The sequence below is a fragment of the Uloborus diversus genome, chromosome 4 (genome assembly GCF_026930045.1).
Source record: "Uloborus diversus isolate 005 chromosome 4, Udiv.v.3.1, whole genome shotgun sequence".
In the NCBI taxonomy this organism is placed as follows: Eukaryota; Metazoa; Arthropoda; class Arachnida; order Araneae; family Uloboridae; genus Uloborus; species Uloborus diversus.
The window spans coordinates 64,804,327-65,092,684 of record NC_072734.1 but is presented as its reverse complement, the minus strand read 5'-3'; the positions used below and the strand labels follow the sequence as shown (position 1 = coordinate 65,092,684).

The 288,358-nt window shown below is 33.6% G+C and overlaps 4 protein-coding genes across 5 annotated transcripts; 2 read left to right on the top strand and 2 right to left on the bottom strand.

Moving 5' to 3' along the window:
* The first annotated feature begins 18,514 nt into the window (after nucleotides 1-18,514).
* On the top strand, nucleotides 18,515-41,863 carry LOC129219740 (ornithine decarboxylase-like). The gene is made up of 12 exons (XM_054854029.1): nucleotides 18,515-18,694; nucleotides 24,548-24,657; nucleotides 27,252-27,425; nucleotides 32,484-32,580; nucleotides 32,710-32,786; nucleotides 33,233-33,405; nucleotides 34,429-34,563; nucleotides 36,235-36,400; nucleotides 37,048-37,198; nucleotides 37,524-37,624; nucleotides 38,989-39,200; nucleotides 40,845-41,863. Exons 3-12 carry the CDS (start codon nucleotides 27,339-27,341, stop codon nucleotides 41,005-41,007), a joined length of 1,362 nt encoding a protein of 453 aa, XP_054710004.1. The 5' UTR covers nucleotides 18,515-18,694; nucleotides 24,548-24,657; nucleotides 27,252-27,338; the 3' UTR covers nucleotides 41,008-41,863.
* A 37,762-nt stretch (nucleotides 41,864-79,625) lies between these two features.
* LOC129220136 (uncharacterized) lies at nucleotides 79,626-186,544 on the top strand. Of its 2 annotated transcripts, none has more exons than XM_054854486.1 (6): nucleotides 79,626-79,836; nucleotides 126,543-126,657; nucleotides 166,771-166,999; nucleotides 167,839-169,638; nucleotides 176,579-176,698; nucleotides 186,414-186,544. In XM_054854486.1, the coding sequence occupies exons 1-5, from the start codon at nucleotides 79,790-79,792 to the stop codon at nucleotides 176,668-176,670; spliced, it is 2,283 nt and encodes a 760-aa protein (XP_054710461.1). In that variant the 5' UTR covers nucleotides 79,626-79,789; the 3' UTR covers nucleotides 176,671-176,698; nucleotides 186,414-186,544. The 2 variants fall into 2 exon arrangements, with proteins under 2 accessions (XP_054710461.1, XP_054710460.1); XM_054854485.1 differs by having other exon boundaries at nucleotides 186,390-186,528.
* Nucleotides 186,545-198,830: 12,286 nt separating this feature from the next.
* LOC129220239 (uncharacterized) lies at nucleotides 198,831-225,266 on the bottom strand. The gene is made up of 4 exons (XM_054854606.1): nucleotides 225,040-225,266; nucleotides 218,819-218,993; nucleotides 208,241-208,338; nucleotides 198,831-199,471 (listed from the first exon to the last, which is right to left on the bottom strand). The coding sequence occupies exons 1-3, from the start codon at nucleotides 225,163-225,165 to the stop codon at nucleotides 208,241-208,243; spliced, it is 399 nt and encodes a 132-aa protein (XP_054710581.1). The 5' UTR covers nucleotides 225,166-225,266; the 3' UTR covers nucleotides 198,831-199,471.
* A 12,228-nt stretch (nucleotides 225,267-237,494) lies between these two features.
* LOC129221456 (tigger transposable element-derived protein 6-like) lies at nucleotides 237,495-238,456 on the bottom strand. Its single transcript, XM_054855938.1, is given in 2 exon segments — nucleotides 237,495-237,796; nucleotides 237,798-238,456. Coding segments are annotated over 2 exon segments (600 nt in total). The 5' UTR covers nucleotides 238,317-238,456; the 3' UTR covers nucleotides 237,495-237,715.
* Between the last annotated feature and the right edge of the window lie 49,902 nt (nucleotides 238,457-288,358).

Below are 288,358 nucleotides of genomic sequence, written 5' to 3'. Positions count from 1 at the left end.
TTTATTCTACACACTATAAAAACATTTTTACAGTTTGTATAATGTATTTATAAACGTTCCTGGTTCTAGTATATTCATAAAATACATTCATAAATGTTGTAGGTTCTAGTATATTCATAAACGTTAATTCATAAACGTTCCTGGAAAATAAACAGCTAAGGTGCCCAATTTCAGCCAGTAACATACCTTGCAAAAAACCAGGAATGTTTACCGTTAAAAGACAGTAACCTTCCTGAAATTATCCCTGAAACTTTCTCAAGAATTTGGAAATCTCCCCGGTTAAAGCCAGTCTGGAGCCTTCGAGGCAAATGAGGTACGTTTAACGTGATTGATAAGAACTTTCCTGATTTACTAAGAAAGCTCCAGAAGCATCAATGCAACCATGGCTAAAGCAAAGACAGAACTGCAAGTACAAACTAAGCATCTCCCTTGGCCGCAATTCTTACATTGCAAAGAATTTCCTGAAATTATCCTTGAATCTTTCTCAAGAATTTGGAAATATCCCCGGGTTAAAGCCATTCTGGAGCCTTCGAGGGAAATGAGGTACGTTTAACGTGATTGATAAGAACTTTCTTGATTTACTAAGAAAGCTCCAGAAGCATCAATGCAACCATGGCTAAAGCAAACACAGAACTGCAAGTACAAACTAAGCATCTCCCTTGGCTGCAATTCTTACATTGCAAAGAATTTCCTGAAATTATCCTTGAATCTTTCTCAAGAATTTGGAAATATCCCCGGTTAAAGCCAGTCTGGAGCCTTTGAAGGAAATGAGGTACGTTTAGCGTAATTGATAAGAACTTCCCTGATTTACTAAGAAAGCTCCAGAAGCATCAATGCAACCATGGCTAAAGCAAAGACAGAACTGCAAGTACAAACTAAGCATCTCCCTTGACTGCAATTCTTACATTGCAAAGCTGTAGCTAAACAGAGACTTATTCTGTTTAGCTACGCAGGGAGTTCAGTCAATTTGGACAGGCCGTAATCGAACAAAAGCCCATATACTTATTAAACACGCTCAGTCAATCTTTAAATCGGTGGCTGAAATATTTTTATACACCAATGAAAAAGTCTGCATTCGTGCAATTTGTAGCAATTCAGGAAGTTTTCTTGCAAAGATACTTGATTTTAAGGGGAAATAGATGAAATCTTGTGAAATCCCGAAGCGTTTCACGGAAATAATCAGTGACGTTACGGAATTTTTTTACAGTGCATATGATATTAGACTATTATTTTGCAGCTATCTTTACTTTGCTCAAAAACGTCCCTCAAAATCCCTTCTATTATTTTATTTCTTTGATCATGTTAGTTATAAGTACCAAAAATAAAAGGGAACCCCATGTTCAGGACTTTTACCCCATAACAACAGCAAGTACTCACCTATTTGAATTCACTTTGTAATTTAGTATCAGTTTCCCAGTAAGCAAAATATCTTGCCTCAGTATTGCATAAAGGTTGACATGCAAGAAAAATCATCTTGCATTAATGCTGCCTCAATGTTGTTATGTTACTCCCTTTATGCTGTCAGCAGGCTGCCACAATATTGGCTGACAAGGTGTATGCAACATAATATCAGGAAAATATCAAGGTAGGCTGCTTTTGTAATATTGCATACGTATTGATATGACAGGATAATATCAAGATGTTGTCATGACAGCATAAAATCAAGGTCTAGGCAAGATGATCTTGCTTTTGTAATCTTGCATACGTATTGATATGACAGGATAATATCAAGATGTTGTCATGACAGCATGAAATCAAGGTCTAGGCAAGATGATCTTGCTTTTGTAATATTGCATACGTATTGATATGACAGGAAAATGTCAGGATACATTGACATGACAGTATGAAATCAGCACGTTTGCAAGGTGTTTTATCTATTTATTTCTTTGTATTATTTTCACTTGAAACTCGAGAATTAAATTTCATTCTGTAATTATTTCTGTTATTCTTCAAGATAGTTTTCTAGCCTAAGAATATTTCCTTAAAGCTGACATCTGATCGGAAATTCATATAAAGGTATTAATAGTACTCGCAATTTAATTTAAAAAATGAAAGTTTCTTCGTTTTGCGTAATACTTGACTTATTTTATAAATTCATGCTTCTAATTGTATTATAAAGACATAAAATGCCTAGTTAGGAATAATTGCGGAAGTTTTCATAACACATTTAAGAATAAAGAAAGCAAAATAATAAATAAGTAAATAAATACAATAAAGTACATTTCCAAATGGATGTCAGCATTGAAAATATCCCATGGACAAAACACATGAATTTATCTTAAAGAATAACATAAATAACCATTGAATAAAATTAATCTTACTCATGAGTTTGAAGTGATAATACGAAATTCTGGGATTCATGTCCTTCGTTTCGAAGTCTAGGGACGAAAAAAGTTATTTTCGGCCATTTCTAACATTGATCGCACATCGTCTGCGATATGACTTGTTTAGTACTATATTAATAAACAAATGCAGTTATCAGTCATTCATAAGTTATTCCTAAAACAATACTATTCCACACTAATAACTAAGCAACCAACTTAACGAAGCCTAAAGAACGCAACGACAACGCCACGTGCAGCTCCTCTGAACCGACTGAAATCGTAGGTCGAAGGAGGAGGATGTGCCAGCAATTCGAGGGACGCTGGGTAGGAAAGAACTGTGCGCATGCGCAAGTATCAACGAAGGTCCACCTGTTCTATTGTGTACTAATTACCTTGACGGCGACAGCATGAAATCAATACATCTTGACGGCGTCAATATGTATGCAATGTTGTTATTGTAAGGTAATATCAATATTGATATTTTAAGATGAATGCAATGTTGCATACGTGTTGTTATTGTAATATTGCTTTTTAATCTTTATGCAAGCTTTTTATGCAGTATGAAACACGTCAATATTGACGCCGTCAGTATAATATCAAGATCTGTCAAGATTGATGCAAGAAATTTTGCTATTAGGGTTATAGTTTACCCAATATTCGCCTTTTTTTTAAAGAGTCTCTTCTGTGTTTTATGTACACTGATGTAAAAAGTTGAGAGGAATTTCAGATTTGGTCAATTATCCCGAGAAATACTGGACCGATTTTAATGAAATTAGGTATGCACATACATTGAAACAATGCAAAAAAAAAAAAAGAACCATCCAAAATTTAAAATACACGAGCATGATCATAATTAACACTCGTCAGAGTCGGATAGTATGAAACAGCGGTTGCAAAATTGAAGGAAAAAAAATGGGTTAGTATGGGGTATGGTCACTTCTAACAGACATATAGGCTTCGCATTGTGATTCCATACTCGAAATGAAGCAGTTCATGGGATCCTGTTGCAATTACTTCCACTCGTTCAACAACGCTATACTGAAGCTATGGAGGGCCCCCGGAGGGGTGTTGCGAGTTGCTATTGCCCTTCCAAAAGCGTCCCAGACGTGCTCTATAGAACTAGCGTCCAGAGATCTGCTTGGCCAACCTATCCAGTGAACATCCTCCCTTTCAGGAAATTCGTCGACCAGAAGAGCTCTATATGGCCTTGCGTTAACATCCATTAAAATTAACTTAAGGCTAACAGTGTCCCTCAAGAGGTGAGCATAGGGCTCCAAGACCATATCCCTATATCTCGCAACTGTCACAGAGTGTCTTTCAAAGGTATGGAGGGGTGTGCGGCCATCCAACATGATGCCTTCCCAGACCGTTAAACCACCACCGCTATAATAGTCGATTTCGCGGATAATGGAGGGCAGGTGCAGGTTCCTGCTTCTATACATGCGAACGTAAGACAATAATAGTCCGTTAAGTAGAACCGGGACCCGTTACCTGTCCTCCAATATCCACGAAATCGACCATTATAGAGGAGGAGGTTTGACGGTCTGGGCAGGCATCATGTTGGATGGCTGCACACCCCTCCATGTCTTTGAGAGAGGCTCTGTGAGGGTTGCAAGGTATAGGGATGTGGTCTTTGAGTCCTATGCTCACCTCTTGCGGAGCGCTGTAAGCCCTGAGTTAATTTTAATGGATGTTAACAAAAGGTCACATAGAGCTCTTCTGGTCGTCGAATTTCCTGAAGGGGAGGATATTCACTGGTTGGATTGACCAAGCAGATCTCTAGACTCCATTCCTATAGAGCAGGGCTGTCCAACTGGCGGCCCCGCGGACCGCATACGGCCCGCCATCACATATTGTGCGGCCCGCATCGATGTTGACATTCCTGCCCTTGTTAAAAAGATGGATCGGCCTCAGTTTTCCCATTAAAATGTAAGCGAATTGTTTTATAATCCATCTGTTTCATTGTTTTATAATTAATAATTCAACTATTAATTGTTATTGTATAAGAGGTAAGAGGTTGTTCAACTTTTTCAAACTGCGGCCCGTCAGATGATCAGCGACCTAAATTCTGGCCCGTGGGCTGTTTGCAGTTGGACAGCCCTGCTATAGAGCATGTCTGAGACTCTCTTGGGAGTGCAATAGCAACTCGCAACACCCCTCTGGGGACCCTCCATAGCCTGAGTACAGTGTTGTTGAACGAGTGGAAACAATTGATCCAGTATCCCATAAACTGTTTCATTTGAAGGTGGAGTCACGCTGCGAGGCCAATATGTCTGTTAAGGGGACCATACCACCTACTAACCCTTTTTTTTTTTTTTGCTCTATCTTGCAACCGCTGTTTCATACCATCCGACTCTAACGAGTGTTACTTATGATCATGGCTGTATATTTTAAATTTTGGATGGTTATTTGTTTTGTATTAATTCAATGTATGTACCTATCAAATTTCATTAAAATCGGTCCACTAGTTTTGGAAATAATTGATCAAATCCAAAAATTCTCTTATTTTCTTACACCAGTGCAGATACTTGTTCTTGAGTTTGACTCAGTCTACAATTGCTTCTTGCAGGTTTCTTTGGAAATTTTTGTGAAGGTTACTGCCCATCGGGTACTTACGGATTTAATTGTACCGAAAAATGTGACTGCAATGAAGAGACGAGTATATGTGATCCTTTTACAGGGCCAATGTATTTGCAACCCCGGATATACAGGAATGAAATGCGACATGCATTGCAGAAATTTCGATATTCCCAGTATGTCGACTTGACTTTTCAAAAGTTTTACCAGACTAGAAATATCCAAACAGAAAATAAATTGCTGTTGTCTCGCTGTTCCCCCTGCCTCACTGTGCCCACTTCTCCCCTACTGGGCTCAAAAAATTAAAGAAAGGCATAATATTAATTGCATGAATGAAAATTAAACAAGAAATAAAACAAATACTCACCTCTTAAAATTCACTTTGTAATGTAGTATCAGTTCAGGGTTTACCCATTATTTGCCTTTTTTCAAAGATTCTTTTCTGCATTTTATATAGATTTTTGTTCGCGAGTTTGACTCACAGTCTACAATTGCTTCTTGCAGGTTTCTCGGGAAGATATTGCGAAGATTACTGCCCGGCGGGTACTTTCGGCTTTAACTGCACCGGAAAGTGTGAATGCAATGAAGAGACGGGTACCTGCGATCCGTTTACAGGCGCATGTATTTGCAAGGCCGGATATACAGGAATAAAATGCGACATGCATTGTCGAAATAACACTTTTGGCCGAAACTGCAACTACAGCTGCGATTGCAAAAACGATGCTGTCTGTGATCCCATTGACGGAACTTGCTATTGCAAGCCAGGATACAGGGGCAGAGCGTAAGTTTTCTTTGTACTTTTCAGTCGAAAGTACGTGACTTTTTTTGACGAATAGTTTATTTTCTACCTTGGCGACAATAGAAATTGTTTAAAGTGATTGGCAATATCTAAAAGTATATGGCAAATCTAGAATTTAGAAATTAAATATATATATATATATATACATATATATATATATATAGAGAGAGAGAGAGTGATATATATATATATATATATATATATATATATATATATATATATATATATATATATATATATATATGAGTAAAAACTTTAAGGCCAGTATAATTTTCTTTGAAAAGAGGAAAATGAAACTAAAGGGATTTTAATATTGTTGTATTATTGATTATTAATGTTCAATGGTAAGAAATAACGCAACAGACAGGTTTTGTTAAGCATGCAATAACCAGAAAAGCAATGTTTATTCAAAGTTAGCATTTCAGCTTGAGTACAAACTTTAAGGCTACTAGTATTTTTAAAAAACTGCAAGTACTTATACTGTAATAAATGTCACCTCAGTTAACAAGATTGTGGATACCCTTCAACTTACAGTTTTGTGATTAATTTCTTCAAAGTTTTTGTCCTACTTGTGACGATATCGTAAGGAGAAAAGTTAATTATTCAAGAAAGAGGGCAGATTGAAGCTTTTTCTTCAACAAGGATAAGTAGGCGTACTATTGCGAAAAAAATAGGAAGATCGAAGACTGAAGTCAACATTTTTGTTTGATTTAAACACAATTAGGGGAAAAAGAGAATCCGGGGAAAACTTAAAGCTTTGTCCTCGCGTCATGGAAGAAGAGTTTGGAAATTATTGCATTACCTGAAAAGTACTCAAACAGGAAACTTATTCAGACAATAGGTTTAAATGTTTGTCAAAAACGATATGTAACACAATTAGAAGATGTGGAAATTTTATTATTGCTGCAAAATTGCTTAAACCTCATTTATTGAAAATGCACAATATAGAGCGTTTCAACTTTAGCTAGGAAATCATGACCTGGGATAACCAATGAATACAAATAATTTTTTCTAACGAAAAGAAGTGGAGTTTTGGATGGACCAAACGCACGGAAGTACTATTGGCATGATTTACGGAAAGAAAAAGAAATATTCTTCAAGCGCCAATTAGATGGAGGTTCTGTCAGAACTTGAGAGTGCTTTGCTTACAATGGTGTGTGCTCAGTTGCGTTTGTTTCAGGTAAAATGAACTCACAAGCATATCAAAATGTCCTCCCAAGTCATGTTTTACCAAATGCTGAATTTATTGCTGGAGAAAATTGAAAATATCAGCAAAACAATGCATCTATCCATCCGAGTAACAGTGCAAAAAATAGGCTCCAAGTAAACAATGTTGAAACTTTGAAATGACCAACTAAGTCTCCAGATCTTAACTCAATAGAGAACTTATTGGGTGACTTAGCAAGAAGAGTTTATGCAAAGGAGAAACATTTTATTTCATCAATACAGCTGAAATCTACCTTCGAAGATGAATGGTAAAAAAATACATCCCGAATTTTGTGAAAAACTAGTTTCATTCATGAAAACAAGAATACTTGAAGTAATTTGAAGGAATGGCTCCCACACAAGCTTATAAATATTTGAATTTTTGTCCTCATATGCTTTTTTCTATGTTGGCCTTAAAGATTTTACTCAGGTTCAAATTTTGATCTGTAATATTTTCTGATAATGAACCACTTACTATTAAAATTTTTGTCTTTTTTTACTTGTATTTAAGGTTAATAATTATCAGTTCATGAGTATTGGATATCAGGGTGTTCCCCCTGACAAATTAAATTTCAGGGATAACCTTTCTCATGCAGCAGCTGATGCAAGTGCTGGACTTGGTCATCTCTGTCTAGAATCTTTTTGGATAATATTTTACTGTTGAAAAATCAAAATACTGAAACACTTAATTTCTCATTTAAATTTGGCAGTTATAGAAGTAGAATTTTGAAATAAAATTTATGAAACCGAAGTCTTCATCCCAAGTTTTCAATAATTGTGTAATAATACTATGGGCGCTGACTAAGTTTTTGAAATATTTTTTGCAAATGCAAAAATTTATTGCCTTTTTAAGATAGACAAATGTTGTTCAGGATGTAATACATGTTAATAATAAACAAGTTCTCAAAAAAAAAAAAAAAAAAAACTTGAGAAAAAGAAAGTTTCAAAAAGTTTATTTTATTTTCCCTCTCCACCCCTTTATATTTTATCAAGGCATTCAAATAATTAGTTGTTTACATATATTTCTTTTATCTATTCAGGATTGGTGAAAGGCGCAGAAAAGTTAAGTGATGCAACTTCCGGATCTTCATGAATATGATCAAATTTTTCTATTGTAATATATGTTTTAGTAATAAATTTTTTCTCACATAAATTGGTGTGTTTACTTTGTTTCTTTTTCCTATGTGTTTAACATGTTTCATTTAAGCTTGCAAATTAAAATCCATGTGTGTATAAGAATGCTAAACTTGAAACAAAAGCTTTAAATAGGAATCATGTTTATATAATATATTCAAATATTATTTTTTTTATATTTTGCCAGCTTAATGCAGCGTGAAAATCAATTCATAATTGATAGTTTGTTGTATAATAAAAAAAAATCTTCAGGTGTTTTCAGAACTAAGAAGAAAAAGAAATCAATGCAAATTATTAACTTGAATTGATGTGCCATTGTCAAATCCTGATATTGAGGATGAATAATAATTAATTAGTAAATAAGTTAGTATTTGATAAATTAGTTTTTGTGATAATAAATAATTGGGATTTGTTTATTAAGCTTCAACATAATTGATGAGAATACGTGAAGTTTGGAAGTAGAAAATAGCTAGCAGTTATTATTTAAACAATATTTTTATGTAAACCATTTTATTTTTAAAAATTGCTGTATGCAGCAATAACAGTCATTATTGATAGTGTATACTAAAAATGGTATCATATATGATATTACTTTCAGGTATTTCCAAAAGGAGTAAAAAATCTGTGTATTTTAACTTAGTGAACTTTGTAAAGAAATAAAAATTAAGAGAAAATTAGAAAACTAATCAAACAATATAAAATACACACACACACAAAAAAAGGTAAGTAATTGTTTTACATGTAAGCTTTTTTTTACAGGGATTGCTACTTACTAAGCTTCAAGGTAATGATCTAAAAATACAATGAAGAATGATTTTAGAATAATAGATTTAATTCAAAAAGATTAAATAAATTGCTTTAAGTGTGATTGCAAAAGATTTGAAAATATTAGAACTGCATGAAGACTGCTGCATCTTAAAGTGCAGCTTAAATTGAATGCATGCTTGAAAGTCATACACTTAGCGGGATGGCAGAACCAGAATTGGTTCAAAAGAACAAAAAAAAAATTCTTTTTAAATTTTCGATTTTTCCTTTCAAATTAAAGTTAAAAAAAAAAAAAAAACTTTTGGTATGTTGTTTTTTTTTTTTTTTCAAATGAGAATGATTTAAAAATATGATGTTAGAGCAATTTCAAACAAGAATGTTTTACTGTTCAATAAATTATAATCTGGTATATATTCAACAAAAATTAAGAAAATCTTGCTCATTTAAAGTTTTTTATATATATAGTACGTGAAACACTTGATATAGTCCAATTAACATCCTGAAAAAGGTCAATATATGAACGGCTATAGTTCGTAGGACATCTTTCGGACATTTGATTTAGCCCATTTAACGTCCTGAAGAAGGCCAATATATGAACGGCTATAGTTCGTAGGACATCTTTCGGACATTTGATTTAGCCCATTTAACGTCCTGAAGAAGGCCAATATATGAACGGCTATAGTTCGTAGGACATCTTTCGGACATTTGAATTAGTCCGATTAACGTCCAGAGGATCGACCACAAAAGGCATGGTCCCAGACATCGCCGAAAAATGATCGACTGACATCATTTGGACAACCTGGGGATAATATTTTTTTTACGTCCTGAGGATCACGAAATGCTTAAGTCCTCGGGACCAGGCCGGACATCATAGGGACGAACTGGGGAAAAACACTTCGCGGACATTGAACGGTCCCTCGGATGTCCCTCGATGAGAACGGGATGAAATTCAAACGTCCGGAGGATAACCTAATGTTTTGAGTTAGTCCTGAAATGATGTCAGTAGGACGTCCAAAGGACAAAGTTGTGCTGTCTGGGTAGGTTCCCTTTATGAATAACTAAAGTTAAAAAATGAAGAAATTTAAACTAAAGCTCAAGTGTCACTAAGATCTGCGAAAGAGTCGATGGGCAACTGCAGTCAAACAGAAGTCCCCACGACATCATAATATAAGTTAATATATCCATTACATAATTACAAGAGTGCTTCTGCTAATCTACTGCGGGAATCAGAAATCTGTGAAATGAGTTTTGCAAATTTTCGTCATGATTCAAAACTTTAAATTGAAAAGTATCTCAAAACTTTATTTTTAAACTTCGAGACATTTGTTTGAAAGTCGACGATATAATTATATAGTTCTTTGCTCTTCTGAAATCATTGGTGAAAATAGTTTGAACAATCTCAAACAAAATAAAACGATCAAAAATTATTTGTCCTGAAATATGATTGGAACCAATAATTAAAGAAATTAAATTTATTGTATCAACATTGTTAAATACAAATCACACGATATGAGATTCATTTATTACTTGCATTTATCATTGATTTTATTCATAACTTCCATATTGTTACCATTAATGAAAATCAAAGAATAAGACAAACAATATTTAGAAACTGTTTGTGAAATTTATGAAGTGTAACTTTTAACTTTTTTTTCCTTTATAAACTTTTTTGCTCGATATAAGGAAAGCGTATCTTTATCGCTTTAATTGTAAAGTGTGAAAAAGAAATATCTTAATTTTCATGAAAATAGGTTACATGTCTTGATCGTTATCTTGTTAAAACTTTAAGTCTAAATTTATTTGATATAATTTAAATTTAAATTTCTTTTACCATTTGCGATAACATATGTTGAAATTAAAACCGAAAATAACAATGATTTCTAATTGGAGCGAATCTAGTCTCTCGAAATGTTTTCTCTGTACATTTCTAATAAAAAAATTAAAAAAGGACAAATTCTTGAATGAAAGGAATCACAAGAAATTATATGATATGAAAAATAGGAAACTGACTCGAATTTTTCCCAGTCCCAAGTCAGGATGTGACAAAAGGGGGACAATCGCGTAAGTGCTCGGGGCTCCAGTGGAGCCGGACTAAATTATTAGCAAAATTGATTAGATAAATTTTGTTTAAAATAGATTTTGATTGATTTTTTGTAGGAAAAATATATTTATTTTAAACACTTACAAACATTTTTATTGTTGTATTGCTTTCGAAGGTGTTGCCTTCGTTAAAGTAGCAAATATTAAATTTAGAATAGGGGGCAAAAAGTTCTATCTTAAATTCTAGGTTTTTCAACCAATTAATCTAACACATGATTTCTCACGGATTAACTGTAATCGAAACTGAGTAGTATTTGTTTTCAGTTCACCTGATTTCTTTTCATCTTATCCACGAATTTACACCTTTCTAATTTTCAACTTCTCCTGCAGAAAACCACTCGCTTCGCCCCTCTATATTTTCAGTAAGTCCCGAACTGTAACTCTTGGTCTAAAGTCCTTCCATTCCCTGATTCATTAAAGAGGCCCCGTAGTGCAAATAAATGCTTTTTCCATCCAAGCGTTATCTTTCGTTCCATTTCCTTCCCTCTTTGCTTATATAGTGGTACTAAGGTACAATGAAAACCGCTCCAATCCGGTTCTTTTGTTGAACTTTCGAGTTCTGACGATAAAATTCATTTATATACAGAACCGAATCTCGGAAAACTCGAAAGATTCAAGATTATTCAAGGTGATTGTAGCTTTTTTGCTTCTGAGAAAAATACAGAAAGCATAAGAAATGAAAAAATACTTTTGTGCAACCAAGTAACAGTAGGAAATATGACCCTTTCCATCCACAAATTAGCAATAGATTGCAGACACGAGTTTCGAGGATTCAAGGAACCCCTTTTTCAATGCATTAATTGTCCGCTTTTGAATGTAAAGTCATCCCACAAAAGCTTTTAGATCATAAAGAATCTAGGTGATTGATAAATAGTTCAATTTAAACCGTTCACATGTTTTGTGCTTTGATTTCCACAAGGTGTTCAAATTATTTAATATTTTTTAGGTCTTATTTGTAAAAATGTAAACATTGAAAAATTATCACTTGTTTTCAAAAAAAAAAAAAATGAAAAAGAAGACATTAAGGTATTTATTCAAAATGAATTAGAAAGCAAGAATGTTCAGACGTAAGCCCTGACTTTTTTCCTACATAATATATATATATATATATATATATATATATATATATATATATATATATATATATATATATATATATATATATATATATATATATATATAAATGCACATATATTAAAGTTTAAGGCAGTTTTTGTTTGTTTGAGACTTCTGCTAATATTTGACGTACTTAATTTTTAGTCTTTTTCACTGTATATATTCTATTGTATGAGTACTCAGTGGTAGCTGATCTGGAAAATATCACAACGAAATGTAAAACATATAACTTTTCATTGCAGTAAATGTAAGCTTGCTAACAGAAAATAATACAACTTGAAAGAAAAGTTGTATGAGAATTTTTTTAAAGAAAGAGAGCTTTTAATTAATCATATGAAAAGGCAACACTTTTACTTGTAAAGAGTACATACAAGTGTTGTACATTAGTGCAGTATATGTACACACCGTAGTTAAAATGTAAGCGATTGCTTACTAAATATCTCTGTCAAAGTAAATTGTTTAACTAGGTTTCGCGGAAGGAATAGCTCGTTCTTCTCTCTCTCTCTTTCGGTTTCGTTTCCAATTTGGTTCAATTACACCTTTCTGACGATTAAAATAAATTATTGCGTACGTAACTAAGCCCTTTTAAATAATAATGAGAAAAAAACATTGCTGTTATAAAAACAATGTCAAATACATTCTCTTAAAATATTTAATGTTCTATTCCCGCAATTTCAAAATAGTACCGCTGAAAGGAGAAAAAAAAAATGAATAAAGCAAACTAAATAATTTTCAAATTCTAAATTTGTATTTCAAAATATGATATTTCAACATAATAACATAGAGAAACACAAATTATAATAACTTAAAAAAAAAAAAAAAAAAAAAAAAAAAAAAAAAAAAGTGTAGTAGTTGACGCAGTTATTAATTAATTTTATTTTTCCTCCCTATGAAAAAATGTTATTTATGAAGGCTCTCAAGAACAATAATTGCAAATTTATTCATCTATCAAGGATTAACTACGAGCACCTTTTTGTGCGTAATGCATTTTTCGAAAACGCATGTCTGGAATTGTTATTTCAAAACGTGTTCAAAAAATTGTTCCTTGAAGAAAATACACTAATGTAAGCACTGCGCTTTATGTTGAGCTTTTGTTTTCTTAACATATACATATTTTGGCCTTTATACATGTAAATACATGTTTGGTTTAAGTTAATGTAATATTTTATTTTTATGTTTTCTTTTGACAGCAAAACTAATTCAACCTGGTCCCCTTCATAATTCTCGTGAATACCCAATTTTCATATATTTCGCTGTGGCCCCTTAGGGGGCCATATCGTCGCCTCAGAGCAACAGTTAGACATATAATCCCAGGAATAACAGTAAGATATCCACCTGTTGCTTTAAAGCGACGGTATGGTGTCCGTTGAGAAACCCTGTTTTATGACAAAGAAACTTGATTCTTAGTTGAATGAGTCTAATAATTTGGCGAACATTCTAAATGTAAAAGAGCATAAAGATGAAGATAGTTGAAGAAGCAAGCGCTGTCCCTATCCAGAGAAAAATTCTGGTCGCCCTCCTACCGATATTAATACATAAAGAAAGGGAAACTTTAAATTCACGGTCCACACGAGGCTCAACTGGGTCCCAGCAGTTTTTTTTCTGTGTCCATCCTCGTCCTTAATCAAGGTCAAGATATCACCTATCACTTGTCAAGGGGTGAGATAACGTGAGACATTCTCTGGAAATCCTACAGTTTCAAAACGTTCTCTTGCTCTGAATCATCTTCCACGTTTGCAGTTGTAGGGAAGATTTTTCAGTTATGAGCAAATGCAACCAAATCGAGGGTGCCCCGAAAGGGTCCAGGCTCAGATTGTGCACCTGATATTTTTAAAGGGTGTTTTGGGGTAGTTTTTCTTTTTGGAAGGCATCGGTACTGGGGAATGCTCCGTAGCATTTAAGCGGGGTGCGTCATCATTCATAAGGTTGGCGTAATCTCATATCCTCATATATATATATATATATATATATATATATATATATTGGCGAATGATCGAGTAACGCTCCTGACGTCATCAACAATGAAACTCGGTATCATAATTTGATAATCTTTTGCGGTAATGTTTGACATGCAGAGAAATGCTTTGGCTTGGCTTGGAGAGGCTGAACTGGATAAGGTTACTTAACTGTTTTACTGGTAAGACTGTCATTTAAGGACAATGAAGAAACGAAAAAGTGGTCAGCAATGAATGCTATCTACTGGAGTTGAGGGCTAATCCACTGGAGTTAGGGTTAACATTTCAACCATCAAAATACCACTAAACAGGCAATTGCTTCGTTCGAATGTAGAAGCAATTTTCACCCATCATACCTGGACAGTCGATTTTCTGGTCTCTGTATAGTGAAGAATACTATGAGTGTTCTCTCACATTTAGTTTCATTATAAAGGGAAGCATATACCACTTATATTTTCCGCACATTAGGGCTCTAGTTTGAAAAATATATTTAGGAGAACGCACCTTTTATTGGGCAGACGTCATGCTTGTTGAATTTTTGTCACTCCCAAAAAGGTAAATTTGAGGGATGTGTTCCAGCTTTAATTTAAAAAGCAGAAATTTACTTGAAAAAAAGTTTACCGGTTTCTACCCCCCTCTCCCTCCAGACTAACTTTTAGCTAAATAAATAATCCTTATAAGTTTGCTGGTTTTAACTCTGTGCGAATCCCTTCTTCTTCAATACATTTTAAATAATAAATTTAATGTATCCTCTTAAGATGGGAGTTGAATCCGATTTCTTGGAGAAGTGCTCCATACAGCCATTTTTTCTCTAGCTCTGCAGCACTATGGAAACGACAGATACAGGGGGCGAAAAGGCATTGGGGGCAATATCCCTTCCTTGAGTCAACTGTCCTTACAGATAGTGGGAAAAAATAAAGAGGAATAAACTTTTTTCATAATATTAAAAATGTACATATTTATCCATATAGAAAATTGTTTCCTTAGAGTTTAAGAAAATTAATTAATTATTTATTTATTTCGGCAATATTTAATTACAGAACTTGAAAGATTATAGAGAAACAGGTTGCTTTTTTTTAATGATATAACATGAATAGATCAAGTCATCAAATATATGTTTAACTTAAAGCTACTCTAATTTAAGTAACGGCAAAAACTTTGATTGATCGATAAGTTTTAAAAATTGAGACTGCAACAAATTTTATCTAATGTGCAGGCCGTCAGTTGGGCGAAGAACAAGAAGGGTTTCAACTGCTCTCCTTACCTCCCCTGATTTTAAGAACATAATGTAATCATGCTTTTTTTTTTTTTTTTTTCAATATAGGCATTGTGTTCAATCACTAACTTGACCAGATTTATCATCTGTGAGTTGGGGGAGGGGGGAGATAACAGTCTTTACATGTGTAATGAGCTCCTGTTTTGAAATCGGCAAAAAATGTGCAATGCATGTATCACGGTGCTAATCACTACTTTTGTACGAGACAACAAACAGGCCCAAAACTTCGAATTTTCCCAATGAGGGGGGGGGGGGGTATAATATATTTAAATTTTCCAAAAAAACTGCTGAACCATGCCCACTCACGTGAAAATATTTTTGAAAGTCTAGGAGAAGAGCAATTGACCCCCAGAAATGACGGGCCTGACAGCAGATGCGGTTTACTTGCTGCGACTGAGCCCTGCCATAAGCATGGGCGTCTCCTCCCCTCTCCCCATACAGCAACGAGACCTCGAAGAACGAAAAATATTTTAAAAATACTATCGCCCAAAATTTTCAACTCCGCCATCTCCCTCTCTTAAATACATATTCGCAAGGCCTTACATCACTAGTTTTACACCATCTTTAAGTAATTGCATAACAAGAAAAATTGAAAATTAATTTTGTATTACGGTCAAAACTATTCCATCTGTAAATAAAACGAGATGAATGAGGGGTAAGTCATATTTAAATTTGACTTTTTAAAAGGAATCTTGTCCTTCCGCTAAATCACACTCTATTCGCAACTCCAACAAACTATAGGGGGCGCTGCAGCCACTGTCTAATGGCCGATGAAAAAACTAAAACAAATGCACGCTGTAACATATAAATTGCTTCTAAACTTAGGAAGTGATAGATATTTTTGTTCGCATGTATGATTTTTTGTTCTTTATTCATTTGAAAAGATTTTTCAAAGTCTTTTTGTTATTCTGACCCATGTAGAAAGAGATTAGAAATCAAAAAGTATTACGAAAGTAAAAAATTATGCAGAACACACAGTAAGTTGTTCTGAAGCAGCCATTTTCACGATGTTGAATTCGGAATTCATAAATTTTTGGTTCGCTTCGAACGGCATTTTCATTTTGTACCGTTTTTTCTATACATTAGTACATATTAAGTTCAGTTTCGTGACATTTCCGGCATTTGTTGACATTTTTGTCACATAGTGCACATACGTGACAGACTGTCAAGAGTAACGTTTAACGCTAGATAATTTATTTCTATGACTATATGATTGGATATCAAAAGAAATCATACATTTAATTCATTCGTTATGGAAATGATTTACCTGATATGCGAAATCTTGTCAAGATACATTATTCTTTCACACAATTTTAAAACCATAACCCTATAAACAGATTTTTGGCGAACATTTTTTTTTATTGTTCAAATTCTTAACGTTCTTTCTGGATTTTTCAATCTGCTCTGCGATAAATATTTTCAAGAAAATTTATTTGCATACTGTCTATTTCAGTAGGATACTGTAGTAACAAAGGTTATTTAAATCATTTATGTGGAATTAGGTTAAGGAAAGGTGTCCAGTCAATGTTGTTAAGTTCGTTTTTTTTTCATCGAATTGAAAAACTGATATTTATTCAAATTCACTCAGAACAAGATAAATAAAATGTGTACTCACAGTTTATATCAGATATTTTTGATGTTACGCTGTTGCGGATGACGATTCCAAATGATGAATTACACAAATAAAAAAAAAAAAATACACGTAACAAACTATTTGTTTTGCCCAAAATGATCACATGGAACGCAATGTTTTAATTTTGTCGGCAGTTATGTAAATCTCCGCAAGGTAGCGTATTCGAGCGCTGGAGTTGCGAATAAGTTCTGTGGCTGGTGTCTCTTCAGTTATTATTTAGAGCTTCACTTATTATAGGAGCTATATTATACAGCGCCGTATAAGGGCCTTGATTGTTAGCTCAGTGAACTATAATATTGAAGAGAAAAAATATTGTCAGTGTAATAATAAGCAAAAATTGTAAGAAAATTTTTTCTTAGTGATTTGTTGTTGCATTCATAAATTTACGGAGTGTAAAAATATTAGAAACTGGTAATATAAATTATAATGACTGTTCAAGTTATGCATCAGGCAGCAATATAAAAGTATTCAAAGAGACATTTTTGATGTTCTTGCAAAGTAAGTTGCTTTTGAAGAGATATGTCAAGTTCGTGAAAGTAGGTTTTGTTTGCTCAACCTCATTTTGTCATAACTCTACTTTTAACTCTGCATTCTAAATTTAAGACTATTTAAAATTCAATAAGAGCTAAAGTTGCGCGTGCATTATACGGGGAATTATCAAAACGGGGAACATGCCAAATTAGCGAAAATATTTACCATTGCTGAAATAGCTGTAGCCAATTTTAAACGCAAATTGTTCTACGTTATGCCCCCCCCCCGTCTCCCCCCTCCATATACGCAATTCTCCATTTTATATTGAGTTAGCAGACTTAGTATCAAAGGGAAAAAATATGGAAATAATGGTTTAATAAAATATCTATAACCACTGAAAACTGGCAGGGTTACAGTAGCGTGGTCGATTGGCGATGAATGTCGTAGTTGATGGCAAATTATTTCATACTTTAATGGAACTTTTTATAACATTTCACAGATTATTTTATTTATTTGGAGTATTGTTTTAAGTTTTAATAAAAGTAGGGGTCCAAGGCCTGCACTGCGCCATTGAAATTTTAACAGGGAGTAATTTGTGTAATTGAGGCATTTTGCTCTCATTTTAGGAGGCTCCTATTCTGGTGGGTGTTCTATAGCATTTGAGGGGGTGTACGCCATCGCCCTTTGGGAAGATCGACACCCCTAGTATTTAAGGAAATTTTAATGATCAATCTTTTGGAATGACTGTTGAGCCTGGATATGTAAAAACTTGCCACAGCCATGTTAACGTAACTGTGAAAACTACCTGCTGACACCTTTGTGAGAAACAAAAAGAAATTTGTCAAATTTAACCAGATTAAAACTCGATAAGTAGTTAATTTGTGAGGGAAACGCTGGGGAATGATACGGTCGATTTCACTTGAGTGGATTTAAAACAACTTTAAAACAAAATGTGAAATAGCCTGCCTAAAGTATAATTGGTTATTTCATTTATGACGTCGATGAAACTTGAAATCTAATAAGACGGTGGATTACTTTATCATCAAGGTTTCATATCTCTTGACATCCCACATCCATTCGAGATACTCCAATGACGTCACATTTCTCCTTCATTTCTGATTCGACAGTTGGCAACAGCTCATTATATAAATCGGCGGTTTGGTAAATGACGTACCTCTTTCAGTCGTTTTTGGATGGTTGTGTGTCTTTACTGCTCTAGTGAAATTAGTACTGCTACAATCCTGGATCTCCTTTCTTTATTTCGAGTCGTTCCTTAAAATTTTCACCATTCCGCCATTAAATTTTTCAGAAGTCCACGGGTGGGAAGCTTCTCATCAGGTAACTTATAAAATAGATTCATTTCATAATGTGCTTTTCACTTTCTTTCATTTCACCTTCATCTTCAGCTGATTCGATTACTTGTAATCGTATCTCCCTAAAGCAGATTCCTATCTTCTATAATTTTTATTTGTGATCTACGTGGACAAATTTCAACGAAAGAAACGCTTTTGGATGTTTTCCAACTATGGCGCAGTATCACGTTCCAAGCAATGTGCTCACAATGTTTTTTTCACCCTGCATTCCCCGTAAATGTCAAATTTATAAGATTGGACAGTTTCGATTTTCTTTCGTTGCATGTCTAGAATTGATTTTTAAAAGCTTTTCTAATGCGAAGATATTTATGTTTTGATGTTATTTATTCTCATTAAAAATGTTTGCTTATTCCAAAAATAGCTGTTTTTATGTCGTCTGTATTTCAGTTACCAATCATCAAATGTGAAATTAATCTATCAGAATTCTAGATCATATGTTTTGACGTTGATGATAACATTGAAGATATGAGAAATTGCTGAAATCGATAACATCATTTCCCCGTCTTTTTACCAATTTTTTTAATGAAAACATTTTTATGCTCTTCATCTGATTGTTCTCTCGAATTTTAATAGGTTTTAAATATGCACAACGATTTTTTATTTGGTTTTATTTTCAAGCATATACAAACCATTAAATTTTATTGTTTAAAAAATATTAGTATTTTCATGAAATGTTATCAGTTTAGGTACTTAGTCTTGTTTTCTTCCCCTCCCCTTTTTTGAAATAATCATAGATTTCTGCTGTTTAATAAAGCATGTAGTATTGTCACATATTAGTAAATAAATGTGAGGAAATATTTTTGACAACATTGTCCAGTTTGTGTTGCTCCTCCCCCCCCCTCCCCAATTGTAACCTCTAGTTTCTTTTTTTTTTATGTATTCACCCGTGAGAGCAAGGGTGCACACACCCCTAAATATCGTAAAGATCCCCCTTCCCCAAGTAAGAGCCTCCCACTCCCACAAAAAAAATACCCTTCTAAACATCCCCCCACTAAAAATTTCAATGGCGCAGTTTGCACCATGACCCCCCCCCCCCCTCTTGGTGGGCACACCTGATGAACAAATAAATAAAATGTTGGTATTTGCATGTTAGCAGGGAGAAAAGTTGAGACCAATTGCCTGCAGCATGGATTTGTTTTAAATTGGTATCTTGAGGTAAACTTATTTGAGGTTATAAATAGCTGCAAGTCTTGTCATAAGCATTATCTTTTATGATGCAGAAAGTATTTCACTCTTTCTCTTTTTTTTTTTTTAGAAGCAACTGTTTTGTTACATAACATATTTTTGCATTGTATCCTCAAAGTATCACTAAATTAAAAGTTAAAAAAAAAATATTTTAACTTGTCTGAGTAGAGAACTTTGTACTCGAAGAAACTAGATTCTTAGGAAGTTTATATGAGCAGTTTACTTAACTTCTGTGTGTAAACTATGTGAGGAGAGGGGGCACATATGAGTAGCTCAATTTTCCCTAATTTAAAAAGATACTTAAGTTATGAAAAAAAAATCAATGGCAACTATGATCCACTTCCCAAGGAAATTTGAAACTATTAGCAGTAAAATTTTCAGAGTTATATCGATCATTTCAAAAAGTAATTTATGCTGAATTTGTTTGAATGTTAATATAAATATTGTATTATGAAAATTAATTATAAAAATATTGACTATGATGCTTAATTTTGCCAATTTGTCAACATTTTCTACTAGGGTAGGTTTAACAAAATCGTAAACATCCAACCATTGAGAATATTTGTATACAACTTTGGGGGCACTTTGGGCAGTCTTAATGTACCCTAATGCTATAAGTTGTTAAAAAAAATTGAAGTAATATGTTGCTTAAAATAATTTTAAAATAACGAACAGACTGTCTTCAATTCTTTGCTTGTGTGTAAGCTGTGATCCGAGTTCAGTAGTCAACATGACTTTACATGTGACCATACAAATGTACTCCATGTAAGGACACATAGTATTTTTGAATATTTTTTTAAAGAAAATGTTACATGTTTGAGCATGCACATTTGAAGTGATTAGGATCAGATGGTGAGTTGAGAAAATAAAAAGGAAAAGGATAGCTTTCTGTTTAAAATAAAAAAACAAACATCCACATGGGCTCTGCTCTCCCCTGTTAAAATAAGATTGACCTACAGCATATCCTTATTTTAGAGTTATCATACTCCTTGAAAAGTCTTTCATTTACCTACTAGAGGGTCCAAAAAGTATGTGAAAATTAATGGAATGGTTCTTGAAAAGTAGTTAAATTTTGTAACAATTTGAAGCACTAATTTGTAATTTCTAAATACATAGCTCTCAGTTTTCCCATAATTTTATATCTAAATTACTGAATTAGCCCATATCAGCCAGCATGCGGAAATGAACAAGGTTACCAGTGTGCAAGAACTCCAAATTTTCTGACATGCCTTGCATTTTAGAGTTTATTTCGCAATAAAAAGCAGACTGAAGAAAGTTATTTTTTAGTCAAGAATATAAACATTTTAACATTAAACCTGGAGTGGGATGAAATTAGTATGTTTTTGTTTAATATTAATACTGATCATTCATTACGGATTTAGTTATATGCCAATTAAATGATGGACTTGGAAGCAATCATAATATTTTATTCATTTCTATATATTTTTTTAAATTCCAATTAGAAAGAAAACTGTATTTTATTATTCATATGTGTGTGTGTATATATACACATATATACATATATATACAGTAAAACCTGTCTATAACGATACAGTTGGGACCTAAAAAAGATATCGTAATAGACAGGTTATCGTTATAGACAGTTTGATTATTCATGCTGACATTTTGCTGGGGCCAAAAAAAAAAAATATATTGTTATAGACAGGCAATTGTTATAGATAGTATCGTTATACACAGGTTTCACTGTATATATATTTTAAATTTTCAATTGGAAAGGAAACTTTATTTTATTCATTCTTTGTGTAAGTGTAGAATATTTTAATATCAGAACTACAAATATTTGCTTCACTTTAATCAAATTTTAATAAAAGTAATTAATTAATTAGATTAATTATCGGAATAAGATTTTAATATTGGAATAATAAAAATAACATTAATTAATATTTTAACAAAATTAAACAGCTTATTGATATCAATTTGATAATCTATAGAACTTGTGTTGTTATTTATGTTTCATACATATTTTTTCTATTAAATTAAGCTTTTTTTTTTAACATAAAATGTTTGCTTGAAGTTTCCCCCAAACTATTTGCCTCATATTTGGCTATTGTGTAGAGAAACTCAATGTCGTATATTATTTCACATTAAGATGCTAAATATTCTTAATCGAATGTTAGTTGTCGCATTTCTCGCATATAAAGATTTTCTATAAAATTTAAAAGGTTTAACAGTTTTTTCTAATCTATTTAAAACTTAATTTCTTAAACTTGGATATATCCCCCTGCATAATATGAAAATAATAATGGAAGTTTGGCTGTATTTTGCACCGCTGACTTGATGTAAGAATTCAAATGAAGCACAACATTCTATAACAAAATATCAAGCAGTAATATAGAAACATTTTTGTTTGGAATATGCATTAACTCTTGATAATCATTGATTATTTTTATAAATTTAGTAAAATTGTTGTGCTTGAAACTGACTATATGAAAAAGTACTAATTTATGCATTAAAAAAGAAAAGAATAGCCTTCTCAAATATTGTACTTTTTTTATTAGGTAAGAGAAAAAATCTAAACAAATACAATCTATAAATTATTTTAAATTGATTTGTTGTCTGTTGCTACAAAAACTACAGCAAGATTATTAGGTTAGAACTGCTCAAGTTTGACAAGTAGAAATTGAAACTGAAAGTATTTGATCTTCATCAGGTTATGTTTTGCTGGTTTATTGTAGGAGCCTTGAAAATCAAGCTGACCCATGTAACTTTTCCAGGGAAAAGTAAAAACAATTCATGGAATTACATAAAAATGCTATTTCAGTTTTCTTTTTTATTTTTAATTCAACTTATTTCAAACTGTCAAATGATGACTTGGAGTGGGTTTGCTAGATGTCCCGGTTTGATCGCGACTCCCGTATTTCAGGCAAAATCCTGGTGTCCCGGAAAAAGATAAAAAAATTTTAGATGACCAAAAAAGCCTAAAAATAATTAATTGTAAAGAATTATTTTGGATAACTACTTTGTCATTTGAAACAGACTTGTAAAATTAATATCGGATCAGCTTGTGAGGATTTTTACAACAACATTAAAACCAAAAAGTTTTAAGAAATCCTAGTGAATGAAAAATACATGTAAATATTGTTCAAGTTTATTCAAAGATAACAAATATAAACACGTAAGAAAGAAAATGCTTAAATTTATCTGCTTGTGTCATTCATTATAACCCCCTTGTTTAGGCTCATAATTAGTATCAGTATTGAGAATGAACTACCCTTTAAAACACATTAAAAACCAGCCAGGGGTGTGTTCCTTTCAGGGATGCTTGTGATCCAAAGTTTCCAAAAGTTTTGGGCTGACAACACATTCTAAAGCTGAAAAGTCATTAAAAAAAAAAAAAAACTTTTAAAATGTTTATTTTCAATAGTTTTTGTTAGCCTATTCCAAAAGTTTTTATGGGGGGGGGGGGAGGTTTCGAGCATCCTCATACTTTCTAAAACTTTCACACTGTCTTCAGAAAATTTTTCTTGAGTCGACTCTCACCCCAGGTTCTCTTTTGAATACTCAAGATGACGGGAAGGGGGGATGATTCCGGTGTCCTGGTTGAACATTTCAGACATCTGACAAGCCTTACTTGCAGTCAAGTTCAACAATTTTTAGCCAACTCCTGCACTGATCCCTTTTACCTAAATATCTGCTGAAGCCCAATTCTGACCAACTCTTATTCTACTGCCTGGCAATAAAATTATTAAAAATATATAATTTAAAGAATTTTTGTTCATCACTTTTCACTCATTTTGTTTAATTATCTTAGATTCAAATTTGTAGTGAGACTTATCCTTTATTTTGATATATGAAGTAAGGAATAATCATTTTTTCTTCCAATCTAGCTATGTTGGTAATTGTTGGCTATAGGGACCTTTGGTGACTGTTTCCTGAATTGTCAATTTAATTAAACCTCGTGTTTTAGTAAACATACATACTAAAATAGGATAATGAGTTTTAATAAGGTGATTTAATAGTTACTGCAAAATAGGTATAAAACAAAATAAACTAAATGTTTTTTGACTTTGACTTTTCTGTCACCATAAAAATGCAAATTTACATTATAGTATAGTGTTTGTGTATATAACAGTTGTAGGTCAGCTCAATAAAAAAAGTGGCATGTAAAGCAAATGAGCTGTTATAAATAACATTTTAAAGTAATAAAATCAGTGCTACTTAAATTCATTTAAACTAGGTGTCAGAAATTTACAAGTACCAACATTTTTATTGAAATGCAATAATAGTGACATGCTGAGCATAAAAACTGCAGCTTCACTTTTTAAGCAAAATTGAGTTTTTGTCACCAGATGGTTGTACGGTTGATTTGTAAACTATTTTATCTAACTAATATTTTATAGCCATTTGTGATTGGAAAATATTTTTTAAAAAGTAAGCACCTGAATTAAGTATATATGGAGTCATAAAACTTTTGTTGCCACTCATTTTGGATTCAGCTGCTGATATCCTCTTTTGTGCTTAGCATGAGATGCTGTTATCTATTTTTGTGCAGATTGTAAACTTATTTGTAATTGTTACTGTATTGTTATTACTATTTGATGCATCATTGTTGCACAATGATTTTTAACAACAGACTTCATTTTTATTTATTTGTTTATTTATTTTTGTATAGGGAAGGCTTGCCTTCGCATACCTTGCAGTTTTCCTTTTGACATACGAGTGTGAGGGTGGTCCACCTTGGGATACCAGCTGACTAGGTCTAATAAGCTGAGTGTAAGCCATGTAAGTGTTTTTTCATTATTGTCATTTTATTTGAAGCTGTTTTAGTACAGTTGAGGCAAACCAAACCTGGCAGCATTGTTAAAGCTAAGCAGATCCTAATCACAGCATTATGATACTGCCAGGTTAAGTTTGTTCAAACCACAAAACTGCAGTCCTCGGCTGGAAATGACTGAGCTGGCGGTGTATTTCACGTATTTCTGCCTTAGCCCTGGCTATAAGGCGGTAACTTACTGAATAATAATGCTATTGTTAGTTCTTTTGATACTGAAATTTTGTCATGAAAATCACAAGGCTATTAACTCCCTGGATTCGTTCGAGGTACTCCCGAACTTTTCTGCCTACTCCATACTCCTTAATATAAGTTAAATTTCTCCCGGATTATCATCAAAACAACGAAATTTCCTAAAAACTTTTTTTATTGATTAGAATTTCAGGAAAAATCTTACATAGGAAAATGATTACGATCCCAAAGACAAACTGACAGTTTTGATACTTGTTTGCTTTATTTTCCTTTTTTTTTTCATTTGTAGGTATATTTCCCAAAAAATGTGACAAAATAATGTTCCTGATTTTTCTCTGAATTCCCTAAAGCTTTACATGTCAATGTCACATGTTACGTGTAATGTTAATTGTCACTTGTAGGATAAAATAAACTTATACCTATTATATATATATATAATTTAAAAACTGATAATAGTAATTCAATATCAATTTTCAAATTTTTAATCCTGCCAGATTTCTAAACGCAGAGTTTCAAGCTTTATAAAAGTAATTTGAGGCTGAATTTATAGTGTATAAAATTAGTGTTATAATCATTCTAAATGAATTAGGCCAATTTTTTTCTACTCTGAGAGAGTTCAATTTGTTTAAAAAGCACTTGACTGGTATGCTGTTGATGCAATATGACATTTTAATACCCGATTTCCTGAACATCTCGTATCCTGTTTGAGACAAAAAATTTTCCTTTTTAATTTGCCTTAAAAATCCTTATTGCAGCTATTATTTCATTTTTGAAAGTGGTTATTGTTTTGAAATCATGCACAGGAGATCAAAGACTAATTCAAAATCAAGATTAAAGTTCAAACTTTTAAAAATTAGTTGCATAAAGTTATCTATAGTAAAATTTTACTTTTTTCTTTTCAAAGTTGCTTTTTTTCAAAAAATTGTGAACTATGTTTTGTATTTGCATGAATTGTATTTCATGTGCATGAATTTTTTTGAGATTGTACGGTATTACTCCGCATTCTCCGGCATGCCGCAAAATTCGGGGGTCCCCAGATTTTTAGTAACACTTGCCTGGTCCTTTCCGGCATGCTGGAAAAATCGAGGTTAGGAAAAAAAATTAATACTATAAAAATGTATAAGTTCATCTTAAAAATGAATATAAGTTCTATACAGTAATCTTATTAGTATTAATAAACAGTTTAATTTTGTAAAATATTTACTAACAATGTCATTTGTTATTGAAACAAGAAAAATATTGTTTAATAATGAATAATTTTATAAAAATTAAATTAAAACTAAGTAAGCAAACATTTTAGCAGTAAGTTTCCTCCCTTAAACCAGTGCTAAAGAATTTACCATAGCCATTCAATAAATAAAAAATAAACTTGTACCTCTTGAAAAGTAACCTAAAATATTTTTTTTTTAATAAAATTATTAACAAATCACAGTAAGGATGTTTGTTTCTGAATTCATTACTTTATTGGCACATAATTAAATCCATTAATAATGACCTACCATAAATGACAAACACATACTATATTCAATATACAGTTGGCTCTCTGTTTAACGACTTTCAAGGGACCACAAAAAACGTCCTTAATTAGAAAGCGTCCTTAAACAATGCTTTTAACACTACAGCGGGCCATCTGGGACCGTGAAAAGCAGTCTTTAAATAGAGAAAGTCGTTAAATAGAGCATCGTTAAACAGAGAGCCTACTGTATATATTTTTTTGGAAAGAAGGTTACTTTCAAGATTTATTTCTTTTTTCCTTATTGGTTTGTTTTCTGATTGGAACTGAATGGTGAAATTTACTTTTGTTTTGATGCAAAATAGACCTTGAATTATCTGACACGCCGGAAAATTGGAATTTCCCGGATGCTGGTCAACCTCGCTTTTTTCCCGACATGCCAGATAATACAGTGTAACATGGTAAATTGAGTAATGTAATTTTAAATTTAAATTTTTGCATAAATCATTTCATTGTTTCTGAGTAACAACAGTTTAAATAAAAGAGCTTCTTTAACAATTAAAATTAAGGAAATCAAAATATTAATTTTTAATGAATTGATTTAAACACATATAACAATCTTTCAAAAATATTAAATAGACCTATTAAAAAACAAATTAAATACTAAAAAAATTGCAAACTGCATAAGCAAATGCAATTTTTTCTTATGATTATTCTTTAAAAATTTTATTTTTTCTTCTATGCTGAAAGTAAGAGAGAAAAAAAATCTCATGCTCAAGTATTTTTATCTTTACATATACTTGTTTACTTTTTTTTTTTTTTTTTTTTGCTTAGGTTTATGTTCTTGTATTTTCATTTACTTCTCAATGTTTCTAACCAATTTCATTTTATTCCTTTCAGATTTGAAGCATTTCCTGGAATCTTCCATTTTGTTCTTCAGTATTTTTGCATTTTTATCTTGATAGTCAATTTCAACTAAGTGCTAAAATGAAATCTCCCGTTGGAAATCCATCAGTTCAAATCGTTACTAAGAAAACTGTTTTTGATCTTGTGGATGACATAATCCATCGCACAGTATGTATGGTTTTTGTTTTAGAAATATCTTAAAACTGCATTTATCATTTAAATGTTTTGCCTGATATGAGTATGTTTAATAGTTTAAATTACACCAGTTATCTTGAAGGGGGAAAAAAAATTCAGGCTGGAATTTCAACCTAAATTTCAGTTTTAATCACCAGTGCCATAATTTCATTTGTTTATTCATTGTTTTTGGAGATCCGTAGATATTCAATTGTAAGAAACTGGAGATACATTTTGGTCCTCCATTTTGATGAATTTTGTTTGAATATCCCATAATTAGGGTTTGGAATTTTGATATGGTCTGTTAGAAACCTGTTGAAAACTCAAATACTGACATAATTGTGAAATTCAGTCATTATATTGATATTTTCTATAAAAACATAATTTTTTCCTCATGCTGAAAAATTATTTAACTATTTATTCACTATACCAATTATTAAAAAACTAAATTAGTAAATTTAATTGAAATAAGTTTTTTTAACTTTCTTTTAAATTTAATTTCATGCATAAAAATAATTGCTGGTATTAAAACTTGAATACAATTTTCAATGTAATTCTGTTTGAATTTTTTAATGATTAAAGCAATAAGTTGCAAGCATTTTATAAAATTAAAAATCCTTGTTTCACTATTTATGTAATCTTTTTTTCTTTTAAGTGAAAATAAAACTAAGTTGATCAGTACTCAAGAATTAATTATAAATTATCAAAATATTTTTGATGGTGCTAATTTTTTTCTCTTGTAATTAACATTTTCTGTTAACTTGTTAATAAATGAGCTAAAGTTTGCTTAAACCCACCTAATTCACTTAAGCTTCTAATAGTTTTTGAAGCTGAATCTGGACCATATAATATTTTTTATTTTGTAATAATAGCTCTTGATTCTACAGACAAGCAACTTGTTGAATCAAAATAATGTTTGGGATTTTTTATAGCACATCATTTTAAAAAGCTAAAACAGTCAAAAAACTTCCTTTTGTGTATGAAATCAAAATTTGTGTAACTAAGGATCTCTTGTTAAGGTAGTTATGTTGCCAATATTATAGTTTTGGACAGAAATTTAGGGTTTTTAATTTAAATCAGAAAAAAACATCAACTATCAAAACACTTGCCAACCCTGCCCATAACTCATAAGCTTAGCCTTAACCCATTCGATGACCAACCCGAAAACCCTTAAGGCGCATGCAGCAGATAACGAAACGGAGTTGCTTTTTGCTACGTTGTAATAACACTTTTCTCCCCATTTTGCTATCGGTATTTTAATGTTGTTTTTGCTGTTCAGCTTGCATTCGAAAATCGCTTCGCTTTATTTGTTTTTAAGCGCTGAATTAAATAGTGCAATAAAATACAAGGTTGCTAATATGTGCTGAAATATTCATACATTTACGCAGTACATAACAGGAAAATAAGAAACAATAGAGGATTGGACGAAAATAAATTATTTTCATAACACTAATTATTTTATTAATTTATTTTTCTTTTTGCTTTTATCTCAGTATAACTTTTTTTTTTTCTTTTACTGTTAAACGTAAGATGATCTATCTTTCAAAAGGCCTCAACAAAACATTCTTCAAATAATTGACTGATCGATCCAACGTGTGAGCAAGCGGACAAAACGCTGAATGGACAAAAACGCTTTAAGTGTGGGAATGATATTCTAAGAGGATAAAAAGTATTCTCTTTTGATATATTGTGACACTTCAAAACGACCAATAAACACAGAACCCTTTGATGGCAGGACTATGGTCGACTTTTATCGTAATTCAGGTGACTTTTAAATCCCTTCTGAATGCCCAGATATCAGTTGCTCAAGCGTGGGAAGTATTTTAAAGATAAATGATTACAAAAGATCAAAACTTGCGGCTAATCCCCTATTTCCCTAAAGGATACTTTTGTGCATGCAACTAAAAGCCCCCAGCTGAGAGAGGAATAACTAGACCGACTGGGAGGTCTGTATTCTCCAAGGACCCTCTTTGCAGACATCCGAGCAAGTTAGTTCCATTCAAAGAATGGTCAGAAGGTTTTAGTGTTTTGTGGTCAACCCTTCCACATTATTTTCTTACAACAAAACAGTTTAGCTCAGAAAGGAATTTCAAAGCAAGCTTTTATGCTTATATGACGGAACATGTCTTCAGAAGGAAAAAAAAGGAGATCTTGCTTGAAATCGAGTCGGATTTTAAATCTTTTTTTTTTAAACATACTTGGATAAATTTTAGTTAGTTTCATAGGATTATTTACTAATTATGGCAATTTGATTATTGAACAGAAACCAAATATTTAATTTATATTTTTAAAATCTCATAAAAGAAGGTACAATTAAAACATTGGAGCTATTTTAAGACAATAAATAAAATCTGAAAAAGAATGGGAGAAAAGGAATGTTTTGTTTCTTATGAGTAAAGCGTACAAAAAAAGAACTCAAGATATTATCATTTTATTCGTACTGTCGTATCTGTTTTATATTTTACATAGTCAACTTTTACGTATAGTCAATGCGGTCGTCTTTTTTTTTTTTTTTTCGTGAAATAAAAAATATTCAAAACCGTATCACTAAAAATCCATCAAAGGGTGCCGCGAATATAAAAAGATATAATTTACGTTTCAAAATATCATGATTTAAAAATAAATAAGCACTAAAAAATAATAATAGTATACAAATAAATAAAAAGCGTAGTAAACACATTATAATAATAAAAAAAAACGTACTCGTACAGAATTAAGATACGTAAGATAATTTTTAAAAAAACTATTGCGTAAAATAAATTATAAAATTTGAGGATTATGAACAATTTAGTGAAGGATACTTGCGTAAGAAGGTGGATTTTTGATAACAAGAAAAACATATTTCTGTTTATTTGCTTTATTCAGGCATAGAAATATTGATAAATATGTAAGGAAATATTTTCACACTTGTTCATCAGGAGTTCAAATGCCAGAATGCTAAGAAACAAAGCTTCCACGAAAAGATAAAAATATAATGCCTGATTATTTGAAGCATTATACGTGTCCCATCAAAGAGTACTTGAAAAGTTAATATCTTAGTAAAATAAAATAAATTACAACAAGTTCTGTGAAATACTATAAGTTACATCCCTTTTGTCTAAGAAAAGAGCTTGATTACCGCTCCCCTAAAAGCTCCAGAACCCAACAGAGAAGCGCAATAACAGGGTTCTGCTCCTGGAAGGATCGCCGACACATATTCGGCCGAAGCAAAAACTGCTAAAAACGCCGTGACGACACAGGATCGTCGAGGGCAGTTAGGAACCATTTTCTTGCGACGAGCCTGAATCGGCCGGGGCAGTATTAACACAAACTGCGCGGCCGATCCTGTATCGGCCGGGGCAAGGAATGGGTTAAAAAATTGTAAATTTTGTGTGTACTGACGTTACAAAATCTAGTTTTGCTCAAATCCTTAATTCACTTTTCCCAGACTTATGAAGTCTAGGATTTGCATTAATACAGCAAAATGGATTATGACATGTCTGATTGACTTTCCTTTTGGCATCTTGACACATTTTGCATTATCAAACACAATTTCTGTCTATAAAATATTGGATGTAGATAAAAATAATTTGCAGTTAAGCAAGAACTTACCGCACCTGTGAAGAAGAGGTGTCAGTAATGCTCCATTGGACTTTAAGGACAAAAGCATAAGCATTTTTTTTTTTTTTTTTTTTTGGTTTTTTGGTGTGCAAGTTGAAAAAAACTACTTAAAACAGAAATATTTATCACATGACATCATCTTATCAGTTTCAAATAATAAAAAAAAGTTTATTGATAATGTATCTATTAATTATGTTTGAATGAGAGCTATAAGAATCTGGAATTGGAGATTGCCTGTTTATCTGTTATGTTTTTATACCTATTAATGTTTTTCAGAAAAATAATGATATTGATAATTATAGGGATGTTATTTTGTTTTATAAATTGTTCAAATTATAAAGATAGTAACTAGTATGTTGTGGCCATTACGAAACTTCTATATCTTTCTTATAATTCTGATCCCACCCCATGCTTGACGAGGAAGAAATATTCCCAACAAAAACAGAACTACACATGCCAAAACTTGACGACCATCTCATTTCCCGATTCATCTCAAAACCAAAGCAAGGAATGAAAATTTAAAATTATTTTAAAAGCCTTGCTTAAAATAATGACAAACATTTATTTGTTAACAAACACAAGATAGCAACAGTGAAAAGTTTAAATCATGATTTTTTGGTCATTTCCCAACAATTAAAATCACACAAAATACGCAGATGACAGTCTATTACGAATTATCTTTATCATTATTGTAATTATAAAGCTATTTTTATTCACAAAAAAAAAAAAAATCAGCCCCCCATGGAGGGATTGAGGCCAAAATGAACCAACGCATGTTTACATATGGATTCACATTTACTCCAAATTTCATCCAGAACATAGCATTACTTCTTGAGATATGGCACTCACAATGGGAAAAAAAGAAGGTTTGATTGCGCCACCCCCTTTTCAGCTATTGACACCAAAATAGAATCAGCTCTTATACCCATTAAGGGCTACTTGTCGATAAATTTTGTTTGATTCCGTTCATTATTTCTTGAGATACAGCAGTCACAATCGACGACAAAAAACCTTCTGTAGCTCAACCCTCGTTTGAGCTATTGGCACCAAAATTGAATCAGCACCTGTACCTGTTAGATGCAACATATGGACCAAATGTTGTTTGATTCCACAAGTTACTTCCTAGAGAATAGTAGGCACGCCCCCTTGGAGGAATTCGTGCCAAAAACCAATGGACACAAATTCACATAGGGGTACATATGTGTACCAAATTTTGTTCAATTTCAGGTGGTAGTTTTTGCTGTAGAGTGGCCACAAAAAACTGGTCACACACACACACATATACAGACAGATATATGCCAAAAATGGTCGAAATAGACTCGGCACACCTCAAAAAGTTTAAATCTGTCAAAATTTGAAAATTTGCATGAATCCAATACTTCCTTCTATATATTAGATATAGAAAAAGTAAAAATGTTAAAAACAATAATTTCATTGAATTTTTATTTTTAGGACCAAGAAGAACCATTCCTTATTGCGGACCTTGCTGACATTGTCTACAAATATAAGCTATGGAAACTGAAAATGCCAAGAATTCAACCTTTCTATGGTAAATTTTTTTTTTTTTTTTTGTGATTTGCTACCATTGATTATTTTTTTTATTCTGATCTTTACTTGATTGAGTTTCCCAATGACATTTTTATCAAAATGTAACGTGGTTGTTTCTTTTGATCTACAGCTGTAAAGTGTAATGATGCTCCTGAAGTTCTTCACCTTCTTTCTGCTTTGGGTACTGGATTTGATTGCGCGAGCAAGGTAAGTGTTATTTGTATTCCTGTATGGTCAGAAGTTTTATAGCATGTTTTTTTTTTTTTTTTTAATATAATTTAATGCTTTTTTGTTTCTAAATTATGTATTGCGTTATCAGGATTTGTAATATTTCACTCATTAATGAGGTACAATGACAGCTTATTCTAATACGAAGTATGTCTTGAACTTATCATTATTGAGTGATTTAAAATGTAATGCTTTTACTAGTTACTTGTTAATGTTACTTACTGTTAATCATAAAGAAAATAGGTACAGTAGTAGTTTAAAATTTGTGTCAAACAATTTGCAGCATAGGGTTTTTACTTATTGCTAACTCATTCAAAATGAGTAGCAACCTTTCTGAAGTAAAACAGTTTTGATAAACTAATCTATCATACCAGTATTATTTCAAATAGTTGGAACAGTTTAATTTTTAACATTATTAATTTCAGGCTGAAATTGAAAATGTACTGAGCATTGGAGTGGAACCCGAACGAATCATCTATGCCAATCCCTGCAAGACCCGTTCTTTCATCAAACATGCAGCTGGAGTGGGTGTTGATCTCATGACATTTGATAATGAAATGGAATTGCATAAAGTTAAAATCCTTCATCCAGATGCAAAGTAAGTTCTAACTTTGCTTTATGTATATTTTGTATGTTGGAGATAAATGAAATCCAACTTTGAAAATTGATCCTACATTTGTTTTTTTATTGATCTAATTTAACTTGAGTGAAAAATACACTTCTGTAATGTATTTTAGTAAAACTTAACATGTATTCTCTTACGATTTTGTTCATTTATGTGTTTTTTTCATGTTTATCAAATAGTCATTTCAATGCATTCAGTATTTCATATTGTAAATGGTTAAACAAAAGAAAGTTAATGGTGCTTAAAATGATTGATGTAAAAGTTCATTAACTGCTAAGAAAATCTATATGCTTGATTTCTGGCATTTAATTGGTAAAAATAGTTACTTGATCTTATTTAATATGAAAGCAAACTTCTTAAAAATATTTCTGCTTTTAATGTTGTTTGATACATCCATTTATTCTCCTGCAATTGTGGGAAGCAACATCAAAGGCAGACACATGTAGAAAAAAAATGCTTTAAGAACATGATTTCTTAGCTTCAAATTGCATTCCAAAAATTCTGAATTCAAAATCGTCGAGTCACCTTTGAGATTGCAAGTGTCAAACTTCATCATTACAAATTACCTATTGCACACCCACATTTGCACTCCCTTTTGTGATAGAGGTAACATAGACTAAAATGTTTCTTAAAATCCAAAAGCTCAACTTATCCTAATTATTTGTATGTCTTATCTAATTAGCAGTTCTGTTTAATAATGAGCTGCTGTTTTTAACTAAAATTTAAATTCCCATTTTAAATTAAATTCACATTTTAAGAGTTTTCAGGCTGATTTTTATCTTTTTTTTTTTTTTTTTTCACTCATTCTTGTTTTAAGAAACAGGAAGCAGTTCCGTTTTGAAAATTTCATACATAATATTTGATAATATTTGTTATAAAACTAAATTTTCATATTAAAATGTCCTTTTTCTTCCACTAAGATAATTTTTGTAATTTGCTAAAATTGTTTCCGCTTAATGTTTTCTGCATAATTATTTTTAAAACTTCAAATTTTAGGCTTGTCATTCGTATCCGAGTGGATGACAGCAGTGCTCTTTGCAGACTAGGGTTGAAGTTTGGCTGTGATATGGAGGATGTGCCTCATCTCCTCGAAGTCGCAAAAGCCCTCTGCTTGAATGTTGTCGGCGTAAGGTAAGCTGTTAAAAATATTATTGCACTCAACTGGTTATTTCTTAGTTGATGCTTCCAGTTTTTTTATTTTTCTGGTATCGGAGAATGCTCAATCATTCTTAAATTCTGCAAACCCGCTGCAGTATTTTCGTGTCTGCTGCAGACATGTTAAAAATCATGCATTCTCAAATTGATTTTTTTTCATTAAAAACATCTAAAATCTAACGAATATAACTAGAGATTTTATCCAAAAAATTATGGATTAAAAAAAGATATACAAACGAATGCCTTGTGATTCTGTAATACTTGTATATAATTTAGGGTCATAGTATTTCGAGCAGTAAAATAAGATTGAGTACTTTAATTTCTTAAATATTTTAACTTTTTAAAAGCTTCATTACAAATTGAAGTAAACAGAACATTAAGTTTTGTGAACCTCTAAATGTGTGCCCTTAAAGTTTTGAAATATTAAAAATCCCTGGATGTAATGCTTCTTTTTTATTAAAAAAAAAAATTAAGGTTTTTATTTTAAAACAATGATGTAATTACACTTGTTATCAACAGCCTATTTCCATCTAGTGTTCAAAATTTCAATCCTGAATAGATAATCAATTCACTTTTGGAGCAAAATATTTGGAAATGGCATCTTGGATACTAGCCAAATTTTCAAAGTTTTTGTCTCATAAAAAATGTTTTAGCCATCAGAAGAAATGGAAATCAGAATGCAATATGTGGTGATTTAGCAAAAGGAGTGATCCTTAATCATAATACAAAACCACACTGCTCAAGGCGAACCCTTGAAAAATTAATGACTTGGGGTGGGCTGCTTTACCCACTTAACATTTCACCATCTGAATTCCATTGAAAATTTGTGCACTACAAATCAAAAGGTTGTTAATATCAATGGTAATTACATTGTTGATTAAAAATAAAAACTTTTAAATTGATTTGTTTCAAAAAAACATTACTTTTTGATCTCCCTAATAGTTAGCTGTATTGTTGAGTTCATAGAATTTAAGATTAAAACAAAATATTTTGGGCAGATCCACATAAGGGAGGGTCAAGTTGGTGGTAATTACACCCCTTTCCTGGCTTTGAGAAATGAATGTATTCATGATAAAATGGAGTTAGCATTGCTGTTCTTCATAATTTGATAGAGTAAATGCCTCTTTGCCCCCCCCCCCAGAAAAAATTTGAAATGATCGGTCTGATTTGACAACTGAATTTTGGTTTTAACATGGTTGATTACTGAACTATGCTTACATTACAAAAAAATATTTATTAATGAATATTTTAACCAGACTTATTACCCTATATTATGTCCATTTTGCTCTATATTCAGAAACGAACGGGTAAGTGAAAAAATGCCTTTGGTTCAATCCGTAAACGAAACAAAAATGTAAATTTATTGACAAATAAAATGACAATTTTGATGAAAAATATTTTTATAACAGTGTTTAATTATCATTAATAGATCAGCTAAATTGAACATTTGTTGTAAAATGAATGAGTATAACTTAAAACAAGTTTTTTGTTAAAAAGTGGAATTAGGCCGTTTTTTCAGTGGGCCTTTAATTAGGAAAGCCAAAATATGCATAACCATAAATAAAGTTTTTTCTAAAAGTGTTTTTTAAGATATGACTTTTTCAAGAATAGAAAGGAATGGAAAAATAAAATAATAAAATCTTTCAGCTTTCACGTAGGCAGTGGGTGCCAGGACTCTTCAGCTTATAGATCTGCTATTGAATCCTCCAGGCATGTATTTGACATTGCTTCCAGCTACGGATTTAACATGGATCTCCTGGACATCGGAGGTGGTTTCCCTGGATTCAAAGGACCATTCATATCATTTGATGAGGTTAGAAGCTTATAAGCATTCCATTCAGAGGAAATGTGTATCATGATTTTCTTGCATTATTCAATAAAAGGAGAAAGAGAAGTTTAATATTTTGAAAAGATGACAAAAAACTTGTTCTTTTTTCAAAAAAAAAATATTTTGAATTAACCATTGAATCTTCTGCAACTTAAAAAAAAATCAGTCTTCTAAATTTATTGATCTCCCAAGACATTGAAGCAATTTTTTCCCCTTAGACTCATCTAGCAAATCTCTGCTCTAGTACCTAAGGTAAAAAGGATTTCTTTTGCATAAGAGCAATGATTTAAGATTTTGTTCAAAAGCCATAATTGCTTTGATTCTAATCTGTTAGCTAAGGCGGGGGATTAATGGCTCAAAATAGTTTAAGTTTATTCATTTAAAAATCCAATATACTTAAAATAGTGTGAAAAAAAATGTATTAGGTATATTTTTAAATGTATGAAATAGAAAAATATTTTCATAATCCTAATAAGTCATAATTTATTCCTATTCCTAGCTTAAAAATTGCAATTGCTAACAATGCAGATCTTGAATGTCCATGTAATTTGTACCTTTTGGCTTCCTTATTTAATGCCAGTAAAGCTCTTGATTATTCTATTGTGCTAATAGATTATGAAATTTTTTTATAGATTGCCAATGTTGTAAACCAGTCTTTGGAAGAGCACTTTCCATCAGATTGCGGTGTTAACATAATCGCCGAACCTGGTAGATATTTCGTTGCCTCTGCCTTCACTTTGTGTGCCAACATCATTGCCAAAAGAGAAGTCATTGATGAAGATAGTAAGTGTCCCCCAAATGAATGTTATGTTTCTTGCTGCTTTTACAAATTTGTTGTTGAATTGCCTAAATAGTTGTTCTGCACATTTTCCATTGTTAAAAATTATAACTATTTGATAAATTTTTGTTCAATATTTACTTTGGAGAGTCAGTATTCTTGATTCTTAATAAAATATCATTATCAGATTTTGTATTACAGTGAGGCAGTGGTGTGCCCCTGCCTGCCTGCACTTTTCACTTGAGATCTCACTCTGTTTGCAAGACCTTTATCTGTAGTTCTTGTGTGCTAATTGACACAATATATTCATAATAGTAATTTTTCTTCTAGCTAATGAGCCCTGCTGCATGTATTATGTTAATGATGGTGTTTATGGTTCTTTCAACTGCTTAATATTTGACCATGCTGAAGTGCAACCTGTACCACTTGTGGTAAGTTTACTTTTTTTTTTTTTTTGTAAAAAAAGTTTTTATTGCATTTTTGCATACTACTTGTCTTACTCTTTTAGATCACATTGATTCAAAATGTTTAAAACGGACTGTTAAATACTAAATTATCAAATGTGATTCTTTTCTATTACCTTTTGCATTTCTCCCCCTATCCCCCTCCTTTTCAAATATGAAGGTACAAATTTATTAAATTTGTATGATATGTTTTGCCATTTGATACATATTTCATTTTTCAAAAGTGAAAGTTGAAATGAGTGCACTCAAACCTGTTTTTGTGCAAACTTTTTTTGTGCAGTATATGAAAATTTCAATCAGATTGGGACTCAGTTGGCGAAGTTATTCATAAAATGGAGGAAGTTATGTTTAAAACATATGATTTTTTTGTGCAGTCCCTATTCACTGCACAAAAACAGGTTTGGGTGTATTTAAAACTGAAAGACAATGGGTTTTTGTGATCAAAAAGTGTCTTTTTTTTTTTTTGTTAACCTTTTCCTATTTGAGGTTTGCATGGGTCTAGTTGATTACCAACAAAAAATACTAGACTTAGCAGCAAAGGAGGCATGTTCTGTAGCTCTTGCTTGTAGCAATTGTGTTTTTTCTAGCAAAAATGCTGTTAACTTATACAGCATATGATATTAGAATAAAATTAATTTTGTACTAAAATGTATTATTTCTTTGAAAACCCATAAAGCTCAAAACTTTAATCACTGGCATTTTTTAATGCAAATATTTGCCAGTTTATTGATAAAACTTTAAATTCTGTTTTAACTGGTTTCTAGATAAGAGGTTCTATATTGTAACGATTTGTGCTTTCCAAGACTAAGATTTATTCTCTGACCTGGGATTTTGAATTTTTTGTCCCAAGTGAAACTGCTCTATAATATTCACTTAGGATGAATTTGAAAATCATTAACAAAATGAAATTTTTTCCTACATTTTTGTTAGTTTGATTTAGTTTCCAAGTGAGACTGAGAAGTGAAAGGAATTAAGTAGACATTTTAAGATTTAAAGCAAAATGCATAATAAAGTTCCCATCCTAAGTAAAATTTAATTGATAACATTTTCTAAAGTGTACTGCACAGACCTGTCTACCAGAGCTACCAGTACCTTATATTTGCTCAAAGGAAAGGTTCTCCTACTATTTGTATTAGTTATTTCCAAAATTTAAGTTTTGGCACTTAATTCCTTAGCATCTCACTACCTCAAATGTTTGTATATTGCTAAACATGGAGTACATTCATACATGAGTTCTCTGCCCCCCTCTCCCTAAAATGTAGTTTCTCTGCAGGGATGTTAAGTTGTATTGTTGTCTTTGAAGGGTTTTGAATTTGTTTCTTTCTGTTTAGGATTTGACTGGTCGCCAAGTACTAAAAAGCAGTGTGTGGGGTCCCACCTGTGACAGCATGGATCGTATTCTGGAAACCTGCAATCTGCCATCCATGAATGTGGGAGAATGGCTGATGTTTGAAAACATGGGAGCTTATACAGTGTGTGCTGCTTCCACCTTCAACGGCTTCCAGAAGCCCGCAATCAAGAGTATTCTGCCTGAACATGTTCTGTAAGTGAAGTTGTGAAGTTATAATTTATGTCCAGAATTAATTTTGTTACATTTTTATTTAAAACATTGGTGTGCGTGCTCACTCATCTTTTAAAAACCCTAAAATTCCATTAGTTTTTGCCTCAATTCCTATTTTCTCTCTTAAAGTTCCCAACTTTAATTAGGAGTTTTATTTCCAATCAGAAATAAGGATAATGACCATTTTCTCAAATTAAGATGTCGCTAATTTTCACTATCCCTATCTCACAAACCAACAAGGAGGGAGAGGGAGCCCAGGTGCTAATATACTCAGAAGTGGTTGTTCAAAAGACATGTGTTTAAAAGTCACCCAACCTCTTTGAGGATTTTCTTAGAAAATGGTCAGTTCACATCTGGATAACTATCGGCGGGAAAGTATAGGGGTGTATATGCCAGAGAGTCCCCCCCCCCCCCAGAAAAGTCTTCTTCCAAAGCAGCGGGGAATTGGTTTTAAGTGGTGATCGCTTTTACTGACTACTTCAGCACTCATCTGGTGTTTCCTCAAACACATGCATTCATACTTCTCTGTTGACTTATCTTCCTCTACCCATGTGGGGAGTTCATTCAGGAAGACAATAGCAGTGTTCTTCAAAGAAAAGGAAAGCATTTCACGATCGCTTTCCATATGGAAAGGCTATTTTCATATCTTTTCATTCCATTGGAAAATATTTTAAATGGTGAAAGATTTTTTCTTTCTCGCTTTGAAAAAAGTGGTTGATTTGAGAGAGAGAAGCTGTTTCAAAAAGATCACTTATTATAGGGAAGTTAAGGGGAGTCAGTACCCTAAATACTTTCAAAAATTCGATTTTTTGATTTTTTATGTATTTTGAAACTCCATTTCAATACCTTTTTACTGATACAAACATCTTGAATGTGCTCATATTAGAAGTAAGTTAAAATAAGCTTTAAAAAATGTAAAACCTATTTTGATGAGATATGATTTTCCCCTTTAAATTGCAATATCTCGAAATGGTATTTTTTAAACTAAATGTTCCTTTTTCTCAGAAACTAAATTGTGTTAGGCTTTGAAATTTTTACCACCTATTCATACATCTAACTGCATGTACTGAAGTAAACTTTTTCTCATATTCGAAAATTATTTTTTTATAGAGCTGATTTTGTGTGGCAAAACTGTATTTTTTGAAACAAATACAGTGACTTACACATTAGAATTTTTTACAAAAAAACTAAGCTTTCTTTCTGTAAAATTTTACTTCAGTATAGAGAACAGAGTCTACTTGAGGTACAGAAAAAAATTCATACTTGTATCTTTAATAGATTTTCAGAAAAAGGTACATGAACCTGTGCAAATTAACATTGACGGTATACAGGGTACTGACTATCCTTAAGCATTAAACTCATGGGAAGAAATTCTTTTTCATAAAAATTTAGTTGTATACAGAGGTGGTTGGTAGGAGAGGCTTCACTGTATTTTGAATCTCTAACTTCCAAAGGTAAATCAAGATAACTAAATAATGTTGCTTATCATTTGGAAAGAAAAAAGCAAAAAATCTTTTCAAGTGACCCATGTTTTCGTTCCCTGTTGTGTGTCATGAAGCCTTTTTAAAACATAAATTTATTTAATATGCCAACAAGTATTTTAACATGATGTGTTTTCTTTTACAGTAACTATCTCCAAACTCTCCCTACCTGGCCCACCATCTTGGAAGCATTCGGAGATCAAGTGTTAGACTACTCCAACGCCAACTTGCCCGCCAATCGAGAAAGCCTTGACAACGGCTCATCCGATATCTGTCTCTTGCCCCATCCAGAATCCGTGTCCGCCTGACTAGCGCCGCCCCCGCATCTCTGTTCTTGTGTCGCCACTTCTTTTTTTAGAAACATATGCTCGCCTCCCTTGTGTTCTGTTAGGTAATATTTAAGGATAAGGTAGAGTTGCCATAGTTCATAAAAAAATTGGGGGGACCAGTAATATTCATCCTTCCTTAGTAAGGCAACATACCTTGTCGTTTTTTTTTTTTTTAAAGGTTGTTTTTCAAGAATTTACTCAGTTCATACATCAAACTCTAAGTTTACTCATCATAGCTTTTATTAAATGTTACTTATGGTAATTCTACTCTTTTTTTCTCCTTTAAATTCTATTTATTATTTTCTAAGGCAACAAGAACATATTTTTCAGTTTGAACTGCCATTTTAAAATGTATCTCATGTCTTTATTTTTCTTCATCCTTATGTGATTTGGGTGGTGGGTCTCTTTGATGTGTCAATCTTCGTGCCGTAAATTAAATGGAGAGTGATTCAGGAGTTTACAGCTAAGCTAAATAAATTGTTATTGGCGTTTTAGTACTCAGTTTCTACATTTTGTTTGTCAGAACTGTAATAATTTTTGATAACATATTTCTTATGTAGCTGTTGATGCTAGGACCTATAGCATGTTGAATAACGACATTCCATATTCACTTTCTACTCTTCTTTGTGCTGGAAGATATTATGTTTGCTTCTTTGAGGGAATTGAAATTTAATTTGGAAGTTTCCAGGAAATGTTTCCTCGACAAATGTGGCTGGCACAAACTGCTTATTGTTTTTCGAGTAACTTGTACATTGTTTAAATATTTTATGTGTATTTATAATGCTTCATACTTTGTTCAGTACTTTACTAAACTAAATAAAAGTATGAAACTCTATTTTTTGCTTCTTTTTTTGCAATTACTATTGCACAGATACATAATGAAAAATCACATTTACACTCATTTTCTTTCTAATAGGTCATTCTCATAAAAACAGTCATTTTGAGCTTATTAAGTTCATAAAAGTTGGTGGAATCTGAGGAGAAACCTTTTATAGAGATAGATATATGTAAGGGCCTTATGAAAAATTGGATTCTAGTAGTTATGCCTAACTGATATGAGTTAATTTGCATACAAATATTCTCAAACTAGGAAGCAACCTATGATCATGCAGTTTTTCATACGAGGGCAATTCGGAAAGTAACCGCCATTTAGGCGTGGCGCTGGAAGTACGGTTCGGTGCGTCCTCAATTGAATGCACGAGCAATCTGTTTTTCAGTAAGCTTCCAGTGGGAGAGTGTTTTAGGACCAAGCGTTTGCTAGTTATAGCGTGACAAAATGAGTGCTGCCATAGAAAGTTCCGCGAAATGTGAGGTGCGAGGAGTGATAAGATTTCTTTTGGTCACAAAAAATGTCGGCAGCGGATATCCATCGTGAATTGTGTTCCGTATACGGCCTAAACATTATGAGTGAAGGTGTAGTGCGTCAGTGGATACGCTTTTTCAAGGTCGGAAGAACAGACATGCATGACAAATCACGGAGTGGAATGCCGTCTGTAGCCCAGACTTGTCTCCTTCTGATTACCATCTGTTCACTGCAATGAAGAAATGGCTTGAGGGACAGTATTTTGCCGACGATGAGGAACTTGAAAGCGTAGTGACACATTGGCTTAAATTGCAGGCGGCCACTTTTTATGCCGAGGAAATTGATAAATTGGTAAAACGGTAAGACAAGTGCCTAAATAATGGTGGCGACTACTTTGAAAGATAGAGGATAGTTGTACCTTTGATTTGTAAATAAAAGTTTTTCCTCTGTGGGGGACTGGTTTGTCTTATTTACAGCGATTCGGAGGTTACTTTCTTAATTGCACTCGTGCATTATTTTATTTTTTCTGTAAAAACAGAAGTCGCGGAATGACGGTTGCAAAAACCTTTCTCTAATTTTATACTTTCATATAGATTCCAAGTAATTTCCTACAAATTAAAGATGCAAATATGCTGCAATGTTTTTCTTAGTTTTCAACTCTGGATTACTACTCTTGTTGCTGAAAAAAATTTTTGTTGCGATTCTGGGAAGGAAGTTGACTGTTCCGGGGGAATGACATAAGTCGCTGGGAGCGAACTTAAAAATAATTATGTGCACTAATTTATAATAAAAATTTAATTTTAAAACTTAAATTCTTCAATATTTTTTGAAACAAAAGCCACAAAAATGTGAACTTATTTTTTGTTTTTTACTAACAGTAGGGACAATTGGGAAAATGACATTTGGGTACTTTAGACTTACATTAAAGACATTTAAAATAAAATACAGAAATTTTACTTCAAATGACCTTGTTAAACTCGATCCCGAAAAGTATGCATTAGTCATAAAACATTCGTAAATTATTACAGGGACATTAAAATGACCGTTTCTGTGATAATGACCCTTATACAGAATGAATGGACCATCAATTCACATAATGGAACAGCTTAGCGTCAAAAATTTAATGAGGCTGAAAAAGCTAAATTTAATTTCTAGTCTTGCTGCTATAAATGGCTGATGCATTAAAAAAGACTGGGTTCAAAAGGAAAGAGGAAGTTTAGGGGGCGCCACACCTGAAGCGGAATTTTTTGTCATAAATTTGAGCTATATTTTGTTAGACATTAACTAAAGAACCTCTAAAAGTTTAGAACATGGCATCAAATATTAGAATGTCAACTTACTCATTCTACTTTAAATATTTTTATGAAATAAAAAAAGTCCATCAACTTGTAATTTATTTTGTGAAATTAATCAGTCCTTTATGTTAAAAATCTCTTTTCAATCAATCATTAATTTTAACTCGAAAATTATGGGGACAAGTCTACTTCTGGATGTGAGGGGGCAGTTGCCACCCTGTATGAACCACCTGTGCTTGCTCCTTTTCAATGCTCAAGGCATTACTCCCCAAACAGAATACAGGGTTCATACGGGTCATGGAAAAAAAATAAACTGATATCAGACCTGGAAAAATGTCTTGGACAGTAAGAAAGTAACAGAAGCTAGAGGAACATTAGAAACCTTTGGTGATTTATTAACAGTATTGTATGTAAAAGCTATTTACGCTGGAAAACTGAACCATTCCAAAAACAAATCTGAGTTTTGGAATCCTATTGCATCCGCTTCTTCAACAGCAGTCCACCTTTTTTTGTAATGTAGTTTTACTGCTGGGACATCACTTATTTGGTATTCACAATTATTTTCCGCGCTTCTTATAATTTATGTTTTTTAGAACTGGATTTGCACGTTCTAGATTTTGCCACACCCACTCAAAAGGTATAATTCATTTGCATCCAAGTTCTTTTATCCACTCATAAAAATCATTATTAAACTTGTCAGATTTTATCTTAATTTGTTGAAGGCTTTAGAAAATAAACATTCAGGCAATAGAACAAAGAAATAGGGAATTCTAATACTTAAAAAAATGAATTTACTGAAAAACGAGGCTTTACAATTTATTTTTGAAAACTTTGTAATGACTCATTCAACCTTTGTCCCATTTATTAATATTCTGCCCTATTTATTACTATTGTGCTCTGTTTATTAAATATTTATTAATTTAAACATCTATACATTGCATTCACTATATTTTTACCTTACTTAAATTAAAAAGGTAAATAAGAATAGTTATTAGTTTCTGTACTATGCTCTGATGTTTTTTCAGGCACAAGTAAATGCTTTGATAATGTAATGGCATTCACATAATAGTTTTGCTAATACCCATTGCAGAAAATTGGCAAATAGTACTATTATCTTCACGTAACAAGGTCATGAACATTTTTATGAAGTCGTAAAAAAGTCATGGAATTTTTTCATCCAAATAGCATATGAAAGCTGAGAATAATTGTACTCTGGAATGTTGCTACTTATAGGCAAGGTTAGGCTACCTACTTCGAGAGGAAAATGACTAAGAAATAAGTTTGCAACACCCAAATGTAAAAATTCTTTAAAAGTGCAACCACACGCAAATTTTCTGGGTACAGATGAATTGCTTACTCTAACTCTTTTTTGAGCAATCAGGGGGATTGCTTATTGATATACAGTGGCTCCCAAAAGTGTTCGTACACCTTGAAATTTTGAAGTAAAACCAAAATAACGCAAAACTGAATTCGAATATGAAGTCCATTTTTTTTCACAGCATTCCTATGCCATTCTGAATAAAACCCAGCAGTTTTTTAAAAAATATTGCCAGATTTTATTTTTGAAATTTGTCGAAAAACGAAGAGAAAGAGAAAAAATACGCCACAAAAGTCATCGTACACTGAAATATTTTCGAATAAAATCGTGATTAAAGTTATCACATGTCGTTTTTTTATTATCTTTGCATTGTGTTGACCCTTAAAGGTCATTTGGCTTTGATTTTTTGTGTATTTATTCCTTAATATTGTGTTTATTACTTTGAAATGGCTGGTATGCGAAAAGAACCACAAACACCATTCGAAAGTTGAATTTTTCCCCCACAGTAGCGGTAAATTGGTTTAAAATGTCTCTAAATTACTTAAATTATTTCATTCTATAGTAAAGTGCTTGATAAAATGCTTTAAAGAAAGGAATCGGATCGAAAACAAGATAAGAAAAGGTCAACTGGCAAAGTCAACAATGCGTGATCAGAGGTTTACAGTTAAAAAAATTATGAAAAATACACATTTGAGTGCTGAAAAAGTTTCTTCAGAATTGAATGAAACATTTTACGTTTAATTTTCACTAAAATTGTTCGCCAAGTTCTGTATTTAGCTGGATTAAATGGGACCTCTTCCCGCAGAAATTTTCTTGTTCGTACGAAAAACAGTAAGCTTACGCTTTCCGTCGTAATATCAATGATAAATAAGCTCAAAACGTTTTAGAACAACGTCTTACTTATAGATGAAAATAAATTTAACACTTTGGGTTCAATTGTTGTATAATTGTATATGGAAGAAAAAATGAGGAATTTCATCTTAGGAACTTAGTTGGATAGTTGGATCAGTTAATCAGGACGGTGAAGGTGTTCTAGTGTGAGGGTGCATTACAGCATCAGGACTTGGAAATTTGGAATTTTTTGATGAAATAATGAATCATTCTGTTTATTTAAATATTTTAAAAAGCAATTTTAAACTATTAGCCCAAAATTTGGTAACCGGAAACAACTTTGTTTTTTATCAAGATAGTGACAAGAAGCAGGCGTTTGCGTTTGGTGCCTCAAAATTTGTTCTTACGTTTAGAAATATCTCCTCAATCGCCAGATTTAAACTTAATGGAACATATCTGGAGATATCTGGTAGCTGGATTACGAAAATACACCATTGAAACGAAAAGCGAACTAGAAACAGTAAGACTCGAAGAGCGGCTGAATACTTACCCAGAAATTGCACAAAAAAGAAAGAAAAAACAATGAAATCTATTCCCATACGTTTAAAAGCTGTTGTTGATACTGCATGACATTCTACTAAATAATAACTTTGTAAAAAGTTAGATTATATACTAATTTTTTGACATTTTTTCAAAGTGTACAAAGACTTTTGTGAGATAAAATTTCCGGCAATTTTCGGTTTTTGATTTTTTTAAAATTATGTTTTAATGTTTTATTAAAAATTTTTATGTAGTTTTGTTAAAAATAGATCATAGATCTTATAATAAAATACCTATTCCGAAATATCAATTCTAACCAATGGATAATGGCAGGGGCGCCGACTTGCAAAAATTATTGCGGGGTCTGGACGTCACCGGTGGTCCAGGGGGTATGTAGTCCTGCGGACCCCCCCCCCTCCTTTTTCCAAAAAAAAATAATAATAATAAAAGTTCAGATTTTTGAACCTTGAAAATGGCAATTTACATATTTTCTGATGTATACTAGCTGCGTCGCCCGGCTTTGCACGGTCTACCTCGAAAATAAAAGTTATGTCAAGTGACGCTTGTTCAACCCTCAGGAATGGACAAAAAGAAAAGAAAAAAAAAATCAGTGAAATTTTGCAGCAGATTGCGGAAAATCCCCAAAAAGTAAACATTTTAAATCCCCTGATTACAGGAAAAGCCTCAAAACAAAAACAAGAATTTTACCTGTTCATATTCGAGAAAAAAAAATGGCAACAAATCTTTCATCTCAATGATTTTCTTCACCCGATATACATTTTAATAAAAGCGTTGTTGCGGAAAGTTGAGATGAAGCACTGAATAATAATTTGAATGGAGGAAAGCCTTCGAAAAATAGGGATTTGATTTTGTAATCTAAGAGTCATAATTAATAGTTTTTAATTGATATCTCCGCTAATTATTATCGGAGGATTATGTTAAATAGCCAAACATGAAGACGGGAAGATGACGAATCCATCGATACCTGGTTCGATGATCAGTTCACTGTCGTTCGGGAGAAGAAGCTTGGACATAGATAGATAGATACTCAGATTTTATATGTATGAGACTAGCTGCGTCGCCCGGCTTTGCACGGTCCACCTCCAAAATAAAAGTTATGTCAAGTGACGCGAGTTCAACACTCAGGCTTGAACCAAAAAAAAAAAAAAAAAAGTCAGTGTAGTTTTGCGGCAGATTGCGGAAAACCCCCCAAAAAAGTAAACAATTTAAATCCCCTGATTACAGGAAAAGCCTCAAAACAAAAACAAGAATTTTACCTGTTCATATTCGAGAAAAAGAAATGGCAACAGATCTTTCATCTCAATGATTTTCTTCACGCTGTAAATTTTAATAAAAGCGTTCATCCGGAAAGTTGAGTTGAAGCACTGAATAATAATTTGAATGGAGGAAAGCCTTCGAAAAATATGGATTTTATTTTGAAATCTAAGAGTCATAATTAATAATTTTTAATTGATATCTCCGCTAATTATTATCGGAGGATTATGTTAAGTAGCGAAACATGAAGACGGGAAGATGACGAATCCATCGATACCTGGTTCGATGGTCAGTTCACTGTCGTTCGGGAGAAGAAGCTTGAACATAGATAGATAGATAGATACTCAGATTTTATATGTATAAGATGATTTATACAAACATACAATATGTGGCATGGCGTTTTCAAAGTTAATCTAAGATTTGGTATACAAATTTTCTGGTTCAATTAGATCATGTCACTTGCCTTCAGTGAAGGACGTTTTTACATTTCTATTTTGGGGGAAGTCGTTCAGTGCCGTGGCTAGGCATTGATATAAGGTAGGGCACTTGACTTGTATGGAAGGCCACTTCCAGTGCCGCCGACTTACAAACAATATTGGGAGGGGGGGTGCCATGGGTCTAACCATAGGAAAATGTCTAAATTGGTGATGGGAAAAGTAAGTTTTACAGTTTTTTAAGCATTTTATAGTAATATATTATCAACATTAGAACCCCGAAAACTTGACTCTCGCTAACTCGACACATGTTTTGGCTTTGAAAAACGAAAAAAAAAAAAAAACACGTACGGTATTTTCTTAAACAATTACTTTAATGTCTAGTATAATAATTTTGTTTTTAGACTATTACAGAACAGTGAATATATATCTATAAAAAGATTGAAATTATATTTAAATAAATCTTAAACTATCATTAAAACAATAAAGTATTGCTGTCGCACTTTGATTAGTAAGTGAAATAGCTAATTTAAACTTGCTTTGAAAAACGCTCAGAGTTCATTAAATAAAAATAATATCCCAAAGTTAATTTGTTTAATATCTTCATGTTTACTAATAATAAAGCTCTAAGTCTCTCTGTATGGATATCGGGATCTCTGTGACGCGCACAGCGCCTAAACCGTTTGACCGATTTTCATGAAATTTGACACAAAATTTAGTTTGTAGCATGGGGGTGTGCACCTCAAAGCGAGTTTTCGAAAATTCGATGTTGCTCTTTTTCTATTCCAATTTTAAGACTATTTTACCCAGCAAATTATCAAAACGTGGACGACTAAATTACGAAATTATCTTAACGTGGAACCGTAACATGGGCAAGCAAATGAATATAGCAAATTGTCGAGAAAATCATCATCCAATATTTGTAAATATAGAGGCGAACCAAGCGACCTTTTAATTTACGACAACGGGCAAAGCTGTGCGGGTACCACTAGTAGTTAATAAAGTGAAACTGAGCTGGCGGTGTATTTTAAGTATTTCTGCCTTAGCTCTATCTTAGGGCGGTAATTTACTACAAAATTCAGTATGTAGTTCATTCTCTATTTTACAAATATGTTTAAAATTGCTTTAAATACCATTATTAGGGCTGTCTTTAGAAAAATGCAAATGTCGACTGCCTAAGTAGATTACTGAATTTGAAATCGTTAACGACTGATCAAATATCCAATTCATCCAAAATATTTCGTTGGTTATGAAGAACAGTCAAGTTGTTCACTTGATTCTGCTCCGTTATTGATCGGACAGACTTTATCCACACGTTCGCACACTGGGACAAATTCTAAGTGCTCGCAGCACCGTAACACTATCATTATTCACACCACTCGTTTTCAGTTACCTGCTTTTTACCATAATAATTATTTGTTTTAACTATAGAATATACTAAAACAAATTTGTGAGAATAGAAAGCATTAAATACCAAATAATTTTCTTAAATTATTGGGGGGGGGGCTCTGCCCCCTTAAAAATTTTTTTGAGGGGGCTAGGGCCCCCTCAGGCCCCATGGAGTCGGCGCCACTGGATAATGGCCTATTCCATTGAAAGTCGTAAGTGTACGAACACTTTTGGGAGCCACTGTATCTTTGCCGAAAGCCTGATGTCTCTGCCATCCACTTCGATGGATTATAAAGTCACATGACCATTTCTAATTTCTTTGAACATCTACAAAAATTATCATGCAATCTTTATTTTAATTTCAAAATTAATCTCAAATTCAGCTTTATTTTTTGACACAATAAAAATTTTCTCTCAATAACAATGATTTAAAAAAAAAAATCTTTCAAACTTTGACACAAGAAAAAACGGCTGTTATATAACTCTATAATAACAATGGCTTATATAAATTATTTTCGTCTATATGTTTTCAACCATAAAACCATCCATGGATATGTGATAACTCAAAATATTTATAAAATTTCGTTCTATCAAATGTTCATGTTTCAAAAATTATCTGAATTGATTCTGTTGTCATTTAAAGAGTTAGGATTCTTCATAGGTGTGCTGTACAATTTTCTGGAACTTAAGACAGCTTCCTAGATACGTATGAATGAGATAGTATCACTTGGCAAGATACGCGATAAATAATGGAGTTGATGGATTATTTTACGTTTTAATGTTAATTTATTTTCTGATTTGAAAGTTAATTTGCTCATAGCAAAATGATGCAAAACATCAAAATGGAGCATAGATGATTTCTGAGAAATAATTTTTAATTGGTAGCCTCTAAAATTTCGATATTTAATCAGACTGAGTAATCACCTGACTGAAACTCTAGATTTTGAAAACATTGGTCAGTCAGAAACGATTTTTTTTCTTTTCTATTCTCTAACTGAGCAATGGTGCTGGGTGGGGATGCGACCTGCACCTTACAAATGTGCAAATGATCTACATATACATTCTATATCAAAAACTTACATTATGGTGATAATTAGGTATCATATACAAATTTTTAAAGAAAATAAGTTTCAAACATACTTTATAACCCAAACATACTTTATAACCTGGATCATATTTCTGACCTGCCTGAAGGTTGGACCTTGTTTCCTTCCAGCCAAAAAGCCGAACCTTCTGGATCTTTTGTCCATCAGACCTTTTGGAAATGGAATTTATGTCTGTTGGACCTTGTGCCTGCGGAACATTATGTCCGTTGGAACTTTTGGAAGTGGATTTTCCATCCATGGACCCTTTTTGATTTTTGGCCCTCGGCCAGCATATCCAAATTCTATTGTAAGTGATCGCGTTGCATCCTTTTGAAATGAATTTGAATCCCTGACGGACAAGCAAGACACAAAACTCATGTAATGTCATTTCCTACTGTAATTTTGTAAAATTAACCATGACCCCAATAAACGTCAATTGCACTTGATTTTCTGTGGTTCTGGCATATTGAAATTTGAAGTACAGCTTGACCACGGATTATATGGAATTCGCAAACGTCTAATTACGACGAGTCTATCTGAATATGAGAGGGAAAAGTAAAAATTTGATGTGCGTGTTCTGCTCATTTGAATGCGACTGCTTAATTTAGAGGCTAACATACATCTGCAAAAGCTGGCGTCCTGAAAACTAATAGATTCGTCCATTTCCGCATATAAACTGGAAGTTTGCCTTTCGATCTAATAGGTGTTCAAATGGTATGTGCACATGTATATACACGTTGATATTCCCCCAATCGCCATTGATTTCGAACTTTTAATTGTTCATAAAATGTACTGCTGACTACAGTAAATTGACCCCTCGGAACTTTTTTTTTAGTTTCAGTAAAAGAAAACTCGAGTGATCCTATTTATGGAAAATTCTTAATGCATTAATTTTTTAATATCAGAAAAATCGGATATGCTTTGACTATTAATAAGATTTAGTTAATTAGTAGCCGATGTTATAATATGGTATGCACAATATCAAATATTTATTATATGAACATCGAATTTACTATGGGGGATGATATTTGATGTGCATTGTATAGGTTTCTCGTAAACATTTCTACGCATAATTAAATACGGTATTTTCCCCCCGCGTACCGAAATAAGACTTTTTTGCGTATTTAGTGCGTTAGTTTCACCCAAGGAAGCATTTTTATAACTTTGCACACTTTAGTGCGAAATTACAGGGTTTTTTTTTTTTTTTTTTTTGGGGGGGGGGGGGGGTAGGGTTTAAAGGAAATCAACGCAATATGCGGCTATCCATCAGAAGCGGACTGCCGCCGATGGAGGCTAATCGCTAAGTGGGTCAGTTTTAAGTGCCACTTTTTTTAAAAACACACACTTAACTTTCTTAAAAAATATTTTTAAGTTCTTGCCCTTCAACTACAAGTTGAAATTGTAGATGAAGTAGAAAGGGCAAAGTTCTTCAGTATTGAGCAAGGGTGGCTCCAACTTCTGAAGCATTATTTTTGCCTATATGTTAGGGGTTTGGAGCGAACTTTTCGAAATATGTCTCCAAAGCGCATGTTTAGGCTATGTTCGGCCATGTAAAAATGGGTTATGACCCCCCCCCCCCCTCCCCCTCTAGATCCGCACCTGGTATTGAGGTTGATTCAAAGCATATAATCTCAAAGGTTTGTTCAGCTATATTTTTGCGTCAATTTCAGTATTCATGGTGAAATAAAGGAAAGTTAAGTAAAAATGCCAGTCGCCCAGAAAGCAGCAGGAGAAGCACAACTGGAGGGAACTCGAAAAGTTTCCCTTTGCAGCCTCTAATGTTCAGGGTTCGTGCGCTCCTTCAAAACTCCTCCAATACTCCTTTATTTAGGAAATTTTTTCGAAGGGCCCTTCAAACTCCTTCATTTTGGTTTGAACTCCTTCAAAACTCCTTCTTTTTTAGTTCTGTTTTTTTTTTCAAGTTTTATGATAATTGCTTTTCCCTCCACCCCACTCTCAGCTGCAAAAGTCAGTTTGTCTAATTATTATTTAAATATTTAAAAATACATAAGCAGATATATTAAATGATTCTATTAAAAAAACAATTGCTTAGCAAATCACAGTTATGATATTGTAAAATTGGTCATTTGCAAGTGATGTCATGCCTTGAGGGGGAGACGGGTTCAAGAAATTGTGGCAAGGAGAAGAGAGAGGGTGACAAAAAGTATCAAGCAGTTATTATAACAATATGTTTATAAAAAATATTACATGTGACAAGAGGAAGAGAAAGATGAAGTGTGGCACATTGTGATGAAGACGAAAGGGGGTCAAAGTCAAACATGCTGAAAAAAAAGTGCAAAATCATTTAAGGACAGTCCATTAGTACTCCTTCAAAATATCATTTTACTCCTTGAAAACTCCTCCAAAACTCCTTCATTTTATTTCTGAAATTGAGTGCGAACCCTGATGTTGACTTTGGCTGTTTATTGGGGGCAATGAGAGATGGCGTATGTGAGCAATAAAATTGTCAAAAAACTAAAAAATAAAGAGGAGGGCTCCATTTTCAAAAAGTGGTAGGTGATGGGGGTTAACAGAGGTTTTATTTGAATTCAGGAGGTCATTTTGCATAAGAACCAGTAAGAATAATGTCTGAAGCATTTTTTATTCCTCTAAAAACGTAATTTATTTGTTCATTGTGAAAACTTTAAAAATATCCTTATTTTTGAGTACTATCCGAGAGACCTAAATATTGCATAAGAGCAAAAGTTTTCTGTTATGTTTTCGACTATAACGTTCGACTTATCGTTCACATCAGTCATCTTAAAATTATTTTTTAAAACTTTGCTTTCTTTTAGAAAGTTTTTTTTTTTTTTTTTGTAGAAAATTATAAACTTTAGGCTGTGTGCGGCACACCGAAATATTTTTTGATTTGAATAAACAAAAAATTGTAGCACATGTGTGTATACAGGAGCAACTCTTTATCAACTTGACCTTTTCAATTTCTAAAAAAAAAAAAAAAAACAGCTTTTTCGATACACCCTAATTGCGCATGTGTCATGATTTTGAAAGCTGGTTCGTGCACCGACTTTAAAAATCTATAAAAAATTAAATTAAAGTCGCAGCGCTATCGGGACTTTTGCAAACTTTTGTTTACTGTCGACTACTGTCAGGGGGGAAATATTGTTACGAGTTCAGTGCAACTTCAAACTTTCTTTAAATGACGACACAGTTCTTGAGAAAACACAGGAGATTTATTTACAACTACGTACAAGAAATATCGTTAGCAACTGCTAAATTAACCGTATCAATTCGGTAAATATCAATTAACACCGTAAACTCAACGATCACACACGTATTTACATCGCAATACGCAAAAACACAGCGCAAAGGCTAATACACACTTTCCAACCCACGGCTCATACCAGTCTGACTTTGAACACGCCGCATGGCTATTTACAAACCTCGAAAGAGAGCTCTCAAATATTCCACATAATTCCAGAAGTTTCTATCTGGACGTTTTATTTTTATTCTATTCACAACTCTTATCATTCAGAAATTTAGGGAACGTATACTTCAGTGAAATGTAAGGGGGTTGTACGTTCATTACAAGAAATTATTTACAGGTTACGCTATTAAGACAATTTTAGATGAAAGGTAATGGAATAAACGCCAAATTTAGCCAGATTCCAAAAAAATAATCAAAAATAATTACGATTTATAGAATTTGTAACATTATGTATAAGAAAATGTTAAACAATCCTATTCCTGTGCCGAAGAATATCGCCTTTCTACATTCCATTGTACACAGGGGTGCGCACTTTAGGCCATTGAGGTGCCCACCTGGGGGGGGGGGGTTCATAGCACAGGACTGCGCCATTGAAATTTTTGAGGGAGCTTGTTTTGAGGGGTATTTTTTTTCCTTTAGGGGGAAGGGGGCTCTTGCTTTTTGGGGGTCTTCGTGATATTTAGGGTGTGCGCCCTTGCCCTTAGAGGGAGGGACAACCCTTTTACACATTATTCTTGATTTAAAAAATATATATATAAGAGCAAGATTGTAGTAAAAATAAACTAAATTACATAGAAGCGTCCAAAAACATTTATTTTTCATTTAAAAAAAGCTTGCTTAGAAATAACTTCTAATAGTGTGACGCGCTTCGTTAATTTCCAATTAGCATTTTACCAATTCGCAGTACCATCCCGAAATTGCCTCGCTCAATACTAATGTCGCGACTTCGCGCGCACTCGCGCAACCATTTCTTTCGAAGCATTATTTTTATTCCAAGCATTCGAAGTTCAAAACATAATAAGTCACAAAACGCTAACGAGAAATGAAGAACACGAATAACAATGAGCAGTTATCAACCCGTCAGACGATTTTTTCCCTTGATGTGTTAATAGAGACGTCTATTCCTAGTCATGAAGAATAGTAATTGATTTTTGTTGGAAGCTGGGTCACATACGCTTCTGTGCGCCATGTAATTGCGTTAAGCTCATTTATCGTTAACTGGCTCTCGTATATGTCTGTTCCCTCAGTAGAAAAAAAAAAAAAAAGTTGTCTTCAAGCCGCGGGCAACCCTAATCATCGGTTATTAGCACTTGTGACATATGCTGCAGCGCTTCATCGGTTTATCAAGCGTTGCGTAATCGGAAAGATGAGAAATAGAATAACGATAATATTCTATAAGACCACCCATTGGATTTAACACTAATGGTGTAAAATTACCAGTCGTAATGTGCCTCCCATAATTAATCATTTTCGTTACATTACCTTTCTCGTAATCTTTTAAAAATCCTTTGACATGTTTTAAATTGTAGCCCTTTTTTTCTCTTCTTCGAGGTGTGGAAATAAATCATCAATTTGATATTTTTCGTAACATTTTTAACGTTAAAGAGGGCGGCTCTTGTGACTCTGATATCTGAGTTTCTATATATCCATTCTTCACCCTCTAAATCTTCACACAAATGCCACAGTTAACTTTTTGTATCTTAACAACAGACAAAGAGCAATGGAGATTTTTTTTTTTTTTTGCGCGCGTGTTCCTTGTACTCATTGCAATAGACCAATGATCTTCAAACAGTGCAAAATGCTTCTCTCATCATCTTGAATATTGTTCTTTTTTTACTTCCTTTCACAAAAAATAAAGTATTGTATTCGCGAAAAAAATTTCACTCAAAAATCGAACGTTATTTCCATTTTACTTGCCCTCGAATGAACGTTGAGTTTTTTTGTTTTTTTTTTTCGACCTGACAACACGTGGATAGGTGCCTAAGAACGTATAGACACGCGAAATATCCATTTTCATGATTCCCGAGTAAATTACAACGAGTTTTCTCGTGACTTCTGTATGTACGTATGTATGTGCGGATGTGCGTATGTGCGTATGTATGTCGCATAACTAAAGAACGGTAAGTCCTAGAAAGTTAAAATCTGGTACGTAGACTCCTAGTGGGGGGTCTAGTTGTGCACCTCGCCTTTTGGTTGCATTCAGGTGTTTCTAAAGGGGTCTTTTGCCCCTTTTTTGGGGGAAATCATTGTTAATTTCGATGTAAACTCAAGTGGTGTTATAATTTGGCGGGCACATGGCGATATGTCGCCAGTCTTTTGGTCGCTAACTTGGCGACAAATTTGGCGATTTTTTTTTTTTTTTTTTTGAATTTGTTTCAATTTGGCCACTGTTGGTGATATTTAGAGAGTAAAGTAGGAGTAAAAGGAAGTTATGTGATTCACACATCAGCTCGTTTTCTTTTTGGCATTACTTCAACTGTTTTCATACATAATCAGAAGTATCAATTTTTTACTTCGGAAATTTGTTAAGAGTAGTTGTAGGTAAACATACTGAAAGTCCCCGACCCCGGGAGGTAAGCTAAAGGTGGGGGGGGGGGCGGAGAGCCAAATTCTTGACTTTTTCGATTGTGTTTCGGAAACGGCGAGAAAAATGTAACCCAAATAAATAAGAAATTGACCAAGAAATTGTTTTCATACATATTTGTTAAATTTCCAATGGTTTTCGGGGCATATGTTGTTTAAAATCGATAGTTTTTGAAAAAAAAAAAACTTTTACCTAGCCCTTTCTGTCCCAGAGTTTTTGAGTCAAACCGGAACTCAAGGGATGAGATCTGTAATGTGCCGCAATCATTCGAATTGAGCTTGAGCACTAACGATTACCTTCAACTCGAATATCCGCCGACTAAACTTTTGAACTGCTGAGATAAATAAATACCTTTGTGCTGAACAGTAAAATAAGAAAAAAACAACGTCAAAAAAGCACAAATTGCAGATTCTGCAGACACGTGTTTCGGCGTTATAGGGAACGCCTTTCTCAATGCAAAAATAATGAGTTTTAAGCTCATTAGTCATTATTTGATCAAAGACCCTAAAGAGATGCATTTTTTTTTTAAATAGTTTTCTCTTCCGAGATTTTTTCACTTAATTTCATTTCCAAGGAAAGACGCGCGTCTTTGATATATTGTCTGAATATGCCTCGTAGTTATTCCAGACTCTGTTTTGAGCTTAACGGTTCGAATTTTTCCGTCACGCCCTGCAATTAACTCAACTACTCTAGCCAATGGCCAATATAAACGTTTCTTGAAGTCATCCCCAATCAAAACCATTTCATTTGAGTTTTTTACTGCTTTCAGTCTGTATACTTTTTTAAACTTACAGACTGAGATATTCTCTTCGAAATCGTCCCTTTAAATGTGTTAAAAGTTTAGCCCGGTACCTGATTCGTTTTACTCTAAATGTTTGCTCTCTTTTTCATCCATATCTCTAACATCAGAGCTACGATTCTCAGTCAAGAACATAGATGGAGTCAATGGAATTAAATCTTGAGAAATTTCCCCAATGTAAGTTAAAGGCCGTGAATTTATTACTGCTTGGCACTCGCATAAAACAGTTTCTAGCTCTTCGTAGGTTAAAACCGAATTTCCCAGAGTACGTCTCAACAGTTCCTTCACTAGTCTAACCAATCTTTAACACCATTCTCCCCACGAAGCAGCTGTGGGTGGAATAAACTTCTAAAATATCCGCAAAGTCTTAGATTCCTTTTGAATTTTCTCCCGATGTAAATTTGAAAATTTATCGAAAGTTCCTCTAAAATTAGTCCCGTTATCAGAATAAATTGTTCTTGGCCTCCCTCTCCTATTTATAAATCTTCTTAAAGCCAATAAAAATGTTTCCGTCTTTAACGAACTCACAACCTCAAGATGAATCCAGGGGTGCCCACAGGGGGGGATTATGGCGCAAGTTGCGCCATCAAAATTTTTGGGGGGGGGATTTTTTTTCCAGAAGATTTTTTTCTTTAGAACATGAAATTTTTGAATTTTGGAAGCAAAAAATATTTAAACTCATTCAACAAGAAATAGATGCATTAATAATACTTTTTTTACGTACTCTTCAGGGCCGTCGCCGTAGCACCCCCTCCCCCAGTTTTTCAGAAGTGGGGCCGCCAATTTAATTTTATCGGTGCGACTAACGATGAAAAAGGGAAACTCTTCGTTGTTTTTCAAAATTAAAGTAGTTATTATAAATGAACAATTGAAATAATAGTGACAAAAAGTATTTTTTCTGTAAAATTTGAAAAGAAAATGTAATCTTAAACTGCAATTTAGGAACATCCATGATTCTCTTTTATTAAGGGTATGTAAGTAAGGGCCGCAGAAATTTACGCTTCAAGCATTTTCATGAACGCAAAAAAAAAAAAAAAAAAAAAAAGGATTCAGTACTGTACACTTTTCACTAGGCCGCAGAGTGGGTATGTCTGCCTAGTCGGAAACTATGGGCTCGGCTCATATTAAGAGTACTAAGTAGTTAAGAGTAGTTGCATAGAGTAAAATTAACATAATGGGAGGGAGGACCGGCGACAAAACTAACATGGTGCACGCCTTGCCTCTTGACGGCCCTGATTATTCAAAACCATATTTCATGGTTCTTCAGTTAAATAAATAAATAACAAAAAAAAAAAAAACATAAATAGGAAAGCCCATAGGATAGTGGTCGCCGAAACATTCCCATACGTTATTTTTTTTTTTTTTTTTGATGAAAAATGTTTTCCTAAAAATCATTGCTAAGTGGAGAAAAATGAATGGGTCGCCGAAATATATTTGAAATAGAAAGAGAGAAAAAAAAAAAAAAAAAAAACAGTTAAATTCAAAGAAAGATTCAAAGTATCGCGTGTAATGAATACTCACACCAAAAGTTCTAAATGTTTGAATGAAAAATCGTAAGCAAATCAAAGCTTGATCAAGAGATGCAGGTGGCATATTTAAAATAAAGGTATCGCAGAAAATTACCACATCCGTTCAAAATGTTAAAAGTCCTTTTTCTAAGTCCGCAAACGCCTGTATTGCAAGAAGAAAAAAAATATTAGGCGGGAAATTGAAAACTTTTCTATGGAAAATCCAAGCAAATATTTGGAAGAAAATATTACCACAATATGTTTATCAATGATTAAAATTTACAATGAAGATAGGAGGGACGTAGCCAAACTGAAAGGGAAAGGAAGAGTGGGGAACTCCAATACCTTCTTTTTACGTCCCCAAAGCTGGCCTGGAAGTGAGTTTTTAAAACTTAGGCTTAAAAAAAAAACCGGGAAAACGTTCTCAAACCAGACCCTTTACATTAAAGTCATTAAAGATGGCCTACACCTGAGTATTTAGGATTGCAATTTCGAAAAAACGTGAAAGTGTTTGCTCTCAACGTAACATCCGAGAAACGCCCTCTCAATTAATCATTCATGATCATTCAAGACCGAATAAATTTCGTCTTTTGCACTTTAATTTAAAAAAAATTCCCTGAGGTGTCCCGAAACTGTCGTCCTTCAAATATTACCGAAGATCCTTAAAAATTTCATTGTTAAGGCTTCAATTCAGAAAATTTTTCATGGCAGTTCTCCAAAACCTTCTACCCCTCTAACAATATTTAAAATCGTCTACGGTTGCGTTAATTGAATTTCAATTTTGAAAATTTTCCAGGGGAGGACTCTAAATTTCTCCACCCATTAACATTACCAAGAATATTCTAAAATTGCGGTTCCAACAGATCGAAATTTTTTCGAGAGAATGCCCCCCCCCCTCTCGCCAACATCATCGCAAAATGTTCTAAATCTTGCTTTTAGTGCTTCAATTACGAAACATTTCTAAATGCGAGTCCCTTCAAAACTCCCCCCCCCTTTCATCGATGGTTGGCTTAAATTACGTTTTCGAGCTTTAATTTCAAGAAACTGGCGGTGCACTAAATTTTAACAAAAAAAAATCTACAATCGCGTTTTTAAGGCTTCAAAATTTAAAAAAAAAGTTCGGGGGGGGGGGGGCATCTCTCTTCTCCTTAATATCACCATAGATCGCCTAAATCTTCATTTTTCGAACTACAATTTTCAAATTTTTTCCGGGGGAGAGTACAACGGACCCCCCTTTACTTGTCCCAATCAGAAATAATTCACAATTGGGAATGCGTGCTTGAAGTTTACATTTTGAAAAATTAAGAACGATGACCCCGAGTATCTTCCTCCCTTTACATCACCATAGATCGCCTAAAACTGTGTTTTTCAAATAACAATCTTGAAAATGACAGCCCCCGGACCCCCTCTCCTGAACATAATTAAATATAACGTACGATTGTGTTGGGAACTTTAAGTTGGAAAAAATATCAGGAGAGGCTATCCTGGACCTCCTGTCCCCTTCCTCCCAAACTTAAAATATAGTCTAAAACTGCGTTTTTATGTCTTCAACTTCAAAATAATGCAAGAAGGTAGCCCTCCGACACTCCCTAATTCTGACTGAATATTATCCTTACGATTAAATTTATATTGCTAGTACTAAAAAGTCTAGTAATATGACTATCTCTCCTAAACCAGAAGCCAAATCTTCTCTGTCTGAATATTGGAACATGCGTTTGTAGCAATTAAGGGGCCGCCAAAAGCGTACCCCTCTCCCTCCCCCAGGTTTTTTGACATAACGACGGCTCTGGTACTCTTTCCAAAATTTAATGACCGTGTATCTTTTTCAACGAGGGGAACGTCACAGACGGCATGGAGTTGGTGTCCGTTTCAAAGCTGAATCAGACAATTTGATTTCTTTTCAATTTTTTATAAATTTTCTCTAAATAGCACAATTTTGCATGATGAATACGTGTGACAGTGATGAGAGGGAGAGAGGTCAAAAATGTTTTATTGTTTGTAATAATTTTGACCAGTATGCCCTAGTCTTTCATTGATTCATTTACACCTTGACAATCGATAAGAACTAGTTGTAAAGTTTGAGAATAACATATTTTATCCTCCTTACAATCGACAATTAGTGTATTTTCTTTATTAACTAGCTTAAGCTTATGAAGAATTTTTAATTTCACTTTACTCCCATCTTCTCTACCATTTTTAAACGAATTGTTTCGATTTATCATTAGATGATTTTTATTAAATCTTTCAGTGATGTTGGTTTTCGCTGATGGAAGTAGAACAGTCTGTTCTTAAGGTGTTTAAATTATTTTTTGTAAATCATATTTACTTTCTTCTATATCTGATATGTGTAGTAGGATATTTGATTCGTTGAAATTCTCGAGTTCTGATTTTCGACGTGTGCTCAATAGCTGAATCCTTTTTTTGAGGATTTCCGAAAAATATCTCTCACGGTGTGTGTGATCCACCTTTTTTGGATATGCAACTTCAATTTAGGAAAACTTCCAGGAGAGCGCCTTCCCCCCATTGTAGCGCCAGAATAACTCCCTCTTTATTACCAAGAGTCATCTAAAACTGCATTTGCCGAGCTGCAGTTTTGAAAAACTTATAGGACAGAGCTCCTGATTCCCCCATCTTTCCTTAACACGATCAAAGACAAACCTACTGTCTGACCACGGATTGTATGGAAAGACAAACATCCGTTTTACTGCCGGAAATGGACAAATCTATTATTTTTAGCGATGCCAGCTTTTGTAGAAGCAGAGTCTCATTCAAATGAGCGGAATACGCGCATCAAAGTTTTACTTTTCCCCTTCAGTCCGATAGATTCGTCTCATCTGGAAGTTTGAAAATTCCATACAATCCGTGGTTGGACAATAGAAATGCGTTTTTGGAGTATCAATTTCAAAAACATTCCAAGGGAATGGCACCGAAATTCACCCTCCACTAACATAATCAAGATCTGTCTGCGTATATAAAGCTACAAGTTCGAAAATTTAAGTGGAGCGCCCCCCCCCCCCCACTCTCGTCAACATTATTAAAAAAATCGTCTTAAAATTGGTTTTCAGGGCTTTAAATTCGAGAAAATTTCGGGAGAGCTTCCGAAAACTCTTTTTCTTAACGTCACAATGGTTGACTACAATTGCGATTTTATTGCTTCAATTTCAGAAAACTGCTTTTCCTTCAACCACAGATAGCGTTTTTAAACTTTAATTTTCAAAATTTTCCTTGGGCGAGCCCTAGAACATCTTCTTTCCCTAACATTTCCACAGATAGTCTAAAACTGCGTTTTTAGAACTACAATTGTGAAAACAAAGGAAAGCCCTCCCAATATTGAAAAATTACCGGGAAGGGGGGCCATTAAACCATTTATCCCCCTAACATCACCAGAGATCGTCTAAAAGTTTTATTTATCGTAGTTTTATTTTATTTTTTATTTTTTTCAAACGTATGAATAGTAACGGTGGAGAGTGGATTCAATTTTTGGCTTGGGATGGAGTCATTATTTAATGTATACAATATGAATCTTGAAACGGAAATTTATTGTCACTTAGACAGGGGGTCCGGGGGTTTCTCCCCCGGAAAATGTTTGAAATTGTAGTTTTAAAACTACAATTTTATACGATCTCTGGTAATGTTAGGGGGATAAATGGTTTAGTGGCCCCCTTCTCGGTAATTTTTCAATATTGAAACTTTAAAAGCGCAATTGTAGATAGTTTAAAGGTGTAGCAAAATTCAGGGTTACCCATAACTTGTTTACTCAAGGTCCATGTTGTAAAATTTGGGAAGGCAAGGTGAGTCAACAATCTAAAAATATTTCAGTTCAAATGGTACTTGTTAACGCTACTTCCCCCCCCCCTTAATTGAACTGGAAATTAGACACTCTAAAAACTTATGTTTCACCCGATAAGAAAGCGAGAAAATTTTTGGGGGGGAATTTGCGCCATTGAACTTGGGGGGGATGGGCACCCCTGGATGAATCGCTCTGTAGACGGCACATTTGAACAACACAATCCAAACTTTTTGACCAGATTTCAAAAACAGCGGACCTGCCAAATCAATTCCCGCAATTTAAAAACAGCATAATCCTCAATTCGGTCTGCTGGCAGTGTTGTAGGTTCACACGACATTGGCCTAGCTTAATACCTTTGACATTTAACGCAATTACGCAAAACACTACGAATAGTTTTTCGAGCTTTAGGAATCCAGAACTTCTCTCTCAAAATAAATTGCATCATTTGAATTACTGCATGACAATTTTTTCTATGAGTATATTCAATGGGGAACTGTACTATCCAATACTTTGTGATTTTCCACCGGCCAGAAGCTATCTATTAAACATGATTCGCTGTTGCTGCAAAACAAAATGTGCTACAATACGATGTGGATGCAAGCGTAATGGACTGCACTGCTCTACAGATTGTGGGGCATGTCAAATCAATGACTGAAAATCAATGCGTTAAATTCCATGAGTATGATGACGGTGATGAGAATTAGTACTTTGTAATTGCTTTGTATATAATAGAAACTTTTAATACTACTGAAAGATATCTAAATTTTATATTTGAAAAATGAAGTATTATTATGCCATGAAAAGCATAAAATAATTTGTATTAGTCGTAATTTGAGCTAGGCATTTACACCATTTTGGGATCCCTTTTTAAAGGTCAGATGGGTTTACAATGTGGGCCGCATACAGATCGCGGGCCTTAAGTTGTAGACCCTAGTTTAAATGTTTAAATAGTAGTCGACTAAGTGAATTTCTATTAACATGCGCCAATACTTTTGATCATATAGTGCAGTTCTTCTTTATGCTTCTAAATTGAGCATAAAAAATTGAGTAAGATGGTGCAAAAGTATCTATTTTGTAAAAAAAAAAGAGGGGGGGGGGACGTGACTTAGTGTCCTGTATCTCCCAGCTACAAATATTATATTTTCTAATGTGCTTCAAGAGAATTTTTTTTTTTAATTGCAAGTTACAATAACTACTGGAAGTTTATTACTTATTTTGTGAATTTTCTCTCCTCGTGTAATGAAAAACAATTATCATAGTTTTTTTTTTTCATTTTAAAGTAATGCTTTTCTTCACTCATTTTTTTCGAACTGTCTCTTGTGAAAGTTAGCATTTTCTTTGTTTTCATTCACGCACACCTAATATGTAAAGATAATCGTGATGTCGCTTATCATTTTCATTTCGTTTTACTTAGAAATCTTGTACAAGTATTCGTTTTTGATGATGTTTAGCAGGATAAGGATAAGTGAAAGCAAAGAATGGTGAGAAACTCAGTACCCCTGCTAAATGCTTTAGAAACTGAAGTAACGTTTGTTGTCAAAATCGCGATAACGATTCACACTTGGTGGCAAATCGACTTAGTTCAGCAAACGGTCAAAATTTTCTCTTGTCGCGTCTGGACGAAAGTTGTAGTCGCGCTTGTCCGACAAGCAATCAAAAGTTATAAAAGTCTTCAATTTCTATGTTTCTCTTGAAATGAGTGCGATGACGCAAATATACTCAACACTTTTTCTGCAATTATAGTTTTTACAAAAAAAATTTATTCATCTAATTATACAAAATCTATTAAACCAATTATCCAAAAACTTGAGGTACGTGATATTAACATCGCCGTTCGATAATTTTTTTAACAACATTTCCTTACTCTACGGCAAAGCTTATGGTCTAAAGGGTTGAGAGAAAAATAAGCACACCTTTCGAAATGTGATTTTTGAAGTGTCGTAAACTCTTCTCTATTTCAAGCACAGAAATTATTTTCCATGTAAATGCTAATATCGTTGGTTATTGTTTGCATTTATTTCTGCAAGTTCTAAAATGTGAGGGACTGAACGTTTTTAATTCCATAAGTCAAGCGCATAATTTGCGTCATAGAGCACAAAGTTTCCGAAGCGAGCATAATAAGGCATTAGGACAAATTTCAAGAAACTAGAATATATTGATAAGAGTTTTAAGAGCAACTGTTTCAGTGGGTTGCACTTGCCGATTCGTGAACTTTGCAGTCTATCGCAGAAAAACATCGAAGCAAACCAAATGGAAAAACAAGGAGGGAAAGGTTTCCAAACGTTTTTGACCCAGCACGGGAAGCCTATTTTGCTTCTTTTCTCTTATCTTAAATTTTGTATAGGCAGTGTATTTATTCCTTCCATTTTGAAAAGAGTTGTTCCTACTTCCGACACGAAGAATATGGGATTTTTGTCTTCAGCTCTCGAAATAGGCAAAGCAATCAACTGAAATTTCGCACTCGTTACTATTAATTTCTTAACTACAGGGCCCGACTATGACTTTTGAAGACACGGGGCAAGAAATACATTCGGTGCCCCCTCCCCTCTCCCCGCACACCGCTTATTTTATATAGTGAAGTAATAAAATATTTTGATACTTGCGTGTTAACACAGCTACGCTATACTTAATGGTATTTTATATTACAATACATTTTTAAAATGTAAAAAGTAGAAGAGATATAATACACGATGATTAAACGTTATGATATCAGATGTCGTCAAACTTTGTTCGCTGCAATAAACCGTTAATGTCAAAATTGTCTATGATGTAACTTTTAATGGCGTAAATACATATTAAACTGGTGTGTACAAACTAACGTGGTTTTGGGATTTACAAAAGAGATTAAATTTTTAAGGGGAAATTTTTTCTATATTTAACAATTACATCTTTCTATATTGCGATATGAAATAAGTTCAATTAATATTGTACTTTGGGGGAAAACAGAAACAACTAAGTTTTTGATTTTTCATATTTTTGGAAGATTGAATTTTGATGTAAACTACACTTTTTTGTGTTCGTTTTGCATAATTTCTGCACGTAATTTAGTTCTGTGCTTACATTTCCCCCCTTAAGCACCAGTTCGGAACTAGTAACTAAGTAACTTCTACTTTTACGCAGTGGCGTAGGAAAACGGTTGTCAGCGGGTCCGGACCGCTCACTTAAAACTTACTTCTCATAATCAAATTAAATTCATTCTCTTCTGTTTAAAAAATATTTTCATCCTCTGATCAATTTTATGCATGGAATAAACTGTCTACGTAAAATTGAAATCAAGTTCTGACTGCTTCTACTTAAATTTTCAGGTATCAAAGTTCGCTGTATTTAGTCTGAATAACCTTTTTGAGTAAATGTTTGCCTTGCTTCGACTTTTTCGTAAAAGTAAGTCAAAAATGGAACTCCCCCCCCCCCATATTTGTAGGGTGGACGCCCAGTGAATGAAAACTTACAATAGGGGAGCCCATGATGCGAAATGGGAATTTATTCGAGCATCGTGGGGATCTATTAGGTTTTGTAGTTTAGGTTATGAGCAGAAGAAAATGTTACATAATGTTCTCCTTTCAGTAATGGGGAAAACGTCTACAGATTTTTAAAAATGTAAAAATAAAAAAATATCTAAATAAAAAAAAAGAAGGGGGAAAAAACAGCTACCTGAAAATACTTGAGCGTGTCAAATATTGGTAGTTTTGATGCTCCAAAACTTCTCTATTACTAAATGTATGTTCATCTGCCAACTTGCGTGGTGTAGGGTAATCATCCGAAAGGGTAGAAAATAGGGGGGGGGATGTTTTTTTTTTCTTTTTCAAGCGCGTCAGATATTCAGAGGATGTGTTCAATCTGGCCCTGTGTCTTGGACAAAACGTTTGACGTCTTACTAAAAAAAAAAAAAATATGTTTCTTCATTCTACACTATTTTTTCTTCAGCCTCCAACCAAACCACGCGCTGTTCTTTCTGTTTCCATAACACAAGCAAATAACTTCTCCTCAGTAGAAAAAAAAAAGTGTGCTGTATAAAGGTGTATGTTGTGTTCACAACAAATCCCTCTATTTAGAGAAACAATGAAACAAAAGATTTGTCGCAATTATTTCGGTGATTGCAAGCAAAATCTGTCTGCAATTTGTTACTTATTTGTCTTCTGTGCCGCAAGTAGGACAATAACCGTGTGTTCTTCGCAATGCTTAGCACGCAAGACGCGTTCACACGATGCAAAATCATTTTGCTGTAGTCGATTGCCGGTCTGAAGAGGCAAAGAGCCAATCATGGTATTCCCGGTGTTAGAAATGGTGCGCTTCAAACTTACACACAATTTGAAATGAATAAGGTTTTCATTTGCATTGCAGGGGCACCTCGATAGGTGGGGACCTCCCAAAAACTTACTTATCCGTCAAAATTATCATCAACCGGCAGAATTTGGCGTTCTAATTAACAAAATTATCATCATTTGGCGAAATTATGAGTTCCATTTGGCGAAATTATCATCGTTCGGAAAATTGAGTCTTACCGCCCTCTCAAAAATTTAAGTTCAAAAGGCCTCAGTATGCATGTATGGTACAGGGGACATCAGAAATACCGTGGTACTACCATTATCTCAAAAAAAAAAAAAAAAAAAATTCTGACAAATTAAAAGTTTTGACAATGGGGTAGTTTCCAAAATTCTAAAACTATTTTTTTCTAAAAGAACATGCTTAAAAACATAGGATTAGACCAATTTTTGAAGAATTTGACCAAGTTTAATATTAAAAAATATATATTTCAATCGGTGTGCAGATTCAATTTTATTTTTTTCGCTTCTGAGCATGACATCACAAGTGATGAAATGCCGCATTCACTGATGCCATTAGCACAGAGTGCAAGATTTAATTCGCTTCTTTGCTCACATGTACTGGCAACGATATGGTTGACAGCAAGCGTAGAGCGCAATTTTAATTCGCTTCTTAATTATCATATCGTGGAAACGCGGTAGATAGCAAGCGTAAGCATTCAGTTCGCAGTGCAGTACGTGCCAAAGTTCATCACTTGTGACGTCATAAAGACCACGCCTTGTATGAAAAACTCAACATTTTAAAAACTTAATTAAAAATTAAACGTTTTGAAAATAAAAGATTGTCTTCGCTCCATGTTTTTTTTTTTTTTTTTTTTCTTTTGCTCATTCTATCAACTTCAGTGACTAAAATTAGAACTTTTGACTGATGGAAACTACCCCATTAAGGATTGCAGTCAGGTTTTGAAACTTTTTTTTTTTCGAATACATGCTTTGTAATTGTTTGATCGTGTTTTTAAAAATTATCATTTTACATAAATTTCAGTCTGCGTTTTCAGGTCTTTTGTTCAAACTATAACTATTAAGATAGTTGTCTAAGAGTTGATTCTTTCTCTACTCTTAACGAAACCAGTCTACAAATAAAAAAAAAGGAGCAGACTTTCAAAAATTACTCAACAGTGCTAAAATGCAACTTGATGGACAATAAATAAAACTGTAGAATGTGATTTTCTAATTGGATTTGAAGAACCATAAGGACCAAAGTTGCTGGCCATGAAATGAAATAAAAAATTTATAAATACTAAAATAATTGAATAACTGGTTCTACATGCTGCTAAATCCAACCTAGTCCGTGGAGTTAGTGACAAAAAAATACCCAAAACATTTCACTTTCGGATACCAGTCTGAAATTTTGCACAGTGTTTATGTACATATCTAAGAACAAAAATCCGTCCGGAGGTGTTTAATCAGATCTGTGATGACGTCATCAAAATGGCCGCCAGATTAAGGTAAGTACGTTCGTTTAACTGCTTAGAACTCCATTATAGATTTTAATATTGTGATATTAAAGTATATCATTAAAAAGCGCTTTAAAAGAGCTATTTAAAAGTGATTGATTTTTTTTCCTATAACAAATAGTTTTAGAGTTATTACAATTAATGTCATCAAAATGGCCGCCTGAGTACTTTCGTTTAACTACTTAGAATTATATTACAAAACTTAATATAGTAATATTAATGTGCATCATCTGAAAGAGCTTTAAAAGAGCTATTTAACAGAGATTGATTTTTCTTTTTAAGACAAGTAGTTTTAGAGTTAGTAAAATTTCAGTCATCAAAATGGCCGTCGTGAAGAGGTGAAAAATTTCGTTTAACTGCTCAAAACACCATTAGAAATCATACTTCCGTAAAATATAGGTATACGCTATATAAAAGCTCTAAAATAAACTATAAAAATATGTATTTATCCCCCCCCCCCAGTAAATAGTTTCAAAAATTTCACTGTAATAACGTAACTACAGGGGGTTGGTTGGAGGGGAGCATTTTCATTGAACTGTTCCAACTGTTCCGCCGCATCTAATCCGCGCTGAAACTTTCAATTAAAAATTCGTTACCGGATTCAATATTCAAATGTATTGTCACATAATAATTCACTTCTCCTGCAAGTGCGAACGTCTGCCGTCTAGAGGCAAGACTCAGAACTACTACTCGATTTTTTCCCGCCAACAAGCTGTAACTTAAGATTGCAGTCAGCCTAGTTCGTTTCTTTCCAGTTCTGCTGTTCTCTGCAATAATTAATTCTATAGTGATATATTTAGTAAGTTACCGCCCTATAACCAGGGTTAAGGCAGAAATACATGAAATACACCGCAACTCAGTCAACTCCAGCCGAGGATTGCAGTTTCGTGCTTATTAGCACTCATCAGCCCGGCATAGGAGTGACAGAGCTGTAGACGGAAAACCTCATAAGGAAGCCAAGAGTGCCATGTTTGTCACTCTTGGCTTCCTTAGAGGTTTTCCACCTCCAGCTCAGTCACTCTTATGCCGGGCTGATGAGTGCTAATAAGCACGAAACTGCAGTCCTCGGCTGGAGTTGACTGAGTTGGCGGTGTATTTCATCTATGGTGATATGTTTATTATTCAGATATAATTTTCAATAACTGAATATTTGATTGGTTAGTGCTGTAGCAAATAATATCAAACAAAGGTGAGTCATATAATTCTATTACGATTTGAAATCGATAACTTCAATTGCTTGCTCCACTTAGAATTAAAATTATCATATGGCTTGTGCTCATTACTTAATGTCCTTTTTAATAAGCAAAACGTATTAAAAACTCGCAATATTTTTAAAAATAAGATTGCGTCTGTCCCTCTAATGTTGTAAATGATGTATTCGCGTATCTAGCAATAGACAATGCTGATCATGACACGACTTCTTCAAATACTTCAGTCAACTCATTTCACGGTATGCATCCATTTCTTTGATTCAGTATATTCCTGAAAATATAAAGATTATGGAGTCCATACAATTAAGCCTGAGGAAGTGTTCAAAGACAGCTCATCTTTCAGAAAGCTTCAAAACGTTTCCTCCAACTCCGAAATTCAGAAGTAAAGTTCCAATGAGCACAATGAACACAGATGTACATATGATCTATCTCATGAACTGGATGATTGGTTGAAAAATGGAAGAACATTTGCGGGGTGTGAATCTTTAACACCGTGGGCTGCCTACTTTTCCAAAAAAGAAGAAATAATTTCAGTTAGAAATAAGTGTACAGCAATCTTGCTTCCAGTCATTGAAGAAGATATCAAAACTCACCTTCAGTTGTACGACATGCGACAAATATCGTATCTGCAGTTATTCGCAAAGTTAACCCAAGCCAAACTACGGTCATTACAGCGGATCAACCCATCCTCAGTGGGCTATGCCGAATGAGTATGGCGAAGATAAAATGTTGGTCATGTTAGGTGGTCTCCATATAGAAATGGCTGTTTCATCTAGTGATGTTCCGGATATCCGTATCCGTATCCGCCGATATCCGAGGAAAAATAAAGATCTGTATCCGTATCTATATCCGTTACTTTTTTGACGGATGTTTTCTATTCTAAAATTTTTTAAATATTTGAATGAAAGACTCTTAAATTCCGTTTAAATTAGGTTTTATTCCCTATTTAAATTATAAGGTATCATTTCAGAAGCCAACGGCCCTCTGAGACATGTTTTTTTTTTTTTCAATTTTTAGTTTAATATTAGTTTTGTTATTGATATGGGGTTTCTGTTTTTCTTCATTTTGGTTTTTTCCCGGCATCCTTCAAAAAAAGTGAGACAAAAGTCTCTATTTACTGTTTTTAAATGTGTTCCTGCCTCTGTTATTCCGTCGGTCTTAGTAATTTGGGTGGAATGGGTCAGCGCTGCATTTATGCTGAAATAAAATGCGAGAAATTATTTCTAGCTTATCCAGTAGCAGCTTTACATTCTTGCTCCTGCTCCTGTATCCTACATCTACCGTACAAGCTAGAAATAATTTTTCACGTTCTATTTAAGCATTAATGCTGCGCTGACCCGTTACTTCCAACTCTCCATCAATTTCAACGGAGATTTCTTCAAAGAGTAAATCATAGTCTTTATTATATTTTCGCCGTAGATGACATTAGTAGGGGAAAAAGGAGAGTTCAACGCCAGCAGGGGCAACCGGGCAATGCAATGTGCAATGCATTGTCCCTGTGACCTGCCCCCACCGCCGTCCCTCCCCCTGCGCCTGAAACTTGAAGAAGATAACGGAGGGTTTTCACGCGCCCGCGTTTTCGCGCGCCCACGTTTTTGGACTTTGTCGTTTTTTACTTTTAGGGAATGGCAACACTTTGTAGAAGATTAGGAGGCTTTCACTTTTTGGATGGCAACACCAAAGTTTTTAGTTTTCGAGTGGCAACACTTGTTGCTACAGGAATCGAACACCCAAACTTTGAGTTAGCAAAAACGTATGCTAACCACTATGCTATATTTCCCATTACTCTTTCAGTCTTAATGTGAATCTGTACCATGACAACGAATATTACAATTAAATTTATTTTAAAACCATCAATTAATTTACTCTTTAGTACTAATTATGGTACATCATTAACTAAATTTCAGCTCATAATTGAAACTATCATCATTATTATTATTTTTCATAATAACACAGTTTTTCACTTAAGTAATGATTTATTTAAATACAACCCATTCGAGATTTTTGATTTATTTCAATGCTTTGTGGACTTGAAATATATTTTAAACTTTGATTTTCTTTTTCATGCATTTCAAACTTTATCATTTTTTTTTACAACATTAATTCTTTGCATGAATATCAAAACTTGCAACCAATTTAATCTTAGCATTAATTAACACTTATCATTAACAAATTTTCACGGAATTTTTTAAAATCATCTTAAATATGTTTTTTTCTTTTTTTACTTTTATACAACAAAATATTTTTTATAACTTGTTAAATTTTCTTAACTATTTTTTTTCTTTGCCAAATTTACAAAATAATTTTTCTAACTTGTAAAAATTTCGAAGAAATAATTTTCTTAACTAATTTTTTTTTTAAACTTTCATACAACAAAATATTTTTTCTAACTTGTTAAAATTTCGAAGAAATAATTTTCTTAACTATTTCTTTCCTTACTCGTTTTTTTTTTTTTTTTTACGAATAAAAATGAAATCAAATTTTTTTTTTTACTTTCATACAACAAAATATTTTTTCTTTCTTGTTAAATTTTCGAAGAAATAATTAACTTAAATGTTCTTTCATACATTTTGAACTTTATCGTTTTTTCCTGTCATTTAGCACTTTGATTATTATTATTATTTTTTTTCACTATTTTACCGTTTTTCAATTATTTTCAGTCTTTAACTATTTTCTTACTTTTTAGTCTTTAACTAATTTCAAGCATTTCAGACTTAGATTATTTTTTCATGATTTCGATTTTTTTTAGTATATTTTAGAGTTTGAGCATTTTCTCGCTTGTTTTTACTTTATCGTTTTTTTTCCCGATATTTTTAAACTTAGAAATTTTTTCACAATTAGTAACAGGAATCGAACCCTCAAATTTTTCGAAACATTATCAGGTCTACAATTTTCATCCAACTAATTTAATTTAAAAACTTGCAATCAATTTACTCTTAGTAGTAACTAACACTTATCATTAACAAATTTTCACATTTTTAAAAAAATCAACTTAATTAATTTTTTCATGCAAGCTAATTTCGCACTCAATGTTACATTTCATCACTACATATGCTTTTCAAGAGTTTCATTTTATTTATCACATTTTATTTAATCAACTCTAATAATTCTTTTTTGATTAGTATTTAACTTAGTCATTTCATCGCATAGTATTTTACTTTATTTTTTTTTTCATACAAGCAAACTTGTTAGAATAAAACAAAATTTTCACGAAGTAGATTCACTTTGACTATTTCATTTTCCCAATAATATTTTATTTTACTTTACCATACTTTACTATTTTACTTACTGCGTTTTACTATTTATCATTCATTACAGCTTTTCCAAAATATTACTTTACAACCAACTAATTTCATTAACAGAATTTTCATTACAATTTATAAATTTCAGTTTTATTTAATTATTTTTACCTACGGTAAAATAAAACACATCACATAAAAATGTTAAACATCAATGAAGAACCCAAGAAATGTTAAAATTATAAGTCGAGTATCAAAACTTCATGTCTTCAATCCTACAAATTTTAAAAATAGACTCACCGAAAAATAACTTCTACTGAAATTAATTTCAAAACTTACAAGCAATTTACTCTTAGCATTAATAAACACTTATCATTAAGAAATTTTCATGGATTTTAAAAATCATCTTAAATAATTTTTTCATGTAAGCAAATTTCGCACTCAAGTTACATTTTATCACTACATATGCTTTTCAAGAGTTTTATTGAATTTATCACATTTTATTTAATTATTTTTTGATTAGTATTTAACTTAGTCATTTTATCGCTTAGTATTTAACTTAATCATTTTCTTGCTTGTTTTTACTTTATCGTTTTTTTTTCCCGATATTTTTAAACTTAGAAATTTTTCGCAATTAGTGACAGGAATCGAACCCACAAATTTTTCAAAACATTATCAGGTCTACAATTTTCATCCAACTAATTTAATTTAAAAACTTGCAATTAATTTACTCTTAGTAGTAATTAACACTTATCATTAAAAAAATTTCACGAATTTTAAAAAATCAACTTATTTAATTTTTTCCAGTAAGCAAATTTCGCACTCAAGTTACATTTCATCACTTAATATGCTTTTCAAGAGTTTCATTTAATTTATCACATTTTATTTAATCAACTCTATTAATTATTTTTTGATTAGTATTTAACTTAGTCATTTTATCGCATAGTATTTTACTTTATTATTATTTTTTTTTCATACAAGCACTCTTGTTAGAATAAAACAATATTTTCAACCTTCATGAATTAGAATCACTTTGACTATTTCATTTTCCCAATAATATTTTATTTTACTTTAACAACTAATTTCTTTAACAAAATCGATATCATTTATTTTAGTCTTTATCCTTTTCGAACGATACATTCAAATGGTTAGCTATACGTTAAATTAAGAAACTTAATCCAAAATTTGACAAATTAAGTTATAACTAAATACTGAGTAAAATTAAGTACAAAAGACTAACCTTTTTGGGGTGAAATCCCTCAAGTACCAGCTATCGCGAAGTTATTTAAAAACAATGAATGAAATTGTAATAAGTGGATTGTTAATTATAACTGAATCTCACAAATTACAACTACACGCATGTTTTATTTGAAATCGCTGCATACGGCTGGTTGCCCATCGTCGATTTGCAGAAGGCATGCCGTGATATCGGCAAATCAACGCGGCTGTTGAAAAAAAAAAAAAACTACCGTAACCCCAAAGAACTTCGCATCGTCCACACACACCGATGCGAATTGAGGAAATGACTTTATCAATATTGCTATCTACCCCTTTACCGATAACAGATAACAAACCCCACGTGCGAGTATGATTCACCCCTAGCCTACATTTTTCAAGTGATGTCACTGTTTTTGACCAATTAAAATCAGTTCATGTTTCTCAAACGTCACAGCAAATCTCAATCATAGACCGTCAATAGCCTGATGCCAGGTTTTCCAAACAAAATTTTAGATTTTAATTCGTAGTTTCGAATTAATTTCTTTTTCATTTCAAACTTATAAAAAAAAAATCCAACTTGTAAGAATATTTCTTTCAAAAACAGATTTTTGATTCAAAACAGTATATTTTCAAACTTGTAATATTTTTCTACTTAGAAAATGAAATCAAAAATTTTTGTTTTCTTCAATCATATAAAATGTTTTTAAGAAATAAATTTCTCAAACTTGTAATATTTTTCCACTAATTAAAAAAAATCATTTTTTTTTTCAATCATATAAAAATAAATTTTTAATCTTACAACAATAAATTTTTCCGCAAAAATACTTTTTTCAAAACAAAAAAAAAAAATAATAATAATATTTTTGTAACATATTATTTTTTTTTTCTTTTCAATCTTTTTTTTTTTTTGCAAAACTATTTTTTTTTTTGAAAAATTTTCAAACTTACAAAATAAAATTTTTTCAACTGAATCTTCAAACGAAATGATTTAACTAAATTTAAAACTCGATATCACTTTACTCTTAGTATTAATAACCAATAGCACTTAACCATTTACTCTTTGCACTCTAAGTATTAATTAACACACACGCATTACAAATAATAATAATAATGTTTAAGATACTTACAAATCATTCACTCAAGCTTTCAAATATCCATCTAGCATGTTATTGTTCATTCGTGTGAGGGAACTTGTAATAAAACTTTACTCATCAACCGAAATTATAAGCGAAAATATCACATTTTCAGCACTTAATATAATTCTACAATTAACAAATTGGTTTTAACTTTGAATTTAAGAAAAATAAAAACTATTACACACTTAGTAACATATCTATCGATGTATATTATTTCATGACAAATCACAAATAGGTGAGGGTCTTTTATCGATCATGTGACCAACTAAGTTAAGAAAGAGCGTTCTTATCTCATATGAGAATTTATAAGTCTTTAATATTTCTCTTTAATGTAAGTGTATTGATACGTACGAGTTTGTGTATGTGAATATAACTGTGTATTGTTTTCAAACCATTGACATGTTTAAGCTTTACAGTTCTAATTTTGACTTTCCACTTAGCATTAGTCGAAGTCCTTCGCATGTATTAATCTATAGAAATATCACATAAATTATATTTTCATTCAGTCTTAATTACAAAACCATACAATAAGATGAAGACAACACCGATAGTATAAAGATTACTTACAAGAAAGTGCATATAAAAAATATATGTAAGAGTGATTTCAAAGTATAATCCATCAACCATATTCAACAACTCAATAAAAACACAAGTCTCTTTTAAAATGATAAACACAATTTATTCACACACACAGTAAAAGACAATTAAATAAACTTACATCTTTAAGTAAAACTCTTCAAAACTTTCAAGCATATTTTTAACATCGATTGCATCAAATAAATCTGACACATGACATTTTAAACATGGACTATCAACATTCAAAGTAACGAAGTCACGAGTCAAGTTTTCCCAATTAACATTATAAAGAGCCTGTTCGAAAAAAGTGTCGAACTTTCGACCCCTTGTTAATGATTCACATTCATGCACTCATGTAAAAAATGAATCCATTTTTACAATCCACACATTCTTTTTTAGAAAGGTAGTTTATGTTGCATATGAGCTCATCAAATAGACACTTACGTAGAGAATCAGCCAATTTACCAACTTCTTGTGATGTATATGTGCTGATTTTATCACATCGACAATCACAGGGATATTTTTTCTCAATTTCAGAAAGGATGTACTCTTTTAGAGTATAAGTCATAAGTTTGTCTTTGACACTACGGGAAATACAAGGGGACGCGCAACACAATTTGTCAATCTGGCTTTCCAAAAGTAGAACTCTATCAGGCGTCAACTGGAACACTTCTCGTTTCAGTTTGAACAATCTTTGCACACTAACACAGATGTTACGATTCGCACTCTCGACGAATACACATAAGTCCTTTTTTATAATAAAAGCGAAATCACGGTCTTCGATTAATTTTTGATTTATATTTTTACGTAGGCTTGAAATAAGTGATCTCCACACATCTGGTTCTAAGGAGATACCATCCTTAGTTGGTCGAAGAATACCATCTTTCCCACACGTATATCTTCTAATATGCACGCGTGTACGTTTCCGAAAAGTATTCACTAAAGTGAAAATACAATCACCCAAGTGTATCATATCATCAGGCTGTGGAGAAGCCTGAATGTTCATTTTCATGTTCGTTGCATCCATCTGTTCATCTTCAGGCTTCAAAGTTTCAGAATGATTTTCACCAGCGTTAGTCATTCTTAACTCTCATAGGATTAGGGGTCACAATACTAAAATAACTTCCTGTGAACTTAAAAAATAAATCAAACTAGGTTTTAACACTAGCGGGTGAAGAAAAATCCTAAGTACATAGAATAAAATTTCACGACGTCTTTCAAAGCTCAGAATCACTCTGAAAATGATTCTCCAAACATCCACTATAAACCAATGAATATTCACTTTAACCAATGAGAAGTGTACATAAGTCTCTTGCTACTGACGTCATAGAATATCACACGAACTTTTGAGCAGAGTTGAGTTGTTTTCCACAGTATTCAGATTTTTAGAAAATGCCAACACTTCGACTTCCAACTTCATCCTCACCTACTACGAGTAATTTTAAGATGGTAGCAGGTTTTCACATCACATCGAAAGTCGATGATGTTTCGCATCTCATGCAAATTGACATGATCAATTACACGTGATTGACCATAAACGTTGCAGTCTCAACTGTTAGGCAGAAAGAAACGACTGTATAAATCATATGGACATCAATGTCAGTTAGAAAATTGAAACGACGGTCAAACAAGAAGGTTTCTGTCGAACTTTCATAATAACAGTCAGCTGACAAATCCGCTAATGATGAAGCTGTTAAAAAACGAGACAAATCATGGGCCACGGACAAATACGCTTCTAACTTTAGGAGATGTTGATGTTGATATTGCGAAAACTGCTATCATCAGATGGCGAAATTCTTCGGTAGCTATCATTTGAGAGGAAGTCTTCCATGTTGTTCTCTTGATAGCCAAATCCCTAACTGATCACAGCATTCTGCTGTCAAAATGTACCAGAAATCTAAAATAATACAAATACAACATGTGTCTAAGGTATACATCAACAGTTCCTCTTCCCCTGAATCCATTGAGGCTGCTGGGGACATATGTATCTCTCTTGGTACTGTTTGACCGCGGATTGTATGTAATTTGGCAATCTGCCAAGTAAAGACTATTCCATCTGAATTAATCTAGCAGGGGAGAAGGGAAAATAACGATGGGATTTCGATGCACACTTTTTATAATGTAACTAGTGCCTAATACATTTATTGCATTCTCTAAAATAAAATAAGGGAAAACAAAAATAGTTACCATGGAAACAACAAAAGGAAAAGAAAATATTTTCATTTCGTTCAGGAACGTAAAAGCAAAATGGTAAGCTCAAAACTTTGTTGTGAATAAATAAATCAATTAATTTTTGGCGTGAGAATATGGATCGAATATACTTTAGATTTAAAAAATGTTGCTGTGAGCAAATTTTCATTTTTCCAAAACTAAGGCTAAATAATAGAGAGGCAAAATTGCACATCTGTAGCAAATCAACTAACACCCCTATAAACTAATAGATACGTCCATTTCTGGACGTATTTATATCCATTTTCTAGCCACAGAAAAGTCCCTCAACGAGTTCCGTTACAGATCATTTATCAAAGTAGCATTAACACTGATCTCTAACTCTGCCGTACCACCAGGTACACCTGTAGCTAGGAACTTAATGGTGAAGTACCGGATTGGGGGTTTGGGAAAGGAGGAATGACCAACTCGTGCCGAAACTTTCCGAATCGGATGTTAATCCTGACGGAATCTTGATGATGATTTTGACTTTGTCCGATTGCTTTTCGACAAGTGACCTTCCAGTCACTTGTAGAAATTAATACTGTTAACTAGTATTAATAGTTAAGTCCTCGATCCATTTGGGGCGGTGACTTTGATTTTTTCTGCATTTTAACCTCTATCTCATTCAATATATAGGTAAAATACTGATAAAAGGCATTAAAACATGAAATACAAATTTAAATTTAATAAAACTGGAAAGGTTCTTTTATAATGCAGGTATAACAGTACAATGTTTACTCCAATATCGGAGCATACTGAAAAGTCATTGTTTTTCTATCAATTTTCACGTTGATATTGTAATAAATGTTAAACTATTTATTTGTCTTAGATGATAAAACTAAGCACTGTTGAAGAGCTTTTTTTAAAGGGTTTTCAGATACTATATTTGAATTTTACAACATTATGATCTATTATGTAATTCTAAGTAGTTAAACCAACGTACTAACCAATACATGGTGGCCATTTTGATGACGTCACCACAGGGGGGCCTTGACCTCCAATCAAGTTCCTCCCGGCGTTTTTTGCTCTCTTATATGAACATAAGCTCTGTACAAAATTTCATACTGGTATCCGGAAATGAAATGTTTTTGTACAAACTCCACCGACTAACAAGCCTTTAACTCCTCCAAGACAAAAAAAAAAATAATAATAATCATAAATAAATGCATAAAATAAAACAAAACAAAATTCTATTGAGAAATTACCCCTTTTATTGAATTAAAATTCTGTTTGATAGTGCTTCCCCTTGACCAAAAGAGAAGCATGATGCTCCTCTTTTGGGCTAGGACAGGAACACTATAACGGGTACCCATCAACCAAAGGAGCAAAGATGTTCCTCCCTAAAACCCCACCAAATCGGAAGCCCACATCCAAAAAGAAAAAAATACCCCTTTAAATAACCCCCTAAAGATTTCTTTGATGTAGTCTGCGCCTATGAACTCCCCCCCCCCCCCCAGATGGCCGCCACTGACTTAAAAAAAAATCATTTTGTTACCAATAAATAAAATAAGACGCAGACGATTTTCATCGAGTCAATCCAGGCAGAACGGTACTACTGGGAAAAGAACAAAGTAATAACGATCATAAGAATACTAATAAAAAGAAGAACTTCGAAAAATGTCCCGACTTGTCAGGCGGAAAAAACGTTTCGCCTGGTAAACGAATAATGAAAATCGCTTGGAAAAACAAAAAAAATGGAGAAAGAGGAGCCGATTTCTGAATTCTAATCCATCGTCGTTCACTGCACCCGTGACTGCCGTCAGTTGCGAGTGCGATCAGTTTTCAATTGGTTTCGGTAACGTTCGGTCTTAATTCTTTCTGTGAGCTTCCGCTGCAGCTTCTTACGGATATTTTGGCGATCCCAGGGAAGGTTTGGCGCTGAAGATGGCAGACCTTGTAACCCAGTTTTCGGCCACCGAGGAGGTGGATTTTCTGTGAGAATATTTGTTTACCGAAGATGATCTCGAGAACTGGGTGCTGGTCATGAGCACATTCGTTAAGTTATGCCGTCAAGATGATGAAATGGAAGGTCGTCAAGAACCCTCGTTCTGCATCCGCGGAGTGAGTACCGAGAGCACCCGCTCCTTTGCTTTATCTCTTTAAAATTATTAGTATTATTATTATTACTATAATAATAATAACGATTATTATTATTAATCTAATAATAATAAATATTACTATTAATCTAATTATTATTATTAATCTAATAATAACATGAATAGTAATAATCATTATTATTATTAATAACATTGTTTTTTATATTTTTTTTCCTACGAGCACAACTCAAGTGGTTACATTTTTTTTTTTTTTTGCTGAACAATCTGTTTCATTTCAAATCACTTGAACTTGATCTCTCTTTCGTAAAATTGTGATAATTGATTCATTTTCTTAAAGTATTATTTAGGAAGTTCTTGTTTCTCAAGCCATTTAACAAAGATTTATTTAATGCCAAAGTAACAACTATAGCACTAAAATTTAGTGAAGGGGAAAAATAAAAATATTTGAAATATTACGACTGCAATGGTTTTTCCCGCATAATTTGCCTATTATTTTTCGCTGTCGCTCGATATGCTCTCTCCTCAACTACTTGCTCGCGAATATCCTCTTCTGCGCAAAAACTTTTAGTATTAAATGAAAATTTTCTTTACCCGTTTCTCTTTTTTTTTTTTCATTTCTCTAGATACTCTGTGTCAACAACTTCGTTTTGAGAAACTTGTCTACTTCAGGGAATTGACTTTATATAATTTTTGAAGTGTTTCAAAACTTCTTTTTAGCCTACTTTCCCAGTAAAAGTCAGAAAAAGGAGAAAAAAGCATGAAAGAAGGCTTAATGCATCTTAAAAATATCGCGAAAAACAAAAAAAAGTCAAAAATAAATAAAATAATTAAATAAATATCGAAAAATTAAAAATTGGAAAGTAGGGTATTGAGATGGGGGAAAATGTCTGTCGGTCTGTCTATCGGTCTGTCTGTCTGTCCTCCCCCCCCCCCCTAATAACTTTTGAATGAATAGTCCGATTCGAAAAAACTTTTTTTTTGTTCGAAAGATCTCGGCGAGGACATCTCATTCACATATTGGACTTTTTGATCTGAACTATTTTTTGTTCAATTTTGAACAGTTCGAAAAACTTAACATTAGCGCCTACGGGGAAATTCAAGGCTATTCCGAACTGTGAGTTGAATTTGCTTCAAACAAACTTTGTAGGAAAAAGCGTTTGATGAAAAACTTGTATATAAAATATCTTTTTGATTTGAACAATTTTCCGTTCAATTTTGAACAGTTCAAATCCCTTAACATTAGCGCCTACGGGGAAACTGAAAGTCAATGTAGATTCCGTACTTGAAAGCGGATTTACTTCAAACTAATTTTGTTGGAAACAGCTCATGACGCCAAACTCCAGACTCCAACTCCGAGAATTTAGGGGCACCTGACTCCGACTCGACTCCTGTGCCCGATGATTAATCGGACTCCAACTCCCCGACTTCGACTCTGACTTCGTAGCTTTGGCAAAAATTTATACACAGAGGACAGATGACTGACCCAGATTTTTGGATATTCGACTCCGACTCCTTTATCCCAAAATGAGATTGACTCCGCAGCTATGGTTTTAACTGTGAAATAATTATTGTTGATATGACTTGTTTTTATGTTCACGCAAAAGTTTTAATTTAGGCATTCAGTTTTCAGCGAATAAACCCGAAGTCATTCATGTTTCTACATAAAGATATACGCAGACGATTTTTTTTTTTTTTTTTTGACAGTGAAAATTATTTTTAAGTTGACATTTTATTGTTTTTATTTGTTTTGGTAATTGCATTAATTCATTTAAAAAATTATTTTTGGCAACAGGGGAAAAAGAAACGATTTTTTTTAAAGCAATCACGATTGCTTATTGTTCTCATTTGACCCTTTTTGGTGTCCGTGCCTTTTTCAACTTGGACCAGAAGACTCTGCAGCAGCACCATCCACCGTCCACTGCTGGCGGCGCGGCTGCTCCGGTTTTGAGCTATCCGCTTCTCCTGCTCGGAAGTGTCTATGTCCTACACACACGCACGCTCACACACATACACACACACGACTTCACACACATACACTCACACACGCCTACGTGCATACACACAGGTCTACACACACACACAACTACGCACAAGTAACCGCCCAGGAGGAGAGGCAGACTTGGGGGGGGGGGGGACAGGAGCCGTTTCTAAAAACAATAACTCCATGAGTAGGGTCCAGTCTCAGTTCGTGATTGCGAAAAACATAATTTGAATTCAAAATTTCAGAATTCAAATTAATTTTCTTTTTCTTTTTTTTTTTTTTTTGATATAATGTATTTGGGTCATTCCGACGAAAATGGTACATTTCATGTCCGGCACTTTTGTATTTTTTACAGAAAATTTGATAGTTAATATGAATTAATCATATTTTTTTTCTTTATTCTTCATGCAATTTTGTATCATGAGGTATTTTTTGTTTTTAATATTTTGATATAAGAATTTTTCAAAAAAAAAAAAAAAAAATGTCAGTCAAAAAGGCAAAATCTTGATGTCCCAGCTTCAAAACAGTGACAGTTAAAAAGTGATTTAAGTAATTGCTTAGATGCAATAACAAAAGAAAATTCCAATTATATTGCAACACCTTTATTGTAACAATTTAAACAATAAATTTTTTTTAGAAAAATATTTTTTTAATGAAAATGCAGGGAATTTACAATTGTCCCTACAGTTTACAAATTTTGAAATGTCCACTCTGTTACAGTTATTAAAGAATAAAAAAATATTTTTACAAAAAAACTAGCAATACTTTTGAAATGACCAGGTGGTAAAAACTCCATGTTTAGCTAAACCTAGTGGATTCAACAGTCAACAAGCAAGGTAAGATTCATTCTTTGTCTCTGATAGTAAATTTGAGTAACAAAATGTCCACTATGTTACATTAATTGAACTAATTAAAATTTTTAAAAAACTCTAAATTACATATAAAGTAGTAATTTTAGAGTTACTCTTTGCTTTTGTATTACTATTTTAACTGTTACTTTATGTTTAGGTTTAGAAAACTTTTTTTAACTACTTATTTGTCCACTCTGTTACATGTCCACTCTGTTACACTTCTTATGTAACAGAGTGAACAATATTTATGGAAATAGTAAACAAGTCCCATATGCTATTGATGTTTTTTAAAAAGCTTAGCTTAACTAACTTATGGAAAAATTGAATTAAATACAAAATTTTAAAGAATGAAACATTGTCTATCTATTTTCTCTGCTTAAACATATAGATTACTTCTATCTTCAATAAAAGTGTCCACTCTGTTACAGGTATGTCCACTCTGTTACAGGAATATTTTAACTCATTTGATTGTTTTTTTTTTAATATTTAATTTAAAGGTTAATTTGCATAGAACTACACAATTACTTTTGCAAATGATTTTTTAAATTTTTGTATTTTTGAGTAAGATAATTAGCAAAACTTAAATGTGTCTTTTACAATTACATTTTAAGCATTTATATGAAAGATATGTTCCATTTGTTTATATTAATCAAAAAAAAAAAAAAAAAAAATTGAACATTTTGAATTTGTTGTTTTCAGAGTGGAAAAAAACTTTCATTTCTGATAAAAGAACTGAGAAAATTGGATATTAATAACAAGTTGAGCTAATTAATTTTTATAGTTCAGATAAATTAAACCCTTTTGCCATTATTTGGCAATAATTTTTGTTGGATTAGATGACTTTGAAAAAAAAAGTTTTGGAAACTGAAACGTACCATGTTCACCGGAATGACCCATTTATTTTAATAAGCTTATTAATTTTAATTATTATTTTTTCGTTTTGAAAGCTGTTAAAGAATTTTTTTAATGGAAAAAAGTGTATTAGCTGCTTTGTTCAAAAGGTGCTGCTTTATATATATATATTTTTTAAAAGATGAGTGAAAAATATTTTATTCCTAGAAATCAGCTTAAAATATTTTTAAAATATTTTTGAAACAATTTGCGATTTTAGCTATTTTTGAGAATATTGATCAGGTACTAGAAAGTAGTATTGGTATATGGGAAAGTAGTCTCGTTTAGTTCTAGACAGAACTTCTTGTTTCTGCTTCTTTGTAGGGAGACACTTTATTTATTCGGAACTAGGCAAATTAATCATATTTGAAGTTTGCTAAATTCATAACAAGGACTCGTTCCAGACCCGAATTGGTTGCGCTTTGAAGTCCCTTCACAAAATTCCAAAGCGTAAAAGAGGTTCCTTCACAAAATTCCACATCGTAAAAGCGACCCATTCTCAAAACTTTACATCTTAAAAGCGGACTCTCAACCTTGAAGACTCATTTTATACCAAGGCAGAATTAACCTCGGCTGGTTTGTTTTGCTGTATCGAAGAGCAACTGCCGGAAAAACTCTCAACCCGCCCATGTTAAAATTCAAATCGCGCGCGAAGGAGGGTTAAAAGTAAAGAATTTCTCTTTGTGTTTAAATTGAATGAGAAACAACAACGATTTAACCCCTGCAGTTCACATCGAAGCAATCGTAAAGAAGTTTTTTGTAACTTCGGGACACGTATGGGAAATATTTTTACAAATGTGTGCTTTAATAACAGTAATGTTATCTTATTTTTTGTTCTTTTGCACAAAAGTGTACGTTTTACTTTATATTCCTCAGAAAGAAATTTTTTGCGGAGAATGTTGTCATAAATCACCCTGCCCGAAATTCATGTCTTTATGCGATGGATAAAGGATTCCTTGTAACCCTGAAACCAGCGTATGCAATTTATTTTGCTAATTTGTGAGTTATAACGGCCTTTCTCTTAAGTCGAATTGTTCTTTGTTTCGCAACTTCTTCATTGAATTAGTTTTTGTAAATCCATTAAATAAGATTTAGGGTAAAATATATTTTAGAGCACAAGTTTGCTATTTGGATTTTTTAAGCATCGTTTTAATGTTTTAACCGTTCGCACATTTTAACAACATTTAGAATATTGACAAACTCTCCGGGAAAATATTATTGGAAATACAAATGAAACTATGAATTAAAGCTTCCCTCTCATAACCTCCCTGTATGTACAATAGTCCCTCATTGATCCGGACTTATAGGAAATCCAGGTCGTCCAAATTAATGACGGAACGGAATAAAGAAAATAACCTATAGATTGAGCCAAGGTACATAAACGAACTGCTGTACACATTAAATATTAAATTTTGAGTTAAAAAGAATGAGATATAAAACTGCACGAGAAAAATTAAGTGTAGTATGTGCAAGTGTATAAAGCTTGCCTAAGGAGAGATGGTGATGGATGACCTTGAAATGGAAACATGATTTGAGGCAGTGAGAAGCAAAGGGATGTAAGTGACAAAATTAAAAACTTAGAAATAGCTGGTTCACACGGCAGGTGGTCAGGTGGACCTCTCCCCTGTCTTCGGGTGGTAGTCCTAGTAGGTGCTGCTGTACAGCATGATTTAGAAAAAAAAATCATAAGAGCTTACCTGGGATCTGAACTTTAAAACGTTACTTACTCGGAAACTTTAAATACAGTCGAGTCCCGACTTACGCAAGGGATGCGTTCCAAGAATCCTCGCGTAAGTCGGAATTTCGCGTTGTGGAAAAATACATGCATACAAATTTTTAAGGCATACCAAATACTTATAAACACCCCTCAAACTGCTATAAAGCATTCCTCAACTATACACTACAGTTTCTTGCATAAAGAACTGAACTTTTACTGTATTTAAAAAATAAAAAAACTGTAATTCAACATGAAATACTTTAAGACGAACAAAATGAATGACGAATTGGAATGAAAGACGTAAAATTAAAATGAAAAACTATAATATTACAGTAGATACAGTAATAATATTTAAGAGTCAAAAAATGAAGATAGTGATGATTTATGCTCCATGATCAGATCGTTATTCTTATCTAATTATACATTTTTAAATACGTTTTCTTCGTCTTTACAACGTTTCAATTTGTTGCAACATCTCTTCCTGATCTCTTTATTAATCCACAATGCAAGAGCAGCTTCCATTTTCAAAATATTTACTTTTCAAGACTGCTCTGCAAGCTTCAATATTGAAACTAAGTTCTGAACTTTTACGGATATCTTTTAATTTCGACTTTTAATTGTACGTATGGAAGATTCACTCTTACTTTTTCTCGCGCTACCGTCGGAGTTTTGTAGTTGTTCAAGCATATCGAGAATTTTAGCGTTTTTTATTTTTTATCTCAAACACCTTCTTTTTCTTCTCATCTTCACAAACTTTAGATGAAGGTGGCACTAAGGTGCCATTTATATTTCAACAACTTTTATTTTTAAAATGAAAAAATAAATAAATGAAAGATGCTGACTGGTTATTTAATGCACTAGACTAGTTTGGTGTGGGAACTTTGGCTGTCAGTGATGCTGAAAGGGATGCAATAACATTCACGAAATCAGTATTTAGTCGCCAATAACGAAACTGATACTTCCTTCCAAAATAATTCGTGTTGTGGGCAAAAAATTCGCGTTAGCTCTAAAATTCCTTATTCGTCAAAAAATTCGCGTTATAGCCATTTCGCGTAAGTCGGATCGCGTTGTAGCGGGAGTCGACTGTAGTTCACTTACATCCCTTTGCTTCTCACTGCCTCATTTGTAGTATTCGTAATAATTTATTTGTTATTACAGTGAAATCCCGTTAGAACGAACTTCAAGAGACCTCAAGTTTTGTTCGTTGTAACAGGAATTTCGTTGTAATGGAATTCAAATAATGTAATGACAGTTATATTGGGACTGAAAATGTAGTTCGTTGAAACGGAAATTTCGTTGTATTGGTATTCGTTGTAACGGAATTTCACTGTATCTTGTAATCGATAAGATCAGCGAAAACGCGCCCTTACTACTCGGTGCTTTCTGGCTGATTCTACCTATTACAAATGATGGTTCCGCTTCAAGGTCATCTGCCATCTCTCCGTGGTCAAGCTCAACATTATTTTACATACTATAAACATCAGATGAGAAAACTACTTTGAACATGATGAATGTACATTTTTCTGGCTGTCTTAATTAGAAGTCTGGTTTAAAAGGGTTCCGATTAATGAGAGTTTAGTGTAACGACTATTTTTGGAGTTCGAAATTACTAAGCATCAAGACAAAACAATCTTCATTGGGCTTATTACTTTCCGTACATAAAACTCGCGGGAACAATGTTGTTTCTACCCGATTAGGGAAGCACTTCGATTCGCTCGACTTCGCTCTTCCTCCGGGCATCCAACTTTTTTTTTTTTTTTTTCCTTTTGTAAAGCGACGTGCTTTACCTGACTTGACTCGTGTAAGTGACTTTTGTAAAATCGTAAATGACAGACAGCGAGGGAAATATATATATGTAATTCCCATACTGATTTTTTTCACACCCCTATTCCTCGGGGAAAGGGGCTGTCCACAAATGATGTCAAGCTTTGAGGGGGGAGGGGGTTCGTAAAAATTGTGACAGTTCGTGACTAGTGAGGGGAGGGTCAACAAGAAGTGTGACATCACGCATTAAGGGATTGTGCTTATGAAAAGTAGCAGAATTGTGGCAAAGGTGAGAGGGGGTATGGTGAAGTGTGACACTTTATGACAAAGAGGGGAGAGAGGGCAAGCATATTGAAAGAAGTGACATCATTTATGGACAACCACAAAGAGAAAGTTACCATCTTTTGTGATTGACTTTTACCACGCAAAAAATCGGAAACGCAATTCAAAGGGGTCAGGATAGGGAAATGAATTAATGTATGTACACAGGCATGGGGGGCTTTTTTTTTTTTCCTTTCAGTATAATATTTATTTACTTTTTGCCGAACCCTGCTCTCCGTGGAAACCTATATATACTTTTGGTGTTAATTATACGAATATTTTTCGTGTGATAAAAATGTTTAAAAAATGCTGTGTAAAAATAAGTAACACGATTAAATTGACAGACCTTTTTCCTTCTTAAAAGAAATGCGATTTCTTTTTTATTTCATAGAGTGAAAATACGACTAGAGTGAGCATTAGAGTATCAACTGCTGCAAAATTATTACCACTCAAATAACGTGGAATTTGTGGACCACAGATTCCTGTTTGTAACTGATTTATTAATTGACGTATTTATCATTCGTCTTTTCAAAAAAAAAAAAAAAAAAGTCAATTTTTGACAGTTTCTAAATGGAAACTTCAAGCTATTTCGCGCTTTTTTTTTCCTTACATATTTTAGTGCACCAATAATCTTACGAAAATCTATTTATCTATATTTATTGCAATGTATTCAATTGAAATAACCCGAAAAAGTTGCAAAAAATAGCAATTCGGTTTTCGCTCTTCTCAGGGACATAAATGCTTAATTTATGATTTTTAGTGGCACGCAGAATATGTAAGTTTCTCCTTCGCAATTGAGAGTGGCCTGCATACTTTTCGGAAGCTTCGGCCCCTTTTGTTCGATTGGAATGTCCGGTTTTCAAGTTGTCCCACTCCCATCGGAAATGCCAACACGGTTTCATCGAAAAAAATGGCGACTAAGAAATAAGATTAGTACTTTGATCTTTTAGCGAACTCGTGCTTTTCATTCACGCAATAATTTTTTAAAAAAGTTTACGAATGAACTGTAAAGAAAGGGAACTCTGTGATCTGAAAGAAATCATTCTCTGTTCACTGAAGGGACGTTGGTAATTTATGGATCCCTGTCTCTCTCGGGTCCCTCCCCCTCCCCTTCCCTCATACCTATTTTAAATGTCTATGAGCGGTTTTCATAGTATACATCCTGTCTCTCTCGCATCCCTCCCCCCCCCACACCTATTTTAAAGCCCCCTTAGCAATTTTCATAGTCTACATTAGCGTTTCTCAGAGTTTTAAACTCAAATTTTTAATTCTTGAGGAAAAGATAGATTTTTTTTCTAGACATTGCCTTCATTTTTTTACATAGAGTATTTTTGTAGTTTTTCTATTTTAGGTAAAACATAGCAATTGCATGTTTATAATTTTAGTTTTTACATCATAAAGTTTTTATATCATAAAAAATGAATATCAGAGAAAGCAGATAATCATGATTTTTTTTTTCTTTTGCATGTCCGCGAAAAAATTTAAATACGTGCTTTAATTTAAAAAAAAATGCTTTTGTGTAAGATCTGTTGATCTTCATGTTTTCATGTACTTTCGTTTTTATTTAATAAGGCATTTAAAAAAATGTAAACTCCCCTTTTACGACTTGTCTTCGCTAATAGTAGTTCAACTATTTTCTTTGCTTAGACACTAATATTATAATTTATATACTTTCATCAGTAGTTTTATTTTTTTTTTTAATGATTGTGCTATTTAAATACTATAAGTACAAAAACAATGAAATTTAGGAAGTCATATTTGTATAAGAATAGAATTTGATAAATTTAAAAGGAAAAGATTAGTTTAAATCAGTAGTAAATGTTACTTATAAAATATATGCATGCTGTTCCTTTTTTAATGTTTTTTTACGCACCTGACTTCGATATCATGTTCGATACTTGAAAATTTATTTTGTCGGCAGGGAAAAGTCAGGGAAGTTAAAGGCTGATCTGGAATAGACACACTGTCCGTCCCTCTCAAAAAAAAATTTTTTTTCGCTAATTTTCTTAGTACTAGGCAGCAAAATTTTCTTAAACGAAAAAGGCATCACATGTTCTTGTTTGAGAAAAAAATCTGCTCAAGTGAATAACTCGTTTGGTTTTCCTTTTTAATAAAATTGGGTGAAAATCTAATTAAAACACTAATTAAATCTGTCATCGCTTAATTATTTCAGCAACTTCCTCGAAATCTATTTTAAGTCCAGACTTTTTTTTTTTTTTTCATTGTACGAGTCACTTATACCGGCATGCACGGAAAAGTTTCCTCAAAATCGACAGCAAGGGGGAAAACTCATTCGAAATATTTAAACTCTCTTTAGTTAAATGTTCATTCGACACGATATCGTTATGCACAATTTGAGAAGAAACATAAGCAAATATTAGGCTGGTATTTAAAAAAAAAGCGTTGTAATAGTGATGCACAGATTAGCAAATTGGTCGATTACCGATTAATTGTTTGACATAATTGGCCAATTATTTATAAGAATAATAATTTTTGATGCTACAATGTCTCCATCATCGCCATTCTTCTTCTTCTTATTATTTTTTTTTTTTCAGAATTAGTTAATATTTTATTTATTTCTATAAGTGATAATCAATTTTTCTCCATTTTCGCATTTTTTCACGAACAAAGTTTCATTATTATTCAATTTTTGTAAGTTACTTTCCTTATTATTGGTTAAAAAATTACATTCTGATAAATAGTCATGAAAATGAAAATTCAAATGTTAATTTAGCCCGTGATCAGTGGACACTTTTTTTAAATACCGATTTTTAAATTTTTTTATTACTAGTTGTCATTTAAGACTTTTTTTGAAATTTAAAAGGCACTCTCAAAACACAATGCTGAAGGTTGACAGAGAAGAAAAGTACTCGCACGTGAGACGTGTGCAGGGTCTTATTACTAAATAATAAATCCAACTGGCCGTGGCTGAAAACCCTCAAATGGCTGGCATTGTGTCAGCCATTGTCTAAAATTGCACGGTTTGGATACTGGGGGCCCCCAAAAAAGTGTTTAGCCTAGGACCCTCCAATATCTTAATCGGGCCCTAGACGTGTGCAGCATTGTATTTTCATGCAGATCAATATAAAATAGCAAAAAGATAGAAAAAATCAAGGTCAATTTTTTTAAGGAATTTTAAAACGCGTTGATAAAATTTTAACCAATCAAAAGGTTTTTAACAGCATTAAAAGTTTTGTTGAATAAAAAAGTTGTATTTATAAAACAACATTTTAAAATAGTTAAACAACAATAAAACAACAATAAAATATATAAAATAAAACAACATTATATAAAATAAAACAACATTCTAAAATGTGTGCTGTAAATGCGTATAAAAGATGCACACAAAAACAGAATGAAAAAAAAAAATGTTAGGATCTGATATTCCCTTATATATATTTTTGGAGGTGGCGGAGAGGGGGCTCGATTGAGGAACACATGCAATTAACCATTTCATACCTCCCCCCCCCCCCACTTTTTTTTTGATAAGCATGAGTTCTATAAAAAAAAAATAATTCATTTCCTGAACTATATTTTTTTACTTATTCATTATTTTGCACCTAACGTTATAAAAACATTCGACAAAAGGTCGGATGTCTTTTCAAACGTAAGCTCATTTCTTTGGCATTGAAAGAGGGGTTCCTTGTTACCAAGAAATACGCTTCTGCAGTATCCTGAAAATGTATGCCTATTACCGTTTTTTTTTTCTTCTTTCTGGAAATCACGAATTTGCTTACTATCCTCACTAGACCAAAGTGATGTTGCTCTAATTTTTCAGGTTGCCATGACGACGAGAATAAACTGCTGGTTGTTTTAATATTTATTGAGAGGACAAATATTCATCGCCATGGTTACAGATCGCTTGCGTCCATTCAGGGTTTAACTTAAACAGATATATTTAACTTTTAAAAAGGGAGAGAGGGGTAAAATTTCATTTGAGTTTCAGTAAAAATATCAACATAGACGAACTTAAAAACCAAAACTACATCTTCGCTGAAAATAATCTTTATGATAAGGTTATTGTTGAACATCGTCCCAAGATTCGTTATCTTTATTACCGCATCATAATCACCACTTCTTTCTTTATGCCTCATGTAACCTAATCTAGAAAATCACCAGTCATAACGTGACGGGGGCAAATTTCTTGGCCATTTCCATTCCATTAGTAGAAACAAGATACTCAACAAGTAAGGTCCTATCGCAATACGTGATTGCGAAAAACATAATTTGAATTCAAGACGTCAAAATTCAAATGAATGTTGGATGATTCTTTTACTTATTTCATTCTGCATAGCTTCTTGCTGTTACATATTTCAGTAATTTAATTTAAAAAATCAGTTTTTCTACCCATTAATCGGTAAAAATTGTTAATTAGTATAAATAATCGGCACAGTGGTGGATTACCGATTACTGCCAATCAATTAGCAACACGATCAACTATTTAAGGTATTTAGTGGCAATTTACTAAAAATATGTCTCAATTACAGACTGTCTGTACTTTAACATTACTCTTCGGAATTTTTTTAAAGTTGTATTTAACGGATAACGTAAACTTCGGAACGCTTTCCTAAAAAAAGTGTGCCTTGTCACATTCAGACGATCATTTCTTGAGATAAAACAAAATGGCTGGAAAAAAAAATACTGCCAGTTTTTATGTACAAGTATAACTTTAATATAACTGTCAGGTTTCAAATTTCAACTTAATGATTTTGGTACATATTTGGCTATCGGATCATGTATCCCTAGGGATCAAGTATTCCTAGTGTCCCCTATAGGTTAAAACTTGTTTGTTTGTGGAAGCATGCCAACATTGAAAGTGACTTCGCCTAAAATTGCTTAGTGTGTTTGAGATTTCAGTCCTTTGCATCCTTGAAACTTTTCCATTATTTCAATGGTTGGAAGTTATTTTGATAAATTCTGGATTAGAATGGCTGTATTCATTCATTTGTTTATTTATTTTTGCAAACTTTAACTGTTACTGAGTTAATTAGCAATTACTCTTTTTTTTTGTAAAAATACTAAATTGTAAAAAAAAAATAAAAAATAAAAATGAGCATTTAATATTTTAGTTCTCATTTGCATTTAAATATAAGGAGTTGTAAAAAATCTTTTTAAATTAAAAATAAAAGTCCATTTCAGAATAATGTAATATGGGGAATAATTTGCTATATTGTTATGTATCTTCTTTACTAATAATAAAGCTGAAAGTCTCTCTGTCCGGATCTCTCTATGTCCGGATCTCTCTCTGTCTGTCAGGATCTCTGTGACGCACATAGCGCCTAGACCGTTCGGCCGATTTTCATGAAATTTGGCACAGAATTAGTTTATAGCATGGAGGTGTGCACCTCGAAGCGATTTTTTGAAAATTCGATTGTGTTCTTTTTTTATTCCAATTTTAGGAACTTTTCACTGAGCGAATTATCTCAACGTGGGCGTGTAAATTACCAAATGGTCATAACGTGAACCCGTAACATGTGCAAGCATAGCAAATTGGCGAGAAATTTATCAACCGTTATTTGTAAATATACAGGCGAACCAAATCACCTTTACATTTTCTACTACGGGCAAAGCCGTGCGGGTCCACTAGTTACACATAAATGGCTACTACTGTATGTGTGTCCGGGTTAAGTTTCAAAACTACTGGACCGATATTAACAATTTCTTCACCATAGATAGCTACGTTATCAGGAAGCAACGTAGGCTATAATTTATTTCTAAAAAATTCAGTTTGAAAAAGTTATGATGGAAAACTGTAAACTTCATGTAATTTCCCCATTAAATGAATAAATATAAAACCCATTGTTACAAAAATTCGTTGCCTTACAACAGCAATGTTAATAGTAATCAAAAAAAATTTTGAATCGAGGCTTCTCTGGAGCAAGCATGACATTTATTGCTTTCTTAATATTTGTATCCTCATCCATGGCCCCACTGAATGCCTTATCTATATATGATTTTGCGGCGAAAAGCGTAAGTTTTCTGTTTTTCGCACGACCAAGAAAATTTCTGCGGGAAGAGGTCCCATTTAATCCAGCTAATCAGAGAACTTGGCGAACAATTTTAGGTGAAAATTAAATGTAATATGTTTCATTTAACTTTGCAGAAACGTTTACAGCACTCAAATGTGTATTTTTCTTAAATTTTTTAACTTTAAATCTCCGATCACGTTCTGTCAACTTTGACCTTTTCTTACCTTGTTTTCGATCCGATTCCTTTCTTTAAAGTATTTTATCAAGCACTTTACTATACAAACAAATAAATTAACTAATTTAGAGACATTTCAAACCAATTTACCACTACTGTGGGAAAAAAATTTAAATTTTGAATGGTGTTTGCGGTTTTTTACGAATACCAGCCATTTTACACTAAGCACAATATTAAGGAATAAATAAACAAAAAATTAAAGCCAAATGACTTAAAAGGGTCAACACAATGCAAAAATATTAATAAAACGGCATATGATAATTTTAATCATGAATTTATTCGAAAATATTTGAGTGTACGTTGACTTTTGTGGCGTGTTATTTCTCTGTACTTCGTTTTCTGACCCATTTCAAGAAGAAGATCCGTCAATATTTTGAAAAAACCAATTGGTTGTATGTAGAATGATATAGGAATGATGTGAAAAAATACTGGACTTCATATTCGAATTCAGTTTCGAGTTATTTTGGTTTTACTAAAAAATTTCAAAGTGCACGAACACTTTTGGGAGCCACTGTATATAAAAATGAATGTTTGTCTGTATGTCATCCATGAGCTCAAAAACTACCCGACAGATTTGGCTGAAACTTTTACCGTTTGTTATTTTTGGTACTGGGAATGTTTATAGACCAGTTCGAAAAAAATCCGATCTATAGTTCCTTTTTTATTCCAATTTAAGTCACAATCCATTGGATAAATACGAATAAAATTATCGGCTGCAGAAATTAATTCGCGTGAAAGATCTCATTGATAAGAAGTTAGCTGTTGCCATTTTTCTTAATTTGAACAAATAAATTCTTTCTTTATTGTTTTATGGCTTTTCATGCAACGGGGGGATTTAAAACTTTTTCTATTTGATATTTTTAGCGATTGATTGATCTTGCAAACTGCGTGAATAGAAAATTTGAGTATAGTCACGGCTTCACTTGATACCTGGACCAATTATTATGAAAATTGCTATATATATATATGTATTTTTCCACGGAGAAGGTGCATAATATGCTCATTGAAGCCACTCGCCACCAGGTGGCACTGCAGAGTAGCAACTTCTGCCCCGTTCAACCGATTGTCATGAAAATCAGTATAATGATGTATTTTTTTGTTGGCGTAGCAACGCGCGTCGGGTACAGCTAGTCTTTATACATAAATGTTTACTTCTGTATGTATCCGGGGTAAGCTTCAAAACTACTGGAACGATATTAACAATTTTTTTACCATAGATAGCTACATTATCAGGAAGCAACATAGGATATAATTTATTTCTAAAAAACTCAGTTTAAAAAAGTTATGATTTAAAACAGTAAATTTCATCTAATCTCCTTGTTAAATGAATAAATTTAAAATCCATTGTTACGAAAATTCGTTGCCTTACAACAGCAATATTAAAAGTAATCCTAATGAGAATTTTGAATCAAGGCTTCTCTGGAGCAAGCATGAAATTTATTGCTTTCTTGGGATTTTTATCCTCATCTATGCCAGTAATCGATAACGGAACAAAGTAAAAAGAAAATTGATTTTGGCAACAGTTGGGAAAAAGAAAGTGTTTATTGTCAAAAATTACACAGGCCTGCAAAATTCGGGTCATGAAAAAGTGATTGTACGGTATTGAGTGACTTTCATTCTACTGGATGCTCTGATTTCAAGTATGGCACCCATTTTTCTCAATCATAAAGATTTTTTCACCAATTGGGCTATTCCGAGAGAAAGTAACTTTTCAAAATATGTGTAAGTTTATTACTTATACCTACAAACGAGTTTATGCATCAAACATACAATTGGAAGTCAAGTACTAAATATATATACAGTGGCTCCCAAAAGTGTTCGTACACTTTGAAATTTTTTACTAAAACCAAAATAACTCGAAACTGAATTCGAATATGGAGTCCAATATTTTTTCACATCATTCATATGTCATTCTAAATACAACCCATTGGTTTTTTCAAAATTTTAGCGGATCTACTTTTTGAAATGGGTCAGAAAACGAAGAGACAGAGAAATAACACTCCACAAAAGTCATCGTACACTCAAATATTTTCGAATAAATTCATGATTAAAATTATCATATGCCATTTTATCAATATTTTTGCATTGTGTTGACCCTTATAAGTCATTTGGCTTTAATTTTTTGTTTATTTATTCCTTAATATTGTGCTTATTGCTATAAAATCGCTGGTATTCGTAAAAAACCGCAAACACCATTCAAAATTCGAATTTGTTGCCCACAGTTGCGGTAAATTAGTTTGAAATGACTCTAAATTAGTTAATTTATTTGTTTGTATAGTACAGTTTTTGATAAAATGGTTTAAACAAAGGAATCGGACCGAAAACAAGGTAAGAAAAGGTCAACCGGCAAAGTTCACAAAACGTGATCGGAGATTGAAAGTTGAAAAAATTATAAAAAATACACATTTGAGTGCTGTAAAAGTTTCTACAGAGTTAAAAGAAAAATTTTACTTTTAATTTTCACCTAAAATTTTTCGCCAAGTTCTCTGATTAGCTGGATTAAATGGGCCTCTTCCCGCAGAAATTTTCTTGTTCGCACGAAAAACACAAAGCTTACGCTTTTCGTCGCAAAATCAAGGATAAATGAGCTAAAAACGTTTTAGAATTACGTCTTATTTACAGATAAAAATGAAATCAACATTTTTGGTTGAATTGTTGCATAATTGTAAGTAGGAGAAAAAATTAGGAACTTAATCTTAAGAACTTAGTTGGATCAGTTAATCACGACGGTGGAGGTGTTCTAGTGTGAGGGTGCATATCAGCATCAGGACTTGATAGTTTGGAATTTTTTGATGAAATAATGAATCATACTGTTCCTTTAAATATTTTAAAAACCAATTTTGAACTCTTAACCAAAAATTTGGTTATTGGAAACAACTTTGTTTTTTATCAAGATAATGATATGAAGCACTCAGTTTTCAACGTTCGCATCTAGTGCCTCAAAAATCGTCCTAAAATTCAGAAAATACCCCCTCAATCTCCAGATTTGAACTTAATGTAACGTATTTAGAGGTATCTATAGGTTAGATTACGAAAATACGGCTTTAAAACGAAAATAGAGCTAGAAACAGTAAGACTCGAAGTGTGGTTGAACACTTACTCGGAAATTACGCAAAAAAAAGAAAGAAAAAGAATGAAATCTATTCCCAGACGTTTAAAAGGTGTTATGAATACTGTATGATATTATACTAATTAATAACTTAATAAAAAGTTAGATTATTCAATAATATATAGACATTTTATAAAGTGTACGAAGACTTTTGTGACATAGAATTTCCGGCACTTTTTGGTTTTTGATTTTTTAAAAATTAAGTTTTAATATTTTTTAAAAACTTTTTATGCAGTTTTGTTAAAAATTAATCATAGATCTTATAATTAAATACTTATTCCGAAATATTAATTCTAACCAATGGATTGGGGCCTATTTCGTTGAAAGTCGTAGGTGTACGAAGACTTTTGGGAGCCACTGTATTAATTTCATAGAAATAAGAACATAATAATAATTAATCATTACGATTCAATTATAACGAATTCAATTATAACGGAAGGCATTCTTTTCAACTGGCGCTGTTTTTGCAGTCAAAGACTACGTAATAATGTTTCTTGGCTTTCATTTCACCATGTAACCAAAATATCGCAATTAAAACTATCTTTAAAACTTTTGTTAAAATGTAAAATAATCCGCTAACTAAATTAGGCAAATCTATAAAAAGCACAAAAACTTCCATTAGTTTGTCTTTGTTCATAATTTCAAACACTGCCCAAGTTTTGCTACTTATTTCGGAAGAAAATATTTAGCATCATTTTATGATCACCAAAAATATCTCAGTATTTGGCGACAATATCTCTTAGACGAAAATTAGTAACAGACAATTTTACAAAGTAGGGAGGGGGAGCATTATCTAAGGTGTCCCAAAACGATTACCGCAAATTTGCTTAAATTTTAAATTGCACCAAGAACCCACAATAATTGAAATTTCCCAAAACAACTAAAGCAAGTATAGTGGGATTACGGGCGACTACATTTTTTAAAATCTTTTGTGTTTCAATAGCCGTGCAGAAAAAGCTTTAGACTATGTTCAAAAAAAAAAAAAAATTTGAATTTTGGCATCTTGAATTCAAATTATGTTTTTCGCAATCACGAGTGTGTGTATGTAGGTGTGTGTGTTTGTGTGTAGGGGGTATGTGTATGTGTGTAGGCATATGTGTTTGTGTCTGTGTGCAGACATGAATGTGTGGGTAGTTGTGTGTATGTTGTGGTGTGTGTGTGTAGGTGTCTATATGTATGCGTGTGTGTATGTATGTGTTTGTGTGTGTATGTGTTTGTGTGTGTATGTGTTTGTGTGTGTGTGCGTGCGTGTGTGTGTAGTTGTGTGTGGAGCCGGTCGACGGTGATGGTGCGGAGGGTGGCGGTGGGAAAATAAAATGATAGAACTCCAAAAACAGTCAAGTGAGAACAGTAAGCAATCGTGATTGCTCAAAAAAAAAAAAAAAAAAAAAAAAAAAAAACTGATTAATCTTTATAAACAAGTGAAATTTCATGTTTTGGAAATTCTTCAAATTTTTTTGCATAAATGTCGTGCTTTCGTTTCTAACTGAATACTATTTCGGTATATTTATACTTATTGCTACTTTACTTTTGTGGGTGAATCACATCAAAGCGGGGTGTTTTGAGTTCTTTCAGTTAAAACAGAAAATGAATATAAGTAGCGATTGTTTCTCACACTTATTACTGACTCAGGCAACGCCGGATATTTTTGCTAGTTAAGAATCTAAATTTTAAATTTATTCATTATTGCAGGGAATATTTAGAATATGTTTTTATTTCTGAAACAGAATGAACTATGATTTTGTGAATCCTTGCTTGCCAAAGAAAGATTTGTGAGGATATAATTCCTTTACCACAACGCTAATAATTTTTTCACATGCTTATGTTACAGTCTGAGAACAGTGGGTGATGTTGATGTTTTAGAAAAATCGTGGTTTTTGTTAAAACACATCTTTTTTTTTATTTTTCAACATCAATGTTTTTTTCATAGATGTTGCACTACTAGTTGAAAGTGCGGTATCAACAAGGGCTTGTTGGTCAAAAATGTGAAAGAAAAGTCTTGTGGCATTAAGTCGGATACATTTACAGCGTATAACGTTGTTTAATTTTATTTCTTTTCGATTTTAAACGACGGGTATCAGTAATCTGGAAATTTTGTTAGATTAATTTTTACTGTTTATGTTCGTCTACATAGGATTTTCCCCTGAAAAGAAATGAACAAAATCCAACCGCATAAGATTTATAACTATGGGAACGAACATTTTGCTCTCTGAATAAATATTAAAAACAACCTTAATCATGGCAATCAGAAAATCAGAACTGCATCAGCTTTGGTCAAGTGAGGATAATAAGCAACTCGTGATTGCTCAATAATGTGTCCATTAATGTTTTTCTTTTCTCCATTAACGCACGTTTATTCCAACTCACAAGACAATTGTTTAATCTGTTATCAGAATAACCGATCACAAAACGCGATTACAGAACAAACTGAGGAAAATAACGGTCCATCGTCCATCATTTAGCGAAACAACAAATGTTGATTTTTGACGAAATTTCAAAGAGCATTCTTTTCCCTTCCTTCCATACATTTATTAGCCAGAACGGACCTCGAGCTAGAAAAGGAAACTGAGAAAAACAAAAGTAGCACAACCGAAAAGAAACTTTTTATGTCCAACTTCCTCCTACGAGATTAACAGGTAGCCTCTTTACCGAGAAACACTCTTTCTTTCCACTTTGTCCAGTTTTTTAAAACAAAACCGTCCGCTTTTGTAACCGTTCCCCCCCTCTCCCCCGTCCCGTTCTTTTGGCCTTTGGGTGTGTCCGTTACGTAGATGTCGCCTCGTTTTCGGAATTTCAACAGTCGTTGATTAAATCATGAATATTTGATGAGAGAACTGTACTTCCTTGATGCAGTTTGGGTAGTTAAAAAAAAAAAAGAAGTTTAAGAGCATCAAGTAGATTAAATTTCATTATGCATCTGGAAAGGGAATCTTGCTTTTATCTTTCCCGGTGGGCATCAAGTTAAAAATAAAATAATAGTTTAAAAAACTAAAAAACACGCTTTCGTAGCAAAATGAACTAAAAAGTGAAAAATAATCTTTGGATGATAGTAGTTGACCAATCACTTAATTTCAATGTGATACAAAAAAGCGTGGGATGCTGTCTATTTACATTTTTGCTTAGACAACAAATGGAAGAAATTCAAGACAACTGATAAGAAGCCCCCCAAGCTTTTCTGTATTACATTAAAATTAAGTGATTGGTCAACTACTATCATCCAAAGATTATTTTTCACTTTTTAGTTCATTTTGCTACGAAAGCGTGTTTTTTTAGTTTTTTAAACTATTATTTTATTTTCTTCTTTTTAGTTTAACTTGTAAATTCCCTTAAAGCTTAACAGTCGAGCTATAAAAACATTCAACTTCGCTGATAAATTGCCTGTGGAGTTATTGTCTAATCCAGCTAATCCATCTCAGTCATCGATGTATGTGTGCGGAAATCATATCTACATTACTTTGAAAATTTGAGATGCATTTGAATAAAAGTTTTGTTCAACAATGGTCTGATCAGCAATGAATTTCCAATTGAAGGCTCACCTAAATTTTTGCATGAAATTAGTTAAAAACAATTATATTTTATGTTCTAATTACCTTGGAACATTGGAACAAATTTTGTCTGATGCAGAAAAATTAAAGGTTTTTGTAAATATTTTTAAATAATTTTTGCGAGCATTTTTTAATGTATTTTTTAAAGTTTTTCATTTTTCACATTGTTAGATTTATGCCAAAATATTGATTAAAATTGGAGGAAACTAACAAATAAAAGAGTTAATTAATTAATTTGATTATAGATTATTGCATTGTCATCGGGTGTGAGGTCGCGTGCCAAATTTCAAAACAATCCGATTGCAGGAAGTGGGCGAAATTTGAGCTGCAAGATTCCGTTACAAGATACATACATACATACATACATACATACATACATACATACATACATACATACATACATACATACATACATACACACATACATACATACAGGTGAAGCTAATAAAAGCACGTTAATGATGTATCGTTTCAGTCAAAATTCTGTTATCGTTTAACCTTAGTTAAGTGTTATTCATCATTTATTCTTGTGCTTTTGTTGTTATACCTCCTTATTAATTTTACGAAAATACGAAAGTTTTCAAATTGTGAAACGTTCTCTGATGTTTGAAATAAAAATGGCATGATTAACAAGGATGAGTATGAAGAACAGGAACGCCCAGAAGTGCGGTCACTGCACAATGTTGCAAAATTGAAATTTCTTCTTTTTTTATTTTATTTGAAATTGTTTTTTAATGATGTCTAATGTCCCTTCTTATTAGATGTTATGTATATGTATGATATTTTTCTGCATGCTCGTATTTTATCATTTGGTAAAATTTCAATTTCTTTCGACGAATTGAAAATTCCTCCCACACCAAAATTCTAGTTCACAGCGTCCCTGTTATAGAAACCTCGATATTAAGCCATATTGACAGTCCTAATATGCTAATGTATACATGTAAGGGTGTAAGGAATTTAGTGATTGCCCCTCACCCCCCCCTCCCCTTCCGAGAGCAAAATTCTGTTAGTATATCCCCTTTGGGGGTCATACAAACTGCAGAGTTGTAGCCACAACTAACGAATAGTGTACAGTCGGGTCTAAACTTAAGCAAGAGATGCGTTTCAAAACCCCTCGCGAAAGTCGAAATTTCGCGTAGTAAAAAAAAACCATACCCAATCATTTTAGACATGTATACATCCCTCATACTTTTTAAAAACATATCCTAACTTTGTTACCATTTTTTACACAAAAAAAAAAACTGAATTTTTACTGTATTTAAAAAAAAAAAAAGAAAGAAAGAAAGAAAAAATGTGATATTGAACATAAAAAATACTGCTAGGATGCACAAAATCAAATGGAGAGTGGAGCATAAAACGAAACAGTAAGGCGCGTATAGTTTAATAATAAAATACAGCAGTATAATAGTACTGTTTCTACAGTAGATACAATATTCGACGCACTTTTTAGATGTTCAATCATATCAAAAATATTTACTTTTTTAAAAATTGTCAGACACTTATTTTTTCTTTCCATTTTCAAACTTTGGATAAACAGCGTGCTTAGGTGAAATTATATTTCATTAACTTCATATTTAGAAGAAAAAAGTGGGTGGTTATTTGTTTACACTAAGAATCCGATACTTCGATCAGTTCGGTGTGGGGAACTTCCGCTTTCAGTGATGCTAAAGGGAAAGTGCATTCATAAAATCAATATTTAGTAGCCAATAAAGAAGGAGATATTTAAGCCCCGCGAATCCTTTCCAAAAATTTTCGCGTTGCGGGCGAGAAATTCGCGTCAGCTCTAAAATTCGCTACTCATGAAAAACTCGCGCTATAGCCATTTCGCGTAAGTCAAATCGCGTTGTAGCGCATATGCACTGTACTGTATTGACGTGTGATTACAAAATCAGATGACCGAAAAACTTAATTCATGTAATTTATAAAAACGCTTGATTCGCAAAAGTGCAAAATCGCAACATAAGGCTCATTTAATAAATATTGCTAGGTAGAACCTACATGTCTAGTATTTTAGGAATTTTAGACTAGCTTTTGAATAAAAAAGGGTGTTGCCAAAAACATGTCGTTTAATCTAACCTTCAAGAAAGTGATACACATAAAAAATGAACTCGTCTCTAATCTGGTTCCGATTTGCAAATGAAAGCTTTCTCGAAAGAATTGAATGAAAGGCGTTTTAGAATGTTTGTCTCGTGGTATGAAAGTAATAATAATCTGTTCATTTAAATTTAAAGAACGACTGAAAAGATCAAGAGCATTCCGTACGGTTTTGTTCTACCGGCAAGACACGAATGTTAATACTTTTATTGAAAGTGTATTTTTGATATTTCTCTTTCTTTAGTGAAGGAACTGCTTTCGTTTTGCCGACGAAAATATTTATGGAATAATAGAACACTTAGCAACGCCCTAAGTATATGTTTTCTTTGAAACATTCTATGTTTCTGTTCCTTGCAAGTTTCTTTTTATTCTGAACAATTTAAACTATTTATTACTCTGTTTCTCAAATAATGATTTTAAGGCTTTAGAATTTGGCAAAGATTGATTTTAACTTGTAGTTAGTACACTTGATTGAGTCTGCTTTTTCTTTTTTTCCACAGTTTTATGATAAATGTAATGCTATGACTCGGAGGTTTCCAAACTTCACGGCCCCCTTTGAACAATTAAATTTTTCCCACAACGCTCTAATAATTTATCTCTATTGTATAGATCAACATCTATCTATTTATTACCCTTTACGTATATTTATTTATTTATTTATTTATTGCATATAAGCAATTTGTATGTACGTAAGTAGAGATAGATAACCAAACATCATGTTCATCATCGCTTGCATGATTTTACGGAAAAAAAACTAGAAAGTACAAAGACATGCATTATTTGTTTTGTTTCGTGAAATAAGGACTCTTTTAGGTTCCTAATTTAGAGGAATGGAGCTTTTTGTTTTTGTTATATTAAAATAAAATATCTGAAAAACGGGAGAGACTCTGATGAACAACCATTAAATTTGTCTTTGTTTGATTAGGAAAAAAGATGTGAAATCATAGGCACTTTGCGACATCCTTCACTTATCTCTGCGGCACCTTAAGGTGCCGCGGAACCTAATTTGACAATCCCTGAATTAAAATATAAATTCTCTCATTTTCTCTGCTTCTATTTCACTATGGCGGTTTTACTGGCTGGGCTAATGGGCGTAGTTATCCCTCCTAAGAATGGGAAACTCCCCCCCCCCCCCACATTTTAACAAAGCGACAGTATAGTATTTTTAATTCACTTTTTCGTAAAAGGTTTTCAAAAGTTTGAGAATCGGCTTATTATTTCCGTAAAATATTGCAAAAATCAAATGTAAGCAACGAATTAATTAAAATGGATTGAGAATGAAAAATTTGCAGAAAAGGTTATCTCTCCATGCCTGCCAATAGTCCCATTCGAGTCAATTTTATGTTCTCAAGCTCTTGGTCAGTCCCCTCAATCTCTTATTTCAGTTTTTGATTTCAACAACTTTTCGTTCAAATTTAAATACTATTTCAAAATTGTTAATATAAGAGCCAATGGATAATGTATGAATCCTCTTCTGTCAAGTGAATTTATAATTTGAATTAACCTTAGAAGAAAGGTCTGACGTGGGATTTTTTTTTTTTTTTAAGACTCTTTGAGTGAGTTCATACATATCCTTTGCAAATATGTACATATTACAATTTCCAACGGAACAACATTTTGCCCTACGAAATTATGGGCGGAATAAATTAACTTCTTCTCATAAAACTTTATTCCAAATACCCCTCCTAGACATCAACTCCAGATCCGCTTTGCGAGTTGGTGAACTCTCGTCGTTAAGAAGTGCGTATTTATTGAGTTGTCTCATCTGTACATGTATACACACGTTTGTTCAACCTTGCGTCGCATTTGGTAGGGAAATTAAGTTGTTTCTTATGCTGTGTCACCACATTGCAAGGAGTAAACGTGATATCAAAATTTAAGTAGTGTAATGAAAAGACACGTATTGTTTCAATGAAAAATGGAAGCCTTTTGTTTGATACTTAATGATGCGCCTTAAATTTAATGATATCTTGTCTTTTTTTTTCACTTTGTATCCTTCCTTAATGTGTCGTAATTAATGTATTCAAAAAGAATATCAACTGATTTTTTTAGCAGTGTATTATACAAGGCCGCAGACAGCCAAGGTCCTTGTCAGTTATGTCGCCGGACCCCTCCCGCTCCCCAAAAAATGAAGAAAAAATGAAATAAAAGAGGAGAAAGGAGAAACAGGAGGGGGGGGGGGAGAAAAAGAAAAGGGGTTGGAGAAGAAAAAAAATGGGGAGAGAAAAAAAAAATCAAAACTTCTTACTAGAAAACAATTGACTCTATATTTTACGTGCCACGACAGTAAATATCAAAAGAGTAAATTTTACTTAATCTTTACTTTTTCTCTTATTAGGAGTTACTCCCCCCCCATTTTCTTTTTACTTTCTTTCTTTTTTGTGTCAGTGTCGCCCCCTCCCCCGCTAGGCCCGGGCCACTAGTTTCCGACGAGGTTGACATAGCCTCTCGTCGAGCCTGGTAGCATGTTCTAGTGACTCTTAACTTGAACATCTTATTTTTAAGCATTATTCGATGCTGAATTAGATTTTACAATTAATCTAATTAACATCTTATTTTTAAGCAGTGTTCGGTGCTGAATTAGATTTTACAATTAATCTAATGTTGGTTCATTTTGCAAACTATTTTTCGGTTTTTTAATGTACGTCGCAGATTGCTGGAAGAATTTCTGCTGCGGGTTTTATCAATTCATTTCGGGGTGGCGATCATCCCCATCTCTCCTTAATTTAATCCGTAACTGACTCCCCCTGCCCCCCTCCCCATATATCTTAAGCATTTCAAGGCGACGCCAAAGGAACACACTATCCCCTTAGATGTTAGGTATGCTTTTTTCTTCTTTTTTTTTTTTTTCAGTTCTTTTATTAAACCAGAGTAAAAAATTACTTTCTTAAGTGTTTTTTGCAATTTTCCTTCACCTCCTTTCATTTTTTAGGATTCCCGAAAAAGTCTTCCACACTTTTTGGTAAAGAATAAAATAACGTCTTTAGAATGATTTGATTTCTTGGAACTAGAGAACAGGATATCGTTTGTGAAGAATAACCAGTAACGTTCTTTTGTCATTTTTCGGCTGAAACATTCCAAGACCAGACTGCTATCCCCCCTCCTGTTTTTTTAATTCACCACCAGTAAAGATTTCAAAACATATTTCGTCGTCCACAGTTATCGGTGAATGGAAGGAACCCTATAATTATAAGACGCCGACCAGTGGGTTTTATTTCTATCGTATCTACACGCGTATTTCATGTCCCCGCCCTTCCACTGAAAATCAGGAAAAAAAAAAACGACTCAAAAATTTAGTCAATCGTGTTTTCTTATTCGTACCTTGTAATTACAATAAATATTCAGCATCGTGGGAAATGGGATAGAAAAGAAAATCTACCAAGCATTTTCACGTCTTGAAAAAGAAAGAAAATACAACCTGCAGTTTTCGATAGAGCTTTTGCATATTACACACTAGCTGCATGGCCCGGCGTAGCACGGTCTACCTCAAAAATATACGTATTTTGGCGTTCCAAGCATTTTATATTATGATACAAATTTTCCTGTTTTCATAATTATTTATTGCTGCTCCACTCCTATTAGTAATAGCATGATGTTATATAGCCTATAACCCTCCTTAATAAATGGACTATTCAACACAGAAAGAATTTTTTAATTCGAACCAGTAGTTCCCGAGATTATCGCATTCAAACAAACTCTTCAGCTTTGTATTATTAGTTAATTAATTAGTAAGAAAAATAAGAAAATGATACGTACTTTCCTTTTACAACTCATTTTTAGCATCGTTTAAAATTTTCACTGAAATTCAGGCAGAACTTAGCTCGATTTTAAGGAACTTCGAGATTTGGCTGACTTGAACCTACGCGCACTGGATCGCGAAGCCCGCGCTTTCAGGGCGAGCCACCGTGAATATATTTATTCGACGTACCAGGCTTTTTATATTATGACTAGAGGACCCAACAGACGTTGTTCTGTTTAAACTTTGTCAACTGAAAAGTTGAAAAATTTCAATAAACTATCAAGTGTTTCAACCGTTGTTGAAAAAAATAAGTAAATAGAAAATGTTTTAATCTGCTTGGTGTCAGAATGCGTATATTTATTACAACGTGATTTATCTAGTGCCCACTGAGCAGTTGTTTTATCAACTATTTTTTCTCGCGTACTTCGAAAATCTTCAGAGATTGTATGGTTTGTTCCTTTAGCCATACTCAAAGGATAAAAATCATCCTCAGATTATTAAGTATAAAAAATAACTTTCCATCTAGTAAAAACGGGAAATCCCGCTGCAACGTCCTCCATATGAAAAAGAATAAAACAATCGAATGAATATCGTTTAAAAAATGATAAATGTAAAAACAGTTCCTTGAATAAGCGAAAATGACTCCCCTCCACCCTCCCGATGTAAAACAAAAACTTTCTTCAATTAAATAGACTAAACACTCTTTAAAAACCAAAAACAATTCTTTGCAATTTAAAATATTTCACCAAATGAACAAAAGATACAATAAATTACATTAACAGTAGTAAACCAATAAATCACGCCATGGCCAAGGTCGCCAAGCCACCAAGTTCCTGTAATCCAGCTGATCAGTGAGCGAAACGAACTCCGACCGATTAGCGGTGCCATCTTTTGAACGAAAACTTCATATATTTGCCTAATTTGTTCTTTCCACCAAAGATAAAAAATCTTCCACTGCAGTGATCTTGTGTGTACAGAACGACTCTGTTGTAATTTATCTGAACGAAAATAAAATTTATTTCGTCTTCAAATTCCACTATCTTTTCCTTTAATAATGTGCTTATTAGTTTGATAATCCTTAAAGTATTTTTGCCGTTGGTGCCAAAACTCAGATGGATTTGAACCGAGAAACAAATGTTGTTATGTACGGTACTATCCGATCATTTGGTTAGAAAACCTAAAGCACCGACCCGGTCACATGGTTTAACTACGACGAAAAATACGCGTTTTGCGTGAACCTAGTGAAAGAAATCCGATTTCTTCCAGTACTTTACTTTAAAATATATCACTGGACCTAAAATGGTTGCTTTCAAGAAATGAAGGCTTCACTCTCTCTCTCTCTACGTTTTATCTAAGGCCCTAGTTTTATCTATTCTACATTGACATGTCACAGTAGGAAATTTCATTACTAAAAGCAGAGTTGACTTTCTTATTGTCCTTTGGCAGCGGGTTAAATATTTATTTCAATTCTCGCTCAACAATAGGTTAAAATAAATACTATTCATTTGGGAGATATAATCATCCAATGTTTAAATCAATTAATTAATTAACAAAAACGTTTCCGATTCGACCCATCGCGCTTCGAAACCATGCTTGCCACAACTTAATTACACACAAAATATTTGATCAAAATCGGTCCAGCCGTTTAAAAGCCTTATGGTGACAAACGTCCGCACAGAAGATTTTTATATATTAAGACTAGAGGACCCGACAGACGTTGTTCTGTTCAAACTTTGTAAATTGAAAAGTTAAAAAAATTCAATAAACTATCAAGTGTTTGAACCGTTTTGCTGAAAAAATTAAGTAAAAAGAAAATGTTTTAAGCTGTGCTTGGTGCTAGAATGCGTATATTTATTACAGCTTGATTTACCTAATGCCCATTGAGCAGTTGTTTTATTAATTATTTTTTCTCCCGTACTTGATGGTTTCTTCCTTCAGCCATACTCAAAGGATAAAAAGCGTCCTCAGATATTAAGTGTAAAAAACTAACTATCCATTTAGAACAAACGGGAAATCCCGCTGCAATATCCCCCATATGAAAAAAAAAAAAATAAAACAATCGGAAAGGATATCGTTTTAAAAAATGATAAAGGTAAAAACAGTTCGCTGAAAAAGCGAAAATCACTCATCCTTCCCCCCTCCCGATGTAAAATAAACACATTCCTCAACTAAACTGACTAAAAGCTCTTTAAAAACGAAAAGCAATACTTTGCCCTTTGAAATATTTCACCAAATAAACAGCAAATACAATAGATTTCATCAACAGTAGCTTTAAAATGTAAACAAATGATCGCGCAACTCTATTCTTTATAGCCAAAGTCGCCAAGCCTCCACGTTACTGTAATTCAGCCGATCAGTGAGCGAAGCCAACTCCGACCGATTAGCGGTTCGATCTTTTGAACGAAAACTTTTAAAACTTCATATAGTGCCTAGTTTGTTCTTTCCACCAAAGATAAAGATCTTCCACTGCACTGATCTTTTGTGTAGAGAACTACCCTGTTGTAATTTATCTGGATTTATCTGGACGAAAATAAAATTTGTTTCGTCTTTAAATTCCATCATCTTTTCCTTTAATAATGTACTGATTAGTTAGATAATCCTTAAAGTATTCTTGACACTGGTGCCAAAACTCAGATGGATTACAGCCGAGAAACAAATGTTGCTAGTTACGGTACTTTCTGATCATTTGGTTAGGAAAACCTAAAGCACCGATCCGGTCACATGGTTCAACTACGATGACAGAACACACGTTTTGCGTGAACCTTCCAGTACTTTACTTCAAAATATATCGGACCTAAAATCGTTGCTTTCAAGAGAAATGAAGGCTTCTCTCTCTCTCTCTCTCTACGTTTTATCTATTTTCAATTGACATAACACAGTAGGAAATTTCATTGCAAAAAGCAGAGCTAGCTTTCTATTGTCCTTTGGCAACGGGTTAAATATTTATTTCAGTTCTCGCTCAACAATAGGTTAAAATAAATATTTATCATTTGGGAGATATAACCATCCAATGTTTAAATTCATTAATTAATTAACAAAAACGTCTCCGATTCGATCCATCGCGCTTCGAAACCATGCTTGCCACAACTTAATTACACACAAAAAATTTGATCAAAATCGGTCCAGCGGTTTAAAAGCCTTATGGTGACAAACGTCCGCACAGAAGATTTTTATATATTAAGTATTAATATTCCCGTTTTCATAACATTTTTTATTGCTGCTTCACTCCTATTAGTTTCCGCGTGATCTTATATAGCCTATAGCCTTCCTCAATTAAGGGACTATTCAACACACAAAAAAAATTTCAATTTGAACCAATAGTTCCTGAGATTAGCGCGTTCAAACAAACTCTTCAGCTTTATATTATTAGTATAGATTCAAGCCAAATACTTTTTTTTTTCTGCATATGAGCCCTTGTATTTTAAGGTTAAGCAACTTATTTTTAAACATTTTTCGATGCTCGTTTAGATTTAACGATTAATCTAATATCGGTTTATCTTGCAGACTGTTTTCGGAGTTTTAAATTAGCTTCGCAAACTGCTGAAAGAAACTCTGCTGGCGCGTTTTACGTAAAAGTGTGCGTTTTTTCTGTTTTCCGATAAAAAATACACGCCTTTTGTCCCCCCCCCTCTCCGGAAAAAATTTAAATAACGACCCTATATGTGACTAATTCTCTTGATTTCTGTGCTCATATTTAAGTAATGATCCCTTTCTAAACCGGAAACTGAACCCACTTTCTTTCTTTATATATATATATATATATATATATATATATATATATATATATATATATATATATACTAGCAAAAATACCCGGCGTTGCCTGGGTCAGTAATAATTGTAAGAAACAATCGCTACTTTCTTTCGTTTTCTGTTCAAACTGAAAGAACTCAAAACACACCGCTTTGACGTGATTAAAAATCGAGCTTCTTCTTTACCCATAAGAGTAAAATAACAATAAGTATAAAGAATGAACGAATATTCATTTAGAAACGAAAGCACGAATTTAAGCACATAAAAATTTGAAGAATTTCCAAACTATGAACTAACAAAGATCACTAAAAAAACCGTGCGCTTGCTTCATTTAATTAAATAGTACACACACACACACTAACAAAGAAAAAAAAAAAGCTCTCTACATATGTTTCCCTCAGGGTGCGAAAAGTAGAGTTTCCAAAAGTTTAAATGACTTTAAACTCATGTTTGCCGCGGAAAAGCCTTGATTCAAAATTTTCATTATGATTACTTTTAATATTGCTGTTGTTAGGCAACGAATTTTTGTAACAATGGGTTTTATATTTAATCACATAGAGTAAAGAAATTACATAGAGAAGCCCTGCTATACTAAGAAATTGAAGCCAGAAGTTGCACCTCTGTATCCCAAGATCCTTAGCTTCTTGCTAAGTATTTTAAAATACATCTTGATTCAAAACATTCCATTACTGAATCTCAATTGGTTGTTAATTTAAACTTAGATATTGTTGCAAGTTTATGAAGAACGTTTTTGAAATTTCATTAAAACATAAATTAAAATACAAACCAATCCGCCAGCTACTTTACACGGTCTCTTTGCGAGATTGGTGAAAACTGTACTCGCGAAGCGATAACGTTATCATAACCCCGTTCATCATTGCACCGCTGTATCCCATAATTCTGTCTTCAATTTCATCTCCTTTCTACCATTGACGGGGCCTCTATATGTATATTTCATTATTCTATGTTTAATCATAACATGGGGAAATTACATGAAATTTACTGTTTTCCCAACATTATTTTTTAAAACTAAGTTTTTAATTAATAAATTATAGCCTAAGTTGTTCCCTGATAATGTAGCTATCTATGGTGAAAAAATGGTTAAAATCCCTCCAGTAGTTTTGAAGTTTACCCCGGACATCCGGACAGAGATTAGCCCTTTATGTATAAAGATGAGGATGCAATTCCTAAGAAAGCAATGTTATGCTTGCTCTAGAGAGGCCTTGATTCAAAATTTACATTATGATTGCTTTTAATATTGCTGTTGTTAGGCAACGAATTCTCGAAACAATGGGTTTAATCTATAATCATTTGATGTGGAAATTACATGTCATTTACTGTTTTCGATCACGACATTTTCAGACTAAGTTTTTTAGCGATAAATTATAGCCTAAGTTGTTCCCCGATTGTGTAGCTATCTATGGTGAAAAAATGGTTAAAATCCCTCCAGTAGTTTTGAAGTTTACCCCGGACATCCGGACAGAGATTAGCCCTTTATGTATAACTAGTGATACCCGCACGGCTTTGCCCGTAACAGAAAAATCAAAAGGTCTTTTGGTTCGCCTGTATATTTACAAATGATGTGTAGTGAATTTTCTCGCCAGTTGGCTTGTGCCCACGTTACGGTTCCACGTTATGATAATTTCGTATCTCGCCAATTGGCTTGTGCCCATGTTACGGTTCCACGTTATGATAATTTCGTAATTTACTCGTCCATCTTATGATATTTTTTTTTCTTAAAATTGGAATAGAAAAAAAACCACATCGAATTTTCGAAAAATCGCTTCGAGGTGCACACCCCCATGCTACATACTAACTTTGTGCCAAATTTCATGAAAATCGGCCGAACGGTCTAGGGACTATGCGCGCCACAGACACCCTACAGACATCCAAACATTTTCCGGACAGAGAGACTTTCAGCTTTATTATTAGTAACTAGTGGTACCCACGCACGGCTTCGCCCGTAATAGCAAATTAAAAGGTCTTTTGGTTCGCCTGTATATTTACAAATGATGTGTAGTGAATTTTCTCGCCAGTTGGCTTGTGCCCACGTTACGGTTCCACGTTATGATAATTTCGTATCTCGCCAATTGGCTTGTGCCCATGTTACGGTTCCACGTTATGATAATTTCGTAATTTATTCGTTCATCTTATGATATTTTTTTTTCCTAAAATTGGAATAGAAAAAGAACAAAATCGAATTTTCGAAAAATCGCTTCGAGGTGCACAACCCCATGCTACATACTAACTTTGTGCCAAATTTCATGAAAATCGGCCGAACGGTCTAGGCGCTATGCGCGTCACAGACATCCTACAGACATCCTACAGATATCCTACAGACATCCAGACATCCTCCGGACAGAGAGACTTCCAGCTTTATTATTAGTAAAGAAGAAGATGAGAATGCAATTCCTAAGAAAATAATGTCATGCTTGCTGCAGAGAAGCCTTGATTCAAAATTTACATTATGATTACTTTTAATATTGCTGTTGTTAAGCAACCAATTTTCGAAACAATGGGTTTAATCATTTGATGTGGAAATTACATGACATTTACTGTTTTCGATCGCGACGTTTTTAGACTAAGTTTCTTAGCGATAAATTATAGCCTAAGTTGTTCCCCGATTATGTAGCTATCTATGGTGAAAAAATGGTTAAAATCCCTCCAGTAGTTTATAAGTTTACCCCGAACAGAGGGACAGAGATTAGCCCTTTATGTATAAAAATGAGGATGCAATTCCTAAGAAAGCAATGTCATGCTTGCTCCAGAGAGGCCTTGATTCAAAATTTACATTATGATTACTTTTAATATTGCTGTTGTTAGGCAACGAATTTTCCTAACAATGGATTTTATATTTAATCATTTAATGGGGAAATTACATGATATTTGCTTTTTTCCACCATAACTTTTTAAAACTAAGTTTTTAAGGAACAAATTATAGCCTAAGTTGTTCCCCGATTATGTAGCTATCTATGGTGAAAAAATGGTTAAAATCCCTCCCGTAGTTTTGAAATTTACCCCCGACATCCGGAAAGAGATTAACCCTTTATGTATAAAGACATATATATATATATATATATCATTATACATAAAGGGTATGGAGTATATATATATAAAATACTCTTTATATATATATATATATATATATATATATATATATATATATATATATATATATATATATATATATAAAGAGTATTTTATATATATATATATATATATATATATATATATATATATATATATATATATATATATGGGGCTCGAACCGAGGGCCCCTCAGCCCTCAGTGTTGTGCCCTCCGGTTTGTAGATCCGGGCGCGATCACCTCTCATTCTCTTACGGTCGTTTTTTTTTTTTTTTTGGAGGGTAGGGGAATTGGGTGAATCTACATGCATATAATACAAAAGGTCGCATGCACGAAACGATTGACGTTTATTTCACCACACACTTTCACCCTCTCAATCATTCGTGAGTACAGAACATTTGTGTATTTACGATCGCTCGAAAATTTTATGAGTTACCTTTTCGCTTATTCGGAGAGTTTTTTTTTTTCGCTTCCCCCCCCCCCTTTTTTTTTCTTTTCTTCTTTTTTTCTTTTTTTTCGCTTCAACAAGACCCGGGTCTTGTTTGCCCGGGAAACAAGACCTGGGTCCCTAGTTCCTGACTAGGCTGACATGGTCTCTCGTCGGGCCTGAGGGTCACTCAGTTCTCGCTCAGTTTTCAGAGCTCTAGATAGTCGACCTCAGAGTTACAATAAAAAAAAATATTAATCTCAAGGGATAGAATAAAAAAAAAAAAGGCATGAATATCCCCGCTCAAAGCAAATTATCTGGTTTCTCCAAATTTAATAGTACTTCTTTCTGACGATTTCTGTAACGCATCATAAAAATGATACTTTTCAAGAGTTTTCTCTTTCCGAAACGGAGTGCCGGCTCTAATCCACCTCTTTAAACAGCCCAAATTGCAGTGTTTCAAGTTCGAGGCTCGTGCCGACTGCCAGATCGGCGTTTAGTTCCGCATCGCTGCAGACAACAAAAATTCTCGCTCAATCGGGAATAATAGCTCTTTTAGACAGAGGGTGCACTTTTTTTCCTCCATCCTTTTCCTCTGTGGTGATGCAAACTGCACGGTCCTGATTGTTTTTGGATATGAATAAACATTGCACAATATTGCATTCAAAATTGTGCTACTCATTTTCGTTTGTAGTCAACTTTGGCTGTCGTTGATATGATACATTTTCAAAACCACATTTCGGCGATGACGAAGCATGGGCGGTAAAATCTCTTCGTTATTATCTCGTGAGATGAGTCGCAGAAGTGACTAATGCAGGTTAGACGAATGATTTACGAAACAGCTTTAATGATTTGAACAATACTTAAAGTCTAAAAAAAGGAATACATTTAAAAAAATGTAAAATTTTAATCATTAATTAGTCAAATTTGAGCTCTCCTGCTTGTACCACATATAAGATTAACATGGGGGAAACGACTTTTTAAAGAAATTTATTTTTCAACGGTAACCATAAGTTAGGTTTAAAGTGACCTATGCAATTTATTTTAAAAAGCAAAAGAAAACTCTTCCATGAAAGCTTCAAAAATACGGGAGCCGAATATTTATCTATCTCATACACTATACATTGCTCCATTTCTTCTATTAATCAATTTCTGCAAATTAACTTATTTTACTAATAGTATTCGCAGTATATACAACTAGCTTACTTGCTTGGCCTTTGCCCAGGTATTTGAAACAGTTATTTATTCATTAATCTAAGCATCAACTAGTATGTTGTGGCCATCACGAAACTTTCTTCTATATTTTTCCTTTTTCTGATCCCTCCCCATGCTTGACGAGGAAGCAATATTCCTAACATAAACAAAATTACACATGCAAAAACTTGACGACCATCCCAATGTCTGAATTATTGTAAAAACAAAACAAAGAGCGAAAATTGAAAGTTACTTTAAAAGCCTTACTTGAATTAATTACAAATATTTTATTTATTAACAAACATTAGTGGCAACAGTTAAAAATTTTAAATCATTGAGATAATATCATAGACTAATAATAAGAATAGACCAAGCTATGGCAACCCTTTTGCTGCTCATAAACCAAACCATGTGACTAGTGGATATCCTAGCAACAGCGGGCGTTGATCGTAGCAGACGATAGGTTTGTAAATTTGTTATTCTAAGTTGTAAATATTTTGTTAATATAGTGAGTTTTTCGTTTAGAAAGTGTTGTGCATTTTCTTTAGTCAATTTCAATAACTCTCTAAGTAAGCAATTAAATATTCAAGCGCCCAAAAAGAATCGGCAAACGGTAAGATTTTTACCTACAATTTCAATTTAAGATACCGATTAGTACATTTTTGCGTTAACGCAAAACGTTTACGCCATTACGTTTACGCCAACGCTGACGTAGTAGTTCCGAATGAAATAAAAGTTACTGAAAACTGTGACCAAAAACTATTACTAGTGTCAAAATAATGCATAACTAAAAAAAAACTGTTCAATCTCTGCACTTGGAAATTTTTTTTTATGAAAACACATTGTCTTAAAATACATGTCGAGTGTCAAACTATAGATAATGCTGCCATCTAGCAATCATGCTGCCAAAGTCTTCGCCAAGCCCTTCCACTAGTCACGTGATACATCTATGAACCAATTTTCTTCATCAGCAAGAATGAAAACGCTCGGTCTACTCTTATTATTAGTCTATGGATAATATTTCCGATCATTTCCATACAATTAAAATCACGAGAAATACGCAGACGACAATCTATTACGATTTATCTTTCTTATTGTTGCATTAATAAAACAATTTTTATTCGCAAAAAAAAAAAAAAAAAAAAAAAAAAAAAAAAAAAAAAAAAAATCAACACCTCTTGGAGCGATTGGAGTCAAAATTGAACCAAAGCCTGTTTACGTATGGATTCACATATATTCCAAATTTCAACCAGAACGCAGCATTACTTCTTGAGATAGGGCACTCACAATGGAAAAAAAGAACGGGCGATTGCGCTACCCCCCTTTTTAGCTGTTGACACCAAAATAAAATCAGCTCTTATACCCACTAAGGGCTACTTGTCAAAAAATTTTTGTTTGATTCCGTTCGTTATTTCTTGAGATACAGCAGTCACAATTGACGACAAAAAACGTTCTATAGCTCAACCCCCCTTTGAGTTATTGACACCAAAATTGAATCAGCACCTGATCCTGTTAGGGGCAACATATGGACCAAATTTTGTTTGATTCCGCCAGTTACTTCCTGAGGAATAGCAAGCACGCGTAACTCAAAAAACGTCCCATTGCTCCACCCCCCTTGTAGGAATTCGCGCCAAAAACTAATGGGCACAAGTTCACATACGGGCGCATATGTGTACCAAATTTCGTTCGATTTCATGCGGTAGTTTTTGCTGTAGAGCGGCCACAAAAAACTGGTCACACACAGACGTGACACACATGCATACACACACACATACACACACACATACATACATACACACACACACACACACACACAGACAGACATTTTCCAAAAATAGTCGAAATGAACTCAGCACACCTCAAAACGTTCGAATCCGTCAAAATTCGAAATTCGAAAATTTGCACGAATCCAATACTTTCTTCTATGTATATATTAGATATAGAAGAAAGTAAAAAGCAAGAACCACTGTTCATTTTTACTTTCTTCTATATCTAATATATAGAAGAAAGTATTGGATTCGTGCAAATTTTCGAATTTCGAATTTTGACGGATTCGAACGTTTTGAGGTGTGCCGAGTCCATTTCGACCATTTTTGGAAAATGTCTGTCTGTCTGTGTGTGTGTGTGTATGTGTGTGTGTATGTATGTATGTGTGTGTGTATGTATGTGTGTCACGTCTGTGTGTGACCAGTTTTTTGTGGCCGCTCTACAACAAAAACTACCGCATGAAATCGAACGAAATTTAGTACACATATGTGCCCCTATGTGAACTTGTGCCCATTAGTTTTTGGCGCGAATTCCTCCAAGGGGGGTGGAGCAATGGGACGTTTTTCGAGTTACGCGTGCTTGCTATTCCTCAGGAAGTTACTGGCGGAATCAAACAAAATTTGGTCCATATGTTGGTATTAACAGGAACAGGTGCTGATTCAATTTTGGTGTCAATAACTCAAACGGGGGTTGAGCTGTAGAACGTTTTTTGTCGTCAATTGTGACTGCTGTATCTCAAGAAATAATGAACGGAATGAAAGAAAAATTTATCGGCAAGTAGCCCTTAGTGGGTATAAGAACTGATTTTAGTTTTGTGTCAACAGCTAAAAGGGGGGTAGCGCAATCACCCGTTCTTTTTTTTCCATTTTGAGTGCCCTATCTCAAGAAGTAATGCTACGTTCTGGTTGAAATTTGGAATATATGTGAATCCATATGTAAACAGGCTTTGGTTCTATTTTAACGCCGATCGCTCCAAGAGGTGTTGATTTTTTTTTTTTTTTTTTTTTGCGAATAAAAATATTTTTATTAATGCAACAATAAGAAAGATAAATCGTAATAAATTGTCGTCTGCGTATTTCTCGTGATTTTAATTGTATGGAAATGATAGGAAATATTATCTCAATGATTTAAAATTTTTAACTGTTGCCATCTTATGTTTGTTAACAAATAAAATATTTGTAATTAATTCAAGCAAGGCTTTTAAAATAACTTTCAATTTTCGCTCTTTGCTTTGCTTTTGCAATAATTCAGACATTGGGATAGTCGTCAAGTTTTTGCATGTGTAATTTTGTTTTTGTTGGGAATATTGCTTCCTCGTCAAGCATGGGGAGGGATCAGAAAAAGGAAAAATATAGAAGAAAGTTTCGTGATGGCCACAACATACTAGTTCTTAATAGTATTGCTGCATGGGTTCTTAGATAATCAATTATTCCGGGAGTTCTCATTATAGCACAAACTTTGACGAAACTTCATCAGGTGCTATTTTTTACTGCAATTAACGCGACATTAAATTCAAAACGACGCGTAAATTCGTTCGTTCAAAAAGAGCAGTTCGGTGTAATTTTATTAATCTAAATTTAAACTCAGCACGCTTGAGGACTTCTTGAAATGTCTCAAATGTGGGATCCATATGAGAGTTTTTGGGCATCAAATTACCTCTCTGCTTCTCTGCTAAATTTGGCAAAGATCCGAGGCAAGCTGTCGTGGGGGCAGATACAGACTAGCTTTTTAAGGTGAAAAAATATAGAGTTTTGGGTACGAAAAATTTCTGGAACTGTTTGGGTGTCAGTAAAAAGCGTCAAATTGGCAGGAATAAGTCGCCTAATAGGGCATCAACTTTAATAGTTAATTTCGGAAACAATGAAAGGAAACATTATTTCAAAAATTTGTTTCAACAATTCTTACTACTATTATATATGCGAAAGTTTGTCTGTATGGATGTATGGATGTTTGTTACTCTTTCACGCAAAAACTACAGAACGGATTTTTATGAAACTTTACAATAATATAACTTATGCATCAGAATAACACATAGGGTAGTTTTCGTCCCGTTATGGGGGCAAAACCCCCTTAGGGGGGCAATAAAATACAATTTTCGATTAAATCTATACATATAATAAAATAGGATGTTTGTGTGTGTGTGTGTGGCGCGCATCCCGGGAAAACGGTAAGGCCTAGAAAGATGAAATTTGGTATACTGGTGCAGTTTTTGCTGAAGATGTGCACCTCGGGCTTCGATTTTTGATATTTTAATTAGAAAAAAGTTATTTAATGTTTTATGCGTTTTTTTGCACTTTTTAGTACTTTTTACCTCACAGACCCCGAACTAATCGCACCACACAAATATTTTTTGTACTATAGTGTAGAAAATTTAATTTTAAATAGGATGAAGGAAAAAATTTTGAAGATAGAGCAATTTTTGTATTTTTTATAAATTTTTGAAAAAACCTTTATTTCGCATTTTTTTCTGGGTTTAGTTTTTTTCGAAACCCACCCTGCAAAAAGTATTGAGCCCTCAATTCCAAAATTTTAGTTGGTAATAGTAAAAACATTCCGCCCCCTTCAGAAGAATCAAGTTTTTAAAAATACGAAAAAGTTTTTTTTTTTTTTTACAATTTTTTTAATGCAGAACACGACGCGACCTGTAAGCATAGCCGGCTGAGTTCCGCACTTCCTCATCACGTGACCTAACTGAAATCGTTTGCTTTATCTTCACCTTTTTTTTAACGTTCAGATATTTCTTAGGTCTTTATTTTTCCAACTTTTTTTTTTTCTGGACTGTTTGCTATATTTATTTTTGATCAAATATTTTTGCGCATTTCAATTCAATAAAAGCGGTGATTTTTTTTAACTTTTGCAAGCGCTGCTTTTTGGACCCAACAGGGAACATAGAGCCTTTTTTTACGTGTAATTTTAAGTAAATAATTAAAGCCCGCGGTTTTTTGCATGATTTTTGTAGGGATTGGTGGTTATGTTAGGTAGATAGAGAGATGATATTAAATGGGCAAAAAATGTTTTTTTTTTTACATATAAAGGATTGTTAATTACTATCAGAGGTAGATATGCTTGGATCGTATAGATGGATATAGATAGAGAGAAAGAAAGGTGGACAAATATAGAGGTGGATACAGTAGATGGACAGTAAGAAATAGAGGAACTTCAACGGGGGATCAATAGCCCCCCCCCCCACACACACCATGACTTTGAAAAAACATTGCTTTCACATAAAAGTGAAAATGCTTTTTGTTATTTTCCGACAAAATTTGCATGAAGAGTATGCCTTTTGTGCCTCCCCTCCCCTTCCTGAAAAATATTCCAAAGGACATAACGGGAGATAGATCTAGAAAATACTTTATTCAACACAAAAATTTTTTAAGCAGCCGCCGATGGCGGCAACCTTGGCGTAAAAAGGCGAATGTTAATATTGATGTATAGAGAAAAAGATTTATTAATACCATCGACAATTTTTTTTTAAGCAGCCGTCGAAGAAGTCAACATTGGCGTAAAAAGGCGAATGATAATATTGTTATATAGAGAAAAACATTGATTAATACCGTCGCTAAATTGTCTAAACAGCCGCCGAAGGCGGCAACCCTGGCGCAAAAAAGCGAATTGCGTAAAAAGGCGGACCAGCTGGTCACCGCAGGCGGCTAGTTCTCTAATATAGGGATGAAAAAATACTTGCACATATTTACATTATATGTCCATCGAAAGCTCTGATTTTTCTGCTGAAGATGGCACCTATTCGAAATTTCTAAGTAGAATAAAAAACGAGTTATGAGCTTTTTAGTTCCATGTTCGAAGGCTTTCCTCAACTCAATACAGTATTTAGTGTATCATCTCAACTCCCTGTCGATAGCGGCAATTGTTGTATTGTTGTCTATCTTTGCTTTTCGTGACTGTTCAAGGCTTTTCCCAAGTCAAATCCTGAAGTAAGATTTTTGCACAAGATTGGCAAATAATACATGATTTGGCTGATCATTTTCCAGTTAAACGGACCTTTAATGTAATTAATGGTTTTTATTATTATTTATGCTGATTGAACACTTACTCATTATCTAATCAATCAGCAGATCGCCAAAATTTTTGCAGAAAGATTTCCGTAGCTGATGCATTTGGCAGTTTTTTTCAACTTCGCTGTTTTTGAAGCCGAAGACTAAGTCATAATGTTTCTCAGCTTTCACCATGTAAACAAAATATCGCCAATCAAACAATCTTTAAAAAACTTTTTTTACTGTGTTAAATAATCCAGCAACTAAATTAGGCAAATCCATAAACAGCACAAAAACTTCCATTAATTTTCCTTTTTGCACAATGTCAAACAATCGCCAAATTTTACTACTTATTTTGGAAACATTTCGGATGAAACTCTTTAGCGCCATTTTATGGTGACCAAAAGTATCTCAGTACCTGGTGATAATATCTCAACGAAAATTAATATCATATCGTTTTACAAAGTAAGGAAAGAAGGGGGGAGCATCATCGAAGGTATCCCAAAACGATTCAAGCAAATTCGGTAAAATCGCACCAAGAGCCCACAATAATTGAAATTTCTCAAAATAACTAAAGCAAGTATAAGGGGATTACGAGCGTGGCTATATTTTTTTTTAAACTTCGTACTTTAATAGCCATACAGAGAAGGTTTTAGACTCCATGTTAAAAAAAAAGTATCAAGAGATTAATCTTCTTAAACACGAGAAGATTAATTTCATGTTTTGGAAATTTGTATATGCTTAAATATAGTGCTTTCGTTTCTAAATCAATAACACTTTGTTCTTTATACTTATTGCTATTTTAGTTTTATTGGTAAGGAAGAAACTCGATTTTTAATCACGTCAAAGAGATGTTTTAAATTCTTTCACTTAAAACAGAAAACAAAAGCAAGTAACGATTTTTTCTCATAATTATTACTGACCCAGGCAACGCCGGATATTTTTGCTAGTAATTAATAAACGTAAAAGATACGGCAAACACTTCTATTTTATTCATAACTAGTGGTACTCGCACGACTTTTCCCATTGTAGAAAATTAAAAGGTCATTTGGTTTGCCTGTATATTTACAAATAACACAGGCCTACATGTTTTTTAATGTTTTGACTCTGATATAGGCTAATACGAGTACGCTGATTTTTAATGTAAATTTAGTTTAAGCCCATCACATCAAGGTTTTTTACAAAATTAAAAAAAACTTACGAGATATTTTGTACTAAAACAAAGCAGTATCTTATTGATATATCCTAAATTGCACTGAAATTATTTCTTTAAAATGTCCCACCGCCAAGAAAACCAAATGTCGGCCACCAACAAAAACCAAATTTTCACCGCCAAGAAAGACGAAAGAAAATGAACAGGCGACTAAGGATAGTTTACGTGACAGAACAAGTTGGATTTTTCACCCCTCTGTATCTCAGCCCCATGAAGACCCCCGGAGTTGATTTTTGGTATACTCAATCTCTAGTGACCCCTGACGAAGCCTTGATACATCGATTAAAAGTATTTTAGTACAATGTTATGTTTATTTCATTTCAGTAGCAACACTTTTTCATTTTCGCATTCATCAAAGTCAACTTGACTGAATTGAACTTGAATTTTGTGCCAAATTTCATGAACATGGGCCTAACGGTCTGGGTGCTATGCGCGTAACAGACATCCAGAGAGACAGATATCGAGAGATCCAGACTTTCAGCTTTATTATTAGTAAAGAAGTATTTGAATACATCGTGTAGTGTTATGTATTTGCATGATATTCAACATCTATCCATTTTGTCTGCAATTGTTAAATTATGATCGCATACAATAATGATGGATGAATAGTTTTGTCGACGGCTTAGAGGTTGGGGGAGGAGCATGACCCGCATGACCCATTCCTTGTATCCGCTCCTGAGCTGTAGAAACTTCCACACTAACATACAAATGCTCTTGCATCGGCTATTATGCTAAAAGAAAGTTTCTGTGAAATAATTGGTCAGCACATTTTATACCAGCACACTGATGATTTTGCACTTACTTCCTGCGCGTGTGCCAAATGATGAAACAAGTTTAAAAATCTCGATTCAAAGTGGAGAACCATCGAAAAGTTTCTTGAGAAGCCCAAGATGGAGCAAAACCGATTCCCGTTGGCGCCAATGGAGCTTAACAGAGCGCGTCTGCGAGCGTCTTTTAACATTGACCTGTAACACATCCTCAAGGCTAACAGCTGATTAATTTTGCCTCTCTATGATTTTTCGGGGGAGGTGGCATGTATCGATTGTTGAAGAACATGCTGTTCCTCAGAATTAATCGAGCCCCGCCATCCGTGACTCCTTTGGAAGAAGAATTAGGTTGATCCTCCTGGCAGAAGCTGGATCGGTGGTCGAAGGTAAACACAACAGCCAGGTGCTTTTATTACCGCCATTAAAAGGATGGTTTATGATCATGGGAAGGAAAATGCCGGCTGCTGCCGATATGGATTCAATTTTTTCTTTCCTTTTCTTAATTCGTTAGAAAGGTAATTTGATGTTTTACTGCTCTACATTCGAGCCATTTCAAATATTTTCCGAAGCTAAGTGGGCCGTGGGTGATGCTTTGTGTACAAGAGGCGAACATGCGTTTAGCATCAACAAACGTTCCGGCATTGCTGTATTTGTGTGACACATATAAATATCATTTCTATGAGAAATAGCTAAATATATTTGCACTGGAAAGCAGCAGTTATTAACAACAACGGTAATACAGTGCAGAATTTGTCAACAGTTGCATACCCTTTTTTTCGGGGTTACACGGCCAAATGGTGTGAGCTTATGGATGTAAAGATATCCATCAATGTGTGTTTTGGGGTTATAAGGTATCACTTTCTTAATGCATAAAGATAAGAACTTGTAGAGGTAAAGATATCTGACCAAAGTCCAAGATTAAAAGCAGAAAAGACTTAAAAGTCAGAACATAGGTTTAGTAAACAACCACTGAGAATAAGAATAACTTAGTAACTTTACTAAAGTTACGTACTGAGTTAAGTGATATTGATTAAAATAAGTCTTAGAGTAATGTAAATAACTTAGGTGTTATTCACTTCCCATTGGTTAATTCATTGAGTCTCTTTTATTCTCATTGGTTATTCACTATTCCTATGTTCTGAACAGCAAAGGCTTTTCTGTTTCTATCTTTGGACTTTTGTTGGAAGTCTTCACATCCAAGCCTGGATCTTTATGCATTCAAAAGGAATCCTTGTAGTACATCCTTGTAATCTCTAAACACGGGCATTCATTTTTTTTTTTTTTGCAAATTTTGTGTTCTTTAACGTTACTGTTTATCGTTCGTATTATTCCTTAAGGTTGTTAAGAAACAAACTGCAAACAATGCTCTCATCCGTTTTCCTTTTTTATTCATCTCTGTATGGATTGATAACCAAAAATACAAAGTATAAGTCTTACACCAACAAAGTAAAACATCCGTTTGATGAGGAAAGTGTCTGTTTAAGTATTAAAAAATTGTAGTTTGAAATTTATAGTTTGGTTTTTGAGCTAAGAAAATCGGATGTCAAAAAAATAAAGAGCACCGCTGAAAACACTGAAAATTATACAGGTCTATCAATTTGCATTTAAAAAAATAGTATGGTATACTTAAAAATGAATTTCAGTTCGTTGTATTTCAAATGAAATGACTCCAAAGCTACCACATGTTTGCATCTATTAATATTTTATGTCATTTTTCCAACAGCAAGTTCTCTGCAAATCATATAATTTTCCTAATTTTGCATCGAATGCAAACCAGGGTTAATAAGGTTTTGGATACTACGGTAAAAACCACGGTAAATATCGTGGTTTTTACCGTCCTGTCCAAAACCTTTGCGTCCAAAACTGTCTGAAAGTGTCCAAATCTAGATTTTTAAAGAAACTATTTTTTGAAAAAATATCAAAAACAGAACAAAATATGTCACAGCTATGTTTTATATTGAATATTTATTCAGTGGTTAACATTTAAGTATAAATATACAGAGTGGTCCGAAAAGTCCTCGACACATTTAAAAAATTCATAGAAAACCAACAAATTGTCGTATGAATTTGCGGTTTGCACCATAATATTTCACAGATTCAAGAGTTTTTATGACATCGAAAAAAAAAAAAAAAAAAGAAAAGGGGAAAAAAAGAAGAAGAAAAAAGGCATTTCGCGGCCAGGGTGTCAGTATATGCTATGCTTGTAATTCTTCGTTTAGTAATTTTCATTCCTTTTTGCGTTTTCCCATGTCAACAAAAACGATTTAAAGGTTACTTTTAAAGATCACTCCATGAAGCATCCATGATCATTTCCATGTTAGAATCTTCCATGACAGAATCTTCCTTCACTAACAAATTAGAAGATCATTTCTATTGTCAAGGAATGGCTCAAAATGTTCAATGCTAACGTTTTTGGTTCTGTGTCATCGATGTCGGTATCCTCGTTGCTTTTGTCTTCCTTCGTCCCTCCTTAAAGTTCTTCTTTTATTGAGTTATGAACTGTGTGAATTTAATAACTTTACTTCTGGAAAGAACTCTGGAACCAATTGCATGAAATGTCTCCAGTGGCCCAAACTCGATTATTAGCACGCCAAAATGCAGTTTATTGCATGTAATCTAGAATCTTTAGGAGTTTGGATTTTGAAAGAAAGAGAAATTTTACGTTTGCATTGCCGCAACCTCGTAAAACAGAAACTCATCCGCGTAAAATAAAATAATGGTGTCAAATCTTAAACCGCGTAAAATAAACACGCGTAAAACGAGGGTCTAATGTAGTATATTCAGTATGTGTTGATAGCATGCCTGAAAACCGGTATTATGTTTCACGTTATCAAAGAGCTACCTTCATCACAGACGTTTTGGGGGCTATTTCAAAAAGAGAAAAACTCTCTTTAATTTTTATTGAGAAGGAGTAAAAGTCAATGCTCAGTGTTATAAAACAAGATTTTAGAAAAAGGTTTTCCTCCGAAATGTTCAGAGGATGTATGGGGCGGAATGCGGCTCCTTCAAACAAGACGATGACCCTTCTGATACCGCATGTGTGTTCCAAGAGTGGTGCAGCAAAAATGCAATTGAATTTTCGCCCTAGAGTGGATGGCCCCTCAACTCCTCCGATCTGAACTCGCTTGATAATTTTGTGTGGTCATATATCATAACTATGATTTCCTCAATTTCAACTAATTAAAAAGATATAATAACAGAAAATACCAATGAAAGCTTACGTGCTCTAAGAGATGGATTTGAATAGAGTCCCAGGCGAGTAAAGAAAGTAAAAAGTGGAATTATTCCGAGTAATTTATGTAAAGATAATGAACTTGATACAAAACGTTTTTATATGATTTATTTTATGTTACTGCAATACAGGTTAGTATGTGTATGAGAACTTATTGATGAGGGTGTATACTCCTTCTTACTGAGTCTAGTATTCAACAAGTATTATAATTTATGCCTAATAGTTAGCGTAGAACATAGAGTTAACCTTGTACAAATAACGTACTTAGATGCTAAAAAAGTTGAAGAAAAAAATAGTCTAGTACATTTAAAATTATTTATTGCCCAATTTGAAACTATTTCGTTCGGTTTAGAATAAAGTTACTATTATGCATTTTTAAAACTTAATATATTCTTTTCAGTGTATTAGTTAACACGAAACGAGCGTATGGTGATGAAACGCTTTTAAATTGATGAGGAATCAAAGAAATCCTTGAAAACCTGGATAATTTTCAAAGAATATACACTTTTAAGATAAATAAATACCTTTGTGCTGAACAGTAAAGTAAGACAAAACAACGTAGAAGAAGCACAAATTTGTAAATTACAGCAGACACGTGTTTCGGCGTTACAGGGAACGCCTTTTTCAATGCAAAAAATAGTGAGCTTATGGATGAAAAGACACCCGACATACGCATATCCGCACATACATACATACGTACATATGAACATACGCATATCCGCACATACATACATACGTACATACAGACGTCACGAGAAAATTCGTTGTAATTAAGTCGGGAATCGTCATTATGGATATTTCGCGTGTCTATACGTTTTTACGCACTTATCCACGTGTGATCCAGTCGAAAAAAAACCCTCAATATTCGTTCGGGGGTGAGTAAAATGGAAATTAAGGTCGATTTTTGAGTGAAAATTTTTTCGCGAATACAATACTTCCTTTTTTGTAAAAGGAAGTAAAAAGGAAAAAAAGGAAAAAGTTGCACTTCTATCGTGTAGCTTTACGACACACTTTTTTTTTTTTTTAAATCTTAAGACTAAGATAGATATTTTTCCTTTCAGCCGGTCACTGGAATGCTTAAAAACAGAAGCTCCCACTTCACCACAGACTGACTCGAACAACAACAGCGAGCAAGATGTCATCACGTCGAAGGAAAACAATAAGCAGGGGCATCAGGTAAGTGTCGTTTCAAAATTGTTATTTCGTGACACATTTTACAAACTTAGTATCCGCAAATGATGTAAAAAGGTAAACTAATGCAATTTGGAATGAAAAAATATAATATAATCAGAAACATTCATTAAAAATGATAATTTCAAAATAAATTGTTAATTTATTTTAAAAAAATGAGTGTCTTTGAAATAATTTTTATATTATTATTATTAATCGAAACGAGTATAATAACCGGCTTTTACAAACTTTATCTATTTTAAACCTTGCTGGTTTAAATCTTAATAGTATGTAAACGGCAATTGAGGCTGTAAGAAGCAAAGGGATGTAAATGGCAAAATTAAAAATTTGGAACTAACCAGTGCAAATAGTAGGGGAACCTCTCCTCTGTCTTGGAGCAAGAGATAGAAGTAATAGCTCTGCTAGGTGCTGCTGTACAGCATGATGTATTAAAAAAAATCAGTGACAGCGTACCTAGGACGTTATCTTTAAACGCATTTTACTCAAGACTTGAAAATATCCACTTACATCCCTTTGCTTCTCACTGCCTCAATCGTAGCCGAAACTCAGACCGAACTATATTTGTTGAGTCTATAACAAGGGCAAAACTCCAGTCTGTGGATATCATAATTGCTCTATCGGTATTTTGTATGTACTCTGGTTCTGTCATTCTTATTGTTTATTCTCCTTTTTGGCTTTTTTGAACGGAATTTCTCACACTTCCTGAAACTCACTAATTTACACAGATGAAAGAAGGACCGTCATTTGGGGAGGGGGGGGACAGGCTTTGGGAAATTAGTGTATTTAGGTGTGGGTTTTGCTGCTTTTTGGTATAATTACTCTGAAAATAACCCTTTGCCGCCCCACCCGTCCCCTGGAAAAATTTGAAATGATGGGCCTGGACAAAGGAACTTGTGATCAAGGAACACTTGTCTGCAATATGTTTTACAATTTATTGCTCCAATGACGTTAATTCTCTTCTGCATCAGAAATCACAAGTATGATGGAGGGGAGGGGGGCCTGGCGACCAAACTAATCCTCTCAGGCTCTCGGCGACCCTGATCGCAAATCTGACTGAAAACAAATTAAAAAAAAAAAAAAAAAACGAACATTTCAGAAAATATGCACAAACGGTATCAGGTGTGGTGATAAATGAAAAATTTAAGTGCACAATGAGAAAGTTTTTTACATAAAGTATAACGTTATAGAATTTAGTAGAAATATATTATTTCTAAAATTGCATTCCAGGTTGACCTTATAAGAAGACAAAAATAATAAAGAGGTTGCTCTTAGTGTAAGTAGAATCTCGTTCTAAATAATCAATTTTTATCAAAACTACACCATGACAGCTGAAAAACATACATTTATGCTATTACTACATAAGTTTATATTATGTATTCAAGACAATGTGGATTAATAACATGTTGTGTGCATTTAACACTTTATTTAAAAGAAATGCGTCTAATATTCAAACCTCTGACAGTTGTATGATTATTTAATTTGTGTTCATCTTACATTGTTACAAAAGTTGTTTCTATAATACTAATATTAATTTTGTTAAGGAGTAATATTTTCGGCCAAAAGTATCCTGTTCTTCGCCACCTAAAGTAATCGTTTTATGTCCGGTACTTTTGTCACGTAGTTTTTTAACGTTCGATAAAAAACCTACGACCTTCACAGGTGCAAAAGTAACTACTCCCTGCTGAAAAAAAATCCGACGCAACACATCTAAGTAGGTGTTTTTTTCCTGAAAAAACGTGAATTTACATCCCCCTCCGCGCCCCTCCCCCGCTTTTTGATGTAAAATTTGCTTGAGTTAAGCCCAGGGCCTGATTACTGAATAGGCCAACTAGGCCCTGGCCTAGGGCCCCCGATATTTAGGGGCCCCCAAATGGCTGAAGTTACTTTACTCTATGGCTAAAATTGTTTCAGCCAACGGCTAAAGTTATAAAGTTTAAATACAGGGGGTCCCAAAAAAGTATTTGGCCAAGGGCTCCTCGATACCTTAATCGGGCCCTGGTTAAACCTTGGGAAAAAAATAAGAACGCAAGCCGCAGACGATCTGAAACTTAACGACGAAAATTAGTCTCTTCAAACAACTATTAAAAACAACGAGCTAGACTTATTCTCGCCGGCATAAAAAATCAAAGGAACATCAACTACGAAAATACGACCAAACGAGGGTAATAAAAGTTAAATGTTCCCAGGAGTGATAGATAATGTTCTATAAATTCCTTTGCTTATTGGTGGAATCGGCCTTTAAAAGTAAAGGGTGTTTGTTTAGAAGCATAGAATTTTAGGTTCAAATAAAACACAGTTAAATTGTATTAATTACCATGAATTTGGTTTCATTCGGAAGATGATTCTTTGCCATTTTTATATAAATATGATATCCGGCATATGGCCAATTCGGCCGACTCAACGAAAGTCCAATCGGGAAGTTCAATTTTCTCACTTTTTTCAGCAATTGGAAGCCGTATGTCAGTGATAACGAGCGAATGTTCTCTTCCAAGAGGTCAATCGTCTGTGGCTTATCGGTGTAGACCAGAGACTTCACATACCTTCACAACAATAGTACAGGACAATTCAAGGGTCCATTACGCGAAATTATTCGTTCACCGAACGTTTCTTTCAATAAATCAATTGTGATGCATGCTGTGTGGACACACGTCTTGTTGTCCATTCATGATGAAATAGCAAATCAAACTAAACACAAAACAAGTGACAGCTATCACAAATGGCTCACATATCAAACAATGTTGCCAAGTTAAAGTTATATACCTCTAAAAAAACACCCTTTAAAATAGAGAGATCGAATATCTATTTTAAGCATAAGTGTAAAACAACAGAGCATTTTGTAACTTAATTATAATGTGTTTAAAGCTAAATATGAGATGTAGAACTGCTAAACGAGTTGAAAAATTCCAGTACTTCCACCTAATTTTCTGATCAATATTTCTGTAGCTTTTGTTTTAATGTGTCTTAAAACGTCGCGTCGTTTGCATTGAAAATAGAGGTTAATTAAATTTTTCGTATTGTCGAAAATATCAATGGAACGACAGCTACCTACTTTGTGGCTGCTGTATATATGAATCGAAAAAAGCTTTTTTTTCTCAAAATTCAATTTGTCAAGTTGATAAAAAAATGCCCCTACCGTCCCACAGCTTACATAAAAAGAATTATCCAAATCAAAAAATATGCTAGGCTTAAAGTTAGTAATTTTTTTCAAAAAATCATTTTTTTCTAAAAATTTTTTTGAATAACAGAAGAAATGTTAAATTTTTTTCAAGTGGAAAATTGTGAGTAATAAAGCCGGAAATTATCGTCAAATGAAAGGTTTTGCTCCCATGCGGCATTTAGGTTCCTAAATGCGGACCATTGGGAACCTAAATGCGTACTATGCGGGAACCCGCATAGTACGCAAAAATAAGGATTTTTTAAAGAATTTTCATGATAAATGTATTTGCTTTTAAATTTTTTTTTGCAAATGTTGGCTTAAAAAATTCTTTGCTATTAAAGAATTTTTACTACATTTCTTTATGTTTTACAGATTAAAATTTTTTGAATTTATTTTCCTGATTATATTGTAAGATTAGTTTTGTGAAGTTTAAAATAAAATTAAAGGTAATAAAATATTCTTGCAAGCATCGTTTTCATTTTATTACATTAAAGTATATTATTAAGTATAAAAAACTAAACACCAAAACAATATGTGGGATATTATGTGTATTATCATATTATATCAAGCTTTTTCCATATTACTGTTTTTCAACAGCTCTAAAAGGATGCGTGAGTTCTGCTGGAAGCCTTTTCAGTACACCATTCATAGAGTACTGCAAAGTCGCATAATAATAAGCAATTATCGTTTGGTACCCAAAAGTGTGCCTTTCGCTTCTTATGGGATGCGAAGGGATTTTTTCCCAAAAAATAATGCGATTGGTGAAAATGCGGGCTATGGCTTCCCAGCAGTTAGTTTTACAGAGTTTAAATAATTGTGGACATTTAACAAAAGATCTCCACAAACCGCATGACCTTCTAATAATTTTTCGATTTTTTTCTTTTCTTATGGGAGCCATACTTGGCTTTGCTCAAGAACTGCAAATTTCGGACAAATGCAATTTTTGCTCTCAATTCCGCGGGATTAACCCCGCAAAATATCATGCGGGCTCCCACAGGATTCGGGGTCGGGATTTCGGGATTGGAAACACTATTTCTAACCAAGCCGCATGGCTTTGTAAAATGCTTTTTTTTTTTTTTTGTGAAAATCGCGGAAGCTTAGAATAAATGCGGGAGACAATGTTTATGATAGTTTTTTCCCCTTACTTTTTTCTCCGTCTTTACCGTGTGCATTTTTCAACTTGAAAAATTGTTAACATTTTTCTCTGTTATTAAAAAAAAAGGAGAAAAATATTAATTTTTTGAAGAAAATTATAAACTTTAGGCCTCGTGCGGGGACACCTAAATATTTTTTTGATTCGGATAAAAAAACAATTTAATGTGGGTCGGTAGAGGCAACTTTCTATCAACTTGACAAATTGAATTTCGAAAAAAAAGTTTGTTTCGATACACCCTAATGTATATGTTGGAAAACTCCCCTTAGAGGCTTTAAAAAACAGAGCTCTATTATGATTCATGTCACAAAATGTTTAAGAAGAAAAAAAAATCTTTTCAAAATGGGTTGGGTCGCTGCTCAATAAATCAGTCTTAGATCCCAAATAATCTCGTATAAGAGAAAACACAGCTATCATTAAATAAGAAGTTTAGAGTTTTTAAATCTTCTCATAAAAAGCATTAAAAACCTTCTTTTCCTCCCGAAGTCATCTGATTGTCTAAGTATTTAATTCCTGCAGGGATGGAGGAGGGATTTGTGGAAGGTCGACCCAATATGTCTCGCGGAGGAGCAGCAGGTGATACCTGTAGTTCGAAACTCTCATCGGAAAGCGTCACCCTCTCTTCTGAAGCAGAAAATCACAACTTATGCCACCAGCGATCTTGGTTCCGCTGATAGTTTTGTTCGTCCTGGCCCGATGAGAGTCGCTTTGTGCCTTTTGTATTTCCGATAACATCACGACATGTAGCGATGTAATGGTCGAAGTGGAAAAGGAATAAATGCTTCGTAATTCATCAACAGCAATTCACCATCATTGGGGTTGTTTTCTTCAGTCGAAAGTTCTACTTTTAGTCACTGAAATTGCAGGGGTGCCCACCTGGGGGGAAGAGGGGGGTTTGGCGCAGACTGAGCCATTGAAGTTTTTAGGGGAGGGTTTTTGAGAGGTAATTTTCTCCTTTTTAGGGGAGCTCTTGCTTTTGGGGGCTCTTTGTGAGATTTAGAGGGGTTCGCTCTTGCTATTAGGGGGAATGGGTACCCCTAAAAATTGAAAAATTAAGAAAAAAAAAAGGAGCCAGAAAAAAACGTTTATTTTCATAATAGTTGTTTTTTATACAATTTTTTTACCATGTCCGATTTTGGAAATAAGGCGTGTTCTTAATGACGTTAGAAGGATGTATTTTGGCCCACTACTCCACTGGCGCGCTGAATGTTTACGCATTGTTAAAAAAAAAGATAGACATTAAACCGTAATATTAAAAGCAATCGTAATGAGAATTTTGAATGAAGAATTTTCTGAAGCAAGCATGAAATTCATTAGTGTTATTGCACTATTATATTTTTATCTTTATCTAATGCCAAAATATTGCGCTCTGTACTAATGGCATCACTGAATGGTATTTCACACTTGTAATGTCATGAGCATAAGCGTAAAAAACAAAATTGAATATGCGCACCAATTAAAATATTTTTTTAAATACTAAACTTTGTCAAAGTATTTAAAAATTGTTAAAATTTCTGTTTTAAAGCATGCTCTTTCAGAAAAAAATACTTTTAAAATTTCAAAAACAACCCTATTGCAAAGCTTTCGAGTTTTTTCTTTTTTTTTTCCTATCTTTTAATTATTATTGAGCTATCACGAATTACCTGCTATCCTCACTTGACCAAAGTTGAAGCTGCTCTGGTTTTTCTGATTGCCATGACGACGAGAATAAACTAACTCGTTTTAATATTTATTTATTTTTATTATTTTTATTTTATTAGACACTTTTCAGATTACTTATTCCCATCATTTAAGATTGATAAGAAATAAAAATACATAACATTTATATGCTATAAATAATCTTCATGATAAGTGTACTGCTGGATGTAACCTTATCTGGTGCACAAAATCTTTATATTTTATTACTGCAACTTAATCACTATTTCTTTTTTTATGGAAATGCCTCGTATTGCGAAAAACATAATTTTAATTTAAAACGTCCAAGTTCAAATCAATGCTGGATTTTTTTATTTGATAGAATGATGCATGCCTAGAAAGCTTTACTTTTAATGTAATAAAAAAATAATTTAGATTTAGCTTATGTTTCTGTAATATTCATCTTACTCCTTTATAGGGAAATAAACTTATGCTTGAGAAATTCAATGATGAAAGAACGGTAGAATCAATCGGGAAAAGCTAATCATGTTAGCCTGGGGTAATACATATTATTAGTATTTCGTGCGTAATGAGACTTCAGATGGGTTTAGATTTTGTAGCTTTGTCATAGTAGCAGAATGTTGTGGGAATAAAATAGAATCGTATTTTTTTTCGTATTCCATTTTTAGAAATTCATATTTCGTACATTAAGTGCGATTTTATTGAATAAACTTTAATATAAGGTATGAAAATAAATTTGAGCACTTTTTCCTACTTTTTACTTGGACAATGCTAAAAAAAAGTGTGTCAAACGAAGTAAAAATTTCTTCATCAATCCGAAATCAATTACTTTATGTTTCATCAAGCATTTTTTTAAAAATATCTTTGTTTTATTTATGTTTATTTATTTACTATAAAGCCGCCCGTCAAGATATGACTAGTGAAAATTGCTTCTACATTTGAACGCATTTGCCTGTTTGTTGATATTTTGATACTTGAAATTATAACCGCAACTCCAGTGGATTATCCTACACTCCAGTTGGTAGCGTTCATTGTTGACCATTTTTTTGTTTCTTCATTCCCCTGAAATGACGCAGTCTTACCAGTAAAACAGTTAAGTTACCGGATCGAGTTCAGCCTTGTCACAATACAGCCTTTCACTGCATTTTTAAACATTATCAAAATACAATGTCAAATTATAATGCCGTGACGCGATTTTCATTGTTGAAACTCGCGGGTTGCTCGATCATTGGCTATTATTTATATGAGGATTTGTTTTGACAGTGTCACCAGGAACGTAAAATTCCCTTTTGGAAATCCTGGTCACAAGCTGAGTTTGCTGCCTCAAATTCTTTCTGCTGAAAAATGAGACACCGAATACAGCTTTAGTTTATCGATATTAGCGATATTTAACAAGATTTTCCCGTAGATCAAACTTTTAAAATTGTATGAAATTTCTGTCTCTGTAAAACTGTCTTCCTTTCATCGCTTCGCAACAGACTAGAGAGTCCAAGGTACAGTCAACTCTCGTAACTCGGAAGAGGAGAAAGAAGTTGGAGAAAGTAACTCGGTAGTCCTTTTGCACGTTCCATTTTGCTGTGTCGTAGCAAGGCTTCACTTGATACGCGTCTTATCAGGCTCAGTCATTTCAATAAAAGTTGTAGTATGAAACCAATCAATCAAACAAAAAACCTGGTCAGACTCCAGTGACATCTGGTGGATTTTGTGGCAACTTTTAACTATATAAACAACAGATAAGATTATTCTTAAAGAGAATAGTTATTCAAAATTGAGTTCAAAAGTATTTGAGTTAATTTAAAAGTGGTTTCTTTTCTTCCTGAGGAAAAGTGTTTGAAAAGATATTTTAGGCAAAAAGTGAAAAAATATGAAACTTTGTTTTCAAGAAAAATTAAGTTTGGAAACAAAATCAGATGAATATAAGCTGAGGAAGACAAATCAATGTAAATTCCGTGTATGAAAAAATGTTGTGATTAATTATTCCAACTTTTCGCAATAAGCATTTTCAAAATTATTTGAGTAATGTAACTGCAAACCTTCAATAAATATAAATAGGAGTGAGCATATATTGCAATTTATACATTGAATAACAATTTCAAACGAATTTTAAACGAAGTTTTCTGTTCGAAAAGTATGTGAATAAATGTTTTGGAAATACTGTTATTTTTTCTTTTTTTTTTTTGGGGGGGGGGGGTAATTTCTGCTTCCGATTAATAAAAAACAAACATTGGAAATTTGGCTCTGAAGGAAATAATGCGTAATATTATATAATTAAGCATTACATCTTATGGACGAAACCATACTGTCTATTAAACGTATGAACTATGCTTAATAATTTGTATCAAGAAAAAGTATTTTTTTGGTTTTATTATGCAAAAGTTAATTACACATGCTTCATCAAGCACAACTGATAAATATATTTATCAGTTAAAAACAGAAAACAAATGAAAGTAGCGATTGTTTCTCATAATTATTACTAACCCAGGCAACGCCGGATATTTTTGTTAGTTGATAAATATATTTATGGAAACATTCAGAGAGCTTTTAGTATTTTTTTTTCTTATACTTTAAAGTTTAATTCAAAATTAGTTATTTTTTAAAAACATATTCTGAAAATGGTGAATAGCTCAATTTGATATCTTTAGTTTTTTTTACAATAAGGACTATTAAAATGCACAAAAAATGCATAGAGATACAATTTTTCTAAAGAAAAGTAAGTAGAAAAGATATCAAATAAAAGTTTTGCCATAAAACTGATCGTTAGTATCGATCATTATAAATTACAATTTATATCATAAAGGAGTACGTTGTATGTTAAAAAAAAAAGAAATTTAAATCATTTAAAAGTACATTGAAACAATATTGAATTTACCCGGAAAAACATGCCAATAAAAATTTCAAAAAAAGAAAACATGGCTGCTTTTTATTTAAAGATTTTTATAAACCTATACATACCAGCCTTTAAAAAAAAAAAATAATTCCTTTTTTTTTTGAACAAAACTTTTGCTTGTTGAAAAAATAAATAGATAAAAATAATAATAACAGTTAAAAAAATAAAAACGAGCCTGTTAAAAAGGTAAACAGTATTCCAATGTTTACGCATTGTGAGGAAATTTAAAGGGGAGAAACTTCGCCACATAAATACATTATTGCACAAAAAAACATGAAAAGTTCCACAAAATTTTAAATTATTTGTTAAAGATCAAATTTAAAAAAAAAAGCCATTAAGTAGCATAAAAAGTTACATTAAAATGAAAAAAAAAAAAAAAAAATAGAAAATTAAATTAAGCTATTTCGTAATCCGCCAAATCAAAACTAAACAGTATTAGAAAGCAACCATGTTACTGTATTCAGCCAAAGATCCATTAAAGTGTAAAATAATTCGCCAGATAAATGTATTAATTAATTAAAGAACAATAAAAGTTCCATCAAAGTATCAAAAGAACAAACATTGGCGACAGCAATTTTAGCAATAGAAAAAGTTTTCGCCAATTTCACATGTTCCGCGATTCGTTAATTCCCCCATGATTTTAATGTGAATATTAAATGACAAGAAATATAATTCTGTCAAATTTTGTGACGCCAAAGAATTTCATATATGTGCGTCACGATGCATTTCAACTCTTGGCGATTATTTTTCATTTTATTTGTTGTTCCCGTATATTCGGTTTTTTTGGTTTCAATAAAATGAAGCTTTTATAGTTGTCAAATATAGTTTGTTCAGCATATTTTTTTTATATTTTACTGAAACTTTTAGTGTCGTTTCGTGGGTAGTTTCATTTACTGAGAGGATTATTGAAACTTTTAATAAATAAATGGTAATAAAACTTAAATGCTTTCGATCATCCAATTTATTTATTTTTCGAAGTAGTATGTTATTCTGTTTTTTTCGCGGATTTTTAATCAAAACAAAGTAAAATAATTCGTCAAATAAAAACAAGATGTTAAAATAATATGAGAAATCTCGTTAAAATATTTCGCTAAATCAATTTCAATTCTCCATTATTATGTGACATAATCAGCAGAATAAATTAATCTTGTCATAAGTAAAAATTGAAAGTGTAAATTTTGTAAAATTAGAAAAAGAAGCAAACATACGACAATGTAAGCCTTATTTTTTAATTTTCGCTGACGATGATGTAAGTGCAATTTTTCAGTTTTCGCCAAGTAAAGGTAAAGAGAAAATTCATCAAGCTGAGCGACGTACCTGTAACTAAATAATATCAAAAGAGCAAATACAGTGGCTCCCAAAAGTGTTCGTACACCTTGAAATTTTGTAGTAAAACCAAAATAACGCAAAACTGAATTTGAATATGAAGTCCAATTTTTTTTTCACGCCATTCTTATGCCATTCTGAATAAAACTCAGTAGTTTTTTTCAAAATATTGCCAGATTTTATTTTTTAAATTTGTCAAAAAATGAAGAGACGGAGAAATAATACGCCACAAAAGTCGTCGTACACTCAAATTTTTTCGAATAAATTCATGATTAAAACTATCATATGTCATTTTTTTATTATTTTTGCATTGTGTTGACCCTTAAAAGTCATTTGGCTTTAATTTTTTGTTTATTTATTCCTTAATATTATGCTTATTACTTTAAAATGACTGGTATTTGACAAACATCACAAACACCATTCGAAATTTGAATTGATTACTCATAGTAGCGGTAAATTGGTTTGAAATGTCTCTAAATTAGGTAATTTATACCATTCTATAGTGAAGTGCTTGATAAAATGCTTTAAAGACAAGAATAGGATCGAAAACACGGTAAGAAAAGGTCAACTGGCAAAGTTAACAATGCGTGATCGGAGGTTTACAGTTAAAAAAATTATGAAAAATACACATTTGAGTGCTGAAAAAATTTCTGCAGAATTGAATGAAACATTTTACGTTTAATTTTCACCTAAAATTGTTCGCCAAGTTCTCTGATAAACTGGATTAAATGGGACCTCTTCCTGCAGAAATTTTCTTGTTCGTGCGAATAACAGTAAGCTTACGCTTTCCGTCGCAAAATCAATGATAAATAAGCTCAAAACGTTTTGGAACAACGTCTTACTTATAGATGAAAATAAATTTAACATTTTGGGTTAATTGTAAATAAAAGAACATATACATTGTTGTATAATTGTAAATAAAAGAAAAAATGAGGAATTGAATCTGAAGAACTTAGTTGGATCAGTTAATCAGGACGGTGAAAGTGTTTTAGTGTGAGGGTGCATTACAGCATCAGGACTTGGAAATTTGGAATTTTTTGATTAAATAGTGAATCATGCTGTTCATTTAAATATTTTAAAAAGCAATTTTAAACTATTAGCCCAAAATTTAGTAATCGGAAACAACTTTGTTTTTTATCGAGATAACGATAAGAAGCACACGTTTGCGTTTGGTGCCTCAAAAATTGTCCTTAAGCTTAGAAATACCCCCTCAATCTCCAGATTTGAACTTAATGTAACATATTTAGAGATATCTGGGGGCTAGATTACGAAAATACAGCTTTGAAACGAAAATAGAGCTAGAAACAGTAAGACTTAAACTGGGGTTGAACACTTACTCAGAAATTACGCAAAAAAAAGAAAGAAAAAACAATGAAATCTATTCCCAGACGTTTAAAAGCTCTTGTTGATATTGCATGATGTTCTACTAAATAATAACTTTGTAAAAAGTTAGATTATTTACTAATTTTTTGACATTTTTTCAAAGTGTACGAAGACTTTTGTGAGATAAAATTTCCGGCAATTTTTGGTTTTTGATTTTTTAAAAATTATGTTTTAATGTTTTATTAAAAATTTTCATGTAGTTTTTTTAAATATAGATCATAGATCTTATAATAAAATACCTATTCCGAAATATTAATTCTAACCAATGGATAATGGCCTATTTCATTGAAAATCGTAGGTGTACGAACACTTTTGGGAGCCACTGTATGTATTACAGTCTTACCGATATTGTGAAAATAAAACAATTATTGTCGAAATCTTGACGATTGCGCCATTAAATACCTCCTTTAAATATGCAGTAAAATACTATATAATTTATAAACAACAAGGTTTCCTTCTCAGACATTTTTTTTTTAATTTAGAGGAAGAGTAATGTTCGCACCCTTCTTGATATCAACTCACATTAAATGTCTCAAAAAATGTATACGTAATCTCTTGGGCCGGCTTACTAAAAGTGAGATTAAGGCTCAAAATGCTTTGGAGTTCCCTGTGCTTCAGGGATGCATTTTACCAGAAGTGAATGAGAAATAGTTGAATACTGAGTTGGGACCAGCTTCACCTGAAAAGGGAATTTCTTTTCCTTGAAAAACAGACCTGGTACGCCGTTCCGGCATTAATTCACCCTGTACTACACTACTGACCATCGGTTAACCATATCAATGAAATTTTACGTTAAAGATTGAAAAACATCACTTTTTACTACAGAAATAATACGTTAACTAATGTAAACAAATGATTTCCCCCGGTTATACTACAGCGCCATCTTACGGGCAAGGCGGCGCCTTTGATCTTTTGAGAAATGACTGAGACTGATAAGACACGCATCGAGTGAAGTCTTTGTCGTAGTAATTTCAGATTTCAGGCTCCAGCAAAAACATCCAATTTCGTTAAATCTGAAAGTGGTGTTGTCCATATTTACCACGCTTTATATTGCCGTGGGCAAATAAAGGACAGTAACTGTTTTTTTTTTTTTTTTTGCATTTTAGCCATTTATTGTACGTTAGCTGTAGCGAACAAGCTTGCTTTTTTGATTTCCGCTGAAAAAAGCACAGAAATAAAAAAAAAATAAATAAATAGTCCAATTCCAACATTTTCATATTTTTAGTTGCATTTCTTCAAATATATCTAAAAAATCATTTCTGCAGATATTGTCATTTGCCTGCCCACAGCAATATAGATTTACTAGAGGTCCCGACAGACGTTGTTCTGTTCAAACTTTGTAAATTGAAAAGTTGCAAAATTTCAATAAACCATTAAGTGTTTGAACCTTTTTGTTGATAAAAATAAGTAAAAAGAAAATGTTTTAAGCTGCTTGGTGTCAGAATGCCTATATTTATTACAACTTGATTTATCTAAATGCCCACTGAGCAAATTGTTTTATTAACTACTAGCAAAAATACCCGGCGTTGCCTGGGTCAGTAATAATTATTAGAAAAAATCGTTACTTGCTTTTGTTTTCTGTTTTAAGTAAAAGAATTTAAAACACATCTTTTTGACGTGATTAAAAATCGAGTTTCTTCCTTACCCATAAAACTAAAATAGCAATCAGTATAAAAACAAATTAGTATTGATTAAGAAACGAAAGCACTATATTTAAGCATATACAAATTTAAAAAACATGAAATTAATCTTCTCATGTTTAAAAAGATTAATCTGTTGATACTTTTTTTTTTAACATGGAGTCGAAAACCTTCTCTGTATGGCTAATGAAGTACGAAGTGATTAAAAAAAAGTAGCTGCGCTCGTAATCCCCTTATACTTGCTTTAGTTATTTCGGGAAATTTCAATCATTGTGGCTCTTGGTGCGATTTTACCGAATTTGCGAAAGTCCTTTCGAGGTACCTTCGATGATGCTCCCCCATTCTTTCCTTACTTTGTAAAACGATATGATATTAATTTTCGTTACAGAGATATCGTCGCCAGATGCTGAGATATTTTTGGTCACCATAAAATGGCGCTAAACAGTTTCATCCCAAATGTTACCAAAATAAGTAATAAAATTTGGTGATTGTTTGAAATTGTGCAAAAAGGAAAATTAATGAAAGTTTTTGTGCTGTTTATGGATTTGCCTAATTTAGTTGCTGGATTATTTAACACAGTAAAAAAAGTCTTTTGAAAATTCTTTGATTGGCGATATTTTCTTTACATGGTGAAAGCTGAGAAACATTATGACGTAGTCTTCGGCTTCAAAAACAGCAACGTTGAAAAAACTGCCAAATGCATCAGCTACGGAAATCTTTCTGCAAAAATTTTGGCGATCTGCTGGTTGTTTGGATAATGAGTAAGCGTTCAATTAGCATAAATAATAATAAAAACCATTAATTACTTTAAAGTTCCGTTTAAATGGAAAATCATCAGCCAAATCATGTATTATTTGCCAATCTTGTGCAAAAATCTTACTTCAAGATTTGACTTGAGAAAAGCCTTGAACAATCACGAAAAGCAAAGAAAGTCAACAATACAACAATTGTCGCTATCGACAGGGAGTTGAGATGATACACTAAATACTGTATTGAGTTGAGGAAAGCCTTCGAACATGGATCTAAAAAGCTCATAACTCGTTTTTTATTCTACTTAGAAATTTCGAACAGGTGTCATCTTCAGCAGAAAAATCAGAGCTTTCGATGGACATATAATGTAAATATGTGCAAGTATTTTTTCATCCCAATGTTAGAGAATTTATACAAAAATTGTGTTTTATTGCCCCCCTAAGGGGGTTTTGCCCCCCATAACGGGACGAAAACTACCCTATGTGTTATTCTGATGCATAAGCTATATTATTGTAAAGTTTCATCAAAATCCGTTCAGTAGTTTTTGCGTGAAAGAGTAACAAACATCCATACATCCATCCATACATCCATACATCCATCCATACAGACAAACTTTCGCATATATAATATTAGTAAGATAGGAAAGTGTCAAACAATGCATTTAAAAAAAATCCTGTAAGAAGTGTTATTTTCAACGCGTACAGATGAATACCAGAACATTTTTTTTTTTTTAGTCAATAACTAGAAGTTCCATCTAGAACTAAACGAGCCTACTTTTCTTCATACGAACATTGATCAGCAGATCAATATGCTTTCAATAAGCTAAGATTGCAAATCCTTTCAAACATATCTTCATAGCATTTCAAAAACCAATTTCTAGGGAAAAATTATAGTTGGGGCTAGAGCCGCTAAATAGATTGACCGACGCATCTGCTTAAGTTAAGCCATTTTGGATCGGGTTTTTCATTGTTGCGTAGCTAGGGTTACCACAGTAAAGTTTCGCGTTTCGCCAAATTTGCCGTGAATATAGAGTAAAGAAATTTACATAGAGAGTCCCCGTTTATGGTTGAAAAGGAGATGAAATTGAATCCGGCATTATGGGATACAGCGGTGCAATTATGGGTGGGATTATGATACCAACTAAATCAAGTAGCTGGCTGATTGGTTTACATTTTAATTCATGTTGTATTGCAACTTCAAAATTGTGCCTCATAAACTTGCAACAATATCTAAGTTTAAATTAACAACCAATTGAGATGCAGTAATGGAATGTTTTGAATCAAAATGTATCTCAAGATATTTAGCAAGAAGCTAAGGATCTTGGGATACAGCGGTGCAAATTCCGGCTTCAGTTTCTTAGTACAGCTCTCTATGTAATGTTCTTTACTCTATGACTAATCCCCACAGCTAAATTTCTTTTATCTGTCTATCTATCCCTATCGGTTTATATTTATTTATGTGTATCTATGAAAATATGTCCATATTTCTATTTATATCTATAGTTATTAGTACCTGTCTATCTATCACATTTTATTATCTATTTTTCTATCTATACTAAGAAATCGCCGTCAAGGTACGACGGGTGAAAATTGCTTCTACGTTTGAACGAAGCCATTGCCTGTTTTGTGATATTTTGATAGTTGAAGTTCTAACCCTAACTTTGGTGGGTTAACCCACAACTTCAGTACATAGCGTTCATTTGTTGACCACTTTTTCGTTTCTTCATTCCCCTTGAAATGAGTCTTTCTAGTAAAAACAGTTGAGATGCCAGATCCAGTTCAGCCTTGTCAAAATAAAGCATTCCGCTTCATGTCATCAAGATGGCCGTGGTAGCCTGATCGGTAGAGTGTCGGATTCGGGGCCGGAGGGTCCTGAGTTCGAACCTCTATGGTCGAAGATCCACCGTCGTCATTAAAGGGGACTGGGCGACGTTAAATATGCTCGTGGTCTCAATGTCCTCCAAGTGAAACGATACCTCTGGGGATGCTAGCACCAGGTAGCTATTAGCTCCTGGTCTAGTTCTAAATTCTCATTAACTGTTCGATCCGGTGATGGTGCTGCCATCTATCGGTATAAAAAATAATGGAGGCAAGGCACTTAGTATATGCAGTCCTCCACATAAATACAGTTGTAGTCAGTTGTGACTCGGAATCGAAATCGAAATCGAAATGTCTCATCAAGAGCGTTACTCAATCATTCGCTATTACATATATGAGGATGTCTCTATACTTGTACTTTCTCTTCATTTATATTTATCTATCCATATTTGCGTGAGTGTAAAAATAAATGAAAACCCCCTCCATGAAAAATGTCTCGCTACGCCACTGAAAATGGGTACTAAAGCGTTGCTGCTGATGAAAATCTATCCATCCGACATGCATCTTTTATGAGCGATGCCCGCCACTCAGCTATACTGATGCGATTCGAAATTCGGCAGGCATGGAAACCCTGCACTCTTCCTCTCCCGGTGGGATGCTTGAAGCATCCGCATGCAAAGCGCGCGTGCTTTTCCTTCTTCGCCCCACTTGCATGCGAGACGTGACCGGCCTCCGAAATGCGCTTGGTCGTTCACCGGGGATGCGCATTCATAAGTGTCTGTGTGTCTCGGAGCTCTTCAGTTTTTAAGAGAAATTGAAGCATAGAAATGAATGATTTTTTTTAAATGCCGATAACTTAGGAGTTAAAAAGAAAATCATTCCCAAAAATGTCTTTTCTTTTTCCTTTTTACTACGTCCAAACTAGATTGAGAAAAGTAGTGAATTCATCAGTTTAGTTACTGATTCGAAATGTCTCATTCTAAGCAGTGCAGTTTTGAGTTATGTAGCTCTCTTTTTGCATTTATATTGCTTTGCACTCTGAATACTGTCGTGCAAACGTAAACTTGAAGATTATGAAAAGATAGAAAATGATGATTTATAGAAAATTTTAGATAAAACTAATTCGAGTCACTCAGTCATCCCGCGCGATCTCTTTTGTCACCGTTAGGTGCGCGATCTCTCTCAGGTTAAAATTAGGGGTGTGCAGCAGAAAAAGACTGAGAATCGGGTCCTTTATTCAATTTACTTTTGTATTCGCACACTTTAAACAACACATTTATTTGAAATCTTTATATATTAATAGGCAAACCGTTTTCTTTCGGTACCAATTTCTACTCTGTTTGTGAACCGATTTCCTTCATTCTTTTTTTGTTCAGTGCACCCAAGGTCCAATAACTTAAATCCATTAGAAAAAAAAAGTTATAAGCGTTTTTTAGTTAGCGAAACTCAAAAATTTTAATTTTATCTCTTTTCCATTGTTGAAATTCATTGTTGGAAGCGTGAAGCATCAAGTTTTAATTCATTTTTAAACCGCTTTTTCTACACGAAAAATGCATTTTAATGCTTCGATCTTGGTATGGTTGGAAAGCTCATGAAAAATACTTTGAAACATGTTCTACCTGGTTTTACCGAACAAAAACGCCAACCGGCTAGAAGCGCTAGAAAAAGCGCTAGAAGCATTAAAAGTTGGTGACAATTCATTTTTATTTGCTTTTCACGCGACATAGTTAGCGTGAAGAAATTGCTAGATAATATTACGTGTTGCCATTTCTTGCTTGAGTACGTATTAAGAAATGAAATTCGTTTATATAAAGGTTTCACGTATAAACTGAGTTTTGCGGTATCATTTCATTCAGTAAGATAGTTTTTTCTGGGAATTTGGCGATCTTTATCCATTGGCGTCAAATTTTTGGCAGAAATGCTAGCGCGACAATTGTTTTTTCCTTTGAATACGCAAATAGTAGGGAAATATCTATTTGTACAGGGTTATCGCAAAGCAGGGTGCTGTACAAGAAGGAAGTCACGCTTTAAGGTGGGATTCATGAAATTGTAAGTTTGTGACAAGGGGGAGAGGGGGAGAGGGAGGTGGAGAGGAGAGATACAGTGGGGAGAATGTGACATCGCAAGTTTTTTAATGAAAATGGCATTTGTCACGAAATTTTATACCTTTAATGCCAAAGATCAAGGTAACTTAATTAATGATAGTCGACTTTTTTTTATAAGAAGTTATTGTATAAACTGAGTTTTGCGGTAGCATTTCATGCGAGATTTCGATAATTGGGAAATTGGCGATCTTTATCCATTGGCGTCAATTTTTTGGCAACAATGCCAGCGCGAGAAATGTTTTTCCCTTCCCACACGTAAACAAAGAGTAGAGAAATATATATTTGCTTAGGGTTATCACAAGGGAACATATGTTATCCGAAATGAAATTATTCACGCCAAGAATTTGACGACCACGCCAATTTCCCAATCATCAAAATATGCCCTTTCATTCATTTATCTTGAGATTAACATATAGTAGGGGAGCCCAAAGGGTTTTTGGGGATTTACTCGAGCGCGTCAGATAAACATAGAGGAGATACCTTACATCCTGTCGAGTATTTACACCAAATGTTAGCCTTTTTTGCTAGTGGATGCGTCTAAGACAGCTTGTCAGATTAGTAAAAAAAAAAAGCTGACCATTGGATTTATTGAAGTGCGACAGATTAAGATAAGGTGGGTTAGTTACAAGCTAAAGAGTGTACATTTACAAAACCTGACGATTTGATTGTAACGCAGAAGGTTACAAAAATGTAAAAAAAAAAAAGTGGATTTTCTCGAGCGCGGTGGATTTTTTTTTTATGTTAAAGGAAATAATGCAAGAATCACGGAAAACATATAATCTGCCGATTTCGACATGACTAACTATCACAAATCGGCTACAAAGATTGGTAAAAGGGGAGTCCAATGTGTTTTTGAAGTTTAACTCGAGCGCGTCAGATAAACATAGGGAAATTACTAGGGCTCGACCGATGGCATTTTTTGGCCGATGGGCCGATGCCGATTGTTGGCCGATTGTTCAAAGATGGCCGATGACCGATGGCCGATTGTTTTCCTCCAAATGGCCGATTGCCGATGGCCGATGCTGTTGGCCGATGGCAAAAAAAAAATCTAACAGAAATAAATTGATAAGATTGTCAGGGATTTAAAGGATCATTGATTCATTTCACTTTACTTCCTTTCTACGAATAAGGAATTGTAATCCTCCCCCCCCCCCGCCCAAAATCAGATTTCGACCTAAATTTTTATTTTACGATCATCCAATTTAAACTTCACAAGTTTTTTCGGCAAATATGTACATTGCATGTGTATCTAAAAACATATAGATGACCGAAATATCCATTTTGAAAGCCTCCTCAGTTAATTTTCGCAAATTATCTTGTGATGTTTTCATACGCGTAAACTTACGTCACTCAAAAACGTTATGAAATAGTAAGTTGAAAACTCATGCGCAGGTAGTATGATTTAAAAGTTCGAGGACAAGTTGTATAAAAATTTACCGTGAATCTATCTACAAAATAGTCACCTTGAACGACTATGCACTTCTGCCACCGTTCGTATAGCTTTTAGAAGGACTCCTGAAAGACATTTATTGCAACTTCCTGTAAGACCTCTTTCGCTGCTGCGACTTCATCGTGGGATCGTGGGGAAGAAAGCGACTTTCATGTTGAGGATGCACGGTTCAATTGGTCAATAGTCTGATATGACAAACCAATAACATCACGTTTCGTCGGACTTAGCTCCGTGTGACTTTTACCTGTTCCCAGCAAAAAAAAAAAAAAAACATTTGCATGGACGCCGTTTTCTTCCGTCAGGAGAAGATAAAGCTGCATCACAGAAGGTACCAAAAATGGCTTCCAGGAGTTTTTCCAAAAGTTATATGAACACTGGCAGAAGTACATAGTCCCTCAAGATGATCTTTTGTAGGTGGATGTGCTTCGGTAATGTGAACTATTCTGGGTAAGGTTTTATACAGCTTGTCCCTCGAACTTTTGGATCGTACTACGTACAATCTGTATAGGGTGTAGTTATGCTTCTCCTTTTTTGACTGCTGTATAATGGAAGACAAAGAACAACAGCCAAAAAAAAAAAAAAAAAAAAATGGGGGAAAAACAAAGAGACTGTTTAATAACCAATTGATTTTTTTTTTAATTGAACATATAACTAAGATTTCAGTAATATTGTAATAATGTTTGGATTCAGGTAAACTAAACATAGTTAAAAAGCATTAAATTATGTTGTTTAATCATTCAAAAAAAAAACTATGAAACCGTCAACAAATTACGCTATTAAAATGGAAAGATTGCACGCAGACATTTTTTAGTCATCAAGCTAAATAAAAAAGGTAACAGATAAATTACAACATTAAATCATAATAGGAATATTTTTATACTTATTTAAAATTTATGAATAGAAAAGTTGGCATTTTTCATGAAATGTATAACAGTGACATAAATTTTGCGGAAGAAAGAAATAGCCATGAAATGAGCGAGGTTTTTAAAACGCAGCTACAATAAACAAACTCAATATTTACACCAAGTTAATAACTGAATACATATATATACTACTTGATTTGATGTTTGCACACGTAATATTGAACAATTTGATTGATTAATCTTTTATGAAGCACTACAAACACGTTCAAATTAAATTTTTCAATTTAACAATAATTTTCTGAAATTTAAAAAATTGCATTGTAGAAAATCCTTGAAACTTTTCTATAACATATTATTAAACATATGATGAAAACGAAAATAACTTATTCATTGATTTTATATAAATACATAAAAATAGTTACAACAGGAAAAAAAATCGATTGCTATTAATGATGCAAAAAAGGTGACGCATTACAAAATATAGGTGAAACAAGTATAAAAAATATGCAAAATGACATTTCTTGACCAAAATAAATAATTGCTAAATATTTAAGAAATGCTTGAAACGACGAGGGCGGATTAGGGGGTCACCCTCTGATTTTGGAGTAATTCACAATGTTAAACTTCGGCCCCAACTTCGGCTTAATTTTTTTAGTACAGAAACGCTACCACCAACGCCTCGGAAGAGTTTCTGAATCTACTTCAGCACTTCCGAAGAAAAAATTCAAAATTCCTTTGTTTTCCGAATTATGTCACCATTCAAAACGTCTTTAATCAATTTCTAATTAATGCTCTAAATTCTTCCTAAACAATAGATAAAACTTGAAAAAAAAATCTCTAATTTTATGAATGGTGTTAGTTTTGAACAACTCAGAAGTACAACTTTAGTTGAATTTCAGAAGTTGAGGGAGTGGGAGGAGGAGCACGCAAGTGTTCTCGGAAATACAAAAAAATAGTCGTAAAAAATAGAATTCAAAATAATAATATACATTGAGCAGAAAAACCCTTTTAAAACTTGCACCCGAGTTTGTTTTGACGTGCAGTGGCGGATTTTAAAATGTAGCAAATGTTGCAATTACGCGAGAGGCCCCATAACCATAGGGACACCGTAGGAGTTACAAAAATGCTTTTGATACATGTTTTACAACTTCTCTGATAGAGAAATACGGCCCCAAAATGTATTTTGACGGGCCCCAAACTTGTAGCTCCGCCCGCAGAAGCGATACAGAAAAGACTGCATTACTGTGATTCATATTACAAACATCGAAAAATTAAAAATTACCGTCGCGTCGGTTCAACGGGAATCGAACAAAATGAAACAAAATCGGTTTCGCCATCTCATATTTGTTTCCATGGTCTCCAATTCTGCAATATATCACCAAATGATCGTCAGTCTCAGGCGCTATATTAGTTTTGCATTGAAATAAGTAATTAATAGCCACAAAAAATCAGTTAACAGGCTTTTTAGAACATCCGATCGAAAACAAAAAGGGAAAGTCACAACTGAAACGTGCGCACTTTCCAAAGGCGAAAATTTAGCCTTCTACAGCTTACCATTTTTTAGTTATGACTTATTAGAGATACATACGTACATCCAGCCGCAAGAAACAGCGCAATAATTAACGTGTTTGGTACTTGAACGCAGTATTAAAAACTCTTTCAGGGGTGACTGAAATGTAATTTCATACTGAAATTTAAGTAAACAATTTTGTTTGAAAACAATAACTCCCTTTATTTTGTATTAAAAAGTAAAACAAAGGTCTCTTTTTAAAAAAAAAACATCGGCCAGTTCCATCGGCTTTTCGATGTTTTTAAGGCCGATGGGCCGATGTTTCCTGCAAGTTAGCATCGGCCGCCGATGCCGATGCCGATGGCTAAATTGTTGAACCATCGGCGCCGATGCATCGGCCAGGCCGATGCATCGGTCGAGTCCTAGAAATTACCTTACATCCTGTCGAGTATTTAGATAAACATAACTTGAGAATTAGAGACACGTTGGAGCATCAAGTTTATCAATATATGACACGCTCGAGTATGTCCATGTAACCTTTCTGATTCAAAGAACCCATTAAAATTTGAATGGGCCCCGACTGTTCATCTTTTTATTCTGCTTTTGAATTTATGATTTGTCTTATCTGTGTACGGTTATATAAAACTATTTCAACGGTGTAGTTATTCAGTAGTACTTAATAACATTCTAAACTACTGGGCTTATACATTTTTCTTTTTAGTTCTTTTGGTTTTTACGCAGTCGGGTTTTTTGTTTTTATTTAATATTTTTTAAATTTTACACCTTTTAGTTAATTTTCATTGACTTAGTTATAATGATTATAAGACGGTACATTTCGCAACCTTGTCATTTCATTGGGAGAGTTTGTTTGTATCGTGAGGTTTATTAAGTAACTTGCGGTGGTCTAAACTACTGATAATTAGTCCCTCTAGGGACTTAACTCGGCTTAAAGCTACATGGGCTTGACCTTCGGCAAAAATGCGCGAATTTAAGTCAACCACAGCACAGCTATATAAACAGCTTGTATAACGCATGGTGACGCGAAATCGGAAACGTCGTCAGTCAAATCTTTCTCGGGAAACTAAAAAAGCCTCTCAAGAAAGTACACGTCGCGAAACTCAGTCCCTTGAATCAAGGCAAAAACAAATGAAACACGTTAGAGATGAAAATCGAATTAGTAGACTCTCTTTCTTTTGGTGCTTATTGCACGGGTTTATTTTGATGAGGACTACAATCTGAGTGTCTTGCCTTCGTTACGCATAATATATATATATTTTTTATCATAGTACAGAATACATATAAAGAACACACGAAAGAATTTACATCAGAAGGAGGGGAAAATACATCCGGAGCGAGGGTGTCTTGACCCACCGTCTCAAGTGCGAGAAGCAATCGCTTAGACCACTCGGCCAATGAGACCCCAATTAGTAGACTTAGTAAACAAAAAATTTCAGGCAGCGAAAACGCTACCTGCATTTGTAGCACGCAGGTAGCGTGCGACGCATTGTGCAACACCAAACTTGAGCCGATCCCAACTGACAAAATATAGCAACTGGTTGTTGATATGATGAATTTTGATTACTGTCATGTGTTTTAGTGACACTCCCAAGGTTAAGACAAATGGACTGACGTAAGTATTATTAAAATTGGCCAAGGCGTTCAGTCTGCAGAAAGCCACATAGGAACAGACATACACACATAGACTTATATACACATTACCCTCCTTTGCGTCGCACACGCGCAGTCGTGTAATAAAACAGCACACAGAAGTACTTATTTTCAAATGTTGCATTTATAACAATGTAATACAATCTGCTCTTAATTTCACTCTTCGTACTTTGGCCGATCCACCATAGCCATTTCGCGAATTGGCCGGCCAAAGCCCGAAATGAAGAAAATTTCGGGCTTTGGCCGGTAATTTTTTAGCAATGTTGGTCGAAACTGTCGAAAAAATGTAGAGCTTTCAGGAAATTACAATTATTATTCCCCCCCCCCCCCCCCCCCCCCCCCCATTGTTACTTCTACTCTCGACTGGTCGAATTGTCGGCTGGATGGCGTAGTGGTAAGGCGTTGCCCTTCTGCGCGCTGTGGTCCCAAGTTCTGACCCGAGGTGGCCAGTTGGTGGGTTTTCGAGATGCAAAAAATCGTCAGTGCACATGTCGCATGGTTATGCGACATGTAAAAGATCCCTTGTGTATTCGGTTAGCTTTGAATTCCCTCGGGAAAATTAAATCTCTAGGGTTGCATCAAAGAGAGCCCATCTGGTGGAAACTGGGTGTCAAAATTATGCGTACCATAGACATCCGCGCCCTAATAGTGGCACATGAAAGACTAAATGTAGCACCAGGGGATCGCATTAGACCTGCTAAAGGCGTTATAACTGGACGCAGCTCCATTTAAGAAAAAAAAAATACTACTTGCAAGCACACGTTTCCTTTAAATAAAATGAAAAAATAATAATAAATAAATAAATGGGAGCATCAAATACGAAGGATCAGAGCACAATTAATTGTACTAAAATCGAAAGATGAAAGTGAAATAAGTTTAAAAAAATTGGTTCGCAATAAATATTAGCAAGCTTCATCGAATTCCTTTCACATAATCTTATAAGCATCCTGCATATACTCGTAAAAGTGACCATGAATCATAACACTAGACAAATAAATATTCTAAGAAACTAATCTGCTTAACCAACTACATGAGTAGCAGAGCGCAGAACAAAAACCCACTGAACTATTTACTAACTAATTTGAGCGGTCATCTGCAAGAGAATCAACGGCCGAGTCGGCGGCATGTCGAAGAATATATTTTGTCCAATAGCTTTTCTTGTTTGGATGCAAAGTGGAAACAAAACCGTCGGGTGCAATGTTAAGTGAAAGCTGAAATTATTTTGATTCAAACTGATTTTGGTGACCACAAGAGGGGAGTTGTACAGAAATTTTGGGGCCCGTCACAAATGACTTTTACGGACCCCTCCATATTGTTTACCCCAACGTATCTACATATATTTCACTCTCGTTTTAAAAATTTTGGGCCCCCTTCAGTCTCGGTCCCGGACAAACAGGTTTCCCCTCCCCCTCCCCTGTGCAACCCCTTGTGTACACACACAGTTCCTCAGACCTTTGAATGCAGAACATCGTGTTGAGATTTGTCAAGAAAGTAATTCCACGGGATTTGTTAAAAAATTTTACTGTAATTTACTAAACCAGCATCACTTGTAGTCAATTTTCACCAATTGTGTCCCTCCCTACTTTTTAGTCTTTCAATCCAACCCTTTAGCGTGCTTTTAGGAAGGGCTGAAGGATATATTTTCTGTTTATTTTCGCGCAAAAACGAAGGTTCTTATTTTTACAATAATAACGCAGTTGTAATCGTCCCTTGCAAAAGTTCTACAGATGAACTTATGCTACCGTTGCCAATCTAAAGTAGCTAAATATTTCTTAAAGACATACTATTGTAGATGCAAGAGAAGAAATATCGTAGTTATGAAAATAAACAGCAAAGCAAACAGGACTAAAGCAACACCACATTAGAGACACCACACTGTCTCAATACACATCGATGAAGCTTCCATGCAAATTGAGCTCAGAACCAGACAAATTATTTCTCCCTGTTTAAAAAAAATAAATAAATAAATAAATCATAGGATCTAGTTTGGCCATAGATAGTAGCTCAAATTGTCCGTTAATATTCCGCGTGTGTTTGTTTCACGTTCATAAAACTGATTTCAGTTGAATATTTTGAAACTAATCTGAAAATGAGTTGTTATTAACTAGGTTTAATTGTGAAGCTTTAGATTCTCATTAATTGTGATGTTTGAAAATGAGATAAATTAGTGCATCATTCGAGAAACTTTTTGCTTACCGTTTCATCTTGAAGAATCAAATGTGTCACACAAACTTCTGAGTTAGTAAGAGAGTAAACTCTGACAATAGCACATGAAGCGTACTGAAACAAGTAATAGAAGAGAAAACTCATTGCCGTTAGAAAGTATGGTGTACAGAATGTTATGCAAATCTAAAAGTGTGGACGAACGCATTAGTGTGCGCGAAACTGATCAGACTAGCCACGTAAACATTGCAGCACAGATTAAACATAACGAAACGACGATGAATGATGCCCCTAATCCAAATGATATCAATTCTTTCGCATCTCAGCCTCAAAACAATAACTGTGTTGATAATAAATATGGACACAATTCAAGCGAAGTGTGCACCAGCGTCGAAACAAAGTGTATGGAAGAAAACAAAATTGGAAGACGTGTTGGTTTTTCTTCAGGAATGTCCTGTCCGGAACTGTTCAACTTCCTAAACTGGAATGGAAAGTCATCAACAGAATCAGATCAAATAGAAGACTCAATTCCGTGTGAAGAACGCGATTCTGAAAAGTCTAACTGCTTTAGCAATTCAGCACAGATTGAACACAGTCAAACCACGACGAAGGAAACATATAATTCTATCAACATCAATCCCATTCAATCTCAACCTGAACAAAAGAACTGTATTTCGAGCGAAGTAAGTACTGATGGCATCATAAAGCATGTGGTAGAAAACAAAACAGGAAGGTTTTCTTTCGGGATATCCTCGCCAAAAATATCCAATATCCTGAACTGGACAAGAAAACCGACAACGACATCGGATGAGTACACTGCAGCAAAAATAACAGACAGTAGCACTTCGTCAGTCAATTCAAAAACCAACAATAAGTACACGCCTACAATTGCCACGAAATTTCAAGACGCTGATCCATTTAGCTGTTGTCCATCTGAAATCGATAGCGAAGGTTTGGCTAAATGCGTCAAAGAGCATCGAAAACCCTTTGGAAGAACAAAACGGTGTTTTGACGAGGCATTCGGAATGATCAATCCCTTTCGGTTTTTCAAAAAAAGGAAGGTGGATGTACCGAATGATGCAGACGAAAACTCAAAGCAAACTGCAATTTTAATAAATGGTTATGAACAAATGGATGAAAAAAATAATAACACTGTTAAGAACATGATTAAAGATATACATAAAGATGGATTAGAGACGAAAGAATTTGATTTTAATATTTTTGAGTTGCCATCAGTTAAAGATATTTGTCCTCAACCCATAGATTCGCATGACACGGGTAGTATTGTTAATAAAAACGGAAAAACTGGCACAGGTGTACTCAACGAAATTTTTAAAAATGAGTTTGAAGAAAAATCCATTGGCGATGACTCTTTCAACTTGTCAATGCAGACCACCAACGCTAATGAAGATTCATGGAATGCAGAAGAGAAATATGAAAGTATCCGATACAAGAATAATGAAGTCGATGGAGGAATCAACAGACAGTTCGAAAATGTTTTAGAAGCGCATTCATTCAACTACAATTCATTTGATTCTGGTATTGCTATGGAACAAATGATTTCTGAAGAAGATATGACATCAAATGGTATAGGTTCCCATAGAAGCTCGGCGGATGAAGATTATTCAGATCGGGAAAATTGTACGCTTTCACATTCATGTACGGAGCCTCCCAGCAGATTTTATTCTGCGGGGATTATTAAGCGGGGATTTTATTCTGAATGGGCGAGTGGATTTTCTAAAAATCTACAGCAATCGGATGCAGATTCGAATTCTAGTTACCAAACCTGCGTAGGAAACTTCACTGAAGGTGTAGAATTCAAACTGAATAAAGAAATTTTGAACGTTGAGCAATCATGTGAACCTCCTGAAGAATATCTAACTGCAGGGCGTACAGTTCAAGATGATGATTGTAACATGTCCACCCCTCAAGAATCTGAAACGATTTTTCAAAAAATCAACGTTGAGGAAAATATTCCGCGAACAGTAAATGAAATCAGTACCCCTATAACTCCTCTTTTTGCTCCATTGGATAATTGTATGCCAGAATTTGGTCCTAAAAAGTTTCATGTCGCTCGAAACCTCACATCAAATCCATTACAAGTCTTTGAAAATATGCCGCCCATTTCTGAGATAAAATTTGAACCTACAAATGCTTTGGCGACCTCAAAAGAAGTAGTGGGAGACATCAGTGTCACAAGGCAAATTTCACGTCCTGAAAAATTCCGAAGTATCGCCTTTTGTGAAGACAGAACGGATAGTCAACGAAAACGATGTTATTCCTCGCTTTCACTGTCCGATAACGAAAAAAGAGTGTTTGCGATTCTTAACAAACGCCCTAGTTTAGAACCTGTGCTTGAAACATCTTTCGGTTCATCATCCGTTAAAGAAAAAAAACTTGAAGCAATTCAGACCGTGGTTGAGAAAAAAACAAGAAAAGTGAGAGATAAAAAATCTATATCAGGTTGTGAATCCTTTGATACAATTAAATCACCCAGAAAAGCAAAAATTAAAGCATTGTTGTTCATAAGAGAGAAAGTAGCGAAGAGAACAAGAAAACGAAGCAATATAAACTGATTTATAATTTAAAAATTATTTCCACAGTTCAAAAATTATGATGTATTTTTTACTAATCATAACTTTATCTTCAAAAGCTAGATTGAGGAAAGAGCAAATAAATGTACCATGAAAAGAGATGGCAATTAATTTTTAATAACTTAATGTTTTATTTCATTTAATTGCAAATTTGACTTTTGCAAGTAGGGGAAGAGTGGGTGCAGGGAGACACGAAAATTCAATTGCATTTTTTGTTATTAAAAAACATAAAAATCATTTTTTTTTTGGTACAACACTTTTCACTGTGATAGATATTCAAAAATTGAATCTATTAAAAAAACTACGAATTCATACAAACGAGGAAAAAAAAAAACGAAATTCATTTCTGTCTTACTGTTCTCTCAGTAAGTGGGAACAGTGAGACGCATATTTTGAATTAGCAAAATTTGAAAGAATCTCAATTTTCCTGGAAAAATATGAATGATTGTTGCCGTTTGGTTTTGGTATGAGTTATTGCTTTTGACAAGGTAAATTTCATGTCTTAACACACAGTTCTGAAATATACCGCGTATTTGTTTGAAACTGAGATAGAATGATTCTAGATAAATTGGCTTAAAGTGTCTTCTTTTGATGTCGCTTTTGATAAGGATGGAACGCTTTCACTGTACCCTTTGTCTGTCACTGGTTCAACAATATCGGTTTCAGAAAATCTTCAAAATAACTTGACTTCCTTTTTTCCTAGGCATGTTAAAATTTTGAATGTGGATAAATATTATTACATTTAGTATATTGCAATGAAAAAATATGAAAAAGCATTTTAAATAGAATAAATATGAAATGGAAATATTGATGTGATATTATGCAGCTATAAAAATCATAATTCCATTCAAACATCCTTGCTTTGTTGAGGCACGGTTTTTTGATGATTCTGGGCCTCTTTTTAGATTCCTTCTCTTCCCTCCCGTCATTTTGAGTTTTTCCAGGAGGGAGGGGGCGAAAAAGGGTTTTCCTTCAATGAATTTTTTTTTCGAAAAACAGCAAAACCATGCCCATTTACATGAAAATACATTAGTTTCTGAAAATCGGGAGGGGAGAGGGCAATTGCCTCCTCTTGACCCCCTAAAATACAGGCCCGTTTTTCTCAAGTACTATTATAATTCCTAAGTAAAAATGCAATGTTATAAATGAGGTAAGCGGTAGCCATTAAAAGCTCCACTAAAAAGTAATCCGCCAATTAAATTCAAAAATTAACAATTACATTATTCAACTTCAATCTCGCCAAGCAATCACGTTCAAGTAAACCCCAACCGATTATATTTGAAACTTCAAAAATCTCAACAAAATTGCCATTCTCAGGACATTAAATCTACAGAGAGTCCCATATGTCCTATTTGTTGCTATTTGTTTTACTTGCCCATGGTTTCTCTTCCCTCGTTTAATGCACGAAATCGAAATTGACCCGATTTGTTGCTAAATTTCGGTGGTGGCATAGATTTCTCTCACACGTTTCATCTTCAGCAAACACATTTTCAATTATGTGTTGAAACATAAAATCTACTCTATCACGCTTTTTTAAAGGATTCATTTTATTTTCGATTTATGACTATGATGATGACGTTATAAAGATCACGAAAAAAAAAACTCAATGTAACTTACCAGCAATTGGTGTAATATGTAAGTGTGTCTTTATTGTGTACAAATGTTCAAGAATTTCATAGATAAGAGAACTTCCTAGATAAAAAATATATTCCATTAGTGATCAGAAATCTGGCCTTCTAAGCAAGCAGCGCGCTGTTCAGTTGAGTCTTGAAATTTCCTTTTCCTCTATAAGAATCATTTACTAGTCTTGCAATTTCTTAAAATTAGGAATTGAGCATCATAAGCTGCTCTTCTCTTATTTCAACGCTCAATTTAAAAGGAAATAATTTTATAGCCATTAAATTGCAGATGAGAGGTCTTTTTTGAAACGTTCGATTTTTTTCCCAATTTTAAGCTTGATTTTTATTTTTAAATTAAAAAAATTACGAACAAACACTTGTTGCATGATTCAATTTTTATGCCAGTCGTAAAGTCACCATTTGATGGTGTATCGCAATCGACATATTTGGCTCTGAATAAAAAAATTTTGAAAAAAAAAAGAACCGACTTCAAATTTGCTCCAAAAAGTGAAAAATAATTTTATTCTTTAAACACCATCGATAATGCTTTTAAACATAATTTTTGAAGTTGGCGCAAAAACAAAACGTAAAATCCAGTGTAACCATGCTTCGTTCATATTTTTTTCAGAAAAGCATCCAAAGTTACAAACGAAACATTTATATCGTTTTTCAAATATGTTGTCATCAATGCATACTTTATGTGATAGTGAAGAAACTGGGCTTGATTAAATTTGTAGTTGTAGTTGAGTTATGGCTGTGAATGATTTTATCTATCGTTTTTGCACCAACTTCAAAAATTATGTTTAAAAGCATTATCGATGGTGTTTAAAGAATAAAATTATTTTTCACTTTTTGGAGCAAATTTGAAGTCGGTTCTATTTTTTTTTTTTTTTTTTTTTTCAAAATTTTTTAATTTTATTCTTTTTAGTGTAAATGTAGGTATTTCAGAAATAGTAAGAAGTTACCATCACGAAACTTCACCTTATTTTTTTTCATAAAAATGCTCCATAATAAAAAATATAAAAAAAAACTATAAACACGCGTTAAACTTTAAGCGATTGGCACTAAAATCTTACCTTTGTTCCTCTTTGGAATTAATGTGTAGTTAATTTAATTTATAACCATTTAAGTATTACGTTTTTTCTAACTAATTTACATTTCACAGCATTTAAGTTGCTCATGATGCAATTCTGTATTTTCTTACTTAACCCCCATCATTTGTTATTGGCATAGATGATAACGAAAAAAATACTACTGTAGTTGAGGCAAACCTAATGGTAGCATTGCGAAGGCTAAGAAGATCCTAATCACTGCATCACCTCGCTTCCAGGTTAGGTTTACCCCCACTATGGCGCAATAGCACTGAAGAAGGGAAGATTTCGATAATTCACATAGGCTTACTATAAATCAGCAGGATTACCAAAATTAAATTATTTATGCCGAAAATGAGACGACAGCGCCAGATTCCCGATTATCAAAATATCCCCCTGAAGAAATTTGATGCTTGCTTCAGAGAAGCCTTCATTCAAAATTATCACTACAATTACAATTAATGTAACTGGTATATGGCACCAAACTTTTATAACAATAGGTTTTTAATTTAATCATTTATTAGGGAAATTGCATGAAATTTACTGTTTTTTGCCCATAACTTTTATCTAAAGAACAAATATGGTCAAACAAAGTAATGGGACCTAAGTTGAGCCATCCCCTATCCATTAAAAAAAGAATCATCAAAATCGGTTCACTAGGTGAGACGCTATGAGTGGACAAACAAAAAAAAAAAAAAAACATACATACGGTATGAACTGATAACCGCCTCCTTTTTGAAGTCGGTTTAAAATGGGACGCAAAACCTAACTCGATGTTAAACCATTGTCGAAATTTCTATCGATAATTTTAATCAATTTGCATTTTCTTCATCGATTGACAGCACTAGAGAAATATTCCAGAAGAACTTTGGTTTTTGCGAGAGTAATTTCTTCCCAATATTATACAAGGTACGAGAATAAAACCCGAACAAGCAATTTTTTATGTAAGTTTCTCTATATAAAAAAAAAAAATATCGTCAAAAAAAAAATTTTGAAAAAAAAAAAAAAATAGAACCGACTTCAAAATTGCTCTAAAAAGTGAAAAATAATTTTATTCTTTAAACACCATCGATAATGCTTTTAAACATAATTTTTGAAGTTGGCGCAAAAACAAAACGTAAAATCCAGTGTAACCATATCGTTATTCAAATATGTTGTCATCAATGCATAAATTATGTGATAGTGAAGAAACTGGGCCTGGTGAAATTTATAGTTGTAGTTGAGTTATGACTGTGAATGATTTTATCTATCGTTTTTGCGCCAACTTCAAAAATTATGTTTAAAAGCATTATCGATGGTGTTTAAAGAATAAAATTATTTTTCACTTTTTAGAGCAATTTTGAAGTCGGTTCTATTTTTATTTATTTTTTTTTTTTTCAAAATTTTTTTTATTTCATTCTTTTTAGTGTAAATGTAGATATTTCAGTAAAAGTAAGAAGTTACCTAGTAAGAAGTTCGGCTCTATATCACTGTATTGCTTTAGAAAAGCCTTTATTCAAAATTATCATTACAATTACTATTAATGTTATATGGCACCAAACTTTTATAACAATGAGTTTCATATTGTCGCGTAGATGAAGATAGCGAATACTCGTTAGTCTCAACTCGAGATCTTTATTCAGAACCACGAATGAACGTTACATCTCCTTATATACAACTTGAGGAAGTGCTGGAACTTTCCAGACTTGGAAAGATACAGAAATTAATAGAACATTCGAGAAAATACGGGAAACAGTAGAAACGAAATTTTATTAAAATTCCCTTTGTCCTAGTCGGGATTTGAACCCGGGTCGCTCGTGTGGGAGGTGAGAATTCTAACACTGAGCCACCGTTATCCACGGATGAAAAGTGCGAACTTCGCTACAATATCATTTTAATCATTTAATAGGGAAATTGCATAAAATGTACTGTTTTTTTGCCCATAACTTTTTTTCTAAAGAACAAATATGGTCAAACAAAGTAATGGGACCTAAGTTGAGCCATCCCCTATCCATTAAAAAAAGAATCATCAAAATCGGTTCACTAGGTGAGACGCTATGAGTGGACAAACAAAAAAAAAAAAAAAACATACATACGGTATGAACTGATAACCGCCTCCTTTTTGAAGTCGGCTAAAAAAATTGTGTAATTCTGTTTGTGGCGGGCCTGCGTCCAGGAGACCACATAGCACCTACAGCCTTGAAATCTTTTTCGAAACTACTTCGAGCCACGGCGGTTTGCACCTGGGTTTTTTTATTTTAAGTTTCGAATTAGTTTGTCAGCAATTAATTTTTTAAGCTAAAACTTTGCTTAAATTGCCAATTAAAGGGATGCAAGGTTTTCCACACATTCCTTATAAACATTCTATGTTGTTTGAAAGGGATTTATTTTTTCTGCACCAAGTAAAGCTTGTTCTAATTTTCTCAATTAATTAGAACGTATATACAGAATACCAGCTCCCCTGAAACATTTTGAATTATAAAGACAACTTGCAGGCCCGTCATTTCAAATTTTTCCAGGGGGAGGGAGAGGGTGCATACTCAATGCAAATTTTATCAAAGAGAAGTCATGTCCACTTATATGTGGAAACATGTTTTCAAATCTAGGAGGGCAATTGATCTCTAAGACCATCCAAAATGATGGGCCTGGTAACTTGTAACACAGTTGATGTATCTGGGTGACATACTGATGTATCGTAATATATATTTATTACCGCGGTAACGATATTCAGGTTTAAATCTGTCTGATATATCGAAGAACCGGAGTTAATTAAGAACTAATTGAAATAACGACTTGAAAATACATATTCATTCATAATTCTTTGTGCAGCGGATCATGCCTGCCAATTCCTCCAGATTTCCTAGAAGTTTTACGGATTTTCATGCCTTTTTTTGTTGACCTGATCACGAGCAAAATTTTCAAGTATTTTCGTGCTTTGCAGAACAAAAAAACTGTATTTCACCAATTTTGGTGCTACGAGCGTTTTGTGGATCTGGAAAGCAGCACCGCGCCCTGTTTAAAGCCAACAGGGTTGCCGTAAGAGAATTCACTTGTTCCATTCAGATACAGTCGACTCCCGCTACAACGCGACTTATAGACACACGGCAGTGTGTCAGCAGTTCGGAAATCAGGCGACACATTTGCCAGTGTGTATCTTACACGAACCATTTCAAGCTACTTTTGACTCCTTCATTTCTCAAAAAGTATTAAATCAACGTGCTTGAAATTTTGTATATCTAATAGGGCTGCTTAGCAGATCTATAATCCTAAATTTCATGAATGTACCTCTTATAGTTATGGAATTATTACTATCTGAAAAGTGTCATTTTTTACACTGACTCACTCACTCATCAAAATGTTTACAAACTTCCAAGTGTCTCACATGCTTGAAATTTGGCATAAAGGTAGATTTTCATGCATATGTAAAGGGAAAAATCTAAAAAGTCAAAAAACTACATTAAAATAGCAAAAAACTACGCTATTTTTTATGAGCATCACGGCGTAATCACTTCACCGCGCGATTGCAAAATATTTCGCCAAATAAATCAAAAAAATGGGCTCGTCAAACGTTGCCAAAACAAGGCTGTTGAAGTTTTAAATTAACAATTTAATTTCTAGCCAAAACGGGGCTTGAAACAATTCGGAACTCCAGCGATCGAATACGCTACCTTGCGGTGATTTACAAAACTGCCGATGAAACTAAAACATTGCCACGTTGCGTTCCACGTGTGTCTGTTGACGTAAACACAGGCAGTTTGTTCTGAGTATTTATTAACGCAATCGATGAGTCTTAGTTTGCTTTCAGCTACAGAAATTAATTCGTCCCTTAGTAGTATTCTCGAGCTTCTCAAAATAATGTTAGTTTTCCTTATTTCCTTCTAAAATATGAGTTGATTGAAAATGGTGAAAGCGAAAACTGGATTAACAAACTTGGATAACGTTATACAAGGTAAAAATTTTTATTGTTTTGTATGAATTTGTAAGAATATGAGTTTTTTTTTAATCTTAAATAAATTTAACTAACCATCTTTTACAGCAGCATTTAGTTGGAATGGACGGTATGCAAAACATTTTCTTGAATATATTATCGTAGAACAAAATGAAAAATGTTTCACTGAGAAAGAATTTACTTTATTCCTTTTATTCTCAGCTGAAAGGTTTCGCCAAATTTGTTTAGGGTTATAGTTTTAGTATTGTGCGAGCAAAGTAGCCTTGGCGAGATTTCGCGTTTTTAGTTAAACCATTTTTAATTTTTATCATGAGTGGAATAAAATGGTAGAAAGATTACAGAATTCGGTAAGTAAAAAGAAATAATGGTCAATCAACTGAAAACTACCACCATATATCCGTAAGAATTCTGTAGATGATTTGCATAACTTGACATAATTAAATCGTAACTCAGAAATTAGAAAAATCGAAACAGAAAAATTTTAAATTAACCGATTCGGGAATTCGAGAGAAATAACTCAGCAACAAATGCAAAACAATAAGCGCTAGCCAAGCAAGGCAAAGAAGTATCATCTTCTTTCGATAATAATTTGTAATGTCATATTGAATTTTCTAGCATTAATTGTTGTTCTTGTCAGGCCACAATTCTTATTTAGTTTCATTAAGAATTGATAAATATCGAATTCAACATCGTGGAAATAGCTGCTTAGAACTACGAACTACGTAGTTTGCATTAATCTTTGACGTTTAGTAATGCTTCTTGAATTCTCATTTCTTTCTACGTGGGCCAGAATATCCACAAGACTTTGAAAATTAATTTAAAAAGAATAAAGCGAAAAATATACATACGAACAAAAATCACAACACTTTAGCATTTTCTTCGTTACCACATGCGTTTGTTTTAGTTTTTAAGTCGGCCATTAGACAGTGACTGCAGTGCCCCCTATAGTTCGTTGGAGTTGCGAATACTTTAAGTTCCGCTAAAATGAAAAATCCATCAAATAATTAAAATTGAAAATCTAGAGCTAATCCTTTAAAATCGAAAATAACCGACTTTAAAATTTTATAAAAACTTTAGCTCTCAATTAAATGCAAAATTTTACGGGAGGCGCAAAAATGGCAGCAATAATTTCAACAATTGAGAAATATTTTCGTAAATTCCGCATACTTTACGATCTACGTTATGATAATCCCCTCGAACTATAAACTCCAGACAGATTTTGAGATGAGTCTAAGCAATTTTCCTAATAGTTGACAAATTTGAGGAAGCCAAAGACCAAGAGCTAGTGTACGTTGGCCTTGCTGATAAATGGGAAAACAGATGATTATTGCCCAAAATTAGCGATCGCGCAAAGTCCTCAGTTATCAAAATATCTTCATAACTTCTAATAAAAAGAAACCGCAAACCAGTGCACCGTAACAGCAGGGAAAAAAAAAGAAATCATATATTTGTAATATACGCTTTTGCATTTATAACTTTATAAATTAGAACATAACCTTTGATTTAGCTTTTCAAAAAGTATTGATATCCCAACAAAACATACATGTGAAAAAGAAGCCAAGTTCGGTTGAAATGAGGTGCGGGAAAGACGGTGTCACCGACAAAAAAAGTTCAGATCTAAACAGTTACCAAGTTCCATAGCAGTTCCTCATAAAAGTTGGATTTTCCCATGTTCTCCAATTCATTTAAAAAACAATTTTTTACTTTCTTTGATATTGGATTTAAAACTTGGCAAGTTTGAAAAAAAATGTAAAAAATAGTGATGACTAAAACTTGCCGCAAGTTTAAAATCCATTATCAAAGCAAGTAAAAAATTGTTTTCTAAATGAATTGGCGAACATGAGAAAATCCAACTTCTATGAGGAACTGCTATGGAACTTGGTAACTGTTTAGATCTGAACTTTTTTTGTCGGTGACACCGTCATTCCCGCACCTCATTTCAACTGAACTTGTATCATGTTTGTATGCTTGTATCACATGTATGTTTTGCTGGGATTCGACTTACGCGAAATGGCTATAACGCGAGTTTTTCAGGAGCAACGAATTTTAGAACTAAAGCAAATTTCTCGCTCTCAACGCGAAAACAATTGGAAAGGAATCGTGATACTAAGTTTCGGCTTTGTTATTGACTAATAAACATTGACTTCGTGAATGTACTTTCATCAAAGGTGATGAAATATGGTGGCACCCAGGCACACTGTTTCATCTTAAGTTTGAAGATAGAAACAAAAAGCGAAATTTTGCGACAATTCAAGAAAAGGTAAAAATACTTGGTGCGCTTGAACAACTAGAAAGTGGTTCGAAGGTAGCACGACAATTGTGTTTGAGTGAATTTTTCATACGTACAACTAAAAAGAGAAGGCAATCCTTATAAGTCTAGACCTTAGTTTTAATATGAAGCTCGCAGAGTGGTGTTTAAGCAAAATGCAAACAATATGAAACTGGAATCTGCTCTTGTATTGCTGATTGTAGAGACCCTGAAAGAAGGGTGTTACCATAGATGTAAATGTCATAAAAGTAAATGCAAAGCTACTGCAGTTAAAAATATATTATAAAGACGATCAGATTGCGCAGCATAAATCATCATCTTCAATTTTTAAATTATAAATGTAACTTATTGCAACTTCTGTATAGTACTCTTACAATGCAGTTATTACTACATACTGTACGTAACGCAGTTTTATTTTTATTTATTTATTTATTTATTTATTTTTTTTATTTTTTTTTTTTTTTGTCTCTCTCTCCCATCGATCATTGATTTTGTGCATCGTAACAGTATTTTATGTTAAATAATGCAGCTTTTTTAAAAATATGGTAAAGATTCAGCTCTTTATGTAAGAAACGGTAATATATAGTTAAAAAATGGTCTAAAACAGTTTAAAAAGTATTTTAAAATGTCTAAAATGATTGGGTTTGTTAATAAAAAAATCATACACAACACTTTTCCACAACGTGAAATTTCGACTTACGCGAGGAGTCATGGAACGCATCCCTCGCGTAAGTCGGGATCCGACTGTACTCAGATAGAATCAAAATTAGACGCTCCTTCGGTTAGATAAATAAATACATCTGCGAACTTCCGACATTGTGGGTTAGTTACTGGGTTCGAGAAGTAAAGCTGTGTTTGCATGTCTTTCGATTTCGACGATTGCAAGTTTGCTTTCAAGGAAATGCCGAATGGCGTTTTCTTTGGAAATGGTTATCGGAACTAGCGGAGTTATATCTTGTTCGTTCAAGATCCGATATTTAGCATTTATTAGGATTTTCGGTTTTCTGGGAAACATCGATTTTTGTAGAAAACCGAAAATGAACTTGCATTTCTAAACTTGTATCGTTTTTGCTAATGATGTGAAGGAAGAAAATTTTAATGTGCAGATGATTTAAATATTGGTGGAGGGTGGTACCATCCCTCGAAAGTTCATACGGCACCTCCCCCCTCCCCTCTTATAATGCGATTCTCCGACAATGAGGTCTCTTTCATAAAGATTTGAAATTTTCAAGCACCCTTTGTAAAAATTTCAACAATTTGGTCTCTGCAGCGACCCTCTGACCACATGAGCGGGGAGAGGGTCGCTGTAGCGAATATTATTAGAAACAATTATTGTAATATTACTTATCAAGATGTCTAAGAGCTTTTATCAATTGTAGATCCTGATATGCATAGATATAGGTCCAAGTCCCCCCCCCCCTCAAAAAAAGGTGACCGCTTCAATTTTAACGCCCCCCCCCCCCCGAAGAGAAACGTGAACTCTTGTTAAAGAGACCAAAATACGTTTCAAATAACTTCATTAAAAATGTCGGTGGTAAAATCTGTCTCATGACCCCCCCCCCAAGCATGGACATCCTTACTTCAGCTGTTAGTGTTAGAACAAATTGCTGAAATATTTACCTGATCAAGATTTCCAACGACTTTTCTCTATTGCAGACTTTAATGCGTAGATGATATAGCAAGCGTTGCCAATTATCCCCAAATGCGTCGCTCCCCTCAATTTTGCCCCCCCCCCCAAAAAAAGGCAGGATCCTCTATTAAAGAAACTAAAATCCTTTTAAAATAACATCTCTGATAATTTCAGCTATGTAGTCTGCCTCATGCCCCCCTCCCTCCCTCCGTTCCACGGGCATCCCTGCTTTAGCAATTATTATTGAAATGTTATTTTTTGTATATAAGTATTCATTGACCCCTTGTTTATATTTTGTGAAGTTCTTCTTATTCCTAACATCTTCCGTAAGTTCATTAACAGCCGCGGTGCCAACAAAAAGAACTCCTTTTTAATAATCGTCTTATTTGGTTTTATAACTTTATATTGGTTACCAACTCTTGCTTTGAATGTTCCTACTGTTTTCACATAGATTGTGAGCAGAGAAATATGTGCCGTAAAATTTAGTCGCTTGATCATTACGTGGCTTTTGACCCTTCCATCGGCTCTCATTTCTCCCACCATCAAAAATTATTTTCGATCAATGGACTATGATTCTATGATTTCGCTATGACACAAAATGGAACAAGTAACGTATTTTGTGACCGTCGCGGCCGATCTTATACCCGCATTATACACGTTTACACAACATTTAAGGGGGTCCGGGACACGTTTGTAAAAACTTTTATTAAACAGTTTAGAGTTTTGAAATTTTTTGCACTGATTCAACATTTATTTAATAAGCAAAATCATAACATAAATATTTGCAAAAAAAATTTCATTTAAATTTTATTTGTCTAAAAAAAATGGGGTTGCTTTAAATTGCTGAAATTCAAAATATTCTTGGCCAATTTTCAAATTTTTTCCAAAAAATTATGCGCAAGTATCTAAGCTTTAATTTTTATTCGGCGATTTCCAAAATATTTATTCAATAAAAAATATTTGAAGAAAAATTTCGAAAAATTCAAAGATACCTTTTTATGAAAAAATCATTTTTTTTTTTTTTTTTTTTTGCAAGAAACGTTTTTTTTTTTTTTTTTTTTTTTTTCAAATTCGCCGAATAAAAACTAAAGTAAACTGTTTAAAAAAGATATGCTCCAAATTTCATTACTTTATCAATTCTTGACTTGTCTAAGAGTTTGAGTGCAAAAAACAGGAAAAATTAGCATCATGGATAAAAACGCGTTTAAAGTTTTAACGTTAAATATAATACTGGTTAAATGCATGCAACAAAAATAATTATATCTTTCGTTCCAATTAAGATAGAAACAAGATTCTAACTTCCTTTTAAGCAGGAAAAAATGGAAAAAACTTTCAAATGATAAAAAAAAATTGCAAAATTTGACGATTTTCGTGTCCCGGACCCCCTTAAGCTGCAATACGAGACCGACAGTTAATTTTTGTTTCTTTCCCTTGTACAGGATCGGAAGCCATCGAAAGTGGCGTCGGATTGCATCAACTTGAAGAGTTTCCTGGGGTTGAGTCGGCAGCGCAGCGAGAGCAACCTCAGCTGCCTGGGCTTGATCAGCACGGAGCCGCGGCGGAGCAGGTCCGAAGTGCGGGGCTCCAGCTGCGATCGGCTCACCATTGGGTACCACACCACGCCGCTCAAGAGCGTCGAGAACAGGAACTTCGCAGACACAGAGAAAGGTATATGCATGCTCATGATCGACTCTTTCCCGACTTTTCCAACATTTTTGACTGCCTCTGTCACAAAGCGTCACACTTTCACCTTACTACAACCCCTATTTTGTCAAATGTCAGGCAATTTTTCCAAACATATGTTTAGAAAAAAAAAATGCAGGATGTCACCTTTCTTGTGAGCAGTGGCGTGCACGGCGGGGGGGAGGGGGGAGAAGAAGCACCTGTTAGCCCGGGTCCGAGCTTGTAGGGGGTCCGATGAGATATGCATAAGGACGTATGGATAAACATAATGGAGAAGCTGTAAAAGTCATTTCTGACGGGCCTCAAAATTTCTGTGCACGCCCCTGCTTGTGAACCCACCCCCCTTTCTTGTCACAAACTATCAGAATTACATGAACTGTTCCTCCAGGGGCGTCGCGAACTTAAATTTTTGGGAGGGTGGAAATTTTCAATTTGCCGAATGGAACTCTAAATTTCGCCAAATGATGATTATTTTGCAGAACGATTATATTTTTGCCGAATCGTCAGAAAAAAAAAAAAATTTGCCTAATAGGGAAATTTTCGGAAGTTCATTAGTGATCTCCCATCGGAGCACTCTTCCCTCTTAAAGAGTAACATTATTTGTGGCAAGCCCTTACTACAGTTCATACATAATCACATGTTTTGTGTTGAACATTAGGGCTCTTGGTGTGTTTTATCAACATGAATTGTTTGTATTCTGTTTTATTAAGTTGAATTAATTTTTGTACTTCCCAAAATATTGTTCCCAATACTATACCATGTTTTTACATAACCATGAACTCATTGACTGAAAATTTCACCTTTGGATTTAATTTGCTTTTCAGGTTTTAAATTAGAAAACAATTCAAAGACACGATGTTCCAGTCCTCCCAGGAAATCGAGCTGTTGGTTGAGGGGCCGTAAACGAGAGCGTGAAACCAAAGGAAATGCAGATGGACTTGGGAAAACTGTTGTAACTGGGAGTAACAAAAAACTGGGTTCGAAGTCAAAGACTTGTTCAAGTTCATCGGTAACAATTGTGGATGGCTCAGACAACAAAGAGAAGACTAAAGTATGTTCATCAAATAATATTCGCAGGAGCAAATTCGGAAAAAAACTTTTTGATGGTGAAGTTATTGTAGAAGACGTTATTTATTCCGATATAGATCATGAGAACTCTCGTACGCCGCTTTTAGATGACAATAAACGCGAAACTTTCAAAGAGTCAAATAAAGTTATTCGGAAAAAAGGGCAAGCACCAAAGCCTCAAATCACTACTTCCCTATTTAAGGAAGACGGTAGTGCAGCGATCACAGCTTTGAATGGCAAGAAAACTGACCAAGTTAATAGAGAGCTAAAAACATCGCCGTGTTCGAAACCACCTAGAAAAAGTCTAACATTCAACGGTCGAAACCAAGACAAAAAAACTGAAACTACGAACGCTCAAACTGTGAGATACAACAACTTTAGAAATTCCGATAAATCGTTTTGTACTGACCAGAGTCAGGCAAACAACCATCTAATAGCTATTGCTGAAGTTCACAAAAATTCCCAGAATGGTGGCATATACAAATCCGTCGATACATCAGCTAATAATACAAGTGACACTCTGGAAAAAGATTTGCAAGCTAAATTAAACTATAGTTCATGTGACAATGAAGAATTCTTTTCGGAGAAAGAAAAAATCGACGAATTAAGAAGAGAATCGGCGCCATTTTACATCGATACTCCAGATTATTCCACTCTAGAATCAGAGGTTGGAGACAATTCTCATGCAGCATTAAACCTCAACAAATGCACTCCTAATGTGCGCGACCATTGCGAAGGCAATGACCAAACCAAAGTTGAGCACGAGACGCCATCGAACGACAATACTAAAACGCCTCGAGTTAATTCCTTATCCAGCATTCTTCGCGACAGCACTGGAGAACCAAGGAGTTCTGAAAGCGAGCCTAAAAAGAGCGTGAGGTTTGAAAAAATGGATTTAATTGAACAATACAAAAAATACAAAGCAGACAACTCCATAGAAACGGAAGACGACAGTGAAGTGTCACACTTGGAAAACACTCTTTCTGAAAGCGAATTCGACACCAGCAGCAACGAGGCAGCCGAAAATAAACCAAAGGCACAAAACCTCGATGCTATCGAAAGCGATTTCGAACCTGCAAACTCGACTTCCAGATCTCCTACACCATCTCCGACTGAGAAGTTCTGCAATGGGATGATGGTTAACGTCTTGGTGAGGAATGCCACGCCCGAAGTCAACCAAGAGACTTCCCAAATCGATGCTGCGCCGCAATTCGTGGTCAAGAAAAGCTTCGTTCTGACCATCGCGAAGCAGGAGAGGGGCTTCAGGAGCCTGTGTGCGAACAAGAAGCCGGACCATTGTTCGACAGAGAATCTGAAGGAAGATCCACACATCTCGGTGACGTTCCTTTGTTCCACCGAACCTCATTCCGAGGCTTGGCTCGAACAAGGGCCCCCGGGAAACACCACCCTCCGGTTGAGGTCTCTCAGTGTGCCGCCCCAAGCCGAACCAAACTCTGAAGTGGCTCCCAGCCCGGTTCCCGCCAGGAGTAGGTCCCGGGAAAGGAGGTGCAAAGACAGACAGCACTGCAAGAAGAATCATAAAGTGAAGAAAAAAGGTAAGTGTAAGTCCACATAACGTTCATGAACGAATGATGTTATATGTTTTGTGCTTTAAGTTCAATCGCATTGTTCACCAATGAAATGAAACTGGGATCTCAAGAAGAGAGTTACACCAGCTAATCAATTCACTCATTCTTGCTCACTTAGGAAAGGACATGGTGACGACGATTTTAATACCTAAGGGAAATAGATCAAAGTTATTCCCCAGCAGTTTGTCGTGTGATCTGTTTGCTGTTAACGTTTTGATTCGTCATATAGTTTAAAGGACCTGCCATCTACCAGAAGGCCTATTTAATTATAATGCTATTAGGAATGTTGTGTAACTTAATAAGGTCCTCGAGTCAAATTCTCCTACTGGAGTGACGATATGTCCAAATATGAGTATGAAAAAGAAACAATGACGGCACTCCATACAAACTTCCAATCATAAAAAAATATGTTATAATGGTTGGGAAAGCACGGTGATTCAACTTAAAGGCACCACTAAAAAAAGCGTCGATAAAGGATACTAGACTGTGATAGCGTGTTAAACCCGGGAAAACAACCAACACCGGACTGTGACAAGTCTGTAGTGGGTAGAAAAATCAGCATCTTGTTTTAAAAAGCTCTTCCCTACAAATTATAATAACATATGGTTTTGTAAATAAGTATTTCGTCTAGAAAGCATTCTACACTTCCAGACAACAACATGAGAAGTCATCACATCGTCATATACAAATATAAACAACGGCATATACAAATCAGTTTCTAACCGCAAACTTCCTAGTTGCAGCAAGTCACTTTTAACATTCACCAACTAAGACTCTGTTATGGACACGGAGTTAACATTATCCGTTTTTATAATGCGTTACCCTCGAAAGTGAATGCGGCAACACTCGGAGTTTTGTTCCGTAAGTTGGAAACCCCCCTCCTAAAAAAGTTTAAGCACCTCCGACCACAGCACCAGTAGTAAAACATTTACGAAAATGAATTGCTGTATGATTCCTAGTCGCCGTGGTTCACTGTAGTCTTCCCCGAAATTTGGAACAGGGGTACCTTGAGGGGAGATCACTGTGACCTCCCAAAATTTCCTTCTTTGGCAACTTTTGATTGATGATGCGGACAGGGCCAATTTAAGGATTCGGAGGTCCATAGACCTAGACGTTATGGGACCCCCAGAGCCATCACGAGGTCAAAAAACGGGGAGGGAGGCCTGCAGCTTCAAAATTTTTCACGCACAAACTATGTCTTCATCGTATACAGACGGGTCGTCTTTTTTTTTTTTTTTTGAGAACAATATAACTTTTTTCAACGTATTTTCAACTTAAGTATTTCTTCGAGGCCCCTCAGAACCTTGGACCCCCTAGAATACTGCCTACTTTGTTGCCTATTTAGTAATCCGGCCCCGGATGCGGAAAGATTAGCAAATTCTGTCTGACATTATCATCATTCGGCAAATTTTATCAGACAGTTCCGCAAATTGAGTTTCAGCCCATTTAAAATTTAACTTCGGTGCGCCGCTGTTTCAGAAGCGGTTGACTGAAACACCCTGTATATTTTAGATACAGAACAAAGTATAAAACAAAAGTTCCTTCTCTTTTCCCGCATCTCGGCAGTTCCCATTCGCAACTGTGTACGACAATTCACATTTGGATTGTATTAAATGCGTCGGAGTCTGTCAACGCCATAACGAGCGCTGTCTCGTGTAAACACTCAATAAATTAAATCGCTCATCCCGTCCATCACAAACCGGACTTGAAGAGTCGGACTGAACCTTTTATCGTTTGGCCGTCGGGGATGCGAGTGACAGAAGAGTCATCCGACGAGTGATTACCGATCCACTTTCTCCAGCCACTTTTTCTTCCCAACGAACGATGCTACCTGGTCATTGTGCCACTTGAGGAAGAGTGACCCGATTGGCAGACCGGCTAGCCGCTTTCGTTCCCTCCACAGCACACTTTCACATTTCTTTTCTTTCATTTTTTTTCCTTGTTGAAGTCGGTACCGATTCCGGTAGCAGAAACAGCGCGACGCTGCAATGCCCGTCGCAAAATTTTAAGGAGGTCTGCAGGCTATTTCTTAATTGGAGAGGGTTTTTTTTTTCGCTTTATGCACGAATTATTCAAATTTAAAGTTGAAAAACACAGTTCAAAGGGAAAAAGAAGAAGGAAAAAAAAGGCGCCTAAATCTATGTAGGAGTCCCCAGTGGCTAAAAGGCCAGTTGCTCCCACCCCCGCTACCTGTGTCTCACTTTTCTTTTTTTATTTTGAAGTTTTATAAGCCTTCGTTTTACTTTTTTTTTTATTTAGTATTTTATTTTAATGCGTTTCTTTTTGCTGATTTATAGTAAGGATTACGGCTAATCAAATGTTGGTCTCCCTTGCGGACTACTTTAGGTTTTTTTTTTTTTTAAATCTCCGTTGCAGACTACCGAAAAAATTTTTGCTACCAGGGTGCCGACTATATCCGGCTAAAAAAGGGTGCTGTTTCTTTCGAAATTTTTCATCGCAATACAGCATATATTTGCGTATAACGGCAGTATATTATAACACATACCATTGAGAAGGGATAAAAAGCGGAGAGAGTGAAAATTGCAAATCTTGAAGCTAAGATATCAAACCACATGATTAACCGTAAGACCATGATTAACCACAATTTAACGTAAAGTATTAGAAGAAATCATGTTTCTTTCGTTCGTCTCACGTAAAACATGCCGTCCATTCGTCGTAGTTGAATCATGTGACTTGGGATCTATGCCTCATTTTTTCCTAAGCCAATGATTGGACTTGCTCCCTCCAGTTACTAATTCCAGCTCTAAGGTATGTACTATACTCCACGCACGCGTGGGTACACGCCTTAAGACATCTTAAGATTCAGAACAACTTTGAGGTATCTTACTACGACTCTGAGGCAACGATATGTGGGTGTATTATATATATATATATATATATATATATATATATATATATATATATATATATATATATATATATATTAGAAAAAATACCCGGCGTTGCCTGGGTCAAAAATAAATGTAAGAAACAATCGCTACTTCCTTTCGTTTTCTGTTTTAACTGAAAGAATTCAAAACATATCACTTTGATGTGATTAAAAAACGAGCTTCTTCCTTACCCATTAAAGTAAAATAGCAATAAGTATAAAGAACGAACGTATATTCGTTTAGAAACGAAAGCACGAATTTAAGCATATAAAAATTTGAAGAATTTCCAAAATATGAACTAACAAAAACAAAGATCACTGAAAAAACCGTGCGCTTTATTTAATTAAATAGTACACACTCAAAAGAAAAAAAAAAAAGCTCTCTACTATGTTTCTTTAAGGATGCAAAAAGTAGAGTTTCCAAATGTTTAAACGACTTAAATGTCTACTCCGGAGAAGCCTTGATTCAAAAATTTCATTATGATTACTTTTACTATTGCTGTTGTTAGGCAACAAATTTTTGTAACAATGGGTTTTATATTCGCAACTTCAAAACTCGAATACGCTACCTTGCGGTGATTACCAATACTAAAGAGAAAGGTAAAATATTCCATTCCACGAGTTTTCTTTGGGGTAAATTTCCGGCTTCAAGCAGTTTGTGGTGTAATGTAATTTCAGAAGAATAAAAAAGAAAGCTTCGCACAAATACAATGAAAAAGTACTGTCATTCACTAAACGTCAAAGCAAGTTATAAGTTATGGCATTTGTTTGTTTCACCTTTTTTCATCCGCCATTAGACAGTGGCTGCTGCGCTCCCTATAATTTATTGGACTTGCAAATTTAATTATTTAATGGGGAAATATGAAATTTACCGTTTTCCACCATAACTTTTTACAACTAAGTTTTTAAGGAATAAATTACAGCCTAAGTTGATCCCTCGTAATGTATCTATCTATGGTGAAAAAATGCTTAAAATCCGTCCAGTAGTTTTGAAGTTTACCCCGGACATCCGGACAGAGATTAGCCCTTTATGTATAACTAGTGATACCCGCACGGCTTTGCCCGTAATAGAAAAATCAAAAGGTCTTTTGGTTCGCCTGTATATTTACAAATAATGTATTTTGAATTCTCTCGCCAGTTGGCTTGTACATATCTTACGGTTCCACGTTACGATAATTTCGTATCTCGCCAATTGGCTTGTGCCCATGTTACGGTTCCACGTTATGCTAATTTCGAAAGAAACTCGTCCATCTTATGATATTTTTTTTCTTAAAATTGGAATAGAAAAAGAACCACATCGTATTTTCGAAAAATCGCTTCGAAGTGCACACCCTCATGCTACATACTAACTTTGTGCCAAATTTCATGAAAATCGGCCGAACGGTTTAGGCGCTTTGCGCGTCACAGACATCCTACAGACATCCAGACATCCTCCGGACAGAGAGACTTTCAGCTTTATTATTAGTAAAAAAGATCTATGGATAAAAGGCATAGATAGAAGAAATCCATAGATAAAAGGCAGCCAAAAATAGGAAAAGTAACTATATTAAGCAACTAGCAAAAATACCCGGCGTAGCCTGGGTCAGTAATAAATATGAGAAAAAATCGTTATTTGCTTTTGTTTTCTATTTTAAGTGAAATAATTTAAAACACATCTTTTTGACATGATTAAAAATCGAGTTTTTTCCTTACCCATAAAACTAAAATAGCCATAAGGTATAAAGAACAAAATAGTATTGATTTAGAAACGAAAGCACTATATTTAAGCATACACAAATTTCCAAAACATGAAATTAATCTTCTGATGTTTAAAAAGATTAATCTGTTGATACTTTTTTTTTAACATGGAGTCTAAAACCTTCTCTGCATGGCTATTGAAGTACGAAGTTTTTTTTTAAAAAATGTAGCCGCGCTCATAATCCCCTTGTACTTGCTTTAGTTATTTTGGGAAATTTCAATCATTGTGGGCTCTTGGTGCGATTTTACCGAATTTGCGAAAGTCGTTTTGGGGTACCTTCGATGATGCTCCCCCCTTCTTTTTTTACTTTGTAAAACGATATGATATTAACTTTCATTACAGAGATATCGTCACCAGATGCTGAGATACTTTTGGTCACCATAAAATGGCGGTAAACAGTTTCATCCGAAATGTTTCCAAAATAAGTAGTAAAATCTGGTGATTGTTTGAAATTGTGCAAAAAGGAAAATTAATGGAAGTTTTTGTGCTGTTTATGGATTTGCCTAATTTAGTTGCTGGATTATTTAACACAGTAAAAAAAAGTCTTTTGAAAATTCTTTGATTGGCGATATTTTGTTTACATGGTGAAAGCGGAGAAACATTATGACGTAGTCTTCGGCTTCAAAAACAGCGACGTTGAAAAAACTGCCAAATGGAGCTACGGAAATCTTTCTGCAAAAATTTTGGCGATCTGCTGGTTGATTGGATAATGAGTAAGTGTTCAATCAGCATAAATATTAATAAAAACCATTAATTGCATTAAAGTTCCGTTTAAGTGGAAAATGATCAGCCAAATCATGTATTATTTGCCAATCTTGTGCAAAAATCTTACTTCAAGATTTGACTTGAGAAAAGCCTTGAACAATCACGAAAAGCAAAGATAGTCAACAATACAACAATTGTCGCTATCGACAGGGAGTTGAGATGATACACTAAATACTGTATTAAGTTGAGGAAAGCCTTCGAACATGGAACTAAAAAGCTCATAACTCGTTTTTTATTCTACTTAGAAATTTCGAACAGGTGCCATCTTCAGCAGAAAAATCAGAGCTTTCGATGGACATATAATGTAAATATGTGCAAGTATATTTTCATTCCAATATTAGAGAATTTATACAAAAATTGTGTTTTATTGCCCCCCTAAGGGGGGTTTTGCCCCCCATAACGCGACGAAAACTACCCTATGTGTTATTCTGATGCATAAGCTATATTATTGTAAAGTTTCATCAAAATCCATTCAGTAGTTTTTGCGTGAAAGAGTAACAAACATCCATACATACATCCATACATCCCTACATCCAAACAGACAAACTTTCGCATATATAATAGTAGTAAGATTATTGTAAAGTTTCATCAAAATCCATTCAGTAGTTTTTGCGTGAAAGAGTAACAAACATCCATACATACATCCATACATCCAAACAGACAAACTTTCGCATATATAATAGTAGTAAGAAGATGAGGATGCAATTCCTAAGAAAGCAATGTCATGCTTGCCCCAAAGAGGCCTTGTTTCAAAATTTACATAATGATTTCTTTTAATATTGCTGTTGTTAGGCAACGAATTTTCGAAACAATGGGTTTAATCTTTAATCATTTGATGTGAAAATTACATTACATTCACTGTTTTTGATCACGACGTTTTTAGACTAAGTTTTTTGGCGATAAATTATAGCCTAAGTTGTTCCCCGATTATGTAGCTATCTATGGTGAAAAAATGGTTAAAATCCGTCCAGTAGTTTTGAAGTTTACCCCGGACATCCGGACAGAGATTAGCCCTTTATGTATAAAGAAATATATATATATATATATATATATATATATATATATATATATATATATATATATATATATATATATATATATAATATACATGATTACATAATTTATATTTTTGTGTAAAATTTATTGTAATAGGATTTGCTTCATCAGAAAAAACACGTTTTACGTTTTCTAAACGGGTGAACGCAACAGAATAGGAAGTGAGAAATAAATAAATATCTTTTTGCCGAGAAGTAAAAGAAAATAACCAACGTATTGTAACCCACAATTACTGCACAGATGTGTTTCGAGGTTTCAAGGAACCCCTTTTTCAGAAGTCTTTCATTGAAGGATGCTCCATTTTTTGTTGATATAGTTTTATTATAACATTCTAAAAATTATAAACCTACTTATGTTTTGTGATTGATCTGCCACGAAACTGCTCCCATGTGGTAGGTAAGTATTTATGTGAAAAATGTTAATCCTTCTCTCATATTATGTTAACAAATAAATTTCAGATGCAGTGTTCCACATGCCGCAGGCCGTCATCGACGAGCTGTCCCAAGTCCTAGAGAAGAGGAAGCCTTCACTGGATGAGATTGCCTCATGACGTCATCCACGGACACGAAAGAATGAAGGTACTCTTACTGTTCAATGTGTAACAAACTTTACTTTAATGTGTAACAAACCGTCAGTTATACTCCTTAAAGCTCCAAATTAAAAAATATATATATGTATAACTAAAATTAAAAATTTAGAAAAAAAAACAAACAAACATACTGAATTGCAAATGTAGAATCAAGAGGAAAATATGAAAAGCCTTATACTATTAAAAATCCATAACAACTATTTTATTTGTGAACAAATATAAACTGGCAACAGATAAACATTGTAAATCATTGCGTTCTCTTTCCTTGTCGGCTAACAATAAATTCGGTTACCAAAGAAATCTGCCTTAAAAAATCTTTAGATTTTGAATCCCATATAATATGGAAGTTCCAACTATACTCTATCAGAAGTAGAAAAAATTACTCTTTATTTTGGTACAAAATTTTTAAGTTTTTATAATGTTTTCATTGCAAAAATCGCGAAAACCATTTAGAGGGTTCAAATTAATATCTTCGTTAGTTAATGTCATCCGAAGATGCAAGCTAGCTAAGAACACTCTCGATCAATTCTCCTTTCGAACATTTTTTTTTTTTTTCAAAATCCGCTCATTTGTTTAGGCGCTAGAGTGCCACAGACAGATACACAGAGACACAGACACGTCCAACTTATAACCCACTTCCTTTGTGTTTCGGGAGATGAAAAGAAAAAGTATAGAACTTATATAGAAGCGGGGAAAAGTTCACAATTATTCAGCAAATAGCCGTATTCACCATTGACTTCTATAAAGCAAACCAAACCGATTTTCACAAAGCGAATTTATTATCACTTATAAGAGAAAACAAAATTAGAACCTCCTAATTTTGTTTTAGAAAACCTGTAGGTTGTAATTTTTTCAACTCCAAAAAAGTAATAATTACAATCTCTATTTCGAATTTCAAATCCTGCTGGGTTTTGACTCCCATACAGGCCTTGCAATGCCGACAGTTATTTTTAAAATCTCAAATCTGCGTTGTTAAAATTGATTCCTTGCAAAGTCTCCCTCCCTAATTTTCAGTTTTCAATGTTGGCAGTTATACTCAGTGGCGGATCCACAGGGGGGGGCGATCCCCCTCCTCCCGCGAAAGTTTGTAAATTGAAAAATTTCCGAGAAATGTCACCAAACTCTCCCCCCCCCCAACACTTCACAAAAAACACCTACAATTGGATTTTTATGACTTTAACTTTAAAATTTTTCCAAGGGAGTACCTCAACCTGCTCTCTCCAATGTCATTGAAGACCTCTAAAATTTTGAATTTTTAGAGCTTTCATTTCGAAAATTTCGGCGGAATCGGAAACTTTTTCGAAATTGTCATTAATAAGGGACTTCAATTACGTTTTTAGAGCTTCAATTCTGAAAAAATTACGAGGGTGAGCCCCCGATCCCTAGCCCTTCCCCTATCATCAATGAAGATCCACTAACATTATGTTTATGAAGCTTCAATATCGAAAAGTTGAGGGATAGCTTCTGACCCCATCCTTTCCCTTAAAGCTACCAAAGATAGCCAACCATCGCTTTTCAAGGCTCCAATTTCGAACAATATCCGATGGAAAGTACCAAACCTTGTTCCTTCCCCCTACGTCATAAAAGATGGCTTACGACTGTGTATTAAAAACTTCAATTTCGAAACATTTCCGGAAAGGAGCCCGCATGTCCTTCTGTCCTGATCTTTCAACATCATTCAAAGATCGTCTAAAACAGCGTTTTTGGATCTCTTGCATCGAAAAGTTTCTGAGGAAAAGTTCTGAACCCCATTTCTTCTGCTACGTCATCAAAAATGGCCTACAATTGCGTTTTTAGGACTTCAATTCCAAAAAATTTTCCGGGGGAAAGTCCACAAACCCCGGGTTTTTAGCATCACTAAAGATATCTAAAATTGCGTTTTTGAAGCTCTAATATTAAACGAGCTGATGTGTGCATCACATGATTTCCTTTTACTCTAATTTAATGCCATTTCCCCATTATTGGAAATTTTAATGTGATTCAATTGTTTACACTCTAAATATCACCAACAGTGGACAAACTGATACCAAATTAAAAAAAAAAAAAAAATCCGCCAAATTTGTCGCCAAGTTGGCGACATACGGACGTCACGAGAAAATTCGTTGTAATTAAGTCAGGGGTGGTCAAAATAGATATTTTGTGTGTCTGTACGTTCCTAGGAATATATCCACGTGTGATCGGATAGAAAAAAAAAAAAAAAAAAAAACTCAACATTCATTCGGGCGTGAGAAAAATGGAAATTAAGGCTGATGTATGAGTGAAAATTTTTTCGCGAAATACTTCCTTTTTTTGTAAAAGGAAGTAAAAACGACTGTGGGAGAGTTCCTGAATCTCATCCTTTTCCTCCAAGAAACCAAAGATAGCAAACAATTACTTTTTCGAAAATATACCCGTAAATTTCAACATTTTTCCGGAGGGGCACTATAAGCCTCCCTTTTTCTTGTTAACCACCAAATAGTCTAAATCTTCATCTGATGGGAAATCAGATCTGGGATTTTGGGCGGTCCCTTTAATACCTTGATACCGTAGCATTTCTTTTGTAAGGAAAAAAGTACAATTGAGGCAGGTGAGAAGCAAAGGGATGTAAGTGGACATTTTCAAGTTTTGAGTAAAACGCGTTTAAAGATAACATCCTAGATAGGCTTTCATTGATTTTTTTTCCCAAATCGTGCTGTACAGCAGCAACTACCAGGACTAATAGTACTATATCTTGCCCCAAGACAGAGGAGAGGTTCACCTACCATTTGTACTGGTTATCTCTAAATTTTTAATTTTGCCACTTACATCCCTTTGCTTTTCACTGCCTCAATTAAGGACCTAAATGGCTATTGAAAATAATTTCCGAGTCCTCAAACGAATCAAAAGTTGAAGGGTTTAATTTGGATAATACGTAGATCTAAAATAGCAGTGGATTTTTTTTTTTTTTTGTGCGTGTGTGGTACTCGAAAGACTTATAACTTTCATTCAAACTCTTTGAACGATTTTCAATATTCGAAAAACAAACAAAAAAAACATCATGCTTCATTTCTGAAACTTTTTCAAAATTTTATTTTCATTAGTCACCCCTCCCCCATAATGCATTCTCAATCGCTCCTCCCAACAGGATCGTCTTCATCCGCCACTGGTTATGCTTTAATATTGCCAGCTAGCTGGGAGAGAGGGAGGGGGGTGGGGGGTAAGAAAAAAAAATTTTCTATACTTTGCAGAGCGTGCACAGCACAGGCGGCGAGTGGGGCTTATAAGGGCGGGGGCAAAAAAAAAAAAAAAAAAAAAAAAAGGGAAACTTCAGACTTCTAGGCTTTTTTGAGTGACTGCGGGAAGGGGGGGGGGGCTTCTAATGTTCTCTCGCGTAAATGTTTTGGAATTGAAGTTTTAAAAACGCCATTTTAGTAGAGTAATGTCTACACCGGTAGTCAAATTCGCCCCTAACTTTTGCAAGCATTTCTGCATCGACCGCTTCCACTGCTGCTGTTACGCGTGTATTTCGTTTTCACAACCATAGGCGGATTTAGACCGAAAGTTTTAGGGGTGCAACAATAACGGGGGTCTGGAGAGGGGGGGGGGGTATTCTCGGAATAATAAGGCAGTGCTGAAATCAGAAAGTAACTTTAGGACCGGGCGTTCTTTTAAGTCTAAGAAACGCGATGTAAAACATATTTAGTAATATTAGGGGATTAGTAATTCTTAACATTTCCAAGTGCAGAAAGTCTTCAACGAAAGTCGATGTTGTTAGAAGCAACGGGTGAATCCAGCTTCTGGTTTGGAAGGGCATTCACGCCCCAGAAAAAAATTGCAAACTATCTCTTTAATTTTTCATAATTGAAGTTCCAAAAACGCTATGGTAGACAAGTTTTGATGCTGTTACCGGACGGGGTGTTCTGGAGCTCTCCCCTGGAAAATTTCCGAAATTGAAGTCCTAAAAATGAAGTTCTTATGCAATACTCCATGGTGTTAAAAAAAAGGATTATCCCACTAAATATTGCGAAATAGTAGTTTTCAAAACCAAAATGTTAACAATCTTTTGATAATATTATAGAATGGGGGTCGGTGGTCGTTGTTCGAATATTTTCGAAATTTAAGTCTTAAACACATGAGTGTAAGACCATATTTGGTAACGTTAAGGACACTGCAGTTTTTCAAAACTGAAGCTCCAAAAAGGAAATTGTAAATGATTTTCTATGTTTTTAGGTGATTAGAGGATCTTTCTTGGAAATTTTGCGAAAGTGAAGCCCAATAAACGAAATTTGAGATGCTCTGTAATAACTTTGGCTGGAGAGAGGCTTCGGAGAAGAAAAATTTTGAGTACTATTAGAAAAAATGAAAACGAAATAGAAAAAATGAAAACGAAATTAAAAAAAATGAAAAAAAGGAGGAGACGAGATGTGAAAGAAAGAGGATTGTGCGAGGAGGGGGGGGGGAGGCACACAATTCGTTTTAAGATTTATTCCCAACATTCTTTTTTTTTCCTTAAAATAACTGCGTTTTCCCAAAATGAGATCTTTTCTTCCATTTAATAAAAAAGAATATTTTTTTAAAAACATCAACTCAGCATTTTGTGGGGAGAATCACCCTCCCCCGGATGCAGCATGGCAGGCAGGACCTGATTACTGAATGGGCCAACAAGGCCGTGGCCTAGGGCCCTCAAGTGGCTAAAATTGTTTCAGCAAATAGCTAAAGTTATGAAGTTTAAATACAGGGGGCCCTAAAATGTATTTGGCCGAGATCCCCTCGATATCTTAATCGGGCCCCTGACTGCAGCAAAATGTCCGGAAGTCCTCCTTAAAAATTTTTTGGGAAATTACCTTAAAAATGTTGGTTTTTAGTTGATTTCGGAGTAGAATTCATTGATAAAGTTCGTTGCAACAGACATGGGTTTTTTTTCTTTTTTTTTGGGGGGGGGGGGGACTTTATTAGCCATAGTTGTTTCAAAATAGAAGAATTGGTAATGATATACGAATTAATACCCAATTACAGAACAGGCAATTATTCTATACAATAATAACACAGCACTGAAGAATAAATTGTTTGAGAAATTTCTTTATTTACATATAATTATTTATTAGGTTTTTTTTTTTTTCAAATGGATAAAATCACTTTAATTCTTAATATGAAAGCACAGTTATGTTTTACTTGCACTAGCGAAATGTGGTGATACACTGGATTCAAGTAAATTTACTAGTATAGCAGCTATGAATTTTTTTCCCCAACTGCGTTTCTAGGTGATATATACCAAATTATTTTTTTTTTCAAAACCCAACTTAAAATTTTGGGGGTGCGGTGCACCCCCGTAAATCCGCCTATGTTCACAACTCCGTGAAACTTGACATTGTCCTCTTTCTAACGATACCTTATTCTATGAAACGGATCAAAATCTGAATAGTTATGATTTTTTTGAAATCGGGTCTTTATTTTTTGAAACTCCCTGTATTACGTTATTGCCGTAGCATCACAATTTGTAACAGACAATGATTTCAGACTGCATCTAATGTAGAATATAATATAGATATTTTGTGTTTTAGAGTAATATATATATATATATATATATATATATATATATATATATATTGAAACTGAGTATACGTGTTGATTTGTCTTGTTTCTAATTGAAGAACTGATGAAAGAAGCAATGAATGAGAGTTACGTTATTGTCGCCGAGTAGGTTGGGTTTTCTTATTCTCAATACCTCTGCGAAGGTAACCAAATCGGTGCTAATACTACTTCTCATTTTTTACGTATAAGGTAACTTCACTAGTAACAGACAAGGGTCCAGAAACAGATTGTCATTAGTTTGGATCAAGGGCGTATATAAGAGAGGGGCAGAGTGGGCCCGGACCCCTCCAAAATCGGGGAAAAAATTTAAATAAAGGTAGTAATTATCTGGTTTTTGTTTGCTCACAAATTATTCCCAAGCTTTTAGTTACAAAAAATGGATAAATAAAACAAATAAATTTGGAAAATAATTATAATGAGTTAGATCAGGGATTTCTGAACTGGGTGCCCCAAGAAAAGGTTAGGGGTGCCGGGGAGTGTCTATAGTAACAATAATGTATACATAAAACCACACTTTGAATGCCGTAAGAAAATTCTAATTCTTCAATGGGTGCAGTAAATCATTAAATGTTGGGAACCCTGCGTTATAGGGCAGTAGGCAATGAAGAAAAGAACGTGTCTTGGGAAAGCGAAGTAATTTTAACAAAAAGAAAAGCAAACAATGTTGGAATAAGAATTTCAATTCTTTCGGAAAAAATCTTTAAGTTGAAAATTTTTAACAGATACAGAATATTGCTTAGCAAATTAAGTTCCCCTTTCTTTCTTTCCCTCCCCCTCCCTTTTTCTATTCTAGACAGTCTGAAAAGCAGGGGCTTCAAAATGCTTCGCTCCTTTTAAGCTCTCGTCCTCCGCAAGAAATTTAAAATAAGTTTTAGTTGTTCGGTTGGAGTAATAGCGGAAAATTGATGTCCTAAAAGCGCATTTATTTAGGCGTTCTTCAGACATCAATTTCAAAACATTCACTAAGATTACTACCAAAAATAGTCTGAAATTGTGCCTTTAAAATTTCAATTTTTAAAAATTTCGGAGGATGATCCCTAAACTCTCTTTACTTCCAAATATCTTGAAAGATAACCTGAAATTGCATTTAACCTTTCAGGGGAGGATTCTCGAACTCTTCCTTTCTAAAGATTGACTAATGTTGGGGGGAAAATCTGAATAGTTTTCGAAAAGAACCTTAAAATAAAAAAGTTAAAAAGCTGCTAACTTATATTGATAAGGTAATTACGTCCAATACCTCCTATTTCTTTGATCCCCCCCCCCGTCCCATTCTTTTTTTCTCTTTCCTAGTTGGTCTAAAAATAAGAAATTCTTTAAAATGTTTCACAAGCCCCCTCCCTCCCCTCACCAAAACTATTAACGAGCGTCTCAAACCTTGTTTTCAGGGCTTTAATGTTGAAAATTTATAGCCAATTACCAAACGCCTTACCTTCTAACAGCACCGAAAATCGTTTTCAAGATTACTTTTATGGAGCTTCAATTTTGAAAAATTGCCCAATCCCTAACGTTACCAAATATAGTCCACAGTCGTGTTTTTAAAACTCTAACTACGAAAACATTTCGGACGAGGGCCCGACTGATTCCGTATGAAATCAGAAAATGACAATAAACACAATTTCGAAAAATTTACGGTGGAGAGCGTTTAAATCCCTCCACCTAGTATCACTGAATATCTCTTTAAATTTTCGTTTTTTAGGACTTCAATTTTGAAAAAATTTTTGGGGAGATCCCCCCACCCCCTTCCCGCAGAATCACCCTGCCCGTAATGTCCTTGAAGTTAGTCTGAAACTGCGTTGTTAGAATTTCAATTTTGAAAATTGGGCTGAGGGGTGACCGATTTAGGTCTATTTTTTAAAAAAATCGATCGGAGGTAACTTCAAAAAGTCCCATTCCTTTCATTACCCTAACGTCAAAATTTCAACTTTTAAAAATTTCCGCAGAAAGCCCCACGAATTCTTCCTCACCGTAGCATCACCAGAGACCGTCTAAAACTGCGCTCTTAGGACTACAATTGCAAAAAATTTCCAAAGAAACAAGCGAGAATGTTATAAGAGTGATCTCCTAAAACTTTTTTCTTTTTTGGTTGCGCCACTGGGGGACAGTATGAAGTACCTCGAAAAAAAGCGAGAAAATCAGGGCACTGTTGCTTCCACCTCTTCCCGAAGAAATGAAATTTAAAAAAAAAAGTGGGAGAGGGGAGCTAATCATGTTTATATCGGCCCACTCCTAAATAAAAATATGTATACGCCACTGGTTTGGATTCAAATTATAAGAATTTTAGGCGGGTAAAACTAATGTTGTTGTGGCCCATGAATACGATGCAACCATCTACTGCAGAGTTTCCCAAATTGTGGTCAGCGGACCCCCGGGGGTCCGCGAGTCCATGCCAGGTGGTTCACCGCGCTATCTAGCTAAAGTATTAAATATAATTGAGGTTTTGCCGGAACCATAGTCAATAATTAAAACCCTAATACGCCATAAAAATACAACTCATATAGAAAATTAACACACTAAAACTAGGCTAACTATTTTGTTTAGTAACTTCAAAAGTTCATTTTTATTAGTAAACTTCTAGAAATTTGGTGATAACATTTTTATTCCTATTTGAATTTCAAATAGAATTTTACTTGCATAGCTCAAAATAATAATGTAAGAAATGAAAACCAGACAACAGCTGTGAAAAATATGCAGAACAATGCATAAATAAATTTAAAGGAAAAAATTGCGCGCACACCCGGGGGGAGAGAGGGTCCGCGAAGTTCGTAATTTTTCCGGAGGGGGTCTGCATAGATCTGAAGTTTGGGAACCTCTCATCTACTGTTTATCAGAGTGAATTTTATGAGCCAGTTGATAATTGGTATTTACAATTACAAGGCAGTGGTGGAAGGTTATTTACAGGCACCACGAAGTCAGCTGGCATTTCATGTTCATTTGAATTATAATGCAGCTCTGGTTAGTTGAGCTGTGACCTTGACTATGTTTACCTGTTTTAGGGGAGTTGAGTGAAACATAGACGTGTTGTTGGCTCGGATTTTAGTTAGAATAGTTTTGAAAAACTACTAAGAAAGTTCCTCTCAACTCAACTTATCGCCAATTACCCCTCTCTTTTTCCCCGAAACAGAGGTAAACACTAGCAGAGTCGGAGCTCAACTTCTCAGAGCCTCACAATAAATAAGGCTTTAGTTCTAAAAATAAATAACTTTTGCACATTTTGAAGAGAAAAAGGGAATTTTGTCAATTACTCATCCTATCTGTTACTGGGTGGGTATCATCAAATTTTTCGGTGTCTGGTTGGACTTTTTTTCGAAATTGAGCAAATAAAAATAGAATTAACTCATTCAGAGGATCCAGAAGCAGCCAAACGTTAGATAAGATGTAGTTGCATGAGAGAAAAATAGTTAAAAAATTCTAAATAGATTAAAAGGCTCAGAAAATTGAGTTAACATGAGAGCGATGTCTGAAATTGTTCAAAATGATCCTGAGCGGCTGGACCACTTTGAACCAATTTCAAGAATTCATTTTAAATGGACTTAAAAGATTTCTTAAGTTTTGGAAAGCTATAAAACATTTTAGGAGATTGTATTTCACTTTATACCAATTGATGCAATAATGGTATCAAAAGCGAGTAGGGCGGATTAAAAATACAGTAAGGGGCTGCCCACAAATGATGTTGGGTTTTGAGGGGTTTGTGAGTTTGAGACAAGAGGGGTAACAAGAGTGACAGTTTTTACAAGAATGTTTATAAAAAATAGCGTAACAAGTGAAAAAGGGGAGGGGGGTAAGGCGAAATCTGACACTTTATGACAAAAGGGGGAGGGGGTCAAAAATATTGAGAATAGCGATATCATTTATGGACAACCCCAAATTGCGGATCAAAGTTTCCTTGGATAATTGGTGTTTACTACTATTTGCTTATTTGAAAATTATCAAAATCTCTACATGCAATTCGTACAATTTTGAATTTTGGTTTCGGTTGGATCAGTGGGCTCAATGAAGTTTAAGACGGGCCTTAGCTTGAAATTCTAGATGCAGTCAGCTTGAAGTACCTTTTTCCACATCCCAACCATTGCACAATAAAAAAACCGAAATTTGAGTTTCTCATTTCATGTCTTTTCTTTTTTATTCTGAAGGGTTCCTCTTCATATTTGTTGCAGTTGTCCATCCGAACGGTTTCGAACCGGAAACCATGAAGAGATGAAATACGCTGCTGCGGGGATCAAGCTGACAAACAGGAGAACTATGTATAAGCGTTTGTGATGTTGTGTCTAAATAAAATCTATTATATTCTATACATTTTTTAAAAATTGTCAATCTAGTTTCGAAATACATTTGTGAAGTCTTTTATATATACAGTGGCTCCCAAAAGTGTTCGTAAACTTTGAAATTTTTTAGTAAAACGAAAATAACGTGAAACTGAATTCGAATATGAAGTTCAATATTTTTTCACATCATTCCTATGTCATTCTAAATAAAACCCAGTAGTTATTTCAAACGTCAAAAAACGAAGATACAGAGAAATAGCACGCCACAAAAGTCATCGTACATTCAAATATTTTCGAATAAATTCATGATTAAAATTGTCATAGGCCGTTTTATTAATATTTTTGCATTGTGTTGACCCCTTATAAGTCATTTGTCTTTAATGTTTTGTTTATTTATTCCTTAATATTGTGCTTATTTACTTTAAAATAGCTAAAATATTTGCTTTTGAAATATTCGTAAAAAACAACAAAAACCATTCGAAATTTGATTTTTTTTCCTCACGGTAGCGGTAAATTGGTTTAAAATGTCTCAAAACTAGATAATTTATACCATTCTATAGTAAAGTGCTAGATAAAATGCTTTTAAGAAAATAATTGGACCGAAAACAAGGTAAGAAAAGGTCAACTGACAAAGTTAACAAAGCGTGATCGGAGATTTAAAGTTAAAAAAAATGTGAAAAATACACATTTAAGTGCTGTAAATGTTTCTGCAGAATTGAATGAAACATTTTACGTTTAATTTTTACCTAAATTTGTTCGCCAAGTTCTCTGATTAGCTGGATTAAATGAACCTCTTCCTGCACAAATTTTCTTGGTCGTGCGAAAAACAGAAAGCTTACGCTTTTCGTAGCAAAATCAATGATAAATAAACCCAAAACGTTTTACAATTACGTCTTACAGATAAAAATGAATTCAACATTTTTGGTTAAATTGTAAGTCGAAGAAAAAATTTGGAACTTAATCTTAAGAACTAAGTTGGATCACTCAATCAGGACGGTGGAGGTGTTATAGTGTGAGGGTGAAAATCAGCATCAGGACTTGGTAGTTTGGGAGTTTTTTGATGAAATAATGAATCATGCCATTCCTTTAAATATTTTACAGGGTGGCGACAGAAACTGCCAAAAAAAGTTCCCTGACTTTTCCCTGATTAAGTTCACCGAATTTCCCTGATTTACGTTATCAATAATAATGGTTTCCTTGCTTTGCCCTACGTGAAAACCACTGCATATTAAACTAGTATGTTGTGGCCATCACGAAACTTTCTTCTATATTTTTCCTTTTTCTGATCCCTCCCCATGCTTGACGAGGAAGCAATATTCCTAACAAAAACAAAATTACACATGCAAAAACTTGACGACCATCCCAATGTCTGAATTATTGTAAAAAACAAAACAAAGAGCGAAAATTGAAAGTTACTTTAAAAGCTTAACTTGAATTAATTACAAATATTTTATTTATTAACAAACATAAGATGGCAACAGTTAAAAATTTTAAATCATTGAGATAATATTTCCTATCATTTCCATACAATTAAAATCACGAGAAATACGCAGACGACAATCTATTACGATTTATCTTTCTTATTGTTGCATTAATAAAAATATTTTTATTCGCAAAGAAAAAAAAAAATCAACACCTTTTGGAGCGATCGGCGTCAAAATCGAACCAAAGCCTGTTTACATATGGATTCACATATATTCCAAATTTCAACCAGAACGTAGCATTACTTCTTGAGATAGGGTACTCAAAATGGAAAAAAAGAACGGGTGATTGCGCTACCCCCTTTTTAGCTGTTGACACAAAAATAAAATCAGTTCTTATACCCACTAAGGGTTACTTGCCGATAAATTTTTCTTTCATTCCGTTCATTATTTCTTGAGATACAGCAGTCACAATTGACGACAAAAAACGTTCTATAGCTCAACCCCCGTTTGAGTTATTGACACCAAAATTGAATCAGCACCTGTTCCTGTTAATACCAACATATGGACCAAATTTTGTTTGATTCCGCCAGTTACTTCCTGAGGAATAGCAAGCACGCGTAACTCGAAAAACGTCCCATTGCTCCACCCCCCCTGGAGGAATTCGCGCCAAAAACTAATGGGCACAAGTTCACATAGGGGCACATATGTGTACTAAATTTCGTTCGATTTCATGCGGTAGTTTTTGTTGTAGAGCGGCCACAAAAAACTGGTCACACACAGACGTGACACACACACACACACACACACACACATACAGTGGGCTCCCAAAAGTCTTCGTACACCTTCGACTTTCAACGAAATAGGCCCCAATCCATTGGTTAGAATTAATATTTGGGACTAGGTATTTAATTACAAGATCTATGATCAATTTTCAACAAAACTACATGAAAAATTTAAAAAATATATATAAAAACGTAATTTTTTAAAAATCAAAAACCAAAAAGTGCCGGAAATTTTATCTCACAAAAGTCTTCGTACACTTTATAAAATGTCTATATATTATTGAATAATCTATCTTTTGATTAAGTTATTAATTAGTAGAATATCATACAGTATTCGTAACACCTTTTAAACGTCTGGGAATAGATTTAATTGTTTTTTGCGTAATTTCTGAGTAAGTGTTCAACCACACTTCGAGTCTTACTGTATCTAGCTCTATTTTCGTTTCAGTGCCGTATTTTCGAAATCTTGCCTCCAGATATCTCTAAATATGTTACATTAAGTTCACATCTGGAGATTGAGGGGGTATTTTCTAAACTTTAGGACTATTTTTGAGGCACTAGACGCAAACGTTGAAAACCGTGTGCTTCTTATCGTTATCTTGATAATAAACAAAATTGTTTCCAATAACCAAAATTTTGTCTAAGAGTTCAAAATTGGTTTTTAAAATATTTAAAGGAATAGCATGATTCATTATTTCATCAAAAAATTTCAAAATACCAAGTCCTGATGCTGATATGCACCCCCACACTAAAACACCTCCACCGTTCTGATTAACTGATCCAACTAAGTTCTTAAGATTAAGTTCCTAATTTTTTTTCTTCTACTTACAATTATACAACAATTTAACCAAAAATGTTGAATTAATTTTTATCTGTAAGTAAGACGTAATTCTAAAACGTTTTGAGCTTATTTATCATTGATTTTGCGACGAAAAGCGTAAGCTTTCTGTTTTTCGCACGACCAAGAAAATTTCTGCGTCAAGAGGTCCCATTTAAACCAGCTAATCAGCGAACTTGGCGAACAATTTAAGGCGAAAATTAAATGTAAAATGCTTCATTTAACTCTGCAGAAACTTTTACAGCACTCAAATGTGTATTTTTCATAAATTTTTTAACTTTAAATCTCCGATTACGTTTTGTCAACTTTGCCGGTTGACCTTTTCTTACCTTGTTTTCGGTCCGATTTCTTTCTTTAAAGCATTTTATCAAGCACTTTACTATACAAAGAAATAAATTAACTACATTAGAGACATTTCAATCCAATTTACCGCTACTGTGGGAATAAAAATTCAAATTTTTAATGGTGTTTGCGGTTTTTTACGAATACCAGCCCTTTTATAGTAATAAGCACAATATTAAGGAATAAATAAACAAAAAATTAAAGCCAAATAACTTATAAGGGTCAACACAATGCAAAAATATTAATAAAATGGCATATGATAATTTAAAACATGAATTTATTCGAAAATATTTGAGTGTACGATGACTTTTGTGGCGTGTTATTTCTTTGTCTCTTCGTTTTCTGACCCATTTCAAAAAGAAGATTCGTCAATATTTAGAAAAAACCAATGGGATGTATTTAGAATGACATAGGAATGATGTGAAAAAAATATTAGACTTCATATTCGAATTCAGTTTCGAGTTATTTTGGTTTTACTAAAAAATTTCAAAGTGTACGAACACTTTTGGGAGCCACTGTATACATACACACACAGAGACAGACATTTTCCAAAAATGGTCGAAATGGACTCGGCACACCTCAAAACGTTCGAATCCGTCAAAATTCGAAATTCGAAAATTTGCACGAATCCAATACTTTCTTCTATATATTAGATATAGAAGAAAGTAATAAAATGCAGTGTTTAAAACGTTTTAAACTGTTAAGAATATATTTTGAAAATATGCTCCTTTTTTACTTTCTTCTATATCTAATATATAGAAGAAAGTATTGGATTCGTGCAAATTTTCGAATTTCGAATTTTGACGGATTCGAACGTTTTGAGGTGTGCTGAGTCCATTTCGACTATTTTTGGAAAATGTCTGTCTGTCTGTGTGTGTGTGTGTGTATGTATGTGTGTGTGTGTGTATGTATGTGTGTCACGTCTGTGTGTGACCAGTTTTTTGTGGCCGCTCTACAGCAAAAACTACCGCATGAAATCGAACGAAATTTGGTACACATATGTGCCCCTATGTGAACTTGTGCCCATTAGTTTTTGGCGCGAATTCCTCCAAGGGGGGTGGAGCAATGGGACGTTTTTTGAGTTACGCGTGCTTGCTATTCCTCAGGAAGTAACTGGCGGAATGAAACAAAATTTGGTCCATATGTTGCCATTAACAGGAGCAGGTGCTGATTCAATTTTGGTGTCAATAACTCAAAGGGGGGTTGAGTTATAGAACGTTTTTTGTCGTCAATTGTGACTGCTGTATCTCAAGAAATAACGAACGGAATCAAACAAAAAATTTTTGACAAGTAACCCTTAGTGGGTATAAGAGCTGATTTTATTTTGGGGTCAACAGCTAAAAAGGGGGGTAGCGCAATCGCCCGTTCTTTTTTTCCGTTGTGAGTGCCCTATCTCAAGAAGTAATGCTACGTTCTGTTTGAAATTTGGAATATATGTGAATCCATGCGTAAACAGGCTTTGGTTCAATTTTGACTCCAATCGCTCCAAGAGGTGTTGATTTTTTTTTCTTTTTTTTTTTTTCGAATAAAAATAGTTTTATTAATGCAACAATAAGAAAGATAAATCGTAATAGATTGTCGTCTGCGTATTTCTCGTGATTTTAATTGTGTGGAAATGATCGGAAATATTATCTCAATGAATTAAAATTTTTAACTGTTGCCATCTTATGTTTTTTAATAAATAAAATATTTGTAATTAATTCAAGTAAGGCTTTTAAAGTAACTTTCAATTTTCGCTCTTTGCTTTGCTTTTACAATAATTCAGACATTGGGATGGTCGTCAAGTTTTTGCATGTGTCATTTTGTTTTTGTTAGGAATATTGCTTCCTCGTCAAGCATGGGGAGGGATCAGAAAAAGGAAAAATATAGAAGAAAGTTTCGTGATGGCCACAACATACTAGTTTAGTATAGTAAATTATCTACAGGGAAATTTTTTGGAAATTTAAAACAAATACTTTACTTCTAGTAACCAGTTAACATAAGAATTCTAAGAAATTATTACAGACATTCTTAAAGAAATATCTAATCATGATAAAACTAGAAAGTTTATATAGAAATAATTTCGAACTAAATTTTCAAACAGGATAATTATTGCTGCAAGAATAACAAGAAAAATTTACTTATGTACACAAAGTAACTCAATTTCAAATGATTTCCTTATTTGTCGGGAAAAAAAAAATCTTAGATTACTTTTGTAACAAACAGCACTGAAATGCAAAAAAACAATAAATTAATTCCAATATATATATATAACTTGGTTTTAAAATAAAAAAATTATAGTCTGAAAAAAAAACCCTTCGTGTAATTTGAGGCGACAGCGAATAATACGATGGCAAAAAACAAAGTTGATTTTCATTCAATATTCATTTTTAGCAATTGAATTAAAAATACGAAAAAGTAGTAATTTTACAGCTTTTATCTGCATTAATTTTAAAAACAAAGATTTTTTTCTTGAAATCGTGATTGCAGTACGCTAATTACTTCAAAACAATGAGTAAAGGCAAGGGCGCTAAGGCATTATTGACGGCTTCCATTTTGCCTGTAGGGTTGTTGATTTTACATAGCATGGAACTCGTGAAAGGTAAATTTGAGCTAAGTAAAATAAACAACGTTACAGACACAGAAGCAATTATAGGAAGTTCATCCAATTTTTAATAAGTTAAGATTCAATACTTAGACGTTGAGAAAAAAAGATGCACAAATATGCAGCAGTGTATAATCGCATCTCATTAATTTTACTTTTTTGTCATCAGATAATTGGGGGAAGACGCATAGGAAATTAGGGTACTTAATTTTGCAAAGCAAAAAAAAAAATTTCTCTTCATTTAATAAATTTTCCCTGAATTTGTTATTTTTTCAAAATTCCCTGATATTTCCCTGATTAATAAAGTTCCCTGACTTTTCCCTGATCTGTCGCCACCCTGTTTTAAAACCCAATTTTTGAACTCTTAGTCAAAAATTTGGTTATTGGAAACAACTTTGTTTTTCTTTCAAGATAACGATAAGAAGCACACGGTTTTCAACGTTTGCGAACACTTTTGGAAGCCACTGTATATACACTAGTGTCTTTTTTTTCTTCTGGTTCTCTACTCTTAACTGTTTACATCAGAATGTTCCGTTTTAGCCAGCAAAAAAAACCTCTATTTTCGCAACCGTTAGTCCTAGATGCATACTTCCAATTGGAAAAATGTTCACAATCAGATGTATGGTTAAGATATTGAAAGTTTAAAGCAAAAGTAAAAACGAGTCAAAAAAAAAAATTTTAACTTTTTATTCGGGGCTCTTGGTTCTCTAACTTATGGTCAGGAAAATAATCTCCATTGAAAAATAATTCCAACACAAAAAGTTTGACATTAGTACGACCAATATTCACCAAGATATGAAACGCAGCGTTTTGTGACTTACACCACTTTATACTCGCCGTCACTAACACCTTTTTGGGGGAAATTTAGCAGTTAAAATGGGTTTTAAATTATATGTGTGCATAGAGTGCGGTTTTTCAAATTGATCGACATTTTGTAGTGTATTTTTGCATATCATGGCATAACATATGCATTTAGTTTTGAATAGCAATGAAAAATGTAAATACTTTTTTTTTTACTGCGACAACCCGTCATTCTTCTGAAAGGGTGACAAGTTCCAATCTCATCTTATATATGGTTTCTTAAAACTTTGAACTCTAATGTCTCCTTGAGTGTTGGTCGCACAAATGTCAAATTTTTTGTTTTAGTAACATCTTTCAATGGAGATTATTTCCCTGAATATAAGTTAAGGGACCTAGGTCCCGTATAATTTTTTTTCTTTGACTCGTTTTATTTTTTGCCTCGATTTTCCAATAGCTTAACCCTGCATCTGATTTTGAACATTTTTGCAACTAGAAGTACGTATCTAGGACTAACTGTTGCGAAAATAGAGGGTTTTTTTGCAGGTTAAAACGGAACACCCAGTATATGGATCATTCTCACAGAAACTCATTTCATATCCTTGTTATCATTTTCAAATATATTTATGACTCATGCATAATTTTGGGGGGTTTAAACACCTTTCAGAATAGATACTTAACTAAAGTACGATGTCTACATTTTATTTAAAATGCCTTTAATGTAGTCTAAAGTACCCAAATGTCGTTTTCCCCACTTGTTCCTACTGTTATTTAAGAAAAAAATCTCTAAGCAAACAATAAGTTCATATTTTTGTGTTTCTTATTCCAAAATATCAAATTTACGGAAAAAATAATTTAGAATTAAATTTTCTTTAAAAATTAATTCACTTGATTATCTTTAAGTTTGTCCCCAGCAGTTAGTGTCATTCCCTCACATCAATCAATTTCCTTCCTAAAATTGCAAAGAAGTAATTTTTTTGAACAAAAAGTCTACTAATTTACAACTGTCAACACAGATAAATTTTGCAACATATTTGCATCTAAAGGTGTTGGAAATTTGATCTTTGAATCTATATGAAAGCATAAATCGAGTTAAGGCTTTTTGCATCCGTTATATCAGGACCACCGTGACCAAGCGCGCGCCCGGTTGCATATAAGCTTACCTGTTCGGTCATAGGAAAATTTCAGGCCCTCTCATTGGCTTATTCGAGTGTAAATCAAAGACACCATTGTAATGTTGCTAGTCGTCTTTCGCACTGTGTTTCTTGTTTGTAATCTGCTAAACACGAATAAGCATTTCCAAATGATATCTTTAATTGAATGTTGCTGGCATAAACAGCATTATTATTTCCAATCAATTTAATTCTTTGCAAATCAAACGAAAGCTGCCTTTGAGCTACTATGCTTTGAAATAAAATAGGTGGCGCCATCTTTGGGCGAAAAATGCATGTTTTACGACATATTTTTAAAATAACTTCAATTTAAATCAAAACTAATTCTCCTGGTAAATTATTTTGTAGATGGAAAAGAGCGAATTCTGCAATTTTTCATATTCTTAATGATATTTAATGCATTTTAAACAGCACTTAAAGAAATGATTACCATTTAACTTAATAATAAATACTTCTAGTGAATAATTTAATACATAATAATTTCTAATGTAATTTTCTCTTGTGCCAATTTATTTCTAGCTAATTTCTATTGAATATGAGTTAGCATTCAATAATAAGACCTTTAATTGAGTAGTGAGTGCATTTGGAAAGTTACTTTTTGTTTTGGAAGAATTTCCTTCTTTACAAAAAAAAAAAAAAAACTAATCCTTTACTTCAAAGATTATGCTTAAAAGAATCAGCTGTTCGCGCACTACTATTGGATAAAATCAGCTGAACAAAATATCATATCGTTATTGGTCAAAAGCTTTATAAAGATCTAACAGATTGTCCATTTTTTTTTTTTTTGGTCTATATTTTGTTTATTTTATCGTTCATTGGTTGGATTGCTTTATGTGTGTCTTCACTGGTTAAATTCATAATCCTGAATTAAATTATAAATAGTCGATGTGTACTCTTTATAAAATGCTAAAACAATTGAGATGTCTGTATTTAAAAAAGAAAGGCTTCCACCTTCATTAAATTCAATTTTTTTAAATATTTTAAAATTTTTTCAATGAATGTATGATATTTAATGTATTTGAATGATTACATTCAAATTGTTTCAGAACTATCCATGAAACCACGAGGGTCTTATCAGCAGTACAGCAAAAAGAAAAGGAAAACTTTTTTTCTAATTTTGCTGAAAATATTTAATAGCTGCAGTTCTCTTCACTGGCCAGTCTAAAAAGTTTCGCTGTATTTTCTATTACAATACATTAAAAGTCATATATTAATTTCAAAATTGTCTCAAAAATGGTTGAGTTTAAGTTTTAGAATTTTGTGAAATTTCTTTCCCCAAATGTATTTAAGTTAAATATTAAATGAAACTGCATGAAATTCTCTTGAATTGTCTCATCAACTGTGTGTAATAATTTTTTTAAATTAATGATAAATGACTTTAAGGTAACAAACGGTGCGATTTCTGAAAGTTTGACTTGAAATAACATAATTTTACATTATGAAACATTGCTTTTTAATGTTATTTTCAATTATTTCATTTAAGAGTTTAAATTACCTATTCCTTTTTACATGACTTTAAATATTATGAAGAATATTAAAAGATAAAGAATTCGCTGTTTAATTAAAAAAACTTACATTGAGAATTAGTTGACAAATGAGTTAAACTCCAATAGCTTCTTCAAAAGCGCCATTTTTTGCTTAAAGATAATGCTATTTATTCGTTTAATTATATATTTTACAGGTTTTTTTTTAAAGAAAGCAGAACATTATTTTATGAGTTATGAAATAAAAAGCAGACAAGAAGGATATGTTTGCCAGTCTCACTCAAAATTCAATTGGAGGTCTTATTCTTGAATGCTAACTCATATTCAATAGAAATTAGCTAGAAATAAATTGGTACAAGAGAAAATTATATTAGAAATTATGTATTAAATTATTCACTAGAAGTATTTATTATTAAGTTAAATGGTAATCTTTTCTTTAAGAAGTGTTGTTTAAATTGCATTAAATATCATTAAGAATATGAAAAATTGCAGAATTCGCTCTTTTCCATCTACAAAATAATTTACCATGAGAATTATTTTTAAAATAACTTCAATTTAAATCAAAACTATGTCGTAAAACATGCATTTTTTGCCCAAAGATGGCGCCACCTATTTTATTTCAAAGCATAGTAGCTCAAAGGCAGCTTTCGTTTGTTTTGCAAAGAATTAAATTGATTAGAAATAATGCTGGTTTTGCCAGCAACATTCAACTAAAGACATCATTTGGAAATGCTTATTCGTCTTTAGCAGATTACAAACAAGAAACAGTGCGAAAGACGACTAGCAACATTATAATCGCACTAGCAACATTATAATCACGTCTTTGAACCTTTGATTGACACTCGAATAAGCCAATGAGAGGGCCTGAAATTTAATATCAAATGCTTTGAAAAAATCAGATATTTCCGATTAATACAATAAATTTTAAAATCTCCGCAATTGTGTTACACAAAACTTTTCAATGCAAACATTTTATTTTGCTCAAAACTTTGATAGCACTTTTTCTTACTTTGCAAATTTTTCCTATTGCAAAATAATATGTGCTAGGGACCATTCTAGCATAACTGAACATACTGTAAGAAATCTTATTTGATTTAAATCTCCCTCCCTCCTTGCAGCATGAATAACAGCATTCTGTCAGTCCATAATGCTACAAGACTCAAATTTTTGACCAACATGCCCTGGTTTATACTACACTCAACAAGTGGTGTGACATATTTTTTGAATAAATATTAATGTTTAAAAAAAGATGTTCCTCAACATCGCCATTATTCTCAACCGTAACAAACATGTGAAAAATTATCAGCATTGTGATACAATCATAACATCTTTGGCAAGTAAGGATCCTTAAAAATCAGTTAATTCTTTCAAAAAATAAAAATATATGCTAAATATTCTCTGCAATGATTATTAAATTTAAAACTTATATTCTTAATGCATAAGAATCTAGAAAATTTACACTATTCTTCTAAAATGGACTTTAATTTTATATTTTAAAGATTTTTTACAAATCCTCAGCTTTAAAGGCAAATGAAGAACTAAAAAGATTAAATGCTCATTTTTACAATTGAGTATTTTTACAAAAAGTGTAATTGCCAATTAACTCAATACAGTTAAAATTTGCAAAAGTAAATTCTAATCCAGAATTAAGATAACTTCCAACCATTGAAATGGAAAAGTTTGAAGGATGCAAAAGGATCGAAATCTCAAACATACTAAGCAATTTTCAGCGAAGTCACTCTCAATGTTGGCATGTTTCCCAAAGAACAAGTTTTAACCTATAAAAGCTAAAATTTGAGACTTTATGATCATTCATTTCATGGAAAAAAATAAAGTGAAGGCTATTAAAAGCAAAATCACACATACTTTGCAGAAAATACTAGTAATTTCCAGCAAAGCTGGCTTGATTTTTTTCCAAAGAAAAAATGTAATGATATAAATCAGAATTTTATAATTTTCGTATGGATTGATTTTATTTTTTGTAGCTTTAAATTTAGTACTTAAAAACGAGCTTGACTTTTCTTCCCCTTAACTGTCGGGAAAACTCGCTAATCTAGAATGCGACATTTACTGCACTTCCATTTTTATGCAAGTTTCACCCATCAGATAAAAAAATTGAGAAGGAATTTTCAGAAATTTGCGACTTTCCCTGACCATTTTGGGAGATTCATTTTCGCTCACAATTCTATGTTTTCCAGGTGCGTGGCAACCCTGTAATTGGTACTCGGCCGAGTAGTGAAAGGCCGAGTACTCTGCCAAAGTGCTACTCTGTAAGTCCGTAATTAATTAGTACTTTTTAAAGTAAATAAACCATACCATTTCAAGATCAGAGACAAGATCTTTTATTTTCTGCTTTTTTAAACAGATTCAACTGTCAGTTAAACTGATTTGAACTTTGATTACCTTCATTAAAGCTGGCATTTTATAAGTTACTTTAGCAGAAATGTCAACTGCTTCTACATGTTAAGCTTTATGACTGCTCGAGAAGCTTCTAGTACTTTCTGCGTAACGATTTAACCAGGGAACTAATCTATGCAAAATTTCTGAAAATGAGTTAATCTGGCCTGTCATTTATAGTTTCTATGCAAATGAGCCTTTTATTTCTCAAAATATTCAAAACCCAATATGCTGTGTCAATCCCCAGTGCCCTTACCTAGAGGAAAAACTAATAAAATCAGCCAAAGACTTGGAATGACATCTTTATTTGGGAACCCAGTGTTTACACTGATTTTACAAAAGCAGGTCGAGGGGTTTCTTAATCAAAATGCACCGAGACTGAATGGATTCATGCTGAGAACTTAGTAAAATTGGAATGTTAAATACTAAATAGAGAGTCCAGTAAAAATTTCTATCATTTTTCTGAAATGTAAAGAATCTTCAGAATATAAAAGTTAAATATAATTTAATATACAATTTCAAATCAACATTTTATAAAACACTTTGAAATAATAAAAAATCTTGAATCAATTGGTATATGAAAACCTACATGCATGACAAAACCTATAAAATACAGCATCAAACACTAACACGAACATTGATTTTCATATTAGCAATGCAAATATATTTACTAAACAGGTATGATTTTTTTTTTCAATGTTTTCTTTCTAACACTAATTACTTTTGAAAAAACAATAGCACAATTCACTATCAAAGGTTACCTGCTTTTCACCCCCCATCAAAATTGGATTTCACAGAATTCCAAGAAAAAAAAAATAAAAACTGATATTTTCCTTCGCACTCCTCCACTACAGTCGAAACGAAGTTTGTGACTAGCTCCTTCTGCGAGAAGTAGAGGTGGTAGTAAGAGATATAAAAGAATTAAGTACAAAAATGGAAAAGTTATTGTTTCAGAAATTTGAGTTATAATCCAAGATCATGGGTGGAGTTCCGGTCGGTTCCGAGGAGGGGAGGGGGAGGGCTCCGGCTCCCCCCCTCGGACAGCACGCAAAAATAATGCCACAAGCTGGAAGTCTTCACAGAAGTGGAAGATTTCTTTCACACATAAAGGGGGTGAATGGCGATCAACCTGCCAGAGAGAAAAATAAGATTAATCATTATACAGTCAACCAAAATACTAAAAATACAAATTATAGTTTTAAGAGGGATAAGGAATTGTCCAAAACTATGAGACAGTTAAAATTACACGTTATCCTGCTCGCCTTCCTGTCACAAACAAGTGTGACATCACACATATATGCTTGGATAACATGATTTACGAAAAGAGGCAGAGGGGGTAAGGTGAAGAGTAACACTATACAGAGTTCGTACAAGTCATGGAAATCCTGGAAAGTCATGGAAAAAAATAAGCGAATTTCAGACCTGGAAAAGTCATGGAAAATTGAAATTTTTATTGAAAGTCATGGAAAAATGTCTTGGACAAGGAGAAAGTAACAGTAACTAAAGGAACATTAGAAATCTTGAGTGATTTAAGAGTATAATAGCTCATAAAAGCTGTTAAAAGTAAAACATTGAACGATCCCAATATCAAATCAAAATTTTGAAATCTCATTGCATCCATTTCTGTCGCAGCCGCGCCTTTTTTGCGATGTGATTTTACTGCTTGGACATCACTTATTTTGAATTTACTGTTATTTTCAACACTTCTTATGTTTCACATTCTGCAGTAGCAAAATTTCACGTTCGTAGTTTTGCCACCCCCGCTCAAAAAAAAGAAAGAAATTCAATTGCATCAGAGTTTGATTCCATCACTCGTAAGAACTTGATTATTAAACTTATCAGAGTTTATCTTAATTTGTTGAAGGTTTTAGAAAATAAAGATCTTTAGTCAGGCAATAGAATACAGAAAGAGAAATTCTAATACTTTAAAACAGTAGTGCCCAACATATGGTCCGCAAAACTAATCCATGCGGTCAACTGCTACATTCTATGTCGGGAATCAAACATGTGGCTTTTAGTTCAGTTGCATACTTAGGGTAAAAGATCCGTGGGAAATTTCGTGAGAAAATTGCGAGACCAATCCTAATGCATTCCTTATGGCCTATATAACTATGCCTCACAGGGTGCTTTGCTTGAATTTGTGTCAGATGGCCTGTGTGACGTCATTAATCCAAGATGGCGGCTGCACTAGATATCGATGAAAATTTTTGGTTTTGACTCATTTTTAAGGCATATGAAATGTTTTCAACTTTTATATATTTAAAATTTAATTTATTATATTTCAAATTTAAAAACAAATTATCTATAAAATAAATTATTTATTTTGTCATTTTTGATTTTCGATACAGATTTTATGAACTTATTAGTAAACAAGAGCAGTTAAAAATATTTTAGAAAGCTTGTATGATAAAAATCAAATTTATTATTGCAAAAAACCTGTAAAATTATTTGTATACACTTGTTTTTGGTTATAAGAAGCATTTTTTTTAATGTGGAAAAATTTACAACTTCCATTTCTTAATATCAGAAGCAATGACAATTTTATTATTTCCATTTTTTTGTACTCTAAATAATGAACAAATTATTTAAACTCTGATTTCAATTCAAAAATACAGATTTAAAAGTAAGCAAACAGGTCTTACTTAAAGGGTCATCAATATCGCTTTGTTTGCTGTGCTTTTTACATAAGTCCTCATCATCTCCACACACAAAGTTCAGTACATGCAATGTTTTAAGATTTGCATTTGCATGAAACAATGCATTTGCCCTTTACGCAGCTGCATCAAACCAATTTCAAGATTGATTCATGTGCACAAGGAAGTACACATAACTGAAGCATAGAAGCTGTCTTTCTTTTCCCATCCGAAGTCTAAAGGTGAAGGTGAATCCGGGTGCTGCTGGTCAGCAAGATGGCACTCTAGTACATGATAATGCGCTCTTAAAATATATGGGGACAAAGATGCTCTTGTAGGAGGCAAAATTTCATTTTGAGCCTACTTCTTGGAAAACATGAACCAACAGTTTTCCAATATCTGAAATCTTGGTCAGTGGCATATACAAGGAGCAAATAAATTCTCCAATAGCAACTTTATCATTTGCACTAAATTCTTCGGTTGACCCCAGATGACTCGCGGCATCAAGATTATTTTTGTCAGCCGTCTTATAAATTTTTCAAAAAGATGGTTGTTTCCCTTCTTAGCAAGTGAACCTGTTGTATCACATCTTGATAGAGCATGGAGTCGTAATATTCCTTCAGTTTTTTTCTGGTCCTAAAGCTGTCATAATGCCTTTAATATCTCTTTGTGTTTTCTTATCCTTTAATGCTTCCCCATATGCTGAACATTTGGACTTGCTTGTCTTTGCAATTTTATAGGACGTTATTTCAGTCAGGGACTGAGGTAATGTCGAAAGGGAACGGGATGCTGAAGGTATGGTAAGAGAAAGTGGAATTTGTCTTGAGTCTTTCTGTTGATGAAGTACCATTACAATGCCATGCAAAGTACCTTTCCCATAAGATGTGTCTTCAAGGAAATCAATATTATCTGCAGCACAAAATAAAAATCTTGCCTTTTTCAAATCAGGAGGAATATACATCCCGTCACTATCATCCATGCGTCTTATTAACCCATTTGCTATCTATGTTTCCAAACTTAGAACTTTAGCATAATCAATCAAAACACCTAGTTTATGTAAAAAATCAATTATGTATTTGCTTCCAGTAACAGAGTAAGGCCAACACCAACTTGCAAAGGCATATCTAGGCGTGTCGATGAACAGTTTCTTTCGAAGCTTGGTACGGAGGCAGCATTTTTATATATGAATATGTGTGACAATCTTTTAGCTTTATTCAGCACGATATTGTCCTGCACCTCAGAAATAGAATTAATTTCGAATTTTCCTTTGCAGCACGATTTAAAAAACTGATCAACTTCGATTGGAACAGCATCAACTATCCGATTCTGTTCAAAAGATCCTGTAAATGTCCATTTCTTATCAGATAAAACTGCTTTGCGTAAAATGTTTGCCGCTTCAAAGATAGTTTCCATGTTTTTTCCAATGTCTATAAAATAATCTTCTGCATTAGGGTAATATCTGCAGTTTCCTTTAAAGATACGCGTTGCGACTCATATACACTTTTTGGATTACTAAATATAGGGTCATCAATTTCTTCTTGAATGAGATTTTTAATTTCTTTTTGCGTTTTATTTTTTCTTAAATTTTATTTGCAATTGACTGATAATTCATTTCAAGGTCTGCTATTGTAGTAAAATTTCCCTGAACAAGAAAATCATTTAATGCACACAGGAATTCTACGTCTGTTGCTTTATTAGAAATAATGTCTTGCGACTTTGTTACTACATCAGGATCGCAATTTTTTCGTAAAACATTAAATACATGTTTTGCCCAGCAATATTTATGGTGTAATATGTTCTTTGCATGAGGGTCTCCTGGATCTGCACAGTCACTGAGTTTAATTTTGAAAGTTTCATTTTTGGAAATTTCAGTGGCTTTTTTTAATTGCTGACCTGCAGGATCTGTTTTTATCGCCACCAATGGTTTTCTTACACCGCCTTTTCCGAGGCAGAAAAACCACTTATTTTTGTTGCCAACAACAATTTTGGATCTCGTGTGTAGCTTACAACATTGTCTTCATTAATGGAAGTAGAACAATATAGTTTATTCTTATCCATTTCGTGAAATCTCATACTTCTGTCCATGATTGCTTTATGAGTGCACTTCTCTTAGCATCCTGCATGCAATGATGCGGTTTTAATTTTTCAATTCTTCTACGGTCACATTCGTTAATCGTTCAGCAAGTAATGTATATACTCTTTGTCTTCCATTCTACTCTCTTCTTGATACATTCTAACACTTTATCATAACCAATGGGTTTAACTAATGGGCACTTCTTAATCTGACAAAAAATACATAGTTAATAATTAATTTGTAGCCTTGCTTTTTTAGAAGATGGAGGCAAAAAAACTTATGAGTTTCTGGGAGAGAAGACATCGTGAATAAAATAGCAGTGATAAGTTAAGGAAAAAAATAACCGTACTTGAAGATTATCAGACTATTCACCAACCAACCGACAAACGATACTTTCTCTACGCAGAAGCTTTCTCTTCTACTCTTCCTACAAATTCCTTAAGAGCACCAAATGTACGATATTCATATCCGGTCAAAGAATTTAGGAGGTATACAGGTTAGTAGAATTCTGTCAAACGATTATACAGTCGAACCTCGTTAAAACGAACTCAAAGGGTCCTTCAAAGTGAATTTGTCTCAACAGTAGCTCATTTTATCCGAAAAACAATAGTGTTAGGTGTGTTAAGTGATTTTCAACAGAAGGACGGGGATCGCAAATGTAGTTCGCTTTAGCAGTAGTTTGTTATAATCGTGTTCGAATTAACGAGGCTCGACTGTACTAATGTCTAGTGATCTCAGCCTGAAAATTAAAAGTATTTTTTACTGCGAAAGTTCACCCGAGGTACTTTTAAAATAGCTAATTCTGAGAGCCAAAGTGAAAAAAGATTTCAGAATTTATTTAATAATGAGTTAAACAAAAAAAATAAATATTTTGTTTTTAATTTATAATAAGATGAATAGAATATTAATCAAGTAAATTCACCAGAAAAATATCACAAAATACCCAAAAATTTACTCATAATTGCAAAAACTCATTAAAGCCGCCATCTTGGATTGATGACGTCATATAGGCCGTCTGACACAAATTCAAGCAAAACACCCAGTGAGGCATAGTTACACAGACCATTAGGAATCTATTAAAACTGGTCTCACAATTTCCTCACGAAATTTCCCACGGAATGTAGTATGCCCCCCTACTATTTAAAGAACCAAAACTGTCAAGTAACGTGGATGATTAAATGCACTGTTGAGACTAAAAGGCAACTTTTGAAGCAAATTTAATGAAACTTAATGCTGACTCATTCAACCTTTGTCCCATTCAATATCATTCTGCCTGTTTATAAATAAAATATCAGATATTTAAGCATCATCATATTCATTTCACTGCATTTTTACTTAAATTTATATGATGAAGACAAATAAAAATAGTTTAGTTTTTTAAGTGTACACCTATATTTTTCCCATTAAGAGTAAGTGCTTCAATGAGGCTGTGGCATTCATGTCGAGGTTTTGCTAATGCTCATTTCGAAAAATTATCAAGTTTGAGATTAAATAGTGCTAGTCTCTTCGAGTAACGAGGTCATGAAAATTTTAATTGAAGTCATGAAAAAGTCATGGAATTTTTCCATCCAAATAGAGTATGAACCCTGACCGTAACAAAGAGAGAAGGCAAGGGCGATAGTGGACTAGTAAAATTTTCTGGAAACAGAGTGAAATTTTCAGAAGCTGAGGAAGCTTGGGGTTCTCAATTTTTCTAAGTCTGCAGTCCCGTTGAACATTGACCCAAGATCATGCCCCCTCTCCCCTCCAAACCTCTGCACAAGGTCAATATAAGTAGTACAATCGGAAAAGAGAAATTCAAGTATTTAAGTTAGGATAACTGAAGTCTATTATTGAATGAAAATCCATATGTTACAGTATTACCCCCCCCCATTAGAAAACTTAAAATAAAAGACAAACTAAATACATAATTTGAGGTAATACAGGAGCTAGGTGAAGTTATCATGCAAAACCAGTCACTTTTATAACAAGGATGGTCGAGCTGCCATTGTTTTTGATAAGACTTTGAATATTTAGTTGCAACTGGGACAAGGCGACAGTTTATTTTCAGTGCCTTGCTCTGCTTTAACATTACCTATGCTAATGTTGAAAATAAAGATTCAGAGATGTGTAGATGAAAACGGAGCTGAAAACTTCAAAAAATTGTCATTAGTTTTGAAAATAGTTGCATTTGATCACGAAACTGAGCAGATTATACCTAGTTTCACTTCGTCATTTGATTTAAGAAACATTAGCACTTCCCTTGAAATTCTTTTACTAAGCTTGAGAACTACTGAATTAGCGAAATAAGACATTTTTTTCGAATGAATAACAAGAATAAAACTAGCTAAAAAAGGAAATAAAAATAAGCACAATAACATTTACTTTGAAGTGAATTACAATGAAGAATTTCATTAACCAGGGAATAATGTATGAACTTTGAGAAAGAGAGGCTCTTCTCAGATTTTTTTATGAGGAAAAGATCATAATTTCTTGGGAAGGTAATGTTACATTTGAATAGCTGGTTCATTTGAGTTTACTAAATTTAAAGCTTAAATAAACTGAAATTCTGTTACAACGAACTTCAATTTTTTTTTGTTATTTAACTTAAGCACAAATGGCAAATAAATCGGGACCAAAAACTTATTTCACCGAAACAGATATTTCATTTTTTGGCATTCATCGTAACGAGATTTCACTGTATGATAAACATTGAATATCGTAAAGAAAAATTTTTAGTTTTAAATAGAATAGTTTCAAAGTATCACCTTAGAATTATAACAATAAGAGATTAGTTTCTATGCTCGTAACAGTTTTAAGAAATAATTAACGTCACAAAATATCGATCTATACTTTAAGGATTACGTTAAGATATTTTCGATAATTTTTAAGGATGATGAAGAGACATTGCATTGCAATTGTATGCTGTACAGTGGAATCCCAATTTAACATACTTGGTCCAACTAGCGATGAAAATTGCATCGAGCAGGAACCATAAAATCCAGGGAGAGAGTAAAAATCTAAGCATATTTTAAAATAGCCACTTTCCCCCAATGGAAAAAAAGAAAATTCTGTAATCGTTATTTGATTTTACATACAATTTCATATTAACAAGTTCTTCACTAGCAATTTTTTTTTTTTACAAATATTCCTTTATTTGTATTTGCCAAATAAAAATTTTAGAGTTCTTATGCCTTGATAATAAAGACAATAAGAAAGAACAGAAAAATGACAGAATGGAATCAAACAGCTGAAAAACTAATTTCTCTCTCAAAAAAAGTCGAGTCTTGCAGAGGAAATATGATTTTGATTAGGCTTTGAAGCAGGATAACGAATGAAACTATGTAAATTCTGGATTCCACTGCATTTCAATAACGTCTTAAAATGGTACAGTTCCCCCACCATCAGAGTCAGCAATTTGATATTATATATAACAGGAGTCTGTAGTTTTAGTTGGGGTCGGATAGTTTGGTATCAAAGTCTAAAAAACTTATTTCACACTAAGCATTAAAAACTTGAAACAATGCTTTTGGTGACCATAAAATGATTAACATTTTTGTCTAAAATGTTTCTGAAATAAGTAGAAAATAGGCTGTTCGTCCAATATGTTAAAGCCCAATTGGTGAAAACATCTTATGTGATTGAGAAAAAATGGATATCATATTTGAAATTAGCTCATCTAATGGAATGAAAGTCACTCATTACCATAAAATCAGCTCTTCTTGATCCAAATTTTTCAAGCCTGTGTAATTTTAGACTAAACACTTTCTATTTTCTAACTGTTGCCAAAATCAATTATCTTTTTAGCACAGTTATAGATTATGGCATAGATAAGGACAAAAATCCTAAGAAAGCTATATACATTTTATGCTTGCTGCAGAGAAGCCTTGATTCTAAATTTATTATGATTATTATTAATATTGCTGTTTTAAGGCAATGAGTTTTTGTAACAATAGGTTTTATATTTAATCATTTAATGGGGAAATTACATGAAATTTATCATTTACCGTAATATCTCACAATTCGTACTAAATTTCAGAAAAAAAAAATTAAGGACTTTTGGAGGAGTTTCGAAGGAGCACTGATGGGCCGTCTTTAAAATGATGTCTAACTTTTTCAACATATTTGACCTCCTTCCCCTTTGTCAAAGTGTCACCTTACTCCCCCTTTTGTCACACGCCATATTTTTTTGAACATATTGTTATAACTGTAAGGTCACTTTCTCTTCCACCCCCCCCCCTCCCTCATCATCACTATTTCATGAACCTGTCTTCCCCTTAAGTCATGACATCACTTGTGGATGCCTCTTTTTGTAATATCATAACTGCAATTTACTAAATAATTGCTTTTTTAACACAATCACTTAATATTATACATCTACTTATGTATTTTTAAATAATAATTAGACAAACTGACTTTTGCTGCTGAGGGTTTCAGGAAGGGCAAAGCAATAACCATGAAACTTGAAAAATAGCCAAGCACCATTTAAGCATGTTTTACTTCACACATGAAATGTCTTAGTCATCTAATACTTTCACCTTCAACTTTTACTACTTCTATGATCAATTTGTGAATCACATCCTTATGAAAAAAATTATATGAAATTACTACATCAAAATCTTCCTTAAACCTTCGTCCCTGACGCGACGTTAAGTTGTCGATCGAAGCATTTTAAAAAGGAGTTTTGAAGGAGTTAAAGCCAAAATGAAGGAGTTTGAAGGGCCCTTCAAAAAATTTTCCTAGATGAAGGAGTATTGGAGGAGTTTTGAAGGAGCGTATGAACCCTGTTCTTTAAATTAAGTTTTTTAGACAAATTATAGCCTGTGTTTCTTCCTAATAATGTAGCTATCTATAGTGAAAAAAAAAAAGGTTAAAATCGGTCAAGCAGCTTTGAAGCTTACTCCGGACATACACTTACAGAAGTAGTCATTTATGTATATAGATTCGTAACAATGCTTTTCTCATAATATGTATGCAAACTCCAAAATGTAATAAATTTAGCTATGTTACTGGAGCAGCAAGTTATGTTTTGAACCCCATTTGCCTATGAGCTTTAGTGTGAATCTTGAGTATTACATTACAGTAATACCCAATACTTTATGGAAGGCGTACTTTACTACAAGATAAATTAAAATTCAATACTTTGTGATTGTATTTCAATCTCGGAAGTTAAAAATAAATATCTTGTTAAAGTGTAGAAAAATCTACTAACCTAATAATTATTGGATCGAAGATAATCTCCTAATTTTTCAACAACTGTATTGAGCTGTCCAGGAGGGAAACCATCAGTTGTTGCAGCAACTAGAAGACCTGAAATTTTCATTGCAGAAAATTACACAAGAAATCATCGACTACATCAAGCTACATAAATTTTTATCCCTTAAAGTGAGCAAAAACTAGAAATCGGGCTGAAAAATATAATTTAAACTATTTTTTATTAAACTTATTTTTCAACTATTTAACAAAATTATCTTATGTAACAGGAAATATTTTTAAAATTAAATTTTCCGATGAATTTTAGTTTGCTAAATATGTATGAACAATTAGTTTTAATAATCCAAGAAAACAACTTTTTTTCACATCCTAATGCAACGATATATTCATCTACAGATTAGAAATCAAAGTTAAATATCTTGGAATGGAAAATTCCATCTTGAATCTAAAATATTCTTAGAAAATAGGCTTTGCTATAATAGATACATAGCACCAATCCTTAACTTTATTTACATACACTTCAGACCCAAAACTCATGGTACATTTTAAAAGTATCAATAACTACACACATGTCAAAAAGAGCTTATTTTTTCTGAATGATTTCATAAAAATGTATCTAATCTTCCATGGACAAGATACTACAGACTATTTTGAATACTGAGAAAAACTGCACAGAAATTTTTATGGCAAGAATCTAGATTTCTTTTTTTAAGAAGTTAAAAACTTTCTTTTAATTATCTTCTAAAATATAGAAAATATTAGAAGCTTGATACAAATGGTGTCCAATCATGTTTTATAGTCTTGTTTTAAAATAGTTCTACATGTTAATGTATTAAAATAGTTCAACAATAAAGGCCTTTTCCTAAAAAAACCACCGTCCTAGGATTAGTTTTTCATTGATGTTCTACAGTAGGGTTTAAACAGAGTTTAAAAATTCTTTAGCAAAAGTGAAAATTGGAGAAAAGAGTTCAGCAAAATGCTAAAATTCAGCCTTGACATCTTTAAAGAAATAAATGCACAACTGGTAATATTTTTTAAAAATTTGAAATGAAAAATTCAGAATTGTTCTTAGTACTGAGGGAGCAAAATAAAACACCCAATAATGCAGTGATTAATTATTGCAGTGTGCATAATGAAATTATTGCAGTGAGGGGAGGGGGGACAATGCCCATTAAGATGAAATATTATTGAACTTAATAGTAGTTTATACGTGTTAGCTATGATTTATAACTAAGATTAAGTTCAATATTGCCATACTTACTTCCTCTCCTGGATTATGCATCTTTTCCCTCGTTTTTATTATATTAGGGCAAAAAGGCGAAAGTGCCTTTCGCAATCTTGATAGTATTTTCGCATTTTGCAAAAAATGCGACAATAGCGGAAACCTTGTCCTGCAGGGGATATCTGTTTTTTTTAGAAACAAATATTGAAATAATGTTTTTTTTTAATATCTTAAATCAGTTATCATTTGCAGATTATTTTACGCAATAAACCTGGCAACTGACAGTGATTAGGCATAGAATACATCTCTGCTACACAGACATAGCTAGGTCTTTTGCAAGACCTAAAAATGCTCCTTAACATTTAATAGCAGCGAAAAAAAAATGAAGACCATTTATAGTGTTCAAGTCCGTAGAAAACTAAATGTCTAAAGGATTAAGTGGACGATGGAAAATAAAATAAAATATACTTGTTTGAATTTCTAATATTTTGAACAGACATTTTTCAATAAAAAGGAATGGATGAATGAAGTTGAATTTATTGACTGGGTGAAGGTTTTTAACAATGAGATGAAAATGCAAAAAGAAATGTGCTGCTAATTCGACAATGCATCATGCCACAAATTTAAAAAACTGTCCAATGTGAGAATAGAATTTTTGCCACCGAACACCACAGAAATTCTGCAACCAATGGATGCTGGCATCAAATCTTTTAAGGCCCGTTACAGACGGTTTTTGGTAAAGAAAACAGCGGAGGATATAAATGAAAACTGTAAATGCGATGTTACATTCAAAGATGCAATTTACTTTGTAAAAAAAGCCTGGGGCTGTGTAAGTGAGGACACAATCTAAAACTGCTGGAAACATACCGGATTGATAAGAGCCGATGCAAATGTTGACCAATAGATTTTAAGACCCTGCAATTACAGCTTTTAATGAAACATTTCAAGAAGCGAATGAGGTGCTTAGCCTTGAAATTAACGTTGATTAATTTTTAAATATTAACCATGAGGAGCCAAAATTTGAAATGTTGACAGATGAAATAGTTAATTTTCTTAAGCTCCCGAAGCATCAGACCACAGCAAATTTGATTATGATGAAGAGGAATCTGAATCAAAAATCACCGGGGAAGCACAGGATTACAACAAAAAGCTTACTCTACTTTGAACAAAACTAAAAAAATCAACCGAGAAATGATTAACAATGTACTCCATCTTGAGAAAAATGTGGACGAATTATATACCCGCCAAAAAAGCAAAGCACTTTAGATGGTTATTTTTTGAAATATTAAACTGGTTCATGCTGGCAAGTTTATCCATTTAAATATTTGTTTGTTTTATTTATTACCTTAGCATCCATTTTCTATTATGATTCAAAGATCAATTGGGAAGGAAAATACATATTTTAACTATATTTTCTTAAAACCATGTATTTACAGACCCCGAAGTGGTTTTTTTGTAGAAAAAGTAGGAAATAAGGAATCAAAATAGGAAAAGTAGGAAAAATATCACTTAAAAAAGTAGGAAAAAATAGGAAGAGAGGACTACACACGTAAAAAAGAAACAAATCGAGCATAAATTTTGTTTCTAATGTAAAATATACCAACAGTATTTTTGATTTAAAACTCCCAAAAAAAATTAACAGCATTTTCAAAGTATTAAACAGATGTAATGAAAGACCGAGTCTCAAAGACAAAACGAAAGAAACAAGCTGACCTCATCAGTAAGAATAAAGTGGAAGAAACAAAGATATTGATAACAAAAATCTTTACTAATAATAATGTTTAAAGTCTCTTTGTCTAGATTTCTGGATATCTGTCAGGATCTCTGTGACGCGCATAGCGCCTAAACCATTCGGCCGATTTTCATGAAATTTGGCACAGAATTAGTTCATTGCATGGGGGTGTGCACCTAGAAGCGATTTTTCGAAAATTTGATTTTGTTTTTCTACTCAAATTTTAAGAACATTTTCCCGAGCAAAATTATCATAACATGGATGAATAAATTACCAAGTTATAACATGGAACCATAATATGGACAACCAAATTAACATAGCAAATTGGCGGGAAATTCACCGTCCATTACTTGTAAATATACAAGCAAACCAAATGACCTTTTAATTTTCTACTACGGGCAAAGCTGTGCAGGTTCCCATTGGTATGAAAATAAAATCCAAGCAAAGAAACACCTTTCAACAAAACAGTAATAAAAAATTTTAAGGGTTAAAGAATAAGATATTATATAATGATCGTAAAAAATTAATTTAAAACAAAAATTTTGGGTGCAATAAAATCATTTTTGTTAAAGATTTGTTTTGTCAAAAACAAAAACACTTCTTCGAGAGCATCCATTTATCATTTGAAAATACTAACATTTTCAGCTCCTATTTGTCATAACCTATGATCTAAAAAGCAAAGCAAATATTAAACTAGTTTTAGTTAAAAATAATCAGCAGCTGACATGCATTCTTACATAAACAGGGGCAGATGTTTGAATTTGAAAAATAAGGAAAAAGACTGAAAATGCAGAGCTAAAATATTTTTTTTTTAATAAAGGACTCAAAATTAATGATTAAATAATTAAAACGAAATAAATAACTAAATAAGTAAACTATTATTATATTATGTATTTTTAGCATTCAACATAAATTTTTGTTTCAGGCACGTCATTTATGGGATCAGTGTGGTCAATAAAATTTGCATTCAGTATACATCCTTCGCTAGCCATCCCTAGGGGGGAAACATCAAAATGACGGGCCAGTTTTAATACAAATCCAGTTGTGCCAGATTGGGAGAAATTTCTCCATTTTGGGGAAATCTAGTGCTCTCTGGGAAAATTTTGGGGAAATGGGTTTTGAGGGGAATTCTTTGGGGAAAAATTTTCTTGGAGAAAACATGGGGAAAAAAATTGTGATTAAATTTGCGTCTTGACATCTGGTAGTTACATTCAAACAGCGTTGGTTTAGCTTTGCTCAACTTCATGGAATTCGCATTTCGTATTACGTGGAATATTATGCTACGGAAATTTCATTAATAGTTTTGCGTGAGTAACTAGTTGATACGTGAAACAGGCAAAAATAAGTGTATGAAGAATGTTCTTTGATAAATATATACAAAAATCATAGTTAAAATGCACATACAGAAGCAGAGTAGTAAAGTGAGTAGAAAATTTTTTTTTGGCTATTTCTTATCTCTCGGTCAGGCGCTTGTATTCATGACTATAGTGGCTTTGCCCGTAGTCAAAAATTAAAAAGGTATTTTGGTTCCCCTGTATATTTACAAATAATGCATGATGAATTTCTCGCCAACTGGCTTGCACATGTTACGGTTCCACATTATGATAACTTGGTAGTTAATCGTCCATCTTATGATGATTTTGCTCGGGAAAATGTTTTTAAAATTAGAATAAAAAAAGGACAAAATCGAATTTTTGAAAAATCGCTTAAAGATGCACACCCCTATGCTACAAACTGATTCTTTGCCAAATTTCATGAAAAACAGTCGAACTGTCTACACAGAGATCCTGAGAGAGATAGACTTTCAGCTTTTAAAGATAAGATAAAAGAAAAAAAAGCGAAAATGGGAAGAAAAAAAGTTGGGAATTTCGGGCGGGGGGGGGATTTTAAGAGACAAAAATATCAGAGAAAGTATTCATTTTATAAAAATAGTGACAAAATAATTTTTGTATTTGGGGAATTTTGATAGAAAACATCGCTTTTTGGGGAAAAGTTGGGAGGGAATTGAAGAAATCTGGATTTGACCATCTGGCAACACTGTACTAATCAAGCTTGGGGCTCTATCCCAACTTTTAAAAATGTGAAGAAATAAAAACGAAATCTCGCATTTAAATTGATTCTCGATTTTTCTCCAAAAATCGGGAACGTTTTGCCCATCTAGATTTTGCTTTTTTTTAAAGCAAATACTCGTTGCAAGGAAAGAAAATAAAATTTTATAATCATGTTTACAATTTAGAATGAACAATAATCATATTTATGTATTAAGAAGTTAGTTTCCTCGATTATTTTTGAAGTGTAAAAAAGCAGTCGAAAACTTTGTACTATGGAATGAGTAAAAATGACAACAATGTGTATAAAGTACAAATAAAGTAGTATAAAAGAGTTCAACTCTTATACTACTTTATTTGTACTTTATACACGTTGTTTTCATTTTCACTTATTTTTGAAGTGCTCCGTTTTTGCGAATTTGTTATCTGTCGCTTTTATCTTATAATAAAATCAATAAAATATGTACAGCGTACAGGTTTCCTTTTTTGCTTCCTTATATTCCTTTTAAGGTTTTACATTGCCCATCTGTTTAAATAGAGCTCCATTTCACTTGTAATCAACCATACAAAAAATTGGCGCATAGGAAATTCGGCCGTTTACATTAATTAAACCTTCTAATTGACTGGTAAATAATATATAATTGCATTAGAATGTGCCAGTATCTATTTCTTTGTTTCATTAAAACAGTAGGACTGAAGTCGGGACGATAAAAAAAGTCATAAACGCCGCAACGGCAAAAGAGTCGCTTACCTAAATTTAGCTTTTAAACACGCAGATGCCGCGGCATTCCTTCTAGAAATTACTGAGGTCAATCAATAAAAAGCTCAGGATCCACTTGTTTCTTTTACTTTTTAAAATTGAAACATGTGGAAAATTATCAGTGCGGTATTATAAAAATAAGAATCAATGCATAATTAGAAGTGCTATACTAAAGAAAGAAAAAGTAGGAAAAAAAGGAAAAAGTAGAAAAATAAGGAGAGAGCTCTAAAAAGTAGGAAAAATAGGAACTCTTCGGGGTCTGCATTTATGAAGGATAGGGGAACCTCGTTAAGCCGCCACCCTCTAGTTTCATCAAATTTTGGCCCGTGTCTAAGGTTGGCGGTTTAACAAGGTTCGACTGTAATATGTCTTTACTTTTTTAATTTGTGGAAAATATTATCAAAAAATTATTCAGGTTGAGATTCATACCTTTATTTTTTGAAACATAGAAATAATTAAAAAATCTTTTGATGGTACATCTGCTCAGTTAACATTTTGAATGTCCAAAAAATTGTGCCTTTTGGCAAAGAAAATATTTAAGGGTATTTGTAAAGCATTTTTTCATAATTTGTCAATTCTTTTCTCTATACAATATTTTAATTTAAGTCAAAAAATTTTGAGTTGATTAAAATGAAAGTTATTTGATGCTGAAGCTTCAAAGTTGAGGTCTGTGTTTGCTCCCATCTTTTGAGAACTGTCCATATTAAGGTTAGAAAAAAAAACTTAACTTTTTTCTTAGGGATTTATAATTAAACATTGTTTTTAAAGAAATTTTATTCTCTAATGTACTTTCAAGTACCCCATCAAAATAGTCGGCGATAGAGACAAAACACCTGCTGGTGAACTTGCAAGTGATACCCTAATACACTACAAGATACCATAACATAAAAAATATTAAGTCTGTGCACAAAGCTCTAAACCATCAGAAAGTATGAAAAACATTATAAATAAGCAAAATTTTTATTATACAATGCTTTTATATTTTAATCATGTATATAATAAAGCTGGAAATTAACGGCTGCTACTCACCACTGGTCGCCACGTGGCAATTACTTGCTACTCTTGCTTAGTCACTACTTGCATTCCCAATATATCCACATTCCCCTCCCCCTGTTCCAAGCTATCCTGATGTATTTCTTTTCCCCCATCCCTAGAGGGAGAAATTCAGCAGTGCACAGTTTTTGCACTTTGAACCCTGCACGTGCCACACCTGACTTGATATGGCGAAAGCTTTCTGTATGCCTATGTTTAATTATTGATGTTAAATATTTTAATTTTATTGTTATTTGAAATGCACTACTGTATTTTCCTATATATAATCCACAGATTATCTGTTAAAAAATGCGAAGTTCGAGGGGTCTGGCCAGAGCAAATTTGGGTCCGTTAACGGACCCTTCACAAAAATCCGATCAACCAAAACGGACCCTTCACAAAATTCTGATAAACAAAAACTGATCTTTCACAAATTGTTTATTGAAAGAGCAAATCTCAGATTAAAATAATACAGCATATTTCCTGTATAAAAACGATAATGGTTGGAATCTTTTTTAAAGTTAAATTAGAGGAATCAACTTATACAAAATCAGCTAATTTCGCAAAAGAAAAAAAAAATCGGCACTTTTTTGATGCTCCTGCAACCATAAATAATTACTATGGCCAAATAAATATAATGCATGTTGTTGGTTTCTTTGAAAGAAATTAACAGCTGAAAGTCAGTTTGGTTTATAATTTTGCTTGTTTGTTTTATGCAGCGGGGGTGTTGTTGTAAACTTCTTTGAAAAAGCGTCAACATTCTCTGAATAGGAGTAGTAAGCACTTTTCTCCCCACTCATGATTTAATAATCAATAATATACAGCGAAATGAACTTAGAACTTCAAAGGGTAGTAGGGGGAGATGTGATCACTTCAGATAGGGTTACCAAATTCAAACTAATCACCACGTAGCATCTGTAGCGTCTGTGTCTAGCGGTGCGATGTTAAACTGTTATTTTGGGAGAAAGTTATATGGGTTTGATTTTTCAATGCTAAAAAGGATAATTAACTTAAAATAAACTCTTATTTACCGTTTTTTTTCCATAGATGCCTACATTTTGAAAAACGAAATCTTTTTACATTCGATATGAGAATCATATTTCATTCTTTTTTCTAGCTAACTTCGCATTATTAGGATGCAAATAAATGAAAAGGGTTCTTTATTTTTGTAACAAAGCTTATTTCAGGTTTTTAAGGCGGAATTTCATTTTATTTTACGCGTCAATAATTAAAATGCTGAATCGATCGTTTATTTTTTATTTTATTTATTTATTATTATTTTTGCTTCAACTGTGTCCAGATACGATATGTTTATCATAGGGCTCTAAAATGCAATTCTAAAATAATTTTATCCAAAATATTTATTTTACAAGCCGTTTTTATTCTTTTGATGCCTTCACTTTGAGGATTGCAATCTCTTTGCATCCGCTATGGGAATCGGATTTTTCGCATTTTCGATGTTTAGTACGCTTAGTTAAGAAGTAAACAAATAAAATATTTTTTTATTTTTGTAAAAATCACGGAATTTATAAGTTTTAAACGAAACTATGCTCTTAAACAGTGTCTTGGGTTAAAAATTTAAATGCTGAACCCCTGACTGAATTTTTTTCTTACAGATGTTTTAAATACTATACAAATAACATTTCTAGTGTAATTTAACATGATGTAGAATGGTAGATCAATATTGATACTTGAGGGGTGCCCATCTCCCCAGTGAGCGATGCCTCTCCCCCCCCCCCCCCAAATACTAGAAAAGCACTAAAGAATGATATTCTCAACAGAAAAGAGGGAAAACACTCAACTTTAAGTGTCAATGATGCAGTTTCCACCATCTCAAGAGTCTAAACTTTCGTTTTTGCAAAAAAAAATTTTGCAAAATTTGATTTTTCAAAAATATTTGATTTTTCACAAAATTATTTGATTTTTCACAAAAAATGGACCCTGTGAAAAATCCTGGACAGACCCCTGAGTTCATGATGTGCAGATTATACACTGCCGCGGATCATTCCATCCGCAATTTTTTTTTCTGAACACCAACACATTGAACTTCAATATTTACAGGATTCACACCTAATAGAGACTGTATGTTTATTTTGCAAAGCTTTCATGTTTCTTCTCGCTGCCTGCATGTTGGTTACTTTACATCGCTTGAATGTTCCTCTTGAACAATTCAGGTAAGGTAAAATAAACAAGAATTGAATGAATTAAGAAGGCCATTTGCACAAGTTTAGATCGTTTGTTCCTTTGTTTTGACTGTTTTTCAAGAAATTAGCATACTACAATCATGATTTCAAGAAGAAATTATATTTTAGGTAATATTTCAGAATAATTTTGATTATGCTTTCAAAGTAAATTACCTTTTCACGTTTTTAGTGAAGTTGTTCAAATGATATGTTAAATTGAAACTTTATTTTTACACCATATTATCCGCAGATTTTTTCTCTGCCGCAAATTATACGAAGTTTTTTCTTCTTCAAGCAGATTTTAAGACTTGCGTATTATAGGCTGCCTGTGGATAATACTAATAATTTTGCACAAATGGATAGGAGAATAAGGGAATGAGCTAATGAAAATTTTAAATCATCAATCTTATTCAACAAATACCAGTTAATGATACTCTAGTGCGACGCTACAAGTATGAACAATTTCATTTTATACATTTTGTTCTCAATATCTTAGATTCATTGTTATCAAGTTTATGAAATGTGAATGTTTAACAAACTCATTTCTCTTAAGATTTGAAATAAAGAGAAACATGTCGTGCAAGATTTTTAATGTCTTTTACCAGTCATATTTAAAAACTAAAAGCATTTTGCATACATCTAAGATGTGCTCATGAATTAGTTGGCAGGTTACAGAAAACAATGTTTAATCGCTTATGCACAAAAAAGTAACAACTCAAAGCATATTTTTTGGGGTTCAATTAGAAATATATAATAGATTTAGATGTTGCTTACAACAAGAAAATCATAAAAATTTCTATGGTTTGCAAAATGATTTACTAGTGCTCTAAAACCGAACTTTTTCCTTGTTTTGCACTGTACTAAAAGGATTTTTTTTTAGTCTTTTCTGTAAAAGTTTATGTATTTTGGTTATGCCACCTTTTTTGTGTATGAGCGATATTCTGATGATACTTTTTTTCATTAATAAAAAATTTGAAACAGTTTCAGTTTTAAAAAGTGGCTACTAACTTTACAAAGTGGTCACTAATAAAACAGTTTACCAGCCACTGGCTACTAACCAAATTTCCTAGTTTTCAGCTTTAGTACTAAGAGCAAAAGGTTTTTTTTCAATAATTTATCCACCTATTTTTAAGATAATCAATTAATATCAATATTAAACATTAAGTTTTTAGGCTATGCACATATTTACAGCAAAAGTATTGATACACTCCGCGCGTGTATATTATCCACTCAGACAATAAACTAATAATTATGTTTGTTCAATGGTGCCAATTGGTATTTTTAGTCCCATTTAGATTACAAATCTGCTTAAAATATTTCAAAAGAAAATTTCCAAATGTAATTGTTAGATAAAATAGAGTTTATGTAAAGCAAAATATATTTTTTTTTTCATTTTCAGACTTGAAACAAAATAGAGTCTTTGTAATCTTGAACAACAATTTCAAAGAACCCTGAACCAATAATTTGTTTTCGGGAGGTTACCCACATCTTTTGATGCCTATAGTTTAATATGCATAGTTAAAATATCAATTCTTTTTTGGATAGCATGCTTAGATCTTCGGTTATTACTAAAATCATAAATCTGTCTTGGAAACTTACATGTGTTAGTGGCAACAATACATAGCGCAGAACTTCCTTTTCGACCTCTAATTAAAGAATTTTCAGCAGATAGGCAAAAGTATTTATCCCCTCCAAGATGAATGCCAGCTTCTGTGAAAGAGCCAGGATTGGATCGCATGGTATCTGCAATTACTTTTAATTCTTGCTGCGTCACCTAGAATGTAAAAATCAAAAGATTTCAAATTGAGCATTTTCCTGAAAAGTTTAATTCCCCAATTCAATTTGAAACAGACTGGGAAAACACAATAAACTTCCTATTCTGTAAAAATTTATTTAATAGTTATTCAAAATATAAAATCTCACTTTATGTTATCTCTTATTTCAAATGAAAAAGGTAGGTTTGACGACCTTAAAATCTTACCAAATTTGAAAAATGACAAATATTCTGTATGACCATTATTTGTTTTAATGAAAACATGATTTTAAATTTTAATATAGTGATGTTATCTCTGAAAAAATATGGAGGACACATACATCATAGGTGCAAGTTTGGTGATGCGTTCAAGACGGAAAATATTTTGAGCCCCCCCCCCCCCATGCATGTTTAGGGGGAAATTTACGAGCATAAATGTTGTAGATTTTGACTGCGGCAGTTTTGGAAACTGCGTTAACTTTGAATTTTTCGCTTTTGATTTTTCTTACAACATGGACTTAGTTCAAATTGTAATATTTAAGCGTTTTGATATCGTCTTTCCAAAAACCTAAAAACCAACAATAATGGGGAGGGGGGGCTGGGGGCTCTCTCCCAGAACGTTTTTTAAATTTCGAAATTGAAGTTCCAAAAACGCAATTTTAGACGATGTTGGATGATGTTAGGGGGGTAAACGCGTTTGGGGCTCCAGACCATTAGTTTTTTGCCGATCGTAAACCTTTTTCTTGCAGCATTAAAGTCGCTTGGGACATAAGTTTTTCACTTTTGCAACATAAATCAGTTCTGATCGGAAAGTCTACCCAAAATTGATGCGATAGGCGATTGATGAACTGTCACCATTCACTCCCCCTCCCCTCCCCTAGTCTTTATTTGTAAAAGAATTCTTTTATATGATAACAAGTGTTAAAATTAGCAATAAAAACAGCTTCAGTGAAGTAGATATATTTTTAAACGAGGAACACTATCCAATACTCATTAATTAAAAGAGCAATAGGGGAACTGAATCCTGACCCAAGGGAGGGCTCCCGAATCATGGCCCTCAAAAGGCACTCAAATACAGCCTAAAGTACCGTTTTAAATATTTCAGCATCGAAAAATTTTCGAAAGAGAACTCCCGAAACCCTCCCTCTAAGTTTACCACATATGTTCTTAACTTGAGTTTTTAAGGCTTCAGTTTCTAAATTTTTTCAATTAATAGTACACCCTTTACCTATATACATGACTAATGACAGCCTCAAATTTCAATATTTTAATTTCGGAAACTTTTTGAAAAAAGCTTCCGACTTCCTCCCAACTTAAGTCATCTAAAGATAGCTCAAAACAGAATTCTTAAAACTTCAGAAACTATAATTTTCGGCGGAATACCCTCCCCCCCCTCTTTGTGTGAAGCAGGCACATTAAAGGCGGTGTAAGTTTGTGTTTAAGATTTCTTTTTCTATTGAAGAGCAACTCTCCTCCCCACATTGCCAAAGACAACCCAAAGTTTTAAGACTTTAATTTCGAAAATGTTTCGAGAAAGACCCGATTTTCCTAATTCTTTACTCTCTAAAAAATAGCCAAAATAGCATTTCAATACTTCAACATAAAGAAATTTTTGGGGGAGAGAGACCCCCCCCCGGAACTCTTTCTCCTAAGTTTACTAAATTTGACTTAAATTTGTGGTTCCCCCTTTTCATCACCGAAGTTTTTAGAATTCATTTTCTAAAATTTATCGAGAGGAAGTCTTCGAATTCCCTCTTCTTAAGTCCCCCAAAGATTACCTAAAGCAGAGTTCTGAGTATTTCAGCTTTGAAGGGGGAGAGAGACTCCGAACCTTACCCTCTATTAAATACACCGCCAGCTCCGTCATTTCCAGCCGAGGACTGCAGTTTCGTGCTTATTAGCACTTATCAACCGGGCATAGGAAAGTGACTGAGCTGGAGATGGAGAAACCTCTTAAAGAAGCCAAGAGTTCCAAAGTTCTGCTTTAACCCTGGCTATTGGGCGGTAATTTACTGAACTTACCGTCTATGTTCATTAAAGATGGTCTAAAGTTGCGCTTTTTAGACTCTAGTTTCGAAATTTTCGCCTAAAGAGAGCATCCCCAACCCCCTCTTGACATTGCCAAAAACAGCCTAAAAGTTTTAACACTTCAATTACATTCACTTTTCGGGAGAGTGTTCCAAATACCCTTTCTCTTAAGTCATTTTAGTATAGCCTCAAACAGTTATTAATGCATCAGCTACAAAGCATTTTTAGTTTAGAACACCGAAATCATCTCTCATAAATTCACCAAAGATTGCCTAGATTAATGTTTTTAAGACTAGCAGCGTTTCTTCGCAAACTCGTGCTGCCTTTATTTTTGTCGTTTCCTTTCTCCCCCCTTATTTCCATTGTAGCGAGTGTTAGATTGAAAGTCATTGGAATTTAGTGATTCTTAAAGTTTTAGAATATTTTACCAGAAATATGTCAAAGATTCAAGAACAGACGCCAATCGGTGTTTCAAACCAGCTTGAAATTTGCCTACGATTCTTTCCAGAATTCCCATTCTCATTAAAATCTTCAAAATTCCCGATAGTTCCCGTTTTACCTGGTATGGGGGTGAACACCCTTTGGCGTGCCGTAAACATTTCATCCCGTCAGCAATCACTCTCAACCGGTAATTCAAATTCAACTCTAAGACACTTTAAGAGGGCACATAATTTTCATCTATGCGTGTAAAGTTAAAAAAAAACCGCAAATGAGAAAAAAAACGAAAGGATGATCGAAAATTGCAAGTGAAAAATAAAGGGAAAAGGCGATCAATTAAAAAAAAAATAACAAGAATAGCAAGCAACTCCACGGTCTGCAATGCAGTGAATTGGCAATAACAGAGCTCCTAATAAAAGTCAAACAGCATCAGTCTAAACACCACTCCTCCAAAAGCACATTGCAAACAAATCAAGCCCATGGCGGAAAATAGAGAGAATGTCGATGTAAATTCGTGGTTATGGAAAGGTCCAGTAATTAAAACATATTTTTCAAACGCTCAATTTTTTTTTTTATAGTAAAAACTGAAGGATAGTCATCGAATTTCTTTCCATCCCGACCTCCGTCTCGGAAATTTTGTCCAAGACGGAAATCCGTCCTGAGACGGAAGATCTTGCACCCATGACACACATAAGCAGTGCTATAATTTGAAATATTATATGGGAACTTACCTTGCAATTTTGGAGGATTTACCAAAAGAAAAGATGGTTTTAAACAAATTTATATTTTATTTATATTATTTTTACAATAAAACTAAACTGTGTTACAACAGCCAATGTGGACCATGACCTACTACGCGCATCTCAGTTTACGAGACTAGTGTTCCGGGGACAAGCCAGAGTTCCGGTTAGGTGGTCAATCAACTCTGAACCCCAAGGGTTTAGATCCCAAGCACACATGGTATTCATTTTGCCAACCTACTAAAGGGATGAGAGCAAAGGCGACCGTGCCTAACCCGAGAATCAAACCTGGGTTTGAGACGAATATAATTATTTCCTATTTTTCTCCATCTTAGAAAAAAATCAGACATCAAGCTTGCTCTCTAAAGGCACTATGGCAAAAAGTTAAATTATAGCAACTGTGTGTCATTACAGCCTACAGTAGAATCCCTAAGTTTTCTGTCGGACCAATGATTTGCTTCTTACTTGGAATTCATAAATAAAAATAATTTTAGAATTTTTATGCTGAGAATCTCTGGATCCACTGTAGGGACACCCTTGATTATTTCTTCTTAATCTTCATTATCAAAAATAGGTAGTAAATCTGATATCGAACGAATTCTTGATATGATGCGACTACAAATGAGTAACCATCTCCTGGAAAATCTTCAAGATCAGTTTCGGCTGCTCTAGTCCTCAATTGTCATGATGCCTGATAGAACTGTCACATGAAATCCTTCTCCCAGACAAAGGACAATTATTAGACAGAAAAAAAAAGAATCTAGAGCTGCTTAAAACAGCTATAAAATAATTTCATCTTGGAAAAAAAAAAAATAAGAAAAAAAAGAAAAGTCTTGTGAATGAAAAATAATTTTGAAAAAACCAAAAATCCGGGATCTTAACATTATCGGCACAGCCTTCATCAAGAATCAGCAGAAAATTGCATCAGAAGCGGGAAATCATTATGAAACTGACAACATAAAACTGGGGTCCTACTGTATCTCCCCCCCCCCTTGGGCTCCCTCAGTCATGGGGCTGTATTTTTTATTGGGAAGAACACTCTAAGGCAGAATCACTTTAAAGTCTTAACAACCTGGCTCAACCTAAAGCTTTACATTAGTGGTTTATATTCTTTCGAACAGTACAGGTTTCTTATATTTTCCAGCAGATGCAAAATGAATGAAGCCATAACTATAAAACTAACATGTCTATTCAAACTTGAAAGGGAAAAATGCAAACATTAAAATGTTAACTTATCCAAACTGTCAGATCTAGGGGGGAGCAAGCCAGAACCCTTGCTTCATATGACAAATTGTGGGAGGGCGGAAATTCACCCATTTCTGCATTAGTTTCATTTGAACTCAACATAAAGACTTTGAGGAAGATGGACAAGGGAGGTAGTTTTGAATAGTGAAATGTATTTGGGAGGGCGGGGGGAGATCCGACACCATTCTGACTTACAACAAAATTCAACTTGCAATAGGAGCATTCCACGGTATTTTTGACATTTATGTAGAGTCCATAACGCGACCTTTTTTGCCATAACTTTTTAATTTACTGTTTGACTATCATATTATTTTATTTAAATCTCTTCTTACCAATACACCAGCTCAAAATAAAATAATTTGCAAATCAAATGGTAAATTAAAAAGTTATGGCAAAAAAAGGTCATGTTACGGACTCTACATAATGTCAAAAATACCTTGGAATGCCCCAATAGCATCCTTAAGCCGTGAATTGAACAAGTTGATACATAAATATACAAATCGATATTTTATTGTAAGAACACATTACTTGGAGAATGCAACTAGAATTTATTTGTAGAGAAAATTCTCTCAAATATATAAACATAAACTACAATTTGTTATGGTGAATAAAATATGACAACGTATATAAAGTACAAATTCAGAATGAAAAAGGTTAAAAAACCAGCAAACAGCTGTTTCGGCACTCTAAAATACAAGTGCCATCATTAGTGCAATTAAAAACGAAGACAGGTTCAACCCGTTCTTCGTTTTTAATTGCACTGATGATGGCACTTGTATTTTAGAGTGCCGAAACAGCTGTTTGCTAGTTCTTTAACCTTTTTTCATTCTGAATTTGTACTTTATATACGTTGTCATATTTTATTCACTATGCAGTACAAAGTTTTCGACTACTTTTTATGTATACAATTTGTTATATTAATTAAAAATGATTATTTAGACTGGACTATCTGAATAATTCAATACTTGCATTGATTATTTAAGACTCATTAAAAGGCAGTTCAAAATAATACGCTGGAATTGAAAACGTTGACCATATAAGGTGTATGTATGACACAGTTGCTAAAAGACAGCACTTTCAGAAATTTCAATGGAACGTTTGACATTTTAAAATTTCATGTCTTTAAAAAACGGTAAGCCGGGACTCAAAATTTCTGCCACGTGTGTAGCCTGGTGTAATTTTCGCTGCAATAAGCATAATCAAGAAAGTAAGAAAATTGTCAACTTTCTTATAAATAAATTTCAGTATTTCGGGCTTCAAAAGATTTTATATTATTGCTAAACTGGATGCAAAACACGTTTAAGTTGACATGCTTTTCAAAAAATAAAATATTCAATCACAGACTGCTAAAACAGAGCAACAACAAGCAAATGCTGTAAAAGTTCGGAATTTAAATACCCACACTGTGCCCACAAATTAAGAGAAACCCATTTAAAAATACGGCACAATTCTAAGGTGTCATTGAATAAATACACAGATTAGGAAACAATTTTCATTAAACAGGAAAGATACGAAAAATGCATCTAGTTCTTTTCGATTACTATAAATGGACAGATACCATAATGCATCAATTGGTAAATGTATAGTTAGGGTTAAAGACCATGCACGCGACTTACCGGCGGAACGCTCGAGTCTTTCTCAAATTTGGCCCATATTGCTCCATCTTGTAGACCAGCTATCGCAGCTAGTCTACATGAGACTTGAGCGCAGATTTGGTTGTCTACATAGGCTTGCCAAGACATTTTTATAAAAATATGGACGCCTTAACAAATCTCAAGACTAGGTAGAGTGCAGACTTGCACCACCCAAACGCTTGAAAAGAGAACCAAGAATACAAAGAGTCAATAGAGAGACACATCCGTGTTTTTACAGTCATTTAACAGTGAGTAGTATTACAATTCTCCGCTAGGGTCTAATGCCATCTCACGTGTCTTAATTTGCATGTTTTTAGGGAGGACGGGTTTTTTTTAATTGATAATGGAAGGAAATCAACACTATATGCTGGAATTTTTAAAATTAAAAAATTAAAATGACCAAAAATCGGAGCGAAACTAAAATGTTTTTTTAAGCTGTTTCCGCTTTTTTTCTAGTTTTCATGCCATTCAGAGTCCCTGCAGTTGAAGCCAGAATTTTTTTTGGAGGGGGATATGAATTAAAATTAGTTGTTTTCCGTGGTTCTTTTATTTATTTACTTATACAGAATCTAAGCAGCTTTACATATAAAGATGACTGCGTATCAGTGGCGGATGGGTCCGGCGGGCAGCTTCTTCCTTAAAAAAACTAGTGAAAAAAATCTGTCGCCTAGAAGATGCGAAATCAAACCACTTTGCGACATTGGAAAATCTAAAATTGGTTTACTCATTTTTGTAAACGAATTTCAAATCTTTGTAAAGATCTTAGAAACACCCTTGCCTTCTTTAAAAAAAAAAAAAAAGAAAAGAAACGTCGACTCCTACATGACGAAAGCCTTCTTTCTTCCCTTGTGGACCGGCCCACCACGCACTCGGCGCCAGATTAAGCAATCGATTAGCACTATTAGCACCCCACCTCATTAGCCCTTTCATTGATGATAGCCGATAACCATTTCACGGCCATCTGTGTACAGGGTACAGGGACAGGGACCAGTACAGGAACAGTACTTGGGACGGGACGGGAAAAGCAATTTGCGGAACGGAAACCGCTGTTTTTTATTCGAAGATGCAAAGAGAGAGGTATTTTTCTGAGAGTGAAGCCGAAGGCTGAAGGGTCGGGATTGTTTCCTGGAATTCTTTTCAGTAATTTTTGCTTTAGGGTAACTGAGGATTATACCACATCTACCACTTCCTTTTTTATGACTTTGTGAATAAAAGGGATTCGCGCTTTGAAACTTGTAGGCACCGGCAATCTTTTTTTTCTCCAGTTTCGAGGCAACAGGACTGAAGAATGATGGAGTCATTTGTAACACGTTTTAGCTCTAATTAAAAATCCTTTTAAAGTTATAATGAAATTGAAATTCATTTTGATGATTCAAACAAAGGATTTTGAAGAGCAAGTTTGGTTCGTAAAAAAATTTACTTATTTCTAAAACTTTTACTTCAGTTATCCATTACCGCTTTTAATTTGTAAAAATGTTTGGAGAGTTTTGTTATTTATACTATCATTTCCAAGGCCGGATTTACATTTTAGTTGAAAGCTATTGCTTATAACGAAAAGTTGTGTGAGTTGTCTTTCCTTAAAAAAAATGGAAATACTTGAAAAAAATCAATTTTATTTTCAAATGCTTGAAATTTTGCAAAAATGTGGCTACAAGCCTTGAATTTTAAAATTTCTAACGAATTGGAGTTGATAAGGGGAAGGAGTGCCAAAATATGTTAAATTCAGTGTGTGCTTCAATGTATGTTCGTCAAATAGACCAAGAGCTGACCCCCCAAAACACGATTTATCTCTTTTATGGCTTGTGGCCGGTTAAAATAATAAAAAAATGCAATTTAAAACTTTGGCTCGAATCCCCCCCACTAATTTTGGGTCACACGGCTGCGTGGGTGGATGAAAGGTCAAAAAAATGAAAAATATCAAAGTGATGAGTTAAATGGCTAAAAACTATATAATAGCATTAAATTAATAAGAAAAAACCCGTAGCTAATTTCCCCCCCAGCTATGTTGGGGCGAACGTGGTGCCCCCCAGGGGTAAAGTATCGATTATTAAACTTAAAAAAAAATGATCACTTTCGTGGGGGGGAATTTTACAGGGTATTAGTTTCATTATTTTGATTGCCAAAAAAAATTCCCCCCCAGTAACTATGGGTCAATTTGTCAAAAAAAATTTTTTTTGTTCCTCTTTATTTGGTTCAAGTCGAGTATTATTCGAACTTACGCATGACTGTTTAAGTTGCAAAAAAAACCCCCCAAAGTTTGAACGTTTTTTCATTAAAAAAAACTCGTAGCAATCCCCCCCCCACACCTATGGAGGGGGTTGCTACGCGGTGCGCAGTTTTACAACGTGGTGCCCCCCCCCCCAGGGGTGAATTGTCGATTGATTAAATTAAAAATAAATGATCACTTTCTTTGAGGGAATTTTACAGAGTATACATTTAATTGCAAAACAAAATATCTCCTCCCCAGCAATTATAAGTCTACTAGCTGCATTGTCAGGCGTTGCACGGTCTACCTCAAAAGTGTACGTGTTTTCGGCGTTCCAAGCATTTTATACAATTATATAAATTTTCTCGCTTTCATTACATTTCTTATTGCTGCTCCACTCTTATTAGTCAAAGCGCAATGTTATATAGCCTATAGCCTTCTCAATAAATGGACTATTCAACACAAAATGAATTTTTCAGTTCGAACCCGTCGTCCCTGTAGACCAAGAGCTGAGCCCCCAAAACACGGTTTATCTGTTTTATGGCGGGTGGCCGGTTAAAATAATAAAAAAATGTGATTAAAAATTTTGGCTCTAATCCCCCCCCCCTCCGCCCACTATTTTCGGGTCACACGCTGCATGGGTGGATGAAAGGTCAAAATAAAAGAAAAATATTAACATAAGTGAAATGGCTAAAAATTATATAATAACATTAAATTAATTAAAAAAAACCACGTAGCAAATCTCCCCTCCAGCTATGTTGGGGCGAATGTGGGAGCCCCCCCCCCCAGAAGTGAATATCGATTGTTAAAATTAAAAAAAAAATCACTTTCGTGGGGTTGGGGATGGGGAACTTTACAGGGTATTTGTTTCATTATTTTGATTTCCAAAAAATCTCCCCCCCCCCAGTAACTATGGGTAAATTTGTCAAAAAAAAAAGTTTTTTGTTTCTCTTTATTTGGTTCGAGTCCAGTACTATTCGAACTTTCCCATGACCTCTTAAATTGTAAAAAACAATTGCAATTATTTATTCGATAAAAAAAACACGTAGAAAATCCCCCCCCCCAGCTATGTTAGGGCGAACTTGTTGCCCCCCAGGAGTGAATTATCGATTGATTAAATAAAAAAAAAAGATTACTTTCGTAGAGAGGAGGGATTTTCTCAGAGTTTACATTTGATTGTAGCAGGAAAAAAAATCCCCCCCCCCCAAAAAATGTTTTTAATTTAAATTAGAAATTTTGAAATATTTTTCAAAATGAAAGGAAGCAATACAGCGTCCGTACATCTGCTTCTACCATTGTGTGCTCAGCATGAAAAGAATGAAGGGGAAAGTATACGCCTGTGATGATTTCTTCTTGCTGTTTCGAGGGCAGTTTCGTCAGTGATCAACTGTAGCCAACACAGTGAAGTCGTTATAGCTGTTGGTTTTTCTTTTCGGAGCACGCTGTACCGAATCCTTAAACTGAAAACGTAAAAAAATCCTTTTTTCAAAAATATATTTTGATGTTTTTATATTATGAGTGTTTTAAAGGGTAATTTTAAGTGTAGCCAGCCACCAGATAAAAGATAATTTAGTATATTATCTCCAGAGTATACATTTAATTGTTTTAATTGCAAAAAAAAAAAAAAAAAAATCTCCCCCTACCCCAGTAATTATGAGTTTATTTCACAAACAAAAGTGATTTTATGTTAAAATTGCAATAACGACTTTTTTACTTGTAAATGTTAATGCGTTAATCCGATGCGTTAAATGAATTTTTTAAATAATAATTTGGAAATTCATGTAGATTTATTTACCTTCAGCATATTGGTTGTGATAGTGTCTATCTAGTTTGATAAAAATGTTCCTGCAATCTCGATGATATAAATCTGCTTCTGTTAAGAACTCGGAAAAATCTAAATCACGGAATTTCAGTTTTCAGTGTTTTCGAATCTTTGAAACTTTTATTCCTTCAAATAAAGTTTCTGTCAAAACATTATCTTTTATCTAGTGGCTGGCTACACTTAAAATTACCCTTTAAAACACTCATAATATAAAAACATCAAAATATATTTTTGAAAAAAGGATTTTTTTACGTTTTCAGTTTAAGGATGCGGTACAGCGTGCTCCGAAAAGAAAAACCAACAGCTATAACGACTTCACTGTGTTGGCTACAGTTGATCACTGACGAAACTGCCCTCGAAACAGCAAGAAGAAATCTTCACAGGCGTATACTTTCCCCTTCATTCTTTTCATGCTGAGCACACAATGGTAGAAGCAGATGTACGGACGCTGAATTTTTTTTCTTTCATTTTGAAAAATATTTCAAAATTTCTAATTTAAATTAAAAACTTTTTTTTTGGGGGGGGGGGGGATTTTTTTTCCTGCTACAATCAAATGTAAACTCTGAGAAAATCCCTCCTCTCTACGAAAGTAATCTTTTTTTTTTATTTAATCAATCGATAATTCACTCCTGGGGGGCAACAAGTTCGCCCTAACATAGCTGGGGGGGGGGGGATTTTCTACGTGTTTTTTTTACCGAATAAATAATTGAAATTGTTTTTTACAATTTAAGAGGTCATGGGAAAGTTCGAATAGTACTGGACTCGGACCAAATAAAGAGAAACAAAAAACTTTTTTTTTTGACAAATTTACCCATACTTACTGGGGGGGGGGGGAGATTTTTTGGAAATCAAAATAATGAAACAAATACCCTGTAAAGTTCCCCATCCCCAACCCCACGAAAGTGATTTTTTTTTTTTTTTAATTTTAACAATCGATATTCACTTCTGGTGGGGGGGGGGGGGTCTCCCACATTCGCCCCAACATAGCTGGAGGGGAGATTTGCTACGTGGTTTTTTTTTAATTAATTTAATGTTATTACATAATTTTTAGCCATTTCACTTATGTTAATATTTTTCTTTTATTTTGACCTTTCATCCACCCATGCAGCGTGGTGACCCGAAAATAGTGGGCGGAGGGGGGGGGGGGATTAGAGCCAAAATTTTAATCACATTTTTTTTATTATTTTAACCGGCCACCCGCCATAAAACAGATAAACCGTGTTTTGGGGGGCTCAGCTCTTGGTCTACAGGAACGACGGGTTCGAACTGAAAAATTCATTTTTGTGTTGAATAGTCCATTTATTGAGAAGGCTATAGGCTATATAACATTGCGCTTTGACTAATAAGAGTGGAGCAGCAATAAGAAATGTAATGAAAGCGAGAAAATTTATATAATTGTATAAAATGCTTGGAACGCCGAATATACGTACATTTTTGAGGTAGACCGTGCAACGCCTGGGCAAATGCAGCTAGTAGACTTATAATTGCTGGGGAGGAGATATTTTGTTTTGCAATTAAATGTATACTCTGTAAAATTCCCTCCACGAAAGTGATCATTTATTTTTAATTTAATCAATCGACAATTCACCCCTGGGGGGGGGGGGGGGGGCACCACGTTGTAAAACTGCGCACCGCGTAGCAACCCCCTCCATAGGTGTGGTGGGGGGGGATTGCTACGAGTTTTTTTTAATGAAAAAAACGTTCAAACTTTGGGGGGTTTTTTTGCAACTTAAACAGTCATGCGTAAGTTCGAATAATACTCGACTTAAACCAAATAAAGAGGAACAAAAAAAATTTTTTTTGACAAATTGACCCATAGTTACTGGGGGGGGGGGAATTTTTTTTGGCAATCAAAATAATGTAACTAATACCCTGTAAAATTCCCCCCCCACGAAAGTGATCATTTTTTTTTAAGTTTAATAATCGATACTTTACCCCTGGGGGGCACCACGTTCGCCCCAACATAGCTGGGGGGGAAATTAGCTACGGGTTTTTTCTTATTAATTTAATGCTATTATATAGTTTTTAGCCATTTAACTCATCACTTTGATATTTTTCATTTTTTTGACCTTTCATCCACCCACGCAGCCGTGTGACCCAAAATTAGTGGGGGGGATTCGAGCCAAAGTTTTAAATTGCATTTTTTTATTATTTTAACCGGCCACAAGCCATAAAAGAGATAAATCGTGTTTTGGGGGGTCAGCTCTTGGTCTAAAAGTATGCTTCAATTTTATTTCTTACTAAGAGTATAAATTATGAATGGTTCAAATGGGCAGTTTGTTACTCTCTTGCTACCTATTTTCTAAGTGTGTACCCTATTTCTTTTAAAGCAATTTGTAGATGGGTTGCAGAGGTGATTAAAAACTAGCTGTATCGAAAGTCCATGAGCGCAAGTAACAATGCATTATCCTTTCTCCTCCCTCGCTCTATCTCTCTGTCGACTACCTCATCGATCAGTGGCGTAGCTAGACCCGACTTTCGGGGGGGGGGGGGGGGGGTTACTTCTATTATATATATATATATATATATATATATATATATGTGTGTGTGTGTGTGTGTGTGTGTGTGTGTGTGTGTGTAATCGCTTGGAATTTTTTCCTTTTCTTCTTTTTTTTTTCTTTCTCTTCTCTCTTCTTTTTCTCTTTTTTTTTTTTTTGAGACTAACTTTTCGGGGGGGGGGGTTTGTCCCCAAACCCCCCCCCTTAGCTACGCCCCTGTCATCGATGTGTCGACCCCTAAAAAATTTTTACTGTGTATTATCTCAACTTGCAAGAGTACATAATTTAAAAAAGTTTTGTTTTGCCTAATTTTTCCCCCGAATATTTTTGATTCCAATCTTCCTTTATCCCAGATAGCATGATCACTTCCGACAAGTTTGATTTTTTCTTGATATTATCTTGTTGCGTCAAACTTGACGTGACTGGTTAGCGGCAGACTTTCAGCAAGTTGGGCGGCACCACCGTAAACTACTCTTGCAAACGCTTGTTTGATGGACACTTGCTTCAATCCGGACACCCAGCGCATGCGCGGTAGTACATAGGTCTACGGTTCGGCGCCAAACACGGAGAAGCAAACGAAGAAGCACAGGGAGCCATGATGGATTGATGAAGTAAGCTGCGCGTAGGAACAGCAGAGAAAAGGTATTTGGCAGTTTAATATTTATTCAAATGCAATTTTCTTTAAATTGTAATTCAGAAGAATGCACTGGTGTTCATATTTTTTTACTATCGCGATTCGCGTCAAAGCATTTCTTTGTAGCGTAGCACATGTTTCAAGCTCAATGTTAAGCGTTTAAACTTGATGTTTATGGATAATTTTGAATATATGCATACAGGATGGCTTAAATACAGTTGGTAGCTAGTTTTATTTGACAGTTTTCATCAAACCGTATGTTTTAATTCGATCGACTGTCGATGTCTTAAAACGCCAAAATAAAGTTTCAAACTCTAACTCAAATGTACCTTAGTCTTTTTTTTTTTTAACGTTATGTTGGCATATTGAATCCTTTCTTTAAATTTAAAGTAAATTACTTCATACAAATAAAATGAAAATCATTCCTAAGACAAAAGCAAATCGATAAGTATAGTTAATGGGAAACTTTGTTCATCTGCAATTTTGCAAAACTGATAACTTAACATTTGACCATCTGAGAATGTTCTTTTACATTAAAATTAAGTGGAATGTGATAATATTACAACGCAACAGTTTGAATTTTTTTGTACTATGGTGATATACTACATAGTCTATTCCAGTCAAGAAAAAAATGCCTCTGAAAATCAAAGCATATAATACAAGCGAAGCAATTTTCCAAAATTGATACTAAAATTGTAATGTTTTGTTGTAAGTCTAGTGTTATTAAATCATAAAGTTCTTGTAATTAACATTTGAAATATTAATTGGGAACTCCGAATATTCTGGGCAGTATTTATTTAATTAATATTCATCTCATTTGTATTTTTAATATTTTTCATAATTAGTAAAATTTCATGCAGGTCAAAGTGAAATAATTCATTTCGTTTACTTATTCAGTCATTTACCAAATCACTTAAATGTATTCATCAATTAACTAATTTTTCCTTAACAGGGGTCTTTCCAGGATTTTTCACAGGGTCCGTTTTTTGTGAAAAATCAAATAATTTTGTGAAAAATGAATTAATTTTGTGAAAAATCAAATAACTTCGCAAAAAAAAAAAAAATTTTTTTTTTTTTTGTTAAAACGAAATTTTAGAATTTAGAGATGGCACGAACTGCATCAATTAGACTTAAAGTTGAGTGTTTTCCTCTCCTATGTCGAGAAAATCATTCTGGAGTGTTTTTCCGATATTTGGCCCGTAGGGGGGGGGGGGGGCATCGCCCTCCCAAGTATCAATATTTATCTACCCTTCTACATTATGTTAAATTATTCAATTATTCTAGAAATATTTCTGTACAGCATTTAAAATAATTGTAACAAAAAAATAAATAACAAAATTCAGAATAGGGGGTTCAGCATTTAACTTTTTGACCCAAGACACTCTTAAAAAGCACAGAATTTCGTTTAAAACTTATAAATTCCGTGATTTTAACAAAAATAAAAGGATATTTTAATTGTTTACCTCTTAATAAAGCGTAATAATCATCAAAAATTCCAAAAATCGGATTCCCATAGCGGATGCAAAGAGATCGCAATTCTCAAAGTGAAGGCATCAAAAGTATAAAAACGGCTTGTAAAAAAAATATTTTTGATAAAATTATTTTAAAATTGCATTTTAGAGTCCTAGGATAAACATTTCATTAATATCTGTGGACACAGTTGAAGCAAAAAAAAATAAATAAATAAATAAATAAATAAACAAATAAAATAAAATAAACCATCTATTCAGCATTTTAATTTTTGACTCATAACAGAAAATGGAATTTTGCTTTAAAAACTTGAAATGAGAGTTCTAACAGAAATAAAGAGACTTTTCATTTATTTGCATCCTAATAAAGCGAAGTTAGCTTGAAAAAAGAACAAAAGATGATTTTCATATCGGATGTTAAAAGATTGCATTTTTCAAAATGTAGACAAAAAAAAAACGGTAATTAAAAGAGTTTATTTAAAGTTAATCATCCTTGTTAGCATCGAAAAATCAAAACCCATATAATTTTCTCCCAAAATAACAATTAAACATCGCACCGCACCCGTAAAAACACAAATATTGACAAGCTGGTAAAATGATGAGAATATTTTCGAGTCAAGTCGTTATAAAGGTTCAACGCCAGACGCTAAGTGGTGATAATTTTGAAGTTGGTAACCCTATCTGAAGCGATCATATTTTCCCCCCACCCTTACTATCCTTTTGCAGTTCTAAGTTCACTTCGCAGATATATATTATTATTGTTTATTAAATCATGAGCGGGGAGAAAAGTGCTTACCAATGCCTTTTCAAAAAAGTTTACAACAACACCGCTGCTAATTAGCTGTGATAAAACAAACAACCATTATATTTATTTGGCAGTAGCAATTATTTATCGCTTGCAGGAGCATCGCAAGAGTGCCGATTTTTTTTTTTTTTTTTCAAAATTAGCCGATTTTGTAAAAGCTGATCCCTCTAATTTGACTTAAAAAAAGGTTCCAAAAATTATCGGTTTATATACAGAAATATGCGTTATTTTGCTTTCAGATTTGTTCTTTCAATAAACAATTTGTGAAAGATCCGATCTTGTTTATCAGAATTTTGTAAAGGGTCCGTTTTGTTTGATCGGGATTTTGTGAAAGGTCCGTTTTGTTTGACCGGGATTTTGTGAAAGGTCCGTTTTGGTTGATCGGATTTTTGTGAAGGGTCCGTTAACGGACCCAAATATCCTCTGGCCAGACCCCTGCTTAATTAAATCATTCACTTATTAATTCATTCTTTCACTTATTTTTTTATTCATTCACTCTCTATTTTATTCACTCATTTATTTTCTTTCTATCAATTAATAAATTAATTTATTTATTAGTTTATTGTTTCATTATCTTTTCATTAAGTGAATTATTATTTATTTGATCATTATTTTGTTCAAAAAAATTTCTCACAATCAAATAAAAAATATTTTATTTTTCACTTTGTCCCATGAAAAAAAAAAAACGGGAAAAACTTCTACTTTTTCTCGAAGGCTAAATTTTACTGCCAATAAAAATAATGTTTTAACGCAAGTTTTATTTTATGTGTAATGTTATTTCTTTATATATTGCAACTTTCAAAACAAATTTCCTATTTGTTCATTTTGAAAAAGCTCAGTCATCTCTTAACCATTTCGCTTTGCCCCGTATTCCCCTACTATTTATTTTGACTTTTATTTTATGTTTTATATTGAAATAGTTCTTGAATCAGGTGTAATTTTTTGTCTGATTAATGCTATACGACAAATTCAAATATTTTTATTAGTATGAAATTGAAAAAAAAAACTGGGCATTTAAAATTTTTTTTATTCCAACATGTTTTTTTTTTTTTTTTTTTTGACAAACATACCAAGCAGGGCATGTTAAAATTTTTAAGAATTTTGTATCCCTGACCTATTATTGTATTTTTAAATTTGTTAAAATTCTACTGTCAAAAAGGCACATGTAAGCAATTAAAGACTTTTTTTAAAAAGTTCATGACACAAAGAAAAGGCTACCTATTTAATCTTGGAGATATTTTGGTGTTGCGAAATTGATAATATTTTTTTGAAAAATAAAGAAATGTAAAAAATTGTTCACATGTGTCCCTTTCCCCCCTACAACCAATGAAAAAGAATATTTGGATATTTAAAAACTTGCAATTTTATCTCCAGATTTGCCAAATCATCAGCTAAAATTTGCTGAATATGGGATTTTGACTAATACCTCCTTTCGGGGCATTCTGATTTTTGTAAATGTATGTACTTTCCTCGTGGCAAAACTTCAAGTAAGATGCAGTGCACATATAATGACATATTTATGTGTTTCCTTTTTAATTGTTTTGATTTTGTTCTTGCTTTTGTAATCAAGTATTAATTTTACTTTTTCCTCCTTTTTTTTAAAAAATATCCTACTTTTCGACACTGAAAATGTTCTATGAGCTCTGTAAATTTCATGCCATCTTTCTAGACATGTTTGTTGCACAGCATGATTTACATTTGCACTGATTATTGTTAACTATTTTGAGAAGCTGTTTTAAAGAAATGGTTTAAAATTTAAAAACATTTCTTTGAGATCTCTATACCAAAAAAAAAAAAGGAAAAACATAACTTTTGTGTTTAACACAAGGCTTGAAATATACCTGTGCAGAATGATTATTCTGATAATTATTGTTGGATTTTTTACCTTTATCGAAACAAAGTTTGCTTGAATAATTTCTTTTTTGCCTGTGGATTGTCAGATGATTTCATATGTTTAATACAGTAAAACCTCGCTATAACGATATTTTGGGGACCAAAGAAATATATTGTTGTAGAGGGATATATTGTTATATCGAGGGCCTATATATTTTGATAATACAATAAGTTTTTTTTTATTTAAATGTTATAGTATATGCATTACCTAGGTGTAAATGTTTTTATATATAGTATATTTGTAATACATTTATTGGTAAGGTGTTAATTATGATTAAATATTACTATCAATTGAAATAAATTCCGAAAATAAGCTCGTAAACATACCTCAAATCCGTTTTTATTGAAAAAAATCCAATATTTTTGTTTGTTTGGCCGCTTTTTTGACTGTTAAGTCAACCAACAAGGTATACATTGAGTCCAAAGCACGAAAATGATCCTCATTTGTGGACGGAAGACTTGAAAAAAATGTCCGCAGAGATTTGACTGATTGAAGTGCTTCCTGGGTCGACAATAAGGATTGTGATGGACTCGTATTATCATCATCATCATCTTCTTCCTCCTCATCGTCTTCTTCTCCACTACGTTCCATCTCACCAGTAATTTCAGAGAGAATTTCTTCATCAGTAACTCCTGCGAAAACAGTAAGATCGTCATCCGCTGTCAAATAATCCTCCACGTTCACTCCATATTTTTTGCCCGTTTTTTCCTCGAGTTGGGACACAGATGTTTGGAGATTCAAAACTATTTCCTCATCATATAAAATATCACAGTCTGAGGAATTTTCATCACAATCAGATAACATTTTATCTTCTAAGACACCTAAACCGGCCTTTTTCCAACAATTCAGAATGGTTTTCTCTGTTACTGCCCACCAACTTCCAGCAATAAAGTCACATGCGTCCTTAACATTTACAGCTTTAAAAGGGTCTTCCACTTTATTTTCAATCCCCAGAAGTATCGATTCTACCAAACGTTTCCTTTAGTATCCTTTAAAACATTTAATTATGCCCATGTCGAGTGGCTGCAATATGGAAGTGCAGTTGGCCAGAAAAAAAAACAATTTCAACGCATTGTAGTTTTGGAATTGAGGTGTGAGCGGAGCAATTATCAATCAACAATGCAATTTTTTTTCTTTCTCTTCTTCATTTCCTTATCTAACTTCAGCAACCATTCAGAAAAAAATTTAGACGTCATCCAAGCCTTTTTATTGGCTTTATATTCCACAGGAAGACTTCTCACATTCTTGAAGCACCTTGGCTTCAAAGATTTGCCGATAACAAGAGGTTGAATTTTATGTGTTCCTGTACTATTGGCACACAGAAGAACAGTCAATCTTTGTTTTGATTTCTTCCCGCCGTGACACTTTTCACCCTTAAACGCCAATGTTCTATCAGGGAGGAGTTGAAAAAACAGCCCAGCTTCATCAGCGTTATAAATGTCTTCTGGTGCATACTTTTGAAGAATTTCTTTCATCTTCTCTTGTCTCCAGGCCTTTGCCTCATTCATCGGAGCAGATTTTTTCTCTCCGTGAATTTCCTGGAAAGTGATTCCGTGGCGATCCCGAAAACGCATTAGCCAACCATTGCTAGCTTTAAAAGTTTCGTTCCCTAGCATTGCTGCATATTTCCGTGCTTGTGCACATAACAAGGGTCCATTTATTGGGATATTTGTTGCCCTCATCTCTTGAAACCACTTCAGGACGGCAGCATCAATCTTTTCATTAGTCGCGACTTTTAGTCGTTTTCGCTTGGGATTAACTGAATTTGATCTCACAGCATCTTCAATATGTTTCCTCTTCTTGAGGAACGTTGCAACTGTAGATTGAGATAATCCATATTTCTTAGCTGCATCAACCTGCTTCATTCCATCATCAATATCGCTGATGACGTTGAGTTTATCTTGAAATGAAATTTGCTTTCTCCCTGCCATCTTAGGGAAAAATACACTAGTGAATAAAATCAAATCTTCCGTTTTCGTCGATCATGTGACAGTGATGACGTAATCAGATGGGAATGTTACACCTTTTCGGATCATCTTCATTTGCCACTCACTCAAAAAAAAAAAAAAAAAAAAAAAAAAATTGAACATTTTCTGTTTTTTTACTTGGCAAGCATTTTTAGATGTTTAGTTCCCCTCTCCATGTGCATGTTTTCTTTTCCCAAAAAAGAAAAGAAAAAAAAACACTGTGGTTTAAACAAAATAAAAGAACAATCTCAGGGGGGGGGGAGGAAGGATGGTTTCAGCTCTTTATTCCTTTGGTCTAGACGCCTTTTGATACAAGGGCACCTTTTCTTTTTGTTCATATGTGTTGCAAAAGAAATTTATAGGATTGTACTGCTTTTTTTATTTATTTTGGAAGGTGCATTTTTGTTTTGGCTTGTGAAAATAAACTATCTCCAGCGCGACGCCATTTTGGAAACGCATTGTTTATAATGTAGCGCGAAACTTAGAGCTTACCATTTTTAAAGAAAAAATAAAGTTTTAAGTTTTTTTTTTTGAAAATAGGAGGGGTTACTTTCAGGATTTTACTGTACTTGAAAACCAAATTATCGTAATAAAGAGGGGTTGAAAACTTAAAAAAACATCGCTTTACAGGGGTTTATTGCTGTAGAGAATATCGCAATATTGAGAGGAGGATAACATTAATTCCTATGCGAGTTCACCGGGACCACGAAATATTATCGTTGTAGAGGGATTTATCGTTGTATCGGATAGCGTTGTAGCGAGGTTTTACTGTATATGGCTTTATTTCGGAATTCAAATTAAATTGAATATATAGCTTAACTGTAACTTAGTTTAGCTTCTAGCAAAAACTTGTTTTTATTATTCAAAATATTAGCTCTATTAATAATATTTGTCTCCAATTTTAAAACTAGTTATATTTCCATAAAATAATTTTAGTCGACAATTTCAAAATAGTATTCTTGTTTGTTGACTTTACTTTGAGCTATGGTTAAATGTATTAGCAAATATAGCATGTCCTGTTGTTTATTCTTATGTTTTTTTTTATAGCTGCTTGTCAAAGGGTGTATAAGGATATATGGCAGCTGGCATCAAGAAATAATGTGAGTTTTTGAGTACAACATTTTTATTTTTATTAATAAACTTCATAAATAGGATTTTTTAAAGCTGGGTGCTCAGGTTTTTGACTTGTAACACTCTTTCACAGTGTAAACTTGCACCTCTAGTCAAAAATGTTTACCATATCTTAGTAACCGCAACCTATCATATTTCCCAAGTTTTATTGAATGGCTTTATATAAAGCATTCAGCAGCAGAATAATTACTTCCCCTCTTATTTGCTTTCAAGGTAAATATTCATTTTCAATTTACTTTTAGGGGTCAAATAGGTGTGCATAGATAATACTTAAATGTATTAAATGTTTGGCAAAAAAAACATAGAGGTAAAAATGATTGTTTTTTTTTAAATAAGTGCATTAATTATAAATACTTTTAAGTTAATTGGACTGACTAGATAGTAAATAATTGTGAAAATAACATTAAAAAAGAATATCATGCACTTGTATATGAGGTTAGCTCTTTTTGAAAATCTTATATATACATCGCATTTAGCATGTAAGCTAAATTAATGCATTTCGGCTATATCAAATATATATGCTAGCTTGAATTTTTAAAGAAAAGGGGGGAAAACACAAAAATTTTTGAGTATGCATTGAAAATCAGATTTTAAACTTGTCATTTCATTTTACTTCCTGTCAAGTTTAGACCAACCAATTACCCATTTAAAATTTCAGCAGGATTTATGACAGCTATTGCGAGTTTTTAATTTGTATATTTTTTCAGTAAGCTTTTGTTCGCAAGCAAATTTGAACAATTGGAGTTTTTTAGTTTAAACCGGTATTGTATTTCCGTCATGTTTACAAACCTAAGTTTGTTTGGAAGTAATAAATCCTACAATTTGTGTGGGGAATGCTACAAGTAGGTGTTGACAAGTCAGGATTTTTGCTTTGAGGAAAACTCGCCAAATTTTTTTAAAACTATTTATGGGGAATGTGAAGGCTGGATTATGCTATTAAACTATCATTTCTAAATTTTACTTAAAACAAAGTATGTCTTCTTTCAATCAAAGATTTTCAACAAACGTGAAATATTCAGTACTAGTCGTACCCGCACGGCTTTGCCCGTAATAGAAAAATTAAAAGATCTTTTGGTTTGCCTGTATATTTACAAATTATGTATGGTGAATTTTCTCGCCAGTTGACTTGTACCCATGTTACGGTTCCACGTTATGATAACTTCGTATCTCGCCAATTGGCTTGTGCCCATGTTACGGTTCCACGTTATGATAATCTTATGAAAATTTTGTTCTAAAAATTGGAATAGAAAAAGAACCACATCGAATTTTCGAAAAATCGCTTCGAGGTGCACATCCCCATGCTACAAACTAACTTTGCCAAATTTCGTGAAAACCGGCCGAACGGTCTAGGCGCTATGCCCGTCACAGAGATCCTGACAGACAGAGGAACTTTCAGCTTTATTAATAATAATTCTTTTTAAGTTTGCTGATACAGTGAAACCTGTGTAAGTTGACCACCTGCGGTGCACTACTTTAATGGTCAACTTACAGAGTTTGATTTATATGATAAGGGCTAATTCCGTGCGTGAAAAAAGCAGTCAACTTAAGACAGGTGGTAAACTTACAAGGGTGGTCAACTTCACAGGTTTTACTGTACATACTTTTAGTTGTTCTCTTAGGTGCAAAGGCGCAGCCAGAAATACCGTCTGGAGGGAGTTTTTTGATCAAAAATACCGTTTGGAGGGGGGGGGGGGGGTGATGAAAAATACCTTCTGAAGGGTTTTTTTTTTAATCAAAAATACCTTCTAAAGTTGGTTTTTTGATCAAAACAGACCTTTCATGTGTATAAACTACTATATTAGAATTTGTATTAATGTTAAAACCAATGTCTGTGGGGGGGGGGGGTGTTTTCACCCCCTAAACCCTCCCTTCGCTGCACCACTGCTTAGGTGTTTTGTTAGGTACTTGGTGCTTGGTTAGGTTCTTTCATGCATAATTTTCATCGTGTTCACCAACAATTCCATCAATGTCAAACTTAATTTTTATTATTATTTTCATACTTTAGCTGAATTAAATTTTGAACTTCCATATGAGGCAGTGAGATTGCAAAATTCCGTAGCTCTGCAAAAAAAGTTATTTTGTTCCGCATTTCACAGTCGAGCGTTCAAAAGCATGCGGCATGACATAGTGCTTAAAACTGTCTTATTAAGTAAAAAATAATTATTTTTATGCTAGTGTTTAAAATGATTATTGTAGCTCAAAAATAATTTTAGATAAGTGTTTTTGAGATTTAAAGTTAGTTTTTTGTTGAATTTTATGCAAAATACCGAGCTGCTTCTCAAATTCACCACAGATCAGGGTTGAGTTTTGGACTGTCTAACTGGTTTTGGACAGAACAGGCGATTTTTACCGTCCAAAAATACACTAATCTGTCGAAGTATGCTAAAGCTAAAAGTGTAATCAAATCAACTCATATTTACTGCAATATTAATCATGCAAAAATAATAATAAGTTTTAATTAATGAGTATTTGTATTTTCTCTGAAAGGTTCATTAATAAATATTTTACTTAAACAAATTGCCCATAACTCTATTTTCAAAAAACTTTCTTAGTAACAGTTGGTAGGGTTATGAAAAGAAATTCACTGCACTATCAAGACAACTAGTTTCAGTTCCATTTATAACTCAGAAAAATGTTATTGAACGTAATTTTTTGGTGGGAAAAAAAAAGAATATTTTTTTTAATGGTTTTTGCATTCAAGTTTTACATGATATTTTAAATTTTTTTTTTATGATAGATTAAAGAATAATAAATTGATTAAATACATTCACTAAAACTTTAAAACTTGTGCATTTTTTTAAAATTCATATTTTAATATAATATACATTCTGTAACTATTTATTGCATTTCAGTCAATTATTAAACTATATTTTGAACACTTTCTTTTGCACACGTGCATAATTGCCAAAAAGTTTGGTTACTATTATGAAATAAAAAAAATGCGTACAATTTGGAATGTTTAACGATGAATTCAACTTTTATGTAACTAGATTAGAATTAGCTGTATCATTCAGTTACGTTTATTTTTATACTTGAATGTTCACCATTGAATGAATATTCAATACAAAACATAACTTTGATGCATTTTGTTCTGTTTTTGATATTTTCTCACAAAATAGTTTCTCAAAAAATGTAGTTTTGGACAGGACGGTAAAACCGTGGTTTTTACTGTTGTGTCCAAAATCTTGCCAACCCTGCTACCGATGCTTGTCAAATTGTTTCTCCAAGGTTGGCAACCCTAACCCTGGAAGGTGCTGCTGTACAGCATGACTTTAATCAATGTTAGTCCACTTAGGACATTATTTTTAAAGTCATTTTATTCAAAACTTGCATATGTCCACTTACATCCCTTAGCTTCTCACTGCTTCGTATGATGTACTTCTAAAAGAAGCTTCGCACTGTTTATATATGCTATCATCTGAAAAATTATATTTCGGTACTGGGATTTTAAACTATTCATATTAGCCAAGACTTGTTCATTCTATTCGAAGGCTTAATCTGCTTTGCGCCCAGAGTTTGGATATCTGTAAATCAGTTCCTGATTTTGTAAAAATGATCGCTTATGTTAATGCCACAGGACCATAATGTATTAACGTTTCTAGTTTGCATTTCAGTGCTGGCGATTATTTTTGCATTAAATAGTTTTGAGAATTCAAGGCTAATTTTTCTTTTAAAACATGTTTCAAAAGTGAAAACGTCTCCAAAAGTAATAAAACTTACCAGCAAAGATTCTTCATCATTTTTAATAGAAGTAAAAAACAGAAATTGTGTGGTAACAAAAGCTTCTCCATTGAAAAAAGATTTGAAAATAAATGCAAATATAACATTAAAAATATATTTCTCTTTAAGTTAACATTAGCAATTGGTGGTTTTCAAGTAGCCCGTTTAATGCAAGTAGGGTTCATAACTGGGGAACTATAGTTTATGCCTCTCTTTAAGACTACTGTTAGCAGAATTCTTTAATGAAAGTAAAACTTATAATTTTTCTACAATGCTTTTTTTTTTATTTTAGGACACAAAGACATGAAGAAAAGTGTGAAGAATCAATGTATTATAATATTCTGTAAATACTGTTGGACAATTTGTTTGTAATTATTGTTAATAAACAGGCTGTATTGATTTATTATAACTGTCTTTTTAAATTTATTTTGTGTTTGCTGAGAATAGGGTTACCACAAAACTGAAAAGTCTCCGTAGAGTAAAAGTTTATTTAATTGATGCTTGTGCCATACATTTATATCATAGAAAAAAAAAACGTCCAAAAAATAGTTTACTAGTAATTTATTCTCCATATAATTTAGTTTGAATTGTATATTTTAACAAGTATATTTTATTAAAATAATAGCAAAAATTAACATTTCTGGAGAAGTCTACTGTATCAATTCAATGTTATTCAGTACAATTTGACCTATAGCTTACTTCCTGTGCTCAAATTTGTTAGAAGGTCGCTATGAGACCGCGACTAAATGCCAGTTCAGTATCCAAAAACAAATTAATTTATTTAATAATAATATAATGTTACGTTGAATTTGGGATTTGTTTTGTGTTCATCTGCTTGATAATCAACTGTTCTTCATAAAATTAGATGAATGTGTGATCACACATTAGCAAACTTTTTACGCCTGAATCAGATCCTACATAGTAAATAATAAAGTAAAAAAAAAAAAGTCTTCAAATTTACTTGCAAATTGGGTTTAAGTTTACATTCACCTGTATATAATTAACATTGTATTTACAGCATTCGATGAATGCATGAGAATTTCTGTTAAAAGAAAAATGAAATGCCCTATTCAAATTTTAATTGGTAAATAAAGCTAGTACAGTGAAACCTGTATAAGTTGACCACCTGTGGTGCATTACTTTCGTTGTCAACTTAAACAAGTGTCAACTTACAAAGGTAGATTTATATGATAAGGGCCAATTCCGTGCCTGAAAAAAGCGGTCAACTTCACAGGTTTTACTGTATTACATTGTGTAAATTGGGATATAAAATTTTGAAAAGGTTTTAATCCTTTATTAAAAAACAAATGAGAATTTGTTTAGAGAAAATTTTTTATAAAATTAGCAGTTGTTTAGCTTTGCGTTATAATTTCTGAAAATTTTCTGAAAACAAAAGTTTTGTTGTATCAAATTTTCGTGAATCAGATCAAAGGTACTGTTAACTTATTGCAAACTATTACAAACTTCTCTTGGATGCATAACATAAATATTCATTGTTTAATTTAATTATATTTTTATAGTGTAAAATATTTTTCTACAGTTATTGCTAAAACTAAAATAATTGTTTACTAGAAATACTACTAATTTTGAGACCTGATTTTTTTTCAAAGGAGTGCAGTATTATAAATTCAAATTTTTAATACAATAAAGTTTGTTCGATTACAAATATTTCTGCAATGAATACAATAAAAGTATTCTCTAGTTTGCAGTGGGTTCACAATACTTTTTGTTAAAAATGGCTACTTATTCACTAATTTGGAAAATTTGGTACAACAAACTTTTCTATTAGTTTGCAGAAAATTTTCAGAATTTGATGCACCCAAGCAAATTTGCAATGAACCTGCAACAGTTTGATATGACTTACAGGACAAACTTGCTGCAAGTTCAGTTCGTGGGGACTACAAGGCTTGCATCAGACTTGCAGACTTGTCGCATCCATTTTGATGCAAGTTTGCAGAATTGCAAAGCAAGTTTGCTGCAAGCAAAAAAATGCTATGCAAGTTTGATATGAACTGGTAGCAAATTTGATATGACAAAGCTCAGTTTGAAGCAAACTTGTCACAGCAAAGCTTCAGTTGCTTTGAACTTGCAACAAGTTTGATACCACAAAAATGACTTTTCTACTGGTTTGCAACGACTTGCAGCAAACTTGATAAGACTTGCAGGACAAACTTGCTGCAAGTTCACTTCGTGGGGAAAGCAAGGCTTGCATTTCGTTTGCATCTGACTTGCAGACTTGTCTCATCCAATTTGATGCAAGTTTGCTGCAAGCAAAAAATGCTATCTGGGATATGACTTCAAACTGCAGAATTTTATTATACATTTTATTTTTTCCAAAATTCCCTCTGGGGGAACCCCTAAATTGGGAGCCCTGCATCATTCTCTCGATACTATCCCCCTTCTTAAGGGAAATTCAAAAAGGCAGGCAAACACACATTAAAAAAACACACACAAAAAAAAGAAAGGAAGGAAGAAAGAAAATAATACGCAACTTTATGTGTCTTAGGGGAAAAGACAAATATAGAGCAAAAAAAGTAATAATAGTCATTAATAATAATAATAATAATAAAACACTTTAGCATATCCCCTTTCGCCACCGACAAAGTGGTCCGGATTACAAAAAGGGCCCCATACCTGAAATAACTTAAGGTCCCGTTAAGTCTAAATCCGACCCTGATCATAAATGTTTTAGAAATAGTAACAAAATTGACTTTATATGCAAGTCTATGTAATTATTCTTCATTTCCTTTTTAATATGGGATCTTCCAACCACTCCTCTTGTTAATATTACCAAAGATCGTCTACAAACTGCGTTAAAAAATTTTTTGTAAAAGTTTACAGGGGAGGGTCCCCACCTCTCCTTTTCGCCAGCATCGTTCAAGATTGGCCGATTTTGATAAATAAGGTGTCATTCGTTTCGTAATTGAGACCCGGGTAACATAGGCTATATTTTTGCAGACTTCAGCAATAGGAAAATTTGATTTAACCTTCCTGATTTTAACCAATTAGCAGTCTATGTATGTTTTTGTATTTACGTATTATCCACCGTAGTGCCTAAAGTAGTCATCCGATTTTGATAAATAAGGTGTCAATCGGTTCCCTATTATAGCCCGAGTAACATAGGTTATATTTTAACCGACTTCAAATGTAGCATGAGACAATTTATTTGCTTAAAAAAAAAAAAAATAGCAGTCTTTGTATTTGTGTGTGTTCCACTGTAGCACCTAAACTATTTATCCGACTTTCATGAATAAGGTGTCAATTGATTCGATATTATGGCCCAAGTAACGTACGCTATCAATCGACTTCAACAATAGGAGGAGTTGATTTTACCTTGTAAAACTCGATTTTAAAGGATTTTTTTGGCGTGGGTTTTAAATAAATTTATTAATCACCCGACTAAGGGAACAAAGGGTAAGAAACAAGTTTGGTGTTGATTACTATTATAGTCTTATTAAGTAAAATCAATCTTTTATTCTTTAAATTTTCTATCAACTTCATGTAATAGCAATAAATTAAGTTTACCATTCTTGTATATCAAACTAAAATGCTTACCGTAAATTACTCAGGCTATTATTTTTTGTCCATCTTAGATTAAAACGGAAAATATTTAAATAAAATAAAAGATTAAAAAACTGAATCCCGACTACGGCAAAAAAAACCTAAAAAATAAGAAACAAGGTAGGTGCTGTTTGATATCATCGTCCTATTGAGTAAAACCAGTAATTTGATAGGTTTGCTATTCCTATTTATTTAGTTCTATTGAAATCCTCTGTCACTTTCGCATTAATAACATAATTCAATTCAAATACCGTAGTCGCGTGCGGTATAGTAGAACTGTAGTTGAGAACGCACGACAACGGCATTTGAATTGAATTATAATGTTATTAATGTGAAAGTGAAGAGGATTTCAATAGAACTAAATAAATAGGAATATCTAACCTACCAAGTTACTAGTTTTATTCAATAGGACGATGATATTAAACAGCACCTACCTTGTTTCTTATCTTTTAGGTTGTTTTTTTCTTTTGCCGTAGTCGGGTTTCTCAGTTTTTTAATCGTTTATTTTTTAGAGCTGCAATTTCCGAAGGAGTGCTCCAAACCTCTTCTCCCCTCCATTATCATATACAAGTAGAATGCATCTTTAAGACTACAAATTAGAAAAATTTCTTGTTGCGGGCCCTAGAATCACTCCTCCACGTCACATCACAAAAAGAGCGCATTGAACTCCGTTTTTAGCACTACAATAGGGAAGTATCAACCTATCAAATATTCCAATTTTAACTATTGCACAATGTTGACAGGCTTACAAAACACAAAAATTCACCACGGCCGGATTTTTAAAACCAACGATTGATTTTTTATGAATTTTTTAAAGAGCGATGCGCAAAAAAGAGGTGTGGCCTAAAACGTCAGCAGCTGACGTCATTTCCCTGTTCCGATCAGAGCTCCATTTCCATGCTGTGTTGCGCCTACCAGGAGGTGAATAGCACTGTCTTTTTCAGCCTTTTTAAAGCATTTAACCAGCATTTTTTCCATCATGGGGCTAGGATTCACGAAAGGTCAATCCAATAACCTTCCTCAAGTAAAGTCATTCATGGTGTTTGACTTTTTTCGAAAGGACGAGAGATTTAATGTCCTAGAAGTACGGGGAGTGAGACAACAAAGTTTCACCATTGTTATTCTTTAAAATTGTACGTACATATCCGTCTATGTTTGCAGTTCATATTATTCGCATTAGTTTCCCTTATCAAGATTGATCATTTCCATTTGTGTGTCGATGGTTTTTTTATCTGAATATATAAATTACAATGTAAGAGCGCTATTCCAGTTCTTACTTGGCGGCTTTTAATGAGGCGCGCATTTTGTAACAACCCTACTGCAAGTGATACCAGTACTAAGTTTTAGAGCAGTTTTTGCATGAAAATTTTTCGCTTTGTTGGCAATAAAAGTTGATCTGCTTTCTTTTTGTGGAAAATTGTTTTAAATCCACTAATACATGTTAATTCTCCTTGAGTTGTTGTGCAACTTAGCAAAAAAAGGAAAAATATATTTTTTTGCTCTTTTGATAAAAATAATAAATTTGAAAATGGTGTTCATTTCATAAAATAAGTACCTTTTTGCAGGTGAGAAAGGTCTTGTATATATAGAAACGCTTCTGGTGATAAACTGAAAATGTATTTTTAAATTATCAATTTGTAATAGTTAAAATTTGAAGATAGTTTGAATGTTAAAAAGAAAGCATTAATAGTTTTTGCATTGTTATTAAAATGGAAATAGTAATGCATCTATTACTTTCTATTTAAGTTTATTGTGCAGGGTTTAAATTCCTTTGTTTACTTGCATTTTTTTTAAAAATATCTCATATGCTTATTAAACATTTATTTATGAACAGTTGTGAACATATATTTCAAACTGTATTTCTCACTTGACATAGTTTTTAATTAAAATGAAGTGAAAATTTTCATTTTCAAATTTTAATTAATAAACACACTTGAAAACACTTCTTTCGAAGATCCTGCTGGGACGGAACAATAACAAATCGCTTGTGAGGAGTTTTTTTAGATGTAGATACGCATCCAGGAACGAAGCAATACTTGTAATTGATTCTACTAGCCATGACAAAGAAAATCAAATTAAAAACAATCGCAGAATGCATTAAACCCTACAGACAGCAAAGGATTTTCACTAGCCTTTTATGCGCGCTGCTGTTAGAAGGCTCTTGTTTTCCCGCGCCTTCCCCCAAAGATCGCCAAGCACTTCTTTGTCCTAGCCAACCCCGCCGCCTCGCAGCGCGGCAGTGACGTCAGTCAAAGGACTTACAAGCAAATGACGTCACTCGCGCGTGAACTTTAAAAAATTATTTTAAAAAAAAGTATTAGTCGTATCGTAAAAATTTTTTCGCAGATGATGTTCATGTATGTTACTCTATCAAATAAAAATAAAATTAGAAAATCGAATACTTCCCTATTGCAGAAAAAAATCCGCCGGACAACCCCCGAACCACCCTCCTTTGAACATTATTGGACATAATGTTTGCGTTTTGAACGTTTCAATTTCGAAAAACGGGCGTGTGGAGGGAGTCGCACACGAGCGCATAATATTACGAAAAACAGTTAGAATGCATTTCTAAGATTACAAATAAAGAAAAATTTCCTGGGATATGGACCCTCAAATCTCTCCTCACTCTAACATCATCAAAAAGATCGTCTAAAACTGCATTCTTAGAGCTACAAGTTCGAAAAATACACAGGTGAGCGACACCGAACGTCTTCAATCCTAACATTACCAAAGATCGTCTAAAATGCGTTTTCAAAACTAAAGATTTCGAAAAATTTCCGGGAGAGAAACCCCCGGACCCCCTTTACTTCAAAGTTAATACTATGCTTAAGGGTTGTTCATATCGGCTTCCTTTTAAATCAGAAATCCTATACAGCCGCCACAGAACAAACAGTACTTGCTGAAATACCACTTTGAGGCGACGATTATGCATACATTTGTTGAGAAAAAGGCTGTAACCTTCTCAATAATTTTTACTCTTATGATAAACTTGTGTCGCCTAGTAAAAATTCCTTAAAAAATGCTCTGCTGTGAGCAATAAGTTGCTTTACTGTGTGTCTGTAAATTCATCGGTTGGCCGATAAGATAACTTTGTTGCATAACTGTCCAGGACCTTCTAAGGCCTAACAGCTGCCTGTAATAATAGTCTGTAGGGGACAATGAACACGTAAAGGCAGGGCCGCCTCCAGTGGTGGCGGAGAACCGTGGCTGCCAATTTTAATTTAGAGATGAACAAAGTAAAAAAAAAAAACTAGTATGTTGTGGCCATCACGAAACTTTCTTCTATATTTTTCTTTTCTGATCCCTCTCCATGCTTGACAATATGCAATATTCCCAACAAAAACAAAATTACACATGCAAAAACTAGACGACCATCCCAATGTCTGAATTATTACAAAAACAAAGCAAAGAGCGAAAATTGAAAGTTATTTTAAAAGCCTTGCTTGAATTAATTATAAATATTTTATTTGTTAACAAACATAAGATGGCAACAGTTAAAAATTTTAAATCATTGAGAGAATATTTCCGATCATTTCCATACAATTAAAATCACGAGAAATACGCAAACGACAATCTATTACGATTTATCTTTCTTATTGTTGCATTAATAAAGCTATTTTTATTCGAAAAAAAAAATTAATTTGAATTTTGACATCTTGAGTTCAAATTATGTTTTTCGCAATCACGAGTGTGTGTATGTAGGCGTGTGTGTTTGTGTGTGGGGGTATGTCTTTGTGTGTACGGGTTATGTGTATGTGTGTGTGTGTGAATCTGCGTGTGGGGGGTATGTGTATGTGTGTGTAGGCATATGTGTTTGTGTCTGTGTGCAGGCATGAATGTGTGGGTAGTTGTGTGTATGTGTGTGTGTATGTTTTTGTGTGTGTATGTGTGGGTGTCTGTATGTATGCGTGTGTGTATGTGTGTTTGTGTATGTGTGTAGGTGTATGTGTGTAGGTGTATGTGTCTGCGTGTGTGTGTGTGTAGTTGTGTATGTATGCGCGTGTGTGTAGGACGTGGATGCAACCTGGAGACAGCTTTCGCTAGAGGTGCAGCATCGTGAGGACCCGGTCGACCGTGATGGTGCGGAGGGTGGCGGTGGGAAAAATCAAAGGAACGTCAAAAACAGTCAAGTGAGAACAATAAGCAATCGTGATTGCTCAAAAATCAACACCTCTTGGAGCGATTGGCGTCAAAATTGAACCAAAGCCTGTTTACATATGGATTAACATATATTCCAAATTTCAACCAGAACGTAGAATTACTTCTTGAGATAGGGCACTCACAATGGAAAAAAAGAAGCTGTTGATACCAAAATAAAATCAGCTCTTATACCACTAAGGGCTACTTGCAAATAAATTTTTCTTTCATTCCGTTCATTATTTCTTGAGATACAGCAGTCACAATTGACGACAAAAAACGTTCTATAGCTCAACCCCCCGTTTGAGTTATTGACACCAAAATTGAATCAGCACCTGTTCCTGTTGATGGCAACATATGGACCAAATTTTGTTTCATTCCGCTAGTTGATTCCTGAAGAATAGCAAGCACGCGTAACTCAAGAAACGTCCCATTGCTCCACCCCCCCTTGGAGGAATTCGCGTCAAAAACCAATGGGCACAAGTTCACATAGGGGCACATACGTGTACCAAATTTCGTTCGATTTCATGCGGTAGTTTTTGCTGTAGAGCGGCCACAAAAAACTGGTCACACACAGACGTGACACACACATACACACACACACGCACATACACACAGACAGACAGACATTTTCCAAAAATAGTCGAAATGGACTCAGCACACCTCAAAACGTTCGAATCCGTCAAAATTCGAAATTCGAAAATTTGCACGAATCCAATACTTTCTTCTATATATTAGATATAGAAGAAAGTAAAAAAAAGAAAACCTTCCCAGTATTTAAAAAAATTAAATAGAAGTAACAAAATACCAAGTGGAATTCCCGTGACAAAAAATATTTTCTCAACAAAATTTTGAAAGAAAATGCAACCCTTGAATATTAAAACTTTAAATATTATTTAGGAACATCCACGGTTTGGCAGCTGAAATTTTTCAAGACATTCTGACAAATTAAAAAAAAAAAAAAAAAAAATCAACCAAAAAAAGTATTCAGTACATATTAAAAACCTATAACAAATTTTAATTTAATACAATGAATGAATAGCTAGATAATAATGGCGGTTTCATAGAGGCCGCCGAAGCATGTTTTAAATAGAAAAAAAGTTAAAATGCAGTAAGGGAGATTTAAAACATTGTAACGTAATGAATACTAAGTGCTTGAATGTATAAAACGAAAGTAAAATAAAACTTTATTAAGATATTCTAGCTGGAATATATTTAAAGTAAAATAAAGTTGGAAGAAGATCTGTTGTCCCTGAAAAGTACCACATCAGTTCAAAATGTTAAAAAAATATTTTAACGAATCTCAAACTCTTTATTTTCAAACAACTTCAAACATCAGGTTGGAAATTGAAAATTTCACTGTGAAAAAAAACCAAAGAACTAAAATGGTCTCGGAAAAGATATACTGGGGGGGGGGGGAGGTTTTTCCATAACATTTGTATCAATAATTTAATGAAAAGATAGGGACTTAGCAAAGAATGCGGAAGGGAGAGACATCCTCTAGCTTTACCCTTCATTTTACACCTCCAAGGTAGATTAGAAACGTGTTTAAAACTTTTATTTTGAAAGAGTGCAGGGGAAGTTTTTTAAATCGGAACCCAGTCTCATCTCATATCGCCTATCGTTATCAAAGATGGCCTACAATTCGTATTTAAGACTTCAAATTCGAAAAGCTTCCAGAAGAGTGATCACCCAAATCCCTGCAGAAGTGCCTCCACCCCATCTTTAAGGATCATGTAAAATTTCGTTTTTAGGACTACAATTAAGAAATTTTTCAGAGGTCATCAAATCTCTCCTCCCTCTTGTATCACCAAAGGTGGTGTGAAATTTCTTTTTTAGGCCTTCAATCACGAAAAGATTTCTGAGAAGAGTCCCTGAACCCTTGGTAACATCAGCGAATATCATCTACGACTGCGTTTTAGAATTAAAGTTTCGAAAAATTACCGAATGAAAGTCCCCGAACAGCTTCACCCACTAACATTACCGAAGATCGACAAAAACTGCGTTTTAAAAGCTAATTTAGAAAATTTTTTGTTCCCAACACGCTCGCCAGCATCACTAAAGGTCCTCGCAAATTTCGTTTTATGGGAATCAATTCCAAAATATGTCCCGGAAATTCCTCCCCCTCATGTCATTGAAAGTCGATGAAATTACGTTTTTTAAGCTTCAGTTTCCGAGAATTGTCGGTCCCCTTTACCTTATCAAAGAGAAGACCTACAATCCCTTTCTTTAGATTTCAATTACGAAAAAATTACTGGAGAGCACCTTCGAGCCTCTTCTCTCCCAAACATTACCTAAGATCACCTAGAATGCATTTTTAAGAAAACTAATTGAAAAAAATTCCCGGAGGGGAGAGGGGGACACCGGATCTTTGCTCTCATTAACATTGTCAAAGTTTAAAGACGTTCATCAAAATTATACATTCTCTTTTCACGCGATATCGAGTGAAAAGTTCCTCATCAATCGTTATTGCACATAAGACCTTCAGATACTGACTTTAGGAGGGGGGGGGGGGCAATTTAAAGGTAACAAACTTTTTGAAGAACTTCAATTTCAAAAAACATAGCCCTCCTCCCAAAGATCGTCAATTGTCACCTAAATTGGCGCTTTGGAAACTTCAATTGAGAAATTTTGCCCAGAAAGAATTCTTGAACGCCTTTCTCTCCCTAGTGTTTCAGAACAATGCTTACGCATACATTTTATAGTTCTGATTTTGAAAAAGTTTTCGGGAAATTCTCCAAATACCCCCTCCCGCAAACATCGTCCAAGATCATTTAAAAAGTCTAACAATGCGCTTTTGAAGCTATAATTTTGAAAAATTTCTGGGGGAGTGCCCCCTCCCCCTCCCCCCCATGATCGGCAAGAATATTATTTTTTACTATGCAGGTGTTCGTGTTATTGATTCTTTTTCTCCACATTCGTAAACGCAGTTCTCCTTATTTAAATACTCAAATTCTATTGGTGACTCCCTACTAAAACTAGAAGATGATCTTTTATATCTGAAAAAAAAAAAAAAAAAAAAAACTTAAGGACGGTGGGAGCGTCTCCTCTTCAAGGAGCAAGTCTTAAGGGGGCCGGCTGGCCTGTAAGTTCCAGGGCCGGTTCATGTTGCCCCATCCGCTACTGGTCACCCCTAAAAGCTCTTCTTCCGGTGAGTTCTGAACAGTGTGAGTTTAATAACTTTATTTCTGAAAAGAACTCAGAACCAATCGCATAAAATGTCTCCAGTGCCCCAAGCTCGATTATTAGCATGCCAAAATGCAGTTGATTACGCTTAATCTGCAATCTTAAGGAGTTTGGATTTTGAAAGAGGAGAAAATTTTATTTGTTTGCATTGCCGCATCCGCGTAAAACCGAAACTCGTCCGCGTAAAATCAAATAAAGGTGTCAAATCTTAAACCGCGTATAATCGAAACCGCGTAAATTGAACCTACGTAACAAGGGTCTACTGTATTACGAAGTTTAAATTAAGAAGATGCATCGCAAATGAATTTTAATTGAGAAAAGAATTTTCGGTGAAATAAAACCGTTTAGATTCACTGACAACATTTCGAATGTTTTGTTCCACACAGTTCCTAAAAATTAGCAGCAGTAAATAGAGGAATAACAAGAGCTTCAAAAAAAAAAACAGATTCAAAGCATTCACAAAGTGCAGCCACAGGTAAATTCTGGTTTGTACAAAAAAAAAGCTAAAAAAGCTAAATTTTTGTCAATTTCAAGTCTTAAGCGCGAAGAAATAACTGTAAAAGAATGTAAATAATTTTAACACACATTAAAAAAATCTTTAAAGGAAGCATTTGGATGGTATTGAAAGAAAGATTTAAGCTATTTGATTGAATCAAGAAAGCTGAAATTTTACTGTTTTTTACCTTTTGTTTCTAACTTTGAGGTTCATGCGTAATCTAAAAAGTCATGAATATTAAATTTTTAAACTACTTTCCTCATGTTTAGGACGCCAAGACACAACTTTTTTGTTGTTGTGTGGTTTGGTGTTGTTAACCAAAAATATTCCCTTTTCGGCACATCCTACTGCATGTGCTCAATGATTCTCTGTAAAACTGTCTTCTCTGCATCTATCGTGGCATAACAGGAAGCGCACTCAAAGGGTACGATACGGGCTCAATCGGAGAGAGATCCGACGGAAACTGCGCAAGCAGTTCCGGTGTTTGACCAGTGGTAACGAGCAAGGGGCGGCAGCCCCTATCATGAACAACGAGGGGGGGGGGGAGTGCGATACGAGAGTAGGACTTCACTAAAATGCGCAATGATGAATAATAATAATTTAAAAAAAAATTTCACAAATGAATAAAAATAACCGTTTGTATTTTCAACGTTCGAAAATCAAAACGTAGGTATACGAAACAGTTCAATGACAAGATTTAATGTTATGTTCTTGTTTGAGTTACGGAAGCGCCGACAAGCAAATTGGAATTGACAACGTCGATTAATTATCTAAATGATTTTTTTCAATGCTACTAATTTCTCTATCATTTTTTTTCTCTTGACTTTAGACATAGTTAATAGTTTATTTCTGAGAGACGATTTATTTTTTCTCAACTTTCTTAATTTTTTCAAGTTTTATCCAATTACTTTGAGTCAATTCTCATATTACTGCTAATGAAATTTTATTTTGTTAACTAGACAGGAAATTTTAAAAATACTAGAGGGTAGCCTGTCGTCAACAGGCTAATTTAGGAGCATTTTAATTTAAATTTATTTTTTAATTATTAGTAGATATTAAGACATTAGACTTTCATTTTTTATGAAAATTATGAGGTTTTCTAAAAGTACTAAGCTAAAGGAGAAAATCATTAGCACATGAAAGATGTTGCAATGTTGTATATTCTTTGACCATCGATTACATGGAAAGGCTAATATCCGGTTTATAGGCGGAAATGGACGTATCTATTAGTTTATAGGGGTGTTAGTTGATTTGCTACAGATGTGCACTTTTGCCTCTCTATTATTTAGCCTGAGTTTTGTAAAAATGAAAATTTGCTCACAGCAACATTTTTTAAATCTAAAGTATATTCGATCTATTCGGAACTCCAGCGCTCGAATACGCTACCTTGCGGTGATTTACAAAACTGCCGATGAAACTAAAACATTGCCACGTTGCGTTCCACGTTTGTCTGTTGACGTACACACAGGCAGTTTGTTCTGAGTATTTATTAACGCAATCGATGAGTCTTAGTTTGTTTTCAGCTACAGAAATTAATTCGTCCCTTAGTAGTATTCTTGAGCTTCTCAAAATAATGTTAGTTTTCCTTATTTCCTTCTAAAATATGAGTTGATTGAAAATGGTGAAAGCGAAAACTGGATTAACAAACTTGGATAACGTTATACAAGGTAAAAAATTTTATTGTTTTGTATGAATTTGTAAGAATATGAGTTTTTTTTAAATCTTAAATTAATTTAACTAACCATCTTTTACAGCAGCATTTAGTTGGAATGGACGGTATGCAAAACATTTTCTTGAATATATTATCGTAGAACAAAATGAAAAATGTTCACCGAGAAAGAATTTACTTTATTCCTTTTATTTTCAGCTGAAAGGTTTCGCCAAATTTGTTTAATGTTATAGTTTTAGTATTGTGCGAGCAAAGTAGCTTTGGCGAGATTTCGCGTTTTTAGTTAAACCATTTTTAATTTTTATTATGAGTGGAATAAAATGGTAGTAAGATTACAGAATTCGATAAGTAAAAAGAAATAATGGTCAATCAACTGAAAAGAAAACTACCACCATATATCCGTAAGAAATCTGTAGATGATTTGCATAACTTGACATAATTAAATCGTAACTCAGAAATTAGAAAAATCGAAACAGAAAAATTTTAAATTAACCGATTCGGGAATTCGAGAGAAATAACTCAGCAACAAATGCAAAACAATAAGCGCTAGCCAAGCTAGGCAAAGAAGTATCATCTTCTTCCGATAATAATTTGTAATGTCATATTGAATTTTCTAGCATTAATTGTTGTTCTTGTCAGGCCACAATTATTATTTAGTTTTATCAAGAATTGATAAATATCGAATTCAACATCGTGGAAATAGCTGCTTAGAACTACGAACTACGTAGTTTGCATTCATCTTTGACGTTTAGTAATGCTTCTTGAATTCTCATTTCTTTCTACGTGGGCCAGAATATCCACAAGACTTTGAAAATTAATTTAAAAAGAATAAAGCGAAAAATATCATACATACGAACAAAAATCACAACACTTTTAGCATTTTCTTCGTTACCACATGCGTTTGTTTTAGTTTTTAAGTCGGCCATTAGACAGTGACTGCAGTACCCCCTATAGTTCGCAGAGCCGGACTAATACTCCGTCCGTCCGTGCCCCGGCACGGAGTAAAAAATTTGAGGGGCGCAAAATTGCCAAATCAAAATAAGAAAAAAATTTGCTACCGAGCGGCTGGAAAAAAAACTAAGTTCTTTGAAAATAATTCTGGTGCCATCCACATTTAAAGAGGGCGCTCGCGATATCCCTTGATCTATTCTATAATCGTAGTCTGCACACAAGTTTGAAGTAAAAAGTGTTTGTCTAAGTTTAACTAATTACAGAAACTTTAAAATCATTTTAAACAAAGGAGAATCATCATGTATCATCATCAGTAGGGGCGCCCTGACCCCGAACTTAAATTTTTGGGAGGGAAGAAAGTCTCATATTGCCGAAAGGAGCTCCAGATTTTTCAGAATGATAAAATGCGGATATGCACACATTCGTACTTATACCTAATAAATATTTACATTTAGGCATTTAAATATTTTAATTAGTTCTCCAAATCGGCAGAATCGTCAAGCAAAATTTGCCGAATTATGAATTTTTTGGGAGATCACAATAACTTCCCATCGGAGTGCCCCCACGTCACCAGGAGTTGAGCGGGGTAAACATTTAATTTCAATAATGTAACTAAAGGAAATCCTTCGCAGCTTTAAAGATTTAAAAGAAAAAAAATTGACGAAAAAAATTATATCTGTAAAATTTGAGAAGAAACTGCAAATTAAAAAAAGTTTTTTTTCGTAATATATCAGTACATCTGTACTGGCAAGAATTAAAATAGTTAATTATGAAAACTTAAAATGTGATCGTTTCTGTTTAGTTGTATTATTTATTTGTAAATTATTTATTTAGTAAAACTAAGAGCCACTGAGGTGAACGTTTCAAGCATTTTTAAACTGAAAAAAAAAAAAGAACATTTCGCGAATTTTATATAAACAGAACAAACAGAAAATTGAAAATCCGATGTAAAAAGATGTTAGGCGATGTTTAATATTTTTGATTACGGCTTGGTAGCGATAATCGCGAAAATTAAAGACTCGCGAAAATAAGTGCTTTTACACTATTCAACGCAAAATAGAAACTCATGGCAAGCTTTAGACTAAAAAATGTATAAATTTATGAATAAGCAAGATAGCGTCTGGGGAACTGATGTTTTTCTCCTTCTGTTTTTTTTTTACTTTCATTTTTTGTCTTACCATGAAAATCTCAAAGCAAAATGGTAAAAAAAAATGTATGAGTCACCGAAATATGGTTTAGGCAGATGAAAGGTCAAAGTAAAGAGAGAGAGAGTGAGATTTAAACGACTATAATGAAAAGTCGCACCAGAAGTTGTTAAATGGTTGAAGGGAAAAAACGAAGGTTAAAAAGCAAGAATTCTGTAGGAGATTCATGAGGCACGATAGCTAAAATGAAACAAAGTGGAAAAAATGACCATAGTTATCACACAAAAGTGACTGAGGTTGTAGGCGCTTGGATTCAAACATGTTAAAATGTAAGGTAAGGGTGAAAATTAAAAATTTTAAAATTGGGGTTTTTAAGACTCTAATTTCGAAATAGTTCTTTGGGAAATCCCTAAAACCGGATCCCTATAGCATCTTCCAAAACTGCCTAAAGTTGCGTTTTCAGAACTTTAATTTTGAAAAATATCCGAGGAAGTATTCCTGAATCTCATCCCTTCGCATAACGTCATCAAAGATTGTTTACAATTATCTAGTTATGAAATTTTGCAAAGTTTCCGCGGAGGCGCTTCCGAACCTTCCCTCTCCATCATTAAACATTAACTTTTGTTTAAACGATTTCAGTTTCGAAAAATTCCGAGGGGAGAGTCACTTAACTCTCCTCTCCCTAACATCCCAAAGATCCTCTAAAACTGCGATTTTGAAAATTAAACTTTTGACGATTTCCTATGGAGATTCCTTCTCTCAAGATGACCTACAATTACGCAGTTTTGACGAAAAATGATGGGAGGACGATCCCAAATCACTTCCTGTTCCCTTAATTTAACAAAGGTTGCCTGCCGGTCGAGTAGTGTAATGGCTAGGCGTTGGCATCTTGCGCCTGAAGACGCAGGTTCAAACCTGGCTCCAATCTGTGGATTTTCAAGATGAGTCATTCCATGTCAAGTGATCCAAAGTTTTTTCCCTCACCTTTTTGTATTTCTTTGAAATTTGACTCATCGATTGTACCCTTTGAGGTAATCAAAAGTCCAAATTTTTATATTTTATCTCTATTATTTTTTTATTTATAACACTTTGATTTTTCGAAAAATCCGCTTTTTATCATGGATGCTTGAACATAAAATGGACGATAACTCAGCACCAAATATAGATAGAAAGATTTGGTAAAAAGCATTTCAAAGTACATTAGTTGCTGTTTAATGGGATATGCAACATGACTAATTTAAAAAAAAAATAATTTTAAAAAATAAAATTTAAATTTTAAATTTATATATTTCAGAAAAGGTATAATGAATTTTTTTTAAAAAAATTCTCAAAAATTTGTGTGTATTTTATCTTTATTTGTGCAAAGTTTCAAGTTGGGATCTCAATAAGATCATATTTTTATGAATTTCTAAATAAAATTTGACTTTTGAAATAATGACATTTTTCAGATTCTAACTAGTTAAATATGGCGTTCTTTTACTGAGGATGATCTAGTAAGTAGTAATTGATTATGACTATGCTTGAAATGAACTGACATGACTTTGTAGATTAGTACCCCCTCCCCCCTCTGCCACACAACCACTTTTTACCTTTTTTTTTTTTTTCAAAACTGTATTTTAAAAAAAAGCCGGCGCGTAAGAGTTATAACCATAATAAACTGGGACGCACGCTGCTGAACATCAGTAGTAACTAAAGCTTATAAATGGGGGGGGGGGGGGTTCAAAAAAACTAAAAGTCAGAAAAACTGAAGAGAACCACTCATTTGCAGCTTTTTTTTCTTTCGGAAAGTGGGACGGTAGGGGGAGGGGGGGGCAATCTGGAATGAAACATAACAACATGGAAGGTTATGCTCAAATTAGCAAAATTTGTTTGATCTATAACTGCTTTTAATATATGTCTAAATAGATCTCGCTGCATTGCTCTCGTTTACAAGTGAAATTAAAAGAAAACTAGCATTGATGAAAAGAAAAAACAGCTGCACTCCAAATGTTGTAGAAAGACAGTTTTATGCGGACATACATATGACCTGATACTTAGATTTATTTTTAGTTTAGTGTAAAAAGAATGAAACAACACGGGGGGAAACACTCCTATTTTGCTGTGATCTTGGGGCAAACTATTTCTTTCCTCCATACAAAATTGAAAGTTGGTGCAGGGGTAAGGGACGAAATGAATCATAACTTTCCTTATCAGATAGTGAAATAATCAAGTACACTTTGTGAAGTTCGGATTGAAAAAGAAATACTTGGTCTGAAAAAGAAAAAGCATCAGGTGAAGCGTGATACTAGTATAGTGTTAATCGTATGTGTGAGTGAGTGGGGGGGGGGGGGGGGGGGGGTAATGTACTTTGTCTTGCTTTAAAGAAGAACATTTACCAGCTTTTAATATGTTTTCTATTCATTTTGTTTTATTTTATTCATTTATTTATTTTTTACATTTTGGAAATAGTTTTGCAAAAAAATAATAAAAGTGCTGGTGCAGAAGGGGGGGAGGGTGCTTGCCAATTTACAAATTCACGTCAGCTCATTTCAAGCATAGTTATGATCAATTACTACTTACTAGACCATCCCCAGTGAGAGAACCCCATTTTTAATTAGTTAGAATCTGAAAAATGTCATTATTTCATAAGTCAAATTTTATTTAAAAATTCATAAAAATATGATCCCATTGAGATCCCAACTTGAAACTTTGCACAAATAAAGATAAAATTCCAAAAAAATTTTGAGAATTTTTTTTAAAAAATTCATTATACCTTTTTTAAAAAATTTAAATTTAAAATTTAAATTTTATTTTTAAAAATTAAAATTATTTTGAAATTAGTCATGTTGCATATCCCATTAAACAGCAACTAATGTACTTTAAAATGCTTTTCACCAAATCTTTCCATCTATATTTGGTGCTGAGTTATCGTCCATTTTATGTTCAAGCATCCATGAAAAAAAGCGGGTTTTTCGAAAAATCAAAGTGTCATAAATAAAAAAATAATAGAGATAAAAATCTAAAAATTTGGACTTTTGATTACCTCAAAGGGTACAATTGATGAGCCAAATTTCAAAGAAATACAAAAGGGTGAGGGAAAAAATTTCCCAAATTTTGGATCACTTGACATGGACCCAGATGCAGAAAGTAGACAGCAGCCTGGTCGTATGATTTTGGGGCATGTAAAAGATCCCTTGATTATTCGTTTGGCTTGAAGTACTCTAGGGAAAATTAAATTCCTAGCTCAGTTTTGCATCGTAAGAGCCCAGGTACCTCTATCTCAGCGGTTCCCAACCGGTATTTCGCGAGAGGTTTTCAGGGGACTCGCGAAAAAAATATTGTGATGGCGGAGTTTTAACATGTTTGTTTCTGATGAAGCTTCATGTACAAGTCGTTTCCGGCAAATTTTGCTACTTTACTCATTTCTCTCGCACATTCGATACTCTTAACATAAAAATATTTGCATACTTCCTGACATATTTTACATTTAAATAGTTTACTCTATCATTGCAAAGTGCCGGTTTTAGCGCTTTCATTTACAATGATAGCCCTGAAGCCATGTTGAAAAAGCTCTAATTATGAATACAATGTCCTCAGATGAAAGAATATGAAAGCTATCGTTTCCTAATTAGCTTTTGATCAGAAAGATTGATTAAACTTCATGAAAACATTACATGGAGCATATAAGCGTCTAAAATATTTTGATATTTAATTTATTTACGATTTGAGTCCAACGAAGAGCTACCACTCTTCTCATGTGTTGAATCAAAAATTCATAGAAGTGAGATTACGCTGTTGTTTGTTGCTATATGATTATCACACTACATTGGCTATAATTTACTTCGAGTTTATTGTCGAAAAAGGGAAAGAATGACTAGCAATCCAAGAATACCACAGGAAGTATGAAAAATTAATTACTATGGAAAATTTTCGTGGGTGAAAGTTTGGCAGTGTGATGTTTACACAGTCAAAAACAATCAACGGAATTCAACCATGCAACTTAATTTGCGCTCTATGTAAATAAGGAATTTATGAAATTTATGTAGAAAATTTCTCTCGTAGTAAGTGAGCTTAAAATATTTGTCTTGTTAAAAATTATATATTGCGTAAAAATCGGAGTAAATGCTTATATTGAAAATAGACGCTTCTATTATTTTTCAATTTTCGCATTTTACTCCGCACTTATAGCATAATTACAAGAAAAGCCTTCAGCAATCAAACGGTTAATGTACACAGTATATCTTTATCAAACAGTAAGGCTCGTAGTCCTTTTCAAGGAGACTTAAACCTAGGGATCTTTCTCATTTTACTGTAAGAAAAAAAAATTCATTTAGTTAATCTGAGAGTTCCCTGAAAGTTATTTTAAAGATCAATCTTAAATTGACTTCTGATTCAGTGATAAGTGATAAATGTACCCTGGTGTCAGAAAAATTTCAGCCAAACTCTTTTTTTGAGCCTCTTAGTTCCAAAAATATCCCATTTTCAAAAATTTTTCAAAGTTGATTGAAGCTCAACACAGAATAATCACTTGGTCTTGGTGAATTGTTTAGTTTTGTATTCAGTTTTAAGCGATCAGTTTAATTCGTAGCAATATTTGTAATTCTATGTTTTACAATTGTGTTTTCGTTCTTGTTATAAACTACAGAGCAGCACCAAACTAAAAAAAAATCTCACAAATTATATTATCTAGCGTGTGTGTGTGTGTGCGCGCTCGAGCGCGCATTTTTTTTTTTTTTTTTTTGCTTGTTACTTATAACCTAGAGTACCCAAGGGATTCGCCAACTTCTTCCAGAGTATTGAAGGGGTTCGCTACGGGGAAAAGGTTGGGGACCGCTGCTCTGGAAGGAACCTGAGGGATAAGGAAACTGGGCGTCGATATTATCGTGGCTATGACATCTGCCGATAGTGGTGCCACAGGGAAATAATGGAATGTATATCGGTGGATCGCACTAGGTGTACAAAAGGTAATGCCTCTAACAGTCTCGGTAGAAAAGTATAAAAAAGACAGAGATTGGTAACAAATGCGTTTTCCTTTTTTTTTTTTTTTTTTTGAAAAATTTCCTGTTTAGACCCTGAGACAACCCCTTTTTATTTCCTTTTACAAAAAAGGAAGTATTGTATTCGCGAAAAAATTTTCACTCAAAAATCGCCCTTAATTTCCATTTTGCTCACCCCCAAATGAATGTTGAGTTTTTTTTTCGATTCGACCACATGCGGAAAAGTGCCTAAGAATGTATAGACACGCGAAATATCCATTTTGACCATCACCGAGGTAATTACAACGACTTTTCTCGTGACGTCTGTATGTATGTGCGTATGTGTGTATGTGCGTATGTGCGTATGTATCTCGCATAACTCAAAAATGGTATGTCCTAGAAAGTTGAAATTTGGTACATAGACTCGTAGTGGGGTCTAGTTGTGCACCTCCCCTTTTGGTTGCTTTCGGATGTTCCTAAGGGGGTCTTTTGCACCTTTTTGGGGGAAATCATTGTTAATATCAATGCAAACTTAAGTGGTGTTACAATTTGGCGGACACTTGGCGATATATCGCCAGTCTTTTGGTCGCCAAGTTTTGTCGCCAACTTGGCGGAAAATTTGGCGATTTTTTTTTTATCTGGTTTTAATTTGGCCATCGTTTTTAATATTTAGAGATTAAACTATTGAATCACATTAAAATTGCCAATAATGGGAAAATGACATTAAAATGGAGTAAAAGGAAGTCATGTGAGGCACACATCAGCTCGTTTACTTCCGTTTTCTAAATATTGTTCACAGAATTAAAATTTCGAATTGTTTGACATTTCGTTTTGAGCCTTCAATTTTGAAAAATCCTAATGAAAGGTCCCCTTAACATTCCTTCTCTTCCTAATATCATCAAAAATTGTCTAAAATAGCCTTTTTTACAGCTACAATTTTGAAAATTTTCCAGGGCGTAACTCCTGGATCCCTTTTTTATGCGCAAAATTTACCCATAACACAATGTTCATATTGCTCTTTTTTTTTCTTTTTTGAGCAATCGCAAATTGATTATTGTTATCACTTGACCATTGAACGACATCCGTCCTCTGATTTGTATTTATATGTTTATAATGCAGGTGTCCACGTGCCTAGGAGTCGAATTATTTATAAACGATCTTCTCGACTTTTTATAATCATTTTTACGCAAAAACAGTATATAGCACATAACATATTGAGCATCCAGCCCCTGGTATTAATTTGAAATTTAACATCTTGAATTAAAATTATACTGGCGATAAAAGTCATTAGTAGAAACAAGAAACCTGACGAGTAGGTTCCTATCACAATTCGTGATTGCAGAAAACATAATCTGATTTCAAGATCTCAAAATTCAAAATATTTTTTATTTATTTATTTATTTTTGCACATAGAAAAAAGATTAGTAATATGCATGTAACATATAAATATAATTCTACCAATTCCGGATTCCACATAGATAATACAAGTCTCCTAATTTGTGTGCTCATATTCTAGTTAGGACTCCCTCTTAAACCAGATGTTAGATCCGCTCTCTCGCAGATCGCTGTCTTATGAACGGCGAATTAGCTCGGTAACTGTTTAGCTATTTTTTAAATCACCAGAATCAAATTCAAATATGTTAACCGTTTCAAAAATTATTATTAATATTTACCTTAATTACCAATTACTTTGACACATGCTGTGCGCTTGCTAAAAAATGTAAAAAAGAGCATGTATTTATTTATTCACAGGGGAAGGGGGTTGTACAAAAGGGGCGCGATTTTTCTCTTTTGCACGGAGCGGTTGAAAAGGTAAATCCGGCCCTGTAGTTCGTTGGAGTTGCGAATATTCTCACGGCAAAAATTAATTGATTTATTCATTCACAACAAAGTTTTGAGCTTACCATTTTGCTTTTACGTTCCTGAACGAAATGAAAATATTTTATTTTCTTTTTGTTGTTCCCATGGTAACTATCTTTGTTTTCCCTTATTTTATTTTAGAGAATGCAATAAATGAATAAGGCACTAAGTTACATTACAAAAAGCGTGCATCAAAATCCCATCGTTATTTTCCCTTCTCGCCTGCTAGATTAATTCAGATGGAATCATAGACTAATAATAAGAATAGACCGAGCTATGGCAACCCTTTGCTGCTCATGAACCAAACCATGTGACTAGTGGATATCCAAGGGGGGGGGGGTCCAGGGGGTCCGGACCCCCCCCCCCCTTCCTGATAGGTCACTGTTCCCCTGCACTTACATAAACAGAATTTTCCAAAAAAAAAAAATTTAAATAAAAAATTCTTTTGTCCTAAATATTTTCTTTAAACGACAACTTTCTCACATTCAGTTTAGTTCAAAACAACAGAACCTCTGGGAGTGGGGGAGGGGGGAGCGACAGAAGTCTTCAACCCGTGGTACGCGACGCAGACCTGACCAAAAGAGACATTTTATCCAGTGGCGGATACAGCCGGCGGGCAACCGGGCATTTGCCCGGTGGGCCGGTCATGCTTCGGGCCGATCAACTAACAGCAAAGTCTTTTGGGCCTGTCTACTAACAGCAAAATGTAAATTTTGCGCGCATGTGTTTAGAATAACGCAAATTTGCAAAACACAGCCTCGGCTCCTCTTTACGCATGGGCTAAAGCTTGCGGGTGGAGGGAAGTAGGGCCGTCACCACAAGAGGGGGGAGGGGGAATTTCTGAAATGGGGCGGCTCAGGGCCTGATTACCCCACTGGCAGACTAGGCCTAGGCCTGGGGCCCCATTTTGCTAAGGGGCCCCACATTTTTTAAAGAATTATGCATAGCATTGCAACGATATGAAAAGTACATGATATTTTTAAAAAATAAAAAATTTTGACTTATTAATTCGAAAAAAACTTCTTTAAAGGGAATTTTTAATCATTCTGTCAGTAACGAATTTACTTGGTCACGCTTATGAGGGGGCCCAAAGGGATTCATAAATGCACATAAGTGCATACATAGTTGTGTGATTAGACAAAGAGGCCTCCTAAGTGCATTCGTACTTTAAAGTTGTAAATCAAACACTTCATAGTCTTCAGGTTGCCTCCAAATTAATGTGGACCTAGGGCCTCACTTTTAGTTAGTCGGGCCCTGGGGCTGCCAATATATTTTTAGTGGTATAATAAAAAATAAATGAATAAATTAAAAAACAGGGAAACCTTAGCGGTCGTAAAAAGTTAAAACACTTTTGGTCTCTTTGACGCTTTTATTTATAAATGACAATTCACAATTGCTGTAAAATGCAACTTACAACAAGATCCGACGTGAGGTCATGTCAGCTTAGTTGGAGAATAGGGGCCCGGCTCGGAATTGAACTCGTGCAGAGGGTAAAATATCCTAATGGTAAAAGGTGTAGAAGGAGGTTTGTGAAAAAATTGACCTTTCGCATTTTTTCCCCCGGATCCGCTTTTGCTCTCGGCGAGTCTGTTTATAACAATTGGAATAAAAGTAACAAAATATTTTTTTCCGTAAAATTATTTTAAAATATGCAATCTTAAAATACCGTTGGGGAGTATCCAATTTCGAAAATTTGCTGGAGGAAAGTACTCGAGTCTCTCCCATTTTTTTAAAATTCCCAAAGATGGTCCAAAACTTCGTTTTTAAATTAACAGTAGCAAGTATTTTCTGGGAAAGTACTCCATCCCCTCCTCTCTCTCGGCATCATCAATGAAGAACGTTTTAAATCTCGTTTTTAGTGCTTCAATTTCGAAAATTTTCCTGGGTGAGCCTCCTGAAAACTCCTTTTCCTAACATCACTGAAAATCAGCAAAAATTTCGTTTTTGGAACTTAACTTTCGAGTAACTGCCGGTGCCCTAGTCTTTACCAAAAAAAAAAGGCTTTTAAGACTTCATTTTTAAAATTTTCTGGTGGATGGCCTCGGAACCTATCTCGACTTAAAATCACCAAAGGTCTTCTAAAACTGCGTTTTCAGAGCTAATATTTTTTTTTTTTTTCAAAATTTCAGAAAAGAGCCCACGGAACCGCTCTTCATACCATATACTCGAAGATGATTTAAAATTCTGTTTTTGGATTTCCACTTCTGAAAAATTGCAGCAGGAGAAACCCTGAACCTACGCTCCCCTAACATCACCAAATATTGTATAAAATTGAGTTTTTGAGACTACAATTTCGAAAATTTTCCGGGGGAGAGACCCCTTTTCTTCAGACTCAATGTTAATCTTTCCATTAAATTTATATTGCTAATACGTTGATGACTCCCAGAAGCCAGAATGCTAAGTCCACTCACACTCTCTCTCTGTATTGATACATGCGTTTGAAAAAAAAATTAAGGGGCTGCCAAACTCGTACCCGACCCCTCCCACCAGGTTTTTGACCTCGCATCAAGTCTGGGGGTCGACAGTGTATGGCAGTATAAAAAAGGGAATGTTTATAACAGGGCCCAGTAATGTATGTTTGTGCCGAGGGACCCATCACGTTCTAAGACGGCATTAGGTAGTCTTTTACCCTTGAACATCGCTAAATCAGTTTCAAAAACAGGGCAATTTAGTCCAGGATCTGAAGGAGGTTGAGAATGCATGGAAAGGCTGACGCAATATTATTTCTGATTATTGTTACAGGCACGATGGTGATTAAGAAACCACATGTTGTCGCCCCCCTGGGTGGTCGACAACCCCGGGGGAGGGGGGAAAGCAGTGGGGGGAGCCGTTTGCTAAAACACTCATAACTCGCTAACTATTTGAGATAAAACACTGAAAAAAGTGGCAATCGACGCAATAAAACAAGGGCTTCATAAAAGCTAAATATGATTATGGACCTATCTTAGTTGGTTTCTAAGTAAAATTCCATTTTTCGCAAACAAGCAAAATTTTTGAATAAAATGCGCAAAACAAACTTTTTTTTTAACCAAAATAAATTTTAAATCAAAATTGTTTGATTTTTTTTTTCAAATAAAGTCCTAAATATCATTATTCAGTTCGTTAAAACTACAGTCGGACCTCCATATATCGAAGTAGCAAATTGCCGGAAAAAAATTCGATATATAGAAATTTCGATATATAGAAACGATCTTATTTTATCCTAAAAATCTCCTAAAAATTAAAATTAAAGCTAATTTTCGTATATAAAACCTAATTTCTAATTTATACGAGCATTGGATTAATTGAAAGTTAATTAAAAATATAACAGAAATTACATTTTTGCGCCTTCATACATCTTCATTCTTTGTCAATTCAAATTGATCCGCAACATTAAGGGATTTTCGTTTTGACAAATCGAGAGAAAAGTAAAAAATTAATCTACTTAACTTGAATGATTTTTACTGCAGCTAAAACGACTAGGAACGATAATCAACAGACAAAAGGGATGACGAGAAACTGATTTTACAATGTTACTGGTTACAGCTAAGATATTTGAAATAAACTTGAGGAAATTTAAGAATTCCAGAACGAAACAACGACCTATCTACACACCCTTCAACCCCAGATTCCTCATGAGTTTCGTAGCAACCTTTAGTGAACATAATTTTCTCCCCTAACCTTTATTTTTCATGAGACAAACAGTCTAAAAGGGAAACAAAATCTACGAATGTCTCGAAAAAAAATTCGATACATAGAAAATTTTTCGATATATAGAAACAATTTTTCTATGTAATGAATATAGAAATTTGCTGGGATTTCGATATATAGAAAATTTCGATATGTGGAAGTTCGATATATGGAGGTTCGACTGTATTTAAGTACTGTTAACGCGTTGAAAAAAAAAATGACAGTAGCAAGCTCGAACACTATTCCTAGTATAGTTCAGTATCTGAAGGGGGGTTTTGAGCATGGATGGAAGACGCAATATATTTCTGATTATTGTTACAGGCACTATAGTGATTATGAAAACACATGTTGTCGTCCCCCCCTCGGCGGTCGACATCCCCGGGGGAGGGGGAAAGCAGTAGGGGGACGCCGTTTACTAAAATACTCATAACTCGCGAACCGTAGGAGGTAAAGCACTAAAAATGTCGCAAAAGATGCAACAGAACAAGGGCTTGAAAAACCTAAATATGTTTACAGTTCTATCTTTGTTGGTTTATAAGTAAAATTCCTTTTTTAACAGCCATGCAAAAATTTTGAATAAAATACAAAAAGCTTTTTTTTCCAAAGATAAATTCTTTTTTAAAATTATTCAACCGTTTAGGGAATCAATAAAATCTGAAACTTCTTAATTCAGTTTGTTTAAAACTACTTAATTATTACTAAAGTGAGCGTTAAAAAGCGAAATAGAAAATGCAAGCACTGCCTAAGTTAGCGCATTGAATAAAACGGCAGTATGCTAAGGAGAAAAAAAATAGCCTTATCATCCTTATGACGAAGTATATTCATTCTTCAGTTTACAAACTTATTCTAATTGCAAAGTATTCAATTATGGCTTTAATTTTGTTATATACTGCTTTAAATTTGAGAGGAACTAGGGAACCAGGCCCATAGTAGTTTCAGTTCAAATATAATTTTAATTTATTTCTATTAATTTATATTTTCAATTTGCACAAAAGAATATTGCGGGTATTGTTTTGCGGATATTGTTTTTTATAATTTACATAACAAAGAACAATGATACAAGAAATAATATGTTCTAAATAAATATAAAAAATGAGAAGCATCTGTGAGCTTTCATGAAAACGAATATAAATATAAAATTATACACTAGAGTTCTAAAAAAACTAATTAAATAAAATTAGTAAAATAATGCGTATTAAAAATAATTGCAGAATATCAATATGCATACATAAAGCATTAATATATCAGAAATTCTGAAAACTGGATCATGCTCTTTTTTGTTGACTTGTAATTGTTCTGTTGATTCGTTCTCCTTCGAGTATTTTGTAGTTTATGGGTTTTTGCTTTAGCCTTAACAGTATTTCCAGCAAGATGAATTATTAATAAAACATTTACAAGATTATTTACAGTTCTTGCCTGCGCAGGGTGGAATTAAAACTCTCTGGTAACTCTGGCTGCATCATAAGGTGTGGGGCTTTATTGTTTTATTTTCATCCAAGTGAAACCCAAACTTGGTTACATCTAAAGGCACTGCTAAAGTACAGGGAAATTGATTCAATAGTACAGTTGAGCAATACTTCTTAGCACATGTTGGAAAGAATTGAAGGAGCATGGTAGAGAGCTGATATTATATTTATTTCTGATGGAAATTATAAGAAATTATTGTAATGGTTGCATTCGCAAGAAATACCTATTTTCTTGACAATTTTTTATAATACAGCGTCTAACAGTTGAAATTCTGAAGCACTCGGATATTGTTTTAATGATAACTCTAGTGTACAAAAAACAGTTTCCGACTTTTTTGGTAAAGTGAAAGCATACTTTTTTGTTCCTATTTTACTTGTTGAATCGCAGTCGGAAAATGCATCAAAAGCTTGTAAAATTTTAGATGTTTTTTCCGTAAGTGTTCCTGAAGATAGATGATATCCTAAAGCTCTTTTCCTTTCCACAACACCAGCACATGAAATGGCAACCTCTGTCCTTTAACAAAGATTGCCAATAAGAATTCATTAGTTTCTGATCTATAAACTATTAGTTACTTTTCCCCCTATTTCGCACTGAATCATATGCAGGAAGATAGATTCTGTTGCGTGCTTCGTCCTGGTTGGACTCGGGCATTTCAGAGAAATTTATTACTTGACACTCAGATTTTAAATAATACTAGCAAAAATACCCGGCGTTGCCCGGGTCTGTAATAGTTATGAGAAACAATCGTTACTTGCCCTTGTTTTCTGTTTTAAGCGAAAGAATTTAAAACAAACCTTTTTGACGTGATTAAAAATCGAGCTTCTTCCTTACTCATTAAACTAAAATAGCAATAAGTATAAAGAACAAAATAGCATTCATTTAGAAACGAAAGCACGACGTTTAAGCGTATACAAATTTGAAGAATTTCCGAAATATGAAATTAAACTTTACATGTTTAAAAAGATTTATCTGTTAGTACTTTTTTTACATCTAAAACCTTCTCTGTATGGCTATTGATGTACGAACTGTTTTAAAAAATGTAGCCGCCCGTGTTCCCCTTACACTTGCTTTAGTTTTTTTTGGGAAACTTCAATTATTGTGGGCACTTGGTGCGGTTTAAAATGTTACCAAATTTGCGAGAATCATTTTGGGACAACTTCGATAATACTCCCCCCTCTTACTAATTTTTATTATACAAATATTGTCGCCAGGTGCAGAGATACTTTTGGTCAAAATAAAATTTGGTCAACCGAAATGTTTCCAAAATAAGTAGTAAAATTTGGCGATTGTTTGAAATTGTGCAAAAATAAAAATTTATGAAAGTATTTTTGCTCTTTATGGATTTGCCTTATTTAGTTGCTGGATTATTTTACACAGTAAAAAAAGTTTTTGAAAAAGATTCTTCGATTGGCGATATTTTGTTTCATGGTGTAAGCTGAGAAACATTATTACGTAGCCTTTGGCTTCAAAAACAGCGACAGTTGGAAAAACTACCAAATGCATCAGCTACTGAAGCTTTCTGCAAAAATTTTCGCGATATTTCTGCTGATTGATCGGATTGTGAGTAAGTGTCCAATCGGCATAAATAATAATAATAAAAAAACCATTAATTACATTTAAGTTCCATTTAAATGGAAAATGATCAGCCTATTTAATTTTAGCCAATCTTGTGGAAAAACGTTACTTTAAGATTTGACTTGAGAAAAGCCTCAAAAAGTCAGACGAAACACAAAAATATTCAACAATACAACATTTCTAGCTATCGACTGGGAGTTGAGATGATACACTAAATAATGAATTGGATTGATAAAAGCCTTCGAACAGGGAACAAAAAAGCTCATTATTCGTTTTTTATACCACTTAGAAACTTCGAACAGATGCTATCTTCAGCAGAAAAATTAGCGCTTTCGATAGACACATAATGTTAATATGTGCCCGTTTTTTTCTACCCCCATATTGGGGCATTTGTGCGAAAATTTGGACAAATTAGAATAAAAAAGGAACTATCAATCGGATTTTTTTCGAACTGGTCTATAAACCTTCCCAATACCAAACTGAACAAACGGTGAAAGTTTCAGCCAAATCTGCCGGGTAGTTTCTGAGATCTTAGGGAACAAATTTACCAAACTCCATTTTTATATATATAGATTCATTTTCGTTTTCCGAGTTACCAGACAGTAGAAGCTGATTGGATGCAGGAACGGATATGTTACATATAACATACTCTGAAATGTACTTTTAAAGGTTCTTTTTATTTTCAGGAATGGCTATGACACGAAACCACTGGTTTGGTACCTAGTGATTTTTTTTATAAGTGAAGGAGACTTTCCTGAACTTCTGGTTTTTAAGTTATGAAAACGACAGTGAGATGTACCGATCGTGTTTAAGGTCCACTCGTGTAGTCTGATTATTGGAGAGAAAATTTTATTATTTTTTATTTGGAGACCTGCAAAATCTTTGCTGCATTTGAAAGTAGTGTTTGGGACATTATGGACCAGAGTCATTCCATCGATAACTTGAACTTTGTTCTTAAAATAGGGTGCTTCTTCTAGAGTTTTGCTGCAAGAAGTATCATTTTCAATTACATTCACGAAATTGGACCTCTCGCTTTGCTTCAGTGAACGCTTTTGCTGTTTTGCAGTCGCTGTTGAAGACATTACCATTGCAGGAGATCTCTGGATAAGAGACTATTCACATTTTCTTTAACGTTCCACTGAAATTTTGATGCTGCTTCTGTGGCAATAGCCTCGCTCACTATGCTTCATAACTCAGGTGTAAAATCTGCAAAAGAGTTATCCTGATAGTTTATCCTTTCCGTAATTACTTCGTACTTGCAAACTTGCATGTTTTAATTTTTAAAAACTTACATTGTGACCCATACGAAGCAGCTATAATGCGTTAAAGGTTAAATAATTAAGTAATTACTTAACTGGGACATTGTTTTGATAATATTACGAAATAAAACCGCCAAAACAGGAGAGCCACAAAATTTACTTTGGTTTATGTCGAGTCTTCTAGGTACATTCCGCAAACTTTTTTTTTTTTTTTTTTTGTGAATTACCTCAAATGCCTTTTGAGCTTGTTTTTATTTCACTTTTCAACGCTTTGATAATAAATAAGTAATTTTAAATAAACTGGATAATGATATTTCAGATTTTATTGGTTCCCTAAACAGTAAAAATAATTTTGATAATTTGAAAAAAAAAAAAAAAATGCGTATTTTATTCAAAATTTTTGCTTGTTTGCGAAAAATAGAATTTTACTCAGAAACTAACAAAGATATGATCATAGTCATATTTCCCTTTTATGAAGCCCTTGTTCTGTTGCGTCGATTGCCACTTTTTTCAGTGTTTTATTTCAAATAGTTCGCGAGTTATGAGTGTTTTAGTAAACGGCTCCCCCCACTGCTTTCCCCCTCCCCCGGAGTTGTCGACGACCCAGGGGGGCAACGACATGTGGTTTCATAATCACTATAGTGCCTGTGATCAGAAATATCTTTGCGTCAGGTCTTCCATGAATGCTCAACCCCCTTCAGATCCCGGTCTAATTAAGTTACTTGTTATGACTGCAGAAAAGGGCATACTAGCCAAGCAGTGTTATCATTACGGAAATATTCAGTCAAATTCCGGGCATTATAAAAATACTTAAATGGATAATTACAATCACAATTTTCCCCCATAATAAGGTTTAACTAATACTGTATCAATTTGTTCACCATTAAAGCGCAGAAGTGTTCCTATCTGTTAAATTTTGTTTAAATAAACATGTTTATTTGTTAAGAATAATTATCTCTTATTTAAGTGATATCCCAATCGTTAAGGGAAATTTAATATCTATAAGAGCTATGGGGCCGCTACATCTCCTAATGCCAGGGCCGATTCTTCCAACCAATCCGCCACTGATTTTATCTTAGTCCCCTGCCTCGCAAGAAAATCGCCAGCAGCTATCCGAAAAAGGAGACACTATCGTAGTGCTCCTCACCGCAAGGAAATCGCCGGCAGCTCGTAAGCAAACGTTTATTGTTAACGAAAGCCTGATGAGAGTCATCAATGATGAAAATGTCGGAGACAGGCAGACAGAAGACCCTGGGCAGACAGGAAATTTGTAGGAATGTTTTTGCGGGAAGGTCATACAAGGAGGAAAGCGACAGTGGGGTCAGCCGCCCTTGTAATATAGTCTTTTTAGAAGGTGCCTAAGGCTCCTAGAGTCTTGGATAGTGCAGAACTGTGTTAGGTCGCACATTCCCTTTCTCATTCGCTGCCATTGGTATGGGTCGGTTGCACGAATGTTTTCCTCCAAAGTTAAAGGGAAAAATCAGGAGCAAAATCATAAACACATAAGAAAAAATTAGCCAACCCCCACTGGGTAAGTTGCATTGCAGTTCTTTTTAATGTGATTTTTTTCTTCTTTTTTTTAACAATAGGAGCAATTTTATGCATTGTCATTTATGCGTTTCTCATTTATTTAAAAATTTATTCAGACAAAAATAGCATCGAATATCATTTCATTTTTTAACCAATCAATTCAATTTATTTCATTTCTAATTTTCATTCGTAACAATGATGAATTACTTATATCATTGTGTCCCGAAAGCTCGCAACTTTTAGCATTCATCTAATACTCTAAACCTAGTTATTTTACTAACAATACGGAAATATAAAAATTTTAAATTTCTACCCTTTTTCTTTGGAGGTAATATTTGCCCTATTTGTGATAATACGGTAGCACTAAAATTAGATCCCAAATTAGATATACTGTAAAAAGCTAATCATCCTTCGGTGACAAATATAAAAGGTTTAGAGGTAGTTTGAAGCCTCAATTAGCAAACATTTTGCTCTAAGTCATCAGATGTTGTAATCTAAAGGTTTAAAAGAAGACAAATCTCTTGTAAAAACTCTAAGAAAAGTTGTAAATGCCTTTCTACAACATGGTTGTAGATTGCCTTTCTACAACCATGAAACTAATGTCTGGAAATTCGTTCTGAATATTAGTTCATTTTCATCACAAGGTAACAGATTTTTTTTTCTTTCACTCTTTCTGAGCAAAAATGTACCGAAAAGAACTATAATTTTTGCGAATGTTTTATCTCTTGCGTTTTTATATATGATTTATAAAAAAGGAAAAAAAAATATGTATCTGGGGGTAGTAAAAAAAAAGATGAATAAATAAAGGTTAATATTAATATAACAAAATTGATTTCAGTGATATCAAAGTTTAAAAAAACAAAGAAATTCAATTAAAAAAAAAGTTTGGATGTGTTTGATTTTTTTTTAGTTTTAAGTTTGGAATGATTAACACATGTGTAAAGATGTATACGTTTAAAGATACATATATATTTCACAAAGAAATTCTTTTAAATCATTATTTTAAAATAAACTGAATTGTGTTCACGAGGTCAAAAGGAAAAGTTATTAATTAGTTTAACTGAAAATATATATTTTCTTCTATCTTCTAGTTCCATTTTTCGAATAAAATACTATATAATATTCGTGCATATGCTTCATTTAGCAAATTTTTTGATAGCTATTTACTGACTTCTTTGTATTTAAGAATTATTTTACAAGTATCTGTACATTCATGGTTAAAAAGCACAGTAGACTCCGAATGCAAGAATAATAGTTGTTGTTCTTATCCTCATATATATAACAGCCAATGATCGAGTAACTCTCTTGACCTCATCAACAATGAAACTCGCTCCACGCCATGATAATTTGATAATATGTTTTGGTAATGTTTAAAATGCAGGGAAAGGCTTTATTGTAACAAGGCTGAACTAGATCCAGTAACTTAACTGTTTTACTGGTGAGACTGTCATTTTAGGGCACTAAAGAAACGAAAAAGTGGTCAACAATGAACGTTATCTACTGAAGCTTAGGGTTAATCCACTGCAGTTAGGGTTTAAAATATCAACTATCAAAATGTCACCAAACAGGCAATTTCTTCATTCAAATGTGGAATCAATTTTCATCCATCATATCTTGACGGGCGATTTTCTAGTTGTTATATAATTTCAAAATATCAATTTAAATCATATCTAGATTTTTAATTTACAACTTTTCTTAGAGTTTTTACAAGAGATTTGTCTTCTTTTAAACATTTAGATTATAACATTTGAAGACTTACAGCAAAATGTTTGCTAATTGAGTCTTCAAACTACCGATAAACCTTTTATATTTGTCACCGAAATATGATTAGCTTTTTACAGTATATCTAATTTTGGTGCTGCCGTATTATCACAAATAGGGCAAAGATTAACTCCTAAAGGATCGAAATCGGATGACTACCGCCAAATGTAGAAATTTAAAATTTTTATATTTCCATATTGTTAGTAAAATAACTAGGACTAGAGTGTCAAATTTTGTTGTGATGATTCATTACTGTTACTATCGGTCATTTCCTTACAGTTGTTGTTTAAATTGAAATTTTAAATTTAGAATGGAACATTTTGCACAGAAGTTGTTTTGAATCAGCTTAATAAACTAAAACAAATCCATAGTTCTGTTCATTTGTTTTCCTGAAGAGGGGTAAAGACTATACATAAAAATATTATGTATTTCTAAAAGTAATACTTCCTCTTATCACCCTTAAATGACTCTGCATGCGAAACTCCTAAAATAGAAAATGTCCAAGAAAAATGTTTAATACCTTTGACGGCCTAAAAAATAGTATTTTTAAATAAATTATCATTCAAATTTTCTTCAAAATTTTGACAAAGAAATTTTATTGTTTAACTTAATTCATCGTAAATACCATAACTGATCCTTAGATATCTATTTTAGCAATACATCACAAGAAAATACTTATTAACGAGCAATGACACTTTCTATGTATTTTAGTTGTTTGAACGGCTTTAATAATGTTTTCCTAAGCTTTTATATGAAAATACTATAAAAAAAAGATGAAGATTGGAAATATCATTCCATTTCTTATCGCTGAATGAATTCTAAAAATTTAAATGAATTAAGAAACATTTCGAGCTTTTCTTTAATGAGCCTTGGCGATATTTTCGTCCATAGAAGCATTAAATGCTGTCCAAAATCCAATTCGAAACAGTCAGGAGTGGGGAATTATGGAGCATTTATTGAGTTAGACAGTTGATAATGTAGTTAAAATAAATATGGGCGGGTTTTTTTTTTCTGAAAGCAAATATATTGCAAAGCTTTAATTATCATATTTATATTACATCATTACTTAATTAATCTAATTATCATACTTATTAGTTGATTGGAATAGTATCAATTTATACAATTAACAGTTAATGCTTCTGATTTAGCATGCTTCCATTTTTAAAGTTCGAGCAACCTTAGACCCCCCCCCTTAACAAAATCCTAGCTACGTGCCTGGGATATCCTAGCAACAGCGGGCGTTGAACGTAGCAGACGATCAACGCCATCGAGAAATAAAATAAATAGAATTGGATGGAACGCGGAATATTTATGGAGTCCGATTTGTAAATTTGTTATTCTAAGTTGTAAATATTTTGTTAATATAGTGAGTTTTTCGTTTAGATAGTATTGTGCATTTTCTTTAGTCAATTTCAATAACTCTCTAAGCAATTAAACATGCAAGCGCCCAAATAGAATCGGCAAACGGTAAGATTTTTACCTACAATTTCAATTTAAGATTCCGATTAGTACATTTTTACGTTAACGCAAAACGTTTACTCCATTACGTTCACGCCAACGCTGACGTAGCAGTTCCAAGTGAAATAAAAGTTACTGAAAACTGTGATTAAAAACTAATTACTAATGTCAAAATAATTCATAACTAAAAGAAAAACAGTTCAATCTCTGCACCTGGAAAAAAATTATAATGAAAACACATTACTTAAAATACATGTCGAATGCCAAACTATAGATAATGTTGCCATCTAGCAACCATGCTGCCAAAGTTTTCGCCAAGCCTTCCACCAGTCACATGATGTATCCATGAACCAATTTTTTCATCAGCAAGTCTGGGAAAGCTCGGTCTACTCTTATTATTATTCTATGGATGGAATAGCATAGACTAATAATAAGAGTAGACCGAGCTTTCTCATTCTTGCTGATGAAGAAAATTGGTTCATAGATGTATCATGTGACTAGTGGAAGGGCTTGGCGAAGACTTTGGCAGCATGGTTGCTAGATGGCAGCATTATCTATAGTTTGGCACTCGACATGTATTTTAAGACAATGTGTTTTCATTAAAAAAAACTTCCAGGTGCAGAGATTGGACTGTTTTTCTTTTAGTTATGCATTATTTTGACATTAGTAATAGTTTTTGATCAGTTTTCGGTAACTTTTATTTCATTTGGAGCTGTCAGCGTTGACGTGAACGAAATGGCGTAAACGTTTTGCGTTAACGCAAAAATGTACTAATCGGTATCTTAAATTGAAACTGTAGGTAAAAATCTTACCGTTTGCTGATTCTTCTTGGTCGCTTGCATCTTTTATTGCTTAGAGAGTTATTGAAATTGACTAAAGAAAATGCACAATACTATCTAAACGAAAAACTCACTATATTAACAAAATATTTACAACTTAGAATAACAAATTTACAAATCGGACTCCATAAAAGATCATTCTTCCGTGTTCCATCAATTCTATTTATTTTATTTCTCGCGAGCGTTGATCGTCTGCTACGATTAACGCCCGCTGTTGCTAGGATATCCACCAGTCACATGGTTTGGTTTATGAGCAGCAAAAGGGTTGCCATAGCTCGGTCTACTCTTATTATTAGTCTATGTGGAATAGTCTTTACTTGGCAGAAGGCCAAATTACATACAATCCGCGGTCAAACAGTACATGTGTATATTGAATCAAAATATAAAAAATAAATTAAAAAATTAAATTATTTCAACTATCACTTTGTAATAATAATAATAATGATGATAATAATAATAATAAAGTATGTATATTATTTTTTTAAATCAATATTTAATGTTAAATTTTTTCTGTTGAATCAAAAATTCATAATTTAAAGACAAGTTGTAAAATGTATGATATACTCATATGTATAAGTAGAGAAAAATAAAATAACATTAAAACAACAAGTAGCTGCAAAGTTGGTGATATGGAAAGAGGGGGGAAGGAATAAATATTGAGTTGATATGGATATGGATTGGAAGTTCTTTTTATTTATTGCAAACTAGAGGACCCGACAGACGTTGTTCTGTTCAAACTGTGTAAATTGAAAAGTTAAAAAAATTCAATAAACTATCAAGTGTTTGAACCGTTCTGTTGAAAAAAATAAGTAAAAAAAAAGTTTTAAGCTGCTCAGAATGCGTATATTTATTACAACTTGATTTATCTAATGCCCACTGAGCAGTTGTTTTATTAACTATTTTTTGTTCCGTACTTGATGGTTTGTTCCATACTCAAAGGATAAAAAGCGTCCTCAGATATTAAGTGTAAAAATCTAACTACCCCATCTAGAACAAATGGGAAATCCCGCTGCAACATCTCCCATATGAAAAAGAATAAAACAATCGAAAGGATATCATTTAGAAAAATCATAAAGGTAAAAACAGTTCTCTGAATATAAGCGAAAATCACTCATCCCTCCCCCTTCTCCCGATGTAAAATAAACACATTATTCAACTAAAATGGCTAAAAACTCTTTAAAAACGAAAAACAATTCTTTGCAATTTGAAATATTTCACCAAATAAACCTAAGTACAATAAATGTCCTAAACAGTAGCTTTAAAATGCGTAAACAAATCATCACGCAACTTTATTGTTTATGGCCAAAGTCGCCAAGCCACCACGTTCCTGTAATCCAGCTGATCACTGAGCGAAGCCAATGACCGATTAGCGTTCCGATCTTTTGAAATAAAACTTTTTAAACTTCATATATTGCCTAATTTGCTCTTTCCACCAAAGATAAAGATCTTCCACTGCACTGATCTTTTGTGTACAGAACTACTCTGTAGTAATTTATCTGGACGAAAATAAAATTTGCTTCGTCTTTAAATTCCATCATCTTTTCCTTTAATAATGTACTCATTAGTTTGATAATCCTTAAAGTATTCTTGACATTGGTGCCAAAACTCAGATGGATTTCATCTGAGAAACAAATGTTGCTAGGTACGGTACTTTCTGATCATTTGGTTAGGAAAACCTAAAGCACCGATCCGGTCACATGCCTGCCAGTACTTTACTTTAAAATATATCACGGGACTTAAAATCGTTGCCTTTAAGAAATGAAGGCTTCACTCTCTCTCTACGTTTTATCTATTCTCAATTGACATATCACAGTAGGAAATTTCATTACAAAAAGCAGAGCTGGCTTTCTTATTGTCCTTTGGCAACGGGTTAAATACATAGACTAATAATAAGAGTAGACCGAGCTTTCCCAAACTTGTTGATGAAAAAATTGGTTCATGGATACATCATGTGACTGGTGGAAGCCTTGGCGAAAACTTTGGCAGCATGGTTGCTAGATGACAACATTATCTATAGTTTGCACTCGACATGTATTTTAAGACGTAATGTGTTTGCATTATAATTTGTTTTACAGGTGCAGAGATTGAATTATTTTTCTTTTAGTTATGCATTATTTGACATTAATAATTAGTTTTTGATCACAGTTTTCAGTAACTTTTATTTCATTCGGAACTGCTACGTCAGCGTTGGCGTGAACGTAATGGGGTAAACGTTTTGCTTTAACGCAAGAATGTACTAATCGGTATCTTAAATTGAAGTTGTATTTAAAAATCTTATACCGGTTTGCCGATTCTTTTTGGGCGCTTGCATCTTTAATTGCTTAGAGAGTTATTGAAATTGACTAAAGAAAATGCACAGTACTATCTAAACGAAAAACTCACTATATTAACAAAATATTTACAACTTAGAATAACAAATTTACAAATTGGACTCTATAAAAGATCATTCTTTCATGTTCCATCAATTCTAATTATTTTATTTCTCGCTGGCGTTGATCGTCTGCTACAATCAACGCTGTTGTTAGGATATCCACCAGTCACATGGTTTGGTTTATGTGCAGCAAAAGGGTTGCCATAGCTCGGTCTACTCTTATTATTAGTCTATAGTTAAATATTTATTTCAGTTCTCGCTCAACAATAGGTTAAAATAAATATTAATCATTTGGGAGATATAACCATCCAATCTTTAAATCAATTAATCAATTAACCAAAACGTTTCCGATTCGATCCATCGCGCTTCGAAACCATGCTTGCCACAACTTAATTACACACAAAAAATTTGATCAAAATCGGTCCAGCCGTTTAAAAGCCTTATGGTGACAAACATCCGCACAGAAGATTTTTATATATTAAGATATGTGCTGGAAGGGGGAGGGGGATTTGATAATTATGTTTTTCGCATTGCAAATTTAAAGTCCTGGAATTTGACTATTCATAAGTGTCATGTAAATAAGCTATGAGGGTTTTTCTTTAGTATTTCATTCAGTTTTGCATTTTCTAAGCTATTTGTTTTGTTTTTACTCTGTACAGTTTCATACTACATGTTGCAGTAATGTTTGTAGAAAATTACATTTATTTACTGCTAACAATAGTATTCTTCATAGTTTGGAGGTATACTTAATTTTTTGGAAACTATTTCTTCTGCTGATTAATCGACCAAATCGGCAGAGTGGCCGATTAATCAGTGCTGCCGATCTGCCAATCAATCTGCGTATCCCTATTTCTAAATAGCGCTGACAAATTCAATAGTGATTGTGACATAGTACAACGCTAAGAAATTTTTAATTTTAAATAGTGCAAAAGAAAAAAAAAACCTCTGCTGAGCAAGAAGGAAACAAGCAAGCTCAAAAATATTCGAAATGTGATGTTTTTATACTGATAAATGTTTTGGACGCCTTTTTTAAGTATTATTTCACAAAATTGTAAGGCTGCGTTGGGGGCTAAATCTACGATCTACAAGTATTATGTTCAGTCGCGGGCCCAGAATTTTGCTGCGGAGGGTCAATTTCAGTGGTGGAAATTTGATTTTACCAAGGATTGCAAAATCAAACTTAAAAACTTAGAAAACATTTTTTTTTTAAATTAATAAAAATAGGGTGAATTTATCGGGTGAGTGCAAAAATTCGTGCGGAGTTTGTGAAAGAAAGTGATGCAGTGATTAGGCAAGCAAAACTCTTTATTCAATCAATGATATATTCTCCATCGTTGTCTATAATCTTCTTCCAACGTTCTGGCAGCATACGGATGCCCCGATCATAAAAACTGCGTTGTTTAGATTTGAAGAACGAAGACACGACGTTTTGTAAGGCATACAAAGAGTCAAGTTTTTTTCCATTTAAATGATTTTGCAATGACCGGAATAAGTGATAATCCGATGGTGCGATATCAGGAGAATACGGTGGATGAATTAGGACATCCCATTTCAGGCTGTTCAGTTTGCGGAGAGTCTGTCTTGAAACGTGGTCTAGTGTTATCTTGATGAAAGACTACGGCTTTGCGATTTGACAAACTCGGACGTTTCTGTTTGATTCCTCGGTTCAGATTAGTTAATTGACGACAGTACTTGTCCGAATCAATCGTTTGGCCGGCGGGGAGAAACTCAAAATAAATTATACCCTTGCAATCCTACCAACTACAGAGCATCACCTTCATCGGGTGCAAACTGGCCTTTGCCATTACGTCACCACGTTCACTTGCCTGTTTTTATGTGCGTGTGAGCTGAATGTTGTTGTATAGGACCCATTTTTCATCTCCCGTCATTAATCGTTTCAAAAACGGCTCGTTTTTGAGCCGCCCGAGAAAAGATAAGGCAGCAGAAATTCGCTGGATTTTGTTGCTCTCGGTCAACAAACGGGGCACCCATATATCGAGCTTTAAATCAAATCCGATTTTTTTTAAACGCCGAAAAGCGGTTGATTGATCAACGTTAAGTGCTGTAGCAACTTCCTCTGTTGAAATTCGCTGAGCATTCTAAACTAAAGAACGCAAAACGTCGTCATCAATGTCGGAAGGTCGACCTGAGCGTGGCTCGTCTTCCAGCTTAAAATCTCCGCAACGAAATTTTGCAAACCATTTTTCCACAGTTCGTTTAGCTGGTGCTTGATCTTGATAAACGTCTTGAATGTTTTTTACGGCTGCTGCAACGTTTATTCCCGTCCTAAACTCGTAAAGCATAACATGCCGTATATGCACTTTGTCAACACTCATTTAAAAAGTAATCTTTCTCGAAGCAGTTTGTATCTGCACAAATTATTTTGATTGGAATGAAAGCTGCACACGTCACCTTTCCAACGATCTGACTTACGTAGATAGTGGTATTAATGACAACACGTTACGCTTGTTCTAACGCCATCTATTGCAACTCCGCACGAACTTTTGCACTCACCCAATATAAAACCTGCGCAAAGTTTAACATTGAAAATTTCTTTATGAGTAATTTAATTATATGAAAGATAAATGTAAAAGCCACGTCCTAAAAAAGCAATTTTGGCCTATCTTTGGTGAGGTCCAGCGGAAGGACAGATGAGGGAGGTTCAGTCTCTCCCTCTACCATAGAATGTTTTCGAACTGTACGTATTAGTTGGGGGGCTTCGGGGGAAGAAACTGCAAATTGTGATAAAATTATGAAACTCGGCATGCTTGTAGACATTGAATAAACAAAAATTTTAGGAAGGGGAGGCATTCCAAAATCCCCCCCCCCTGGCGGCCATTTTTGGTCAAACACCAAAAACGGCGGTTCTTTTAAAATTTTCGTTATTATAATTTTTTAAATCATTGGGTGTGTCATTCCATGGATGTCTATTACATTATTTACTGTTTGAAACTCCAAAAAATGTCTAATTTCAGAAATAACTTCAAAAAAAGTGGTTTTTAAAAAAGAAATTGATATTTTTAAATTGTGAGTTCCCTGAAGTGAATTCCCCCCCCCCATAACAGAATTACAGGTTTCTGAATTTGAAGATACATTACATTAGTGTTATATCAAAGTAGGGTTCTAGTTATCCGAACTCTAATTGCCCGAACTGTCCAATTATCCGGTCATGATGCCCCTAGTTTTAAATGACTAAGCACGAATAATTGAAACTAATTGCGAAGAGTATAACAGAATAAGGACTTGGAGAAAAAAAGGGAGAAATTAATTTCAAGACAACATAATTCTAATAGAGAGAAATTTAAAGTTGAATTTTAAATTGCTGTTCATTATTATCATTACTATTGTTGCTGTTGTTAATTCTCCGTCCCCCAATTGATCAACAGTAAGCTTTTTCTCATTTTATAAAAAAAAAACAAAACATATATATATAAACAAATTCAAGTTTTGGAGCACCGTATTAAAGCTGGTGCTTACTGAAACTTTGAAGGAGTTGATTTTGTGTGTGTGTGTGGTATTTTTTTTTTCCATTTTATTGCTATACGCTATACATATACTTTGGTAACTATGCTGGATAGTTACCAGTTTTTATTCAAGATCTTTTTCTTTAACCCACAAAGCCTTTGAAAAAGGAACGTTTGTTGTAAAAAAGACAATGAACGTGTTTTCTGCAATTGGATCGGACCATGCTTAGCAAAATAATGCGATAGTGAAAGGAGATGGTGGGGCTATTGGACTTTCACAGTTTCAACTGCGTTAAGAAGATGGATGTTGGCTGGTCTTCAAATTATCGGTTTAATTATACAGTTTGAAAAAGTTACCTCTGCTGATTTAAAGAAACGCTGTATATGCGCAATGAAGAAATGTTAAGTTTCCAAAGCATTTTTTCAAGAAAGGTCTTGAAGAGAAATAGCTAAACATGAGAATCCATTTTTAGAGTCATCGAAAGAATTGTTCTCATTGGAGACGAATGTAACAGTAGACGAAGAATATGTGGAGCAATTGATGAAGATTGTGCAAGTTGAGGAAAAAAAACAGTGCAACAAATTTATTGAGAAAAGAGTTGTGACTCAAAAGTCACTTTATGTTCACGGGTAGAAAAACAATAACTTTTAGCATTTCATTTTTCCAGAAAAATCAGTAAGTCTGTTCTTTTACTGAAAAGATTAAAATCCGATGCAGATTCACTTTCAAAGCTTTTCATTATTTGTAATACCGTAAATTTCAACCTAGTTAAATTTCTCCTCTATGAAAATAAATCTCACCCTCCATCGATTTCAATAAATGGAGCTCTTTGAACGGGAAATAAGTCTGGTCGATAACATTCCTGCTCAATGAGTTAAATTATAGTATTCGTACTGATGAAAACAACTCGAGAGAGGAAGAAAACGAGTTAAGATGAGATGATGAAAATGCAAATGATGAATGCTAATTTTAAAATAAGTGCAATGGAGATACATTGTGACGCCATTGTCTATGATGGTTCTTTCATCGTTCACATAAAACGACCTAGGACAGAAAATTTTTCGGTGGATCTGCATTCTTTTCAGGATACAACAAGTAAGACATATAAGAGGAATAAGAGAAAGATATCACTTTAGAGAAAATGGTTTGCTTTCTAAGAACTGGTTCAGTTTCTACGAAATGCAGATAAGACAGAATTGTTTTCCATGATTGCACTAGCTATATGATCTTATGTTTGCTCTTAATGATGTGACGGTGATTTTCATCGAGTAAGACATCTCTAGTGCCATAAAATCACGAGGAAGCTAATTTCTGGCTCTTCTTTCATGTTTTGCATGCTGCAATAAGAGGACACATGAGCATATTCGTTGGAACTGTTGACAACGATGCTTCCATCAGCTGTACAAAAAGGGGATAGAGAAGATTTTGGAGCTGGAAAACACTTACGACTTATACTAGTCCAAGACTTAGCGTACAAAGTCGGTCAGCCAAAATCAGTTGTTCTAAGAGAATTTTACTCATTCTCAGCGGAACTTACATGGTTACTTCTTTTCTTGCAGGTTGGAAAAAAGTGACAATGTGGAAATGATAAAAAAACTATCCTGATGTTTTTGGTGTATTTTCATATATATATATCCTAACCTAAAAAAAATGCACATCTAATTAAAAATTTCAAATATCTTAGTGATTCATTAATCTTTGCTACTACTCGTCTGCATGCAACTTGCCGTAAATGAAGCTGGAAACTTTTTCCACCAGCGAACAATGATCAATGAATAACTTACCACCCACAGCTGAAGCCCTAAGGCAAGTTATTTAGTGCTTATGAAGGTGGACATCAGTGGGGCAGTATGTCCAAAAATTTAGCCTTAACTTCAATTTATGATTTTGGTTTTACAGTAACTGATGAAAAGCACGTTCTTATTTGTCTGAGTTTGCTCGAAGTTTTAAGTTCTTGCTGAAAGCGAATTTACGTTATGCAAGTGTAAAAAAAACTGCTCTTAAATAACTTGTGGGTGCTTCAAAAGTGGACTTATCTAAACTCCTATGTGTAAAATACTGCAATGGAAAATGTTATGTACTTGTGTAAATTACTTGTAAATTCAAACGTTTAAAATTGCTTTCCATATAATCGTTGTATGCATCACTTAATCAGATTTGTATTGCAATTTAGTTGTAGTTTTTGTAACAGTGAATTACATTTCAATAAATAGCAATTTTGTTAATAGTAAAAATATTGCTAGCTTTATCAACATAGTACTAAACTTCTTATTGTACTAATTAAATATTTCTTCCACTTACATCGTTTAAAACATAGAACAAACGCCTCAAATCGTCTAATGAGAAAAAACTTGAAACTTGTTTTAAAGCGTTTAATAATAATAAAGATTGGAGTTCTGGAAAAACAACGTCCGTGCCCCCTCCCCCTTATTTCAAGTGCACATATGACTGAGAAAACTGCAGAATGTGAGTTAAACTTCCAAAAAATTGCGTACTTCATTTCCAAGTGTTTGAAGTTTTTTTTTTTCGCCGATAATGAAAATTGATTTCGTTTTAACTAATCAAAGAGCTGTATTTATTCTTAAACAACAATTCAAATGTTTGTTTCAAGTTTTGAAAAATTACTAGCTTTGTTTATGGTTTTTAATTTCTAGTTTTATTCTTAGTTTTGTAATCAATTTTTCATAGAAAACTTTAAAACATAGGTTCGGATTTTCTGATGTTTCGGATTTCTGGGGATCGGATTATTGGGTTCTACTGTAAATAAATTGATTTTCCTTAGCAGTAGTGCTTTAAAAAGCATAAAAAAACATTTCTTGAACGACCCCTCAAGAAATGTTAAAGACTTTGATTAGTTAAAATTTTGTTTAAAAAAATCAAATTTTTAAAATTAATTTTAAAACTAGGAGGTTTAGAGATATGTTGATGATATTTTACGTTTCAGTAAGCATAATAGAACTCCCAAAAGAAGATACAGTGGGTATTTTTCAAAAAATAAAAAAGAAAAGTAGTTTTGGATTTTTGACCAAAAATGGCTGCCAGGAGGGTTTCGGGGGGGATTTTGAATTGCCTCCCCTTCCAAAAATGTTTGTTAGTACATTGTCTACATACATGCCAAGTTTCATGATTTTATCACAAAATGCAGTTTCCGGCAATATTTTCTACCATAGCCCCTCTACTATATTGAAAACAATTTTAGTCAACATTTGGTGGTGTTATGGGTATGGAGTTGGGAGGTGCTTCAGAGTCAGAACACTCCCTGGAGAAGCATTTAAAGTTGACTTTAAATATCGCAAATTTATGAATTTTATTGGTAACGTTAAAGGACAAGGAACTCTAAAAATCATAATTCAAGACTATCAATGGTGACTTTAAGGTGGGGAAGGTGGTTCAGTGATATCCTCAGGAAAATCGAAGTCTTTTTAAGACACATGGACATTAGGGGTTTCTATAGTTCTCCTCGCAAAAAAAATTGATACTGAAGTCTTTATTAACTCAGTCTTTTAAAGCTATGTTTGGTAAGGATAGAGGAAAGCAGAGCGACCCCAGCCCCCCCCCCCCCCCCTCCCATTGGTTTCCTTTCAAAACCCCAATGTCTGGCTTTTTTGGGATAAAAGTGTTTGAGGGCTCTACCACGGAAATTTCTAAGATATCTTTGGTGATGTTCAGCACTAAAAAAAATATGGGTGGAACAGTACACGAATTCTGGAGTGTGTAGTATCATCGTTTTAAAACTCAATTTGTTGGTGGAACATTGCACTATGGTTTACACCTGCAGTCAGTAGATCTCAAAGCGCATGT

Coding starts and splice junctions, on each gene's coding strand:
- LOC129219740 (XM_054854029.1), top strand. CDS start 27,339: ATGAAATCTCCCGTTGGAAATCCATCAGTTCAAATCGTTACTAAGAAA. Junction 33,406..34,428: donor ATCCTTCATCCAGATGCAAA/GTAAGTTCTAAC, acceptor TTCAAATTTTAG/GCTTGTCATTCGTATCCGAG. Junction 37,625..38,988: donor TGCAACCTGTACCACTTGTG/GTAAGTTTACTT, acceptor CTTTCTGTTTAG/GATTTGACTGGTCGCCAAGT.
- LOC129220136 (XM_054854486.1), top strand. CDS start 79,790: ATGATGAAATGGAAGGTCGTCAAGAACCCTCGTTCTGCATCCGCGGA. Junction 126,658..166,770: donor ACAATAAGCAGGGGCATCAG/GTAAGTGTCGTT, acceptor TCCCTTGTACAG/GATCGGAAGCCATCGAAAGT. Junction 169,639..176,578: donor TCATAAAGTGAAGAAAAAAG/GTAAGTGTAAGT, acceptor AATAAATTTCAG/ATGCAGTGTTCCACATGCCG.
- LOC129220239 (XM_054854606.1), bottom strand. CDS start 225,165: ATGTCTTGGCAAGCCTATGTAGACAACCAAATCTGCGCTCAAGTCTCA. Junction 218,994..225,039: donor AAGACTCGAGCGTTCCGCCG/GTAAGTCGCGTG, acceptor TTTACATTCTAG/GTGACGCAGCAAGAATTAAA. Junction 208,339..218,818: donor TATTGTTGCCACTAACACAT/GTAAGTTTCCAA, acceptor TGAAAATTTCAG/GTCTTCTAGTTGCTGCAACA.